Genomic DNA, 287291 nt, shown 5'->3' on the forward strand with positions numbered 1-287291 from the left:
CCTACAAATCATGTCAAAACATCATAGGTGGACTCTTTTCACTCATTAACCCAGGTTGGGACCTTTAGATCCCCGAGAATCTAAAGAAACCATCCAAAATACCCTATTAACTATCCAGAACACCTTTCAAACTACACCAAAACACCATAGTGACCATTGTGGGCTCTTTTTACTTATTAACCCATGTTGGGACCTTTAGATACGCAAAAAATATCAAAGAGAATTGTGGGCAAACACCCAAAATACCCTATTAACTATCTAGAACACCCTTCAAACCACTCCAAAACATCACAGTAAACATGCTGGGCTCTTTTCACTCATTAACCCATGTTGGGACCTTTAGATACACAAAAATATCAAAGAGAATTGGGGGGAAAAACCAATAAACCATCCTAAATACCATACCAACCACCTATAACACCCTTCAAACCACTCCAAAACATCATAGTGATCATGGGGGGCTCTTTCCACTCATTAACCTATGTTGGGACCTTTAGATCCCCAAGAATATAAAAGAGAGTTGGAGCAAACACCTAGAAACCATCCTAAATACCATATCAACCACCTATAACACCCTTCAAACCACACCAAAACATCATAGTGACCATTGTGGGCTCTTTTTACTTATTAACCCATGTTGGGACCTTTAGATACACAAAAATATCAAAGAGAATTGGGGGAAACACCCAAAATACCCTATTAACTATCTAGAACACCCTTCAAATCACTCCAAAACATCACAGTAAACATGCTGGGCTCTTTTCACTCATTAACCCATGTTGGGACCTGTAAGATCCTCAAGAATATCAAGAGACTTGGGGGCAAAGACCTAGAAACCATCCTAAATACCCTATTAACTATCTATAACACCCAACAAACCATGCCAACACATCACAGCAAACATGGTGTGCTCTTTTCACTCATTAACCCATGCTGGGACCCAAACAGATTTTACCGGTAAGAGACTTGGCCGTAATCACATAGAAACTTTCCAAAATACCATAGCAACCACCTAGCAAAGCCTATCTCTTCATGAAAATGCTCTAAACCAGACGTTAAAAGAGCCTCAAACTCCTCAATTACGTACATCAATCTATGGAGATGAATGACAATGAGATAAAGTCATTGTGAATTCACTGGGAATCCCAGGCCCTCTGGAGTGCAATAACCTGCAGGATTAATATTCTAAAACCCATAAAATTCAGAAACACATTAAACACAAAAGCGTGAGCCAAAGCCCAGGCTGGTCAATGGGACTGAATAATTCAGACTGTAAAGATGGAGCAGATGGGGCGGCATGCTGTGGTCAGGTCAGGAGGATAACAGGTGGAGAGAGTGATGGAAGATGGCGACTGGTTGAGAAATGACAGAGGGTGTAGATGACCCAGACGCTTGCAAACCCAACCAATCATGGCCAGAGGCTGAAATAAACTTGATGGTGCAGCACAACATCTGCTCAGATTTTAAACATTCCCTTTTGGGTGAATTAAGTGATCCAAAACCAGGCTGACCAGAGACAGACAACATTTTAGAGGGTATGTTTAATGGAAAGTCTAATTTTCCTTGGCCTTTTAAAAAAAAGCCTGAATAGTCTGATGCACAATGGAGACACACTCAAGCTTTCAGAACTCAAAAATACACGGCACAGGATGTTCTGACTCAGGTTTCTTTCACTTTTCTAACTCATCTGTCTGTCGGCCGGCCCATCCAACTATGTCTATCTATCTGTCTATCTGTCTCCTTCTAGCAACCACCCAGAACTTGAAACTAACAATCCCCCAGAACACACTAGAAAACACAAACAATTCCCTAGCAACTCAACACCCACAACAATGGATTAGCAATCATACAGAACCACCCAAAATGCCCTAGTAAATTAACAGCCTGAACAAAGAATCTGCAATCCTAGCAACCCACACTCTTCAAACTGTCCACAGAATTGAAATTACACAAGGCCAATAATACCCCAACTTCAAAACAAGTACTAAAATTACATCAGCCAGATATAACCTTCATACATCAAACTAACCTCCACATGAATATAAACTTTCCGACAAGGCTTTGTGAAGGAAGAGACAGCATAAACTATACTGGACCTGACAGAAAACACATCACCCAAAGTAAAAAAGCAAGAAACCTTAGGGGGTAAAACGTGAAAAAATGGGAAAGGATTCATTCCCTATAATAATAGTTATTAATAGAGTATTAAGGAATGAATATATTGCTTTTCACTCTTCTAGCTTTACGCCCACTGCCTGCTGTCAAACACTTGTGTGATGAATACACTTTCAATTGACCGCTACAGTGTGCAATTTGCATCTCCAAACTCAAAAGCCATGATAAACAGCAGAGAAAATTAAAGGTTTTGTTATGTTCCTTACCTTCATAATATATTTTAAATCCATGGGCGCTTACAGCAAAGTCGCTGGTAAGACGCAAGGAAAAAATGGATCCGGTACTTGTGACAGGAGCCGGCACCTGGAATCCTGTTAACCTGTACGAGAAGAGAGAAGTATTACTATAAGAAGTTAGAGGAATAAAATAAAATTAAATTAAATTAAATTAAAAATAATTTATTTCATTTATAATAAGACTAATGAAAAAGAAATGTGTTTTTTATTTCTTTTGATAAAACATACTTTTTATATTAGAGAAGTATTACTATAAGCAGTTTGAGGAATAAATAAAATAAAATAAAAATAATTTAATTAATTTATATTAAGACTAATGAAAATGTTTTTTTCTTTTTTATTTCTTTTGAGAAAATATACTTTTTATACACATTTTATCCCAAACCTTTCACAAAAGAGCTTGTTAGGGCTGCATGATAAATTAATGGCTATATTATTCAAAAAATGACAAAAAATTGAAGTTAGTTCAGAACAACTTGTTTTGCGAATGCTAGTTGGTTACATATTATCTAATGCAAAAATTCATGCATTTTTAAGTGTGGCCAAAAAAAGTCCAAATACTATTTCGGCCCACTGTATTTTGTTCCTAGCTGGCTTGACAATACTATTTCCCAGGAGTCGTGCCCACTTTACACCGTTCGCCTACTCTACTCTGGTTTACACAACAAGACATAAAGAATGAGTCACTTCTTCCTATTTCATAAGAACTCATTGTCTTACTAACACGGCCAGTCCTGCCTTTAGGATGTGAAGCTCCCTGAAATTGAACTGAACATGGAAAAGATCAATGAGCCTCAACGATTTTAAAATATCATTTCACAGAAGTACCATGAGCATTTGGGGAGCAGCTAAACTGTGGCAGCTGGACAGATCCTGGTGCACTTGATGAAATAACACACAAGCAAATTAAACATATTGAAGTCAACATGAAAATTTTTACTGAGATTGAAATTTAAATTCCGGTGATTTTTGTGGTTGTAAAATGCACCACACGGGGCACCAAAAAGAAATACAATCTGATTGCTTGAGCTTTGATATACATTTCCTCAGTCAATGGCATGAGTTTGAAGACTGATTGAAACCTTTCTGAAAATAGCTTTATTTTTTTGCAATTTCATTAGCATAATACTGCTTTTTAATGTAAACATGAAATCAAAAATCAACTCTATTTACTTTCTTATATAATATCCCTGCTCTTATTGCTCACGATTCATTCAATGCATGTTATTCCAAAGGAAAAAACATATTTCATATTTTCATCAAAGTGCAATAACTTTCTCCACCTCTGAAATGACTTTCCCGCTGATGTAATCAATGCTGCAGGGGTGGGAAAAACAATATTAACCAATAATATCAAAGCCCAACTTTTCACAATCCAATCAAATCCCAATCAATTCCCATCCTAAATTATTTCGCTTTGCTCTAAAATACGTCACACGGCAAAACATTGCTTTCAGCACTTTTAAATGCCTTGCAAATGTCGTTTCATTTTTCCTTTAAGATGACTTATTATTTAAGACTCTGAGAAATTGAATTACTGCAATGCTGGAGCTGGAATTAATGATTTGATGAGCGCATCTCTCACCTGGCCTCGGGGCAATTAGCAGAAAATTGTATAGTCAAGTCCGGTGGGATATTAAGGAGTTTGAGTGAAACCATATGCAAATATAATATGTGGTTAAGCAGAGGTCACTCAAAGTGCCAAGCAGCATCATCCTCAGTTCGGATGGGCAGATTAAACAGAAAACTGGACCGGATTTTATGCCAAAAGTCTGTTTTTTCTTCACCGAGAAAACAGAAAATGCCACATGCCTGCAATAATATTGTTAATTGTTGTTTGTATTGAAGAATAACCCTTTTGAGGCTGCGGACAGCCAGCGGATCTGAGGGATTAATTACCACGAGTGAAGAACAATCAAACGCTGGAGAAAAAATGGGAATTATCCCAAAGAGAGTGCCAATAAGAGATTTTCGGTCTTATTGGTTTCTGCTGGCTGACTGTGAGTCCACATTCATACACACACACACAAACACACACACACACACACACACACACACGCGCACACACGTTGGGTTTCCATGTTTTATGGGGACTTTCCATAAACAATGATTTTTATACTGTACAATTTGCAACCCTACCCATCACAGACAACTTTCACATTTTCAAAAAACATCATTTAATATGATTTAAAAGCTGTTTTCCTCATGTTTTCCTCACGTTTACTTTGCTATCTCAATGAGAACACACAGTAGACTGTTATTATTAGATACATTCTCAGAAAAAAAGGCACAAAAGCTGTCACTGCGGTGGTACCTTTTCAAAAGGCACACTTTTGTACCTTGTTTACCCCTTAAAGGGTTAGTTCACCCAAAAATGAAATTTCTGTCATTAATTACTCACCTTCATGTCGTTTCACACCCGTATGACCTTCGTTCATCTTCAGAACACAAATTAAGATGTTTTTGATGAAATCCGATGGCTCAGTAAGGCCTCCATTGACAGCAAGATAATTAACATTTTCAATGCCCAGAAAGGTACTAAAGACATATTTAAAACAGTTCATGTGACTACAGTGGTTCAACCTTAATGTTATGAAGCAACAAGAATACTTTTTGTGCAGCAAAAAAACTAAATAACAACTTTATTCAACAATATCTAGTGATGGACGATTTCAAAACACTGCTTAATGAAGCTTTGAAGCTTTACGAATCTTTTGTTTCGAATCAGTGGTTCGGAACTGCCAAAGTCACATGAACCATTGAAATTTTCAAAATGTTTTGAAACTCTTATGACGTAACAAAGCCTTGTTTATATTGAAATCACGTGACTTTGGCAGTCTGATACACGCTCTGAACCACTGATTCGAAACAAAAGATTCGTAAAGCTTTGAAGCTTCATGAAGCAGTCTTTTGAAATCGTCCATCACTAGATATTGTTGAATAAAGTCGTTATTTAGTTTTTTTGCCGCACAAAAAGTATTCTCATCGCTTCATAACATTAAAGTTGAACCACTGTAGTCACATGAACTGTTTTAAATATGTTTTTAGCATTCTGGGCATTGAAAGTGTAAACTATCTTGCTGTCAATGCAGGCCTCACTGAGCCATCGGATTTCATCAAAAATATCTTAATTTGTGTTGTGAAGATGAACGAAGGTCTTACGGGTGTGGAACGACATGTGGAACTATAGCTAGGTTTCATTTTACTATACAAAAAAATATATAATCACAGAAAGCTCACTGGAAAAGCAAACACTAACTACAACATAATCAGTTATTAATATTTTGTTGGCACAGTTTGTCATTTTTCATTTCAAACAATTGACTTCATGCACAACTACGCAATATGCTTACAAAATCTTGAACAAATTTTTAATAATATTTGAATATCAATGTCAATTTTCCTAGACTGGACATCACTTTTGGCCACTACTATATATATTATAATGACTACATACTAAACATAACAAAATAAATAAATAAATAGGTTACCGCCATAGTAATTGTTTACATTTCATATTTATATAGTTATATTTAATATGTGAAATATTACATCTGCTGAGAAAAAGCAGAAGCTTTACAGCAATACTGTGCAGCGCTCACATATGACACTAAAGTATGCGATCAAAAGTCAAAGATCTCAAAATCAACTCAAACAGAACCATTTATTTTACAGCTCATTCACGGTCAACAATTAGAAGAATCATCTAAGACAAAACTGATACTTTACTGTAGGATAAACAAAACCTAACTGAGAACTCCATGAATTCTCCTGAGCAATCTGTGAGCAATACAACTATCTTCTGGGTATGAATAGATGCTTTAACCTTTCTGGCTCTCTAAAATTGGAAATGCTTCAGGCATGAAAAATTATTGAGCACTGAGAATTGGTCAAATTTAATTCAATTTGCACAGGTTTCATATGGACGGAATAAAACGAAACAGTTCCACACCTGATTTGACAAGGGAGTATCGAAATGATGCATATTAAGGGAGAGCTCTCTCGTTTTTAAGACAGCTATCAGATCTTGGTTTATTCAGCAACACTTGTACCAAGACGACCCAACAACTTGTACTCATGTTTAGGTTTTAGGCATCAGATGGCTGTTGTTTTCAGTTTTATCTATGTACTGTATATTGTATCTGAGTATATTCAAATAAAACCATAAATAAATAAATAATTACCAGATGTTAAAATAAGCGCATTTAAAGGGACAGATTACTCAAAAACATGAATTCTGTCATTAATTACCTGTATGCCATGACATGAAGGTGAGTCAATAGTTGGGAATCGATTCCAATTCTGGAATCTGATTCTTAAGGTCAGGAATCAGATACTTGTTATAAAATTTAAATTTCGATTCTCCTTAACGATTCCAGTGTGGTTTTAAAACATTTGAAGGGCATGAAGACATGAAAAAGTCTCTGTTTACTGTGTAACGCACAAAAGCCGCCTCATACGGCGTGCGAATACTGAATTAAGTTCTCTTTTATGCCTTCTTGCACTTGAACGAACAAATACACACAAAATTATGTCAAAATATCCCTGTAAACACAGTCAGTTTTGTTTTAAGTGAACATAAACAGTTGAGAAAGAAATTGCACGTGTGACAGGCCAATTTCACACTTCCCGGGAGAGCTGCCCGATTCTGGATAAATTGCGAAGTATGATTTTTATTTTTTGTTGTAGTTGTTTAAAATAGAGATCACGATTTTCCCATGATTCTGAATAGACAACTAAACGAAATAACATGCAATTTACTTTAATTGCTGTAGTCTATTTAAAAGTATTTAATTAAATTGAATAAATGACTTTTTTTAAAATCGGTTTGAATAAATGAATGATTCAATGACTCACTCATAAAGACTTCACGTGGATGAATCAGCGTTTTTGAACAAATCTCTTGAATGAATGATTCAATGACAAATACTTTTTTTAAACTGTCAATTGTCACCACCTACTGGCGTAACAATCAGCGTCAAGTTGCTTTCAAAAGGTGATTTACTCTATTTTGATTGCTACTGTAGACATCAGTGTTTATATCCGAACTATAAACTTTTATCCCAGTACTTCTGTGATAATCTGAATTACTGTAACACAGAAATAATGATACTGTGTGGTTGAAAAGACTGTTTGTGAAGCTGTTTCATACATGACAGCTGCTCTCTCTGAGTCTAACAAGGACCAGTTTGGAAATCAAAGTCTTTGTACGAATTAAATATCATGAAAATGACGAATTTAAACTCTCTTGGTGATTAATTGGTTAGGCTACAAAACTGTAATTAAGAGCTACATTTAAGAACTAATTCGAAATGACGGTGCTTAACTTGTTTTTATACTACGGTGCTGTTGAATGCTTGATTCTGATTGGTTGACGAACATTCTAAGGTGTGCAATTATTTTCAGGGAAACGCATGACAAAAGTAGTTCCAGGCAGGTTTTGACTGCATTACAGTTCCATATCACTTCGCCAAATGATTTCAGTTATTTCAAAGGTCCTCACAGCTGACAACAGCAAAAGAACTAAAACCCACAACGACACTGACCAAGCAAATAAATATAGTGAACAATAGAATAAAAACGACAAATTATTTCCATGTTTTTTGCCACAAAATTACATCTTATTATGTACAGAAAGCACATACTCTCTTTCTCCAGCGCTTTCAAATGCACACACATACAGTACGGTCACACAGTCACACAGAAAGACGATTTTATCAGTAAAATAGTTTAGCAAATTAAAAGCTACGTGACATTCCTCACTAGCGAGGTAATAACGCTGCTGTTCTTGAAGCAGATAAACTTACAGTTTCACTATTAGTAGAGCCACTGCACACACACTTAATCTCTCTCTCGCTAATAACTGCATAAGTAACTGTATTAGTCTGCTATCAAGGCTCAATCCTCCGTCACTAGCTCTAAAATTAAATTTTGGAATTAGCAAAGGAGGCGTGAGGTGAGATGCATAAGAAATTAATCCTACACACAAGAGCATTTTAAGGACAAAAACCTGACAAATGTCTTGATATAAAACATCTGAACAATGTCTTGGGGTGTGTTAACCGTAGTATAAGCTGAATAATTGACTCCAGGTCATTAAATTATTAGAAAATAATGCACATCTGCTACACATCGTGGCCACATTAACACATCAGGTGTGCATTATCTTCTAATAATTCAATGACCCGTCATCAATTATTCCTTGCATATCATTCTCTGTGTCTGTTCGGCACGGCTGTCCATTATCACACTCCATGTAAAAACTGTTTTTCGCTCTATGCTTGGGAAATTATCGACTGGCAGCTCCCTTCTCACACAGATCTGATCCACTGATTCATAACGAGAAGACAGACCAATCACACCCTGGACACGTATATGTTTCTGGATATTAAAACGGCAACACTTCTGTCATCTAAATGATATTTCATCTCATTCACTCACATATACTCCTGTCGTCTTCATGTTAAAATCTGTTGTATACAGTGTGGTCTTGGAAAAAAATTGTCTTAGTTTCATCATTTTAATCTGTCAGGATGAGTTATAATATATGCTTGAATCATATGTCGTGAGATTAATACATGCTATTATAATCATATATTTCACTCACAATGGTATTATGCAACTAATCCCGACAGAATAGAATGGTGAAACTAATATATACCTGTATATAACAGTGCATGTGTACTGGGAATTTGGATTTTATCTAAATAAATGCTTGTCATATGGTGATACGAGCAGGGAATTTCTGAACGAGTACATATTTCTGTGACACGACAGCTGGTGAATTAAAACCACCTGCCGGTAAATTTGAGCACACTCTTGAGTGGCCATATAAGATACAAACAAGTACAAATTAATTTCTCTGTAGATTATATAACACCAACTTGGACAACAGACAAAACAGAAAAGGTAGGAAGTGATATTTGATATTTGGTGACATAATTTCCAATTCTTGTGAAATTTGCCTACAGTATATTAGATCTACGCATTCGCTCTTAAAGTGACAGCAGCCTAATTAACCTGCTGCTGTCTGTGTCATTAATGTTAATCAAACAACAAAAGACAAAGAGAAAATCACTCACTGTTCTTGACTGAATAACATTTGTAACCTGAACAAGGATTAATCTATATTTTATTAATAAACATTTATTACTGACTGTTTACTTGTCTTGAATGATGATTGAAATTTATATTAGTTAGTCTAATTGTTTTTGCTATGGTATTTTTGTTAAAACCATATAGGCAAAATTTTCTTGTGTAAGTGATTTAGGCTGCTGATTTTTGTTCATGATATTCAGCTGCAATGAAAAGTTTTGCAAAAAGACACAAAATAAATATTTAAATGTTTGACTTTTTTTTACCCTATTAGAATCAAAGAATCTGAATCGATAAGCAGAATCAAAATCGCTAAAATTCAAACAATACCCAACCCTAGTTCTGACAGAGTCCCTGATTTTGGCTGATCTAGTCCTTTAAAGGGGACCTATTATGCTTCTTTTTTCAAGATGTAATATAAGTCTCTGGTGTCTCCAGAATGTGTCTGTGAAGTTTCAGCTCAAAATACCCCACAGATCATTTATTATAGCTTGTTGTAAATGCCCATTTTTAGGTGCATGCAAAAACCAAGCGGCAACCTTCCGTTCTCTCTCTCGAATCCAACACGGAAGTGACTTAAACTGCAATTCATCGACTGGCCACTAGAGACAGGCTCCAAAAGGGAGTCAATCCCATAAACTACCCATGTTAAAATGCCCAACTTTACAGCAGAAAAAAAATATGTGTACAGCCTGGTACAAAAAGTGGTTTTGGTCTATATAGCTAATTTTGCCCTTCATGACAACTGTGAGGGGGATGATTTTTTTTTTTATAACTCATCCGTTAAAATATATTAAACCTTAAAGTTCTGCATAATTAAGGCCGTGGCCACTTGAGTGACAGGTGGATTGCCACTGCTGTCACTACTAGCCATTTGTCTGCTGTTACGTCACCTCGGCTAATTCCAGCCGCTGAACTTGGCATTGTTGTTGGGTCGTCTTGGTACCCAAGTGCGACGGACTGGATTCATCTCGCGATCGCTATTTCATTACAAAGGTATGAAGTCCCGTTTTGATTTTGCGTGTTGTCATTTGCACACCCGACACAAATTACAATATTACTGTTCCTGGAGCATCTATATCATAAAACAGACACCGTAGATTGACAGTAAACCCTTACGACTTTCAAATGATGTATAATTTATCTTTATTAATATTTTAGATGGTATCTAAGATAGATAGCTCCTAAGATAAACGTAAGCTAACTTGATCACGTCGAGCTAGGCGGGCGTGGTTTCAGCAACAAGGCACCTCAGTTCCAACCACATCCCGCTTCTTTGCCCATTTTTGGTTATCCGGGAGTGACGCATGGTGACACGCTGCCGAGATAGCGACGACCGGCTCCGCCCACTTTGGGCTTCAAAAATATTCTTCAGAAACCTACGGGTGACGTCACATACACTACGTCCATGTTTTATACAGTCTATGGCAAAACCATGCTGTTTTCGTGCATGTGTTTTTAAATGCAAATGAGCTGCTGATCCCCACCCCCTTTCCATGATCACAGCTCCTGCCTGCATTGGATACTCTAACAAAACATCTGCTCGGTTTTGATTGTTTGGTTGAGACTGTTATGTTCACTCCTACATCCAACAACAAAACACCTCAATCGCTTAAGAGACAATCTTGTTGCTACAGCTGCTCCGGCATCGAGACAATGGTGGATAGTGTACAACTCGCTCAGGGCGGGGTCTATGCTAATACAGCAAAGTCCGTCAGCAGTTGTGGGCGGAGCCTGGACATTATTACGTCACATTGCTCAGAAAATGAAAAAGGCTTGTTCTATGAGACTGTTGAGGTTTTATGGGAATTAAAAAAAGAAGTGGGTGGATTATCATCATTATAGGGTGGTTGTGTACACACACTGCCAGCACACATTTATGTTCAAACACCATGTAAAAGTGAATTTTGCATAATAGGTCCCCTTTAAGAAAACATTATGACCTCAGTGAAAATTTTTCATCAATTTAGAGCAAATGGCTCTGCTAGTCCGACGTGTCATTTATCAGCCACGCTGGCACTGACAAGAGAGCTTGAGCTTTTTCTCCCCAGACTTGTAAGGCGAATTATGGTTACAAGATGACACTGTACATCAAAGAATGTTGATTCTCAGCATGCGAAACCTTGCGCATGTGCGCGCCGAAGACACTTCAAAGTTAAATGACTGGGCAGACACTATTTAGGAGAAGCAAGACAGGCCAATTACTCAAACACACAGCGCTCACATCTGACCGGACTGCGTTATCCAATTAGCACGGTACGCTCTGAAGGTTGAGTAAATAAGTGTGCTCCGATTGGCCTCGCATACAGAGCACCGGCTCGCCAATCAGACTTTGTTAGAAAGCCTCTCCTTGATTCTGACATGTTTTGTCTCTTTGTCGTCAATCTGTATGTGACTACAGCCCCGTATCTCTGAAGACGGCTGCTGAAGAGAGAGAAATCTACAGATATGCTTTAGCAATTTCCCAAAATGAGACAAATGCATTACTCACGCTCGCACTGAATCCATTCATCAGGTCAAGAAAAGTGACTCTCAGCCATTCCTCATGCAAACGTATTCGCATTTCTGCAGGTATTGCGAGAACGCGCTCTGAAAAGCGACGTTGTTATCGTAGCTGCTGGCTAAGAAAAGGACAGAAGGCAATTTTTCATTCTGACTCTTATCTTGACGATGTTTTGAAGTGGCGTCTCAGTGTATTGTTCGTTTGTGGCACTCTTCGGCTGATTTTGAAGGGTCATGAAACTCTACAACACATTCTTTGAAAGGTTAAAGAAACAGTTCACCCCCCAAAAAATGAAATTTTTGGGCTTATTTATTCACCTTCATGTCCAAAGCCAGAAATATTTTCTTTCTTGTATTGAGCACAAAAGGAGTAATTTTGCATTGTGCTGGTCACTCTTTTCCATGCAATTAAAAGAAATGGGCTGAAGCTTTGATGCTTTTGAAGCTTTTGAGATGCAAAGGCACCATAAAAGCATCAAGAAAGTAGTTCATACAACTTGTGTGATATATTCTTCTGTGTGAGGATCTAATTTAACCCATTATTCATGGATAATCCTCACCACTGCAACCTGATCACTGAATCACTGAGAGCTGGTTCATTCCAGTTTGTGAATGAATCATTCAGACTAAAGCTGATACTCTTGGTGCCAGTGGTTTTTTCAATCTGCTTACGATTCTTTTGGGAAACACTGCCCAACTTTGTGAAATGGATCAACTGATTCAAAGATTTGACTCAAAACAATGATTCATTAACAAATTATCAGTGTTACTAAAATCCTATTTAAGCAGAAACATGAGAGCAATGTGTTAAATCATGCAAGCAACAAGCTAAAACATTAAACGTGTTAAATCATACTACAAACATGCTAGCAATGTGTTAAATCACGATTGCAACATGTTAACATGGTACTAAATCATGCTAGCAACATGTTAAAACATGCTAACAACTTGCTAATTCATGCTAGAAACAGCAATGTGCCAAATCATGTTAGGAACATGTTAAATCATACAAGCAACTCACATGCAATGTGTTAAATCATTCTAGAAACATACTAGCCATGTGCTAAATCATGCTAGCAACATGTTAAAATGTGTTGGCAACGTGCCAAATCATGTTTTAACATGCTGTTAGCATTAGAAGGTTGTTAACACATTTCTACCATTCTATCAATGTGTTAAATCATGATAGCAACATGTTAACATGGCACTAAATCATGCAAGCAACATGTTAAAACATGCTAACAATGTGCTAATTCATGCTAGAAACAGCAACGTGCCAAATCATGTTAGGAACATGTTAAATCATGCAAGCAACATGCTAAAACATAATAGCTGTGTTAAATCATACTAGAAACATGCAATGTGCTAAATCATGTTAGCAACATGTTAAAACATGCTAGCAATGTGTTAATTCACGCTGTGATAGCAACGTGACAAATCATGTTAGGAACATGCTAAATCATGTTAGAAACATGCTTGCAATGTGCTAAATCATGCTACAATGTTAGCAAAATTGTTAAAACATGTAAGCAACATGCTAGTAATGTGCTAATTAATACTAGAAAAATGCTAACAATGTGGTAAATCATGCTAGAAACATCTTAAAACAATGTGCAAAATCATGGCAAAAACATACTAACATGTTTAAACATGCTAGCAATGTGTTAAATCAGCAACGTGAACATTGTACTAAACCATGCAAGCAACATGCTAAAACATGCCAGCAATGTGCTAATTCATGCTAGAAACACAATAGCATTGTGCTAAATCATGTTAGGAACATGTTAGCAACATGCTAGCAATGTGCTAATTCATGCTAAAAAAAACATGCCAGAAATGTGGTAAATCATGCTAGCAAAATGTTAAATCATGTTAGCAATGTGCAAAATCATGGTAGAAACATGCTAGCAACCTCCTAATGTTAGCAACATCTTTACACTGTACTAAATCATGCTAGCAACATGCTAAAACATGCCAGCAATGTGTTAATTCATGCTAGAAACACAATAGCATTGTGCTAAATCATGCTAAAAAACATGCCAGCAATGTGGTAAATCATGCTAGCAACATGTTAAATCATGTTAGCAATTTGCCAAATCATGGTAGAAACATGCTAGCAACCTCCTAATGTTAGCAACATGTTTACACTGTACTAAAACATGCTAGCAATGTTCCTAACATGATTTTGCACATCGCTGTCATGTTTCTAACATGAATTAACGCTAGAAACATGACAGCGATGTGCAAAATCATGTTAGGAACATGTTAAATCGTGTTATACATTAATATATTTATGTAGAACATGTTATATATTAATATATAATATATAGAAAAATAAAAACTAATTTAAAATATTAATAAATGCTATAATTGTATATAAATAATACACTACAAATCACACAATTACTTCTCAAACAAAGCCAGTATGTAAGACAAGTCATTTGTATAATTTATTTTTTAATGATTAATACTTATGATTTTACTTTATTTTTCACATTCCACTGAACAAAAAAAAAAAAAAAAGAGAAAGTTAGTTTAGAGCGACATGAGGTTGATTAAATAATGACAGGATTTTATCTGAGTGAACTATTCCTTTAACCTCATTGAAGCAAAATAAAGCTGACAGTCACCATGATCTCTCCTTCCCTCCAGGTTAACCTTTGATTCAGGCTGTGGTGAGAACTGACCTGCACTAAAATCAGGCGTTTTATGACACTTTAAATCACTCCATCAGGTGCAAACACGTTCATTTGTAGCTTAACTTGTTTTCAACATTAGGATAGCTGAAACATGTAATTAGTTCGCCATGCTAGGAAGAATATTCTTACAGGCAAAGACAATGGAGTCTGTAATTAGTCAAATAATTTATTATTCACAATATTATGATATATTACGCTTGTCAGATTATCATATTTAGCTTTAATATCAAGCATGGGTCAAAATAAGCTATCAATTAATAATTGTCTAACTAATTGTCACACTGTAACGAAAGTCTGTAATCTGACTCGTCAAACAGGTCAGCTTTAATTGCCGATATTGCATCATCATTCCTGACCCGCTGTGTGTTTTCCTTCAGGTTGTGCTGTTCCGAGTCGTGCAGCGCTATTTTGGGACAGAGCGTTCTGAACGGAAAAATGACAAATTGCGATGTCAGGCAGTGGTGGGATAAGTAACGTATCAAAGGCATCTGCTTGAATTGCTTTGATAAATGGATTTTTCCAGAATGTGTTGAAATGGAGGGTCGCCAGAGGAAAGCTAAATATTTCCCTATTTGCTGGGTACAAAACAAGTTACATCCTGAGATGCCTGAGATCCGTGCCTCTCCGACAGAATCTCTGCTGTAAAATAAATTGCTGATGTAGATGCTGATACACAAAAATCAGTTTAAAATTTGAAAGAGAAAAAAATTGAACAAAATATGACGAGGGGATACAGCTGGAAAGCTTTTCCTGTATGACTCACATAATACGTGCTGATCAGTTTCCCATGAAACTAAAATAGAGTTTTGTGTCCTAAAAGTTGATACATTTTTAAAATGAACAATTTTTCAACCAGTATTTTCAGACCAAAGATATTGATGAGTCATCCTGCACCACACAGACTACTGTCCAATCAAATGCTCTCGAGAATGGGAATGTCACATATTCTCATCTATCTATCTATCTATCTATCTATCTATCTATCTATCTATCTATCTATCTATCCACCCGTCCATCCATCCATCCGTCCTTGTATCTATCATCTATCTATCTTCCATCCATCAATTGTTCTATCCATCCATCCTTCCATCAATTGTTCTATCCATCCATTCATCCATCCATCCATCCATCAATTGTTCTATCCATCCATCCTTCCATCAATTGTTCTATCCATCCATTCATCCATCCATCCATCAATTGTTATATCCATTCATCTATCTTCCATCCATCCATCCATCCATCCATCCATCAATTGTTCTATCTATCCATCTATCTATCTTCAATCCATCAATCAATCAATCTATCCATCCATCCATTCATCCATCCATCCATCCATCCATCAATTGTTCTATCCATCCATCTATCTTCCATCCATCCATCAATTGCTCTATCCATCCATCTATCTATCTTCAATCCATCAATCAATCAATCAATCTATCCATCCATCCATCCATCCATCAATTGTTCTATCCATCCATCTATCTTCCATCCATCCATCAATTGTTCTATCCATCCATCTATCTATCTTCAATCCATCATAATGTACAGTTACATCCATCCATCCATCCATCCACCCCATCCATCAATCCATCCATCCATCATTCTATCCATCCATCCATCCACCCATCCATCCATCAATCCATCCATCCATCCATCCATCCATCCATCCATCTGTCTTCATTCATCCATCAATCCATCCATCCATCTTCCATCCATCCATCAATTGTTCTATCCATCCATCTATCTTCAATCCATCAATCAATCAATCAACCAATCCATCCATCATCCATCAATTGTTCTATTCATCCATCTATCTTCCATCCATCCATCCATCCATCGTTCTATCCATCCATCTATCTATCCATCTTCCATTCATCAATCGATACATCCATCCATCCATCGTTCTGTACATCCATCCATCTTCCATCCATCCACCCATCGGTCCACCTATCCATCTATCCATCTATTTATCTATCAAACTAGTCTTTATCAACCTAAAATTCAGAGTTTGACTTGTCATATTTAGCTTTTCTTCTTAAAATTAAAGGTTGTATGAATTTCTATTTTCTCACATTCAAATTCAAATTACAATTCATCATCCTGTCACTTCTGAATAATGCACAACCTTGGTACACACAGTGCATTCTGGAGATCCTCTTCTTTTTTATGAACATTATGTGACATTTTTTACAAACTCAGAAGAAGTCTGCCTTGAACCAGCCCTCACAGAGCCACAGACATAATGAGGCTAGCACTCAATGGGACACAATAACTTCTCAAGGAGAAGGTAGATCGTTCAAAATAACACAATGTACTGCACTGACAAGCTCTCGTGGATCAACAACGACGGATGCTGCTTGTACCGAGAGGCAATATGATTTTTTATGGCTGTGAGTTTTGCTTCTTGCATTGGATGGTAATGCAAGAGCATCTATTACTTGATGGTAATGAAACGACTGTTCTGCTGTTTTTTATCCAAGCACTTACCCAATACTCATAAATGTTTGAGTAATTCCGTTAAACCCAAGAACATGGTACAACTGGCATTACCGCCTCCACATTCTTCATAAGATTAATGCTTTAATAACGGCAAATGAAGTGCCATGTCTGCAGAGGAGAAAAAACTATTGATTTACTTACAGCTTAGATAATGAAGGACTTGCTCTTATTCCACAATGTGTTTTAGTGAAGATTTGCTGTATTCAATCTAAGGTCTATTAAAGAGAGTATATAATGGGAAAACTTAAAATGCTTGGTGACCAGATGGGACTTAAAAACCTAAAAGTTTTGTAAGAGTACTGCAGGGGAAATAAAATAATGATTGGAGCACGTTTTACAAGAAAATACTATTTCAGTCTTTCTACTTTAAAATGTCATCTGATTCAGTGTGTTACCTGCCATTTCTTTGTAATTATTTGTGAAATTTGCTAGCTATTTCTGAGGGAAAACTGTTTCAAATCCTTCAAAAACAACAATTTATGCTTTATTAAGCCAGCCATAAACGTTACTGACCATAACAACTGCTGCTTTCCAACATATTATCAGACAAGCTTTTGCTGTTTTCTAAAGTCCTGTGTGTTTTGATAGATTTAGACAGAATTTCACAAACAACATCATGTATAACATATATAAAGTTTTCCAAAATCACTTGCGTTAACCGATTATTCAAAAAATGAACGTACACTGCAAAAAAAGTTTTTCTTGCTTAGTATTTTGTCTTGTTTTCTATTAAAAAGAAATACAATTTCTTAAATCACGATGCTTTTACTTAAGAAGAAAGTTTTGTGGGGAAAAAAAAAATCATTAAAATTAAGTGAGTTTGTGTTTAAAACTAAGCACAAATATCGGTCTGTGGGATCAGAAAAATAAACTTATTTCAAAGAGAAAATAAGCCGATTTTTCTGACCCCACTGGCAGATTTTTTTCCCTTGTTTTAAGCATAAACTTGCTTCATTTTGATCAATTTTTCAGCAAACAAGACTTAATATCTGAAGTTGTTTTGCTTCTCAAGCACATGTATCTTGATCTAAGAAGTTTTTGATCTTTTTTAATGGAAAACAAATAAATTTTGCAGTGTATACAACAGCAAGGCCACCAGCATTTGCTCCAAGGTAAAGTAATTTTGCTAAACTTTTGCTCAAGTATATCATTTAAGTCAGCAACTAAAGAGTTCAGAATAGAAACCGTTATGTTCACGTATTCTAAAGTTATCAGGTGCGATCGTCATCAAATGAGGCTTTTCTCTTCTTGTCTCATTCTGATTCACAGTCGTAGCAGATTTTAATCATGGGCATTTAACAATTTCTCTCAGGGAAAACACAGATAAAAATGCTTCACAGTCTATGCAAGCAAAATACTGAAACCACTTTCCTGAAAATCTCCAATTTGTGATGTTCTATAGAGCTTGTAAGCTAGCAACCGTAACCAAGGGGGCGGAGCTTAGTGAAGAGTCGATGTTACAAACACTTTCCGGCATGAATATCAATCCAGCAGTACTGTACCACCGAAAACAAATCACGAACGGAAGCATTCTGAGAAAAAAACAAACACTTGAAGCAGAAATGTATTTTTCTGACAACTGTTTGACATTTTAACAGAGGGAATTCTGAGGAAATGACATCACTAGAGCAATATGTCGCTTATTTTGCAATCTGTTTAGCCAATGAGGCGTCAATTGTTGGATACAGAGTCTGTAAAGCCCAGATTGGCATAAAATAAATACTTTCAATCATTGTAATTGCCACAAGTGAATTTCAGCTACCTGAAGGCAGGGGGTCTGCTGATTTTGTTCCTGGCTGGTCTAGAGTTTCGTGCAATAATTGGTTTACCCTTTAATTAGAGGAGAGTTAGTGCAGGTTAATTTTGTGTGCTTTTAAGTGTTTGGAAGAGTTTCAGCCCCACGATAATCAGGTCTGTAATTCACAAATAAGCACTGAGTTATGAGTGCAGAAGTCTCTGGTATACTTGCTTCTAACTGGTCAAACACTACTCTTTTTTCTTCACAAAAAAACATTTTAACTCAAATCAATATTTCAAGCCCAATTATTTATTTGAAAGTAGAAAAAGGATATATATATATATATATATATATATATATATATATATATATGATGTGCATATATATAATATAGTGATATAGAAATCACTATGTATGTTGTATATATATATATATATATATATATATATATATATATATATATATATACACACACACACCCACATAAAGTGACACACACACTATAAATGTTTTATATATGTATTTTTGTATGTATACGTATGTGCATATATAAATAGTGTATATATGCACACACATACATATATAAAACATTTACTATACTACTATATTAACTATATATGTATTGTAAGTAAATAAATATATATATATATATATACATATATATACATACACACACTCACACACACATACATATATAAATCATTTACTATACTAACTATATGTTTTATAGTAAGTACAGTAAATGTTTTATATGTGTGTGTGTGTGTATAATATAGTGATATGGAAGTCACTTCATGTATGTGTTTATATACACACACACACACATATAAAGTGACTTCTATATGTGTTATATATGTATGTTTGTATATGTGCATATATAAAGTGTATATATACAAACATACACACCTATATGAAACATTTACTATATATATATATATATATATATATATATATATATATATATATATATATATATATATATATATATAGTCATTCTCACAAAATAAACAGACAGGGATTAGAAGGGTAAACATTTAAACGTAATAAATGAAGTACGCTTCTAATCCCTGTCTGTTTATTTTGTGAGAATGACCAGCTAAATGTACATTATTCTTACTCTCACAGCCTTTCCTGTGTGGACACAGCTCTTATTGAAACAGGAAGTCAGGGCAAAACAAATAGAAGATCTCGTTATTCTCCCCCTTTCCATTTTATAGCCAATAGGCCTTAGCTGATGTCACATGAATCATGATTTGCTACTTGCTATTTCCAGCCAGCAGCAGGTGGTTTCAGTGGGAAGGACATTCTCATTTTACTGAGACAATTTGCATAAGGCCCTGAGCAGGAAATGATGTAATCAGTATTTTCCAGAATGAGTAAAACTGTATATTTCACATTTACACCTATTTCTAATTGTCCCAATATTAAGGAGTACATTAGCATACCTAACAGCATTAAAATCCACAAAACTCTCATTTAGACTTCACGGCTGTGCTTTAATCTCTAGCTCTTACCTCGTCCTGAAGTTCGCAGGATGAGGATGTCCATCATATAAAGATAAAAAGTCGTATTCTTCCTCCACAGCGAAGGACTGAAAAACTATATGAATTCTGCTCCTCTCCTCGGCTACAATAACCCACGTACAGTTTGCTCCGTTAGGGTATCCGTGAGGAAAGCCTGGACTTTCTATGGTCCCATTTTTCCCTTTTAATGTCCCACCACATGTAAAAATGAAACCTGTGAAAAGAGAGAAAGAGAAGAGAATATGAACCGCCATAGTCTCACAAGTCAACATGAAACATTTGAAACCGCTAGTGCTTCTTGGGTAATGTGATGTATTGCCAAGTGAAATGGGATATTCAATTCTAATAAAGGCAGAATGATTGATTTTACCCATCAGAAATTGACCTTTCACTAAGCTCCGCCCCCCTTGGTTACTGTTGCTAGCTCAGATTTACAGAACATCCCACTGGAATGAACTTTCCCAGTTCACTGCATCCAGTTTTCAAATTCCTGATGGACAAAAATCAATTTCTCTCACATTCTATTTCACTTTAAAAGCAAATTATGGAATTAAAAAGGTTTGAGAACGGCATTATGACAACATCTCCTGAGGTATGACAGAACAATCTCTGAGCAGTACAATTATCCTCTGGGAATTGTTTGTGCAGCTAGTTAGTATTCCTCTCTGAGTTTAACACATCACTCAACTCTCTGAAAAAGAAAAACAACTGGTGGCATCTGACATCACAATCACATTTGTCAAATCGTGCCAGTTTGTGCGCTGATGCCCGTAATGGTTTGGTTGTGACATGAATTACTATATCTGTGCGTCGTGTTTGAGTCACCATCGTCAGATGTCTGGGGTTTGGTTTAATGACCGCTGCTCATATGTCATCCCGACCGCCGTCGTGGGTGTGCATCTACACCTGCTACCCTCAAATTAGTAGGGCTTTTTATATGCCACAACCTGAGAAAATAGACTGGTAATGACAACCAGCATTAATTGAGCTTTTTCATTTATCCCCTTCCGCTTCCCTTAAGGCGTAATTAGCTTTGCCGACTCCCTGAGATCAAGGATATTTCCTCTCCCATCTTTTTTCCCCCCTCACTCTCAAAGCAGAGGGAATGAATTCAGAAGGGAGAGGTATGTACTGACTCATAGCCACACAACTCAGATCCACAGACACCGGGAAAAAAAAACGCAAAGAGAATGCATAAATAAAATAAAGACTATTTTTGGAACCATTAAGAATTTTTCCATCATTTTCATGACAATTAAGCACATTTCCTTGAAAATTCTCATTAGTATGATGCATCTGGACTTTTTTCCATTAGACTGTCATTACTGCAGCACTGAGATAAAAGCTCTCGTCAGTGTAAATGTGAGTGTTTGTTCCAACCCAATACAAATCGCAACAGGATATTTTGTCAACCATTAGTTTCGATTTGTGCAACATCACGCCTGATAACCCCGCCCACTGTGAAATCGCATTGGCTGAAAATATATGCTTTAAACGCAAGCTGAAGCCTATTAGAATGCAGTTAAAATGCCAGTAAAATTCAAGATATGACGGCAAAAAAGCCCCTGTATGGGTTTTCAACATTTTTCCCGAATATCAGCACGATTGCAAATGTGATGCTGATTTAATACGACAGTTCAATAAACTTAAGTTAACGCTCAAGAAAAGGTTCAATGTAGAAGCTTAAAATGATAGTTCACCCAAAAATGAAAATGTGATGTTTATCTGCTTACCCCCAGGGCATCCAAGATGTAGGTGACTTTGTTTCTTCAGTAGAACACAAATGATGATTTTTAACTCCAACCGTTGCGGTCTGTCAGTCGTATAATGCATGTCAATGGGAACTCCATCTATAAGAGTCAAAAAAACATGCACAGACAAATCCAAATTAAACCCTGCGGCTCGTGACGACACATTGATGTCCTAAGACACGAAACGATCGTTTTGTGCGAGAAACCGAACAGTATTTATTTTCATATTCATTTTTTACCTCTAATACACCACTATGTCCAACTGCCTTGAGCATCTGGTTGGTGAGTCTGAAAACACGTTCTGATGCCAGAAGTGATCTCTCGCGTGTATATGTCAATGAGTGCGAGACATCACTTCCGTTGTCAGAGTGCATTCAGACCTCACCAACCAGATGCTCAAGGCAGTTGGACATAGTGGTGTTTTAGAGGTGAAAAAATGATATAAATACTGTTCGGTTTCTCGCACTAAACGATCGTTTCGTGTCTTAGGACATCAATGTGTCGTCACGAGCCGCAGGGTTTAATTTGGATTTGTCTGTGCATGTTTTTTTGACTCTTATAGATGGAGTTCCCATTGACATGCATTATACGACTGACAGACCGCAACGGTTGGAGTTAAAAATCATCATTTTTGTTCTACTGAAGAAACAAAGTCACCTACATCTTGGATGCCCTGGGGGTAAGCAGATAAACATCACATTTTCATTTTTGGGTGAACTATCCTTTTAAAGGGTTCATATAACCTTTTAGGGTTCCAATGCTCTCTCACGACCAATTCGTACATATTTTACAAGGTGGCTAATTCATACGAATTTGTATGACGTCACTTGTACGAATTCATACGATTTGTCTAAATCCCAGTGATGGGTAGGTTTAGGGGCGGAGTTAGGGGTAGGTCATTTGTATGAATTCATACGAATTTGGCAACTTGTAAAAAACGTACGATTTAGCAAAAAAACGTACAAATTCCTATGAGTGAGGTCATACTAATTTGTACAAATTAGCCACCTCGTAAAATACGTACGAATTGCTGTGAGATCAGGTTGAGGGTTCCCATCATGGGATAATTTTATGGATTTGGTTTTAATTAATTAATTTTGTTTTAATTCGTTTTTGATTGAATTAATAAATGCATATGCGCTTTGACATTTTTTTTTTCCCCCTGAATATCAGCACGATTGCAAATGTGTGGTTGATTTAATACAACAGTTAACACTCAAGAAAAGGTTCTATGTTGAAGTTTAAACAGTTCATATAACCTTTTAGGGTTCCCATCATGGGATCATTTTACAGATTTATTTTTAATTAATTAATTTTGTTTTAATTCAATTTTATTTTAATTAAATTTTATGAATTAAACAGCTCGTAAACATACTTTATCACTAGAAAAAAATTTTGGATTATGCAATAATTTAAGACATTCTTCTTTTTGGCATAAAGCGGTTTTTAAAATTGAGTCAAGAACCCGACAGTTCTATATAGAACCCTACTGAACCTGTCTGTTTTTGCTCAATTTCGCCAATGAAAATATTTCCGAACAAAGCCACAGTAGAAATGTTGTGCATCTCCAAGCAGCATTGTTTCATTACTGAATGAATCGAGAGAGCCATTGATTCAATGACAGTGACCGCATCCGAAAATGCATATTTCCCTACTATATAGTAGACAAAAAAAAAAAAATAGTATACAATAAAAGTAGTATGTCCGAATTCACAGTACTCATAAAAGAGTAGGCAAAAAGTCCCCGAATGACCTACGATGGACATTTTACTATCCCATGAGGCCACGGGAGAGGATTTGTGAATGACAGTGAAGCGACGCAACTGACGTCGGTAGATCACATGAAAAAGACAACATGACGAATGAAGTACGTCCAGATAACATTCATACTATATAGCAATATAACTTTTTTAGTGCTTGCGAAGTAATTACATATTCAAATTAAGTACCTACTTAAGAGCCGGTCACTTGCTTTGTTCCCAAATAAATCAGCCGTTTGAATGAATCGGTTGAACGAATGACTGAATGACTCAGTTAATTAACTGACCATTAAGACAGTGACTTGCTGTCACCTATTGGCAGTTTCAGTTTCATTTTTAGAGTATTATTTCATTTTTCATTCATATTCATGCCACCTCTGAGCTGCTTTAAACAGTCTGTGTAAATACACCTAAATGCCACTTCAGATGCAGCTTCGGAAAAACAAATGTAATGGCCACATTGTTGCCTTGAAAGTTATCAATTCTATGTTGAATCAAAATAATTTTTTCCTATTTTTTTTTCTCGCAATTGTGACTTCTTTTCTCAGAATTGTGAGATATAAACTCGCAATTGTGAGTTATAAAGTCCGATTCAGAGGTAAAAAAAAGACTATTTCTCAGAATTGCGACTTTATATCACACAATTCTGACTTTGTAACTGGCAATTGCAATTTAATATCATGTAAACTCGCAACTGCAAGAAAAAAAAGTCAGAGCTTGGCTACGATAGAAATGATCCTCAAAACCAAACAGATGTTTTGTTAGTTTTCGGCAGAGTATCCGAGGCATGAGCTGTAGGCTCCGCCCTCTTCTGGAAAGGGGGTGGGAAGCAGCAGCTAATTTACATTTAACGACACATGCATGAAAACAGCATGTTTTTCCTTCCACTCAAAAATGGGCATTTACAACATGCTATTAATAAATGATCTGTGGGGTATTTTGAGCTGAAACTTCACAGACACATTCTGGGGACACCAGAGACTTATATTACATCTTGTGAAAGTAATATTGGTCCCTTTTAAAAGATCTTTTGGGGGTAATCTCTCAGCCAAAACTGATGTGTGATTAATTTGATTAATTAATCGGCACATCATGTAATTAGATTAAAAATTGTAATCCCTTGACAGCCCTAATATATAAGTAATATATAACCGCACTTAAAAAAAATCAAATATGTTCTGAATGTATTGCAATGCATTTTTGCTTTCAGTGTGGACAAACAAACTGCTTCTCACTGGAACATATACTGCATCGGTGTAGCAAATATATACTCACACCTGAATGATTACAGGCAGGTGCATCAGACACTGAACCATCATGAAGAGAATAGAGAAGATCCCACACACTGTGGTAGCTTGCAAAAACAGTCATTATATTGCAACAGTGCAGTTATGCAACACCTGAGGAAGGCTGTGTGAGTCAAACTTTGCAATATATTGTTCATAGAAATGTGTTGTTGTTTTTTTCCTTTTCATTTTTCTTCATTACTGTATTGCAATTAAAAATTATGATAATACAGTGATTTTTTTTTTTTTTTTTTAGTTTTAATTCACCATTAACTGAATGCTTTAAAGTAAATACTACACCATGGTGTAAAACCACTTAAATATGCCATTATCATCTCATTACAGTAATTAGTATGCATGCATATGTAAAACAGGCTTAATTTTCTTTAGGAAATATATATCGGGGTGAAGTATGATCCAGACCTGCTCTTGACAGGTTTGTGAGAAATCAGACTGTTAAACTCTATATATCCACACTAAAATAATCCCATCTATAGTGACAGAAGAAATTGTGTTTGTATTGGAAACATCGTCTAACACGAGAGAAACATGATAAAACAATTAGAGAAAAAACATACTAATTGGTTTCTCACAAATAAAAGCTGTGAAATCCTCCAGCATGTGCGGTCGTGTCTCTGAAGACCCTGTCATTAAAACTTGGATTGAATTAAGCAATAAGCTGTTATAAAGCGAATAGTCATGACTACAGGCGATTGTTAGGCATGATGCACAGCATCGACGGCCTCCTTCATTATAATGACATGATGTGAATGCACCAATTAACGGATTTATAAAAAATCCTACAATGCTATGAGATGAAGAATCACTGCAATATATCAATATAAAATTGCATATTGATATTTCTTTAGTGTGTCCCTCCAGCGGGAGTTCTTCTCTATATCAGTGTCAGTGTTTCTGAACTCCATTATAGTCAAGTTTTCTTCACAATATTCCTCATTTAAATAATTCATATGCAGAATAAAGGGGCGGGGCCTGGTTGAGTTAGTTAGTAGTGTGTTGAAACTGGCGGTTATGGTAAGGGGCGGGACATTTCCCAAACACCAATCATAACAAACTGCTCCAGCCAACCAATCAGAGCACATTGTGCTTTTCAGAAGGAGGGGCTTCATAGAGACAGGAACTAAACAGAGCGTTACTGACAGACTGGGAAGAGAGGAGCTGAACAATGGAGAATATGAGGAAAATAATCAACATTCAAGCAGGAAAACCTGCTCTAGTAGAGCACAAAATAACAAGACTTTGTAAAAGGGTATAATATGGCCTCTTTAAATCAATCCATTTTAAAATGTTGATTAGAAAACAATGAAACAGAAAAGTCAGGACCAAGCCCATTGCATTATAGGCAGTTCTCAAAATGACTAGAGAAAATACAGAAAACTATTTTCCAAAAGCCATGAATCCACTGCCCAGAGGCTCAACATCAAACAAACGTTTACAGACAGCACCAAAGTCTTTGCGAATTCTGCAAGTGCCCAATCTCTTTTGTCACAAACCTTTTATGGCAAATAAAATAAAAAATCTCAGCAAGTACAAAACATTTTCACAACTTTGCAACTTGATTGCAGTTAAGTTACATCACGGTACAGTGTTAAAAATGTTTTAGAAATCACATCAAAGATAAAACAATATATGTTCACTGAAGCGTTTTTAGCCAGCTGAAAAAGCCAGGCGCTCTGCTGAAAACACCTATCTGTGAGCGTTTGAGAGTGCTTCGGCAGCGCAGCGTTTTTTGTTTTTTTTTTCAGTTGAAACGCTTTGCTTGCTATGAAACAGAATATCCACGGAAGTGTTGCTAGTATATAATTTCACACATAGTTTGTTTCTGTACTGTTCCTATATAAAAAATGTCTATACAATGTAAAGCATTTGCTCTCTGGCTCTTGTTTTAAATGATTTTTCTCCGTTATTATGCTTGTTGTTGTCATCTGTTGATGTTGTAGAAGCAGAACGTGGCGGTTGGTCGGTTTGGTATTTGTCCCGCCCCTCCTCCACTGTAATTGGACGGCTGGGTACAAAGTGACAGTGATGAGCGCTGTGTTTTACCCAAAGTTGAACATTCTTCAACTCTCGGCGACTGATGAAAAATGCGAGCGCTCCCATTGAAAACAATTGGAAAAATATGCTAGCCATGAAAAATGCTTTGGTGGACACACGGCCTAATGCTATCTAACCAAAATAACACCAATACAATATATTTTACTACATGATTTGTAGAGTGTTTTGAATAGTTTTACAGCTGTTTTATCAGGCTCAGGTCTGAAACAAACGCTCTAGTGACAAAGTGGCATAAAATAATTATGTAACAAATATTAAAAAAAGGTGCTCTACCAATAAAAGAGGAGGTGCAACCAAAAAAACAAAATTCAATTGAGCTGAACAAAGGTGCAACACTCACCCAAAATAATTATGTGTAATAAATGAGAACCAAATGAGAAAACGGTGAAAATACTATCCACAACATAACCAATCCGCATGATGTAATAAAGCAACAAGTGGCACTGAGTTAGTGATTTTAATATGATTAACATATTGTAATGCACTTACTAGAGTGGCTTAATGCCATCATCAATGCTCAATGTTTAACAAATAATTGCATTTATTAATAATAATAATTGTCGTTGTTTCCGGAAGTATTTTTTCCTTTCATTTCTCCCATAGAGATTTCAAAAAAGTCTACAAAAACAAAACAATCAGCTACGAGGAGAATCGCGACATTATAAATTTTGATTTGAAGCAAAAAATTATTTGAAAATTGGACAAAAATACAAAGACGTAACGGAACTACAATCCCATGAAGCATTGCGAACAGCACAATCAAATTAAAAACGATGGGGAAACACAAATCTATTCATTTAAAAATGTTGATTATATGTATAACATGTAATAATATATTTTAAGTTTATTGAAAAATATGGATATAATATGAATATTTAAGTATTTTTAGATCGCAGGGAAAGCGACTCGATTATGTCATTCACAGTGATTCACAGCTAAAGAGCTCTTTCGCTTCGACTCTCTGATTGGTGGAATTTTCTGTACAGCATCATGGGTAATGTAGTTTTTCACCACGAATTCCGCTGTTAAACATTTATTTTAAAAATAAGTTGAAATAATGTGGGCTGACGACTTCAACAGAAGCAAATACCACCGATTAACAACCTCGTCGCTCACAGTAGGGCTGACTCTAACGGTTTATAACTTATCGTTCCCTTTGGAGAAAATTGAGTTTTTATTTTCGGAACCTCTATGGAATTCAATAGAACGTACAATCACAGTTCCACACTCATCCAGTCAGAACTCAGAGGCGGAAAGATCCATTTGCGAGCGAGTGACATCTCTGCAGCTGTGGTGGGAAGAGTAATTCTGTCTGGATAATGCTAAACCATTCATTTCTTCAGGCAGCTGCAATTGGAGGCAATCGTGACCGAAATCAGCCTTTGTCTCCATTATCAGTGTCACATCATGAGGTGATTTTGGCCCTTGACTGCCCTTAGTCTAGACAGAGAAAGCATAAGATAGACTCTTAGAATTGAGGGTTACTTCTGAAGCGTTGTCAAGCACTTTACACAGACATTTGTTATTCTGTTTTAAAGGCTGAGCACAAAACTCATATCTTGTAGACATGGACAGCACCACTTATTTTCTTTTTCTTTTTTATCTGGCACTATAGTCTCAAAGCCGAGTTATCAAACTCAATACTTCTATTAAATGAAAGGTTTTTGTAAGTTCTAAGTATAAAAAGATAATCATGGCCATGCAACATTGTTAACATAATATAAAGCTACAAATAAACAAGTGTATGTAAAATCCACTTAGCATTTAGGTTGAATTTACATTTAAACATGTAACGCAGGAATTGATTATATCATATAAAAAGCAGGTGATTACACTCTAAAATGTATAAAATGTTTCCCACACTCTCTCTGAGCTACAGAAGGGCACAACAGACCTCTTCACATCAAACATGCGTGTTAATCACTTATGAAAGATTTCTATCTCATGCTGAAATTGCTTTATTGCAGTTTGCTTGGAGGGTTGAGGTCAGTCTAATCCTTAATCCAGCAAATAGCATGAAACAGCTGCAGAAATACACCTTTCTGGAACAGAATCCATTAGAGATCGCTGTAAACCGACGCCTCAAACACACTTTCACCCAAAAAAAATGAGCCTTGCCTGATTTTTGAGGGCGCACCGATGACGGTGCTGGATCACTTAAAGACATGACCCAAAAAATACAGCAACATTTAAAATAAAAAATACACAAACAAATAAAGTAAGTGAATAAACTTATTTATAGTACACTACGGTTCAAATGAAATTAATACTTTTATTCAGCAAGGATGCATTAAAATTGATGTCGCTTTTGTTGAAGTCGTCAGCCTGCATTATTTCAGCTTAGTTTTTAAAATAACAGTGTTTAACAGTGGAATTCGTAGTGAAAAACTACATTACCCATGATGCTGTACAAAAATTCCACCAATCAGAGAGTTGTGCCAAAAGAGCTCTTTAGCTCCGCCCACTCCCATGAAGCACTACAAATGACTTATCAAGTCAATCTCTGCGCTCTCAAAATACTTAAATATTTGTATTTATATACATATTTTACAAATATATTGTTTTTATATATATGATGTTTTTTAATTCAATTATGCTGTTCGCAATGCTTCATGGGATTGTAGTTCTTTCCCCTCACTAAGACTGAGTTCACAGTCTTCGTATTTTTATCCGATTTTCAAATAGTTTTTTGCTTCAAATCAAAATTTGTAATGTTGTGATTCTCCTCGTAGCTGCTTGTTTTGGTTCATGGCTGAAAATTCAACTTTGCATCACAGAAATAAATTTCATTTTACAATATATTCACATCAAAAACAGGTATTTTAAATTGTAAGCTGTATTTTTGATCATAAAAATGCAGCCACTGTGAGCAAAAAAGACTTCTTTCAAAAACATTAACAAATCTTATCGACCCCAAACTTTTGAATGGTAGTCTAAATAAAGTAAGTAAGTAAATAACCTGGGAATAGTAAAATATTACACAAAAAACACTCAACAAAGACACAAACTCTGGTTGCACACCACAAAACAGACCATCACGCACAATCACACGGCCTCTAAATTCATTTAGATGCTTTATCTCCACTCCTCCTCATTCTGCTTTACTTTCACGGCGGGAAATCTCGTCTCATCCACCAATCACTCTGATTATACGCTGCCCTCCCCGGGGTGACCGCTGACACCGTGATGCCGCCGCGCCTGTCGTCGCCCGCTATAAATTGATAGGAGAAACAGCATTAACATCACGCTGCGATCGCCGAGCGGAGAAAATAGGTCAGTCATACGAATCAACATCTAAACACATAAATCTCATTCAAATACGAATGCGAGCCCAACACGGGACCCAGCTGCTCCTGCGGCGATTTTAACACGTCGTCTCCACCCGCCATACAGACGCACGAGGGCTCAATCAATTTGTTTTGCCACTGGAGAGGCAGAAAAGAGATGACAATAGACCTCAATCTTATTTCTTCACACATAACCAGATGGCCAGAGAAGAATCTAAGTTGACAAGCTCCAAAGCCTCGAGTACAGCACATCCGCCGCGCCGTCCTCTTAGAGTCTTGCGTCTATAAGATATGAAGGGATATGCATGCAGACAGATGCAGACAGCACTGTAGTGCTGTGATGTGCAGACAATATCCACTAAGACAGAATAAGATCCTTTTAAATCTGATAATTCTGATATAATTGACACAAATGACTATATTGAATGGAAGACTAGAATCTTCAGCAGCTCTTCTCTATACACTTCATAGTGACCACAAACATCAAAGTCAGAAAAGAGCGACAAAGCAGTCCACATAACAGCATACGAGTTTGGAACAACAGTCGTTTTGGAGTAACACACTTCAACACTCAAGGATTAGATGGGAAAATAACAGGTTGAAATTAGCATCAAGATCTCTAGCCCTCTAGACTTGCAGTATGTTAACAAGCAGAGAAACCATTAGACATGGATTTGGATCAATCATTTCTGTCATAAGAACAGGGGGTCATCTCAGATAGCCCGACACTCTTGTTTAAGACTGTTCATTACATCTGAAAACAAACCATCAGCAGTGCTGTAAGTTGCAATCGAAAGCCAGTATTGATTTGTAGCAGGGTTAGCCTGTGGACGAGGCAAGAGGGATCTCAACATGAGGCAGGTTGATCAAAGCAGAGGAGATGGCCCTTTGAAGCCTAAGAAAAGGGCAAACCTTCGGCTTAGAAACCAAACAACTGTTTCTTTGACTTTACAATGTTTTCTTCTACAGTTCAGTCCTCAAAAACTATATACAATACTCCAAAAAAAGTATTTAGGCACTTAAGGGTGCACTTCCTCAAGTTTTACACATACAGAAATTAATAATAAAAGTGGTTTTATTTTACATGGAGCAAGTCACCTCATGGGGACCATTTTTAGATCACATGACCAATCAGATTACCTCAGTTTATATTGGGAACCTGCCTGTTATTGGACAATTTTGCTCACTCAATGAATCAAATGCATTTCCACAATGGCATCAGTCACTGAATACATTCGCATGATGCTGTTCAAGATGACCACCATAAACGGCAGCGCATCAAACAAAACGAGTACTGTACTTGACCCTAAAAAGCCTAATGTATTATATTTGATATGCAAATGATCTAAATAATCATAACTTTGCTGTTGCACACAATCTACTACATGCTTATTGATAGTTTAGACCTTTTTAGCAAGTAAAAGTCTTTTAGTATAATTGTACAAACATCCACCTTCAGCTTGTGCTCCACATGGACAGCTGGTGGCGCTAGAGGGATTGAGTTAGAGACTCCAAATTTGTTATGGTGACAGTTCAGATTGTCCTCTATCTGTGTGCCAAATTTCATAACTTTCCTGCAAGCGGTTCTATGGGCTGTCATAGACTCCCAAAGCAGAAGAAGATGGAGGAATAATAATAAATATAGCTGCGAGCAGCAATTATCTGGGTTCAAGTGCTTTAAGCACATGTGTAAAAAGGTATTTTGTTTTATTTAGCAATCCTGTAATCACCTAGATCAGATATGGAAAAGACATTTACAGCCAAAACAGGCAATTCACTAAGGAGATGTGTTTTAAAGCTTAGCAGTTATCGAGGTTAAGCCGAAAATCTAGGACTAGTTCACCAAAGTTGGTTTTTGAAATAATCTCCAATATTTAATGAATGATTTTCAGCGGTCCTAGAGGCAAAGTTGCTCAGAATTAGTTCTACCATGCGGTGGTGTGTGAAAAAAACTGCGCGATACACAATGCGATGGCGCCCCCCGGTGGCCGATTTCTTTCAAATTTCTCACAGGCCTCTAGGGCCGTTAGTCAAACAGGCCCAACGAATTTCATTCCGACTTGCCTCCGTTAACCTTGTCCGATAGGTGCTCAAAATTCATTGGCCGACAGTGGCCATGTTTTTCGAGATATGCAAATGTCCTCGTAGACATTCGTCGCACATTGGACAAAGACACTTTATGCCAATTTTCAAGTCAACTGGACTGACTGTTGTGTATCTGTAGCCGTTTTCATGTTTTTTATTTTATAGTGCCACCAAGTGGCCTTTTTCACGTGACCACAGACTGAGCTTTTGAGTTTAGGGAAACTATCTCATTCCATTCAAGAGGGATAGCCGTTTTAGTAAAAGTGTCCGAGACATGAGTTTTGTTCATCTTGAGCAAAGGATTCCAGTGATATAAGACACTTGAGCCTGCGATTAACAATTTAGGAGTTATGAACCATTACATACTTCTGATTGCTGTAGCGCCACCGTCAGGCCGATTGGGGTAAGCATTGGTGACGTTGTAGACGGTGTGAGTACTACCATCCCTCAAGTTTGGTCTGCCCGATCACTTCTAGGGGAGATCCTTGGAAATTCTAACAATTGCAACAGGGTTTCAGAGCTACGCACTCAAACTCCTAATAATAGGAACACTAACGGATACAATAGGTGCCTACACAACTTCTGTGCATGGCCTTTAATTAAGCGGTTGAAAAAAGTAAATCAATTTCTAAATGCTAATTTTTTTTCCCCCAACTCATGACTCCACTTCTACTGGGAAATAAGCTTTGTAAACATTAAATATGTGCTTGGGTTTTTTGTCAAGCTCACTTGTATTTGTTCTACATCATTAAATGTGACATTAAGGTGATGTTTTTTTATGAGGTGAATTCATACAAACGCTGCTTTTTCTAAGTCAGCTGCATTTTCTTTTCTGACAGCCAAAAATGTATTTGGACACATCAGAAATATATTACACTATATTACCTGTAGTATATTACCTGTAGACATTCTGCTGGGAATCAACTTGACTTCATACATCCTCTAAAAATCACAATTGAAAGTCACTGCATGCAGAAATTGATGGCAGATACCATTTGCTTTGATATTTTGTTTTGTAATCAAATCACATTAAGAGTGTGCTTGAAAGGAGAGTTACTCAAAAATGCAAAATGTCATAATTTTCTCCAAACCTGTATGGCTTTTATAAAGTGGCCCAGTTATGCTATTTTAAATGTTCTTAATTTTGTTTTGGAGTCTCCTACAATAGATTTACATGCATCCAAGGTCAAAAAACACTTTAATTTTCTCATAATATACGATCACCTCATTTCTCAAAGAGTCTGAAAACAGTTTGTTCAAAGATTCAGTCTCTCTAAACTCCTCCTCTCCGAGAGCCTGCTCTGCTCTGATTGGTCAGACGGCCCAGTCTGTTTTGATTGGTCGACCACTTACAGCGCATGTCGGAAACAAAACACTGTGATTTTCAGCATTTGATACATGTTGAAACGAACAGTAACGATGGCGTCAGTTTTACCGTATTAATCTCATCAAAGTGGTTCACAGCGCTGAAAACAGCGTCTTCTCAACATCAACAACACGAACCAAACTCTTCCAGTCTCAGATACAACTACAGTGTTTGAGGGCGGGGCAAAGCAGACGCTGTTCGCAGGCAGCCAATGAAAAGCATTATGCAAATTTGTTACATTGTTATGTAGGTTTGTAACCAGAAGTGAGACTGGAATTACTGACGACTCGTTTCATCAGTTCAGAATCGATTTTTTTCTTTTAGGAGACAATAACTTTATTTGTTGTGCACTTTGATCTTTAAAACTTTGCAGAGCTTTTACATTCACAAACAGCTATACTACACACTACATGAAAGGGAATATTTGAAAAAGCATTATAAGGACACTTTAACATCATCTTTTGTGTTTTAAGGCAGTAAGATATACATGTATGAAACAACAAGTGATGACAAGTTTTATTTTTAGGTGAACTGTCCCTTTAATGATCATAATATGCCAGTTTATGCTTCATGTCGAACTGATAAAGATTTCCTAAATCTAAGACACTTTGAGGAACATTCAAAAGAGGCAATACATGTGGATTAAGTTCACTTAAAAGTAAGGAAACCACTAAGCCAGTCATCAAAGGTAATCCCTTCTGACAGAAAACAATCGCTGGACAAGGAACAGATGATGTGATCGGAATTGAAAGCACTATTCCAGTTGAATTATTGGAGGAAGCACAAACAATACAAATTTTATCATTACACAGCTTACCCGGCGGGACCTTCGAGGAGTGTTAAAGCAACACTCGCCGACACAACTAATCAAACTTCATCAGTGTCAATTAACAGAAGCCCCTTTCTTTCTAGAATACTGCTGGCCCAGATCTGGTTAATAAACGAGAGAGCTTCGCTGGTGAATAATTACGATCGCCCAGGTCTGCCATCTGTTATTCAATTTGTGAGACGGGTGGAGAACGCCTGCTTTCCAAGAGCAGGGATTCCTCGATTTCACTCGGTTTTTGTAATGAACTTAAGCGGTGTTTGTCAATCAAGCCATTCTCCGATGAACCCTGTGAAGCGCCGCCTGATAACTGAGAAGAAAGCTTGTGCAGCTGAGCGAGACTTTTGAAAGCTTCTTAAAACAAAAGACTGCACAGTCTTTTGAAAAACGGATGTCAGTAGATAAATGTGAGGAGAAACAATACGCAGGTAGGAGATGGATGGAAAATAAGCGGATAGACAACATCACTACTGTCACTCATACTTATGTTTAGGGATTTGTTCAAAGATTTGCCACATGGTTCAGGATACGAACGTGAATTATACCTAAAATCATTCAGTTTGCATTGCACGAGCTGTTCATACTTTCTTCTAAGCAATAGGATTTATAATTTTCACCTAGTAGATGATAAAAAAACACCTGCAAACTCCAGAGCAGCAACAAAAACTATGATTTAAACACCTTTACAGTTCAAATAATACAAGTTTTTGAATAAAATAAAAAGTTTAAACCTCACAAACATCGTATGTCAAATTAATAAATGATTATTTATGTTATATATAACTGGTCTGAACAAAAAACAGCAGACGGGCTGAATGAAAAGGCAAATTGAAAGCGAATTTCCTTAAAAGGCGAGGAGTTTGCCGGTAAGACAACAACTCATTAACCATCTAGCAACACCCTAGCAACATGGTGGAAAGTTTAGCACATACAAAATAAAATTAAAAAAATAAAAAAATTAACAAAAATAGTGCTTAAAGTTTTAGCTAGTTATTTGATGCTATAGAAATGAGAGTGATGTCATGATTGACAGCTGTGATTGACAGCTTCTCTAAGCGAAGTGCTTTCTGAAGCACCAACAGACTTTTTTGGGGATTTTCAGGAGGAGACTGGAGCTTTAACTTTAACTTCTACATTTTCCATAGCTGTTTATTTCACACCGACATAACGAGTTGTTCTGCAGTAATCTGTACTAACTGATTCTGTGGGTGTGTGGGCGGGGCCTTGATACCGCACCTCCACTTCTCGATCACTACCGCACAGACTCGGGTCCCGGGTCCACTACCACGCAGAATCGGGTCCCGGGTTCACTGCCGCACAGACTCGGGTCCAGAGATCACTACCGCGCAGACTCGGGTCCCGAGATCACTACCGCGCAGACTCGGGTCCCGAGATCACTACCGCGCAGACTCGGGTCCCGGGTCCACTACCGCGCAGACTCGGGTCCCGGGTCCACTACCGCGCAGACTCGGGTCCCGGGTCCACTGCCGCGCAGGCTCGGGTCCCGAGATCACTACCGCGCAGACTCGGGTCCAGAGATCACTACCGCGCAGACTCGGGTCCAGAGATCACTACCGCACAGACTCAGGTCCCAAATCAGCGCAAGATGTCAGCGGCATTTTGGGACATCAGCGGTGTGGTGAGAAATCGAGTCCCCCCCAGGAATCAGGTTACCTTTAGGACCCCGAGTGATCCCATTGGTTCAACAAACTTTTAATGGGTAGTATTTTTAGCGCCTGATTATAATTCCTGCAAAATCACGTCATGATTTATATCATTTAAAATGCGTTATAATGTCTTTTAAATTACATGGATCATATACTAGTATATTATTGAAGCTACAGGTTGTGAAATCAAGCATTTCTCATTCTTACTGTTTTTTTTAGTTAGCTTATGTACTAGCATAGCATACATCTACCCGATTAGCCTGCTAGCTTATCTTATATTATATTAGGTATGCTTTTTGCTTCCAATATCGGTTTCCAGTTTGTTTTATTATGCAATACAAAGGCATTCATTTTATAATTCAAGCATGTTGTTTGTGCACTTAATGTAATAAACATCATACAATATAGTGAAATAGGTTATAATTAATCAAGACATCACGACACAAAACAATTTTTGATCAGGCATTACTGCCTGGGTCATAAAGGAGACCTGATTCCCGGGGAGGGGACTCGATTTCTCATGACAGCAGCTTCACTTTTCTACAATGGAAGAGAGTGAATGTGCGTCGTCCATCTTATTTTTATAATCTATGGTTCTTCCCAAGAAAATCTAATTCACAAAGTTAGTAAAAAGCATACATATAGGATAAAAGCAGTCTTGTAGATCACAGTAGTGGATGAACATGTCTTCAGACAACCTAATACATCATTAGCTGAATGAAAGATGACTGGGCAAAATATCTGAAGCACATATTAAAAGTCGGCTAGATAGCTACAAGACAAATCTGACATCTGAGCAACATTTCAAGTCAATTATCTTTGATGAGGACGAAGAGGTTGATGATGGATCACAATGTCAATTAAAGCGTCATCTGCTTGACTGATTAAATTAATTTCCTAGATGCTTCCTGCACTATTTCACTCAGGGGTCGTGCTGTTTTTATAAACGTGATCTTCACAGACTTTCAGCTCGAGAGCGATGCTGAATAAAGGTTATGGGGATCAAGTAGGAAATAGTTTCATACTGGCTCTTTTGCTGAAGGCGACACGCTGTCATCTGAAACTGAGGTTGTGGAGAAACACGGCAGTGATATCACTGAAATTTTCATTAAAAACCCACGGCAGGTCAAGGTCTGAAAGTGAATATTTTTTGTTGAAGATGACATTATATCAAAGTTCATCAGAGTGCTTCATGCTGTCCAAACAGATGCAAACAAATAAAGAAATATCTAGCATTCAAAATGAAAATGTTTTTTATTGTATATTTAAATTACTGTCGTGTTATTTGAACTGCTGTTCACATCCATTTATAGCTCTACACTTTTATTTCCCAGGATTCTAGGAGAAAAACATGAGATGGATGAGAAAGCTCGTCACAAGCGTTTGTTTACAGTAACTACATAATGGACTCTTAAAATACTGCAGCATCTTGAGCTTCTGCTCACAATAAACTACATGTTTGCTTCTGAACATGTAATTAAAGCATTGATGAGTGCTGCGGATACTGAACAACAGTTCATCACTGGTTAAAGGAGAAATACAGGCATCTTCAGGATGTGCACTATTCAACGAGCGAGTGTCCTTCAGATGTGAGCCAGAGAATACTGACAGTATCTAAGATATACGAGCAGGCCGATGCCCCTCTCAAAACAAAGGGGAGGCTATTTAAACTTGATGTTGAACATAAAGCAATTTAAAACAATAGTTCAGAGAATTTTGACTCATGCTGCTGTTGTTCTAAACATCATAGTTTTACTGTAGTGGCCGTGACTGTCAAGCTTAAAAAAAAAATCAGTATATCCATATGACTTGTGCACAACTCCAAGTTTTCTGAAGTCATACATTACACTGTAAAAAAAAGTGAAATTTATGTTAAAAAAAAAAACACAGCTGTGGTTGCCAAAATATTACTGTAAAAAATGCAGTAGCAACATTTTAGGTTTTACAGATTTAACCTTAATTTTACCTCAATGAGCTGAGAAATACTACAGTATAGAAGGTGCAGACAGTCACTAACAAACATGACACTAAAAAATGACGCAATAAACATTCATTTAACAACATAACACATAATGCCTTAATTTTACATAACTGATCAGACAAAACAGAAGTGAAGCGTCACATTTTTTTCACTGTAAATTAGAAAAAAACGTATTTAACAGTATTTGTTTTATTGAAATGTCCTGTTAATTTCTCACCATACAAGAAAGAGAACTTATTGTTAACCAATTAACAGGTTTTTACTGTAGAATTTTTACAGTCCTTTTTAAAGTGACCCTATTATGCTTTTTCGAATTTTACCTTTCATGCAGTGTGTAATAAAGCTGTTTGTGAATGTAAAAGCTCTGCAAAGTCCCCCTGTAGTCAATAATTGTATCCTTTAAAACTCATTTTTGATCACCAAAATGACATATTTAAACATTTTTCCCTTGAAAAAAAATATTCATGCCTTAAAATAGCTTGAATATAACTCTACACCCTTGCCTCATGTAGTATACGAGGTTCTATGAATATGCAAATTAGCCCCACCCCCACTCCCTCACACCAGCTCAGAGATCCACTCGCTGATGATCACACTTTGATGTGATTGGTTACAAGGTAGTCTGTGATGTCACAAACACCAGTGATTCCAAACCAAGTTTTTGAGACTGTCTTTGGTTCACTGCAGTTTTAAGGAGAAAATACCCAGCATTGGTGTTGACTGATGAATTCGCACATGGTTTGTCTTAAAAACACCACATAGACATATAAACAACATTAAAAACTTGATTTTCACCACAGGGGGACCTTAAAGATCAAAGTGCACAACAAATAGTTATTTTCTTCTAGTAGAAAGAATTGATTCTGAACTGCTGAAACGAGTCGTCAGTAATTCCAGTCTCACTTCCTGTTACAAAACTATATAACAAATTTGCATAATGGTTTTCATTGGCTGCCTGCAAACAGCATCTCCTTTGCCCCGCCCTCAAACACTGTAGTGTATCTGAGACTGGAAGAGTTTAGTTCATGTTGTTCATGTCGAGAAGATGCTGTTTTCAGAATCACTTTGATGAGATTGATACGGTAAAACCGACGCCATCATTACTGTTCGTATCAAGAGCTGAGATTCAGATATGATAATGAGCTTTTGGTTTCTGATCAATCACAATAGACTGGGCCATCTGAAAATTAAAGTGTTTTTTTGATCTTGGATGCATGTAAATCTATTGAGACTCCAAAACACAATTTGTAAACTTTAAAATAGCATCATAGGGGCTCTTTAAATTTATATATTTTTAGTGTGACTTTGAGTGACAAACAAACCACAATCCGCTTTTCAGAGAAAATCTTCCCATGTATGCATAATGAAAAAAGGATTTACTTGATAAAATCCTCGTAACAATTTGCACTAACACATTTTAATTCAATTTTACTGCTACCGTTCTGTACGACTTACCTGTTATTATCAAGTAAAATCTATTTACTATTGAACTTAACATTCATAAAGAAATTAAGTAAATATTACTTAATTATATTTAATTTCATATATAGAATTAAAGGTGCAGTGTGTAAATTTTAGCGGCATCTAGCGGTGAGGTTGCGAATTGCAATATAGAGAAGCTACGGTGGCTGACACAGGACAAAAATGTCGTCGTCTGAGACAGCAGAGAGTAGCTAGTCAATCAAACGCACTCTGCTGTAGAGCAGTTTGTCCGTTTAGGGCTACTGTAGAAACATGCCAGCGCAAAATGGCGACTTAACATAAAAGGGGACCCGCGGTGTGTGTAGATAGAAATGGCTCATTCTAAGGTAATAAAAAAATAATGGTTCATTATGTAAGGTCTTTATACACCACTGAAAACATAGTTATTATGTATATTATATTGCATTTCTTGCACCTTTAATAAAATCTACTTAACTAAGTTAATTAAATTTAACAAAAGAAATAAGTAACTTATAATAAAGTTTACTTGGCAATACTTTTTACTCAAATAATATAACACTGTATTAAACCATGCTTTTAAAGTGCATCAACAAAAGCAATGATAAAACAGTGTACAGCTGGGAAAAAAAAAAACAACCTTATTAATTATTCATGGCCCACTGCATTATGGGAACACCAGTAACAGAAAAGTTGAGGAGGTTTTATCGTTGATATTTACGCTTTTAATTTCTACAAGCTTGGACTGAGTACTAATATAGAATTTACTTTGTTTTTAAACTACTGCCTGAACTAATATTTTCATTCAGAAATTACATTTTTCTGTAGTATTTACTTCACCACAGAATCATTTTTATCAGTGCACTGCAGCTCTCAAATTTCATACTCCTTCCTGCATTTACTCAAACTGGTGTTGGTTTGGCGTCAAGCATGTCAAACCATGACGTGAGGCATTTTTGAAACCGAAACCAACCCAGAAGTGGGTTTTGCTTTGTATTCTGGTCATTATGAACAAGATCTGCCTAAAGATTCTTCTTCAAAAAAAAAGACAAAAAAGAAAATGGGTTTGGAATAACATGAGAGTGAGTAAATATTGAAAGGACTACTCCTAAACCCAAACTAGGGGGGTTTTTTTGGACAAAAATCCAAGCACTAGAGATCAAGGTCATCCTCCAACTGAGCAAATGAAAGCACCATGTAGATGCTCAGCTAAAATGCAAACTCAAAACCAGAACATCCACACCACCACCAACCGAGTGGGACCCAGATCGATGATTTCAAATGAGATGAAAAGTTATTTCATTGGCCTCCCCATTCAACACACTGCCCAATTTCGAAGCGCCTCTTATTAAAAATGCATCAAGAGAGCCTTGAAGGCAGTGCAGCGCTGTTTGTTTGGGCAAGGACATTATATGAGAAATAACTTCAAAGCCACGACTGCAACACCCGCGGCCTTGTCTCATCGCTGTTGATAGAAGAAAGCCACTAAATATTTGCATTGATGAAAAAGGGGCCCATTATTTACCACTGTGACATTATGATGAATAGAGCAGATCTTAGAGCTGAACTACAGTAATCATGCTTTCTGTCCAACGGCATTTCAATCCCAACACCGTATGACATTTACCTACAAGAGTAGGTAATGAGGACCGACTTTAGTATGCACAATGATCCACACGAACGTACGCAAGAAAGCTAAAAATGAATACGAGGGAGGTTAATGTCATGCTGCGGCAGCACAACTTCATTCTATCATTTCCATTAGATTTCCATTAGACTGAGTCACTAAAGCACTAACGCATGCGAGGGAACACCTCACGAGTTTAAAGGTGTTTGTTGAAAGTAAAAATGGCAGCGTGGGGGATTTTTATTCATCTAGTCAGCTTCAAGTCACGTCAAATGCGACTCGTGTTGATTGAAGATGGATTTTACATTTCAAACCGAGCACATGTGCAATCTAAATAATCAGATTAATCAAAAGGCAGTTCATTATTTCATTCACAACATCTCATCTCCAGTATATCTCAGACAGATTATACAACTCACTACTTCTATCCTACGAGTCGCTATATGTGACAGACGCGTCTGGTGGGCAGCTATGAGCTATTTCTGTGTCTCTGTGTGAGGTTTTAGAAATCTAATGCATAAACAACACATGAGCAACAATCAATCATGCCTGCGGTCCAGCTCTACAAGACCCGTGCAACCTGTGCTTTTCATTACAGCAAAGCCCTGCAGAAATCCTGAACTGTGCACTTCATTAAAAAGATTAATAAGACTAGTTATATTATACAGTACGAGAGAGAAGAGAAAGAGAGTTGTCAGAGTAACAGGGGAAATAAATATTAAAAGCTTGTCAAATGAAGCATTTGAAGGTGCAACTGCAACAACTATGATACAATAAAAATACATTAAATCATAAAGCAAACTGTCTGATAAATCTATGCACTACAAATATAAAGTGACAATGTATTACAAGATTGGCATTCTGGTATATATTTTTCAAGTCCTTACTGCATGTGTCATTTAATTATATAATATCTACATGCTGGGTTAAAACAACCCAAGTTGGGTTGAAAATGGACAAACCCAGTAAATGTTTGCTGGGTAGTTTTATTTAACTCAACTATTGTTTAAAAATGACTATATGTCTGGCTTAAAATGAACACAAAATAGGTTGGAAATTAAAAATCAGACACATAATTACTAGAGGAAACAATAATAAACATTAAATATTAATTTCCAACATATTTTGAGTTCATTTTAAGCAAGCAATACAGTCATTTTTTAAATAGTTGAGTTAAATAAAACTACCCAGCAGGTTGGTCAAATATTTAACCCAACTGCTGGGTTAAAACAACCCAATCACTGGGTTTGTCCATTTTTAACCCAACTTGGGTTGTTTTTAACCCAGAGAGTATCTGAGCTATTAAAATGTTATTTTTATAAAATTTACCAATAATAATACAATGTGGAAGGCCATATGTAATATAAAATTCCCTGAAAACAAATTTAGGGGGGAAAAAAGTAAATAAATTCTAAACAAATGCAATGGTTCACGTTTAAGGGAATTCTGGGAATTTTATATATTATATATATATATATATATATTACTGTAAAAGTATACATTCGCATTGTTAAATACAATATATTTTCTTCAGGGGGAAAAATGACATGTTTTTATCTTTGAATGAATTTTACACTCAAGAAATATTAGTCATTTCAAAATGCAAAAATGATACATAATGCATTAATATCTAGAGAGAGAAAGAGAGGGAGAATTTAAGCAGTGCTCCCTTCCAAAGCTATGATAGATAGATAGATAGATAGATAGATAGATAGATAGATAGATAGATAGATAGATAGATAGATAGATTCTTGAATAGAATGTTATCAGACTTTTGTTCACTTCAATACAGTATCTGTAGAATTTGATGTGAGCTGAGAATGTAATGAGAACATTCTTGCAACGGGACGAAACGAAAACAGAAAAACGCGATTTATCCCTATCAGTGTCCTGTGGTGATGGACTCGACTGGAGAAGGCGTAAATGCACGTATGTTCAGACAGAACTGAGGCTCAGTAAACTCCTGCCTATGTTTCTGCGTTTTTCCACCTGCAGCCCCTCACAGTCTCTCAAACACACCGACAGCAGCACTTACCCTGCACACACGACAGTATACAGCACAGCACTATATTCCCAATGATAAATCCAGTTTTAATCGTCATTGTGGTAGCGCGAGCGCATCTGATAAATCCTTTATTCGAAACCACTAAAAATCCTCGGCGTCCGTCATTATCAGCTGCTCTCATAGTCTCGAGTGTCCGGCAGAAATGGATATTCCTCGCGCTGGAGAGGAGACTGATCGCTGGAGTCAGTCAGCGCTGGATGTATGAGGAGACCAACAGCAGCAGCAACCTTGACGAGGACTCAACCATCTCGCCAACAGGGGCACAAAGTATTCTCTGTACTCCTCATATGACTCTCCTCACTTACAGAGCAGCGCATGCTGCTTTCAATGCATCTCTAATGAACGCATGCATTCGCATGCACGCTGCATTTCACAAAGAGTTGCCAAATGCGCGCGCGTTACCGTTTTTGCATCAACCAAAAGCAACGTCTTTTGAAAAAGTGAATGCACGCGCAATCGGCGACATCGGTGCTTCGTCATTGATCACTACGTGCAGTATGTGATATATATTTAAAAAATGAAGCGGATTTGCTTTAAATGTTACTGTTGGCAATGCATCAGCCATCGAACGTTACATACAATGCAGATTTTAAATTGCATTTAAAAATAGTTGCCAAATGTATGCTACTATTACAATAGTTCAAATGAAGATGCATCAGCTAAAAGCAATATATTACACTAATAAAGAGACATAGCACACTGTCACTGTATATTGCCTCTTGCAAGTTGTTTTGCATGCATTACTATTTAAAATGTGTGCAATGCACCAGGCAAAAGCAATGCTTTATTCTAATAAACACTGGCACAACACACATTGCATTTTGCAAAAAAGTTGCATTTTTATGCATTGACGTGTTTGCAGTGCATCTACTGAAACTGATGCATCAGTTTGTGTTTTGCATTATCATAATCAGTCCATTCCAGCACTTCATTAAAAGTGGGAGAGTGTCCAATTTATCTATGTATAGCCCCCCCTAAGGTACATTTAATCAACGATGGGATTTTAGAGGGAGTCTTCCGCCATCTGTAGGTTATAGGACCACTTCTGTTCCATACAGACTAAGCACTCCCTCTCCTCCTCTCTCACACTCTCTCTCACACACACACACACACACACACGCACACGCACACACACTTCTCTCTCTCTCTAACAAATCTAATACTCACACATGCACACGTATGCATGCAGACATTCAGATAAGAGCTTGGGTTTCTTTGGAAAATATTTGTTGACAGCTAAAGATTATACTAATCAGAACGACAGAGACTTGTAATATATACAAATTGCAGATGTTTTCTATAGCAGGGCTTGAAAGCATCAACAGTGTGAACACATAGAGGTCAGTGAAGAGCTGTCCATGGTGCTGAATTAATTACTCCACAATATAGATTGCAGAACATCCTGTTAAAGGAACAGTTCATCACCAAAATCATTTACTCGCCATCAGTGACACAAAGTGTGATGATGCTTCATACTGCAACCACTGCTAGTGTTCCTTACAACCAACATTTATGGCTTTTAAAAAGAACAACAATGACAAAATCATACAATATGTGTGAGAAACAGCCTAAAATGCAAATCATTATTCACTATAAATGATTCATCTCATCCTCAGGAGACTCTTTGTGCTTAGAATATTAACATTTTGGCTTGGCCTGACATCAAAAGAATAAAAGGTTTTCAATTTATATGATTTAAGCAAAATGCACATTTTATGAGCGAATTAACTACTCGTCTCATCAAGCATATATAATCAGCAATGATACGTGATAAAATACACCGATCAGGCATAACATTATGAGCACTGACAGGTGAAGTGAATAACACTGATGATCTCTTCATCACGGCACCTGTTAGTGGGTGGATATATTAGGCAGCAAGTGAACAAATTTGATGTTTAGAAGCAGGAAAAATGGGCAAGCGTAAGGATTTGAGGGAGTTTGACAAGGGCCAAATTGTGATGGCTAGACGACTGGGTCAGAGCATCTCCAAAACTGCAGCTCTTGTGGGGTGTTCCCGGTCTGCAGTGGTCAGTATCTATCAAAAGTGCTCCAAGGAAGGAACAGTGGTGAACCGGCGTCATGGGCGGCCGAGGCTCATTGATGCACGTGGGAAACGAAGGCTGACCCGTGTGGTCCAATCCAACAGACGAGCTACTGTAGCTCAAATTGCTCAAGAAGTTAATGCTGGTTCTGATAGAAAGGTGTCAGAATACACACTGCATCAGTTTGTTGTGTATGGAGCTGCATAGACACAGACCAGTCAGGGTGCCCATGCTGACCCCTGTCCACCGCTGAAAGAGACAACAGTGGACACGTGAACATCAGAACTGGACCACGGAGCAATGGAAGAAGGTGGCCTGGTCTGATGAATCACGTTTTCTTTTACATCACGTGGATGGCCGGGTGCGTCTGGGGAACACATGGCACCAGGATGCACTATGGGAAGAAGGCGAGCCGGCGGAGGCAGTGTGATGCTTTGGGCAATGTTCTGCTGGGAAACCTTGGGTCCTGCCATCCATGTGGATGTTACTTTGACACGTACCACCTACCTAAGCATTGTTGCAGACCATGTACACCCTTTCATGGAAACGGTATTCCCTGGTATCTGTGGCCTTTTTCAGCAGGAAAATGCTCCTGCCACAAAGCAAAAATGGTTCAGGAATGGTTTGAGGAGCACAACAACGAGTTTGAGGTGTTGACTTGGCCTCCAAATTCCCAGAATCTCAATTCAATCGAGCATCTGTGGGATGTGCTGAACAAGTCTGATCCATGGAGGCTCCACCTCGCAACTTACAGGATTTAAAGGATCTGCTGCTAACATCTTGGTGCAGATACCACAGCACACCTTCAGGGGTCTAGAGGAGTCCATGCCTCGATGGGTCAGGGCTGTTTTGGCAGCAAACACAATATTAGGAAGGTGGTCATAATGTTATGTCTGATCGGTGTATAAAACTACTGACTAAAAAAAACGTGAGTTCACTCTTCTGCAAATTAATAGTGATACAACCAATAGGAGTTGAGGTAAAGATAGAACATAAACTTTGTAAATGCAATTTAAAAATGCATTTGGGCAACTGTTTTGGTGTAATTTCCATTTCTCTTTTCTAAATAAAGTTGAAATCACGCTGATTTGTTGCTTCTACAGAAGAATTTACCATTGCTTATCAACAACAGAGATTGAAAGTGTATGTGTTATCTTTAAAACATAGGATTTTTAAAGGAGACTTATATGCCTTTTCTCATTATGTTTTTTGAGCTCTACTAGAACAGGTTTTCCTGCTTGAATGTTGATTATTTTCCTCATATTCTTCATTGTTCAGCTCCTCTCTTCCCAGTCTGTCAGTAACGCTCTGTTTAGTTCCTGTCTCTATGAAGCCCCTCCTTCTGAAAAGCACAATGTGCTCTGATTGGTCGGCTGGAGCAGTGTGTTGTGATTGGTGTTTGGGAAATGTCCCGCCCCTTACCATAACCGCCAGTTTCAACACACTACTAACTAACTCAACCAGGCCCCGCCCCTTTATTCTGCATATGAATTATTTAAATGAGGAATATTGTGAAGAAAACTCAAGACTACAATGGAGGCGTTTCAGGGAGTTCAGAAACAGATATAGAGAATAACTCCCGCTGGAGGGACTTTGCAGAGCTTTTTTTTATGCTCAAACAGCAACATTACACACTAAAGAACGCAACATTAATCATATTGCATGACATGAGAACACTAGACTAATCTACTCTTGTGCTGCTGCTAGGTGACAAACATCTTGATGTTCACTTTAAATCAGCTGAGAAAACTAAGACAAAGCCTTTCTATACATTCTGATACGCTGAAAGCGGCACATCCCGTGCAGCTCACGCTCCAGCCGAGGATTATCCCACACACTGCAACACAGCAGCACTGCAATAACATCTATATGATACATGGTCATGAATGCAAAGCATGCTGCTTTTCTATGATTTATTTCTAGAGCAACCCATCTGTCCATTGATTTAGTGGAGGCCAGCAAAGCTGCTACTCGCTGAAAAACTGGCTCGCTGTCAAAATGCTTGTCTCATATCAATACAACTGAAAATAGATATATAAATTGCATTGTTGGGGGTAACGTGTTACACAATCAGATTCTTTTTTCCAAGCGTCGCTTGTTAGATTTGCACCACAGCGTGCATTTTCTGATTAAAGTGGCTGAAAACTGTGTTGGGATTAATATGGGCATATTTACGGTGTGTAAGAGCATGATGGGAAATAAAGTTCTAGAGTGTGAGAGACATGCACAGCGGGACAAACATTTCTTTCAGCTCACCCTGAGATTCATGTTTTAGAAATGTCAAAATACTGCTGGTAAGCAAAAATAAATCCGGGCATTTTAACAGAATCGGGTTATACTGTATTTGTAGTGAACAAAATGGCAGAATTGGGGGGTTGCGTCAGAGCAGCGGGGGATTTGCTCTGCCCTGGAGCTCGAGGTACGGACTCTATGAACTTCGCCAATGCAATTTCATGGTACGGTCTATATATGACTGCGTGCAAACATGTCTGTGGGTAACACTCGACCACAGCAAAAAATAGCACTTCTGATGAGCAAAACACCTCGATTCTGGAGCAGAGAGAGTCTCGGTCAGACTACATAACTGAGTGTGTTCCCGTCTACAAATGTAACGGATTTAATCAATTATAATATAATGTAATATTATATAATATTTAACAGACAGGGGGGGGAAATAAATCCACTGCAGGTTTTTTGGAGTCTCTAATAATACAATATAATACAATATAATATAATCTAATAATAATCAATTTAATGCTTTTAGGAGTCATTCATTTTTAAAAAGTCATGTAACGAAATAACAACATATAATATAACATAACATAACTCGCCATGACACAACACATAACGACATAATATAACATAAAACATAACATATAACATAACATAACATAAATCCAATGAATGGGTCAAAGTGTTACGGTTTAGGTTGCTGTAGAGATGAAGCTTACACAGACTTCTACAAAATAGGGTTATTTATTCAATGAAGGAGAGAATAATGGCGGGTCAGGAGCCTCGGGCGGCCATGGCGGGTCAGGAGCCTCGGGCGGCCATGGCGGGTCAGGAGCCTCGGGCGGCCATGGCGGGTCAGAGGCCGTGGGCGGCCATGGCGGGTCAGGAGCCTCGGGCGGCCATGGCGGGTCAGGAGCCTCGGGCGGCCATGGCGGGTCAGGAGCCTCGGGCGGCCATGGCGGGTCAGGAGCCTCGGGCGGCCATGGAGGGTCAGGAGCCTCGGGCGGCCATGGAGGGTCAGGAGCCTCGGGCGGCCATGGAGGGTCAGGAGCCTCGGGCGGCCATGGCGGGGCGGCTATGGCGGGTCAGCCCCACCCATAAGTTCCCCACCCACGGGTATATGGCTCCCCCCCAAAAAAATTTCTTTGGGCGAATCCGTGGTGGTAAAAATGGATTCGTGGACAGGAACGTTTTGGTGGGCTGGAGCAGGCTCGTGGAAGGCTGGAGCAACTGGTTCCGCCCAAAAGTCAATAAGTCAATCGGCCTCCCTTGGTGAGAGCTCAGGCTGGGCGGCAGGCTTCAACGGAGGCTCTGGTGAGGCAGCGGCCATCCTCTTAGGCCGTCTGGGCCTCGTGGTGGCCCTCCTTTTGGGCAGTTTGGGCTTTGGGTCAGGCAGGACCACAGGGGAATACCCACTGGAGGGGTATGTGGAGGAAACCGGCGGCTGGTAAACTGGCCAGGCCGCCTGTGTTTCTGAGGGGGCCGGACGAGGGAGATACGATTTTTTCTGAACCTCTTCGATTTCGAACTCGGAACCATTTAAAAAGAGAATCAGATTAATAGACTCGACTAGGGAAAAGAAAAATGCAGGTTCAATATAACGGATCGTATCCTCGTCCAGACCCCTCAGAAAACAGGTGTTAAGTATAGCATCTGGCCAGTTCACCTTGCAAGAAAGCTCAGCAAATTCCTCCACGTACCTCTCCAGCGGGCGACTGTCCTGCCTGAGGGTCCACAGACGGTCCCCTGCTGAGACCTTGGGTCTGCGGGTCTTCGGAGGCACCGGAACCAGGAATATACCCATTTTTCTTTTGTAGAAATCTAAACTGTTTGGTCTGTTCTTCTGTTACGGTTTAGGTTGCTGTAGAGATGAAGCTTACATGGACTTCTACAACATAGTGTTATTTATTCAACGAAGGAGAGAAACACAACCAAACACATCTAACTAACAATAAGAACAGACAAGGAGTGCTGGGAGTGAGTCCATTATAAAGGGTGTGCAGATGATGAAGTCCAGGTGCAGGTGATCAGTGATGATGGGGAGATGACGAGGAAGTGAGTGCAGGTGTGGAAACAAGGAGGATGTTAGGATATACGAAGGGAACTGTGACACAAAGACATGATGGGTCATTTTTATGTCCAAAGGCCTTAATAAAAATAAAAACAAAGATATGACATCCAAAGTATGTAAGGTAGTACAACTAACTCAACTAACTCTTTAATTGAATCCAAAAGGTTTTAAATATATTTTGCTTCATATAAAGGTATTTTAAAGATTTTTAAGTGTCAAAAGGTCATTCGGTTTAACCGTCCAAAGGCCAAAACAGCCATTTCATTTGTGATTAAAATATCTTTAAATGTAATAAATGTATATATTTTTTATTCTGGCATGATTTTATAACATCATATATCAACATAGTGCAAAATGGTATTAAAATTATGTGTAGAAGTCTTTGCTTTGTTACGAGAAAGAATGTCCGGAAAAATGAATTTCATTGATGTCATTCGGAGTAACCAATATAAAGGGACCATTTTGGATCAAGTCATAAAGTCAATATCATGTGACAGGATGTGACATCATTCAGACACCTGCAAAGGACCACATGGGCATGAAGTAACTAACTCTCTCTTAACTATTTGAAAAATGTATGTTTTCTCTTGCTCATACGCATGTCCCGAAACATCAGGTCATTCGGTGCAACCGCTATAAAACATGGAAAATGTTGTAATATTTTAAAAACTTGTACTAAATATAAAATGTTTGTGCTTTCGCTAGCTAGCTTCGCTTGGTCTCGTCTGACCAAATGATGAAAAACTCATCATTTGGTCATTCGGTAAAACCGAAATTTTGGTTAAACCGAAATACTTTTTTGGTGACAAATTTTGTCCATCTTGTAAAAAATTGATTATAAAAACCTCATAATCTTACTGTTAACACTTAATAAAACTTCTACATTAATTATATCTCCATTATGATTTTTTTTTACACTTTTAAAAACCTTATTCGTCAATGACACAAATACTTTTAGAGTCATTAAATAAAGTCATTTAAATTTATATAATATAATATAATATAATATAATATAATATAATATAATAATTAATGCTTTTTTGAGTCATTAATTTTTATAAAGTCATTTAAATGTAACATAACATAACATAACTCCAATGAATTCTTTTAGGAGTCATTAAACATTTTAATATAGTTATTTAATATAATATAATACAATATAATATATAGAATAAAATGACAATTTTGCCAATGCATTTTCATGGCACGACCTACAGTATATGGTTGCATGCAAACAAGTCTGTGGGAAACACTAGTCCACAGCAAAAAATAGCACTTCTGATGTGAAAAATATCTGCAAGCCAAGCAAAACACCTCGATTCTGGAGCAGAGAGTGTCTCGGTCAGACGAGAAGTGAGAAAATGCAGTGCAAAAGTTTTTTTTTTTCTAAAAGATGATTTTATGAGTATCGCAATATTATAACCTATTACATTCTGTCTGCCAATGAATATGCCAAAAAAAAAAAAAATAAATCTGAATAAGTGTGTCAAGAACCTGCATGAAAACAGATGCCCACACAGAAGTCATGCAAGTGTTTGCATCATTCATACTACATCTTGAACATGGTTGTTGGAGAAGTTAAACACACGGCCCCCGTGGGCTACATAACACTGTGAAAGAACGCTCTAGACTTGTTTCTGTCATCTTTAATACAGCTTTGAACATGACTGAGGTAGGATGCGCGCTGCCTGGACGTTTCAGGCTTTGATTTCCGCTTCATTAACATAGATTAAGAGAGAGAGAGGGAGTTATCCAGGGAAGCCGGGCTGGAGGTTCTGCCGCCGCTAACAATCTGCATTGGCCTCCCTGCCAACAATGGGCTCCATCTGAAGGTCTGGTTCAAAGATGAGAGCGAGCATTACAGAAGCTCATTAGCGATGCACTTTGCGAGGTCTCGTCTGCCCCCACGTTCTGCCTGCTGGCCAATTTAATAACTAGCCACTCTCACCTCATCTGATCCGCACCGCTTTCTGAATTCCAGGCAAGTCCCTCTTACAGTCCTTCCAATTTAGTCTGTTAACTGCTGAGGTGCTCCGTCCATTTCCACCCATCTGGAAGCTCTGATCTCGCAGTTCTATCAGCTGGTGAAGGTCGTTGAACATCTCTCAATGTTATTTCTTCTTGACAAAGAAATGTTGAGCTGCACTACATCCGAGATTGCCAGAGAAAACAATAAACTTTGAGTGAAAAGATTGTTTTTCTGAAATGTTTCTTATTTCAGAGTTTCAACCATTTTTAAAGTGAAGTGTGTAATTGTTGTTATTTTTTAGCCAAGGAGGTCTATCATACCTGGAGGACACATCCGTTTAGGGGTCTGGCAGTCACTCAGCTGGCTCCGGAGGTATGTGCAATTTGAAATCTGCCATCTTTGCTCATGGCCACTCAGTTCTGGGCAGGGATGTATATATATATATATATATATATATATATATATATATATATATATATATATATATATATATATAAGCATGCTAACATAACAAAACATAACTCACCATGACACAACACATAACGACATAAAACGTAACATAAAACATAACATAACTCGCCATGACACGACACATAACTACATAACATAACATAAAACATAACAACATAATATAACAAAACATAACACGACACATAACGACATACCATAACATAAATCATAACATAAAACATAGCATAATATAACAAAACATAACACGACATAAAACATAACATAACTCGCCAAGGCACGACACATAACGACATAACATAAAACATCATAACATAAAACATACAACAACATAACATAAAACATATCATAACAAAACATTACATATTACACGTAACATATTAATAACATAACATAACACAGCATAAAAAATATAAATTCACTGCATTATTTTAAGAGCCACACATGTATATATGGTAGAAAAGTATAATTATTCAAATAAAATGTGAAAAATATATAATATAATACAACAATATTGTATACATATACATATATATATATATATATATATATATATATATATACACACACACACACACACACACACAGAGAGAGAGAGAGAGAGAGAGAGAGAGAGAGAAAATGAAAATAAATTTGTAATATAATATAATATAGAGAGGGACAGCATAATATAGAGAGTCATACAAGAATGGGTAGTGGGTACGGATAAAATTGATATGTAGACAATTTTATTAAATTAAAAATTTAAATATAATATAAGCAATTATGTTGCTTGGATAAAAATATCAGAATACACAGCTAATTTTGAATAGTCGTGAACGGCGTAAAAAAAAAAGTTTTTTGGCACAGATGGTTAGTTATGTCATCTACCAACAGGGGACTAATTGACCTTGACCCCTCGGGTTTGACATGTCAGCTCCTGGTTCAGACAGTGGAGTGGAGTATCCAACCAGTGATAGATGGAGAAACGTTCAGGAAACCTAGTGAAGTACATACTGTTTTTTATTTGCAATTGAAATTGCAAATGTAATGGCAGTGCATAAAGTTTGGATCGCAGCATGAAAATAACAGACCATAATCACCACAACAAGTATTCGACACGATCATCTTGATGTCCCCCTCGAGAGGAGCCCGTTGGCCCTGGTCATCTAAACATGAGCGTCCAGCTGATGTGCCGCCCTAGAGCATGAAAGAAACACAGAGAAATGGAAGACTTCAGTGTGTTAATTCAGCAATAAATCACAGGGCGGCACACCGGGGGCTCGGCTGAGGGGAACGCACTGATTGAACACTCATTGACTTTGCTGCAGTCTCACCATGAATATTTTACAGTTTGCGAGAGAAGAGGTTATGGTATTACAAAACACTGGACTACAGAGTTACAGTCAGCTGTATATATTTGATGGGAAAAATGGGTAGTAGGTAGTTGACCAAAACATTTCATGTTTTACTTCAGGCGAATGTTATCGTGAAAGACATAAAACCAGACAAGAAGGTAAGACATTGTAAAAATAAAAAACTGGAGGCGAGTGAGCAAAAGAACAGCTTTATGATTATGATCTCTTGATGCATGAGACCAAGACTGTGCCACAACCTAGTGAGCTGCCTATGAAGGGAGCATATTCAAGTCTGAATATATGGAATGAAAGTTTGAATATATGGGATGAAAGTCTGAATATATGGAATGAAAGTTTGAATATATGGGATGAAAGTCTGAATATATGGAATGAAAGTTTGAATATATGGAATGAAAGTCTGAATATATAAGATGAAAGTGAATATATGGAATGAAAGTCTGAATATATGGGATGAAAGTCTGAATATATGGGATGAAAGTCTGAATATATGGAATGAAAGTCTGAATATATGGGATGAAAGTCTGAATATATGGAATGAAAGTCTGAATATATGGAATGAAAGTCTGAATATATGGAATGAAAGTCTGAATATATAAGATGAAAGTCTGAATATATGGAATGAAAGTTTGAATATATGAAATGAAAGTTTGAATATATGGAATGAAAGTCTGAATATATAAGATGAAAGTCTGAATATATGGAATGAAAGTCTGAATATATGGAATGAAAGTCTGAATATATGGAATGAAAGTCTAAATATATGGAATGAAAGTCTGAATATATGGGATGAAAGTCTGAATATATGGAATGAAAGTCTGAATATATAAGATGAAAGTCTGAATATATGGAATGAAAGTTTGAATATATGAAATGAAAGTTTGAATATATGGAATGAAAGTCTGAATATATAAGATGAAAGTCTGAATATATGGAATGAAAGTCTGAATATATGGAATGAAAGTCTGAATATATGGAATGAAAGTCTAAATATATGGAATGAAAGTCTAAATATATAAGATGAAAGTTTGAATATATGGAATGAAAGTTTGAATATATGGAATGAAAGTTTGAATATATGGAATGAAAGTTTGAATATATGGAATGAAAGTCTGAATATATAAAATGAAAGTCTGAATATATAAGATGAAAGTCTGAATATATGGAATGAAAGTCTGAATATATGGAATGAAAGTCTAAATATATGGAATGAAAGTCTGAATATATGGGATGAAAGTCTGAATATATGGAATGAAAGTCTGAATATATAAGATGAAAGTCTGAATATATGGAATGAAAGTTTGAATATATGAAATGAAAGTTTGAATATATGGAATGAAAGTCTGAATATATAAGATGAAAGTCTGAATATATGGAATGAAAGTCTGAATATATGGAATGAAAGTCTGAATATATGGAATGAAAGTCTAAATATATGGAATGAAAGTCTAAATATATAAGATGAAAGTTTGAATATATGGAATGAAAGTTTGAATATATGGAATGAAAGTCTGAATATATGGAATGAAAGTCTGAATATATGGAATGAAAGTCTGAATATATAAGATGAAAGTCTGAATATATGGAATGAAAGTCTGAATATATGGAATGAAAGTTTGAATATATGGAATGAAAGTTTGAATATATGGAATGAAAGTCTGAATATATAAGATGAAAGTCTGAATATATAAAATGAAAGTTTGAATATATGGAATGAAAGTCTGAATATATGGAATGAAAGTCTGAATATATGGAATGAAAGTCTGAATATATAAAATGAAAGTTTGAATATATGGAATGAAAGTTTATGTAAGTTTGAAATATATATATATCAGACCGTGAAAACATCATTGCATCAGGAAAGTGTGGACTGGGAGGAAGATCACGAGGGCTTAGGGTTTCATCAAATCAGTCACTAATGATGTTTCATATCAGTTAAGGTGCAGTAAGGCAGTAGACAGTAAGACAGCTCACTAGGTTTTGAAACGGAGCCAAAAGTAAGTCTATTTTCTCATATGGATATCCACTAGTGAACTTTTAGTAGAGGCGTCCCGTTTTATAGCGATAATATTTCAGAGACGCAAGACTCTTTTTGTAAGTGCTCTTACACTTGCCAAGGTGGTAAAGAGAATAACAGACTGGCAGAACAAACAAGGGAAATCATCCGTCTGCACATTTCCCACAACATCTTTGCTCTGCAGATAATTTTATTAGTCTTCGCTGGATTTTGGGGGGAGGTATTACATATTCTCCACAGATTTACTGCTAGGTATTTACTGAGCAGGCTCAGGTTAAGTGCTTCGCTCAAGGGCACAACAGCAGTATAATCCGTACAATATTACTATCAAAGCCCTAACCAGTTTTTTCTCTCACCAGGAGGCTTGGATTCTCATGAATTTGATCAGCTCATTCGGTCGGTTGGCCTGCATGCTCGCCTTTGCTTGACATTGCAGACTGTAAGCATGGAATAGCAACTAGATCTTTACATCTTGCAAAGAAAACCAATGCTAGTATGCTGTGGGAGAATTGCTATAGGTGGAAACTTTACCAGCTCAACTCAAAAGAGCCAATCCACATCCGCATCCTACTCTGGCCTGGCCGTTTCTCCTTCAATAAAAGTCTCGCTCCGAAGAGAACAAAGCAAGTTGGACTGATTCAATAAAAGCAAAAATAATAGCAAAAAAAAAAGAATTTATCTCCTCTCAGCAAGGCAAATCATTTGAACTATTATTTATGAAGTTGCTCACCAAACTTTGATATAAATCTCCAAAAATACATAAAAAATAACCTTTACACACACACGTTTCAGGTATTCCCTATGTTATAGGGACAAAATTTTGGGCTTTTTTTTTTTTGTCCCCATGAGGAACCATTGTTTGTGGAAAGTCCCATAAAACATGGAAACCCAACATGTGTGTTTATGCATGTATGTGAGTGTTCGTGTGTGTGTGTGTGTGTGTGTGTGTGTGTGTGTATACTATATATGTACGTGTGCATTTATATGTGTGTGTGTGTGCGTGCATATGTGTTAATGCATACATGTGAGTGTGTGTATATGTGTGTGTACATATGTATGTGTGTGTGCGCATGTGTTTATATAGGTGTGTGCGTATGTATGTATATATATATATATATATATATGTGTGTGTGTGTGTGTGTGTGTGTGTGTGAGAATGTGTGTGCATGCATACATAGGTGTGTGTGTATATACGTGTGTATACGTGTGTGTCTGCATGTGTATGTGTATATATATATAGGTGTGTGTGCATATATGTGCGTGTGCGTGTGTATATTTGTTTGTGCATGTATGTGTGTGTGTGTGTGCATATAGGTAGTGTGTGTGTGTGTGTGTGTGTGTGTGTGTGTGTGTGTTTGTGCATGTGTGTGTATGTGTGTGTGTTTGTGCATGTGTGTGTATGTGTGTGCGTAACACTGTTCAAGTTTGGGGTCAACAACCTGTAATTGGAAATCAGGGTTATTCACCAAATATTGACTTCTTAATTCCTCTGAAGTTAAAACATTAGTACAGTAATGTTTAAAAATGCATATGAACTTTCTTTGAATTATTCTGGACTCTGAAACAGTGGCATGTTTATGTTATTTTGACTACTGCCATTTTTCTGCAAATAAATGCTCTAAATGACAATATTTTTATTTGAAATTTGGAAGAAATGTTTATAGAATAAAACAAAATGAAAAAATGAAAATTTTACTCAAACTCATACCTATAAATAGTAAATCCAGAGAAAATGATAATTTTGCATTGGCCTCTTAATTTTTAATTTCCAGAGCTCTCTCTCTCTAAATATATATAATATGTAGTGTGTGTGTGTGTGTGTGTGTGTGTGTTCGCTTCCAAAAACTCAGTATTGACTAAGAGCTTGACTCAATCCCTCCCTGTACAATACAATATCCCGCACCACCGTTAATCATTCAGCCAAGACAGGTGTCTGGATTTTGGTTCTAATTAGCGACCTAAAACAAGAGTCTGATTTATATGCAGTCATTGTAAGTCTTGTTTAACAGAGAAGGACCAGTCTAGCTTGTTAAATTCAGGTTCAAGGGCTCGCAAGGGCTGCTTTGTTGTATGAATGAGTCTGGATGCCCAAACATTTGATTTGCTCAGAACAATATAGAAAAAACATGTTTGAATAATGAAAGCGTATCTAGTTCAAACAGATGATAAACATACCAGGTATGAGCCGTATTGGAAAAGAGCAGACGTTTGCTGTATTGTGCCTTTGTTAGAAAGATACATGACTTGACGGGCCTCAGTAATTAAGGAGGGAAAACTCTTACAGCAAAAACTGGCAATTTTAAGACTGGACTAATCCCTTAAGCCTTTCTTTGCCATGCTACAGTTGATTTTAGACTCATTTATAATGATCTGTTCAAATCCATTTTTCCTCGTTAAAATCAAATGTTCTAGAGTCAAGTGCCTCACGGCCCCCGGGGCATTAAAAGTTGCACTGTAAATGCTATGGAAATTGAACAGTCAAGGTTAGTATCTCAAGAAAAGAAGCATAGGTTTGGTTTTCACTGCCCATCTATTCAGAGGGCTATCAGCTTTTATAATACATCAAAAGAGCAGAAGTACTCAACTGTGGAGACACTATGTAATAACTACAGACCTCAGGGCCGCCGAATGACGCACAATAACTATTCATTCAAGTTTTCCAGCTACTATTGACTCTAGGGATGGTGATTTAGTTAGCGCCAGTGAATCATTCTTCTTTCCCTTTTTGCGTCGGTTTTGAAGAGAAAGCGGTTTGTTTGGCAATTCAGCCACTGAAGAACATTAACAACAAATCTGACCCTCATAAAAGCCGGTATTGCTCCTCTACAGCGACATCCCAAAGGAATAAAAGGACTGTTGTGACATCTGTACAGCCGAAATCCACCAAGCCCGTTTAGCCCTGCGTGAATGCAGGTTAATGACTTCCATTGTGCTGTAATTGGCAAATAGTTGTTCGTTGTATAATTAGTGCCAATTAGTCTGTAATTACGGCGACTACACGCTCCTTGTGAGTTCGTATAGAAACTCATGTGCTCTAACTCACAGGATCATATCGCTATATTGACAAATCTTTATCGCATAATACAGCACACAATAAACGCTCCACACAGAGTGACAGCAGCACTGGGTTAAAAACACCCATTTGGCAACCCAGCGCTGGGTAAATATTGGACAGAACTTGCTGGGTTAAAGCAACCCAGCAGGTTGGCTTGCACACTTGAACCCAACTTCTGCTCATATTGACTAAGCCTAAACACTGGGGTAATTTTACCTCATTAACGGTTAATATTTCCATTTCCTAGCATAAAACGTTATTTATATATTTAATTTATACTCTAAAAAATGCTGTCAAGTTTTGTTGTTTTTAACCCAGCGGTTGAGTTAAATGTTTGCCCAATGTGCTGGGCAGTTTTATTTAACTCAACTATTGTTTTAAAATGACTATATGTCTGGCTTAAAATGAACCCAAAATAGGTTGGAAATTAAAAACCAAACACATAATTTACTAGAGGCAACTTGAATATATTCAACTTAAGATTTTTTAATAAGCAATTTAATAAATGTTTATAGTTTAATTATTATTAAACATATTAATAAATGTTCATTTCCAACATACTTGGGTTAATTTTAAGCAAGCAATACAGTAATTTTTAAACAATAGCTGAGTTAAATAAAACTACCCAGCAGGTTTGGTCAAACATTTAACCCAACCGCTGGGTTAAAACAACCCAATTGCTGGGCTTGTCCATTTTCAACCCAACTCGGGTTGTTTTTAACCCAGCATTTTTTTTATTTTATTTTTTTTGTAGGCTATATAAATTATTTAATAATAATATATATTGGTAATTTAGGAAATAAATGGACTTTAAACAGTCTAAATTAAATATTTTTTTAAATAAAGTTAATTATCAACAACATAAAACATTTAGAAAGTGACAGGAGTGAGAGCAAACTCATGCTCTTCTGGCATCTGTGGCAAGAAAAGACCTGTATCAGAAAGGTTTGAACTGACAATATTCACGTATGCTGTGTTAAATAACAGCTTTATGACTCCTCTGTCGGACATTACAGTCTCACCTTCCGTTCAACGCGTCGCACGAGCGTCGCTCCCATAATAATCAATGATGTTTACGCTGTAAGTACGGCAGCGGTACCTGATTTTAAAGGGTTAGTTCACCCAAAAATGAAAATAATGTCATTTATTACTCACCCTCATGGCGTTCCACACCCGTAAGACCTTCGTTAATCTTCAGAACACAAATTAAGATATTTTTGATGAAATCCGATGGCTCAGTGAGGCCTGCAAAGCCTGCAATGACATTTCCTCTCTCAAGATCCATTAATGTACTAAAAACATATTTAAATCAGTTCATGTGAGTACAGTGGTTCAATATTAATATTATAAAGAGCACGAGAATATTTTTGGTGCGTCAAAAAAACAAAATAACGACTTATATAATTATGGCCGATTTCAAAACACTGCTTCATGAAGCTTCGGAGCGTTATGAATCAGCGGTTCGGAGCACCAAAGTCACATGATTTCAGCAGTTTGGCGGTTTGACACGCGATCCGAATCATGATTCGACACAAAAGATTCATAACGCTCTGAAGCTTCATGAAGCAGTGTTTTGAAATCGGCCATCACTATATAAGTCGTTATTTTGTTTTTTTGACGCACCAAAAATATTCTCGTCTCTTTATAATATTAATATTGAACCACTGTACTCACATGAACTGATTTAAATATGTTTTTAGTACCTTTATGGATCTTGAGAGAGGAAATGACGTTGTTCCCTATGTAGGCCTCACTGAGCCATCGGATTTCAACAAAAATATCTTAATTTGTGTTCTTAGTTTGTGTCTTACGGGTGTGGAACGACATGAGGGTGAGTAATAAATTACATTATTGTCATTTTTGGGTTAACTAACCCTTTAACCCTGGTTGTGTTGAAACGTGTGGCAGCAGTTGTTTGACGGGAGATGTCAATATGATGTTCAAAATGGCCGCAGATGTCGCGTCTCTCGCTCTGCCTGCAAAACAAGCCAACCAACAGACGTTGAATGATGTTAGTGGAACAAACAACAATAAATGTACCGGTGATTGAAACAAGTCATAGCTATACATTTTGTGTCTGTACTTATTTCATACACAAATGTATACAAACCTTAAAGTTATGGAGGAAGATCACCTCAGGAAGTTCTCTCTCAGGACAGCAGTTGATTACTATAACCAAAGACTGAGGCCAAATTTCAATCTCTGAGATTTTACAGACAAAGAGGTATATCATCTTCCACTGACTCTCGGCTCTTCTGTCATTCGCCTATTTTTTGCTCAAGCCTCACCGGATCCCTTGAAGAAGCTAATTTTGAAGTTTCATTTCAAGCTTCCATTCTTCATGCAAAAGAGCGCATGTCCCACCAAAAGTTTCGAGATGGACTTGGAATAACTCGACAAGCAGTAAGATAAAAGCAGCAAACACTACTCTAAATTTATTTCTGTCAGTAGCCCTTGACTTTATACAACAGAGAGGGATGGACGAGCTCAGAATGCTCTGTTATAAATAGCTGATGTATTTGAAGCGTCAGATGAAATGGCTCTTTGAGGACAGCGGATGAATCAGATCCAGTAGTGCGAAATAGAACGATCAGCGCTTCTGTTAAAAGCACCATTGCACACAACCTTCTCGACATTCATGGCAGGTCAGTTAACCTCTTATTAAGGATAATTATGACCCCAATTTCCTATAAGACAGTATAGCATGTGATGAGTATCCATGAAGCTGCTAATAAGACTCTGGAGATCGCGCTCAAATATTGGATCTCACTAGGGCACAAGATCAAGGTTACCCTTTCTTTTTGCCCGTGCATCACTTTCCTACAGTGTATTACTACACTTGAAGGTGAAGCGTTCTATTTTTTTCTATTTTAAGATCCTTGCTCTTAGAAATAGATTTGCTCTTTGCATTCCAACCAGTGGCAGAAGGAAGGGGTGTTTGGGGAAACCTGGAAAACTTAACACTATCTACAGGTCGAGTCCTCAGCAGAAAGCCATCTAACCTAACGACTGATTGGCTCCATCTCCTGTTGAAATTCCTCTACAGGCAAGTGTCATGGAGGAACGGAGCCCGATCCATGTGAACATGCGCTTACAGTCGATCTGCAGCAGTCTCAATCAATCCAGCAGCAGCTATCAGCTCTCATCACGGCGTCCTCCAGCCCTCTCAGCACACAGATAAGAGTGTCACACACTACAGGCCCATCTGCCCTGCAGTAATTACAGTCTGAGCTCCCTGATTTTCTCCATATCAGTCCATATACAGATGCATCGACCACACAAATAGCTTCCATTCTTCACCTGTGCAACCACACATAGAAACAAGGGTTAAGAGTGGCTTCTTACTTCTCATTCAGAAGTGTTCAACAACAGCAGACCCAACTTTCTACTCTTCCGCACAATTAAAGGTGCAATCAGTAAATTTTCTCATATTAAGAAAGTTTAAAGAACAGTCATTTTGAAAATATGTTCATGTACATGGGAACCAACAGGTTGTGATCATATGACCAGCCAAATATGACTAAATTTATCTCAGCAATCCCCATCAATATACAAGAACTCCAGACCAATCGGTCAGTATGACTAAAATACTGAGTGTATCTTTAAATTAATCTAAAAATATTCAACGGACGGACGGACGGGTGGGTGGACGAATGGATAGATAGAAGGAAGGATGGACGGGTGGATGGGTGGATTGGATGGAGGGATGGACAGACCGACGATGGATGGATGGACGGGTGGGTGGGTGGAGGAATGGATGGATGGATGGACGGATGGATGGACTGATGGAGAGGATGGATGGACGGGTGAGTAGATGCATGGATGATGGAGGGATGGATGACGGGTGGAGGGATGGCTGGATGGATGGATGGATGGATGGATGGACGGACGAACAGACATACAGACGGATGGATGGATGGATGGATGGATGGATGGATGGACGGATGGATAGGTAGAAGGAAGGATGGATGGGTGGATGGGTGGGTGGATTGGATGGAGGGATGGACAAACCGACGATGGATGGATGGACGGGTGGGTGGGTGGAGGAATGGATAGATGGATGGACGGATGGATGGACTGATGGAGAGGATGGATGGATGGGTGAGTAGATGGATGGATGATGGAGGTGTTGGACGACGGGTGGAGGAATGGATGGACGGATGGATGATGGATGGATGGATGGATGGATGGATGGATGGATGGATGGATGGACAGACGGATGGATGGATGGACGGACGGGTGGAGGGATGGATAGTTGGATGGACCGACAGATGGATGGATAGACGGACGGGTGGAGGGATGGATGGACGGATGGATGGACTGATGGATGGACAGATGGGTGTAGGGGATGGATGGATGGGTGAGTGGATGGATGGATGTTCGAGGAACAGATGGACGGACGGATGAGTGGAGGGATGGATGACGGGTGGAGGGATGGATGGATGGATGGATGGACGGGTGGGTAGAGGGATAGTTGGATGGATGGATGGATGGATGGATGGATGGATGGATGGATGGATGGATGGTGGATGGATGGTGGGGTGGGTAGAGGGATAGTTGGATGGATGGATGGGTGGAGGGATAGTTGGATGGACGGGTTGGTGGAGGGATAGTTGGATGGACGGGTTGGTGGAGGGATAGTTGGATGGACGGACGGAGGGGTGGATGGACGGGTGGGCGGAGGGATAGTTGGATGGACGGACGGACGGACAGACGGACGGGTGGAGGGATGGATGGACGGATGGATGGACTGATGGATGGACAGATGGGTGTAGGGGATGGATGGATGGGTGAGTGGATGGATGGGTGAGTGGATGGATGGATGTTCGAGGAACAGATGGACGGACGGATGAGTGGAGGGATGGTTGACGGGTGGAGGGATGGATGGATGGATGGATGGATGGATGGATGGATGGATGGACGGGTGGGTAGAGGGATAGTTGGATGGATGGATGGATGGATGAATGGATGGATGGATGGATGGTGGATGGATGGATGGATGGTGGATGGATGGACGGGTGGGTAGAGGGATAGTTGGATGGATGGATGGATGGGTGGAGGGATAGTTGGATGGACGGGTTGGTGGAGGGATAGTTGGATGGACGGACGGAGGGGTGGATGGACGGGTGGGCGGAGGGATAGTTGGATGGACGGACGGACGGACAGACGGATGGATGAATGGATGGATGGATGGATGGTGGATGGATGGACGGGTGGGTAGAGGGATAGTTGGATGGATGGATGGATGGGTGGAGGGATAGTTGGATGGACGGGTTGGTGGAGGGATAGTTGGATGGACGGACGGAGGGGTGGATGGACGGGTGGGCGGAGGGATAGTTGGATGGACGGACGGACGGACAGACGGATGGATGATAGATGGACGGATGAATGCGTCCTCTTTATATGTCTTTGCTTCTTTAAGTACAAAACCAATAATTAAGTGAAATCTAAATCAGAATCAGAATCATTCCATTCCTTACAATCCCTAATACAAACGGACTGTCATTGGATTGCAGCTGTGCTTTTGTGTCTAGGGGCAGGTGAAATGCATACTTAAAGCAAGGTAATTAAGAGCCGGGCACTACGCTCCCCTGAGCTGCTGGCATTAACGAGGTATCAGCCGGACTACTGTAATTTACCTGTGTGCAACCACTGTGACAGAGCTGCAGTCCAGAAGCAAAGCTGTTGCTTCAGAGAGTGACTCAATGTGAGCATCTGTCTGCCTAATGGTCTGTCTGCACTGTGAATATAGACCGCAGGAGCACATTTGAACTTTACTGATGCCTCATACCAGTGCCAAAGACAGTTTGGACGTTTTAGTCCAAAGGAAATTCATGTTCAGCTCCATTTGGTGTTAAACACGGCTTATGGAAAACCATTTATTACTTATAGTCAGTAGAATGTCTGTTGGGGAGCATCAAAATAAAGTGTTAGCAGATATTAAGTCTACTAATACTCTAACATGTAGTTACTTATAGTTAGTAGAACATCTAAAGTGGACTAAAGAGATAAAGTGTTCCCATTTTCTCATCTGAACTCTTTCTCAATGCTTGCAATGAAAGCGTCTGTTAGCAGGACATTATATACGAGCTGCATTACAACGTTCAACACTGTTGTGTTCCGCATGGCAGGATGGATGTGAAAATAACAGGTGTAATCGAATGATCTATACCGTGGCATGAAGTAAATCAGTGGGCTAATAATTTTACTGAAGGAGCTTCAAGATAAATAATAACATCAGATTAAACCTGTGCTGCATATTAATTATGGAAACAAGGGAGCCAGCCGGTAATTTTGGTGGGCGAAATGAATCACAATATATTCAATCAATTTTACGCAGAAGCTACAGGATTCGGTGCGGAGCTCCCAGGTGGAGACGGGGCGAGTGGCAGAATGCCAATTCAATCCCCAGATAGTGGACAGAGCTTTTGTACCCTTGGGCAGAGCATTCAGAGCGAGACTGCCAAGAGGGTGCGAAAGCACAAAGAAGCCAATAACCATCCTTTTCTTACTTGTACTGGGAAAAACACGAGGAATCCGTCTGGACCACCGTCTGAGCTGAAAGTAACACGAATACATGCCTTAGCCAAAGTACTGTGGGCATACCATGATGCATGCTATACTATAATACTATAATACTTTTATACATAACATGCATGTTTTCCAAGAGCACTACTCTCTAAAAAATGCTGGGTTAAAACAACCCAAACCCAGTGATTGGGTTAAATGTTTGCTGGGTAGTTTTATTTAACTCAAAATTACTAAATGGCTGACTTCAAATGAACCCAAAATTAAAAATCAGACACATAATTACTACAGGCAACAATAATAATCAAAAGGTGAACATTTATTAATAAGCAATTTAATAAATGTTTATTGTTTGATTATTATTCATCAAACATATTAATAAATGTTAATTTCCAACATACTTTGGGTTCATTTTAAGCAACAATACAGTAATTTTTAAACAATAGTTGAGTTAAATAAAACTACCCAGAAGGTTGGGTCAAACATTAAACCCAATCACTGGGTTAAAAACAACCCAATCGCTGGGATAAACAAACCAATCGCTGGATTAAAACAACCCATTCCCTGGGTTAAACAACCCAATCACCGGGATAAAACAACCCAATCACTGGGTTAAAACAACCCAATTAAAACAACCCATTCCCTGGGTTAAACAAACCAATCGCTGGGTTAAAACAACCCAGTTAAAACAACCCAATCGCTGGGTTAAAACAACCCAATTAAAACAACCCAATCGCTGGGTTAAAACAACCCATTCCCTGGATTAAAACAATCCATTCCCTGGGATAAAACAACCCATTCCCTGGGTTAAAACAACCCAATCTCTGGGTTAAAACAACCCATTCCCTGGGATAAAACAACCCATTCCCTGGGATAAAACAACCCATTCCCTGGGTTAAACAACCCAATCGCTGGGACAAAACAACCCAATCGCCGGGATAAAACAACCCAATCGCTGGGTTAAAACAACCCAATTGAAACAACCCATTCGCTGGGATAAAACAACCCAATCTCTGGGTTAAAACAACCCATTCCCTGGGTTAAACAACCCAATCGCTGGGACAAAACAACCCAATCGCCGGGATAAAACAACCCATTCCCTGGGTTAAACAACCCAATCACTGGGACAAAACAACCCAATCGCCGGGATAAAACAACCCAATCGCTGGGTTAAAACAACCCATTCCCTGGGTTAAACAACCCAATCGCTGGGTTAAACAACCCAATCGCTGGGTTAAAACAACCCATTCCCTGGATTAAAACAACCCATTCCCTGGGTTAAAACAACCCAATCTCTGGGTTAAAACAACCCATTCCCTGGGTTAAACAACACAATCGCTGGGACAAAACAACCCAATTGCCGGGATAAAACAACCCAATTGCCGGGATAAAACAACCCAATCGCTGGGTTAAAACAACCCATTCCCTGGATTAAAACAACCCATTCCCTGGGTTAAAACAACCCATTCCCTGGGTTAAACAACCCAATCACTGGGACAAAACAACCCAATCGCCGGGATAAAACAACCCAATCGCTGGGTTAAAACAACCCATTCCCTGGGTTAAACAACCCAATCGCTGGGTTAAACAACCCAATCGCTGGGTTAAAACAACCCATTCCCTGGATTAAAACAACCCATTCCCTGGGTTAAAACAACCCAATCTCTGGGTTAAAACAACCCAATCTCTGGGTTAAAACAACCCATTCCCTGGGTTAAACAACCCAATCGCTGGGACAAAACAACCCAATTGCCGGGATAAAACAACCCAATCGCTGGGTTAAAACAACCCAATCGCTGGGTTAAAACAACCCAATTAAAACAACCCATTCGCTGGATAAAACAACCCAATCTCTGGGTTAAAACAACCCATTCCCTGGGTTAAACAACCCAATCGCTGGGACAAAACAACCCAATCGCCGGGATAAAACAACCCATTCCCTGGGTTAAACAACCCAATCGCTGGGTTAAACAACCCAATCGCTGGGTTAAAACAACCCATTCCCTGGATTAAAACAACCCATTCCCTGGGTTAAAACAACCCAATCTCTGGGTTAAAACAACCCATTCCCTGGGTTAAACAACCCAATCGCTGGGACAAAACAACCCAATTGCCGGGATAAAACAACCCAATCGCTGGGTTAAAACAACCCAATCGCTGGGTTAAAACAACCCAATTAAAACAACCCATTCGCTGGGATAAAACAACCCAATCTCTGGGTTAAAACAACCCATTCCCTGGGTTAAACAACCCAATCGCTGGGACAAAACAACCCAATCGCCGGGATAAAACAACCCATTCCCTGGGTTAAACAACCCAATCGCCGGGACAAAACAACCCAATCGCCGGGATAAAACAACCCAATCGCCGGGTTAAAACAACCCATTCCCTGGGTTAAACAACCCAATCGCCGGGATAAAACAACCCAATCGCTGGGTTAAAACAACCCATTCCCTGGGTTAAACAACCCAATCGCCGGGATAAAACAACCCAATCGCCGGGATAAAACAACCCAATCGCTGGGTTAAAACAACCCATTCCCTGGGTTAAACAACCCAATCGCTGGGACAAAACAACCCAATCGCTGGGACAAAACAACCCAATCGCTGGGATAAAACAACCCATTCCCTGGATTAAACAACCCAATCGCTGGGATAAAACATCCCAACCACTGGGTTTGTCCATTTTCAACCCAACTTGGGTTGTTTTTAACCCAGCATTTTTTTAGTGTATAATAATTTAACAATATTTTGTTTAATTGCATGTATATAATAATAAAATAATATTGTTTTTTACTTGCATGTATATAATATAATAATATTTTATTTTATTTGCTTGCATGTCCATTTACCATGAACCAGTGTAATTTTAGTATCATTGATATACTATTGTAATTTTTGTTTGTTTTGAATTAGATATTATTGTTATATTTTATATTTTCATTTTAGTCATTTTATTTTTAAATACATTTTATATATATATTATATAAATTAGTTGAAATAAAATAAGTTTTTTTTAATATTTTATTTTATTTTATTTCAAGTGATGAATATGTTTTTATGGTTTTAGTTAATAATAACCCTGTCATGAACATGCACATTTTTCATTTAATTATTGAAATATGAATGTAAAATATCAGTTTTAGCTCAGCAGTGTTTGGGAATCTCAGTGATATTGTATCCACGGATCCAGTCAATCACTGGCTTTAGTCTTAAGTAAGTGTCGTGTAAAAGAGGCCGTTTAAGTGGCACATTTGCTTTAACACCCAGTGACTCTCCAGCCCTGCATTTTGTCACTCATACCGTGTTCAATCTCAGCAGGAACATCTGCTCGTGCAGCAGCAGTAATTGCAGAGTTCAAGGCCGGTCGACTGAATGAATTGACAGTGTTGCTATGGCACCAGCGCCGCTGCTGTATACCTGCTGAATGCACGTCTGATGCTGGCGGTCTTCGCTCGGCTCTGATACAGTGTGGAGAAAACAGGTGAAAGAGAGAAAGAGTAAAATCTAATCCGCCTGCCTTGTTCCCCGCGCGCCCCAGTCCCGCCGGTGGGGCATCCTGCTGCTCCGCGCTGTGTGGTAAAGGGACCTGCGAGGGTCTCCATGGAGATGAGTAATACGATTGTGCCGCCACATATTTGAGAAGAAGCCGGCGGTCACGGCCTCTGCTCCATCACGGCTCAGCGGAGAGGCCTGCTGTTATTCTGTTAGAATGAGGAGAGAATGATGAAACTCACAGAAAAGAGCTGTGGGAAAGTCATCAGTGCGACAAAATACCACGGTATTACTGTTCCTGGGACACTAGTATGATTGTACCATTTCTTTGAAATGACTGTGATACTGCGATGATATCAGATGGTACACTTATACTACTGCGGTACAAGAATTTCAGTGCATCTATCTGTATTTCATATTTATACTATCACTGTACCAAGTTGCTTTTACATGATACCATGGTGCTTTGAGATATGGTATTGTACCATGGTTTGTCAGGACATTTACCATAGTAGTATTTATTGGAAGGCTTTCTAAATACATGTCAGTACCATGGTATATGACACAAAGTACTGTAACAGTCCCATGGTGTAATAAAGGTAAAACTATGGTACTTTGATATCATGCACTCTGAAAAATGCTGGGCTAAACAACCCAAGTTGGGTTAAAAATGGACAAACCCAGCGGTTGGGTTAAATGTTTGCTGGGCAGTTTTATTTAACTCAACTATTGTTTAAAAATGACTATATGTCTGGCTTAAAATGAACCCAAAATATGTTGGAAATTAAAAATCAGACACATAATTACTAGAGGCAACAATAACAATCAAAAGGTGAACATTTATTAATAAGCAATTTGAAAATTGCTTATCGTTTAATTATTATTCAGTAAACTTATTCATAAATGTTCATTTATTAAACATTAATAAATGTTATTTTCTATTTCCATCTATTTTGGGTTCATTTTAAGCAAGCAGTACAGTAATTTTTAAACAATAGTTGAGTTAAATAAAACTACCCAGCAAACATTTAACCCAATCACTGGGTTTGTCCATTTTTAACCCAACTTGGGTTGTTTTTAACCCAGCATTTTTTAGAGTGTACTATTATTTTCATTATTTTTATGTTTCATTTTACATTATTATTTAATTAATTGCTTTTTATTAACTCACAAACCCCTGCCATATGGAAAACTCTTCTTTGAGAAACTACACTTCCCACAATTCAGCCCAAGAATTAAAATATAAAATAAAGCATTAGTTACACAGCTGATGCGCATCTTTCGCTCTCCATTCGCTGCAGAGGAACTAACAGCTTCCTGCGTCTGTCAGTATATGCGAAAGAAGAGAGAAAAATGAACATGAAATGCATCCACAATCACATGAACTAACGTATAATATCATAGTAACGACAGATAAAGACAACAAATACCAAAAAATGTTATTAATTTGCATTCAAAAATGCTCTGCACTTTCAAAACTCAATTTGTCTCAGCAGCAAATCATCATATCAGAATGATTTCTGAAGGATCATGTGACACTGAAGACTGGAGTAATGATGCTGAGAATTCAGCTTTGATCACAGGAATAAATTACACTTTACTATATATTCACATAGAAAACAGCTGATTTACATTGAAATAATATTTCACAATTTTTACTGTATTTAGTGAGCAGAAGAGACTTCTTTCAAAAAACAATCGTACTCTTTACAATTGCCTTAGAAACACACACACAGTTTGTTTTATAGATTACAAATCAATAGCAAATACGTGCAAGGGTTCACTTACAAGATTACAATGAGACAAGGGCCAGGCGGTGTCAAACACATCTGAATTGATGAAGCATGAAACTTGTTGCTGAGCTGCACTGCATTGCATATAATGAAAATGTAAAAATACAGAAAGTTTTCCTAAATGGGTAGGTTTAGGGGATAGGAATATACAGTTTGTACAGTATAAAAATATTTTGTGTGTGTGTGTGTGTGTGTGTGTGTGTGTGTGTGTGTGTGTGTGTGTCCAGATGTTGTGTGCACAGGGTCAGCTGGAGTCTGATTGAATCACTGTAGCTGCTGTGAATCCAGAGATATTAATAGAAGAGATGCTTTTGATCGACCAAACAGAAACTAGTCAAGAGCAAAACATTCCCATTTACGTCGAATGTCAAGCGAAACAAACTGGAAAACAGGTCTCATCACATCCGCTTGTTGGAGAAAGTGTTAACAGCAGTATGAACTGACGGAGATATTTATGGACTTTTAAGGTAATCAGCTGACTACAGCTAATTATTATTATCGTTGGCATTTTATTACATTTTAAAACCTGAATATTAGTGAGAAGAAGAGACTTTTAGACATCAACATGGACATCTTGGCATCTTGAGTTAAACAGCTCTATATTTAAAGTCACCATGAAATCAAATGGAATATTGCAGTGTTTATTATAAATGATTTATCCGTGCACATCACTTTTTTCCTGGTAATCATGAATCAGAATATCTTCTCCTCCCTCTTGCAGCGACATCTCTTCTCTGATGACGAGGGCGGGGCAACCTGTCACTCACATGAGATCCACCAATAGCAAACCACAACCATCCAATCAATGATTAAGCCCCGCCCTACATTTGTTCTTGTTCCAAAAGCCACTTCGCTACATCACAATAGGGAAAAAAAAAATAATGATTTTAACGAAACACATACAAAAGACCCAACCCGATTTTATGGCAATTCATGCGTATTTTACGAGGTTGCTAATTCGTAAGAATTTTTTGCTAAATCGTACGTATTTTACAAGTTGCCAAATTCGAATTAATTTGTATTAATGATGCCTAACCCCGCCCCTAAACCTACCCGTCACTGAGGTTTAGACAAATCGTATGAATTCATCGTTGTGCAAATATTAGCCACATTGTAAAATACGTATGAATTGGTCATGAAAAAGTCAGCGTTGAAAGACCTGAACTAAATTGGAAGCGATGCATCCCGTTTTATAGAATATGGAAGTTAGTTGCACACAACCTGAACTGAAAATGATAAACAATCGCGAAACATCAATAGCATAGGCTACTGAAATATATAATTATTAAATCATCAGTAATTCTATATAAAAGTTACTCAGGTACTACCGTGGTATTTTTGCAATTACCATGGAGTCCCATGCAAATACATTGGTGTACCATAGTATTACCATCACTGTACCATGGTACAATCAGATTTTTTTTACTAACACTATTTCTTTAGTCCACTTTAATCATTCTACTAACCTAACAGTACTGATACACTAATGAGAGTTAGATGACATGTAGTTGCACAGTTACATACAGTCAGTAGAAAGTGGACTATTGAAATAAAGCGTAACTGAGGTTTTTGTAAAGGTTAGCCAAATAACAGCAGGTTTGTCAAAAGCCTGGTTAAGCGGGACTAAGAAGGCTCTGCGGTGCACAGCGGGCTCTCACTGTTAGCAAAATGTCAGTCTAAAAACACTCAATAACATTTAGATTTTTTTTAAATCAAGGGGGGCAAAAATCCCACAATCCCCTTGCAATCAGCACTAACAACTATAGACAGGCACACAGCGAGCGCAACTTGCAAACAAGAGAGCTTAGTTTACTTTCCGTCATGCGGGACTAAACGCATCATTAGTTCGGGTAGAAAAGACTGCAGTGCATTCACAGCTCCAGTCATCCTCACAGGTGAAGGCGCCATTATCTGTACAACACAATGACAGTCTGAGGACACAGCAGTGCTTCGTTCTTATAAGGTTTAGCAGTTAATGAATTAATGTGCAGTGCCTTCATTCTCATGGAAACACTCATTAACACATGTATAGTTCCACTTGCTTTTGCTGTAATTAAATGTCCCTTCATTTAGATTTTGCTATACTGTGCTAGATATAATTGTATAGCTATCAGAGGACAGGACTGCTTTACAGTATGTGCTTTATACATGGAAAAATGAACATACAGAGTCAAGACATAGGGGAATTTAAGTGTGGAAGAAATTAAAATAGATTTACAGCTAATTAACAACTACTTCAGGTGAGGCTCATCCAATCACAGAATTCAGGAATGGTTTTTGGTAACACTTCACTTCAAGCTTTTATGTATAATTGCATTATAATGGTATATAAAGCTTTATATCTTTCGATAAATAATTGTACCCAAAATTAAAATGCATTATAATAATTGCAGATTCTCTGTTGCATCTGAAATTGGTTTAATGCATTAAACTTTCTAAAGGTGTGTTTGATGAATTGATAATATTATAACTGTGGTTACAAATATTCATGAGATCATTATAAGGTGCATAATTAATGCATTAAAATACTTTTATAGTGCATTATATATAAAGGTTTTAAGTAAAGTGTTACCCAATTTTTCTTCTAATATTTGATATTTTGCACCGATGTGAGACGCAAACTGAGATTTCATATTTCATTCGCTGGATTATACCAAAATATGCATGACGGTTAATAAGTAAAACATTTTTAATAACATTAGGAAATTAATACTTTTATTCAGCTAGGATGCATTAAATTGATCAAAAGTGACAGTAAAGACATTTATAATGTTACAAAATATACTATTTCACATAAATGTTGCTCTTTTGAACTTTCTATTCATCAAAGAATCCTAAAAAATAAATCCGTCATGGTCTCCACAAAAATATGAACTGTTTTCAACATTGATAATAATCAGAAATGTTTCTTGAGCAGCAAGAATGATTTCTGAAGGATAATGTGACACTGAAGACTGGAGTAATGATGCTGAAAATGCAGCTTTGATCACAGGAATAAATTACACTTTACTATATATTCACATAGAAAACAGATATTTTACATTGTAAAAATATTTCACAATTTTTACTGTATTTTTGATCAAATAAATGCAGCTTTGGGGAGCAAAAGGGACTTACTTCATTCAAAGAACTTAGTGACCCCAAACTTTTATAGCATTACTTCAATAAACTTCAATTACTCACACCATTATATACAATATTGATAGCGCCCACCTTTAATGTGACCTGTTATTTTTCATCCGCAACAGTGACTGGAACGCTATAGAAAAAAATCTCTGCAGGAAAGGAACATTTTTCATTACAGTGTCAATGATAACTCTAAAGCTGCACTTCATATTACTGACTAATCTGGAGCATTTAGAGTCTATGTAGGACAGGATGGAGTCAGCAGTTTACCGGGACAATGCAGACCGGCTCTCCTCTCTTGTGCTGTTCATCTGTAATGCATTTAGAGCTCTGAGTTTGTTGGCCTTGGAGTTAATATTTCTTCCCTTTAAGCCAGGTGCACACTGGGCCTCGATTTTGCCATCTAAGACAAATTTGAGAAAACAGAAAACATTTTTTTCAAAGGCAGACTTAGTGTGACATGCTCAGCGACAGCTGATTAATTGCTTTTGTGATGAATCTCAGCCTCTAAAGTTCTCAGTTCCACTCAGTCCTGCAGCATGACGGCCTTCTAGTAAAAACCAATAAGAACACAGTGATTTATGGCATGCATTACAGTAAAAATTTATGAATAAATATGTAAATAATTGAGTAGATTTCATAGGCATCAAACTAACCCTAACCCTGCAACAATGTGGGAAAAAATAAGAGTAAAATACCTTAAAGGGGACCTATAATGCCCCTCTCACAAGATATAATATAAGTCTTTGGTGTCCCCAGAATGTGTCTGTGAAGTTTCAGCTCAAAATACCCCACAGATCATTTATTATAGCTTGTCAAATTTGCCCGTTTGGGTGTGAGCAAAAACACGCCGTTTTTGTGTGTGTCCCTTTAAATGCAAATGAGCTGCTGCTCCCGGCCCCCTTTCCAGAAGAGGGCGGAGCTTTAACAGCTCAACAACAACAAAGCTGGAGAATCTCACACAGCCAAAATGAGGATTGTCAGTAACGGTGTTCAGCCTTACATTGTTCAAACCGGAGTCGACACTGATGGAGAGACTCAGGAAGAAGTTACAACGTTTAGACGTTTCTGGATGGTTAGTGGATACATTTATGTAGTTTCTGTGGAGTTGATTCAACTCATCCACTAGCATGTGCCGTCATGTTAATCTTTCGTGTTGAAGCATTTTTTGAAAAATATGTCACACAGTCTGTTGTGACTTAAGCATGATCTCACTCAGCTCATATTGTAGGATCAGACAAGCACCAATTGACAGTAAGAAAAGAAGGAGCTCCAAAAAATCAGCTCCAAGTGGCACGCTATATGATCTTACGTGATTAAGTGTGTCATTTGCATTGTTTTTGGGTCTCTTTGGGTCGTCAGATTGATAATTATTAACAATGTGCAATTACTTTGGCTTCTTTTGCCTTGATTGCCGGAACGGAGAGCCAAATATCCATGCGGGTGAGTAAATAAATTCAAGATGTTCAAGTGCCGCAGTAATTGAAAGCGGTTTATCACAGCTCTCAGATTTCCTTGTCTGAGTGAGTTGTGTTGAGCTTTGATCCTCACAATTAGCACTGAGACGTGTCATCTTTAAAGAGCAGCCAACGCCGTGCGTCTGCTTTGTGCCGCTCACCAACCCGACACGGGAACGGCTTCACACTCAAAGCTCTGTGAAGACCTGATGCTTTCAGAGCTCCGATGACCATCTCTCCAAGGGCCTTCTGCCATCTTGTTGCATTCAAAGCAAGCAGCTATTCATAATTAAAGAAGGAGAACATACAGTCAGACATCATTATCTCAAAATAAAGCTTCATGATGGAGTCTAAAGGGGTTTAGTTTGCATCTGACTCTACATGTTCCTGCTTCATGCATGCAACTTACCAAATCAGTAAATAAATAGTCATGAAATATTGACAACAGCCAATTATAACAGAATGCTGCAACAGACCAATCATTTATTTCAAAAATTAGATATTTAAGGGGGCAGTATGTTTCAAAATAAATCACTATCATATTTCTTCTTTTTTTTATGGCACAAAGACAACGAGGATCTCAATTAAGGTGGCTATTAAATGTATTGAAAAAATAATGGAAGCATTTTACAATAAGGTCACATTAGTTAACGTTAGTTAAATGCATTAATTAACACTCAGCAAAAAACACTCTTTGTTACTCTTAGTTAATAAAAATACTTTTCTTTATTAGTTCATATTAGCTCAGGTCCATTAAATAATATAAACAGACACAGCTTTTCATTTTAATAATAATGTATGAGTAAATGTTGAAAATAACTAATATCACGGTTATTATCATTAACTAATTTTTTTCTTTTTTAAATCCTGTTATTTGAAATAATGCTGAAATACAATAAAATATAAACATTAGTTGAAAAACTTAAACTTATTTCAGTTAATTGTGTAATTTATTGTTTTTGTTAAGCATCAAAATTATTAACTGGAAATGAATAAACAAATAAATTAATGAAAATAAATTAAACATAAAATGGCAATATTTAAATAAAATAAAGAAACTAATGAAATTACACAAGCACACTGAAATAACTAAAAATTTAACTAAAATTAACATTAAAACTAAAAATATAAAAAAACTAATTCAAAATATTAACAAAACTATAATAAAACTAAAATAACACAGACTAATGCTAGAATGTACATTTCCTGAAGAAAATGTGAGTGGTGCTTGCTGTGCGCAACTACACTGCCCCCTACACTGCTAGCATGTTTTTAACAAGATGCTAACACAATTAGCATGTTGCTAGCATAATGCTAACACGATTAGCATTTTGCTAGAATTACATTAACACAATTTACATGTTGATAGCATGTCGATAGCATGTTTTTAACAAAATGCTAACTTGATTAGCATGTTGTTAGCATGTTTTTAGCAGGATGCTAACACTATTAGCATGTTACTAGAATTAATTAACAATTAACATGTTGCTAACATGTTTTTAACAAAATGTTAACTTGATTAGCATGTTGCTAACATGTTGCTAACACAATTAACATGTTGCTAACATGTTTTTAACAAAATGCTAACTTGATTAGCATGATTAGCTTGATTAGCATGTTGCTAACATGTTTTAACAAGATGCTAACACTATTAGCATGTTGCTAGAATTATGCTAACACAATTATGTTGATAACATGATGTTAACACAATTAACATGTTGCTAGCATGTTTTAGCAAGATGCTAACACAATTAGCATGTTGTTAAGATTATGCTAACATCATTAACATGTTGCTAGCATTTTTTTAACAAGATGCTAACATGATTAGCATGTTGCCAGAATTACGCTAACACAATTAGCATGTTGCTAGCATGATGCTAACATGATTAACATGTTGCTAGCATGTTTTTAACAAGATGCTAACACAATTGTCATGTTGCTAGCATGATGCTAACATGAATAACATGTTGCTAACATGTTTTTTCCAAGATGCTAACTTGATTAACATATTGCTAACATTTTAACAAGATGCTAACACGATTAGTATGTTGTTAGCATTACGTTAAGATTATTAGCATGTTGCTAGCATGTTTTTACCAAGATGCTATCAATGCGGTAATACTTCACAATAAGGTTTCATTTGTTAGCATTAGTTAAAGTTTACATGAACTAACAATGAGCAATACTTTATTAATCTCAACATTTACTAATACATTATCAAGATGAAAAGTATCTGTTAACATTAGTTAATGCACTGGGATCTAACATGAATATGAAGATTTTATTAACTAACATTAACACAGGTTAATTAATGCTTTAAGAATATATTGAACATTGTTAGTTCATGTTATGTAGTTAATTAAGATTTCTTTAGCAAATTTCACAATTTTTGAGTATTTTTTCATATGCATCGAACTAACCCTAACCTTGCAACAATATGTAATAAAATGAGTTGATGATTTTTTACTTTAAAATGTTTTTACTTATTTCTACTGAAGTAGTATATTTTACCATATTACTTTAGTAGAAACATGTCTTAAGAAATGCATTTCTTGTTTCTCCTAAAGTTAAATAACTAAATACATAATCAAAGCATGCATTGTGCACAGCAAAATTTCTAAATACATTTAAACCTTGAGTAACTCCAGAAGATACTAAACATGACAAAATCAACAACAGAGTAAATAAAACTGGCAAACAGTGAAAACATGCAACCTTATTAATAATTCATGCTTCAGTTTGATTATTGCTTCAGTTCTCTCGGCTGTAGAGCTGCGTCTGCAATATATAGTGCGATATAAAACCAGCAGAACAGTAAGTCCTCAACACTGGTTCACACACACATTACCAAGTGAACACTTCATAAAACTCACCACTAGTGACCAGCGCTGCATTATCAGCCATGACAGCAGTGCAGCGATTCTGGGTCTGTTGTGCTACTATCAGCCATGCATTCACTCAAAACAAGGCAGATGTCGGATTTTCTGCAAGCCTGTCTGTGTGGATACGACATCTGTGAACAACAAACAAACAAAACCTTCATCTCAGCACTACTAGATATTATATTACACTAGATATCGGCAATATTATTGATTGATATATATTGGATGATGACATCAGTTTTCTCCAGAGCTGCTTTATACTGTAGACAAATTGAACTCATTCCATAATTGACTAACTTTATTGAATCAACACTGATTTCATTTGAATAATGACTGTTTACTGTTTTTTGTTTTTTATAGAGCTGCTTTTAATTTAATTCTGTTTACATCAAGCTGCTTTGATACAATCTGTATTGTATAAAGCGCTGTAGAAATAACGCCGACTTGGCTAAATTCATCCCAACTGTGACCTGATTATTGCAGAATATCTAAAATGCATCTGATATCATTTGTAATGTTTTTTAAAGTGTAAAATATGAAATCAAATATAGAAACATGCCAACAATGTGTAAATCATGCTAGCAACACATTAAAACATGCTAGAAATGTGCTAAAGTATGACAGCATTGTGCTAACTAATGCTAGAAATATGCTAGCGAAGTGTAAAATCATGCCAGAAACATGCTAACAATGTGCTAAATCATGTTATAAACATGCTAACATATAAATCTAAATGCTAGCAATATGTTAAAACATGCTAGAAATGTGCTAAAGCATGTTCAATCATGCTAAAAACATGCTAGCAACATGCTAGTGAAGTGTTAAATCATGCTAAAAACATGCTAGCAACATGCTAACATTGTGTAAATCATGCTAGCAATATGTTAAAACATGCTAGAAACATGCTAAAGCATGTTAGCATTGTGTTAAAACATGCTAGAAAGATGCTAAATCATGTTAGCATTGTGGTAATTCATACTAGAAACATGCCAGTGAAGTGTTAAATCATGCTAAAAACATGCTAGCAACATGCTAACATTGTGTAAATTTATGCTAACAATGTTAAAACATGCTAGAAACATGCTAAAGTTTGTTTACTAATGTTAACAGATACTTTTCATCTTAAAAATTTATTAGTAAATATTGGAATTAACACTGACTAAGATTAAATAATCCTGCAGAAGTTTTGTTAATGTTAATTAATGTAGTTAAAGGGTTAGTTCACCCAAAAATGAAAATAATGTCATTAATTACTCACCCTCATGTCGTTCTATATATCATTTATCATTTTAACTGAAGTGATGTCATAGTAGCAATAAAATATGAATTTACATTGAATGATTCCGCTCAGTTAGCTTATGATGTTTGACATGCAATTCATGCAGGTATAACTCCATAAATTATAATTATTAAATTAAATAAAAAAACACCAGCAACAACATGCCACTGGGGAACTCTGCCCCAATTTCTGCAGAAAACAGCATATATAAAGTGTGCATCGTTTGCAGATTTCCTGTAAGACTGTATGTGCTCGACATGAGCTTCTGCTTCAGTGTGATGCACGAGAACAGCTCGACTTATTTCATCAGACTGACAAACGTTTGATATTTTAACACAATATTGGATTAAATACAGTGCACAACAATAACCACAACAATAACAAAAATGTAACATAATACTGTTTGAAATGCTTTCCATTGCATATTAAGGCTTTCTTGCATCAACTCTGAAACACATGTTTTAGCTATAAAAAATAAAAAAAATAAAAAAAATCTTTGAGTTAAGACAACTACCAACTACCAACAAATTACACTATTTCAGTTCAAATGAACAGCTAACATAACACATGCTAAATGCTGCTTAACATATATGCTGCATTCACGCCACCGCGTAATTACCATAATCTTGAGATGACAACATGTGACATTATATTTGGAGCTGTTCACGTCCTCGGACTGGAAATTATGCGTTTCTATGGCACCACTATCAATGCTTAAATGAATCTTAAATGAAACTCCCAGCTTACAAACTGTAATTACGAGCTCTAGGACGTGAACGCTTTTTACAAGCCAGAATCTCGTAGTTACAGTAATTATGATATGGCGTGAACACACCTTTAAATGTAATTAACAAGACATCATTAGTCACTGACATTAGTAGTCATTGCTCATGTGATTAATGTAGTGTAAACCTTCACGTAAACACTCACAAGCTGACCACAAGCTCTACCGTTCAGCAATGTGCTAAAACATGCTAGAAACATGCCAACGTGTAAATGCTAACACATTAAAACATGTTAGAAATGTGCTAAAGTATGTTAACATTGTGCTAATTCATGTTAGACACATGCTAGTGAAGTGTTAAATCATGCTAGAAACATGCTAGCAACATGCTAACATTATGTAGATCATGCTAGCAATATGTTCAAACATGTTAGAAATGTGCTAAAGCATGTTAACATTGTGGTAATTCATACTAGAATTGTTAAATCATGTTAGAAACATGCTAGCAACATGCTAACAATGTGTAAATCATGATAGCAATATGTTAAAACATGCTAAAAACATGGTAGCAATGTGTTAAATCCTGCTATAAACACGCTTACACATGTAAATCATGCTAACAATGTTAAAACATGCTAGAATTGTGCTAAAGCATGTTAACATTGTGCTGATTCATGCTAGAAACATGCTAGTGAAGCGTTAAATCACGCTAGAAACATGCTAGTGAAGTGTTAAATCATGCTAGCAACATGCTAACAATGTGTAATTCATGCTAACAATGTTAAAACATGCTAGCAATGCGCAAATTCATGCTAGCAACATGCTAGAAATATGCTAACAATGTGCAAATGCATGCTAACAACATGCTAGAAACATGTTAACAATGCACAAATTCATGTTAACGACATGTTAAAAACATGCTATCAATGTGCTAAAGCATGCTAACATTGTGCTAATTTATGCTAGAAACATGCTATCGAAGTGTTAATTCATGCTAGAAAGATGCCAACAAAGTGTTAAATCATGCTAGAAATGAAAGCCTGTGCTAGATGTGTTAATTCATGCTAGAAACATGCTAAGAATGGTAACCACAAAAACTTCAACATAAACTCTTTTATATGTCAAACAGAGCTGCTTTAAACACTAACAGGTCTTTCTCTTCACTAAAAAAAAAAAAAAGCATAAAATAACACTTAATTTCAACATTTATTCTCCTCATCCTATGCAGGGAACTAGAAATGCACTGCCCCATTTTCAAAGTTATTGAATTATATAAAAGACAATTTCATTACAACTTAAAAAAAAAAAAATAAATAAAAAATCAGTGAACAGAAATTTCAGTTTAAATTACACACAATATTAAGTTGATGCAAAGATCATCATTATGATGTCAACAGAACTCAAAATAATGTTTGCAACTTAAAGCACTGCATTTTTAACTTGCAACCATACATTTATTCAAGTTGTGGTAATGAATTTCTTTTTAGAGGGAATAATAGGCAATATATAAGATGGGTAATAATTTATAGTTTTCAAAACAACAGTTTTAAGAAAAAATGAGCCACTGTTCCACCACAAGTTTGAGCTAACATGAAAATAATACACATTAAAAAGTGAATGGTGACACAAAGTGGGCTCCAAAATAATGATGTATTACTCAATCAATACTTTTTTATTGCAACATTCCATCTAGTTGTTTAGGCCGTCAGCAATCAGAGAACGAAATTATTCATGCCTCATTCGAAGCCAAACACTGCAGCTTGCCAAGAATACCGATAAAGCGTTTATATGATGAGTCCAGCTGTTTCTGCCCTTCACTGAGTCATGCGAGACTTCCACCAGCAATTAAGAAAGCAACATGTCTAACAGTTCTCTATCTGTAAGAGGGATTAAAAAATATAGCAGAAGGTGCTAAACTGTTGATGGTTAAGAAACAAATGACACAAAACCAACAAGTTCAATAGATGGCTTTCAGATTTAACATCAGAGTCTCATTTCACTGTGAATTATGTCTGAATTCAGTGACTGTGATGTTCATGGATGATCATCTTTTATTGGTCTTGGAAAAACATTGGTATATACTCATACTATATACGAGACAGAGATAAGCGATCAAGCCATAATGTGTTGCTAAAGATATCAATGCTCACTTATTTACTTCTACAAACTCACACAGCAGACAAAGTTTCAATCCAGTCGCATCCATCTGGTCGGTAATGATAAAAGATGAGATATAAGGAGAAGAAAAGGTCGAGCTGTAAATCCAAGGTCAGCAAGATTCTGATTCTGACCTCAAACCCGGCGCAGACGGACAAAAGCAACACAACGAGCTCCAGAATAAGTTTTATCTGGGCATGTCACACCGTTTCACAGCAGTCATTAAATCCTTTAGCTAAGGGAATCATCCCAGCGTACTTTACTGTAGTAGGTGTCCAGCGATTTGTAACAATTGATATTTCCTGACAACAGTCCTTTGGGCGGTTGCCTTTAGGGTTGGTATTGACTGATCGCATTTGGCGGTCGAGTCGACTTTTGAGCTAGAACAGTAATTCACCCGCGGTCTCTCCTCAGTAAGCACCACAGTTCAGACAGCAAAATAAAGTCATGCCTCGGCCAAGCCAAAAAAACTGGCAGCAGAACATTTTCGGCGGGGGTCTTGCATAACCAGACTTCTGACTTTTGGCATAAAAGAGGTTTGTAAGAGCTGGAGAAAGAGATGTTATATGACAGTTTGACTATTTTACATTTGGGCGAATTGGTAGCCAATTTGTACGATTGAGTTGCTACACACAATCTGCTTATGCACCAGTGATGTTTAGGTTATTGGACCTACAGTGTTTTCACAGTACAAATTCATATGAAATCGCCACCTTGTAAAATAGTTAAGTCTTTGGATCCTCTCAGTGGAAGGTGCTTGAATGGCACATGAACCCCGGTTGCAGAGTAAAAGACTTTTTTGAATGGCCATCAATAGAGAAAGATGCATTTGTTGGCAGAATGTGTGGTTGGCATTAAGGGTTAATGGGAAACCATGTTAACCAGACAGATCTTGAATATTTGGGTCCATAACGCAGCTGATCCAACTCATTTTGCAAACGGAATTAAGCTCTTTTCTTTGAATGTGTGAGACTTCTGATTTATTAGCACCTATATAGGTAAATATCTAGAAGAATATCAGAGTGCAGATGATGTGATACAACCAGTGTGTTTATGACACTGATAATGAAATCAAAATATGAAAAAAATTGCAAAATATTAAAAGTTTGCAATATAAAGCAGCATAATAAGCAGTTTCTGTACAGGTAAAATAAGTGGAAGGGAATGACACTGAAAGATAGTAAAACTTCATAATGTATAATTTATAGAAATATCCATGATTTTCTCGTTTTTGTGATCATAGAAACTCTGCACTGAGCCACAATAATGCAGTGTAAGTAATGATGCATTAGTCTCTACAATATATCAAAGAAATATAGAACATATGTTTAGACTGTGATACTTTTATATCTATACTTAATACTAAGTCAATCAAACAAAGATTTGATGCTAAATGCTGGGTTAAAAACAACCCAAGTTGGGTTAAATATGGAAAAACCCAGTGATTGGGTTAAATGTTTGCTGGGTAGTTTTATTTAACTCAAATATTGTTTAAAAATTACTGTACTGCTTGCTTAAAATGAACCCAAAGTATGTTGGAAATGAACTTTTATTAATAAGTTCATGAATAATAATTAAACAATAAGCATTTATTAAATTGCTTATTAATAAATGTTCATCTTTTGATTATTATTGTTGCCTCTAGTAATTATGTGTCTGATTTTTACTTTCCAACCTATTTTGGGTTCATTTTAAGCCAGACATATAGTCATTTTTAAACAGTTGAGTTAAATAAAACTACCCAGCACGTTGGGCAAACATTTAATCCAACCGCTGGGGTAAAAACAACGCAACCGCTGGGGTAAAAAACAACCCAAACGCTGGGTTAAAACAACCCAATCGCTGGGGTAAAAACAACCCAACCGCTGGGGTAAAAACAACCCAATTGCTGGGGTAAAAACAACCCAACCGCTGGGGTAAAAACAACCCATCCACTGGGGTAAAAACAACCCAACCGCTGCGGTAAAAACAACCCAACCGCTGGGGTAAAAACAACCCAATCACTGCGGTAAAAACAACCCAATCGCTGGGTTAAAACAACACATTTGCTGTTAAAACAACCCAATCGCTGGGTTTGTCCATTTTCAACCCAACATTTTTTAGAGTGTAATTTAATTAATTTTATTACTATCATTTATTAATTTAATTTAAATGTTTATTATTTAATTATTATTTATTAAACTTAGTAATAAATGTTAATTTACAACATATTTTGGGTCATTTTAGGCAAGCAATATAGCAATTATTGAACAATAGTTGAGTTAAATAAAACTACCCAGCAGGTTCAGTTAAAAATTTAACCCAACCACTGGGTCAAAACAACCCAATCACTGGGTTTGTCCATATTTAACCCAATATTTTTATTTTATTTTTTTTTTTTGAGTGATACTACGTGGTTCTTCATCAGAAGTGCTCAACATGTTGGTTACAATCATGAAAACCTTCCAGAAATTTTAATAAAGCCAGCAAAATTACAGCTCGTGTTTTTCACACAAGTGTTTTTGCATGCATTATGCATCAGATGGGTGAGTGAAGGGTGCAATGCATGGACAACATATTGTAATGCATGGAAAATTGCATTATTTTCTAAATTACAATACATTATCTGCCACACTTTGAAGTTGTCCGCTTGTGCTTGTGACCTGCGCCTATCACATTTTTGGGGGGTTTTCCATTCAATTGTAGGTTTATAAGATGGGAAAAGCTGCATAATCTTTTGGGAAGTCTTGCTGCACACTTCAGAGCTCATCGCCTCTGATGTGAGTTTGCGTTTTGTGTGTGTTGACAGCTCTGGTCGACGAAGCCGCTCGCACTTGTTTATCTGTTTACTCTACCCTTGTCTTCTCCGGCGGCTCTGACACTACACTTTGTCAGGAGTTCAAGAGAGGATCTTGCACTTGTTGCGTGTGTTTGCAGAATCGTGTCCACACGCATATCATTTATTCAACACAATTCAGCCATTGGACACTAAACCAACATGGTTTCGTACGAGAACTGGGCTGCAAGATTGCTTTGGTTTGGCTGCTTAGGACTGTTTTACAGCATGTTTGCCTTTGAATGAAATATTTAAAGACACACAAAGCCAACAGAAATAGAGCAAACCTGTTGTAGAGGGAAGGAGGAAATGAGTTTTAGCGAAGCAGCAGTTCTGAGGGTTTTAAGCGAAGCTCAGGACATAAACACCCCACGGCACACACTAAACAAAGTAAATCCTCTAGTTTCTCACTTGCAAACACCATCTAGTTTCCCTAATACTGCTGCTTTACTCACAAATGTTGCCTTGTTACCAGAGAGGAGCGTAGTTTTGATTAACTGTGAGGCTGACGGGACTTTGAATGAAGATGCATGCTTAAACCACGCCATACCTGGAGAAAGCCATCCATTAGCATTCACATTCGTCTTAAGCATAAGATATTAAATCTGCCATCTTTGCTCAGTTCTGGACACAAGAGACTGTAAATGATGCCGATGGCACCACAAGAACATCATCTCGAACCCTTCACGAGCAACTGTGAGCGATGACGTCAAAGACAGCAGATAGAGAAAGTCTATTTCACACTTTCGGGAGCTTCCAAATAAACCTGTTACTGGATGTAATATTGTAAAATACTTCTGAAAATCTCTTTCTTTTTTTTTTTCAATGTCTTTCAGTGGGGAAAGATATAAAATGTGTACACAACCATTGAGAAAGTTTGGGGAATTTAATACTTTTATTCATCAAGGATGCATTAAATTGATTGAAAGTGACAGTAAAGACTTTTACATTGTCACAAAAGATTTCTATTTTAAATAGATATTGCTCTTTCTATTCAATAGAGTATTACGGTTTCTGTTTTCAACATTGATAATAATCAGAAATGTCTCTTTTAGCAGCAAATCAGCATATTAGAATGATTTGGTGAACATAAACATTAAAGGGGACCTATTGTGCCCTTTTCACAAGATGTAATATAAGTCTCTGGTGTCTCCAGAATGTGTCTGTGAAGTTTATATATTTGGGTGTGAGCAAAAACACGCCGTTTTTGTGTCTGTCCCTTTAAATGCAAATGAGCTGCTGCTCCCGGCCCCCTTTCCAGAAGAGGGCGGAGCTTTAACAGCTCAACAACAACAAAGCTGGAGAATCTCACGCAGCCAAAATGAGGATTGTCAGTAACGGTGTTCAGCCTTACATTGTTCAAACCGGAGTCGGACACTGATGGAGAGACTCAGGAAGAAGTTACAACTTTTAGACGTTTCTGAATGGTTAGTGGATAAATTTATGTAGATGCTGTGGAGTTGATTCAACTCATCGTCTAGCATGTGCCGTCATGTTAATCTTTTGTGCAAATCCAGCATTAATTTGACCCTCGTTTGTGAAGCAGTCCGGCGTAAAATGACGGCATGTCAACAACACTCTACTACAACAACTCTTCCTCTTCTCTAAAGCAGCCCAACATGGCCTCACCCCATTTTTTGTGTGTTCTCAGGGGCGGGGTTTATGTAAATTTTAGGGTTAGTGATGTCACCAACCCGGGAAGAAGCTTGTTGTAGTCCCTACCAGCCGTTTGTTGTAGTCCTTAAACAGTGATTTCTGTAAAAGAAAATATCTCCCTTTGCATTGAACTTTGAGCGTCGTAACTTTGCAGATGTTATTTATGCTCAAACAGCAACATTACACACTAACTAAAGTTAAAAAAGTCAAATCATAATCAACCACCCCTTTTAAAAAAAATATAAACACATACATATACGGGGTGGTCAGACGTGTTCAAATGCATTCATCTGTCTGACAGTAAGTTTTAAGTTCTGAAACTTAGTTTTGTCGTCTTTGGATGTGAGCTGACTATTATTTATTTTTCACATGCAATGAAAGCAGGAACAAAAGAACAGCAGAGGAACAAAAGTTACAAAAACAACATAACCCTTCATGATTTCTCACGAAATTAGCTGCCAGCTGACAGGAGGAATTGTGTTTAATCGTTTAAGTGTTTGGTTTGACAACCAAATTAAAAGTTTAAATGAAACTGACAATCTTTTCCTCACCCATGCACCCAATTAAAATGTGTCTACTTCACCATTTAAAGCCATAAAACTGCTGTAAGCCAATGCATTCTGGGTCAGCTCCACTTCCCAAATAAAGTTTGAGAACAAAATGGACAGATGGATGAATTATTGAAAGAAATAACAGCCTTGCAACCACCTTCAGCACCTCGTCTGAATCCAAAACACGACACCGCTCACTTTCAATTATCTCTGTGAATGATAGATGAGTTAATCGTCTTCATCAACTCTCAGCCAAGTAGGTCTAGAGATCCGGATCTAGTTCTCTCTCTGCTAATGCCAGGGAAAATGATTATATTCCCGGCTCGTACACGAAACCGATGGAATGATACAGATACAACGATAAAGATTTTAATGGAGAGATTAAACGTCCTGCTCAGACGACTTCTTCATTTTACTGCAAATATCTCTGTGGGTTATGGAGAAACGTATCTCGCGATGCACGTCTGGCCCAGAGCTCAGACTTTAGAGAGTTTATCTGTGTAGCTCATCTCCTTTCATGTCTGGCATTCAAAACGCTTGTCTGCATCACGATAAGCCACATTCAGGAGGAGTGTTCTTCCTCATCCTACAAACACTTTCACAAACTTTTAACACACACAGCTCTGTTCCGCTTTGGTAAGAAGTTGTGGAAAATATCCAAGGTTAGTCATGGCTTTACCGACTGAATACTGCTTGCTGAAATCATGTCTCTGAGTGGCTGTATTGTTGGTTGTAGGGAATTTTTAACTGGCCGTAGCTTTTGAAATCTGATCACAAATGAGACGCATTGTCAGTCATTCCTCAAGTAATCAGTTTTCTTACTGCAAAAATGTTTGAATATAAATTGCAAAACACATCAAATCGTGAACAAGACGAACGATTATGAATGCATGAATCAAGCTCACACAAATTCCTCAAACGGCTTTCCACGGATCTTTTATTATGTCCCTGTATGTGGGCAGAGAAAACCAAATAACAGTGAAAGAGGAAACAGATCACAACATTTTATCCACTATTTGGTGTCAATGCTCATTAGCATAGAATTAAACACGCTATCGCCAAATGTCACTGTTGTTAAATCTCATTAAAAATGAATGAATTCTGTTGCTTTGTCAATGCAAAAATATCGTCAGTGTGATCATTTACATATTTAATTAGGGGCCATGCACAGAAGGTGCTGTATCTGTTGGTTTTCATATTCTTCTTCCCGAATGGGAGTCTATGGCAAACGTAAATAGGAAAATTATGAAATTTGGTGCACTGATAGAGATGGCCCTAAACAGTAATCTGACCAAATTTGGGATCTCTAGCACCAACTCTGTAGCGCCACCACCAGTTCAAAAATTCACTCTTCGTTTGGTTATAACTTTTGAACCATTTGTCCTAGAAACAACATTTTTAGTGCACCTGATTCCTCTGCTCAGACTGATCACAGTCGATATCTTACATTAAGACTCCACCCATTAAAATAGTCACCATTTTAAAATGTACTGTATTCAATTTTTTGGCTGCTTCTCCTTCAAAACGTCCAATTCTCAACAAAACTCACTCAGATGATCGTTTGATTTATTCCTGTGATAAAAGCTGAATTTTCAGCATCATTACTCCAGTCTTCAGTGTCACATGATCCTTCAGAAATCATTCTAATATAACCCAAAACTTTTGATTGGTAGTGTAACTGATTCCCAACCAGGAGTACTTGGAAAGATTTCAATTTTGCATCACTAAACCTAAAACGTAATATGTTAGGGATGACTACAGGTTAAAATAAATGAAGAAAATCCATTATAATACATCAGGTTTGTGCTTTAGTGATGATACTGTGGGGACAAAGAAAGGTTGAGAAACACATATATATACACAGTAACTGTGTTTTTTAAAAGTGACTCATACCATGACATCAGATTTTATTCATACAGTCCAACCCGATGCCATATGACTTTTTATACGGGAAAGGTCATTTAAAACAGCAGGTCTTCTTGAAAACCTAATGTTCGGCCTCATCTGAAAGCAAAGCTCAGCAGACCCGACAGCGGCACTCACAGAAGGAATTGGATCTTTTGACCGCATGTGACCTCTCCATTATTCATATGCTGTTGTCCGGAGCGCAGTAACACTAATCATACACATGCGGCGGGCTATAAACCCACAGATACGCCAGCGCAGGATTCACACAGGCAGCTGGACGCCTGCAGTGCCGCGGAAATGAGCGTCGGCCATCACTATCAGTCACACAATGGAGAGAGCTTCATACATTACCGCGGGTTTATGGTCCTTCAACTCTATGTCAATGCCACAAAAACCTCTGAGAGCTGTTTTATTCCACCTTGTGCCTTCCAAAGCCCTGCTTATATTGAACCCTGGCACTGGCTGTCCCGCTGAGCCGATCAAGCCATCAATCATGTTTTGTCAACCTTGATTTTGACTGCCCAGTGGAGACGTGACAAAACCGCCAGTGCCAAAGCAATTCTCAATGGCTGCGTCCCAAAATGTCCTTAAATAGTATGTGAAATTACATGAAAAAAAGCATGCCAAAGGTGAATTCTGTCAACCTTCAGGTGGATGTTAGCAAATAAGAGCTCAAAACTAACAGCCACAGAACTTTTGAAGGTCTTGAAACTAATTTACCAGTAAACATTAAATATGCCAAAGGAAAGGGGTTGCAAATGCTCTTCAGACCTTCAAAGAAACAACATTAACAGCACAAAAAAAAAAAAAAAAAAAAAACATCAAAAATATGGCCTGGAAATGGTCAAAATCAAGTCTTTAGCTGTGTCTTTTATCACTATGGTAACCTTTTAAAGAAATCACTTTGATGGAGGCAAAACAACAAGCTGCAATATAATGCTGTTGATCTTTGTGTCATGTCCGGCCATTATTAATATTCTCCAACCCCTAAAAAGCTCATGAATCTCGACGTGAGCTGGGGAAAAAGGCCAAATCATTCCTGTGCACGATTGCAGATCATTCAATTCTTTCATACAGAGTCAGAGCAGAATGAATGGGCATTTTCAGCTGGTCCTGATTATCACAAAAGGTAATCAAATAAAACACTGACCGGCGGTATTGAGTTGCACATTTGTGACACGTTACAGAATCAGAATGCTGCAAACGATGCGGTATAGAGCTACTACCGTACAAAAGTTTGGCGTCCGTAAGATATATTTTTATTTTGAAAGAGCATTCAGCAAGGATGCATGAAATTGATCAAAAGAATCCTGGAAAATAATGCATTGTTTCATATTAGAATGATTTCTGAAGGATCATGTGACACTGAAGACTGGAGTAATGATGCTGAAAATTCAGCTTTGATCACAGGAATAAATTACACCTTACTATATATTCACATAGAAAACAGATATTTTAAATTGTAATATATTTTACAATTTTGACTGTATTTTTGATCAAATAAATGCAGCCTTGGTGAGCACATTTCTTTCAAAAATAAAAACGCTATTGTAACTGTGTACTAAAGCCCTGGGTATACTTTGTTTTTGACTCGTACGTGTACACAGGCGTTCGACGCATGCGCAGTTTTGAGTAATCTCTCGCCACAAGTTGCAACTCATGTAAACATCTTTGTACTCTCTCATGCTAGAGCTAGAGAGGGTACTTTCTAACCTCTTCACACAATCTCTCGTCTATGTAGGCTCCATTGTCGCAGTAGCTTGCATGTGTTCCGGTCTGTTCTGTTTATGCAGTTTTTCTTCGACTACCTTGTGAATCGACGCCCCCAGAAGCACGGTTGCCACCTTGTGGATAAACTAATTACTGCAAAAAATTAAATGCACATGTGCGACCTGTGCGTACAAGTACGTGTGATTACAAAAATTCAGTGGTGCGCGTACTCTTCTGATGACGAATTTCGCGTCATGCACACTGTTGACCCTCGCCTATGCATAAAAAGTGAACTATACACCGATCAGGCATAACATTATGAGCACTGACAGGTGAAGTGAATAACACTGATCATCTCTTCATCACAGCTCCTGTTAGTGGGTGGATATATTAGGCAGCAAGTGAACATTTTGTCCTCAAAGTTGATGTTTTGAAGCAGGAAAAATGGGCAAGCGTAAGGATTTGAGCGAGTTTGACGAGGGCCAAATTGTGATGGCTAGACGACTGGGTCAGAGCATCTCCAAAACTGCAGCTCTTGTGGGGTGTTCCCGGTCTGCAGTGGTCAGTATCTATCAAAAGTGCTCCAAGGAAGGAACAGCGGTGAACCGGCGTCATGGGCAGCCGAGGCTCATTGATGCATGTGGGGAGCGAAGGCTGACCCGTGAGGGTCCGATCCAACAGACGAGCTACTGTAGCTCAAATTGCTCAAGAAGTTAATGCTGGTTCTGATAGAAAGGTGTCAGAATACACAGTGCATCACAGTTTGTTGCGTATGGAGCTGCATAGACACAGACCAGTCAGGGTGCCCATGCTGACCCCTGTCCACCGCTGAAAGAGCCAACAGTGGACACGTGAGCATCAGAACTGGATCAGTTTCTTTACTGATAATTGATGGTTTAAGTGCTCTCTTCCAGGTTAAGTTGCAGCGGCCTTTTTTGTAGCATTTGCAATTTGCATGCTGTAAAAGGGACAGGATACCAAAAACTGAGGACAGAAAACAGGGACATCTAGTCACCCTACTGTGTTCTAAAACCTAGAAGGTGGCCTTGCTGCCTATATAGGAAGCATCCTAACTGAAATGGAACCTCATAAGAAATCAGTTTGTTCCAAATAGTGCTCCTTGCACAAAGTGACTCACAGCTCCTATAATTTAGCATGTTGCTAGGCTTCACAAACACAGAAATACACTGAGTAATACAGTCTGTTTTTACCTACATAGGACTATATTCTGTACATTTTAGGCATTAACAAATTGTATACTATACAATTTTCTCGGTTTGCTATCTTTGGATTTTTTCAGTGCAGTGCATTATGAGATGAGCTTGTCAGGGAAAAATACTTGTTATGCCGCCTTAGAAAACCTCATTTAGACCATAATTATGCTGCTGCCTACCTTGTTCTAAAAGCTTTCGCATCTATACATTTAAATGCTGCCTACTTAAGGAGCTCAATAGGTTTTGGTAAAAGCCTATGTTGGGCGACAAGCACCTCAGCCAACTGAAATTTACAAAATAGAAGTTCCAACATAGAGCAGATACAGCAACACATTAAAATTCACCTCAAGATACAGCCCTTGGTAGCGCAGCATCATCCTGCAGAGGGACATGCGGCAGATCTGTGGTGTGGAACTGTGAAAATATTACATCTTTTGAACATTGAGTTCTTCTAATGTTAAAATATCTTCTAATATGTAGGTTGTCCATTTTGCTTTAATGAGCATCTCAACCAGCCCAACTCAGCAACACTGACTCAGCCAATGGTATTGGTTGGGGGCGGGACTATCAGTTTGGGTGACCAATGGCAAGTCACATTTTTTTTACATAGTGCTTTATACAGTACAGATGATTTAAAAGAAGGCTGTAAAATTAATCACTTATGAAAACTTTTGTAGAGCCGTTTTACAGCTGAAATTGAAGACAATAGTGTCATTATTCAGCTCAACTTAGTTCATTGTTGTATCAATTCTGCTTAATGCTTATATTGTTAATATAATGATGAAATTTGGTGCACTGATAGAGGTGGGCCTAAATAGTAATTGGACCAAATTTGCGATCTCTAGCACCAACTCTGTAGCGCCACCACCAGTTCAAAAATTCACTCTTCATTTGGTTATAACTTTTGAACCCTTTGTCCTAAAAACATACTTCTTAGTGCACCTGATTCCTCTCCTCAGTCTGATCACAGTCGAAATCTTATATTAAGACTCCACCCATTTCAGTAGTCACCATTTTGAAATGTACTGTATTCAATTTTTTGGCTGCTACTCTTTTAAAAATGTCCAATTCTCAACAAAACTCACTCAGATGATCGTTTAATTTATTCCTGTGATCAAAGCTGAATTTTCAGCATCATTACTCCAGTCTTCATTCCAATATGCTGATTTGCTGCTCAAGAATAATTTCTGATTATTATCAATGTTGAAAACTGTTGTTCTGCTTCATATTCATGTGGAAACAAATTTATGTAACTTTTGATCAATTAAATGTATCCTTTCTGAATAAAAATATTAATTTCTGACCCAAAACGTTTGATTGGTAGTGTAACAGTGTTTCCTAAACAGGAGTACTTGGAAAAATTTCAATTTTACGCCACTAAACCAAAAACTTAATATGCAAAGTTCAGCAATTATAAAAGAAGTTTAATTCAGCTATAAGCAGCTCTACAAAAGGTAAGTCAGTATTCAGATCACTGTTGATTCAATTTAGTTCAATAACTGAATGTCAGTGTTGCAAAATTCATATCATTATCCAGCAAAACTCAGTTCAGATAGTGTCAGAGATAAACCGATAATATTATTAGTGTTCAGGAAACTGGGTTCATTTGGTGGCAGTAGAAAAATGACTCACTTTAACTTCAAGGAACACATTAGAAGCAGAAAAGAAAATGCTTAATTATCTTGCTAAAGCTTTATAATTAGGCCTAATGGTTTGTAACTATTCCCTTCATGGGCTGTCAGAGCTTTAGTCGTTCATTGTATGAAATGTAAGATCTGTTCATACGCTTAACTAATGAATGTCTTAATAGTGGTCCCTTGTGTCAAAATACAGGTTTTCAGTTCGTAGTTTTGGATTAGACACGAATTTGCATCAACAAACATGTGCAGTCAAATTTACTTAAAGCTGAAATGTTTCGACTTCTTGCGTCACCAAACGGAATTCCAAAATACTTCCTCCATCCGTCAAAGAGAGTTTATTTTGATCACTTTGAAAAGTAAAAGCACACCTCTCCTCATCAAGCTGCATGATTTGAGTTTGTGTGTTAAAAGTGATGGTTGTCTTAAGTACTACTATAAATATGTCCATTAGAGAACATCTGTCTTCTTAAATCAGTGATTTGCGCTCAAAGTAATCAGATCATTAGTTTGTTTGTGTTGAGCTTCATAAAGACTTGCTTTGCCATATGGTCCGCTCATCGGGCATTAAATATTCCTACTGGCACAACGATCAGATTTTGACAGATAATTTGTTTCCAGTGTGACAAGGTTTTGGAGTAAACAACTTATTCATGAGTTGCAATGACAAACAAATATGTAAAAGGCCATCTAAATGCAACTTGTCTTACTGGAGAGTAGAGATTTCACATTTGCAAAGTCAGTTCATGAAGAACAGCTCAGAGCTCTTACTGAAGGCCATAAAGGGGGAAAAAAGAAGCGATTTCAGCTCTGAAAATTGGGTGAGAATTTATTCCTCAGTTCCTGAGGTAAGCAATGTGAAAACGCTGACACTTCGGGAGAATTTACCGGCCTCCAAACCTTGAGCGAGTTTCTCAAACTCAAGGTTAACCCGCATTGAAAGCATTTGTCTAAATCACCTGCAGGCGTCTGCAGAAGCCGGTCTGGGTCATCCGCTGACACTCCTGACTGGAACAGACCGTAAGTGGTCTCGGATTATCTGCTCCAAATGTAAAAAAAACATCAAGCTTTTAGTGTCACAGCTCATTCAGGGGCTTCCTGGACATCATTATTGGCAGATTTATTAACAGTGGCCGCTTGAAATGCAGCGTGACACCAGTGCCAGCGGTAATCACGTCCACTGGGAGCCTCAGGGAAAGAAAATTAAAGTCACCATGAAATCAAAAATGACAATCCTTATTTTTTTATGGAATATAGAATATTGCAGTGCTTATTCTAACTGATTTACCCATGCACATTTTTTAAATCTTTGCAATCTTTAAATCAAAAACATCTTTCCCTTCCCCTCGCAACAACATCTGACAATAACCCGACCTGTCACTCACATGACATCGCAGCAATTAGCAAACCACAACCATCCAATCAATCCCTGATGGGTAAAATCAAGCCCCGCCCACATTTCTACCCTTTCAAGAAGCTGTTAAGCACAAAGATTACAAATAATCATTAGTTAGATTTTTTTTTTTACTTAAACCCAGGGTTGGAAAATGTACAAAAAATATATATAATAATATTAATAAAACTTTTGGGTAACACTTTACCCCTCGTGTACTTTTGCGGGTCATTATGACCCAATTTGATTCTTGAGTTGTCGGAAACATCAGTTAACTTATGTTTTTCTTCTTGAAATTGTGTGACTTTCTCATTTAGGGTCATGAACATGCATGCAAATTTTCAACACACTGATGTGTTTTGACATATACACATATGTGATGTTCGCAGGTCAATTTGACCGTGTAGACCTAAAACATTTCTTGGTTATATTTTGTTATTTTAATTTTTTACTATCATATAAAGCTAAAAAAAAAAAAAAAAAATCCCCACTTATTTCAATACTACGGAGCCCCGGACATGACATGCAGGGAAAAAAATAGTAGGCTAAATCGTGCGCACGATTTATTAATTCTTTCGCTAGATTTACTAAAACGTGCGCACGATTTACTATTTCATTCCCTTGATTTATAAATCATGTGCATGATTTATAAATCGAGGGAACGAAATAGTAAATCGCGCACGATTTAGTAAATCGAGGGAACGAATTAGTAAATCATGCGCACGATTTAATTTTTTTTCTTGCATGTCATGCGCGGGGCTCCGTACAATACAGAAAATTATTTTGTCAAAATATTTTTTGCTGCTCAAGAAACATTTATTAATATTATTATTATTATTATCAGTGTTGAATAATATAGCCTACAGCCTAATATTCCTGTTGCTGTCTGTGTTTTTTTAAGGGGACCTATTATGCCCCTTTTATAAGATCTATAAGTCTCTGGTGTCTCCAGAATGTGTCTGTGAAGTTTCAGCTCAAAATCCCCCACAGATCATTTATTATAGCTTGTTAAATTTGCCCCATTTGCGTGTGAGCAAAAACACGACGTTTTTGTGTGTGTCCCTTTAAATGCAAATGAGCTGCTGCTCCCGGCCCCCTTTCCAGAAGAGGGCGGAACTTTAACAGCTCAACAACAACAAAGCTGGAGAATCTCACGCAGCCAAAATGACGAAAGTGTTCAGCCTTACATTGTTCAAACCGGAGTCGGAGGCCCTGCAGGTAGGTGTTTCGCTCTGTCATGGTGGCGATTATAAAGAAAACACAGGTGCTGTGAGTGCGGTCAGATATAAAGCCAAGTCAATCATTGGTTCGTCCTTTCTATCAGCCGCTGACAGAACTCATCTCTCAGGACAAGCCACTCGTCATCATTATCCCAGAGACAGTTTAGGTCAGTCTGCATTAAGCGGCTTGTGCTTTATGACCAAGCATCCTGGTTAAAAAAAAAAAAAAACATCCTTTCTTTCCGACTAGCATAAATTCTCCCAAGAATCCTGACAGGCTGCAGACCGTCAGAGCAGGATGAGCGCGCGACAGCTGTTGACGATAAACCGCGAGGCGGATTTAAGCGACGTTACGGGAGGTGTCGGTATCTTTATGAAACACACACACACACACACACACACACACACACAGCATTTCTTGTCTTGATCTGCAATCTTCCGTATTTTTCCTCATCACGCAAATCCTTCATTCATCTTTCCCACCCACACCTTTGCTAAATCAATATTTTCTTTAGGTTTTGAGGATTTACAAGATTACTTTTAGAAGGGTTGGGGAGAGACTCTTCTCCTCCTCTATCGCATGTGCATAGGGAATCTGCAGTTGCCATGGCAATTTCAGAGAGGAAGAAAAAAAAAAAAAAAAAAAAGTAAGAGAGTCATGACTTAACAGCGAGATAACATCACAGTCTTCAATGGAGATGCTGGACGGAGCCCTACCTAGTGAGCTGACTTCGAAGCACCCTTACACTGTGAAAATGATTTCTCGAAGTTGTAATTGAAACAAGGATTATTGGAATAGGTTTTACAATAAAATCCAGTCTTTCTACTTTAAAATTCAGTTACTTGCTGTTTCTTTTTAATTGTTAGAGATTTTTCTCCAGTGTACCGACACTCAAAAAGTTGGCTTGTAAATAAGAAAAAAGTTAAGAGGTCTTTAAGTTTATCAAGCATTTATTAGAGCATGAGAGAAACTCAATCAAAAAACATTTCACACTTTAAAAAGCCCCTCAAAAACAAAATGAAAAACTAATTTATATTTATGAGCCACTAGTGCATTTGGCCAAAGATAGTTAGAAAGACTGATTGCAATTTTTTTTATTATTATTATATATTGAACCATGTTAAATATACAACACCACCTCGTACTGCTGCTGCTTATATCCAGGAAGAAGAAAAAAGACAATTACATTAAAAAATAATCTCGAAAAACTACAGAGAAACAAGCAATACTTTCATCTCTAAATTAATGTTTTGCCCACTCTCTGCTGCCAATGGATATTATTAACACTCGGGTTTAATCTTAAAAAGAACCAGCTCAGACTTATTTCAGCTATCAATGAACTCAGCCTACAAAAAAAAAAAAAAAAAAAAAAACATTACTGTTGTATATAGTAAAATAAATGTATTTAATAATAGTAACAAAAAATTAAATGTATAATACACCATTAAAATAGCATTGATACACTGTTAATCATGTTAATGTAATAAAATCTCAAGATTTATTTTGACTGTAAATGATTTTGATTAATTGTGCAGCCCAAAAACTACTATAGGCGCCGCCATTTATAAATTTAATGTGTCGCGGCTTCCGGCATCATTGCTTCCAGTTTTTTTTTTTTTTTTTTTGCTGTTTAAAACGGCTTGTTATGCTGTTGCAAACTGGTATTTCTTATATTTTTATTTTAATGTATTGTCTTAATTATTTTGCACTTTGTTATTGCTCTCGTCATTGACGTCACTTTCCCGCCGGAACACGTCCCCTCAGCCGGAGTGGCGAAGAGCTGCTGCATGACTAGGGAAAACTGCGAAAAAGCGAGTAAACAGGAGTAAAACAAACGATTAAACTAAAGTTTGGACTCGATAGTGTTCCTGTTACAACTTACCAAAGATCCAGTAATCCATGGATATTGGCATGCAGCCATGAATCGTGTTTCCAGACATTTATATGCGCCTGATTTCGACGGCGGGGAAATACATAAAGCAAATTTGCCTGTGAATGCTTTATATAACTACAATATAGGTAGGTTTAAATCCGGGTGATCACTTATATCAATGTTATATATATATATCACCCAGTCCTAAAACTTTGTGTTTATTTAAAAAACCCAATTATGCAGAATTTAAGATGCTAAATATTTAATTGAGGAGTTGTCAATACAATATATAACAATACAATATATAGGGTATTATTTTACCAAAAAATGATAACCGCAAATCCATGTTTTGTTGCCAGGAGTCCAGTTGTTTCTGTGAATTGCAGCGATCCATTATACCTTCTCTTTTCTTTAGCTTTTGGCAGTCTAAAAATATACCTCATATTTCTTGTCAAATCTAGTTGTACAGTCAGTCGCCATTTTGAATGTGTTTTGTGTTTTTTGCGGCATTCACGCTCCAATGCTGCCACTCATGGGCGTAGAATACGGGGGGGACGTGTCCCCCTCACTTTTAATAAATCGTAAATTCGTCCCCCGCACTTTTTGCATGACCTGTCGTTTTATTCTTAACTAAAATGAGGCGATCTAAACATTATGGAGCGCTCACTTTCGTGTAATATGTTTCATTCATACTGGAAGCCGGAGGGCGCTGTCTCACAGAAAGCCCAAAACGGTTTCGTAGGGGAGAGTGGGGTAAGATGAGCCATTTTTTACTTGTCCTCACGATAAGGGAAAATGAGGCAGAAGTACAATGAAAGTATTTAAAGTAATTTCAGGATGTTTCCTATCATTTTAAATGATCAAAATAGTTCTATAACAAAGGGTTCTAAAAATATGGCTTCTTATAAAAAAAAAGTGTTCCTGTGGCTCAATTTGCCCCAGGTTAGGGGTAAGTTGAGCCAAGTCAGCAGGTGGGTGTAAACTGACCACCTAACTGAATCTGAATCAAACCCATGTGAAATTTTTAAGATAACCTCTTTTGAAAACTAATTCAATAATCAAATATCCGTTTGCAAATATTTATATTTCTTTTCTTAAAGCTACCTTAAACTAAACCAACCAAATGAAGTTGAAATTTCAATATCTTTAATTGTGTGCATTTCTGAAACAATATGTTGAACACCAAAGTTGTAGCCTTCCCAAAAACAGACTAAACAGAGTTTGTTGAGTAAAATTAAATAAAAACTGAATTAGAATGAATAAATGTTACTGAAACTTATAAATATTTTAGTCAAAATGTTCTTGGTCTGGTAGTTTTTCTGCAATGTTGACCATGTTAGGCCATTAGGGACTACTGGTGGAAAGATATGTATGATGAAACATCTTCTGGATCATATCAGAGAAGGATTTGGTGTACTTCATCACTGTTCCTATCAAATAAACTGAAAAAAAAAAAAAAAAAGAAATGAAAAAAATAACCCAGCTGCATAATATTACATTGAAATTATAGCAGTTTATACTTCAGAGATTTAACTTACACTGTAAATTCATTGCCTTATGGTGGGGTAAACACTGGCTCAATTTACCCCAGAGCATTTGGCTCACTTTACCCCATAGCTGCCATTTTGGGACAAACAAGCTAGCTTACCAATTCAGGATAATATTTAGCTAAATGATTTGCATGGTTTTATACATTGCTAAATCACCAATATAATTCATAAATATTTTTAGACATGGACAAATTTGCTTTGATGAAACAGCCATTACATCTGTTATGCTAAAATTTCACTTTGACAAGCCAAAAACTGTTTTTAAAGTAAACTGGCGCCTTTCACTCCTCCCATGTGCTTCTCCTTTTCACAGTCTGGCAGAAATAATGGTTAGTTCCAAAATATATGGTCACATGGCAATAAAAGGGTACGGTTGCCAAGATACATGGGGTGGGTCAACTTACCCACTGGCTCATCTTACCCCACTCTCCCCTATTCAGCAGCTGAATAAAATGCAGAAACGTATTGACTGAAACGCGAAAACAAACACAAATGCGACAAAATATGGTTTATGTAAATGCCTGTTTTCTATGTAAATATACTTTAAAATGTAATTTATTGATTTGCTTGTGGAAACCATGATACATTTATTTTTTCTGGATTCTTTGATGGATTTTTTACATTGTATAAATCTATGAGGACTTAATGCACAAGTGTTTGTAGTACATAAACCAATCATAAAATTGTTATAAAATATAGGGAAACATTTCAGATATTGGTTATTGTTGAGCAGTGTATTTGATTTCTTATTAAAAGCAAATTGATTTCAAAATAAGGTGGATTATGAAATATTTTGAATTGAACCAATACATGGCTACTTTTAAAAGGGGCGTCAATTGAGAAAGTTGCGTTTTGCCAAATGGTAGATGTAATTTAACAGCATAAACTTCATAAGTTCGGGACGCTCTACATAAGCAGCAAACAACTACTTTTACATTGACATGTTGCTAAGCTAAAGCTAGAGTTGCTACGGTAAGAGAGTCCATTTTGAATCAAGTTCAGCTCATTAAATCGAAAACTGTTTGAAGTACACATGCTGTTTTACATTAAGCTATCTTCAGGGTTTCAGCAGGTTTTATGAAGGTAAATTTAAGACTTTACGTCAATATGTTCTCTAAATGTAAATGTCTAGGGAGAAACATGAGTTGTTTTAGCAACATTTCAGAGTTTGGAAATACAACTTCCAACAGATATTAGTTACTTTTTAATTCATCTTAGAAAAACAAAGTAGCTTGAATCGCTCTGCTCCCAACCATATGGAAATAACTGTTACTGTACCTTCTAAAAGTGAAGTTCTTCAGTATTTTTGTCTCGTTTTCCAGTACAAATATCTAAACACTCTTAAATCAAGACACATTTACTAGAGATCCAAAATACACAATTTACAAATACTGAGTTCTTCATTCTTTGTCACTGTAATAAAGTGTTACTGTTTAATGAGCTTATATGTAGGTAATGTTTATGCTTTGTTAACATATTTCTCACTTTAGATTTGGTCACGGGAAATGGGAAAAAGTCATTAATTATGTGCTTTAAACCAACCATTGTTGGACATTAATTGCATTTATATTCAGTGTTCCTTAAAATGATTACAAATGCATTAAATACACATTGTTTCCATGTTTATAGGGACTTTCCATAGAAATGATGATTTTTATACTCCGCCCCAAACTCCATGCCCCCTTGTTTTAAGCATAAACTCACTTCATTTTGTTGTTTTTCAAGACGTCATTTTGCATTTGCATCTGAAGTAAACATACCAAAGATGTTTATATGCAATATTTAATGCCATAACTATGAATTTAAGACTTTTTGCTCTTATTTAAGACCTTAATGTGTGTAAGATCGAATTAAGACCATTTCAAGACCCACCGAAACCCTGATAATGCAGCCAAATACCTTTCAGAACGGTTTTGACGTCGAGAGCCCGCCTATGATGCTTTAAAATGCACAGAAACACAGAAGACTGCTTGGCAACCAACTGAAAGTGTTTTTACAATTACAATTTAATCGTCAGCAGATGCGTCTTCTTTTCAGTAACCCTTTGATCGCATGCAATCGCTCTTCCTTTGTTTGAAGTGACATGGAAATCTTTACGTACCAAAGACAGCATTTAAACATTCCCGAGTGGATAACCTGCCGTGGAAGAACAAGAGTAAGAACACTCCCTTCATAGTGCATCCGACAGCCTCATTAAAGACACCCAAAACCAGAGTCATTTAGTGCACAAACCCAAGTCTGTGTGTGGAGTTTAAGAAAAACTTCACCAGTTTATTTCCAGCTCTGTTTCATCCAGACAGCAGGAGTCTTCGGCACATGTGCTGGAACTTGGATAATGAATAAACATCACAAAGAAGAAAAGACGGTAATGAGAGATGCATACATTTTTATTGTACAAATTACAAAAATTGCGTACAAGATCTCCCCTTAAGCTCTTCATAATGGTTTCTGTTGCCGGGTAGAGATGGAAAAGGCAGTGGCTCGTCTCTCTCTAGCTGTTGTGTCCCTGCAGTGCCTCCGCCATGAACAGCTTCCCAAGGTTCTGCGAGGTGAACTCCTTAATGTTCTGACAGTAGTTGTTGATTTGTCCTTGTGAAAAAGCAGAAGGAAATGAATAAATTATATACAAGACTGGGCGATATTGATTATTCAGATACTGCACTGATATTAGCAGCAACGGTCAACAAAACTACAAAACAAGTTTGAAGCTGTGGTTCTCCATCCGCATCCCGAGGGAACTGAGCATTACACATTCTGACCGATGAGAATGACTTGTAACGGTATCGTCTGGAAGGGACTGAAAATTGTAAACAAACCAACCTATTTTTATGCGCATTTTGGGATTTTGCATTTAAAAACTGCATTAAAATATGCATAAATTCTAAAAATGCACATTTAAAAAAAAAAAAACATGCTCAATTGAGGCGGATAAATGTTTTATCCGATAAGACATGAGCATAAACTGCCATTGAAACATTTACTGAATAAATCCCTCAAAAAACTTTGGCTCAGCAGAGGCTGTGATTGGATAACTGGACTAACGAGTGGACCAATCGCATTGCAGCATCTCCAATGTTGGTTTGAGTCAAAGTCTGTCATCAGAATGATGTGGTTTAATCATTCAGAAGCGTCTCACATGATTGTGTTCCCAAACACCAGCATCACATGACAGCGTTTATTGTGTTTCAACTCATTTATGATGGAGGGAAAAAGAGCCCGATTGAAGCAACTTACATTTTTATTACTGATATTTTACGCCAATTTCCCAGGAGGTGACAATTTTGTTCTCTTGAACACATGGGATGGAAACGCTGCTTTATTCGCAAACGTTTATGCGATATTTCAATTTTGCATTCAAGTTAAATTCGCAACTTTGGATGGAAACAGCTGTTGTTTTGCATAATATGTCACTGTCATGATGGAGTTATTATAGAGATTCATAGCTGTATACAGGCTATCTGCAGGTATCAGAACTTCCAATTTAATACCTTATTACCTTAATTACCTTTCCAAAAAAATGAAGACCTTCACATCACTTCCATTGGGTTCGATGCGAACAAACAAAATTTTCAACGAGTGAAAATGAAATCTAAATCTTTCCTGTCATGTCAGTTTGGTTGCATTAATATTTAAGACATTTAATGCTAATTAAGGCCTTATTTTTACATTAAAGAATTTAAGACATTTTGACACTTTTTAAGGATCCGCAGATCCCTGTGTATAGTTTCCAGATCATTGGGTTTAAAAACAAATACTATAAATATAATGGTTACATTCATGATCAATACTTTCCTCAAAAAAAAAAAAAAAAAAAAAAAAAAATATATATATAGAAATTACTGGCTCAACTTGGACAGCTAAATAAAAAAAAAATTTAATTAAATAAGATTAATCATGTTAATGGCAACTATTGACCACCTCAGCCCTTAATCATCCTCTTCAGAGATGATGGTTGTCTGATACAAGAGGGCAAACCTAACTGCGACTCCATCAGGATAAGAACAGTGTGAAGATTTAAGACCTGCAGTTATTCCCATTCCCATTTAAACTGATCCGTTTATTGCTGAATTGATCAATTCATGGATCAATTCTTCTAGACAGAGTACTATAAATTCCCAATACCCTGCAGAATGTGCTGGAAGAAAAAAGCAGTTTAACTGAGGGAGAAGAGCGGGCGTTGAGCCCCGGGTACCTGCGATGAGGAGCGTGTCCATGCGAGGAGGCGCCTGCGGAGGTTTGAACATCTTACTGATGTCTTCCTCCGGTAACGGCGGCTCTCCGCGACTCTGCCGCTGGGCGTTTTCCTGCTGCCTCCTTTGGAGATACTAGAGGATGCAGAAAACAAGAGAAAATGAGCTGTATCAACTGTAGAAACAAGAAACTTTCCATGGAGGAACTTGGAGCGACCTGAGCAGCGTCAGCAAGACAAAAGGTTTTCAAAAGGGTGAAATGGAAATAGAATTTGAATGGAATGATGGAAAGAGAGATTCCAATTCCCGACAACACCGCTGGAATAAAGTACCACGAGTTCAGGGTGTCAGTCAGACGTCTGCTGGAATACAGATGCATTTCTGTGGATCAACACGGGTGTCAGAAGAGATGGAGGGATATTCAGAGATTCCACACTATTCCAATGACTTCTCCAGATGATTGAGATTATTACTTTCATTACATTAATACAGACCAAAGAAAACTTATAGAATGTTGCTCATCCAATCAGAATTTAGAGTGACTTATAAAAAAGCAAAACAAATAAAAAGAGGGGATTAAATTAAGTATAAAGAGGTATAAATAAATTATATTTATATTAATTTATTACATTTATTAAAATTTAAGGTTATCCACACAGGAGGCATAAATAAATAAATATAAATAAATAGGAGAACTAAAGAACAAAAAAGAAACCTGAGAAATAAAGAGAAAAGAACAAATAAAACCGAAAACTACAAAATATAAAAACAGAAATAAAAATAAAGAATAGAAAAACTAAATAAAACAAAGGAGATAAATAAAAAGGATAAATAAATACAGAAATAAATCACCGGAGGGAAGGAAGGAAGGAACAAAGGAAACGAAGGAAGGAAGAAAGGGCGTAAGGGAGGGAATGGAAGGAAGGGAAAGGAAACTAAGGAAGAAAGGAAAGAAAAGGAAGAAAGGAAGGAAGGAAGGAAGAAAGGGGAAAGGAAACGAAGGACGTAGGAAGGGAAAGAAAGGAAGGAAAGGAATAAAGGAAGGAAATGAAAGGAAGGAAATGGAAGGGAGGGAGGGAGGAAATGAAAGCAAACAAAAGGAAACGAAGGAAGGAAAAGGAAGGAAACGAAGGAAGGAAGGGGAAGAAAGGAAGGAAGGGAAATAAATAAAGGAAGAGAAAGGAAAGGAAAGGAAAGGAAAGGAAAGGAAAGGAAAGGGAGGAAGAAAGCAGCAGCTTTGTGTTTATTCATAATTCTGCATTACAGACACTAAAGGAGTTGTGTGATTCTGTCCACGGTTAAGGCGACACTAGTGTACACTATCCAGTGCTGTCTTTACTTCAACAGAACCTTCATTCAGGTTGATGCAGCGAACAGCACAGCTTGTCCTTTACTGCCCTAGTTTTGTCAAGCTCGGCCATCCGGCATTTTTTAAGGTGTAGTAGATCAAATTTGTACATGGTATATTCATGGAGAAAAAAGATGAGGAATTCCTATCCTATTTGAGCTGGTGCGACTTATGTCACCGCTGAGGATACCGGCCATTTTTGTTGAAATTAGGCATATGATTTAGGAATGCAAACTGCCAACACAGCGGCAATTCTCTTTGATATTAAATGGTGATTGATGCGGGTCATTTGGTTTATATGGTTCACCCGGGGCCCGGCGCGAGCGCGGCTGTGTGGAGGCGGAGACGGGAAGGATATGATCGATGACAACAGTAATTACGGCAGATTTCAGCGTGGTTGATGTAGGAGCCGTTGAGATGACCTGCTCGTGACCAAGTCGCTGGGGTCTGGCCTCGATTACGCCGCCGTTTGAGGGCACCCTTTAAATTTCTTTGAAAGGCTCAACCATCCTGTCAAACAGGAAGTGCTAATGGTGTAATAAACACTGAAGTCTCACTGGACAAACGTCTCCATGATTGCAGAGTGTGTTCAGTTCTGGAAGAAAGCGATGTTTTTCAAAGTGCCAATGAGGCGAGAGCAACAGGCGAAGGGCGTGGAGGAACATTTCACCCCAAAATACAAATCATCAACACGCCATCAGTCATTTAAAAACCACATGAATTCATGGAATCCAAAATGAGAAGTTTAGCCTCAGGTGCTCTCGTCTACATGGAGTGCAACAGTCGAGCTCCGGAAGTAAAAGCGCAATTCATTTTCTCCATAGGACTTTTTTTTTTTTTTTAACAATTACTTCTAAACTGTTAAAGTCAGCCCTGTTGTGAGCGACGAGGTTGTTAATCGGTGGCATTTGCATCTGTTGAAGCCGTCAGGCCACATTATTTCAGCTTAGTTTTAAAATAATAGTGTTTAACAGCGGAATACATGGTGAAAACTACATTACCCATGATGCTGTGCAGGAAATTCCACCAATCAGAGTTGAAATAAGCAAAATCCACTATTTAAATCGTTAGTTTTCTTCCGCTCGAGTCTATGACAGCCCATAGAACCGTATGGTAAAAAGTTATGAAAGTTTCACACAGATAGAGCACAGTCTGAAATGTTACCATCGCAAATTTGGAGTTTCTACCTCAAACCCTCTAGCGCCACCAACAGTTTTACTCATGTTTATGCTCATAACTTTTGCATTTCCTAGGAACTAAATTCTGAAAAACCTACTTTTTCGAACTCCTCCTAGCATTTGTCCAATTTGCACAAAATTTTGTATGTAGCATCTACTCACACTCCAGACAAAAAGTTATTAAAATATTTTTGATTGGCCAATCTGTTCTCGTATAGTGCGTCAAAATTTGACGGCGAGCATGCAAAAATGGATTTGTTGCTGTTATTTGGTTTATTGACACCAAACTTGGTAAATGTCATTACATGCATGACTTGGGGGTACATGCACAGTATCGTCACAGCGCCACCTACTGGTGCCAAGATAGGAAAAATGGCTATTTTTGCTTATAACCTTTGAATGCCTTGTCCTAAAATCATGAGGATGGTCTCCTTAGATTCCTTGAGGCATGCCGAGTTGAACGCTATCCAATTTTCTTTGGTCGGCCATTTTGAATTGTCATAAAATGCTGTTTTTATTACTTTTTGTACAAAATTTGGTATGTAGCATCTACAGACACTCATGACAAATATATTAAAAGATTTTTTGACAGACCCAACCGTTGTTTTATACTGCATCAACAAATCTGACGCCAAAATAGATATGCGGCTGTATCTTTGCAAAAGTTGTGTGTATTGACACGTAACTTGGTACATGTTATCACAGGCATGACTTAAGGGTGCATGCAGAGTTTTGTCATAGCGCCACCTACTGCTCAGAAGTTATAAACCACGATTTATGTTTTAAGTGCTTTGACTGATGTCATTTAAACAGCTTTATCCTAACCTCATGATCACAGATGTTCCTTTTCCACAAACATTTCCTTTTCTGTTCTTATTCAGCTAGACCCCATAATTGCTGCTTGCAGCTATATTTTACTTTTTTTTTTTTTATATATATACATTTTCAGTTTTCATTTTAATTGAAGTTTTAGTAATTTTATATAAGACAGAAGCACATTTTTATTATATATATATATATATATATATATATATATATATATAGCTTTATTTTTTATTTCAGTTTTAGTACTTCAGCTTAAACGTGTTTTATTTTGGTTAGTTGTCGAGGCAACATTTCAAATTTTTAAGTATTTTAAGTACATTAAGTACCTTTGAATTCCTGATGCAAAACTATCAAATTGCTTAAAAAGTGTAAAAGTCATCCAGACTATTTCTTTAGGGTTTTCTTCTAGTTTTTAGAGCTTTCTTTCATATAGAAAACAGCGGCTCGGACATTGCGAAATGTCTCCTTTCCACAGAAGAAAGTCAAACCGGATGTGTCATTTCAGATGAAGCGTTCCTTTAAGGCCTTTTGCATTTTATCCAGACATTTCTTAGTAATTAACACAACTCTCCATTGAGCTACTCTCTCTTTAATGAACATCTGCAGGCTTCTCTGCTGAGGACCATTGCTGATCTTTTGGCTGGGAAAAGCAAGCTCACCAGGGTAGAGAACAAAAACAGAAACAGACTTTGACAAATGATCGACCACCCCAGCCGTTTCAGTCACATTCATAGCGTGACAACATCTTATCATGGAGCGACTTGAAAAATAGTTTTGGGTGTTTTCTGATTTCAAGGCTGGCCTCTCTTCAAATGATCCTGTTGTACTTGCATAAGGTCAGATATAAAACAACTCCATACAAAATTAACCCAGAGGCGTCCCGTAGTAATTCATGCTCCTCTTTCTGGTTTTCCAGGTGCTGCTCAGAACTCCTGTTTACAAAATGCCAGCAATGCAAAAGCCTGAAATGTCAAGGGCATTTTGGCCAATTTGTCAGCCCGGCGAAATGGATAAAATTATGAATCTGAAGCGAGTTACGATTGTAAATTAGATGGCCCTCCTGAACCCTAAATAACATCTATTGACCGGTTTTATCTCAGGCAGAGAGCGACATCAGCCATTTATGGTACAGGTCATTACTGGTATGCAGTATATTTTTATGTCCCCATCACAATATTAAAGTCACAATGTCATAAATGGAAATCACAATATAACAATTAAGTGAAATAAGGGAGACTTTTGAAATAAATTTCATTTGGCCAGATGTTGTTGTCATCAATTTTAAGTGTTTCTTATTTCAATAACAGTTTCATACAAAAGTTTAATGGAAATATTGTTTTATATTGATAATTGATTTATTTTGTATTATTTATGAACTATTATATTATTTATTAATATTTTGAATGAGCTCTTATGTTTCATATTTTCAGTTTTCATTTTAATTTAAATTTTAGTAACTGTGCTTTTGTCATTTATTAGTTTTTATATTTCTATTTAGCTTTAATTTGTAACTTCAGTTTTAGATTTAATAAACTTATTTCAGTTTTATATAATTTATTTACTATTATAGTATTTATTAATATTTTTTGTGCTTTTGTCATTTTTACTTGTTTTTTATATTTCTATTTAGCTTTAATTTATTTTTAGGTTTAATAATTTTAGTTCTTCAAATTAATCTTAATCGATTTCAGGTTCATATAATTTATTGACTATTATAGTATTAATATATTTTATTTAGCTTTTATTTTTTATATATTTTCAGTTTTCATTTTAATTTAAGTTTTAGTAATTTTATTATGTACTTTTGTCATTTTTACAAGGTTTTTTTATATTTTCAGTTTTAGGTTTAGTAATTTTAGTACTTATTTTAGTAAACTTATTTTATTTCAGTTAGTAGTACATGCAAAATTTCTAATTCTTTTCTTTTTTTTTATCTATCTGTATATTTTTTCAGCTTTATTTCATGAAAATAGTTTTAACATGTTTTAGTTAACAACAACAGCAGTGATTTACGGGGTTTCCTTCATCCTCAATATCACATTCTAGCCTGTTTTATTAAAAGGCCAATTTAAATGACATCATCCTTCAGGAAGTGACATCATTTTGGAAAGGAAAACGATTATAGCCATTTACTGATGCTCGTAAATTGTAACTATTCATTATAAATAATAAAGCATCTGCGTCTGAGCTTGACCAGATCATATTTCTGAAAGTCTGTTATATGCTTTTATATGAACGTGGTTTTACAGGTACTGCATAACAAATGATGTGAACTTCAAGACTTTCCCCAATTATTCTTGCAATGGCTCTTTTCTCATGGTTGTTTTTTCTTTGAAAAGTATTGATCACATAAAGCATATTGCAAAGACTGAATGTATTAATATCAAAACCTCTGCATTTCCTTCAAGAGGACACGTGCACCCAATCCCACTCCTCCGGACCTGCGCTCTTGTTCTCAGGCATGTAATTAGATGTTTCAGCCACTCTAAACGAGAACTCGGGCTGAAACGCCACTGCAGTGACGATGCCACCGAGGAGGAAGAAAGTGTGAAGAGGTGAACGTACCTGCTGCTTCTGCTGCTGCTGTTTGCTGAGGTTGCGGCAGTACGTATTGTACTTGACGATATCTTGGCTCATGTCGTCCACGCGGTCCATCAGCAGCTGAAGGCTCTTTTCCAGGTGGTTACTATGGCAACAGATTGACAGATAGTTTAGTCAAACAAAGTTTGCGTAATATACGGCTGACTGCACATCAAAGCGTAATTGCTCCACAGCGATCTTCTACTCAATTAAAAACCCAAGATGACAGAAGCATGATGTGCCTGATAAGGACGGCTATCTGCTCTGAATTTACATGCTTCAGGGAGACGTCTAATCGTAGCATGTGCCGATTTATGAGGGAAACCTTCAGCGATCGCCTGATATATCGGCTCCGCTCCAAAACCTATTAAGTGGCCTATGTAGGCAGCATATTAAAGGGCTGGGCCGACAAGTCTGTTCCAAAAACTAAGCATGCATGTTTTACCAGATACCTGCTTTCTAAAGCAGTAATTCATGCATCCTTCACTGAGAAGGCAATCCCATAATGCATGCCTCAGGTACACCACCTTGTGCCAAATTGTTAGGGGTGGAAAAAAAAAAAAAAAAAAAAAAAAAAAAACAACAACTCACATACGAATCGCGATTCTTCTACAGATTCGCATCGATTCACAATTTAAAAAAAAAAAAAAAAAAGTGTTACACTTCTTTATCTTTGCTGTACTACTTAGTTGAAATGTTAGAGTGTTATTAATGACAATAAGCTGTGAAAAAGGACTCTGTGTTGCTGGCGCTGACGAACACACAGCCGAAGCTCAGATGCCGACTCTCAGATTCATGCGATCCCAAAATTCAGTTCTCTGTCACAACCTTATGTGCTTGCATGGTCAAATACACGCACAATTATGTCAAAATGCACATCGTGTGGATTATTTATGCAAACACAGTCAGTTGTGTCCTAGGCGAACGTAAACAGTTAGAAAATTGAATGTGTAACAGTATATTAGATCAGTGCATTCGTTCTTAAAGGGACAGCAGATTTACACAGTAAAATACAGTTTTCCACTGAAACAGTAATATACCATAAAAAATGCATTCTGGGTCATTTATTTGTCATTTTTAAGAAAGTAACATATATGCTACTTTCTCGAAAATGACAAATATTACCCAGAATGCATTGTTTACAATATATTACTTCTGTATATTACAATCCTTTCTGTATATTACAATGCATTCTAGGTAAGGTCATTTTCGAGAAAGTAGCCTATAGGATACCATCTCAAATGACAAATATTACCCAGAATTAGGGCTGCACAACGATTAATCGCAATTAATCTTTTGCAAAATAAAAGTCTGTTTACATAATATATGTGTGTTCTCTGTATAATAATTATGTATATATAAATACACACACATGTATAAATTCAAGAAATATATGCATGTATAAATACATATTTATATTTTACATATATTTTATATATAAATACATTTTTTCTTAAATATATACATGTGTGTATTTATATATACATAATTATACACAGAACACAAATATATTACGTAAACAACACAAAGTAACAAAACATTAAACTAGAATCAAATCACGCATATATCGAATCAAAATTTGATTAATCGAAAATGGACTTAATTGAAACGTGACCTCAAGAATTGAGGTTCTAAATAGGTGACTTACGAGGTGCAATTTTAGTTAGGATGTTGTCTATATTGGCAGTACATTTAAAAATAAAAACTCCAAAAGGTATTTTTCACAGCAATGCCATGGAACCACACTTCTTAAAAGAACCTTTTTTTTTTCTTAGTGTGAAGAACATTTTAAAAACTTTTTTCACTATAAAGAATGTGTGTGTAATGAAAAAGGTTCCATGAATGTTCCAGGTTCCTCATGGAACCATCAACGCTAATAAAACCCTTTTAAGACAGCAAACAGCAAGGCAGCTCAGCAGGGTTTGGAACGGAGCCATTTCACCTCATACTGTAATTCCCCAAAGGTCAGGAGAATTGCTGAAATAATCAAGATCAGGCTTTCGAAGACAATGTCATTTCCATTTTTATCTGGGGATAATGTGGCTTTCCGAGAACATTCTGGAGCATTTGGGAAAAAAAAAAAAAAAAGAAAAAAAAAAAAAGGATGACATCCAGCCACAGAAAATACCTTGAAGATAGTCGCAAATTGGATTTAAAATGTTTAAATGACAGCACTAAAAGTTAAGATCTAGTTCAAATAAACCTATGCATGTTCAGACACTAGAATGGTCAAATAAAATTAATCTGATTGTTTAATCACCCTGTCATCCCAAACCTTTATTTGACTCACTTTACCTTCTTCAAAATAAATGACGACGAATGAAGACATTTTCCAAAAATATGTAAAAGCACCATAAAAATCCGAAGCGTGAGCTGTTGAAGCTCCGCCCTCTTCTGGAAAGGGGGCGGGGAGCAGCAGCTCATTTGCATTTAAAGGGACACACACAAAAACGGCGTGTTTTTGCTCACACCCAAATAGGGACAAATTTAACAAGCTATTATTAAATGATCTGTGGGGTATTTTGAGCTGAAACTTCACAGACACATTCTGGAGACACCAGAGACTTATATTACATCTTGTGTAAAGGGGCTTGATAAAAACCCTTTATACCAAAAAGGAGAAACATCTTAAATGATTGTTTTTTTCTAGTGATAAAGTATGTTTATGAGCTGACAGAACCCTTTAAGGTTCTATATAGAGCCGTTCCTTCTAAGAGTGTGTCGTATGGCTTCAGAATCTAGAAATGAAGCACTTTTGCACCCTTTAGCCCACATTCATTGTAATTGCATTGGGAAAAAAAAGTGACCAGCACTGTCTTCTTGAAAAGAATAGCTTTGGAAAGACATGATGGGCAAGCAAATGAAGACAATTTTCATTCCTTTAACATTCAACATTACATGCTTTCAAGTCTCTGTGTTTTTGGAGTGACACATCTGCTCTATAGACCTATTGGTATTTGCCAAGAAAGGAAAGGGCATCTCTGTACACAGGAAGACCGAAATTACACGCTGAATACATTATCATTATCTGCGTGCTGATGGGAAGACTGAATGATTTCACCAGCAGGGCCTATTAAACACACCAACTCCTGGGATGTTCTGAATTACAAATGAAAGACTTACTCAAAATGGCAAAGATTGTGCCGACTCATAAAGCATTAACTATAAAAGACCAAAACACCTGCTCACATCCCAACTATTTAGTCTATCAATTAGTCTGATTCAGAAGAGGGTCCTGAACAGCTGTGGCTGCTGGGGAGTAAAACAGTCAGAAAAATTACATTATTACTTCATATGTTCATTAAAGAGGACGCACTGTGGGGGAAGAAAAAAAAAAAAAAAAAAAAAGATATTTCTTGCTATTTTGAAATAAGAGATCAATGTACTATGTAGATCAGAGATGGGTGATATAGCTAAATAAAAAAACTTGATATTTTCCACCCTTTTGATGAAACTAAATATATCTCAGGATTTATCTTTATGCTCTGAAATGGTTTCTTTTCAATCAGAGGAACCATCGTTTTCAGTCACTGCAGCCTCAATATGTCTAATATACAAACTAAAGGTCTAGTTTAAAAATAGTCAAGGCTTTCCACACCATTTTTCAATCCTTACACTACCGTTCAAAAGTTTGAGAGTTTTAAAATGTTTTGAAAAAGCACATTAAAAATTGAAATATTACTACAATTTAAATAACTGTTTTCTATGTGAATATACAGTAAAGTGTAATTTATTCCTGTGATCAAAGCTGAATTTTCAGCATCATTACTCCAGTCTTCAGTGTCACATGATCCTTCAGAAATCTGAATATGATTTAAAGCTCAAAAACACATTCCAATGCCTGTTTAATATTCAACCACATGGCAAACAGATAATTCACATACAAAAGTCAAAAAGGAGCAAAAAGCAAAAAAGCTAAACATTTTTTTAGTTGAAAAATAATAAAAAGCTATAGAGTACATCTCTTTTATAGACTCTATAATCATTCCTCTAAATTCAACACATTTAACATGCTGTCCTTGAAGCTCATATTAGTAAAAGAAAAAGAAAAAAAATTATTCTGAATGTAATGAGGCTCATTTCTGGGAACTGCTCTCCTGGAAACGGACTCGACTCAATCTGTAATAAAATTCAGTGGAATCTAACTGGATTAGCCAAATTAATTTAGAAGAGAGGACTATTTGCAGGAGAATAAAACGTCCAGCTCCGGCTAGCAGCATTACTGATGGACCCCAGAAAACATAATTTTTGGTCAGTGGCTCTCATCTGGTGGGCCGTAGGTCTGTTATCAGGAATAACGAACGATGTTAAATGCAAATAGCCATTTAATTGTGCAAAAAAAAAAATAGGCTTTTAGGACCTTTTAAAAGGGACCTATTATGCCCCTCTCACAAGATGTAATATATCTCTCTGGTGTCCCCAGAATGTGAAGTTTAAGCTCAAAATCCCCCACAGATCATTCATTATAGCTTGTTAAATTTGCCCCTGTTTGGGTGTGAGCAAAAACGTGCCGTTTTTGTGTGTGTCCCTTTAAATGCAAATGAGCTGCTGCTCCCGGCCCCCTTTCCAGAAGAGGGCGGAGCTTTAACAGCTCGCGCTTCGGTCGCTCAACAACAAAGCTGGAGAATCTCACGCAGACAAAATGAGGATTGTCAGTAACGGTGTTCAGCCTTACATTGTTCAAACCGGAGTCGACACTGATGGAGAGACTCAGGAAGAAGTTACAACTTTTAGATGTTTCTGAATGGTTAGTGGATAAATTTATGTAGTTGCTGTGGAGTTGATTCAACTCATCCACTAGCATGTGCCGTCAAGTTAATCTTTTGTGCAAATCCAGCGTTGAATTGACCCTCGTTTGTGAAGCAGTCCGGTGTAAAATGACAGCATGGCAGTACGTAGTAGTTAAAGACGATATAAAGTGGGACCCAATATTAAATATAAACACAGATTTAGATTATAATGGGGGATGATATACTAGATTTGAAGGATGCATGCTTGTGTTTGTATTTGTCTAAAAGCATCAAAAATGCTGGAATAAAATCACTGCTTTGCATTTGCAGCATTTTTCTGCTTCCAGAAGGCTGGTTTTGTACTACTTCAGGCCAGGGAACACAACACGCAAGCCCTATTTCGAGTGTCGAGATTAAACTGTGCCCGTCAGGGCATGTCAGCATGTATTGCATTTCCTCGGTCAACTTCCTGAGCAAAACAGACCCGTGGCAGAGAGGCTTAAAAGACACGAACTGACCAGATGAATCAGCAAACGACAAATGTTTTCCCCAAAATTCGCAAAGGGGTCGGGGGGATTCTGACCTGCTTGACAGATTGAGCAGCTCGTGCTTGTCAGCCACCGTACTCTTCTCTTGCAGCTCCCACATGAGCACGTTTATGAGATGAGAGTTCTTGATGACAATGGGGACTTCCTCGAACATGTGCTCGAAGCCGACGCAGGCCTTCTTCAGCCTGGGAAAACAGAGAAATTCAGTTACAAAAATGCAGTCTGTATTGATGGCAAACCAATAATAATAAAAATATACACTATAATTTGGGAGTCTATAACACAGTTGAAGTACTTTTAATTTCTTTTTAAATGCTAATGCACCTTGATGCATCACAAACACCACCAAAAGACTGAATACTCACATGTCAATCATCTACTGAAAAGGGTTTTAAAATTAGAAATCTGGGAATATACAGAAGCACGTGTGGCAGCATGCATGAATACAGACAGAGACCCTCCCTCAATTCAATCAATGCAATTCAATGAAACGCACGTTATTACCAGGTATAAACGTCGATCTGTCTTTTAGATGAGCGCTTGTGTCGGGGCACTACGGGCGTCTAATTTTGAGAGCAGTTAGAGGGTCACTGGACCCACTGGCCCGACCACAATCCATCATTTGAACGAGTCGTATGTTCTGCGATTTGAGCTGAATTGCAGAAAATTATGGAGGAGCAAGAGAATGTTTGAGGAATATCAATATAGCGCCGCCTCACAAACCCGGAGCGCAGATTTCAGATTGATATTCCGTATGAACCTGACAAGCGATCTGTATGCATCATTCACGATGACCCACCCGGCTACGTTCACTACACAAATAGAGGCTTATTTTCATAATCAATAGCATTGCTCTCCTTAACTAGATGAATATTCAAGCAGCGCCGCCGAATGACGAGTGTCAACCCGGGGGCGCTGGCAGATGACAAGGTCAGAACAGGCCACGGAATATGTTTGATGTCAACATGAAACACAGCGCTTAACCCATTTTAAATCTGTAATATGACACGTTTCTGAGTGAAATCAGACATTTTATGAGACGTCAGCTGAAAAAAGGACTGTACAATACATTTTTTTTTTTTTTTTTTTTTTTTTTAAATCAAGAGCATACAGAAAAACATACAATTATATAAATATTAATTTATTAGTAAATTAATCAAATTGCATACATAAAATGTATAATATAATATCTATTTAATCTCTCTCATATAATAGAATAATTCAAAGAGATGCTCCAACAATATTTATTTATATATATTTATTTTAGCATGAAAATATAAAAACAAACATTTAATAATTAAATCAAATTGCATTTTTTTTTTTTAGATTTGCACTCATTTTATTTTATATATATATATATATATATATATATATATATATATATATATATATATATATATATATATATATATATATATGTGTGTGTAAATGTATAAATATATAATTATGGAATTTTTTGGATTATTAGTAGCAGTAGTATTTTTTTTTTTTTTTTGTATCTATTATTGTTGTTATAAGTTAAAATGTATAAAATGTATACATTTCATAAATTAAATTATATATAATTAGTATATATATTTAATATATAAGATTATTTATTTATTATTAAAAGTATAAAATGTAAAATGTGTAAATGTATAGATAAATGAATATATGAAGTGTGTATATATATATGTGTGTATATATATGTGTGTGTGTGTGTGTAATATTATAATATTTTTTTTCTGGTGGATTACAGAGTTTAAATTAACTCATTGAAATGCAAAAATCATTTTGGTATTTACTATATTTTTCTGGTAATATAAGAGTTTCGATATATCACCCAGCTACTGCTAAAAAGGTGGTTGTTTTGATGGATTATAAAAGAAATCATTTCAGAATAAAAGGTTCATTAATTATGCACAGTAAGATCTGTAACATGCATTAATACAGTAAATATGTCTGACTTTGATTTCATGTTAACTCTAATGCATCCGTGAACCCTCTTTACCCACAGATAACCCTTCAGCGTTCGAGTCCCCGAGCGAAAGACTATGTTGGTATTTTTCTCCCGATCGCTCAGACGTCACTGCTTTGCTGATACATTCCCCCATTAGGCTTATGTCTAGCAGCAATTTAAAACCAATTACCATCTGCCGAGAAGCCAGTGAGGTTGTAAACTTTGTGCATTTGTTTGTTTGGCAGACAGTGCTGACTACTCCTTCAAAGACGCCCCATCGTGACAAATAAAAGCCCCTCACTGATGGCTCGTTCTGAGCCGGGACGCGCTTCTGTTTGTGCGCTGAAGACGCTTCTCATTAGCAACAGATTAATAGTAACTGGAGAAGGAAGTGACCGAAGTAAATGGAAAGCCGCGTTTTAATTTGGTAAGAGTAGAAACAGTGTCTTACCCCTCCGGAGAGAAGTCTTTCTCCTTGCAGATCTCCATTAATTTGGGGGTCAACCTGTAGGCCTTCAGACACAGAGAGCCCTGCGCAGTCTTTATGGGATCTATGAAGCAAAACACACCAAAAAAGTAAGCTAGATTCACACAGAGTTTGAGTTAAAGTCAGTTAATGGTGCAATACTCCAATAAGAAGAAAAAACACACACAAATACTGGGTAAAAGTGTCAATTTTTAATTAGTCTAAACTATTCAAGCCAAGTGTTTTGGTATTAAATGAAAAGCACAACATTTATTTTGCTTCATCTGCCATCTTGAATTGTTTTTTTTCCAATGCATTCTGGTTTGCATGAACAAAAGGAGGTATTTTATAAGTCAAGGTGATGCTTGATACCTCTTGGAACACTTGCTAATTGTCAAATCAGTTAAAGGATCATGATGCAACACGAATGCTTTTCTCAAGACATTAAACGCTGCGATATATTCACGGTGAAGTTATTTTTCATTCTTCGCTTACGCATGTCTGTCCTCGATGGACTGGAAAGACGAAATGAACTGGAAAAGATTTCCACCTCAAAGAAGGCGGAGCCTCAGAGCAACACCTACCTATTACATCATCGCCACGGACCAAAGGGAGTTCGAAGGCGTTTACCAGCCAGAGCGAACTTTTCCGAAAAGTTGGCTTTAGCAAACCGCTTCAAACTCCCAAAACAAACTTCGTTTTTGCCTGAACTTGTTCGAAATGACGTCACACCAGTTCGTTCTTTGATTTCGCTTGAAGTATGTGCTGCATGTGATTGAAGACATGATTAAAATCAATGTTGAATGAACAGTTTCAGATCTACAATGGATCTGTAAACCCTAACGCTCAGAATATTTAATTGGTTTGAGAAGGGCAAACTCAATTAGTTCATTCAAATGAACTTTGAGTATTTAGAACTTTCTTTTTCGAGTTCACGAAACAAACACATTTTAAGTAATTGAATTGTTTCATTGTTTTGAGTTTTATGAACATGTTTCTTTTAATTTAGACAAACTTAAAGGATTAGTTCACTTCAGAATTAAAATTTCCTGATAATTTCCTCACCCCCATGTCATCCAAGATTTTCATGTCTTTCTTTCTTCAGTGGAAAATAAATGAGGAAAACATTCCAGGATTTTTCTCCATATAGTGGACTTCACTGGGGTTCAACGGGTTGAAGGTCCAAATGTCAGTTTCAGTGCAGCTTCAAAGAGCTCTACATGATCCCAGATGAGGAATAAGAGTCTTATCTAGAGAAACCATCGGACATTTTCTAAAAAACTGCTCTACGATGATCACGTTGCAAAGGTCACACGTGACGTAGGTGGAAGTACCGATCCAGTGTTTACAAAGTGAATGTGCAAAGACTAAGTCAAACGACCTTTGCAAAAAAAAAACGATACAACAACAACGTCGGACGAGAAAAATGAGAAAATGAGATGGAGTTTTTCGCCCTACGCGGTACTTAAAACTTTCATATCTTTTCAACTGAAGAAAGACAAACATCTTGGATGACATGGGGGTGAGTAAATTATCAGGAAATTTTAATTCTGAAGTGAACTAATCCTATAAAGTTACCTGAAACTGGGCTGGGATTCCCATTTCCCAGTATGCTTAGTCATGACACTTGAAAGGGAGAGTAAATGCTAAAGTGTTATATAATGCGTTTTTGTGCAAGATTAATGTTAAGTGGGAGATTTAGTAGTGTTTAATGCTTTGCTATTCTAATTTACCATTTCAAGTTAGGAGCAATCAAAAAGTATGAACAAAATTGAAATCTGCCAGTTCTGCTCACTTAAACTTTGAATTTCTTAAGTCTTAATTTGATGTAACTGATTACCTCAATTTTTTTGAATTTTGCCAACTTATTCGGTTTACAGTGTACAGCAGCAGTACCTCAATTATTAGAAATGGGTTCTTTCTGTGGCATTAAATCGCAAATATAATTTTTTCATGGTTCAAAGGGACAAAGGAAGGAATTTCACACTCTCTCTGGTAATGCAGACTAAAGACATGAATGGCAGATTTTAGGGCTGAGCGACGTAGCTATAATTAGTTATATTTCATTATATTTTTGATGATATTTGATACACACTACAATTCAAAAGTTTGAAATAGGCTTTTGAACTGATACTTTTGCTCACCGAGGAAGCACTGAATTGATGAAAAACAACAGTAATGGTGAGAATTATAATTACTGTTTGAAATGATGGCTTTTATTCAGTCTTCACCTGCACAAAGCAAAGCCCCGGCATCTCTCCAGTTCTCTCAGAAACCGCCGTGATACCTCATCCTTACAAAATGACTGCTAATGCGGTACTACAGAAACATTTCTTATTACCTTAGCACTGTTTGAAATGGTCCTGCTACTTAATGAAGTGTGGAAATGGTAATACAATGTCTTTTTCAGTTGTTGAAATATTGAGTACACTTTTCCTCAAGCCCAATTTCGGTTTCAAAAAGAAAGTGCTTTCCCTAGAAGCTCGGCAGTCTATTGCTGTCTGCATATGAAAGCGTGCAACTGTTGTTGCTGAAGAAAGCCAACTGGATTTAAAGACAACATGTAGATCAGAGTTTGTATTTTGAGAAGCAGATGTTTTTTGGGACTAAATATCAGGTTTGTCTGCAAACGTGTAGAGAAGACTGCTGGACGTTCACTGAAAAAGCTACACTAACAAGGTTCAAATACACTAAAGAACAAAGACTAGATGGAAAACAACAGAGCTGCACAATTCTGGATAAAAATTGTTTCAAATAAAGATCATGATTCTGATCAAATTTAAATTGTTGAAGTATTATAAAAATATTCAATTTGAATGAATTATTTAAAAAAAATGCTTTGAATGAATGATTCAATGACTCAAAGTTGTCACTTGTTTCATTACTGGATGAATCAGTGTTTTTGAACGAATGATTCAATGACTCACTCATAAAGACTTCACTTGTTTCATTACTAGATGAATCTGTTTTTGAACAAATCTCTTGAATGGATGATTCAACGACTCACTCAAAGACTTCACTTGTTTCATTACTGATTGAATCAACATTTTTAAACAAATCTCTTGAATGAATGATTCAATGACACATTAAGTCACTTGTCGCCACCTACTGGTGTAATGATGTAATTGATACAATCGTTATTTGAAGGCCCAAGTTACTTTCAAAAGGATTTGCTCGTTTTGATCGCTACTGTAGACATCAGTGTTTATATCTGAACTATAAACTTTTATCCCAGTACTTCTGTGATTTGAATATTTGTAAGACAGAAATAATGATATTCTGTGGTTGAAAAGACTGTTTGTAAAGCTGTTTCATATCTATACATAACAACTGCTCTCTCTGGATCAGCAGCAGTGCGAAAACATCTGTATGTTCCGGTGTGATTTTGTCAAAGATTAAATAGACAAATGAATCATTGTCATTCAGGAATGAGATCGTATGTGTGTTTGAATCGAGATCACCATCTTTTAATGAATAATTGTGCAGCTCTAGCAAACAAGTAAAAAGGGTTTTATGGATGGATGAATCTTAAGGTGTTGAAAACAGTTTGACTGTAAGGTTTGTAAGAAACACAAGCTAAATCACACCTACTGGAAGAGCTGCAGAAAGCATGAGATAAGAACTCACATGGATATATGTGATGCACCAACATTTTCTGCCAAAAATGGCATTTGCCAAAAAAGCAGCATGCACATACAATGATCCAGGTTTAATCATATTTAATGTAAACACTGGCCGACGCTGCCATCTTGCTAGAGGGATGTGACAAATATCACACACAATGTGTGAAATACGACACATTTGCACTTGCATTTTCTCTAGAAGCAATAGCAACATCTCTTTAAATACATCACAGGGTATGGATGAGCCTGAATGAACCAAATCAGTTCAAGAGTCATCAGGTCATTAAAACAGATACAAATTACATTATTATTATTATTATTATTATTATTATTATTATTATTATTATTATCATTATCATTATCATTACAGATTAGAAACAGATTATCAGATATAAACATAGTAGAGGAAAAAGCTTAGATAAGCGATACAATGTTCCATTTGAAATGGGAACAAGGCGTATGACAATAACCGAAAGGTCACAGAGTTAAGCGCCATAAAACAACCACTTCCATCCCTCGCCTACAAGACATTTATATTCACCGACGGATAACCAATCTGAGGCACGAGGGGCAGGAGGTCACGCAGAGAAGCCTTTTCTCCCTCTTTCATAAAGAAATCATCGACTGCAGGTGCTGTCAGTTTTCATAATCAAGCTGCGCCGACCACAAAAGCTCTCCACTGCTTTTAGTAAGCGAGTTGTATTGAATTAATGTGCTTGTCAGAGAGTCGTCAAAGCCTTTGAAGTGTTCGCACGGGCCTTATCAGAGCTGCCACTCACACACACCCTGCAGAGGGTCCAGCGGACTTTAAAAATGTCCTTGCTTCGCCAAAGGAACGTCCATCTAGAGTCACGGTGGCCATTTTATATAATAATAATAATAATAATACAATGCACAATATATTTCAGCATCAACAGGATGCTGGATTGCAGGATGTGAGATGTCATGAATGCCTCACGCTACAACGTTTTGCTGTTTGACACAAAAGAAAAACTCGCACAGTTCTCATTTTCCATGACTGATTTATAAGAGTCGTCTGGCTGACATGACAATTCATTTCAGGAGTGACAACTGCGTTTAAATGCAGTTCAGCGTGAAAATGAAATGAAATAAAAATTCTGTCATTTACTCACCCTCAAGTTGTTCCAAACCTGTATGTTTTTCTTCTGCTGAACACAGATGATATTTTGAAGAATGTTGGTAACCAATCAGTAGACATTGACTTTCATAGTAGGAAAAAAAAAATAATACTATGGAAGTCGATGTCTACTGTCAACTCATTGGTTACCAACATTCTTTAAAAGGGTGAGTAAATGATGACCATTTTCATTTTTAGGTGAACTATGCCTTTAATAATCGCAATTACAAATACAATATCTAATCGGCAATTACGTTTGTCAATCGTGCAGCTTAAACCTTCTGCGACTGTTTGGTCATTTTTGACCGAAAGAGGTTTTTTTACTTCATCGGAATGGTACGAAACTTGGTAAAGGAGGATTTGCCATTTGCTATATGAGCACACAAAAAAAATCATGGATATGATTCAAAAGGCTACATGGTCACAAAAAGCAGTTGCACTTGTGCTCCTCGTGGTCAAAAATGAGCGCACTGGAGAATGAATTGGAAACTCTAGTGGAAGAGTTTGGTACTGCGCTCAAACGATATCTTACTGAAAACTAATTTTTTGAAATATCAACCTCGAATTTGGAACAACTTGTTTAAATTTATGGCTTTGCTTTTCTCACAGTTACAGTAAAAAAAAGTTTTGGAAAATATATATTTCGTATTAAAATTTAAAATAGTATTTTGTGCATTTTTCATAACAATAAATGTAAACTTCTATAGTTTTTTTTTTCTACTTTCACTTCAGCAATAAATATTTTCTTTAAAAAGAGACCAAACTTTAGTCTGTGATCCATTGCATTGTTCGGGAAGCAGACACACTCTGTCAGTTTAAATCTAGACTAAAAACGCATCTCTTTAACCTGGCATATACATAACACATTACCAATTTATATTTCCAAATCCGTTAAAGGATTATTAGGCTGCATAAATTAGGTCAGCCGGAACCGGGAACACTTCCTATAACACCTGATGTACTCGTTACATCAGAAGAAGAATGGCATCTACGCTAATATTAGTCTTTCTGTTTATCCCGAGGTTCACCGTAGTCAACCGGATCCGGGCCGTATCCAGGTGAGACCAAGGACCTGCACCTTGACACGACCACAACGCAGCCCTGAAGTATCAGCAGAGATTGAGTCAACTAGATCATCCACTGTGAGGGCCTCATCGACACGACAGCCACGACACAGTTCCTCAACAACCGTCCATACCGGCGTGATGAATACGATCCTCAATTGGATGGAACTGAAATAAATACTTTTAATGTTGCGATCCTATTGGACTTATGATAGCAACCTGAATTGTAACAAAGCACTGTTGGCCAGAGGAGAACTGGCACCCCGACTAAGCCTGGTTTCTCCCAAGGTTTTTTTCTCCATTTTAACACCAATTTGCCACTTGTCTGCCACCTGATGTCACCTGATGGAGTTTGGGTTCCTTGCCGCTGTCGCCTCTGGCTTGCTTAGTTGGGGACACTTGACTTGACATTTGATATTCAACAGTGCTTTGATCTGCCTGCATTGACACTATTCTTTAAGAGCTGCTGTGCAGCCAAACAATGTACCAGTTATTAATGTAAAGCTGCTTTGACACAATCTACATTGTAAAAAGCGCTATATAAATAAAGGTGACTTGACTTGACTTGATCCAAAACTGTTATAAATCTTTAATGCTTAAGTCGGAAATGTCATTTTCAGGTCTACACTCAAAAAGTGGTTAACGGGTAATAAACAGATCCTAACTGAGCGTAAATATAAATTAGTACCATAAAATATAAAATATTAAAAAAAAAATAAAAAAAACATTTTCAAACTGAAATATAGTACATACACTTCACTGGAGTCATCCCAATCATTCTAGAATAATTAATTCTTTCCAAATAGAGTTCCAATTGTTTTCATATCGCAATATATCACAGAAAAACAAAATAAATGTACTTTTAGTACTTTTCTATTATTGTCCAGTCCAAAAACAACAGATTTTGGATTTTAAGTGCTGTTTTTAAATCACCCCAATCTAATGTTTGGATCTTAAACTATAGAGCATGGCGCTTGAATTGGAAAGGTCATGGGTTCGAACCATTGCATTATTTATTATACTTAAATATATAAATAAAAACCATATAACAATTTAAATAAGTCATATCAAATAAAGGGGGAAAAAACTATAGCATTTTTTAACCAATGTGTCCAGAACTGTCGGTTTTCATTTTTAAGCAAGACTACTTCATATCTTAATGTGAATGTTTGAACACCAGAGCACAAATACTCATTTGTTACATTGGAAATGCATTTATATATCAGACGTCTCAAGTTGCAAGACAAGGATTGCAAAACTTTATCATATATTTATCACCTGATGAATGCAATGCAAGTCGCTTTATTTAAATATTAAGATAAACGAGTCTGCTAAATGCATAAATGTAAAATAAAAGTGCATTAAGTCATGTCTTGAAATGCATTGGATGAAATTCCACTAAAAACACGGCTTTCTGTCCAAAATTCACACAGAAACTGTCTAAAACTGCAAGACGTCTTTCCTCGGTATGCAGAGAGATGTGAGCAGATTTTTATTTAGCCTTTAATATATCAGCCTGCATTATTGATGGGTTTAAAGGGGGCATGATTAAATATAAAGCACGGCAGCCGTGAACCGAGTGTGGAATACAGGGCAGTAAAATACTCCAGTCCTGAGTACACACTTCACACACCATTGTACCAATGCACTTTACATTCATGCAACTCACAGATGGTTTCATCTCAAGAGACTTGCATCGTATTCAAGGCATTCATTCTGCAAGTTTGTGTATCGAACCCTTGACCGAGCAACAGGAAGACCTTGATCAACAACCACAAGACAATCCTCAGCATGTCAGCATCATACACTTTAAATGAAACCAACAAGAACGCAACTGATTTAAAAGACTAACTTTAACACCGCAAAAGGTGTTCTCAGGCATAATGGGAATAAAACATTATAAAACCACCTTAACAAATGGAAAAACACTCAAAGCACCCAACATGAAAACACCTATAACTACACAACCGTTAGTACAATTGACTTGAAAATTGACTCATGGCTGCTTGGTCTAAAAACGTGGCCGCCATCGGCCAATGAACTTTGAGCTCCTATTAGACAAAGTTAACGGAGGCCGATCGGAACAAAACTCAGTGGGCATGTTCAACTTGTGGCCCTAGAGGTCTGTAAGAATTTTGAAAAACGAGTTTTACAACTCCGTAATCAGGTGGTGTTTCACACATGCACACAATATTCCTATCATTTGATAGATCTCCTCATACTGAACCACTTTGCCTCAAGAACCACTGCTGTCAATCAAATCATTCAGTAAATATTCACGATTATGTAAAAAAGCTACTTTTACGAACTAGTCCTAGGTTTTTCACCCGACTGGAACCAAACCAGCGCAGTACAATTCTCTAGACCAATAATTATAAAAAAAAAAGTTGAACTTTACCCTTTGGATAGCTATAATATTTAGAAAATGGGCGTGGCCAAGTGCAGGCAAAAGCCTATAACTCCTAAACAAAAAAAATTCGGTGAGCACATGCAACATAATTCTAAACAGGCATGCAGAATTTTACGGAGATCGGACCATAGGTGGTGCTATAACTGTTAAAAAGCTTTAAAAACAATGTATTTCCAAAGTAAATTGTCTGTGATGGCTGTAAACGGTGAGTTTTCTTTGTTCTGTTGAACAAAAAAGAAGATATTTTGAAGAATGTGGGTAATTTCTGGTCCTCACTGACTTCAATAGTATGAAAAGGAAGTCAATGGGAACCAGAAACTGTTTGATTACCAACATTCCTCAAAATATCTTCTTTTGTGTTCAACAGACAAAAACTCAAATAGGTTTAAAACAACTTGAGAGTGAGAAAATTGAGAGAATTTTCATTTTTGGGTGAACAGACATTAACCTTAAATTTAAACAAACTTTTTATTCGCACACATCCTCCTAAATACATTTTACAGTTGGAATGCGAGTAATACGCTCTTACTGTATCTAATGAGACTCACCATAAATAAGCACCACAGACTCTTCGATAGCATGCTGGTAGCTGAACTGCGAGTCCAGCAGGGCTCGGCTGACAAAAGAGCCGTAGTACGTGGACTGATACCAGCCGACGTGGAGATGGTCGATGTTCACATGCCGGAGACTCCTCATCATCTCCATCTGGTATTGAACTGGAAGAGATAAAGAGAGAGAAAATGAGTTTATATCTGCTTTATGACAAATGATTGTGCTGGGTAAAGAAAAGTTTGACATTTCCAGGGCCGTTCATTAGTCAAAGCGAAAGGCTTCATGCTGGTGCATCATGGGAGAGCGTAAGAGTGAGGTGCTGGAAGAACAATGGCTGGGTGGATTCCCAATATCAAATTTCCCCAGAGCGCATTCATTTGACCAAAAGCACAATAATAACGCAGTGACTTCCCAACGGTGTGTGATGGATTACAGAGCTCCATATCATTATAACACACACCTATATCTAGATACTAGCACACATATGATAATAACGTACCAATGTTTAAATTATTATTGGATGAGGCATAAACAAACCATAGACAACCTACCATTTAAAAAGGCAGAATTATTGTTTATTCTGATTATAACAAAGGAAGGAAGAAGAAAGGTAGAAGAAAGTTGTTGCCATGCTGTCATTTTACGGCAGACTGCTTCACAAACGAGGGTCAACTGACCCTTCGCAAAGACCCACCCCCCTTAGTTACTGTTGCTTTGTCCGACAAGCCATGGTGCTGTCACACCACACGCAGTTAAAAATACATCGGAGCAAAGCACTGACAACACGTCGACAGACAAGACAGAGCAGGTTACTTATGATATTAAACAATGTCACAGCTTTCAAATTGTGTATTTTTTTTAAAGAAATTCAAACAATAAAACCCGTTTTGTGGCTCTTTAATGTGTCGTGACAGATCACTGTAGCACCTCAGCTCAAACGGCTCGTGAACCGATCATCTCTTCCTACTAGTTCATTTATAGCATCAAATAAACATGAATGAACATCAGAAGGAATGTTTAAAACGCGTAAAGACGTAAATACAGACCATTTTTCAAGTTCAAGTTCACTGAGGTTAATCTAACTCCTGACTGCTTTGTCGGACAAAATGGCGGATTCGGCGTTATGATTGGTTAGATCGCTTGTCAATCAAACTCCCGGCAAAGGGTCAATTCAACGCTGGATTTGCACAAAAGATTAACATGACGGCACATGCTAGTCGATGAGTTGAATCAACTCCACAGAAACTACATAAATTTATCCACTAACTATTCAGAAACGTCTAAAAGTTGTAACTTCTTCCTGAGTCTCTCCATCAGTGTCGACTCCGGTTTGAACAATGTAAGGCTGAACACCGTTACTGACAATCCTCATTTTGTCTGCGTGAGATTCTCCAGCTTTGTTGTTGTTGAGCAACCGAAGCGTGAGCTGTTAAAGCTCCGCCCTCTTCTGGAAAGGGGGCCGGGAGCAGCAGCTCATTTGCATTTAAAGGGACACACACAAAAACGGCGTGTTTTTGCTCACACCCAAATAGGGGCAAATTTAACAAGCTATAATAAATGATCTGTGGGGTATTTTGAGCTGAAACTTCACAGACACATTCTGGAGACACCAGAGACTTATATTACATCTTGTGAAAAGGGGCATTAGGTCCCCTTTAAGGTGCTTATACTAATACTTCCATGCAAAAAAGAAAAAAAAAAAAAAAAAAAAAAAAAAAAAAAAAAGTGTGTTACTTGAACTGTAAAGTTGTCAGAATCATGTATTCAGTAATGGAACTACATTTCTATGCTGATCAACATTAGTTATGCAGATGTCTTGCCTTGGAAAACAGCTCTAATAAAGCACAGCACCTACGAACACTGCATCCTAATCCGATAAGTCTCAATACAAATTTTAGGTGCACGGTCTGTAAAAAAAAAAAAACAAGCCTTTGTAAGTTTGCTCGAGTGATCTGGCACAGCCAGACAGGAGAAAAGAGAAGAGAAGGGCAGCAGATTATGGGGAGAGATGTCAGCTCATCAGAATGCCGGGTGAAGAGGGGACAGCAGTGAACTTTAACAAGGATTTACACAGGGACGGCTCACTTTCAGCTGGAGCAGCGTGAACGTCACATCTGCAGGAGAGGAGAGAAGCAGATGAATCGGTCTGAACAAACGAGAGACAGACTCCACACCTCGACTCAGATGTGCCTGCTTATAAATAAACCCTACTGGGAGGCAAGCAAATGTGTAGTGCACACTCCAGGAGATGGTGTTTAAGAGAGTGGGTATCTTTCGGATAAAGCCGATTCAAATCCATGCACTGGGGAAAGTTTAATTGCTTGTGCCAAGCTTTTCCAGGCAGTTGGAGGAGTAGGACAGAGAAGCGTGGGATGAGGAACGGTCTCCTCCTGTTGAAGAGCAGGATCCTGACATGCTGTCACCACTCCGTGACTTACTGGATGAAAGCAAAAAGAAAGAATCGTCACGGAAATTGCCTTGAAGAACGGAGCGCCGGCCAAAAGTCGTTGGAGCATCAAGTTTTTTCTCCAGAGTGAGGATGGGACTGAAACATACTTCCTGAAACAAGTCTTGTTGAACATAATTATGTAAGCCATTGTGTGTATGTGGTGGTAACAAATCTTAGTACTCAAGGGGGCGATAGAGTTAACTTCAAAAGTCTGGGTAAATTAAAGGAAATTATTATTATTATTATTATTATTATTATTATTATTTTTATTATTATTATTATTATTTTTTATTATTATTATCATCATCATCATCATTAATTATTATCATTATCATTATTATCATTATCATCATTATTATTATCAGCATCATCATCATCATCATCATCATTATCATTAATTATCATCATTATTATTATTATTATTACTACTATTATTAATATTATTAGTAGTATTATTAGTATTATTAGTATTATTGAATAATATATGCCATTAATATTTATTTTAGGAGTTATTATAAGTATCAAATAAATACTATTTATATCAGGTATTATTTTCATTATTATCATTATTAAATAATATATGCCATTTATATTTAAGGAATAATAATAAAAATTGTTATTATTGCTGCATAACATATGCCATTAATATTTTACGTTATTACTATCATCATCATCATCATCATCATCATCATCATCATCATCATCATCAATATTATTATTGAATAATAAATGCTGTTTATATTTTAGGAATTATCACTACTACTACTACAATTATCATTAATATAATGTATACTATTATTATTATAAATATTGTTATTGTCATTGTTATTACTGTTAATAATAATCATTTACTGTGAATGTTTTTGGGCACTATTTATTTTAGGAATTAGTAGTAATATAATGTATACTATTTCTATTAGAATTATTATTTATAATAACAAATAAATAATAATAATAATAATAATAATAATAATAATAATAATAATAATAATAATAAATAAATAAATACAACCAATAATAATAATAATAATAATAATAATAATAATAATAATAACAACCACCACCACCAATAATAATAATAATAATAATAATAATAATAATAATAATAATAATAATAATATTATTATTATTATTATTATTATTATTATTATTATTATTATTATTAATAAATGTTTTTGGGAACTATTGTTTTGGAACCTCAGCTTAATCGACAGAATAAATATATAAAATAATAATAATAATAATAATAATAATAATAATAATAATAATAATAATAATAATAATAATAATAAATAAAAATGTTGGGAAAACATCTGTAATACAAACTTGAAAAGCAATACATACTTGCATAACAGACATTTCAAAATGCAACAACAAACAAGAACATGCTTCCACAGAGCTAAAAGCATTTCCTACACAGAGTATGTTTCCTGTCTTTCTAGCATTATTACAGTCTCAAGTTGAAAGAAAAGCCTTTGGAAACACAAAACTAAATAATCCAAAGACACACAACTATTACTCAGGACCAGCTTGTGTACTGGCAAACACTCAACAGGTGTATCTGAGGCCCTCTTGACCGTCCCAAGACGCTGCAAATCAGACCGCACCTCCACAGACACAATATTTCATCAAACAAACAAAGTCTCATCAAATATCAAGAGGATTAGGCGTCTATCAGAGTGTGTGCATGTACAAAGGACAAACTCAAGTTTAAAATTGGTGTTGGCTTAAGGGGAAAAAAAAAACATCAGATGAGATCCCTTAACCATAATATTTCCCAGAGGAGACTGGAACGGTTGACGTGCACAACTCAATCTCAAAAAACACACGGCTGTAATGTAGAAAACCCAAACATAAAGCAAAATATTGGCTTGCCTTAAAAGCACAGCCGCTGTAGAGACAGCTTGATGAAAGCATAATAAAGTAGAAGAACTATTCTTCATTTCCGTTACACGCTGCAAGCAGCACTCTCAGCACTCTGCAGATGATGATATTCCTCCGAGAAGAGCACTTCCACCAATCGTGCGGAACGCCGCACAGGCGAAACCTTTCCTTTTGCTATTCCACGCCCATCCCAATCGACTCCTCTGATGGCAGGTGACTGGCAGCCTCCGTATCCAGCGATCGGTCCCCGAGCTGCGTGCGTGGAATGAATTCAGCACAAGCGTTTGCTTTGGCAAATTCGAGCGTGCCCACCAGGCCTAACAACTAAATTCATCACCGCTAGGTCCTGACAGGCGACGGTGAATATGAATGAGACAGCGAGATGTAATTTGTTCCGAAACTCTTGGTTGGCTTCCTCCAAGCGAATGCACGAGGGGGGCGACGTTTTAAAGAACTAAATTGAAGCCAAACAAGCGATTCAAATCTTCAAGCCCCAAAATAAACACTCTCAAGGCCCCGCTTCTAGAGGAAAGACGGCTCTGCCATAGTAAACAATCCCTACAGTGCTGTAAAAGCTGATGGGTATGAGGCAATACATTCAGCCAGAGATGCAATTTGCATTCCCATGGAAGCCTCACAATGACACTTGCTTGATATGAAACCCTCTAAAAATACCCATGCTAAATGAGGCGAGGACGTTTACGCAACTTTTACAATAGTCACCAATGGAAAGGTAAAGCGTGAAACATCACAACAATGAGCAAAATGGCTTTTATGCCTACAGCAGAAAATACAAAGTTGCTTTTTTGGGAGAAATCCACCATATAACTTGGGATGCAAATGCTAAAAATCAGCAGGGATTGACATTAACACCCGCCAATTGCAGGTAGATTTCAACAGTGGCGTGTAACAGTCACTCCTACTGGCCACTTTGGGGTGTGTGTATGTATATTTTATTTTATTTTATTTTTATTTTTATTTTTTTTTTTTATTTCACACATGCATTTTTAACAGTAATCTTTTAAAAAGGCCTCTGAAATAATAAACTAAGTGCAATGTAGTGTCAAAAAGATCGATTTTTCGATGCATATCAATACTGAAATATCTGAAATGCTTCCAATAGTCATTTTCCGCAGAATAGATACACGACTGCGCTTTCTCTCTCCAACAGAGAGTCGACACACAAACCCGCCTCGTTTCATTTGCTCCGGATGAATGTTGTTGGTGTTACAGGGCTTGAATTTCGGTGGGATTGTGTGCATTGCGCATAATTTCATTTATTCCCGCAGATTTTGTTCTCACACACCAAAGTACGTGAGCATAGATCCGCCTCTCAGTACTAAATTGAGTTCTTTTTCGCTGCTTATCGCGCTTAGTCAAAAATACACAAAACGCCGGTCTTGGTGAGTATTCAGGTAAACACAGTCAGTTATGTTTGAAGTGATCGTAAACAGTTGAGAAAGAAAATGCATGTGTAACAGTATAATCTGCGTGTCATTTATTAAAGTGACAGCAGCCTAATAAACCTGCTGCCAAATTTTGAGATAATATTAAAATCCCCCTGTAGTCAATAATTTTATCCCTTAAAACTCATATTTAAATCACCAAAATGATACATTTGAATGTTTTTTTCCTGTGAAAAAAAAATTCTTCATGCCTTAAAATTGCTTGAATGTAACTACACCCCTGCCTCATTTAGTATACGCGGATCAAAGAATATGCAAATTAGCTCCGCCTCCACTCGCTCACGCCAGCTCAGAGATGAACTCGCTCAACTTACTGAGGTAAACGCTGCACAATGGTATCGCTCTTTACAACATCGGACACGTATGGTAATTAATGTGATTAGCCTTTTGCTTGACTATGTTATCAAACAGCTAACAATGTGTTGCTAACGTTACACAAACCATGTTCCTGTTAGCCATCTCAGAGTGAGACAGCTGCCTTCTAACAATCAGTATCCTTACAAACACTTTAAACTCCTCAGAATGTCAGTGAAGAAAAGTATATAGTTCATCATAACTTAATATACATCATACACCCGCTATATTGCTAAATCAACACTATTTTTTATATCAACAGAAAAATATACCAGGATATCCTGGTTTCTCTCGAGACTCCCCTGCTATTTTGCTGTTAATGACATGCTAAAACCTGCCGGCACATTGACGTGATTGGTTACAAGGTAGTTTGTGACGTCACAGACACCAGCGATTTTTGGGGTCTTTTTTTTTTTTTTCCACTACAGTTTTAAGGAGAAAATACTCAGCAATGGTGTTGATATATGAATATGAAAAATGTTTGTCTTAAAGCATATTAAAAACACCACAGACATATAAACATTAAAAACTTGATTTTCACCACACGGGGTCTTTAAAAATATCTATATTGCAGTTTTTCCCCATGGTTTCAATGTCAAAATGGTGGCCAGTGAAAATGCTGAGTGGCTAGTAACTTTGGAAAACCACTAGCCACAGCGGCTGGTCTGCAAAAAAAGTTAATTTCAAGCCCTGAATATCAGTCGTCAGTTACAAAACAAAACGAAGGGTGCTCCCTTTGCATAAATGGCTTTTGAACACTGGTATTTCAGGGCGATAACTCACTCCCTTGATCTTCACAGAAAGCTGAAGTCTCATTTAAGCCGGGCGAGTGCAGAAAGCCGGGATTGCAGAGCATTGCGTCCCATTGTTTGACGACTAAGGGTTCTGGATAATTCAAAGGCTTTTGTGCGCAACTGGCACTTGAGGGTCAAACCCCACCCGACCGAATTACTTAGACTGTTACTCCACCACAGAAAGGAGCATTAATTTCATGAAACACTGGGCTCTGCTGTCAAGCCTCGAGTGTGAAACACAAGCCAAGTGGGAGGCAAAGACGTCATTACCTGGACGAGCAGTGACATTAGATTTGTCAGCGACTGTGCCGGAAAATTCTTCCCCTGACGAAATCCGCCATTAGGCCAACACGTCCCTTCTATGTAGAGTGACACAGGTAATAAGAGCTCGTGTCAAGCAGGAGAATAATTTATTGCCTTTCGTGGGGCCTGATTTCTTAGTGTCAGGGCAACCATGAATCCCGTTTGGCAAACAGGCCCGTCAAACATGAGAGCAATAACTGGCGTCTGGAATTGCACGCTTTCACATCCACCACTTGTCGGGTCATGTACCGCTCAGGCACACATTGTAATTCATCAAGGCTTGGAGTTGCAAATGGATTGCTTATTATTGGCCGGGGCTGATAGACTTGAGCCGCAGGCTAGAAGACATGAAGTATAATGCCAGCGCAATTTCATTCGACTCTCTTTTCCGCACGTCCATTAACAGCATGGCGCTACCAAACAGAAGCAGCATACGAAATCAAACATCAAGGGCATGTTTTGCACCGCAGGTCCATCTGTAATGTGTTCTCGCACGCTTTCCAAATGGTCACGACACGCATCTGATTTACGACCAATTCACCGTAGTGCAAGAACCAGCCGAGGAGCCACAGCGAGGAAAGATGTTCCTGATCATGTCAGATAGGAGAACATTCGAATCCTTGGAGAATTTGCATAGATGGTCGATTGCAGGCACTCCAATAGCAATAACCTGTTTGCATACAATAATATTGATCCAAGGTTGGATTAAATGGAAAATATATGACTTAAGAAAAGCGAATAAAATAAATGGCTTCAAAACACACCACTGGAGGATTTAATTTTCTTTTACATGTCATTGCATTGAGTACATCAACTTTTCTTTTAAATCAAATTGTTTCATAAATTTAGTTCCAATTGGAAAAGAAACAAAATGCAGAGATTATGATAAATCATTTAAAGGGGTGGTTGATTTGACTTTAACTTTAGTCAGTGTGTAATGTTCCTGTTTGAGCATAAACAACATCTGCGAAGTTACAACGCTCAAAGTTCAATGCAAAGGGAGATTTTTTCTTTTACGGAAATTCTCTGTTTAAGGACAACAAACGGCTGGTAGGGACTACAACAAGCTTCTTCCCAAGTTGGTGACATCACTAACCCTAAAATTTACATAAACCCCGCACCCGAGAACATGCAACAAAGGGGGTGAGGCCATGTTGGGCTGCTTTAGAGAAGAGGAAGAGTTGTTGTAGTAGAGTGTTGTTGACATGCCGTCATTTTACGCCGGACTGCTTCACAAACGAGGGTCAATTCAACACTGGATTTGCACAAAAGATTAACATGACGACACATGCTAGTGGATGAGTTGAATCAACTCCACAGCAACTACATAAATTTATCCACTAACCATTCAGAAACGTCTAAAAGTTGTAACTTCTTCCTGAGTCTCTCCATCAGTGTCGACTACGGACAATCCTCATTTTGTCTGCGTGAGATTCTTCAGCTTTGTTGTTGTTAAGCGACCGAAGCGTGAACTGTTAAAGCTCCGCCCTCTTCTGGAAAGAGGGCCGGGAGCAGCAGCTCATTTGCATTTAAAGGGACACGCAAAAACGGCGTGTTTTTGCTCACACCCAAATAGGGGCAAATTGAACAAGCTATAATAAATGATCTGTAGGGTATTATGAGCTGAAACTTTACTTAAGTCTCTGGTGTCCCCAGAATGTGTCTATTACATCTTGTAAAAGGGGCATTATAGGTCCCCTTTAAAATTGTATTGTAAGAAAGTTTGACGTGGTTGCATTAAATTGTAATGCAAGAAAGTTATCCATTCATAATGGTGCACACAAGACTAACAACCACTACGAATAGCTTCATCTACGCCTCTGAATTACATAGCTTAAGATTTATGCCTCAAATAACCATGAGCCACAGCAACGATTAGACAAATTACAACCATATTCACCCCGACAAGCCAAACCAGAACCTCCAAGGATAATCATCATGGATTCCAGCTTCATTTTTCCTCCCAATGAACCCTGAGAAAGTGCCACAGCCATACCGAAAGACAATGCCACGGCTCCTTCAGGCCGCAGCAGTGACAATCAAACGGATAGAGATCTGCATTATGCATGCGTCTCAGCCTTCCAAAGCTGCAATTCTCTAATTTGATACGGCTGTGCAGCCTGCGTGATGGTACTGCAAAATGGCCAATCCGAAACGCCAGCTTTAACCCAAAAAAGATTAAACCAGATGATTTAAAACCACCACTGTGCACGTTCAACCAACAAAGGTCAACACTGGGCCCTCTGACACCCACCAGTCTTCCATTTGGAATAACAAGATGCCTCCCGTCGTGGCAATCTACTGCGCCACTGCTTCCACCCGGCAAGGTCTGCCAATACCGGATGAAGCTGCAGTACAGAGAAAACGGGATCCTGGTTCATTAAGCACAAACCATGGCGAGAATTAATACAGAGACAGCAGGCCAACAGCATTACCTCACTCTAGAGTGTTGTGGGCATTAGTCAGGGTAAACGCCATGTTTAATTTAAAGCAAACGAAAAGGCTGTGAGGGACAGGCTTTGGCGTCAACTATTTAGATGACAAAAAAAATCTGTTGCATTCAGGATTGTGAAAGGTTCAGAATTGAAGAAGAACTGGCTCCTGCTCAATTCATCAGTGTGATATTGAATTGGTGACAGGAAGTTAAATTAGAAACTGAATGCAAGGGAAGAGGAATTTGCAAGTTCAACACAGGTAATGCATTCTGTGAATTCCATCTCAGCCAACAAGATAACTTATTAAATATGATGAAATTTATAAAATAAACAATATATGACATTTTAAATTTGTTTATCTGGCCTATAAACCTTCAAGACTTTTCAAACGTCTTTCAAAACTTTCAAAGACGACAACATTCAAAGTGTCTTGGATTTTCTAGTTCAAAATAGGGTTTTGAATTCATGTTTTATGAATGTTCATTTTAATTCTACTTGTTCACATTTAAACAAACTGCATTCAATTACACGCTAACTCTAAACAAAAATTCAGCGATTGAAACAGAATTTAAAAGTTATTAATTCAGTTCCGATTTGCGCACAATTAGGGCTGCCCCCGACTAAATTTCTAGTTGACTGTTAGTCACTTAAGCCATTAGTTGACTATTCGCACATTTATATTACTTTAATGTATACTGAGGAGAATACTAAACTATAAGCGTTTAAAATATATATATATATATATATATATATATATATATATATATATATATATATATATAAGTGTAATACAGCCTATTCCGCGCTTAAGCGCACACATAAAGCTCACCACAAAGCACCGGCAAAAGTAATGATATGAATGTATTGGGGGAAAAAATATAAAAGAGACATTTTAATTATTTACTAATAAACTAGCGTTTTCTGAGTCAGCGTCAGCTGCAAAGATGAAGCAGTGGACGCACCTATAGAGAAAAATGCATGTTTCTTACAGATTATATAAGCAGATAGTATTTGTTTTCTATTCGAATTGGTTTGTTTAAAAGTACACATTTCTAGCTTTCTATAGATATTTTTCTCATTTCTGTGAGGAAAGTATGAGTTTTGGTTCATTTCTGTGACGCGCTCCAGGTCACAGAGACCGAGACGGCAGAAAACGCATCCTGTTTGTTTTCTTTATTTTACAAAGGCACAGCGTTTTCTTATTTTGAGTTTACACAAATAAAACTAGTTTCGAATGATGTATTACTCTTATCTTATACTCTTTGACCAAAAATGGCGAAGTATTTTAAGTTGCGTCCGCTGTTATCAGTAAAAAATGCCAGTGATCGCGCCGGCGCCTCCATGCAACGCAGTAAGTACACTATACTTCAGTTTCACACTCCACACAAACACTTGGATATGCGCCTAATAATAGCGCACATTTATCTAAGTTAACGTTAGAGCGAGCAGCCATGTAAAGTTGCTACTTATAGGTTTCAAATGATAAGCCATATTTGAGGTTGATGGATGATGGGTGAATGTTTTGATTTCCTGCCTGATATACTGCAATTACCACAAGGATCCGCTGTTAACAACCTGATCTGTCCCTCGTAAGATTAACCCGACACGACGAATGATGAATTGACGAACACGGAAGCGCAGAAGATAGAGCAAAACAAATCACTATTCACGAATTAGAAGTCTAACATGAGGATTTTTAAGAGAAATGTCATAAGATTTCAATATAAGTGAAGAGGAGCTTCTCAGCCCTATTTGTTTGAACCGCAAGAGGCGTCTAAGCTTACGATACTCCTACATCCAACGTTATGCGTCAGGTCAGAGGTCACTCTTTCACCGTAACTAGATGCGTACAGCTGTTTGCCGGAAGCTAGGTATTATAGTTTATAAAGTTTTAAAATAAATATGGATATTTTTCTTACAAAAATCCATCGCTTCAGAAAACCTTTATTAACCTCCTCTAGTCGTATGGATTACTTTTATGATGGACGGATGCGCTTTTTTGGGCTTCAAAGTCTCGAGCCCCATTCACTACTGTTATAAAGCTTAGAAGAGCCAGGGTATTTTTTTAATATAACTCGTCTGAAAGGAGATAGTCATCTACACCTTGGATGGCTTAATTTTCATTTTTGGGTGCTCTATCCCTTTAAGACTCTTGGTTTTATTGTGTATCTAGTCAAAAAAGAAGAAAATAAATAAATTCCCAATGTCCGTTTAGGGTCAGATGAACCCACAACCAGCCTAAAAACCAATTAGTAGAAATTGAAAAGTAATTTTGTGCATCCTTAGCTTAGACCTGAGAAATCTGGTGTCCACAGCAATAATAGACCCCAATAGATCTAGCATGGATTTAACAGTCGGTGGTTGTAAAAGCACATTCTTCAATGAGACGCCAGCAAGAAGGCATGGGCTATCTCTGAAAGAGAACGGGCCGGAGCCTGAGCATGAAGACAGTCCGTGAGGAGAATCCCATGGGACTGACGAGGTGCGCGCTGCAAAGGAAAGAAGTAAAAGGAGGGGCGAAGCACAACAGCTTGAATGATGGGATGTATTTGTCAAATGAAGGGTTGCTTTGGTCGAATCTTGTCCCATTAGAGGCACAAGATATTGACTCGTATAAAGCAGCCTGATGTTTATTTTCCCCTCTGCTTTTCTGCAGCAGTGGCAGCGCTGCATCCCTCCCGGCGTAGAAGGGTGTCAGGCACACACAAGCATTACCCAACAGCCAAACACAAGAGCTACTGTCATTGTTTTACATGCTAATGTTATTATTTTTATGTTTGGCTTCTTCAGCAAAAGAAAAACAAAGACTGGATTTAACCATCTGACTTGGATAATTGGCAGGTTGGATGTTTCAAACAATTAACAAGGTTCTATTCGTTAACATGCATTAGGTATCAAAACAACACGTTTAAAAAGGTAATTTACACCATTTTTTGTTACATCATGTACATGTATATAGCCTATAAATGTGTTATACTGGAAAAAATTAAAATGCTATTATAGTTTTCAATTGTTAGTTACCTAATGCATTACCAAACATACAAATGTTAAACATTTTAACATTAAAAGTTACCAAACAAGAAATCAAAGACATTCCAAATTGCCTGGTTGAATATTTTTTGTTGGTTGAAGCTACAAGTCCACTAGCAGTCATTCAAGACTTAATATCTGCTAACGCTTTATTTTGATGCTCTTCAACAGACATTCTAGTGACTATGAGTAACTTTGCAACTACATGTCTACGACTTATTCTTCTAACCTGAACCCTAACCTAACAGTCTACTAATACTCAGAGTTAGCTGAGGTGCAAAGTTACTTATAGTAGAATGTCTAAAGTGGACAATCTAAATAAAGTGTAACCTTCCATTTAACCATATTAATTTACAAATTAAAGTTCTCTTCTCCTAAAGACCAGCACTAATGATTTAGTCAGAACTAAAACCCAAACTTTCCTAAACATTAACACTGCTCTTCTGCTGCCTTGCAAGCACTGCCACTTCCTTCTCGAAATGCAAATCTTGTTTGAAGATTAATTATCCAATGTGATACGATTGTGACATGTCAGTTCACAGCCTTTCATAATCTGACAGATGGCGCTTAATTCTGTCGACGTGCTGCCAAAAGTGCAACTTCAAGCGCTCTGCTGATGTTCAGCTGCAAGGCTAATTTAGAAAATACTCTGCCAGTCACCACTTTCTCGACCACTATTTACAATCAATCTTTCAGTCTGCAATGATCCAATTGAAGAAAGCATTGAAATGCTCATGTTTACATCTCTCAATCACAACTGTTCAATGCAAACTTCTCAATGTGGAGACTAGAGCAATTGGTTCTTCGGTTTATACTAATAAAATAACTGTCTGCATCTGGATTCCAGTCAAATTTTAACTATCATGATTCTTGCATGAATGCTATTTAGTTGTTCATTAGTTATTACATTTATACTTTCTAAGAGATGCTTGTCAGTTGTGTAAAATGAATACTAGAATAAATATATTTGTTTATAAATAATTATTGGGCATAAAGAGGAAACATAACCTTAAGCTTTATTGCATGTATCTGAATTCATATCAAAACTTTTGCTACATCTTCCCAAACACATGATAAAGTTCAAAATGCCAGATTTTATGAATTCCATTGGATTATACAGTCATTTGGGATGACTAGATAAGGATTTTTAAAGTCTGCGTGAACCGGAAGTTGCGACGACTTCAGTATATTCTGAGTGAAATGAAATATTGAATAAGAGAAAGAGAGGGTGTGGCTCGTTTTTCCCCTTCTGGGAATTGATTGGATCTAGAAAAGGGTGTTACCGTAAGCCAGTGATTATACTTTATAAAGTTTTAAATAGGGATATTTTTCTTACAAAAACCCATCGCTTCTCTTTAGAAGGTATTTATTAGCCCATTGGAGTTGTATGGATTACATTTATGATGGATGGATGCGCTTTTTTTGGAGCTTCAAAAACTCGGCCACTATTCAATGCCATTATAAACCTTGGAAGTGCCAGGATATTATTTAATATAACTCAGATTGTGTTTGGCTGAAAGAAGAAAGCCATATACACCTAGGATGGCTTGAGGGTGAGTAAATCATACTATACATTTTATTTTGGGGTGAACTATTCCTCTAGTATTATATGTCTTTGCAAAAGCAGTTTCTACCCGGTGAATTTAGACCAGAGCAAAACTACAAATATTTGGATTCACAGAAATTTCCAGGACTCTTCCAGGCCCAAAAATAAACTGCTTCAACTGTGATTGAAAAACATAGACATCAGTGGCACCCGGGACGTGACTTCATACCTTCAAACGCTTCTCTTCATCCGACTCAGGAGTCATGGTGGCGTGATTCCCAGAAGATACGTGCTAGTCACTGTGGCTGATCTTCCAGCACTTGTGATTAATTATGCCTTGAGAGAGGTGCAGAGCAATCTACTAAAACCCTGGACAGGACACATTCAGTGGTGGCATCAGGGACCATTAATAAATCAGGCCATTTAAGTAGAAGATGGGAACACTGCCAGGGTCATGATGGCGGGCCACGTCCCCTGAGAATCCAAACGGGAAATGGATCGTGATTCCTCACTGATTAACTTACCCTTAAGGTGCGCATTAGAGTTGGGGTTCAGGTGTCTGACGGATCTCAAGGTTTCCCAGACGCTGGTTCGTGAAACCTCTAGGGGTTTACAATGAAACGGCAGGAGTTTCATCAGATCACGGTCGAAGCGCTAAAGTCAAATTCAATTCCATTTGTAAAATGTGGTGGAATTTAACAATAAAGTCATTATGTCAGAGACACGACTTAATATGATGGACTAGGATTGAAACTTAATTTCACAACCAATTGTTTCATTTAACTGCCAAATATATAAACAGCAACTAGTGTTTTGCTACATTTAACTTGAGTTACAGTAATATAAATATATCTTAAATTTTAAAATATTTCAGTAGCAAATCATAGGAATTGGTAAAAGAAGCTTGAGTGACTCTTTCGAATGAGAAATTACAGCTTTGGGCCGTTTCTACGCAACAAAAGCATTAAGAAATGTCTTTTTTTAATCTCATGGCTCAATATGAAGGATTAGGAGTGTGACCTGGAAATAAATAATACTAAAATAACCCTGGTTGGAACAACCACTGAAATTGTACAACTTGATTGCTGAATAGCAACTCAAGTTTTCAATTTATTTCTTAACAGATACTTGAGTGACTCTTTCGAAATATAAAGAAAGAGAATTAAGATACTTACTTAAGTAGTGTTGACACGATACTGGAATTTTCAACTTCGATACGATACCTTGAAAAATATCGATACCATTTTCGATAGCACGGGAAAAACTGCCATATATACCGGCGTACGTATCATCTGTTATCATCTCAATTTTGATAATTTGGGTAATGTTGTAATATCTTACACAGCACAGGGAGGCTTTATTTGAATCGTTTAACTACATTTACAAAAAAAATGCAAGTAAACAGTCAGTAATAAAAGAACAAATTGCAAAGGATACACAAATAAATACAACAGAATAAAGAGTTTCAAGTTTTTCAGGTGGGTCTAACAGTAGTATTAAAGTTAATAAAAGTAATCAAAAGTAAAATAACACTGAATAGATTATTATAAAAATTAAATACAGATTAAAGCTTACATTTAAAGTTACTCAGTCAAGAGCAGCGAGTGATTTTTTTTGTTTTTTGTTCTTTGATTAACATGACAAACGACAGCAGGTTTATTAGGCTGCTGTCACTTTAAGAGATTATGCACGGATCCAATTTACTGTTACACAACATGCGTTTTTTCTCTACTATTTATGTCCCAAAACTGACTGCGTTTACTTGAATACTCAAGAGACAATTTTGTATGTATTTGACCATTTAAGCGCAATATGCCATGAAAAAGAACTCAATTTGGTACTCGCAGGCTGTTTGAGAGGCGACTTTATGAGAGCGACACTTACATAGATCAGTGGTGCGCACGCTTTTGGTGTGAGCGTGAAACCTGCAGGAATGAGTAAAATTATGCCATACAAGCACTATTCAACCAGAGCAAATGAGACGAGTGAGTGACAGGAGGCGGGTGTTTCTGTCGGAGAGAAGAGAACGAGAGATCGCGCAGCTGGTATTGGTGTATCAATACTGCAGAAAAGGAGTATTGGAACTGTTTCAGATACATATCGAAATAGATATTTGATAACTAGTCTTGATATTAAAAAAAAAAAAAATACAACATTCAATAACACAACATTCTATCATCACTCATTTCCTACATATACCATTAACGTGGTATAAAGTTACTTGTGCTATGTTTTAAGAGTGTGAATCACACACCCAGGTCAGTTCAGAAGCTGTTTGAAATCTCAGGAGATGCTTCAAGCACATAATTCAGCATCAGAGGAGTTCAGCTGACCTGACAGGACAGCTCATCACGAGTTGGACTTTTGTTGGTCAAGTTGATTACAAAGGGGTGAAAACACCCACCTGCCCCGCCGTACATGTGAACAGCCCAAGCCAAATGGAAAGTTTGTTTGATTCAATGCAGAGGGCTAGATAAGCTTATCTAAGGGCCACATTGTGGGTCTAATCTTAGAGAAGCGCACATGGCTGGCAGTGCCTGTCCCTGTAAGGTCCGCTTAAATCGATAACCGCCGCACACCTGAAGCGTCTACGTTTCGCCCGGCTCCCTCGTCGTGACGCCCCTCTGTCATCTCTCACCTCCCTTCACATGAGCTCAATGAATCAGCAGATGTCAGAAGAGCCCTGGAAACTTGAATCAGGTTCAGGGTCGCTGCTTTCATTGATGCGTGCAGATATTCAGCCGATAATGCATCTTTTCTTCCCAGCACTCACGCTGGTGCTGGGATGAGCTCCACCGTAATCAATCTGCTCTCTGACTGTTTCCACGTCAGCCCGCCAGACGAAAGGGGTACAAAACAGGGTGTAAAACTCTGGAAAATTAAGTCAGTGAAATGTGAAGCTTAACCTTCAGAAAAAAAGCTGCTCATTCACCTCAGGAAGTCAAACGAAATCATAAACACTACGGTTGAAAAGTTTGGGGTTCTGCTCACCATTTATTTGATCAAAAATACAGTAAAAAGTGTGAAATATTATTGCAATTTAAAATATCTGTTTTCTATGTGAATATATTGTAAAGTGTAATTTATTCCTGTGATCAAAGCTGAATTTTTATCATCATTACTCCAGACTTCAGTGTCACATGATCCTTCAGAAATCATTCTAATGTGATGATTTGATGCTCAAGAAACATTTATGATTATTATCAATGTCAAAAACAGTTTTAGCGGATTCATATTTTTGTGGAAACCATGATACACTACCACTGAAAAGTATTTTAAATGGATGCTGTTCTTTTGAACTTTCTATTAATGGAAGAACCCTAAGAATATGAAATTCAAATATTCAGAAGTTTAAAAGCCTGTAATCAAAATTTGGGTCTAAAAGTTTAAAACCCCATTTTTGTAAGTCTCTAGCAATTAAGTAAATGTCAAAATTAACTGCCAAAATGGTTGCAAATTCAAATGAAGCGGTCACTCAGATTAGAGTCAAACCGTTGGATTTGTACTTCTTGATAAACTTATGGCAAATAAATTTAAGAAAAACATCTGATAATTTTTGCTTGCAATAATTTGGTACAAGGGTTGAATGTTTGAGCTTGACAAATAATGTCAACACTACGATGTGGAAAACTGCAGAAAATGAGTTCTCTTATTTACATTTACATCACGGCTATACATTTATCCAGATGACAAACGCTAGAAAACTAGATTAGCTAGAGAAAAAGTGAAATACAAAAATACATATTTTTTGGTAGATAAATGCATACTATGCTGTAGAAAGGTAAATATTTCCAAAAACCCCTCAGCCGTTCAGCTCATCTTCCATTTTAAGGTGACCACAATTCAACACTAAAAAAAAATGATAGGTTAAATCAACCCAAGTTGGGTTAAAAATGGACAAACCCAGTGGTTGGGTTAAATGTTTGCCCAACTTGCTGGGCAGTTTTATTTAACCCAACTATTGTTTAAAATTATTAAAATGTCTTAAAATGAACCCAAAATAGGTTGGAAATTAAAAATCAGACAATTACTAGAGGCAACATTTACTAACAAGCAATTTAATAAATGTTTATTACTCATTAAACATTAATTAATGTTAATTTCCAACATATTTTGGGTTCATTTTAAGCAATAATACAATAATTTTTAAACAATAGTTGACTTAAATAAAACTACCCAGCAGGTTGGGCAAACATTTAACCCAACTGCTGGGTTAAAACAGGCTTTTCCATTTTCAACCCAGCATTTTTTAAAGTGAAGGAAACTCAATAAATGTCATCTGTTAAACTTCAGGCAATAACCAACAGAAGATCAGGAGGAGACATAAGAAACTTTCCTTCGGCGTCCTATAGACGGGCAATCTCTGCGATTTGAGCTGCACTTATGCACATCCCATTACTCATCATGCACGGACAGACAGGAAAAACACACCGTGTGCTTGATAGGATTGAATGACTGATGAGCTGCAAGTGTGGTCCATGAAAAAGACCTTAACAGGCAGCTCACGTTGAACCACACTACATAACGCAGGCAACATTTCTCTTTCATGTAGAGAAGTCAAAAGACCCTGTACTTCAGGATCAATACTAAAATGAAAACAACAAAAACAATGCAAAGCCGCTAGTCTTTCTACAGTATAACTACAACAAAGATCTGAGTCCTGAATGACAGACAGCTGCTGTAAAATCCCAGCATGCAGTCGGCAATAACTTAGACTACAAAAACATATGGGTCAAATCAGAAGAACGATATTCCAACTAGCTGACCAGAGAGAGCAATTGTCATGTACAGGTATGAAACAGCTTCACAAACATGGTTTTTAACCACACAGTATCATTATTTCTGTCTTATGATAATTCAGATTATCACATCAGTATTGGCATAAAAGTTTATAGTTCAGATATAAACACTGATGTCTACGGTAGCAATCAAAATTCGCCTTTTGAAAGTAGCTTCATGCTTCAAATAACATTTGTATCAATTACATTACTACACCAGTAGGTGGAAACAAGTGACTTCAATTTATTTGTCATTGAATCATTAAAAAGATTTGTTCAAAAATGTTGATTCATCCAGTAATGAAACAAGTCTTTGAGTGAGTCATTGAATCATTCACTCAAACCAATTTTTTTTTTTTTTAAATAATTCATTCAGATTCATTAAACATTTTTAAATAGAGTGCAGCAATTCATATTTCATCAGAACCAATAGTAAATTGTATTATTTTGTTTAGTTGTCTATTTAGAATCATGAAAAATTGTGATTCTCAATTTATCCAGAATCATGCAGCTCTAAATCCGACCCAAAAACCATTTATGGAGGAAAACGGAGAGTTGCACCTCTAACAACCTTTACCTTTTGAGGTTATCCCAGTTTAAGTTAAGTTCAGAAGCAGTCCAAGCGAAGAGGGGTTTTGGACAACATTAGCATAAATCCTTATGATTTTGTGATTGATTTATGACAACACAAATTATGAAAATAATTGAGAACAAAAATACTAGAGCTATTTATAAATCATCTCTAAAGGGTGTTTTAATAGGTCTGTTAGTAATTGGCGTGATTTAATATGTACTAATCTTAATTGGCAATCAAGCAGTAAAGCTGTAAAGATCTGAACCAGCAATCATCAAAACAGAAACCTGAGCGAGTTCAATCTGCTAATCAAGCATCACAGCTGTAAAATGAGCATGTCTGACTGCAGTGTGTATATACTGCCATGATGTAAGCAAAACACATGATAATTGCAAGTTACTTTAATGCATTTATGCCCAGAAATGCAAAATGTATAATTTATGAACTTTTGAATGACAACGTATGATGATAAACACAACGAGTTGAAGTCGAACAGTTATGAAACATCTGATCATGCTTGTCATTTGTTCTTTGGACTTGAATTATTTTGTTGACTGTTTGCTTGAATAAAAACTTCACGTAATATTTCATTGTGAAAAACTTGAATATGGAGAGATCATTTAAATATAAACATTTTTAAATACGTCATGAATGCTGCAATATTTATTATATAAAAGTACACTGAAATGCTAAATAAACAAGGTGTAAAATACATGATTTTTTTCATGCAAAATTTCAAAAAAAGGGATTTGAGATAAAAAGGATTTATTAAATGTATTTAAAAAAAAAAAAAATATCAGTTTCCACAAAAATATGAAACGGTTTTCAACATTGATAATCATAAGTGTTTCTTGAGCAGCAAATCATCATATTAGAATGATTTCTGAAGGATCATGTGACACTGAAGACTGGAGTAATGATGCTGAAAATCCAGCTTTGATCACAGGAATAAATTACATTTTACTATATATTCACATAGAAAACAACTGATTTACATTGGAATAATATTTCACAATTTTTACTGTATTTTTAATAAAAATAAATTCAGTCGTGGTGAGCAGAAGAGACTCTTTCAAAAGCATTAATAAATCATACCGACCCCAAACTTTTGAACACTAGTGTATTAAATGATTTCATTCTGTTAAATTCCTCCAGGCTACGCAACAGCTTTAATTTAATTGTTAAATGAGTGGGCTTACTAGCATAATTTGTTGCAATATCGTAATTAGTATGGAGAAGAGTGAAGTTTCACTGGCGGTGGCTACTTAAAATACTAATGTACTTTCATGTACTGCTGAGAGTTACCAGAGAGAGCCCGGCCTCTTGATCTATTCTCCGCTTTGAAATAACAGAGCGCATCCCTGCGGTAAATATACAGTACCTGAGTTCAGGCCTGCTCTTATCATGGCAAGTGTATCTCTGTCTCCGCATAACAGGCAGTGCTGTATTGATTGAAGCCTCGGCAGCATTAGGGAGCGATATTTCGTGCTCCGGCTCGAGAGATAAAGCAGTCGTCTTTGGACACCAGCACCGGTTTGGTCTCTGGTTCTGCAGCTTGTTAGTGCTGTGCTCAGCTCAGCCAAACGGTTCAACCGCACTAACAAGCAGCATCTAACGGCAAGGTCATCCACTCAGTCATAGTGGCAAGGATGGGGGCTGACCTCTCCATGACGCCTGACGCCAAGCCGATAAAGGTCCAGGAGATAATTACACAACCACCACTGGAGCAGGCCAGCGCGGAAAACTAATAAACACTTCCTCTCGTGGATGGACAGAATGGTGCAACGCTACGACTGGAAAGCGAAAATAGCAATAAGTGCAAGCCGAGCTGGAAATAATTGCAAGTTTCCCTCCCTTATTGTATGATACGAAAATCACAGTAAAGATGGAGATGCACAATTAATTAGAATAATGCAGCAGCTGTGATTAACTAATAGAGGTGTGAATCGATTCTTGGTCAGGATTTGATTAATCAATTCAAATTCGATTCAATATATGCATAGATTTGATTCTAGTTTACCATTTTGTCGTGCCAAATGCAACATAGTATGTAATGAAAGCAATGAAACAAAACTAGAATGCACATTACATTGAGCATGATGTAGACAATGTGTAAATTGATGAGGGAAAATCCCCTCTTCCTAAAAATCCAAATTACTCCAGAATTAAATAAATGGGTTTGATGTTCTTACAGTATTAAAGCCAAAGAAAATTATTAAAACATTCTCTGGGAAAGATTTATTTAGCACATCTTTTCTTCATGCACTTACTGATGACTGAACGAAATAATTGCAGTCATGATCGTTGACCAGTCTCCAAAAAGAAAATTCATTCAATAAACAAGACTTAAAATAAAATGTTTAATAAAGTAATTTTTATATATTTAGCAATAATAAGTAATTATATTTTAATTAAAAAAAATGTTTTTTTAAATATTTATTGGTAAATATTATTGTAAATATTGTATATATTGTGATAAATATTATTGTAAATAAATACATCTATAATAAGTATTGAATATAAATATTGAATACAATAAAAATATTGAATAAATAATATAAAATAAAATAAAATAAAATATTGTATAAAAAAAATAATATTGAAAAATAAAATAAAAAATAAAATAAAATTTCTCAACCCCAGTTTGAGAAGCCCTGGTTTATACAGCTTCATTCATTATAAATACACTTATTGTTAAATATTATTGTAAATATTTATTGTATATATATTGTGATAAATATTATTGTAAATAAATACATTCATCTACAATAAATTTAATATTGTATCAAAAAAATGAATAAAATATTGAAAATAAAAGTGATATTGAATAAAAAAAAATACTGAATAAAAATATTGAATAAAATAAAAATATTGAATACAAAAATACTGAATAAAATTGATATTGAATAAAAAAAAAGGGAATAAAAAAAATATGGAAAAGAAATTGAATAAAAAAAAATAATAAAATATTGAATAAATAAAATAAAATAAAATAAAAATTACTCTAACCCTTAAGCACCAGTTGCAGCCCCCGTTTAAGAAGCCATGGTTTAGACAGCTTCATTTATTATAAATACATTTAATGTTGAATATTATTGTAAATATTCAATGTATATATTGTGATAAATATTTTAAATAAATACATTTATCTATAATATTTAATATTGAAAAAAAATATTGAATAAAATATTGCATAAAATAAAATACAATAAAATAAAAAATAAATATTGAATAAAATAATATTGAATAATATAAAAATATTGAATAAAAAAAAAAATTGAAAAATAAAATTTACAAATTTATTACAAAAATATTACCCAAGCACCACTCGCGGCTCCAGTTTGAGCAGCCCTGGTTTAGACAGCTTCATCTGTTATAATGGGAGTGTTGGAGAGAATCAGACTGTACATGTGCAGTGACAGCTTCACTGATTACAGCAGCGCTCTCGTATTGTTGCATGGATTGCTTTCTTTATAATTTCTCTAAAATAAGAACAGTTTTGTTTTTCAAGCTGCTAAGAGGCTCAGAGTTGACCATTTAGTCACCGTCTTGATTTAATGATGTATAAAACAGCAATTAATTAATTCAGGAACCCCATTCTCGGCTTGTTTCGGATGTGTGGCGACACAAAATATAGTCGCCCCAAACAAAGTAGGTATTTTTTGCAAATTGTATTAATCAAAACGAATGGTGGTTATAATAATAAAACAAGCGAAAAGCAATTCCCCTTCGCACAGCTCTCTCACCCTGGAATCCAAATAATCCCTCTCTCTCCGCTTCCCAGAGCGCCGAGCACAATCATCAATGATTAACCGTCCAGAGAATGGAGCTCTGGAGATTGCCGTGCACCTCACCTTCATCGAAGTCGACATCATCTTCGGTGTGCTGGGGGAAGGGGAAGCAGTTGGTGATCTCCAGCCGGTCTTCAACCACCAGGCCGAGCAGAACACCCTGAACCACCTCACTGCCCTGGCCCTCCTCCTGGTAGTGCTTAATGATCTTCAACACCACCTGCAGACGCACAAACACACCGCCTGTCAGAAAACATTTCTTGCGAAACGAAGTTTGGGCCTGGCGAAGCAAATTGAATAATATCTGATGCAATTTTGTCCCCCCTAAAGACATTTGAAGTGTCTTTGCGTCGCCTTTGCAGGAGCGACAGCGAGGAGAAATAAGATTTATATACGTTTATTGCAGAAAGATTAGCTACACATGCACACACACCTGCGAACCGGTTAGCATTCAACTAGGCATGTCAAACAGCACATTTCAAATTCTACTAATGGACGACTAGTCACATGATGCAATTCTAGTTCATTATTTAATTTATTGAGTGTAGTAGAATACATTAACATGCTTTAATGTTCAAAAGCATTGTCAAATTTAATAGCCAGAAGATATTAAATTTAATATTGAATAAAAAATAATGTTGAATAAAACAAAATTTAATAAAATAAAAAATAATATTGCATAAAATAAAATATATTGAACAAAAAACACTGAATATTGAATAATGAATATTATTGAAAAAATAAATTAGATAAAACAAAAAACAAAAAAAAATTACTAATATATACACATATATATATACATATATTATATATACATATACATACATACATACATACATAGATAGAGATATTACCATATATAAATGCATGTTATTATACCGTATAATATTACCATAAATAAATGCATTTATCAATAATAAATATTTAATATTGAATAAAAATTTAATAAAAAATAATAAAAAAAATATGAATATGAATATTAATGAAAAAAAAATACTATATTATATTATAAAAAAATAAATAAATAAATAAATATCACTCAAACCCCCAAGCACCAGTTGCAGCCCCAGTTTGAGAAGCCCTGGTTTAGACAGCTTAATTTATTATAAATAATACATTTGTTAAATATTATTGTAAATATTTATTGTATATATTGTGATGGATATTATTGTAAATAAATGTGAATAAAAAATATTGAATAAAATTAGAGTAGAACAGTATGGCAATTTTTTATTTATTTTTGTTGAATTTTGATGTTATGTATAACAAAATGTCCTCCTCTGTGTTCAGGTTTGACTGTAGAAAAATTACTGCAAAAACTGACACTTCAAATCAACATTTCAAAAAAGAAAGATCTAAACCTTGACAAAAAGTAGTCTTTGAGAATGTCTAAATATATATCCAAATCCACAACTTCAATACCCAATAAAAATAAGTATTTATGTCTAAAAACACTAGAGAATTTATAAACCACTTATATATAGAGCTATATAGGAATCTGGTGGATACAACATGGCGTTATACAAGTTCTTTTTTTACTCCCACCAGATGGCACTAATCTGACTTCAAAAATTGAATTTTAAAGGGATTGTCCTTATTTTAACATGAAATACAGCTTTAATTGAAAAGAAGAAGAAAAAAAAAAATAGGAAAATAAATTGTATTTTTTCAATGGGAAAAATTGATCATAAGTATTGCATAATATTAATTAGTACCATGAAATTCTCTCAAAATACAAAATAAATATTATTGAACAAAAGTGTATTACATTGATTTTACCGGGGGAAAAAAAAAAAAAAAAAAAAAAAAAAGTTACATTTTATGTGTTCAGTCACTTTTGACCGCGAACACAAGTGTGACAATAATTGTGTTATTGTCGAGTTAAAGGGTTAGTTCAAATTTCTGTCATTAATTACTCACCCTCATGGCGTTCCACACCTGCAAGACCTTCGTTCATCTTCGGAACACAAATTAAGATATTTTTGTTGAAATCCGATGGCTCAGTGAGGCCTACATAGGGAGCAATGACATTTCCTCTCTCAAGATCCATAAAGCTACTAAAAACATTTAAATCAGTTCATGTGAGTACAGTGGTTCAATATTAATATTATAAAGCAACGAGAATATTTTTGGTGCTCCAAAAAAACAAAATAATGACTTATATAGTGATGGCCGATTTCAAAACACTGCTTCATGAAGCTTCGGAGCGTTATGAATCTTTTGTGTCGAATCAGCGGTTCGGAGCGCCAAAGTCACGTGATTTCAGCAGTTTGGCGGTTTGACACATGATCCGAATCATGATTCGACACGCTGATTCATAACGCTCTGAAGCTTCATGAAGCAGTGTTTTGAAATCGGCCATCACTATATAAGTCCTTATTTTGTTTTTTTGGCGCACCAAAAATATTCTCGTCTCTTTATAATATTAATATTGAACCACTGTACTCACATGAACTGATTTAAATATTTTTTAGTACATTAATGGATCCTGGGAGAGGAAATGTCATTGCTCCCTATGCAGGCCTCACTGAGCCATCGGATTTCAACAAAAATATCTCAATGTGTGTTCTGAAGATCAACGAAGGCCTTACAGGTGTGGAACGACATGAGGGTGAGTAATAAATGACAGAATTTTCATTTTTGGGTGAACTAACCCTTTAACTTTGACAGCCCTAAATTCAACAAGACATTTTCTTCACACACAGTATGAGAAAGTCCCCTAAGGATAGACAAAATGAAAATAATTCATTTTATCCGCAGATACCAATTATTGGCCGATACATCAGTACATCTCTACATATTAAAGGTTTTTATAGAGAGGATTTTGGATTTTTATCACTCCATAAATCAGAAAATACTGTCAACAGCCAGGGGGGAAAATCTGCATGTTTTAAAGAATAAATGTTCTATAAAACAGGTGAAGGAAACAAACAAACCTTCAGAATATTGACAAGACTAACTCATTTTGAGAAACGGCCTTGCATTGTAATTGAAATCTACAGATGCAAACAGATAAAATGTAATACACAGTGTATTTTGGATGTTTTCTTTCAATTAGTCTGAAAGACGACATGTTATGAAAGTAAAAAAGCAAAATTGATCTGTGCATGAAAACAAACAAAAGCTGTGGTGTCTTGACCAGACATATTTCTAAAAACAATATTCAGATTTTTGCCTGTAATTAAGATGCAGTAAACAGCGATCCATCTCTACCGGACGTTAATACCAGGCTTACGTTCGCCCATGTGCTTTAGACGAGTCTCAGGAGATTATTATATGTGCAAACTTCAATCTCCAGATTGGCAGAGATGGAAAATATCAATCTGTCTGCATTCCCAGTGCTTTAAAACACAAGTTGGAAGGGCTAAAAGCAAGATTGCTCCTCCATCTTAACATGGTACTTTGCGACCACTCAGAGCAGTAAACATGGAGAAAGACCTGGGGTTAATGGAAGAACAAATACACTCACTGTCTAATTACGCTGTCTGAACAGCCTCTCTGAATGCCAATCCACTGGGGTTTTTTCATTTCTACAGAAGCAAGAACACATCTTCGATCCCGTTGAGAGAGCCAGCTCACTCGCCCAAGGCATGATGGGATACGGTCGTGTTTCTCAGAAGGGACACAGCATTTCGTATCGCCAATAACTGATGGGGAACTAAAGTGCATCAGTACATCTGTAATTTCACACGGAGAAGCATTTAGAGCGTTCGGATGCTGCGCAGGCGAGACGGAAGTCACATATTTACTGTTCCTTCAGCAGATAAGAGCGGCCAATCCAATTCCAACCTCAAATCACTCCTATAGGGTTCTGGGAATGATTTCGTTCCATTAACGGTTCTTGAACTCTTATATTTTCTCCTCAAAATGGACAGAACGTACCAAAATATCGACTGACGGTAATCGAGCGCTCTTGTACTTGAAAGTGAAAATGGCAGCGTGCAAATGTGGAAAATTATTCAGCTGAATCTTTTAAAACGTGCCCCAAGAACCTTGCGTTCAGTTTCATGTACCACCTAACATTAAAGTTTAGTGCATGAATATTAATTTCTGTCTTGACCTTCAGAAAAGCTTCCAGTCCAATAGATTAATAAACGGAAAAAACTTTGACAATAAGTAGGATTCGTTAATTCAACAGCTGATTACACACACTTAGGTCATGTCTGCTGTGGAAACTTCATGATATAGTAAATGACAATAAAATAATTTACAAATTTGACATCTTTATAGTGCTTACAAATACGGAATATCATGCTTAAATCCTTAACTCAAATGTCATGAAAATTTGGTTCACACACTAAAAAAATGCAAGTTGGGTTGAAAAGGGACAAACCCGGTTGGGTTAAATGTTTGACCAACATGCTGGGTAGTTTTATTTAACTCAACTATTGTTTAAAAATGACTATCTGTCTTAAAATGAACCCAAAATAGGTTGGAAATTAAAAATCAGACACATGATTACTAGAGGCAACAATAACAATTAAAAGGTGAACATTTATTAATAAGCAATTTAATGAATGTTAATTGTTTATTATTCATTAAACTTAAATGTTAATTTATTAAACTTAATAAAAGTTAATTTCCAACATATTTTGGGTTAATTTTAAGCAAGTAATTCAGAAATTTGAGTTAAATAAAACCCAATATCTGGGTCAAAACCAACTAAACCCAACCGCTGGGTTAAATAAATCAAACCAATCGCTGGGTTGTTTTTAACCCAGCATTTTTTTAGAGCGTACGTTTTCAAATATTAGAATGTAATCTGTAATCTAACTGATCAAAGTAAAACCGTACATTTCTTTACTGTTGTGTTTATTTTCTTTAAAGAATTGAATACTTTTATTCAGCAAGGATGCATTAAACTGATCAAAAGTGACAGTTTAAATTAAAGTATATCTATTTGAAAATCTATTTAAAAGTTCTATTTAAAAGTGCAACATTGATATTAATCAGAAATGTTTCTTAAGCATCAAATCATCATATTAGAATGATTTCTGAAGGATCATGTGACACTGAAGACTGGAGTAATGATGCTGAAAATTCAGCTTTGATCACAGGAATAAATTACACTTTACTATATATATTCACATAGAAAACAGTTATTTTAAATTGCAATAATATTTCACAGTTTTACTTTTTATTGTACTTTTAATCAAACAAATGCAACTTTGTCAAACAATCAAACAAATACCAACCGTACACTTGGTAATGTGTGTATACATTATACTATAAATCTAAATCTCAAAAATATATATGCAAGGGATAATTTAGTCAATCACCATGCAATGCAGCTTAGTGGTGATTATACACAAATATTAACAGAACAGGGATTGACCAATCAGAATCGAGTATTTCAGTCTGCGCCGATAGCCTAGTGGGTAGCGCGCTGACCCAAGATCGAGTCCCGGCTCGCAGACCTTTCACAATCCCGTCCCCCTCTCTCACTTCACTTCCTGTCCATACTATCCTATCACAATAAAAAGGCAAAAATAGCCAAAAATAAATATTAAAAAAAGTGAGTATTCTACAGAGTCTTATAACAAGGTGTAATATAGTTTAGATCAATTATTTCTTGCACTAGGAGCCATTAAAGGAATCGCAAAGCCACCGAAATCATTAAGCGAAATCGGAATCATTAAATTCCTTACGATTCCCATCGCTACCCTCCTGTAGCCTGAAGCCACATGGAACAAATCTGCCATCATTTACCACAACATTCATAAAACAGTGTGCTGGAGGCGATATTACACACAATTCTCTGGGTGCGAGTAACATGTCAAGCCCAAATGACCGGACAGAGCTCACCACAACCCAGCTGTAAAGATATATGACGCATTTCACAGTGGCGTGTTGAATTAATTATGGATGGACTCCCTGTAAACAAAGTTACAACCTTCATCTCGCTTTAAAAACTCCACACAGATGGTGGTCAGACATATGGTGGGCGTCCATGGCACCTCATTTCCACATGAGCTAGAGGCTCTATATGTTGTTTTCCGAAGCTTATTGTTGCCTCTTTGAGGGTTTGTAGCGGGCTTTAAGGTCAGAATGGAAAAAAGGAGGTAAAGTCGATATTCTCTGTGCCGAGCGCTGCCAATCTGATCATTTCAAGTCGAGGTGTCGTGCTGGAAGAATTGTGAAAGAGCCCGTTCCCCTAAATCATTCAGGAGGGAAGTCACACACCTGCTTCCTCCAATGAATTGAGCTGTGCTTGGTTGGGCAATACAGTCGGCGCCCGCCGCGACAAAACACCACAAAGCCAACGCCGCAAACAGAAGCACGGTGAAACGCTCGATACGGCGGAGATGCGTGAGGGAATGCGAATGTCACTAATTGCCTGAGCAGTTGTAACGCATAAAAGAACAGGAAACAGCAGCATCCAATTTCCTGTTGCTCCAAACATAGTGTTTGAATCATCACTCATTCGATTCAAAGCAATTAATGGCTGATTAAACGAATAAGCATGCTGTTTTAAACGGCTCCGCTCCTCACTGATGTTAATTGTGTTAGTAGTGTTTGTTTCTTGCAGTTCTTCGCCACTCTCTGTCAATGCAGCGGTCAAGAAGAAAGAAAAATGCTTTATATTTCAATACAAAAAGCCCGATTCTTTTAAATTTAAAGCCAACATCATACGAGACCCATTTTACTTCTGTAATGAAGTATTTCATATTACATATTGAGCAGCATGACCACAAACATCACAGAATAAGGAAATAAATAGAACAAAATCAAAACACAGTTGTTTTAATGGAGTTAATATTAAAGTAAATTAAATGATAATTTATATTTAATTAAATGCATCTATTAAAATGTATTAATTTTCTTTTGTTTAAACAACTTGGACACAAACCAAATGATTTTTCATTATAAATTAATACGTTTGGCATCAGTGCAAAAACAGCTTCACATTATGAAGCATTTGAGTTAAAAACAAAGAACAAAAAAAAATAATATATTAATAGAAATACATTTTAAATCTGATAAAAGCATAAACGCAGCAGGATTCCAATGTTTTGAGAGAGAGAGATATATATATATATATATATATATATATGTCAATGATAAAATTACAATTTAAATTAAAAATTTAAATAAAATTATATATTTAATACTAAGCTATTACCACAAATGGTTATGTTGGTTAAAGTGGACTAATAAAAATAAAATTAAAAAGGCATATCAAATATACTAAACCATTACTGCTAATAGTCATGCAAGGCACAATTAAGTTAAAAATTAGCTAAAATTAAAGGGATCATTATTAAAAAGGAAGCAATGGCAATTAGTTAACATTAACCAACTGCCTGTGCGACCTTGCTTACATCAGCTGAAAAAGTTGTTTAAAAAGGGCCGTATGTAGATTTCAGAAACCCTTGTTATTAGCGACACCGGTGGCTGTTAAGTGAACTGCAGCCAGCGACTGATTGCTTGTGCACACGTAACGTACAAGAGACTGAACGTGATTTAATGCCTGGCAAAGTTCTTTTTCGTTCTTCGCTTAGAAGTAAAAAGACATCGGAAATATCTTTGCAACGATTACACTGTTAACAAACATTGAGACGACATTTAGATGTGCTGCACGCTTTCCTTTCAATAAAATAAACTAAAATGAGAAAACAGCGGTTCAGAAAGCATCTGATTGTAGCGATGTGGAAATGTTTGCAGCAGCTCTGCGATTCACCGACATCACGCCGACAGATGAGGTCATTAAAATTACACTTATGATAGCTTGAATATAAAGTAATCGATCTAGATCTGATGTGAGACTATAGTTTGAATTAATCCCTTTTCTTTGCATGACACATTGACATCACAGTACAGAACGGCTGTTTCAGCTTTTATCCTGAACATTGTATAAGCATTTGTTCGTTTCAGGTGTCACTGAACGGAAGAGAGTCTCTCGGGAGCGTAAACGTCACATCCTTTGAATTTCCCGGCAAAAAAAATCCTCAATCCTTCACATAAAAAAAATCAGGCTTTCATAGATGAAGTCAGGGAAGATCTTGTTTCATTACAAGCCGATTAACACATGGAAGTTCTTGCATATAGCCCCTTTACGGTGGAGTTAGTTTTTACATTTAGATGCAGGTTAAAAGTCCAAGTCAGTTTTATGCAAAACCCTCTCAAAACAAGCACCAGCGACGCCACAATCACTCAAAGCCGCCCGCCACTGACTTCCCCTGAAGCCCATCCGTCAGACGAGCTGTCAGCGCGGGCCGAAGGGGGCTGGGTGTTTTACCGCAGGTTCAAAGTGGCGCCCGCACCCTCCCGTTCTCCTCCTCCATCAGCTGGGTGACAATAACAGAATACTTAATGAGGGCATGCGGCACGCTTCGACTGCTGCACAGACTACACACAGCCCCATCAAAGCAGCTCAACACAGCCTCAACACTCCATCTAATGATCCCCCGTGAACTCGGGAGAATTGCACGCTTGCCAGTTCTATTTTTGATAGGCGCTTTCGTTTTGCAATGACTAGCATTCTCTCTGCGGCGTACTGTGAATGTTCCTGGGCTTTCTTGCTTTCAACCTTGCCTCAGCTGAGGGGTGACGCAATCCGCACGCCGGAGGCAATCAGGTAAAGGCGCTAACACGCTCCCCGCGGATCGCGCTGACGTGAACGTCTGTCCCTGTCAGTTAGCGGAGGAAGGACACGCAGCCGTAGCATGAGGACTATCGCTCTGGTACGCCGAGGCCTATGATCCATCTTCAGAAAACAATGACGAAACAAGATCTCTAACAGCCTGCTCTCAAAATGAACAGCGTTTGACAGTGTCGTAACTGTACAGCTCGTGAATGTGTACATGAGGCCTCAAAAATAAGGCAAAATAGTTCAATTTAAATAAAGACCCCATGAAATCAAAATTGCGGCTTTTAGTGTGAAACACTACAATGACAAAATTCACATTTAGAAGATATAAGCGTTCAAAACTTATAGACTCTCACTTCCGCCAATATGGATCGACGATTTTGATGACATCACGCTACACTTCATCTTCAGATTTTCTGTCCAATCAAATGCTCTCTAGAATTTGAAATATCGCCCTTGAATTTCAGCAATTATGCTTATCGATTCCCATAAAAAATAAAATAAAAAAAAAAGTCAAGGATTTAGATTTCAAACATTTATTCTGGAATTTATTATTAATTATTAACTTATTTATTACTTATTTTTGTTTTTAAAAAAAAATTATATATATATATTAAATTGTTATATATTAAAAAGTATTAATTTATTTATTACTTATTTTTGTTTTTTTAAATATATATATATATATATATATGAATGAAATAAGTAATAAAATAATTAATAAAAAAAATTATATATATTTTCTAAACAAAAATAAGTAATAAATTAACAATTAATAATACATTTTACATACTATACATGTTGGGAAGGGAAAGTTGTAGTTGTGTTTTCGTGTTTAAAAAAAATAAATAAATAAATAAATATTCCTAACCTTAACCTAAAAATAACAGAACTGTAAATATTGTTCCCAAAAATGTTAATATAACGTTGTCAAAACTGCAAAATTTAGATAAAAATAGGATTCAGACATGACATAATTCTTAGCACAAACATTAAAGGAAAATTTCACTCAAAATTAAAATCATCATCAATATTGATTGAGTATAAGAAAAGTGCATTACAAACAATGTATTATGACTATCAAAATTACGTTATGTACATAATCTCATTTGCATTTGTCAAACTTCAATCAGTCATGTGACACACGAGAACCAATGGCACAGGGTGTCGATAACACAAAGTCATTGTTTTTTTAATTTAACAAGCGCAAATATTAGATTTAAGAACTGTGGTTGAGATTGAAAAAGAGCAATTTGGATAATGAATTTCAGTCTGTTCCCTCACAGAGGGATTTCATATCTTCAGAAGACTTCAAATACAGCAGAATAGATCAAATACATGCACCTCTTTTTTGGTCTTTTTAGAGAACATGGCTTATTAAATGTAAACGAGCAGCTGTAGCAGTCTTTCTAATATCTTCTTTTGTGCTCACGGAAGGAGCAATACTAAGACACAATTCAAACTTTAGGATGAAAAAATAAATGCTAATTAGAAAGATGAAAGTACTGTCCTATGAAGGTCAACCAACGTCTGAAATGCAGTAACTACAACCAGATAATGACAAGAAGTGTTTTTTCTTGAGTCGACTTCGCCCTCTTTTGGCAGTGATGTAGAATGCAATGCATTTCCACACCAGCGCTGCATCATCCACACACACAGACCAGCTCTGTAATTAAGCAAACACTTCAGATGAACAGCAGCGTCCGGATGAATTACTGTGATGATAACTGGAGGGTTTAGTCCAAATGCTAAACGACAAACTTCAGCTTTTATCTGACGGAAATCACTGGTCCGTATAAAGAAACGCAAGCTAATAGTGCTGAATGATTTGGAGAAACAACTGCAGGAAATACCGTACGACACCTGAAGATGAAGCAGAAAACAAGGCCAGCAGTGGCAGAAATAACAGAGAAAACAGATGAAGGAAGCTGGAAGAGCGCATTAAACAACAACTCCACTGTAAAGATGTTATAGCAGTTCTGACTAATGTTAGTTATAGCAAGTTATCATCATTCTGAAGAAGTCAGAGACATTGCTCAAGTCGTTGTGCTGATCATATTCATAATCATAACATTTCAAGCAATTATAAGTCACAAAATATTTCTATTTTAAGTAAATGCTGTTCTTTTGAACTTTCTATTCATCAAAGAATCCTGTAAAATAAAATATATCACGGTTTCTGCAAAAATATGACTGTTTTCAACATCGATAATAATCATAAATGTTTCTTGAGCAGCAAATCATCATATTAGAATGATTTCTGAAGGATCATGTGACACTGAAGACTGAAAATTCAGCTTTGATCACAGGAATAAATTACACTTTACTATATATTCACATAGAAAACAGCTGATTTACGTTATAATAGTTCACATTTTTTACTGTGAAATATTTACAATTTTTAATCTTACCGACCCCAAACTTATGAAAAACTTATGAAATACAAACACCAAACTTTTGAATGATGGTATGATATATATAAAAATTAATAAGATAAAGTAAAAATATATTATGTGTTGGGGAGGGAAAGTTGTAATTGTATTTTGTGTTGTTAATAAAAAGAGAATTATTTTTAAAATAAAAGAACAGAATCAATGTGTGTGTGTGTGTGTGTGTAGGGGAGGGAAGTTAATTGTATGTTGTGTTGTTTTAAATAAAAACAGACTTATAATAAAATAATATAGGCTAATATAATATCTCACAAACTCTTTTCAACAGTAGTATGGTCATCATTTACAAAGACAAAAATATCAAAATGTAAAGTATAAGAGATGTATATTTTGAAATATACCATGGTACTGAAACTCGTGTACTATAAAGCACCCATAGTACTTTTAGTAAGGCCAGAGATACCATATTAACTTTTGTACCACGGTATATCTCAAACTACCATGGTATAGTGACGGTAGCAGGTACAACCACTATATATTTCGGGTAGTACCATGTTGAAAACCCTGGTAGTACCATAGTACATGTCCACAAAATACCACAAAACACAATTTTTTTCCCCCAGTGCTGTTCCTGATGAACGCTGAGCTCCCCCTACCCACCTCCAGCCGAACACACACACACACACACACACACACACACACACACACACACACACACACTCGAGCCTCTAATAACAAACCGCCGCTTTCTGCTTCAGAACAATCACTCACCAGCCCGTCGATCTGGATCTGTTTCACCGGGGAATCCAGCGGACTGGACGCCGAAGCGGCTGATTCTTTACGGCTGGCCATTTTCAGATGAAGAGGAAACGGGCCACAGCACGTGTAAAAAAGTTCTTCCGGAATGATCCGACCACTTCCTGTGCGAACAATAGGGGAAAGCCTCGTCAAAATAAAAGTCGCGATTTAGCGACTTAAATGTACGATTCTCATGATTTCATCCTGAGATCAAAAGCAAAAATACTGCATTGTGATATTATATACACGTATTAATTACGCAAAAAGTTGACTGAACACACACAGTATTCACAATGTACAAACAATTACTAGGCATACTGTATACCGCATACTATTTTTATTAAGATGTGAAACAATGCACATTACGCAACAATAAACATTTGAAATAGTAGTATGTTATATTGTTGTCAAACATTGTTACGCTTACGCAGTTATCACTGAAATTAAAAAGGTTTTTAGCGGGTTTTTATTGTGTGTAAGAAAAGTCCGGTCGAATAATTATTTTAGTAGAACATTGCATTATGGGATATAGTATTCCACACAGCATGATCTGCTGTATGCGGAATGTCTAGTAGGTTGTGTGGGTCCTCTAAATGCATACAGAATTTGCATACTGTATTTGAAAATTAAAAGGTTACTGTCCCTTTAAAAATGCTAAAATGGCAAAAATAACTGACATTGGGTTATTTTAGCCATGACACAAATTCAATCTTATGAGTCTTGCACTGGTAATTTTATATATTTATATATATGTGTGTGTGTGTGTGTATGGTGCCTTAGACCATAATTATATATATTTTTTTACATTTTAAGTAGGTTTATCAAAGATTTTATATATATATAAATATATTAGGGCTGTTCAACGACAATCATGATTATCGTGTCCAAAATAAAAGTCTGTGTTTACGTAATATATGTTTGTTCTGTGTATAATCATTATGAACATATAAATACAACCACATAGATGTGTATATTTAAGAAACATATGCATGTTTGTATAAATATATATATATATTTTTTTTTCTTAAATATATTGTTGAACAGCTCTAATATATATATATTACTGTATTTACACATAGTTTATATGTACATATATACACACAAACACATATATTTACATGTATATATGTGAGATATATATACATAGGAGTATATATGTATATGTAAGTAAGAGTAAGAATTTATTCTCATTGTACCAGTACAACGAAATTTAGGATGGCAACTCTCAGACAAATTTAAACATTTACTCATTAAATATAGGCATACACATTTAAAATGTGTGTGTAATATATAATATATAAATTATGGCACCATACATCCATTAATTAATAAACCAGTAAAATGAGAGGAACTTAGGAGAATTTTTTTCAATCAATATCAAAATTTAATCACAAGTGCATAAAAATTCCAATTGTATGTAGGAGTTTAAGAAACCTTTAATAATCATAATTGCCATTAAAAGAGAGATACAAAACATTGAACTGTTGTGTCATTAAATCCACTTGGGTTTCCAAAAATAAACCTTTGTCTCTCAATTGTGACATTATTAAAAAGTTAAAATGTACACTTAACTAACTCTACTACAAATGTAAAACTTACTGAGATAAAGCTTATGAAGGAAAATAAAAACAGAACGATGGGAAAACAACAAGTAGTGAAACTGAAAGATCCCAATGGTTTGACAATATGGATGTCCAACATGCACTAGCATATAACACCTTACTATGAGGGTACAATGTCTTCATGATCTATTGGGTTTGACTTAAAACCTTTAAATTGGCCCCAAAGGACACAAACAGATACAAAAAGCAACAGTAGCAAAACAAAATTGTTAAATACAACTAATAAAAAAAAAAAAAAGAAAAAAAAAAAAATAGAGGGTATGCTTCTATACAATATGGAACCGCGGTCCAGGCGTGGCGACGATGTCACTGTATGGCTCTGTCTGCGTCAGCTCGATGGCCTGCTGTTTCTTCAGCACCAGGAAGCTGTAAAACTTGGCCGCAGCCTGTTTCTTGTTGTTGTTTCTGCACAGCTCGAGCAGGCTGATAGACTGGGCTCCGGTTTTAGCCACCACACGCTGTCAAAGCACAGAAGAAAATTATGTTTTGAACAGCTTTCTCAGGTCATGCGGGAACATATATGGTCCAAATACAAACCTGAAGGCCGTGAAGCATCTGCTGAGTTCTCTTGTTCCACCTTCTCTCCTCTTGGTCCTGGTCTCCTCCTTGTCCCTCTTCGCCCTGTTGTTTAAAATAAATTGAACAATTATCAGCAACACCAACGTTGGAGCTGCATCGTTAAAAGATCGCAATCTTGTACTGAGATAAAAGTTTACAGTTTGGACACAGATCAAAACAGAGTAAATCACGTTTCAGATAAAGATTTTATCATTACACCAGTAGGTGGTGACATGTGACTGTTAAAACCATGTATTTGTCATTGAATCATTTACTCAAGAGATTCATTCAGAAACGTAGATTCATCCAGTAATTAAACAAGTGACATCTTTATGAGTGAGTCACTGAATCATTCATTCAAGAGATTTGTTTTAAAAACACTGATTCATCCAGTAATGAAACGTTAAGTCTTTATGAGTGAGTCACTGAATCATTCACTCAGATTCATTCAAAAACGCTTATTCATCCTGTAATAAAAAAAAAAGTGAAGTCTTTATAAGTGAGTCATTGAATCATTCATTCAAGAGATTTGTTAAAAAAAAAAAAAAAAAAGCTGATTCATCCAGTAATAAAACAAGTAAAGTCTTTAGGTTTGTTCGAGATGCATCAGCGCTACAGAGACCGATGACAAGTACCACAAGAACGATTCAAAAGTGAGTTGTATTCTTTTTGAACAAATATCTTGAAATGAAGACTTCACTTGCTTTATTACTGGGTGAATCAGCATTTTTGAATTAATGTCTTTAACAAATGATTCAATGACTCACTCATAAGCACTTTACATGTTTTATTATAGAATGAATCTGCATTTTTGAACAAATCTCTTGAATGAATGATTCAATGACTCACTTGTAAAGACTTTCCATGTTTTATTACTGGATGAATCTGCATTTTTGAACAAATCTCTTGAATGAATGATTCAATGACTCACTTGTAAAGACTTTCCATGTTTTATTACTCATAATGTCACTTGTTTCATTACTGGATGAATCTGCATTTCAAAAACAAATCTCTTGAATCAATGATTCAATGACTCACTCATAATGTCACTTGTTTCATTACTGGATGAATCTGCATTTGACATCAAAACACTGCGAGAGCGATTCAAAAGCATAACGTGTCGTTTGCTCTCCAATCCCTCTCGTGGTACTTTGTCATACGCCGATCAGCCTGCACAGCGCCGATGCATCTCGAACAAGTCTAATGTCTTTACGAGTGAGTCACTGAATCATTCACTCAAAAGATTTGTTCAAAAACACTGATTCATCCAGTAATGAAGTGAAGTCTTTATGAGTGAGTCATTGAATCATTCACTCAAAACAATAGAAAAAAAAATCCTAAATAGACTGCAGCCATTAACATTTTGTCAGAACCTCTAGTAAACTAGATGTAATTCTCAATTTACCCAGAATTATGCAGTTCCAACCACTGTCAAAATTAGACATTTTCTTCCGCCTATAAATACCGAATGCCTCACCTCTTCGTCGCTGTCGTCCTTGTCCTTCTCCTTGTTCTTGTCATCTAACAGGTCGAACTCTGGCACCAGTCTAGAGAGGTTGCTGATGTCCTCAGGAGGAAGATCCACCTGGGGCATGTCGAGCTGATGGGAAAGGACCGACTGATCCACGGGCTGAAGCGTCTGATCCAACACTGCCATTTGCTGAAATGACAATTGCGCACCGTTACGCTCAGTTTCAAAACCTTTACTAGCAAGCATGATTATCTGGTTGACTTACAGGCAACACTGCTTCGTTCTCAAGCGATTTGCGCTTCACTCCACGCTGGCGAGACGGAGGCGGCATCATGGACTCGTCAAGAGCGGTTCTGCTGCCCTCCACAGAGGACGCCTGCAGCATACTGGGCTCCTCCATGATGGTCTGATCTGTAGGGCACAAACTCGTTCACTCAATGCTTTTAAATGACTATTACACAAATGTGTTGAGCCTTCAATCTTTCACATGCCACTGACTCCCAAATATGATCATGCTGGTGCGAGAGAACACCATCATAAAATTTAAAAGGAAGGATATTTTAATTTCCAATTCTTTTCTACAGTAGTTGTGTTTTTGTACCACACTTACCAATCACATCACTCCTGTGACCCAGCGCCTCCTCTCTGGGCACTTCTGGGTTCTCCAGCTCCTTCAGGAAGTCCTCCAGGCTGTCGGCCTCCCCTCCCTTCCTCCTCTTCCTCAGGTCATCAGGCACCAGTGGAGTCAAGCAGCGAGTAAACATCTACAACAGACACATTTCCTATGATTTCAGCCCTGGGCTTTAGCATTACTGATGTTAAAGTGATGTAGGATCGACCCATCACCTTCAGCAGACGTCCGTTCCAGAGGGGCTGAGCAGGCAATGAGAACAGCTTCTCCACACCTCCAGTCTCCTTCCACATCATCAGCTTCTTAGTAGGAGGAGCCAAATCCAGTGTGGTGACGATATCGGAGTAATCGCTCAACTGGGCACGGATAGTCTTGCTGTCCAACTCCTTCAGGCTGTCGACGATGAGCTTCCTCTTTCTCTTAGCCTTGGTTTCTTTCACTGAGGACATTCACAATTAATATTGATGTGTAAACAAGCTATGAGGCTAAGATTTAAAGGGGTGGTTCATTGCGATTTCACTTTTTTAACTTTAGTTAGTGTGTAATGTTGCTGCTTGAGCATGAACAGTATCTGCAAAGTTACAGCGCTGAAAGTTCAATGCAAACAGAGATATTGTCTTTTAAAGTTATGGCAGTTTAATGTCTACAATTACGACCGGTTTGGACTACAACGAGCTTCTTCCCGGGTTGGTGACATCATAAACCCTGCAATTAACATAAACCCTGCCCCCGGGAACACGCAAAAAAGTAGGCGAGGCCATGTCGCGTGCATACAAGTCTTCTTCCTAGAGAAGCTGGACTTCGTGAACAATGTTTAAAATTTATGTTTAATTCTGTTCCTGACAATTATAATGCTAATTTAGCTGTCTGTGCTGCACATTTTACAGAAGACAGCTTCCAGAATCTACACAAGTTCAATGCTGGATTTACACAAAGGCTATTACTGAAAGATGAAGCAGTTCCCACTTCAAAAGCAGAAGCTGCTGTTTATGGGCCCTGTAAGTATGTTTTATTTTTTTAATATTTTAACATTTTTAACATTTACAAGTGACAGCATATCTAAACACTTTGACACAAATACAAACAAAAATACTTAACATTCATAAACGTCCATTAAAAGCCGTGCTTGCAGAGGTTCTGCTTGACCCTCTTCATCATTACTGCTATCTGGGTCTGATTCGGGCTCAAATTGATACGGCAATATTGACGCCATTATTTACATTTCCACCGAAGCAAAGACTGGACATGCGACGTTTGCCCGTAATGGTAAGGGGCGTGGCGTTTCCGGACAACGTGAATCGTGACAACGTATTCCAGACAGCGAATTACAATACACAGGGACAGCTAACCAAAGCATTAAGACATGTTAAACTGCGCCCCATAAACACAATCAAGCCTAGAAAAAAAAAAAACAGTGAACCACCCTTTTAAATGTGAATTTATCATTCATTTTGTACCAGTAATGTCGATGGGCTCAAGAGCGAAAGCTTCGTCTTCATTGGGCACCAGAGTGGTCTGCTCTGTCTGGTCTGTGGTGTTGGGAAGAGGCTCCACTGGGCCAGATTCTGGACTGTCAGGACCGCCAGGCGCTGAAATAATACAGAAGTGTCATAAGGGTCAATGGCTTCATGCTCATACATACAGTTCAAAAATGCAATTCCTACGGATTTTGACTTGGCATTTGAAACAAGAAATATCACATCATAAAAAGTAGTGGTGTAAGAAAATATCGATATACATGAATATCGCGACATTACGTTTGTATTGATTCTCAAAAACACTGTATGGATATTTATTTATTTACATCCAAGATTCGTGGCTTTGTGTTCGGTTTAAACCACAGACTGTATAAAACCCAACCTCTAGATGTCAGCGTTATCTCAGAACGTAAACTGCGTTAGCATTAGCAAACCCAGCTCACAAGATGATAGAATTATTACATACAGAGCTGAAGTGTGTGGACTCATTTTGTCTTCAAGTATAAAGAACCCACCTAAGGAGATCGACAAGAGTCAGTTGTTTGCAAAATAGGCCATGTTAAAATCCAAAACTCGGGAAAAGCATTAAATCCGAGAGCTCACTTAATATCCCGACGCCATCCGCGCTGTTGAGAGAGGCGTTCGATAGAATATGTAGTATGTACTGCACGTTTTCCTCTCAGTGAGAAAATAAACAAAAACAATGACAGCGGTGGCAGCATAAAGAAATCATCTGATCATAGTGATGTGGATGTGTTTGCATCAGCTCAGCACTTCAGTGAAGGCATGTTTATTTAAATAGCACTTTACACATTAGACTGCGTTAAAGCAAGCAGCTTTACAGTATTAAATATAAAACAGACATTCAGTCAAGAAATGGACTATGCACTATTTGTTTAATAGTTTAGAAATTAAAAACTGTTATACTGTGAACCTTTAAAACATATACACCTGAAGAATCCTGCAGTCACTTTACTATTTTCCCTTAGAGTGCACAAAATACTAATTAGTGATATAAATGCAAATGATGCTGTATTGATTAAATAAAATAAAGTTGTTTGTAAGGTTTTATGCATATGGTGGTGTGTTCTTTATGACCGTTTTTTCTAAAATTACATCCCAAAAAAAAAGAAAAAAAAAAAAAAGAAAGAAAATCGCAATATATCGCCTTTCTTACAGTATCGCAATATATCACAAAATATCGTATCGTAACCCCTGTATCGTGATACGTATCGTCAGATTCTTGGCAATACACAGCCCTAGTAGAAAGGATCCCTGTATACCCTCATGATCCTCAAGATTTACATTTTTAAACATCAAAAAATATTGACATGGCAAGCTTTAAGTTTTTAAATGGGAACCCCAAGAAAATATTTGTTGACACTATTTTACAGTGTCTACTAAAGCAATTCTGAACCCTAATCCTATACGAAGTACATTTTAAGTACTATATCTCAGTATTTAATTGTATAACCGTATAACCTTAAATTAAATTGAAACCTAATACTTTATTACCAAGAATAAAATGTGTTTGAAAATTTAAGATTAAGTCACTCACATGTCAAGAAACATTTTACAATGTTTTACTTGAATACAAAAACATTTTTCAGAACAGGTAAAATTATAAATTTCTGGGAAAAATTGATTAAAGGGATGGGTCGTTTGCCAGAAGCTAGTTCTTTGCCATTTATAAAGTTATAAATATGGATATTTTTCTCACAAAAGCCCATCGCTTCACTTCAGAAGGCCTTTATTAACCCCCTGGAGTCGTATTGATTACTTTTATGATGGACGGATGCACTTTTTTTGGGCTTCAAAATCACGCCACCGATTCACTCCCATTACAATGCTTGGAAGAGCCAGGATATTATTTAACAGATTGTGTTCGTCTGAAAGAAGATAGTCATATACACCCAGGATGGCTTGAAGGTGAGTAAATCATGGGATAATTTTCATTTTTGGGTGAACTATCCCTTTAAGTGGCAAGCAAAATTCAAATAGTAAAAAATAGGTTCTCTATTTTCCACATTTGTTAGCTATTTTATTCAATTTATTTTTAAAGTAATAGCAATGTGGTTTGTGACTTGAATGTCTCATCCGCTTCCAGTTATTTTATCTGTACAAAAACTGTCCGTTATGCTGCTTAATACTGAAAAATGTTACTTATATTGTAATTATAAACACTTGTTTGTAGAGCAAATTATTTAACCATTTACTGTATTTTGTTATTTAGTATAGCAAATAATGAATCAGAAGTTCACACACATTCTGAGTTGCACAATAAGGTTAATATAGGCAAGCAATAGCTAAAAAAGTTTCTAGGATTTACTCACGAGAAAAATTATCAAAGTCGTCTTCATCGTCGCCATGGTCTTGAGGCATCATCACGCTGTCAGTGATAGCTGGCGGGTCATCAAATATACCACCACCATCTTCATTGCTCAGAATCTTATCCACTGAAATTGAGCACAAACACCGAGTTCAGCATCACGTTATCATCACATGACCATCACACAGGTCAAATCAACTAGAACTCACTCAGAATTCCACCATCGCTGTTCTCCAGGTTATCCCCAAAGTCGTCGTAGTCGAGGTTAGTGGGTTTGTCCGGGAGGTGAGCGGGACCAGGCTCCGCTTCCAGAAGCAGGGTGGTGGCAGAGGATCCGTGGATGATGTCCACCTCAAAAGCGTTCTCCTCTCTCATCATCTCACGATCATCCATGCCAAAGTCACCTGATATGACATTACGAGCATTAAGTTATGGAGTACATGAAACTCATGACTCAAATGTGAACAGCAGCATATGAGATTTTACCAAAGTCATTGTCGGGCATGAGGCTGATGTTTCCTACTTCCTCCCTCATGGTGATCTCCTCAACACGACTCTGGTTCAGGGTAAACTGCTGCGCTACATCTATATCACTGAAAAACAAACAGAATTTATAAATTCACATTCAGGAGGAGTAATTTATTTTTGACAGCACTAAATATAACTAACAATAATTGTTTCAGGCTGAAAGAGGAAAGTCGTATACACCTAGGATTGTGTACATTATGGGATAAATTTTCATTTTTGGATGAACTATTCCTTTAATGCAGACTGAATAAGTGTAAAAAGATGACAGCAAGTGTCTCTTACTCCAGATCAGGAAGAGGCTGGTCAAAATCATGGAACTCCTCTGGTAAAGTGATGGCATTGTATGCAGCCTCACGGTTGTCTTCCGGCAGATCAACGACACCTGAAAACACACAGTGCATTATGGTAAATTACAGACAGGCAAACCCAGGTGGCTTTGAAATGAATGATTCTAGATTCAATACCTGGGCGGAAAGCCATTTTGATCTTGATGAAGGCTTCATTACAATCAGCCAGAAGATATTTGGCTTTTCTGTGGTAGATCCTCACCACGCCCAGGAGAAGATGGCCAGATGTACGCAGAGCCATTTTCACCTATTTAGAAGTGTAACAAAAACAGAATTACCATATGCATGAACACACACCATTCAAAAGCAAACAACAAGCAGGGCTAAAGACGCACCTTTGGTGAAATGATGCTTTCCACGCTGCTTTCCAGGTTGCATTCAAAGACGTGTGCTTTGGTCAGTTTTTTGTCCCAATGGGCCGCCAGCCAGATCTTGGCCAGCGGCCCACGTTTACTGAGGACGAAGTGGGCGTAAAACATGGCCCTGGTGTCTGGTCAAAGCTCTGAGAGCTTTCTGCTACACCTGGAAGGAGACAAGAGTACTCATTCAAAATCAGACTACAATAAAGTCTCAAAACCCATGGAAGTGAACATGCAACAAATGTTATGTAAAGGTAACCAGAATTTCTAATTCAGAGTAATCTACAACCAGCCAGTGAAAAAAAATCTTAGGCAAGACAATAAAAATACAGGTTTATACTTGTTGTAAGTATTGCACACTTAGTCTAAGTTATTGATTAGATTACATAAATAGCATTTAAAGCATTGCCCGCCTTTACACCAACATTAAAACCTGAAGAAAGCGAGCTAAAACACAACTCCACTGCTCCAAAACGCCGCATAATCCCATTCAAATATTCCAAAAAGCTCTAATAGACGGAAAATATAGAAAAATGCATTTATTAACGATGCAAAACAGTTGCGTAAATTTCCACACAAGCGTTTGGCTAAGTTGTTGATTAGCAAGCTGAGCTACTTGGCTTTAAAATAACCCATAATCGCTTTTAAAATTACAAATTATATAATTTATTTTTCTTGGTCACATATAACGACTAAAAATTACAAAGCGATTGTATTTATATTTTAATAAAGCTTGCAAAGCCAAGTTATTCTCAAGCTATCGTTAGCAATTAGCATTAGCCAACTGTTGATTAGCAACAGCACGCAAGCGTCAAATTAAATTCTCCCGCTCGTATATTGGACTCCACAAGCACATTAATCCGCAATAATACACATTTTCAAGAACGTAACGTTACCATTCAAAATATCTTATCCGTGTTGATCGCGGCTAGGCTATTCTCTCCCCTCCTGCGGAGAGAAGTTAGCAACCGTTTCCTCTCATTGAATCCGACAAAGATGGCGCGCGCTCTCGGCGGGATGTTTACAGTCAAAATTTGGAGGTGGGAGGCGCTTGGCTGGTGATTGACAGGAAGGGGCTGCATGGGAGGATGCCGGTAGGAGGGGCTTGGCTGGTGATTGGCAGGAAGTGGCTGTCGTGGAGCCCAATGACAGCGCGCTGTGCGGTTGGCAGAGGGCGGTGTTGTGTTACTAAACGAATTCGGGGTTACAACAATGAGCTACAGGAAGTCGAATGAATCGACGGTTCTTATATGTATACAGTCTCTTTGTGTGTGTGTGTGTGTGTGTGTGTGTGTGTGTGTGTGTGTGTGTGTGTGTGTGTGTGTGTGTGTGTGTGTGTGTGTGTGTGTAGATGAATATATGTAGGCTACATTTGAATGTACTGTAGTTGAATGCTTTGGAGCGTCTGCAAAATACGTAAATGTTAAACGAACAGAGTATAAGATAAGGGACAAAACATGTCCTACACACAAAAGCCCTCCTTATGTTAAAAATAAATAAATTCATCAAAATAAAAATAGTTAAAAAGATACATCTAAAGTAAATCTGGATACTCAGGACATTCGTTGCTCTTATTTTTAAATAATTTTGTAAGTATTATTTTAAATACCTGCTCTATACTTGAAAATACATGTAATTTAGCCTGTCCTCAGCATGTAAAATTGCTAAACAAAGTGTTTAAAAATGCAACAAATTCAAAAATATACATTTAAATTTAAAGGCGGATATCTGTAATATATCAAACAATACAGTCTTGAATTATATTTTTCATAAAAAAATGGCCTCAATGTCATGGTCATCTTTAACCCTGAGGAGCACTATTTCCTGCTCATTGTGGATCTCACAGTAGGACACATAGTCCTGGAAGTTTTATAGTTTTTTATATTTCATACAAATAATGCAGTCACAGCTTTAACATGTCAACTCCGTCATCCCGGTGTAATAGTTTCTGTAAATAGTTGTGGGATAAATATTGGCATTTTTGATATGTTTATTAAGGCAGCTACAACTGAGGGAAAAAATAATAAATTTTACTGTACAACATGTTTAAGGTAGAAAAAATTCAATTTTGTCAGCTCTGTCAGACGTCAACTCTGTCAGGTTTTATGTCTGATGGTTGACAAGTGCTCTCAAAAAGTCTATATAATTTGATTTAATATGTTTTTGCATATGGGGATTTCTTCTCATGTTGTTTCATGATTCTATATACTGTATATTTGGCCCCAGCTGGACCTTTGTCAACTCTGTCATTATGTGTCAACTCCGTAAGTATTTGTCAACTCCGTCATTATGAGTCAACTCCGTCAGTATTTGTCAACTCCGTCATTATTTGTCAATTCTGTCAGTATTTGTCAACTCCGTCAGTATTTGTCAACTCCGTCAGTATTTGTCAACTCCGTCATTATGTGTCAACTCCGTCAGTATTTGTCAACTCTGTCATTATGTGTCAGCTCAGTCATTATGTGCCAACTCCATCAGTATTTGTCAACTCCGTCATTATGTGTCAACTCCGTCAGTATTTGTCAACTCCGTCATTATGTGTCAAACTCCGTCAGTATTTGTCAACTCTGTCATTATGTGTCAACTCCGTCAGAATTTGTCAACTCCATCGTTATGTCAACTCCATCATTATTTGTCAACTCTGACAGTATTTGTCAACTCCGTCAGTATTTGTCAACTCCCTCATTATGTGTCAACTCCGTCAGTATTTGTCAACTCCGTCAGTATGTGTCAACTCCGTCATAATGTGCCAACTCCATCAGTATTTGTCAACTCCGTCAGTATGTGTCAACTCCCTCATTATGTGTCAACTCTGTCAGTATTTGTCAACTCCATCAGTATGTGTCAACTCTGTCATTATGTGTCAACTCCGTCAGTATGTGTCAACTCCGTCATTATGTGCCAACTCCATCAGTATTTGTCAACTCCGTCAGTATGTGTCAACTCCATCAGTATGTGTCAGCTCCGTCATTATGTGTCAACTCCCTCATTATGTGTCAACTCCCTCAGTATGTGTCAACTCCGTCAGTATGTGTCAACTTCGTCATTTAATACCATCAGGTGAAGTTTTTTTAATTTTAAAAGAAATGTCTTATTCTATTTTCAATTAATTGTGTTAAAATATTAGAGCATCAACTGAACTACATGATATCATGTCTGATTTACCTAAGAACATTGGTTACATATGTTTAATATTAAAAAGGACGGTAGAGAATTAAGGAATTTAGGAATTTGACTGTTCATAATAACTCTAACCCAAGAAAGAAAAATGTTCACTTAGCTCCTATACTGGTCACCATTATTAAATAAGTGAAGACTTTACACTGTTGTTGGATGGATCAAATTGAAATATCATGCTTTTTAATGCGTCTGATGGAGTATCATTAGTCTATTCTCATCATCAACATATAAACATGACCCTCAAACTATATTTCACCTGATCAATGTGCAGTCAAGAATAATTGATTTCACTCCTTGCCTGTATTTTGCTGCAGGCTTTGATTGGTTTCTATTAAGAAGGAGTTGACTCAGTTACCAAAGGCTAGTCATTAAAGGCCTGAGACTCTTTCATAGTGGCAAGTTGATTTAAACTGCGAGAGGTGATTAAGGGGCGTTTTCCACACAGACCCGAAGCTATTCTCTGCCATTGATCTACTGCGCCTTTGATACTGAGACTAAATGAATTTAGATCTCACTGAGGCATGATGGAAACATTTTTAGATTTCACCATGGAAGGCACTGTGTCACATTAGAAATGCAATGCTTTATTGAAATACTGTAAATGTGACATGGCATAGTCATAAATGTAAATTTATTTGCCTTGAGACAGTGTATGTAAGCTTAGAAACACACTTTAAGAAATGAGTGTTTTTGGGACACAGCTGAGTCGGAGCAAGATTGCCGCAGTGTGAAGTGTTTGCCCAAAAGGGCCTTTGGTGTGTCTCAGCGTTAACAAAACCCTCAGGTCTGCGTGTACGATCCACTTGCCCTCCTCTAATGTCTGTTTGGCATGGTAATGAGAAAAGGTGATGGCATTGCATAGTATATCAGACACAGTTTGTATTCATTGGGAACAGCTCTGAGAAATGGGACTAATCAAAATGTGCAAATTAAACCTCCCAGTGAATTGATTCCTTTTATCCAATTGATATTCCACACATGCTCAGGTTCAATTGAAAAATGTGAGAGCCACCTAGGGTTCACAGTCTCATATTTAAAAAGATGGAAGATATCACCATGACATGCGGTCTGCCTTTCCAGCACTGAAGTGTAAAATCTCTGACGATGTTTTGATCTCAGAATTTCGTCTTTTCATCTCATAATTATTATGACTGCCATAATTTCGACTTTTTATCATAATTTCAATTTTTTGACTTTTTAATCCCATCATTTTGACTTTATCTCATAATTATGACTTTTAAGTCATGATTTCAAATGTTTGTCATAACTTTATTTTAACTTCAGAATTTTGAAATTGTTTTCTCATAATTGACTTTCAAAGTCATAATTTCGACTTTTCATCTCATAATTATGACTTAGTATGTCATAATTTTGACAAATCATAATTTTGATTTTTAATCGCAGAATTTCAACTTTTATTCTCATAATTGACTTTTAAAGTCATAATTTCGACTTTTCATCTCATAATTATGACTTAGTATGTGATAATTTTGACTTTTTGTCATAATTTCGATTTAAGTCATGATTTTGACTTTTTAATCTCAGATTTTTGAGTTTTTATTTCATAATTATTACATTTAAAATCATAATTTCCACTTTTCATCTCATAACCATTTCATAATTTTTACTTTTTGTCATAATTTTGACTTTTTAAACCATTATTTTAATTTTTAATATCAGAATTTTGACTTTTTATCTCATAATTGGCTTTTAAAGTCATATTTTTTTACTTAGTATGTCATATTTTCAAGTTTTTTTTATCTATTTTTTTTACGTTTAATCTCAGAATTATGTCATAAGAGTTATAGTATGTATAATTATGAATTACCAGAGCATGATTTTTTTTTCTTAAGTGACAGAAATGGGCTTCCATAGCTTTGTGCTTTAATATTTCAATTTTGTAAAATAAAAAACTGACATGATTTGAAACCTGAAACGTCGCATTATCAAAACTGACATTAAACATTCAAGGTTTTTGCTTAGAATCACATTTCTCCACAAACAGCCCATCACGAGGCATTTTGATGGAGCACTGGAATTGTGGATTATAATTTGTTTTCTTTGCCCGTACAGTGTTGCCAGGGACGAATATGAAATATCTGACCGGGTAATGGTGTAGTATTTCATACAATGGTGTAATATAAGATTAAGGAAACTTAAGCAAAAGTCCATTTGCTCCATGAGAAACACTGAGAGATTAAAGAGAGCACATTAAACCTTGTAAACATCATGCATCATCATGATTTATTTCCATGTGTAAAGATGCAGCCGCACGCGTCTCAGATGCAGATAAATGTGTAAATCTCAGCAAGCTCAAAATGAAGCTCAAAGCGTAAGAAACCTGATGAAAATGCAGAAAGGAGGTTCTGAGCATTTATAGGTGAGTGTCAGATGAAAAGACCTCAACACTCTGATCTAAAATCCGCCTTGATCAAACGTCGGTCTTTTATTATGTGAACACATTGAAACTGGCAGATGTATTTGCATATAAATGGTCTCCATGGCCTGCCGTCAGACCACAGGCCTGAAAACAGTTCTTTTATATTTTTAGGGAAGGAACATTTCAAAACAATATTATTTATGTTGAATTCAACAGATTTTTATTGACATTTCACAAAAGGTCTGTCGTTTGTATGCTAAGTCAAGTGATTCAAACAAACCCTAAACATTAAACTTTACAGTGTTACTCAAATCACGTGTCTTAATGTGTAACGATCATGTTCTGTTTTATGGACTTTTAGTTTGTATTTCATTGTTTCCCTGTGTTCTATCCCTGCTTCCTTTGTTCCCAATATTCCCACTTCTTTTCTGTTTCCTAGGCTGTATTTAAGTCCATTTTTTATGTCCTTCCCTCGCTAACTTCCCTCCGTCTCGTTCACTCAGATGTATGTCATCGCTTACGTTGAATGAGCGCCCACTACTGGCGGAACCCTTGCAATGTGTTTAAATGGAACGCATTAAACCCTTGATCACTGGAATCCACAATGGAATTAAACGCGATCCGTTGTGAAGTCACAATTGTGTTGCATCGTGGTCTATGAATGCTTGAAGTGTACATGTTGAGTCGACTCGCTCCCTCGGTCAAAAGGGGTTGAGCTTCTGTCCAAATACACTTCCCTCGCCCACTTGACGAAGTTGAACGCACTTCAAAATGGCAGAGGGGATTCCCCCGAGGTGAAGTGCTTAGGGAAGTTTACGAGTGTGTCTAAAACTGGAGCCCTACTGATTATGCCCTTGTTTGTTGCTATTTTTACTGATTGTTTTGTGCACCTGTTTCTTGTTCAGTTTGTTTTCGCCTGTGTATTTAAGCTCTCAGTTTAATTCTCCTCCTGTTTTGTGTTGTCTTTGCTTTAGTGAAGCTGTTATGTTGATTCCTGCCTTCTGGATTGCTTTCTTAAGGCCCATTCACTCCAAGAACGATATCTATAAAGATAACTAATGATAACATAATTTGCGTCCACACCAACAAACAATAATGTCTGTTTATTCTAATCTCACGCGCTGCAGTTTTCAAAGTGTGTACAACATGTTTTTGCAGTTCTTGTTGCATTTACACAGCTTTAACCAGCAGATGTCCTCAGCATGCTATGTTTGGAGTGAATAGCTAGTGTAATCGATCTAACAGTGAATTTAGCTGATGAAGTCAATATAGTGGAAAAAAAATGGCTAGTCTCTTTAAATGCACCTTCAAAGGAAGTTAGACAACGTTGTCGAAACTAGCGCTGGATACCTGAGGTAATTTTATGTTACACTGTTTGCTAGCCTGGCTTAATGATCTCATCGTTAATACTTCCCACCATTTATTTCGAGGGTATAACCGATTGTTTTCCATATATCCATTTTCTTTAAAGTGTTCTTGAAAAGGGGGTTTGACTTGTCAAAAAGTGATGCCTTTTTCTGGACCTCTGCGATTAACTTCTCCGCAATGTCGTCTGCCATTTTAAATGCGCGAGCGCTTAAATTAGAATGGATTCTGATTGGCTGTCGGTGTTTTATCGTGCAACAGCTGGACAAAATCATTCTGAAAGTCAAGTCAAGTCACCTTTATTTATACAGCGCTTTTACAATGCAGATTGTGTCAAAGCAGCTTTACAGTGATAACTGGTATATAATTTTGGCTGCACAGCAGCTCTTAAAGAAAATGGTGTCATTGTCCAGCTTCAGTAAATTCAGTATTGATTCATTCCATTGTAAGAAACAATATTATTATTATTATTATTATCATCATCCAGCTCAGTTCAGTTCGCATACAATGGTGTCAATGCAGGCCAGAAACATTGTTGAATATCAAGTGTCCCCAACTAAGCAAGCCAAAGGCGACGGCGGCAAGGAACCCAAACTCCAACAGGTGACATCAGGTGGCAAACAGGTGTTAAAATGGAGAAAAAAACCTTGGGAGAAACCAGGCTCAGTCGGGGGGACAGTTCTCCTCTGGCCGACAGCGAACGGTGCATGATTATGATTCAGGCAGCTATCATAAGTCCGATTGGGATTGCAACAGTCAAAGTATTTATTCCAGTTCCATCTAATTGTGAAAGTGATCCCAACTATATCGTTTCTCTATATCGTTATTGTTATAGCTGTTGTGTGGGCACTTTAGAACGATTTTTGTTTGATTGTTATCTCTATAGTTTTTGTTCTTGGTGTGAACAGGCCTTTAGTCTTTGTTTTTGTAAATAAACTAAGGGTACGTTTACACGACGACAATGTAATATACATGGAAAGGCTTTCCGTGTACAGACGACAACATTGTCAAAACGATCCCCATTCACACGGATCCTCCAAAACGAGTAAAAATGCTGTATTCTACTGCCAGGCCAGTAGATGGCGATGTCACTTTGTAAAGAAACACTACACGCCTGTAGATTGAACATGTAATATGTGTGCTCATTTTTGTAGTTTACATGGAAATGATAACAGCAATGTGTTCAAAAACTTGCACTTTAAAACCCGTTTTCAAAAGTTTGTGTTTTCAGGCCCCCAAAATTTTACATGAGCAATACTACATTTTCTTCATAAACAGTAAAAATACTGCTTTTATTGAACCTTTATTTACTGTTCATTGAACCTTTAGGCAAGATCTAAACAAAAAAAAATGTGTATAACTAACAATATACAAAAGTTATTCTTACAATTATTTTATAATAATCAAGATTTCACAGCAAAGACACGTGAAGCACAAGCTGTTTGTACAATTATACAAAAAGGCCCACTAAAGCTTACTAAAAAGTCTAAACTATCAATCAGGCGATTGATAGTAGATTGTGTGAGATCATGTAAAGGCCTTAGAAATGTGTTAGAGTTAATGTTTATAGGCAACTATTGAAAATAGTTCCTGCCATTCCTCAGAAAGTTGACAGTTTTTACCACGTCAAACAGACACTAAATTCAGATCCTATCGGATGGAGTCGTACGTGTATCAGCCTGTTCATTCTGCAACCTCAGTACAGAGAGATTAGACGAAGCCTTTAGGAATCCGGCGCTGTTGATATGATGCTATTCTCCCAACACTGTCATATAAGATGGTATTAACATGCCTTTGACAGTCAGATTATTTCTGCATCAATTAAACCTCTGTACTGACGGATGGCTTCGCAAATGAATCTGCCACAGATTTTATCTACGGAAAGATCTACACCATCCCAGATCTCCGAGGATTATAACACAAAGGCACGTTGTCTTTACATCTGTCCATATGCTTATGTAGTCATTCATATCTAGGCCGGACTGTTCACACAGCGCAGTATATATTGTTGCAGGTGGTTGCTTGTTAATTGTATCTCGTTTCAGTGTTTTGATGTGCTCATGGCAGCATGTAATGCACTTTCGCAATGGGTTGAACATTGGGTTGAAAACGAAATGTAAACATCCCTAGTTCAACAGCCGCTGAATATGAATGTCAACTCAAGCGAAGTGTTTTGGCAAATTTTCACATCAGATTTGTCTCTTTGTCAAGCAGTTGGAACGTCAATGCAAACTCTTCATCACTCCATAAATATCAGTAACCACTGTGAAACGCTTTCACAAGCCCATTTTCTTCAGTGTTGATGTATTTCCTTGTTGTCCTGTCACCAAACCGATTGAGTTGACTATGTAAACAGCATTTTAAAGCATCAAATGCAATCCCAGAATGAATTGCATGCAGTGAGCTCAGTGAAAGCTCAATCAAGTTAAAATAAAATATTTTACTCAACAAATATGCATACTGTTACTGTCATAACTTGTTTTCATGAGAAATTTATTTAAGCATATATTAAACAATTAAGACATTACCAACAGGTAAAGTAAATATAATGAATATATAAACTGATATAGTGCATATGTTCCCCTCTAGAGTTCATTTCTCTAGTGAACTAACATGCTGTGGACACTAAATGACTTGCCTGAGGTAAATGTAACGCTACATGAGATATTATTCTCAAGCTGTCTCAACACCGGTTCAGAGATTACATGTATATATATCTATGCATAGATCGTCTGTTCTTCTTCTTCTGTGCTTTTTACTGTTGTGGCGGTTAGCAAACAATGTTGCATTACCGCATGCGCCCCCTTCTGGATTGGAGTGTGGATCGACTGTGACTGTGTTCATCATCTGACTGTATGCACCGAACTGTGACGTTCGTACCTTGATGGTTCGGGACAAAAGCATGTACCGTTACACCCCTAATAGATGAAAAAATGAAGCATAAAAAACTATACCACTGATTCATGGGAGAATAAAAGATGTAGGTTGCATCAACTTTTATTATATATTCCAGTAGCCTGTTTCACTCCTTGTCTGAACAATCAGGTGAAGTATATGATGTAATGTTTACTCATATTGAATCATAGCAACCATCCCATGAGCCTGACATTTATTTTCGTTCTGGCTCATTTGTTGTATTATTAATAACAGTCTCTTTCACTGCAAGTCAAAGAATATTTGATGAAGTAGTTGTCAGCTGTGTTCCTCCAGCAATATTATCAGACCTTAAGCAACTTGTCAACCGATGAGCCGTTTGTTTCATTACTCCTGCGGTTTCTCCATATATCTGCTGGAGATCAGAGCGCTGCATGTTTCGGCTTGATAATTGATCCAGGAAAGTATAAATTAAAGCTGACATGAACCTTTTATGGTTCACACTAATACTCAATTTACAATAAACTCTATGCCAATTGAATGTTCTCAGTTAGCAAACGGAAATTAACTCAATGAACTGCTTGATATTCCTGGAGGGGAAACTGTGCGAAAGCGTTCCAACTTGTGTTTGTGTATGTACAGATAGCAGAGATATCATTTAGCTGCTTCTAGATTTGTCATCACATAATCAGACTATTTAAAATGTGGAGCTAAAATTAGTTACATGCAAACAGTTTTGACTATCTGAATAAAAAACTTTTCTAGAATTGTCTCATTATGGGCCGTTCCACTCATGGTTCCACTAGATAATTATGGGTTCAAGCACTGAATCCCTGTCGTAATTGTTAGGATTTTCATAGATCAGCATTCTGCTCTAAAAGTGCCCCGGATTTGATCGTCGCCCTGGTGAAATTTTCTGTGTATTTTGGATTTTTTGAAAAACCTTCTTTTGCGAACTAGTCCTAGGTTTTTTTTGTCCAATCGGAACCAAACCAGTGCAAAAAGATTCTCTGGAGTCTGGTTGTCAATAATTATATAAAAAAAGTACAAATTTCGATTCACGTCCATGACGGGACTCCAAAATGTTCAAAGTGGGCGTGGCCACTTTTACTAAAACGGAATGAGATAATTTCACCAAACTTGGTACACGTATGTACGGCCTCAGTCTGTGCTCGTGTGAAACAGGATGCGGTGACTGGCCACTTGGTGGCGCTTTAAATGAAAAAAAACATGAAAACAGCTACAGCTACGCAACAGTCAGTGCGATTGACTTGAAAACTGGCATGCGGTGCCTTTGTCCAAGGTGCTATATTTTTCCATAGTTTTTCTATGTAAACACAGACTAGACGGACTCAATTGACCGCTGCGTCTCGCATCTCGCGTCTCACTTATTAAACGTATGTAAATGTAAAAGTAGTCCAATTCGTTAAGTACTTATTTATTCAAAATAAGTACCTACTCAAGAGAGTATGTGATTTCAGGTCAGATTTCTTTTAATGTCTCTTTTAGAGGCACGTTTATCTGAAATATATATATATAGATTGACATTGATGACTGAAAACAAAGCCTTAATTTGACTATTAAATCGAGTTCACAAGTCTGGTGTCAATTTTTTAATTACATTAAACATGTCATAACAGTAGATTAAAGAGTTATTTCACCCAAAAATGAAAATTCTGTCATTAATTACTCTCCCTCATGTTGTTCCATTTGTTCATCTTCAGAACACAAACTAAGATCTTTTCATTGAAATCTGAGAGCTTTCTGTCCCTCCATTGACAGTCACATGGATTACTTTAATGATGTCTTTACTACCTTTCTGGTGCTTGAAAGTGGTAGTTATGTACCTGTCTCTGGAGGGACAGATTTCATCAAAAAGATCTTCATTTGTGTTCCGAAGATGAATGAAAGTGTTAAGGATTTTGGAAAGACATCAGGGTATGGAAGCTTGGTACTTGTGACTTTTTATCTCACACTTCTGACTTTTTTCTCAGAATTACGAGACATAAAGTCGGAATTGCGAGATATAAAGTTGAAACTGCGAGTTATAAAGTCAGAATTGTGAGATATAAAGTCGGAATTGCAAGTAATAAAGTCGGAATTGCGAGATACAAAGTCGGAATTGCAAGTAATAAAGTCGGAATTGCGAGATATAAAGTCAGAATTGTGAGTTATAAAGTCGGAATCGTGAGATATAAAGTCGGAATTGCGAGATATAAAGTCAGAATTGTGAGATATAAAGTCAGAATTGCAAGATATAAAGTCGGAAATTGTGAGATATAAAGTCAGAATTGTGAGTTATAAAGTCGGAATTGCGAGTTATACAGTCGGAATTGTGAGATATAAAGTCGGAATTGCAAGTAATAAAGTCGGAATTGCGAGATATAAAGTCGGAATTGTGAGTTATAAAGTTGGAATTGCGAGATATAAAGTCGGAATTGCAAGTTATAAAGTCGGAATTGCAAGTAATAAAGTCAGAATTGCAAGATATAAAGTCGGAATTGCGAGTTATAAAGTCAGAATTGCGAGATATAAAGTCGGAATTGCAAGATATAAAGTCGGAATTGCGAGATATAAAGTCAGAATTGCGAGATATAAAGTCGGAATTGCAAGATATACAGTCGGAATTGCGTGATATAAAGTCGGAATTGCAAGTTATAAAGTCAGACTTACTAGTCATAAAGTCAGAAGTGCGAGTCATAAAGTCGGAATTTCTAGTCATAAAGTCGGAATTGCAACTCATAATTGTCAGAATTGTGTGATAAAAAGTTGCAATTACCTTTTTTATTTTTTATTCAGTGGCAGAAACAAGCTTCTAGATATGAGGGAGAGGGAGAGGTGTGCGAATAAAAATGTGACTTGCAATATTAGCTCCAAAGGAAAGAATGAGAGGATGGAAGGAATGCTAGACAGAAAGGAGAGGAGGCAAGACCTCCGCTTTGATCACTGGCCCGTAGCAGCTCCCGAATACGGACACGGCTCCACAACTTCCAAGGAATGTGGTTTCAAATACCTCCTTTGCTCCTGTCCTGAGGAATCACGCCTCTCCTCTCAGACCCTCGCAGCTGGACAAATAACTCAAAGAAACATTTAGCAGCGTTCATTTATAAAGCCTTGCTTCTCCCAAATAAGTAAATAATATAGAGTGCTCTAAACTATTTAACATGACTTTACTGTGCTGTTGAAACCGACTGTCATCCTTGTTTTCCAGAAACACTCTGTGATTTATTATTGTAAAGGACTGAATACAGAATTCACCAATGCAATAAAATAGTACCTTTAAAGGAATACTGCACCCAAAAATTAATGTTGTCATAATTATTGTTATAATGTTGTCAGATATTTGTGATATAATATAGAACTTTGTGGCATTTTCTTATGCTTTCAGTGGCTTTTTTGACCCCAGTTGTGAGTTATGCCACTGAACTTTTGACATTTCAGAATGTGTTTATTTGTTTTACAGGTTTTGAGAAAGAATGTTGTTTTGCTTTTAGATGAATATGTTATGAGTAAGTCTTAATTTAATAAGAGCAAGCCATATTTGAGGGTGTACACTAACATTTGATATGCAGAAAGTGTCTAAATTGTATTCATTTTGGACAGTTTTATCATCTCAAAATCTAACACACTTCTTTTTGTGAAATGGTTTGAAAATATCTTTGCTGTGATATATGTGTTGCTGTTGCTTTAAAACACGTCGACTGTGGTCGTGAACGGGTTACAGAAGCGTCTGTCCGCCCGGAAATGACGCGAACCAATCACGACGTATGGAGGCGCGTGACATCAGCAGCCGTCGTGAGGGGATTGGAATGCTACAATGTAACAATCGCAACTGGACGCTTCAGATTAAAGCGCTGGAATGTAACATTGTATCATCGGCGTCGCGAAAGCGTTCTGAATGTAACAATGAATAGAAACGCGTGTCTGTGATGTTCTCGCGACCCACTTCAAACCAACATCTGCGCGATTGAAAAGGATGATTTATCATGTGAGAATTCACGGATTTGTGGGGATTTATCCGCTCGGGAAGTTTTTGACAGGGTCTTTCTGACCCACACACATCACGTGGGAAATTTCTCAGATTTCTGGATTTCAAGAGCACTTCTCCGAAAGTACTTTCTGATGCTTCCCATTGATCCAGAGCAGCTCAGATGGTCATCAGACAGTAGTTTAGATGCTGTCTAATGTGATCCAGGCACCGGAGAGGAGAGAGGTAGATCCACAAAAAGGGGTTTAGTTTAAGTCGCCCACATGCTCTGGATTTGGGATTGGAATCATAAGGTGGAAGTCGAGAGCATCAAATCCCTGCAGGTCTGTGGAAGATGCTGTCCAGCAGGAGTTGAGACCTTCGGATTCATCAGCGAGCCGCTCCATCTGGATCTAAGGACACATGCAGGCCAAAAAACGCTATTTAATTCTGTCCTCTGCGGGTGTGTGTCTCATTCTCCTCTTTTACCTGCAGGGACCAGCTTCCAGAAGGAGTCCGAACCGAGGCGATGACCCCCATCCACACTGGCCCCCCTTCTCTGACCCTCTACGAGCTTTTATTCCCTGGCATCAGACCCAAACCGAGGACTACAATGTCCGCACTTCTCCGAGACACAAAAGAGATGACAACTCCGGAGCTTACAAGTGCAGAATGGACTCGTGCTTCGACTTCTCCTTGTGCAAGAAGAACGGCTTCAAAGTCTACGTCTACCCTCAGCAGAAAGGTGAGAAGATCTCAGAAAGCTACCAAAACATCTTGTCCTCCATCGAGGGCTCCAGGTTCTACACTTCGGACCCGGGACAGGCTTGCGTCTTCGTCCTGAACCTTGACACCCTGGACCGAGACCAGCTGTCGCCTCAGTACGTCCACAACCTCAAAACCAAGATCCAGAACCTGAACCTGTGGAATAACGGCCGCAACCACCTGATCTTTAACCTGTACTCGGGCACATGGCCGGATTACACAGAGGATCTGGGGTTTGATATCGGTCAGGCCATGTTGGCCAAAGCCAGCATCAGCACAGAGAACTTCAGACCCCAATTTGACATCTCCATCCCCTTGTTCTCCAAAGATCATCCTCGGACCGGAGGAGAGAGGGGGTATTTGAAATACAACACCATCCCCCCGTTTAGGAAATATATGCTGGTTTTTAAAGGCAAACGCTATCTGACTGGGATTGGATCGGACACCAGGAATGCGCTTTATCACATCCATAATGCTGAAGATGTGGTTCTCCTCACCACCTGCAAACATGGCAAAGACTGGCAGAAACATAAAGATGCTCGCTGCGACAAGGACAACGCCGAATATGACAGGTAAGAACTGATGGATTTACTCTAACTAATGCATCCTAAATATTATTATATTGTGCTGAACAGCAGATCATGTACAGTGCACATGTAAATGTGTTCATGTCGTTGCATTAGAGAACAAAATATCAAAGCAAGTGTCATTTATGTTTGCATTTTTTTTAAAGCAAAACTTATGTTCTTTTTAGATTTGTAGTGATGCAAACAATACATTAGATTTAAACAATAGATTTACAATAAGGTCCCGTTAGATAATGCATTAACATTAACAATGAGCAATACATTTGTTACAGTACTTAAAAAAATAAAAATACAAGTGTTCATTGTTAGTTAATGTTAACTCGGGTACATTAACTAAAATTAACAGATACAACTTTGAATTTTATAATGTATTAGTAAATGTTGAGATTAACATGAACTAATATTAATAAATGCTTCAGAAGAGTTTAGTTCATATTAACTAATGTAGTTACTAATGTCAACCTTATTGTAAAGTGTTATATATATATATATATATATCAGTCAAACCACAATTTCTTCAGACACCTTGAACATTTCATTCATTAATTCAGTTTATTAAGTACAGTTTAAAAAAAATGGTAATGAAATATGACAAGATCTCAGAGTTAAACTGTGTCAGAAAAAAATAATCTTAATTATGTCAGATAACACTTAAGCAAAACATGGTCAGGTCAAAGTGTCTGAATAATTTTTGGTTCCAAATTTTTATCAATTTTACTGGTAGTCCACTGTATGAAGAATTTTTGGGTATAATATGTCACAGTTTACTTTATTTTGCTATCCTCACTTACAGAAATGAACTGTAGTGTCCTGAACCCACTAGTAAAAATATATCAAAAATATCTGAATAACTTTTGGTTTGACTGTGTGTGTGTGTGTGTGTGTGTGTGTGTATATATATATATATATATATATGGGTCAAAGACATTTAGATGTCCGCATCAATAGAAATTTACAAAAGTGATTTTATATACACAGAAAGCACATTAAATGCAAAACATCCACTTTTAAGGTTTCAAATAAGTTTTGGGAGAATAAAATGTCAAAATGTGGGTGAAATAATGTTCCATTGTCATTCAGTGTAACACTTATATTTATATAAAAATTGAAACAACATACTCTGATCTGTACATATTAAAATATATAAAAGAATAAGTGAGCATAGTAAATTTTATTGCATTTTAAATGAGTAAAAAATTGTTGCTGACGAATGGGCAAAACCTAGAATAATAGCAAAGTTTAAAAATGTAAAATTACAAGTAATTAGCATTTGGGGCAAAAGTAATTATGGCATAAATATATTTTTGTTGTAAATATCATGACATTTTAGTGTGTGTCTTCTGTAAATCAGGGTAAAAAAGTATGATATTTAATTTTTGCTCAGAAAAAAACAATCAAATTAAAGAGGACCCGTTCTGATGCACTGAAAAACAACAACAACAATTCAAAGCTGTATTACACTTACTGTTTTGATGCTTGAAAACCCTTTTTCGTCTTCGACCCATATACATGTGTTATTGTCTATTCATTAGATAGCAAAATATTAAAGAAATTGCAAACAAATGATGCTAAATCTTTTGTCAGAACTAACTTCACTTTTCTGATGTGTTTGCGATGACTTTAAAGCAACTGGTGTTGAAAAGTAATCTGTAGTGGATGCATGAAGTCGGTTTTTTGTGAAATGCTCAGTTTGGAGAGTGTCGTGCTTTTTCTTTCAAATAAATATTGCTTTGATATTTGATCTAATTCAGTGACATTCAGAGCAAAATACTATTTGGGGGCCACTGTATGAGTGAATATATTATGCATGAACTATTTGCATATACATTAAGGATCAAAAAATAATCTATACTTAGTGTGTGATTTGTTAATATAAAGTGTTACCAAAAAAACATATTTGCTGTCATTCTGGTGGGAAAGACACTGAAATTTGTGAAATGCTCATATCTTGAGCTTGATTCAAATGATGATCAAAAACGTTTTCTAATGCAGTGATTTTTTTTTTTTCAAACCCTAAGCTGATGCTTATCATTATAACATATCATTTCCAATTGAAGTGCACATAAAAAAGCTGCTCTGGCTTTAATGCATTACAGTCCGTAGGAAGCAAAAGCTTTCAGTGTGCGTGACATAACCCTGAATATCTGTACCACACGCAAGCGGGATATATTCGTCAGTGCCTACACTATTGTTCAAAAGTTTGGGGTTGTTTTTGAAAGAGTCTCTTCTGCTCAGCAAGGCTTATTTATTTCATCAAAAATACAGTAAAAATTGTGATATATTTTTACTATTTAAAACAGCTGTTTTCTATGTGAATATATAGTAAAGTGTAATTTATTCCTGTGATCAAAGCTGAATTTTCAGCATCATTACTCCAGTCTTCAGTGTCACATGATCCTTCAGAAATCATTCTAATATGATGATTTGATGCTCAGGAAACATTTCTGATTAAAAAAAAAAAAAACTTACCGACTCCAAACATTTGAACTGTACTAGTGTATTTTTGTCTGCATTTATCGTTCTGAATTAAGATTGCAATAAACATTATGTTATTCAATCTTCTTCCTCAATTGTTATCATGTTCCTTTAACCCGAGAGGCAGGTGTTAAGAAGTCAAACTCTTTACTTTGCCTTTAACGCTGTTGAACAAACAGTGATCTCCGTCTGTGTGGTGGGTGCCTCGGGCCCCGGTCTCCTGCTGTGATTTTTGTCCTGGTGGCTGCGGCGCCCGGTGAGACGGGGACGGGCGGCTCTGAAGGATTAGAGGGAACAATGTCCCTGGTGCCAGTGGGGGGAAAGCAGCCCTCTCTCTGTTTAAACAGCCGTTACCCAGACCCCACTCCTTCACCCGAGAGTGCCTGTGTCCCGGGTGACCCCTCGTCTCTGGCCGCGTGACCTCTGTGTCAACCGCCTACCGACAGGCTGTTCTGAAGAGATACTCACATAGTTAACAACATCATAACCCTACCGAAACACAGCTGTGATCTTAGTGATATGTGCATTTATAACATACTATTAGCATACACGGTCCCTGCATTCATATTTGTATTCAACAAAATAGTAGTTGACTAATGCTGATATCTAGATGGCTGATATATACATGATTGTTGATGTCAAATGAGATGTACACAATTTCCGAAATCAAATGAACATTTATTTTTTGCAATATTTAATCAAAAGTGTTTATTATCTGTTGATTTTAGAATTGATGTACTTAAATCAATCAACCAAGCTGCCATGATTATCGGCATCTCAAAAAGCTAAATTGGCTGACTATTAATCAATCTATGAATATGTGAAAACCAAATATTTGGTTTTCAGACATCTCGCATATTCAAAAAAATGATGTAAGCTTGATTCCGTCACGGAATAAAACAATTTAAAAGCTAATTCTGACTTTATATCACGCAATTCTGACTTTATATCTTGAAATTCTGACTTTATATCTCACAATTCTGACTTTATATCTCGCAATTCTGACTTTATATCTCGCAATTCTGACTTTATATCTCACAATTCTGACTTTATATCTCGCAATTCTGACTTTATATCTCGCAATTCTGACTTTATATCTCGCAATTCTGACTTTATATCTCACAATTCTGACTTTATATCTCGCAATTCTGACTTTATATCTCGCAATTCTGACTTTATAACTCGCAATTCTGACTTTATATCTCGCAATTCTGACTTTATATCTCGCAATTCTGACTTTATATCTCACAATTCTGACTTTATATCTCGCAATTCTGACTTTATAACTCGCAATTCTGACTTTATAACTCGCAATTCTGACTTTATATCTCGCAATTCTGACTTTATATCTCGCAATTCTGACTTTATAACTCGCAATTCTGACTTTATATTTCACAATTCTGACTTTATATCTCGCAGTTCTGACTTTATATCTCGCAATTCTGACTTTATAACTCGCAATTCTGACTTTATATCTCGCAATTCTGACTTTATATCTCACAATTCTGACTTTATATCTCGCAATTCTGACTATATTTCACAATTCTGACTCTATATCTCGCAGTTCTGACTCTATATCTCGCAGTTCTGACTTTATATCTCGCAGTTCTGACTTTATATCTCGCAATTCTGACTTTATATCTCGCAGTTCTGACTTTATAACTCGCAATTCTGACTTTATATCTCGCAGTTCTGACTTTATATCTCGCAATTCTGACTTTATATCTCGCAGTTCTGACTTTATAACTCGCAATTCTGACTTTATAACTCGCAATTCTGACTTTATATCTCGCAGTTCTGACTTTATAACTCGCAATTCTGACTTTATATCTCGCAATTCTGACTTTATATCTCGCAATTCTGACTTTATATCTCGCAGTTCTGACTTTATATCTCGCAATTCTGACTTTATATCTCGCAATTCTGACTTTATCACGCAATTCTGACTTTATATCTCGCAATTCTGACTTTATATCACGCAATTCTGACTTTATATCTCGCAATTCTGACTTTATATCTCACAATTCTGACTATAACTTGCAATTTTGACGTCATCACACAATTCTGACTTTGTAACGCGCAATTCTGACTTTATATCTCGCAATTCTGACTTTATCACGCAATTCTGACTTTATATTTCACAATTCTGACTTTATATCTCGCAGTTCTGACTTTATATCTCGCAATTCTGACTTTATAACTCGCAATTCTGACTTTATATCTCACAATTCTGACTATAACTTGCAATTTTGACGTCATCACACAATTCTGACTTTGTAACGCGCAATTCTGACTTTATATCTCGCAATTCTGACTTTATATCTCACAATTCTGACTATAACTTGCAATTTTGACGTCATCACACAATTCTGACTTTGTAACGCGCAATTCTGACTTTATATCTCGCAATTCTGACTTTATATTTCACAATTCTGACTTTATATCTCGCAGTTCTGACTTTATATCTCGCAATTCTGACTTTATATCTCGCAATTCTGACTTTATAACTCGCAATTCTGACTTTATATCTCACAATTCTGACTATAACTTGCAATTTTGACGTCATCACACAATTCTGACTTTATAACTCACAATTCTGACTTCATATTGTGAGATAAAATGTCTTAATTACCTTTTTTTTTTTTTTTTTTTTTTTTATTCAGTGGTGAAATAAAATTCCAAAGAAAATAGCTTACTTCTACGTTGCAAAATGATTTGTTTTAATTCCCTCCAGAAGATTCCCACGAACACCAGCATCCGAACGCAAGAGAACATGACAGCGTTTATTGTGTTTCGTCTGACACTCTGAGACAAACTCATCTATGATGGAGGAAAAAAGAGCCCGATTGCATGTGACGATTTCTCTTGTGTTCTCTTGAACACATGCTGCTTTATTCGCATTTTTTTTTTTTTTTTTGCGATGTTCCAATTTTGTGCACATTTGTAACTTTGGATGGAAACAGCTGTTGCAGCACATGTGGCTTATTAAGTCTTAGTAGTTGCCTTTACAGTACTGTATTACAGTATGCTTGGCACATCAGTATCAAATCTGTGTAACAGGTTTGCTTTTTTCAGCAGTTTGCAATGACTTCAAAGTGTACCTTATAATAAATTGTGCCATTAAGAAGTTAATATTCATATGGACTAAATTCACTTCGATCACTTTTGATCACACTGCCTCAAACATTTAAAACTAAATTTTATGGACCATTTTTCTTGACGTGCCGTATGACAACTTTGAAAAATGCATGCCGTATTTCCATTGGAGGCGGATGCTCATTCCGTTCTCATTTCCCGCTGTAGCCATAGGCTCTGCAAGGACGGATGCTGAAGTTGTTGAACATGACCGTTCTTGTGAATGTGAAATGCTGACGGCTGTGGCGCTGAATAATTGATCAGATGTATTTTATTCATGTTATGTTTTTTTTTTTTCTCTCCACTTTCAAATTTGAGAATCTTCATGAATTATTCATGAGTGCACAAATTCATCTGCATCATTTCAGTCCGACGTTCATGAAAGATTATGGAACAAAATGATTAGGTTGAAACTGACCAAACTGAACTTCATGGAAATAATTGATTTTGAAGGGATTTTCATGCAATTGTGGTCTTTAAAGTTCCCTTATTATGTCTTTTTGAATATTCCCTTTCATGCAGTGTGTAATAAAGCTGTTTGTGAAAGTAAAAGCTCTGCAAAGATCAAAGTGCACGACAAATAAAGTTATTGTCTGAACTGCTGAAACGAGTCGTCATTAACTCCAGTCTCACTTCCTGTTACAAGCTTGTTACTATGTAACAAATTTGCATAATGCCCACCTATTGTTTTCATTGGCTACCGGCGAACAGTATGTCCTTTGCCCCGCCCACAGACACTGTTGTTGTAGCTTTTAAAAAGGAATGTTTCTACTCAAAAATCTAATTTTAATATTGTAGCTTTCTGAAAAGTTATGAAATCAGTAGCTCTGCTCCACAGAAACTAGGAAGAATGATTAGAAAGAGTTGACTGAGTGTTTCCACAGATGTGAAGAGCAAAACACACTAAATAAATACTTGATGAAGCGTCTGTATTGTGTCTGTCTGTTTGGACCGTCTGTCTGTATGATCCGATTGTCTGATTGGATCTTGGACACTGGTTGATGACAGTGTTATGCCTGTTAGGTTACATAACCTTGGATTTACTCTGCTGCCCCTCTGCAGCTAATCATCTTAAACGAATCCCAATCCTTTATTAGGCTGCTTCTTAATTGGGGCCCTGAGGAAGTGGCTTAAATGCTGTCATTGACAAAAGAAAACGACACCGGGCCAGACAGCTGACGTTCAGAAGCAGGTTTTAGTTGTGATTAAAGAGCTCATGATGACATGAGAAATCAAATTTGCCCTGATCTTTTGACATATAAGAGGTCTTCATACCATTAAAACATCCTGCAAGTACATTTGCATATGCCCGCCTCCAGAGCATGACATTGATGAATAGTTATACATCATCGCACCATAGGCCCCGCCCACTGGCGTTCAGTCACTTAATGGCAAATAGAAGCCATTATAATGGCTGACGTCGAAGTGAACCTCAAGGAACATATTAAAATAATAAATAAATCCTGTCATGACCCCTTTAAAATCTGTACTGCTGCTTGCCGGTGCGACTCATTTGGTTTTTTTGTTAATTAAAAAATATTTTGTGTGAATTTGTTTTTGTTAAAACAGGATAGGTGAGGTATTTGTTTGTTGGACAATTACTTACAAACCCCTAAAGAACATGGCTGGAATATGAAAGCTTAGCAAATGCAAGAACCAAATCAAACAGGAATTTGTTACGGTTCGTCGTGTTCAGCATTTAGCTCTTGCTAATCAGTCGCAGTGCGTACAGAATCGCACCGGACAGTGCCGTCTGTGGTTAAATAAGGTGGAAGTAATCCTCTCCCCATTTTCCACTGCCTATTATGTGGAAAATCCAGCCTTTATCTGTCAATAATAACAAGGAAGTCGTGATTGTCTCGATTCAGCGACTGAAAACACCAGCCGTGCAAAACGTGTGGAGATTCGGATCATTTGCCTGTTTGATTATCTGTATTTAGACTTTTTATCACTGAATCAAATGACAGTTATGAGCCTTATGTTAGTTTTTTAATTGGAATATTTTTCGCTCACAGTGTTTATCATGTGATGCTTCTGTAGTGATGTGCTGTAACTGATGATAATGAAAAATGATAATTTGTTATAAAAATCTCTTTTTCAACCTTAATTCGGTTATTTTATTGTTTTATGAGTTCATATTCATGTATTTGCACCGAAATGCCTTGTTTTGTTTTTTTTATCAGAGAAACCATCTTGATTGTCAAGAAGGTTCAAAATTTTTAATGCAAAAAGTAAAGTAAAATTACAAAAAAGTTATAAAAAAAAGTACAGTAAAATTTGTATTAAATTAAGTTAAAATTTAAAATTAAATGCATTTATTTTATGAAAATGGAATTTTATATTTTATATATATATATATATATATATATATAAACTGTATTTTCATAAAATAAATACCCATTCATCCATCTATCCATCCATCTGAAAAAAAAACAGTAAAATCCATCCATCCATCCATCATCCATCCGAAAAACGGTAAAATCATCCATCCATCCATCCGAAAAACGGTGAAATCAGCCATCCATCCATCCATCCATCCATCCGAAAAACGGTAAAATCAGCCATCCATCCATCCGAAAAACGGTAAAATCAGCCATCCATCCATCCATCCGAAAAACGGTAAAATCATCCATCCATCCATCCATCCGAAAAACGGTAAAATCAGCCATCCATCCATCAACCTGAAAAAAATGGTAAAGTCCATCCACACATCATCCATCCATCTGAAAAAAGGTAAAATCCATCTATCCATCCATCCATTCGAAAAACGATAAAATCCATCCATCTGTCTGAAAAAACAGTAAAACTTATCCATCCATCCAAAATAATGGTAAAGTCCATCCATTCATCCATCAATCCTTCCGGGAAAAAAAAACAGTAAAATCCATCCATCATCCGAAATAACAGTAAAATCCATCCATCCATCCATCCAAAAAAACTGTAAAATCAATCCATCCATCCGAACAAAACGGTAAAATCCATCCATCCATCCATCCGAAAAAAGGTCAAATCCATCCATCTGAAAAAAAATGTAAAATTCATCCGAAAAAATGGTAAAGTCCATCCATCCATCCATCCGAAAAAAGGTCAAATCCATGCATCTAAAAAAAAACGTAAAATCCATCCATCCATCCATCCAAAAAAAAAAAAAGTAAAATCCATCCAATCCGAAAAAATGGAAAAGTCCATCCATCCATCCATCCATCCGACAAAAGGTAAAATCCATCAATCCGAAAAAATCGGGAAAAATGAATAAAATCCTTGTAATATTGAGTATATCATCCAGATGTTCACCTTTTGTTAGTTTACTTAACCATTTTTTCATTAACTCTATTTTCCTGTGATTTTTATTTTTTTATTTTTTTTATTTATTTTTTTATGATTCATATCATTGATGCAGTTGAGTTAGTCGAGTTTATGACCTTTAAAATATCAGATCAAATTTTATGTTTTTATATATATAAATTTATATATATATACATAAAATTTGATCTGATATTTTTGTCTTTCTGCACATACTTATGTAATTTGTCTGAAATATATCATCTTTCATTTTATACAGACTCCTCTTTTTTTCTTTCTCATAGGAGATCTTTGCCTACTCCAGAGCCTGTATTATTCTGTCAGCTGTAAAGGAAGTACTAATTTGAAGGCTCTTGTCTCCCTTCTGTAATGCAGATTTGACTACTTTCTCCCGCTCAAGCAGCTGTAATTATGTACTCGGGCTCTGCAGCAGCTTTAATAAGATAGCACTCTTCAGCAGACAGAGGACTATTCACAAATCAACGGCTTCTCCGCTCCTCTGCTCAATTACGACTGGAGTTTCTCACGAGCTTTCGAGAACATAATAAACTGGGATATGAAAACATTTTGGAGAGAGCATTCAGTTTGCGATAATAATGACAAAACATTCCCTGTTATTAATCAAAACCCTGTTGATAAGAACATTGCCAAGCATCTTTAAGGGCTCAAATTAGGCTGTAAGCTCAATAAGCCAAGAGCATTGTTGGACTCGTTGTAGTTTCCCAGCCTCTCGTCTTTTCATTTTTTGTCAGTCATGGTTGAAGTTGATTTCTAGTAGAGCCCAAAAACAAAATCAAGACTTTGAAAAAGTGCATAATAGGTCCCCTTTAAGGAAAGATGTTTAAACGACACCCTAGCATCATGTAGATGAGATTTTCATGGACAAACACCACTCACAAATCTGGTTATGTTTCTATTTCAGTTGCAGAAGTTTTTCTTAGAAGAACTCGTCGATTAATGTGTTCGGCTCCGGTCTCTGTTAACGGTGGTGGTATTACTGTGTAACACGAATGTAGTTTTCACAGGCTGATGTGTCCTGGGTCGAGTGTTCATCTAATGTGTCAGCTGGAAGTAGTGATAGTTTACACTGTCTCACACCATGTATTTGGAAACCAGATGGGAAAGGCCATTCAGATGTGTGGGAAAACACAGAATCTCCTTTTCAGAATAGACGTGAACTGGCCAAGTGATATTCTGATGGGCATTTTGATTTGAATCCTGCAAAAATAATTGTTTGGAATGTTGTACAATATTTTTGAGATCATAAACATCTACGTTTTTATATTTGGTGATTTTCAATGCAAAACTCACCACTACTGTGCAGTTGCTAATGTATTCTGAGTAGCTTTTTATGATGAATAGATTGAATTTAGACTTTTATTCACATATAAACATTGATCACCAAACATAAACTTCAACCGTTCTTGTTTGACGCGAGAGCAAACCTCATTGGGTTTTTTTGCAGAAGCTCAAATGTGCTGCGTAACGCCAGAATAAACCTCATTGGTTCTTGCACATCAAGCAAATGTGCTTGAGCTTCCGTTACCATATCTGATGTGTGTGTTGACAGATGTCTATATGTACATAAAAGCCAAAAATTAAAACTGTTCATCATATAAAGTGATCGAATCTCTTCAGAAAATTTCGACTAAACTGCTCAATTCATATGGATTAGTAGTTTGTGATCTCTTTATGAACTTTTTGAAGCGTGATAGTGGTAGTTGCGTAGCTGTCAATGGAGGGACAGAAATCTCTCAGATTTCATTTAAAATATCTTCATTTGTGTTCCGAAGATGAACGAAAGTCTTACAGGTTTGGAACGACATGAGAGTGAGTAATTAATGACAGAATTTTTGGGTGATGTAACCTTTAAGGTTAGTGGTTTGTTCAAATCACTAACTCTAAGTAGTAGTTGATCTTGCTTTCACAAACAACACTAATGATTCTTTGTGGCCTTTTGCTCACTTGTAATCAGCTGTTTTTAAAATCAGCCATGTTTTAATTGGTGTTTTGGGAACGTTCTTTCCACATCCACAGAGTTACGTGTTAAACTAACAGACTCTAGAATGTTATACGGTCGGTCAAACAACCGTGTAGAAATGGTTTGTTTTATCAGTGTTCATATAGATTAAATGTTATCTGTTTGTTCAAACAGCATTCGGCCAGTAGAGCAGAATGTTAATGACTAAAATGACATACCAGAATCAGTCAAACCCAAAGTCAACCGATGTTGGTGCCGAATGAATGTTTATTGTGTTTTGTATGACATTTTTCAAATGTTATGCTTTGCACTTGTAATAAACTTGAAACTTCAATCAGTGAAAAGAAAAACAGAAAGACATTATTAACCCAACAATAGGCTCAATCCTTAGTTCACTTTGGACAAGGCAGTGAATCAATGTGGTTGATTTGCATGTCATTTTCTTGTCTTGTTCCCTATAGTTACTTTATACTGGGTTAGAGCGAACGTGTTGGCTTGCATCTCGCCGCAGCTAAGCCAGAGACGTGGATTAAACCTCTCTATAAATACATCTCGTAGCTCGACGTCAGGCTGTCCTCACATCATACGGCTAGCATGTGTTTTTCTCGTCTCTCGTTTGGCACCGCTTCTTAATTAGAAGCGTGACGTGAGCTTTCGGTTTTACGGTGAGCATTTGATCCCTTCTGGCCGTGGCAGATAGTCTGTCCCTCTCGCTGGCTGACCGTTCAGACCGGTGACTGCTGGTTGAGTTCAGGGATTTCATGCTAGATTTACGCAATGACACTGACACTGTTTGTACTTTAGAGTAAGACACTAAGTAGGGAGCATAAATGAGCATCATCCCTGTTTTCAGTTGATGTTTCTCCAGTACATTCATGTTAGGTTGCTCCAGATTTGTTATTGTTAAGGTGCCCCTATTATGCTAATTTAAACGTTCCTAATTGTGTTTTGGAGTCTCTTACAATAGATTTACATGCATCCAAGGTCATAATATACGTTGCACATCACTTCATTTCTCAAAGAGTCTGAAATGGTTAATTCAAAGTTAATTCAGTGATACTAAATACTATTTTTGATTTGAATAATGTTACCATTTATTTCAGTATTCCATGATTTTTTTTTTGTTGTTGTTGGCTCGTTATACATGTTTTCTGAGTGTCATATGGGTGAGGGATTGTTTCTATAGTTCCTGGAAACATAAAAACATTGACCTGTTTTCTGATAGTTGTGATGTTTGCTCTGGATTCAGAGCGTCGGTTTATGAAGGGTTCTTCTGTGGCTTTAACATTTGAAGGGTAGTATTAGTCAACATGTTTAATTACAGACCATACAGATGTTTCCCAATAAAACGTATTTTTCCATGGCACATTAAATGTTTGAGCTTTCCCCTTTGGTCTCTTTGGTTCTGTGAAAAACATTTGGTAGCAATATGTGTCATTGACAAGACTTTAACTGTGCCAGATCTAGTTCATAACTCTGATGTTTTTCAAATGAACTAGTCTTTCACATGGGAACATAGTGGTTGCTGATACATGCAATATTTTACATCGCACTTTTATAGGACAAAAATTAAAAAGCTAATTAAAAATTGTCTTGTAGACTAAGCTTTTCTAGTGTTTGTAGAATAATGTCAGTTACTACATCATATATATATATATATAATACACATCAATTTAAACCCTACTATGCAATGGTGTATTGAAGCACTACAATAGAAATGCTACTTGAAAACACTTGTTTTACCAGTTTATTGTTTCATAATAAATCACCACCCCTCCTTACAATGTGGAAAGCACTCCTAAAGTTGCTTTACTTTGCTTTTGGTTGCTAAAAACTGAGGTGTGTTTTCCAGATGCAGATTAATAGTCGTATTTCTTGCTGAGGGAAAGAGGCTGTGGGAGTGAACAGATGTTCTTGTGTCTCCTGAGGAATGGAACAAGGCAAGGTTAAAATGTTTGGAAAGCAGGACGGGTCTTACTGCCAGTTTCCAATGTTCTTTAGGGCAAATAGTTGTGCTTTACATACTAAACGCTTTTAATGCCATTTCGAATGTTTCCATTTTCAGCCAATTAACATATTTCGGCCCATGTTTACATAATGCAGATTCAATATTTAGCAAGTAGCATTGCAACTCATTTTGCATGCAAACAGGTCATTTACAGTAGCAGAAACAGCGGGTTAAATGTTTAATGCAAGTATGTAGATGGTCAATATGTTTCAAGCATGCTGTGGTGATAACCAGACAAACCTCAGATATATAGTACGTTAACTGTGCAACGTGTACATTGTTATGCATTGCAGTTGGTGTATTTCAAAATGCATTGATGCCTGAAGTTATTCGTACTTGCCTGGTAGCATTTGTTTGGGCTGCTTGCATTAAGTATGTTTTGGGCCAAAGTGTCAGAGAGTGACAGTGAAAAATAGTCGAAGCTTGACTAAAGTTATAAGTGGATTGCGAGGAAAAACAATGCAGCAAAAGTGTAAAATATGACTCCTATAAATGTCTGTAGCACTGAAGCTCATTTGAATACAGCTCCCACGTTATCAGTGCATAATGTGCAGTGAAAAATTCACTGCGACGGAGGCCTTGCCTGGTCACATTTCCCTCACAGCCAAAGGCAGAGAAACTGTCAAGAGTGGTCAAATCAGGCACTTTCCACGGACTCACCTATGCCGTCACAAGCATTTTGAAGCACTTGAAGTGATGAAGTGAAACGATAGAGGTTGTATAAGCTCAAAATGTTTGACCTGACTTATGTCAATCTATTTCAGCTTGTGCATTATGCATGTGTTTCCTTCTCTCAGTTTAAGGGTACATCCATTTGAATATTCAGAGCTCTTCACCTTGTTTAATGTAAGCTGAATCAACATTTTCCATATGTGTGCGTAGGAGGATAAATGGATGATTGGTGAACAAGCAGACCCTTAAAAAAAACACGGATTAGCGACTGCAGACTCTGACTAATGGACCTATTGTGTTCAGCTGATGCACATTAATGAAGAGGGAAGGTTATAATGTTCATCAGCTGTGTGTATGATGAACTACCTGACGTTTCTGATCAGTTTCAGTGCTTTATGTATTAGTGAGAGATGTGTGTGTATTTATGTTTATATATGTGTATGTGTTTTTTAAATTTGAATAAAATGAAAACTAAAAGACTTTCAAATTTTTTATTTACAATAGAACATAGATAACATAACAAATGTTTAAACTGAGACATTTTCAAATTTTATGCTCAAAATGAGCTCATTTCAAATTTGATGCCTGCTACAGGTCTCAAAATAGTTGGGACGGGGGCATGTTTACCATGGTGTAGCATCTCCTCTTCTTTTCAAAACAGTTTGAAGACGTCTGGGCATCGAGGTTATGAGTTTCTGGAGTTTTGGTGTTGGAATTTGGTCCCATTCTTGTCTGGTATAGGATTCCAGCTGCTGAAGAGTTTGTGGTCGTCTTCGACGTATTTTTCGTTTAATGATGCGCCAAATGTTCTCTATAGGTGAAAGATCTGGACTGCAGGCAGGCCAATTCAGCACCCGGACTCTTCTACGATGAAGCCGTGCTGTTGTAATAGCTGCAGTATGTGGTTTTGCATTGTCCTGCTGAAATATACAAGGCCTTCCCTGAAATAAACGTCGTCTGGAAACCTTTATATACCTTTCAGCATTCATAGTGCCTTCCAAAACATGCAAGCTGCCCATACCGTATGCACTTATGCACCTCCATACCATCAGAGATGCTGGCTTTTGAACTGAATGCTGATAACACGCTGGAAGGTCTCCCTCCTCTTTAGCCCGGAGGACACCGCATCCGTGATTTCCAACAAGAATGTCAAATTTGGACTCGTCTGACCCACTTTGAAACAGTCCATTTTAAATGAGCCTTGGCCCACAGGACACGACGGCGCTTCTGGACCATGTTCACATATGGCTTCCTTTTTACATGATAGAGCTTTAGTTGGCATCTGCAGATGGCACGGCGGATTGTGTTTACCGACAGTGGTTTCTGGAAGTATTCCTGGGCACATTTAGTAATGTCATTGACACAATCATGCCGATGAGTGATGCAGTGTCGTCTGAGGGCCCGAAGACCACGGGCATCCAATAAAGGTCTTCGGCTTTGTCCCGTACGCAGAGATTTCTCCAGTTTCTCTGAATCTTTTGATGATGTTATGTACTGTAGATGATGAGATTTGCAATTTGACGTTGAGGAACATTGTTTTTAAAGTATTCCGTAAAAATCTTTTTACGCACTCTTTCACAGCTCTGCCCATCTTAACTTCTGAGAGACTCTGCCTCTCTAAGACATCCCTTTTATAGCTAATCATGTTACAGACCTGATATCAATTAACTTAATTAGTTGCTAGATGTTCTCCCAGCTGAATCTTTTCAAAATTTCTTGCTTTTTCAGCCATTTGTTGCCCCCATGCCAACTTTTTTTAACCTGTAGCAGGCATCAAATTTGAAATGAGCTCATTTAGTGGATAAAAGTGTAAAATTTCTCAGTTTAAACATTTGTTATGTTATCTATGTTCTATTGTGAATAAAATATTGGCTCATGTGATTTGAAAGTCTTTTAGTTTTAATTTTATTCAAATTTAAAAAAAGGCCCAACATATTATATTTTAATCTAATTAATTACATGATGTAGTGATTAATTCTATGTTAAAATCAATTTTATGTTGAAATTCTATTTTGAATCAAATAAAATATTTTTTGTTGAAGCTACTTTTTGTAATGTATATTTGATGCTTTACACAATAATGACTTTAAATTCTGGGAGTAATTTTTCAGCCAAATTTGATGTGTGATTAATTTGCAATTAATTAGATTAAATAATCGCCACATCATGTAATTAATTAGATTTAAAGTTTTAATGGCTTGATAGCCCTAATATACACATACTGAAATTATATATACTATATATAAGTACTTAAATTTACCCTTTTTTGTTTTGTGGTGTAATATTAAAATATTAATATTTCTGATTTTTTGTTTTAATTTATTTATTAATAACAATAATAATAATAATAATAATAATTATTATTATTATTATTATTATTATTATTATTATTATTATTATTATTAGCCATATTTATATATAAACACAATTTTTAACCAAATTGTTCAGCCCTACAAACAAGCACAGCAAACCTGGATTTTTTTTTTTAAATCACGTTTTAATTTGCAGAATTTATCAGAAAAATTCCAATTAGATTTTGTTTTTCTCCAAATAGTGTAGCCCTACTTAAAAATATAAATGTGTCTGAAAATCAAATCCAAGGAGTAAATATTGCCCTGTAAGTTCATCTTTGGCCCTTAACAACACCGATTAAAGCAAACTAGTTCTAGTTCATGTTTAGATGAAGTTTGAGGCTGTTTCCTGCACCCATTCCCCAAACCCAGAGAATATTGTCCTCGTCTCCGGGCTGTAGGCCGCTGTCGTTTGTTTACCCAGTGTTCCAGGTGTTCTGACAGGATGATGTATCTGTAGACCTTGGCAGCGCTGTGCAGGTGATATATTTGACAAGGAATGCTGAGAGCAGATATTTCCAGTGCGCGTTGGGCTTGTCCTGCGCGTGACCGAAGAGCCAGTGATGACTTGCTTCCTTGGTATGACAAGGTATTTGCAATTTTTTTTCTACTTGTGTTTTGAGAATTACGTAGAGCGAACAGCATAGAGCAAATCCCAGCCATTAATCTGCAACTACAGCTGCCGATTCTGTATGAGGATTACTGAGTCATTCCGAGTCCGTTTTCCATTAGAAATATGCTTCAACATTTGTTCCAAAAATATTTGATAATGATCCCGCCTCAAGCTCTTCCTTGTCTCCTGCTGAGAGAAGTATTAAGATTTAGAAATGAATACCATTATGCTATTAGATCATTTTGAATTTTAATCAAATACCACATTATCAGTGCCACTGAATAGTCTCCTATATTGGTTATTGTCAAGTTAAAAAATGACTTTACATTCCAAAAGCAATTATATGCTTTAATTACTAATCGGTTACAAGGAGCCTGAAGGCGTAATAAATTTGGCTTGTTTCACTACAGCAGAGCAGAGGTTGTGTAGAGGAATCGTTCACCACAAATAGTGCTTTTGAATCACCCTTGTTATCTGAATCTTTAGAGTCAGAATTAGGGCTGCACGGTATTTCTTTTAGCATCCATATAGTGATGTGCACATCAGCGATAGTCACGTGGCAGGATGTGCGATGTCATGAATAAGGATCGTAGTTGATCGGGTTCTTGGATTAATTGCAAATTTTAACCATCATAGAGCGAAAGTTTATCATTTGCATGTTTTTTATGTCCTGTCAGTTTACACATTCAAGTGATTTTAAACCATTTGAGTGCAAAAAGACGCGAAAGAGAACTCAATTCTGAGCTTGCGTGCTGTTTTCTGAGAAAGAAAAGCATGTGTATCAGTATATTGGATCCGTGCATTCACTCTTAAAGTGACAGCAGCCTAATAAACCTGTTGCTGTCTGTCATTAATGTGAATCAAGCAACAAAATACAAAGAAAATACTTTTGTAGCTTTAACACAGAATAATTATATAAAGATTCTTTCCCTTTTGGAATGTTAATTTTTAAGAGCGTACTAATCACCCAGTTTCATGCTCACTCGCCGGGATTTCTTGGTTTCATAGACACAATGTTGGCGTATTCTGATAATGGCAGCAGCTTCTACAAAGAAGAAAGTGTCATGATAACCTGATGCCCAAAGCCAGAGTCTTTGGATGGGAAAAGCTCTGATTGCTCTGAAGGTAGACACTTCTGCACTTATCTCAGAGGCTTCACTTCATCAGCGAGATAAGAGCCAATGAGGGTTCTGTGGGCTGATGCATCCTGGGCCACAGATATGCAAAAATGAATAGTGTAGGAAATCAGAGGTAATGCCATAGTTCTGTAAAGAGCTCCTATTCTGTTGTTTGATCATGAAAAAGTTCCTCCAAAGTCGCTCCAGCGGGATTTATTCTCTATATCAGTGTCATTGTTTCTGAACTCCCTGAAACCCTCCATTGTAGTCTTGAGTTTTCTTCCGGGAACGAACAAGTAACAATATTCCTCATTTAAATAATTAATACGCAGAATAAAGGGGCGGGGCCTGGTTAAGTTAGTTAGTAGTGTGTTGAAACTGGCGGTTATGGTAAGGGGCAGGACATTTCCCAAACACCAATCATAACACACTGCTCCAGCCGACCAATCAGAGCACATTGTGCTTTTCAGAAGGAGGGGTTTCATAGAGACAGGAACTAAACAAAATTAAGACTTTGTATAATGGCATAGTCCCAATTTTAAGCAGTATTTTTCAAGTTTCAATGGAATAGTTCACAGTAAAATGAAACTTCTGTCATCATTTACTCAACCTCATGTTGCTCCAAACATGTAAGACTTTCTTCACATGAATTGAAGATGCATATGAATGTGAATGGGTGCCGTTGAACTCCAAAATGACACAATAACACCGTAAAACCAATATGGTCAATATAGCAACATAAGGTAATTGATGAACATTTTCTTTCTTTTTTTGGATGAACTATTCCTTTAAGAATCTCATTTGGAGGTTGAATTGCATGCGTAGTCTTTTTTTTTTTTCTTCTCTCGGATCAAGATACCTTGTCTCTGATAACCTGTTTCGCCTCACACAGCTGGGGTTTTGTTGCCTTTTGCCTGGACTTGTCTTGGCCTTTGTCCACTTGATGGCAATGCTGGTGATTGCTGGAGATCAGGTTGCACCTTTCCAGAGTCTGTCTGGCACTTTTGGCCACTTGGTGTGTCTCCCAAACCTGTCTGAACACAGGCAGAAACCACTTCCTCACCATATCAATCCCACATTCTTTTGCAGATGGAATGTTTTTGAGTGTTTCTAAGTGCCTTCATATGTTGATTTGACAATGAAAATTTAATGCATTGATTATGGAATTTAATAATCTAATAGAATCGAATTTGGGATACAACTGACAAGCCACTTCAGTTAGAAAAACCCTTAGTGCTAATAACCTTACAATAGGGGTGTGACGAGATCTTGCGAGATTAAAATTAGATGAGTTTTCTCGTCGAGATGAAAAGCTGTCTTGTGATATTGCCATGATGAAATGTGAGGGTGAAATTAGGATAGAATTTGCCACGGCTATGTTTACATTACGCCTCCACTGTCTTTTTGCTTTTTATAGAAATAAAAACCATTTAATGAGCTGCAGAGTTGTACTAGTGCAGCAGGAATCAGAGTTCACTGATCATGTGACGAGATGACTGACGAGACCATGGCGGAGGATTCGTTGCACAACAGAGCCTAAAAGCGTCTGATAAATGTCTGATCTTGTAGAATGCGCGCTCAGCACCGCTGCTCACTATTCACAGAGTATGCGTGATTGCGAATTCGAAAGCGAAAGTAAAACGCGAGCGCACATTCAAACGTGATTTCAATACCCCATATTTTGAAAACGGCTCCTTGATGCAAATATCTCACAATATGAAAGCGATCTCAGGCTTGACTGTGTAGTTGTAACCATCTCTCAGGTCTGTATCATGCTTGAAGAAAAATTTGGTCTCTATTTGCACTTTGAATATTGAGAGAGTACTTTGAATATGTTTGCACTTATTGTTTGCGCTTAAGACTAAGAGAAAACTGTTATTCATTTTATTTGTACTGTTTTTTATTTCTATGATCAATTTGTGGAAAGGAGTTCAGTTAGGAACCATTGATGTTTGTGTCATCAGCATATATCTGAACATTTGGACGTGCATTTATTTGTGAGCTAGTATGAAAGCATGTGAGTATCTCTAAAATCTAAATATACCTAATCTTTTTTTCTGTTTGCTGTGGGACTGAAGAGATCCAGGTGGTTTAACAGCATCTGGTCCCTCTGATCCTGTACTCAGAATTGGCCATGCTTCATATAAAAACGTTGTGTTCCTTCTGCCGGCTCCACTGCGGACTCCCCTGTGTGAGGCTATAACCGAAGACCTCGGCTGGAAGCTTGCTTTTTAATCCCACCCGCTGTTAAACTAATTACCTGCCCACAGTTTTGGCCGGGGAGAGTGTTAACCAGGCTTACTTGGCATGACTTTCAACTCCGGCTCTTTTCTGTTTCTGTGCTCGTGTCGGTTGTGCAGGAATTAGTGAAAATGGGCTTCGTCGAGTGCAGCTCATTAGGAGTCCAAGTGAAATCAAATGCAATTAGAAATCTAGTCTGCCGTTAGTCCCCGCGCTGCTGGAGTTTCGCTCTCTCCGGGTGTTGAAGCAGTTGGTTCTCCGTTGGAACAGCTCCATCCCTGGAATTCACATGTGTGTGTGAGCTGATGCAATTCCTGCTCTGGAGAACTCGGAAATCGTCATTATATTCCACTCGGCAGGACCCCCATGTTCCCATCATACCTCATTAAACCCAACGGCCTCTCCCTGACCCTAGAGGATTATGGCGTAGCAGCGTGAATGCATTCCTTGAGATCTCTTTACCCTCTTCTAATGTGCTGCTTTTGCTCCCCTGGTAGGTCAGAAACTCAGTATAACCTGTGGTTGTAATGGTCTGTATGGTCAGTGTCGTGCTTGGCTACTGGTTGAAAAGTTTGAGGAGTGTAATAATGCATCCATGTGTCGATCTTACAATGAAAATTGTAGTTTTACTTTGACGTAAAAATGGCTGCATAAGCCATTGCATGGCTACACATAGTAGACAAATAAATAAATGTTTTTATTTATTGCACTACAAGAAGTCTCTTCTGCTCACCAAGGCTGCATTTATTTGATCAAAATAAATGCAGTAAAATTCTGAAATATTATTACAATTTAAAACAGCTGTTTTCTATGTGAATATATAGTAAAATGTAATTTATTCCTATGATCAAAGCTGAATTTTCTGCATCATTACTCCATTACGCCGTTTTTTTTGTGTGTGTCCCTCTAAATGCAACTGAGCTGCTGCTCCCGGCCTCCTTTCCAGAAGAGGGCGGAGCTTTAACAGCTCGCGCTTCAGTCGCTCAACAACAACAAAGCTGGAGAATCTCACACAGACAAAATGAGGATTGTCAGTAACGGTGTTCAGCCTTACATTGTTCAAACCGGAGTCGACACTGATGGAGAGACTCAGGAAGAAGTTACAACTTTTAGACGTTTCTGAATGGTTAGTGGATAAATTTACGTAGTTGCTGTGGAGTTGATTCAACTCATCCACTAGCATGTGCCGTCATGTTAATCTTTTGTGCAAATACAGCGTTGCATTGATCCTCGTTTGGCGTAAAATGACGGCATGTCAACAACACTCTACTACAACAACTCTTCCTCTTCTCTAAAGCAGCCCAACATGGCCCCGCCCCCTTTGTTGTGTGTTCTCGGGGGTGGGGTTTATGTAAATTTTAGGGTTTGTGATGTCACTAACCTGGGAAGAAGCTCGTTGTAGTCCCTACCAGCCGTTTGTTGTAGTCCTTAAAAAGAAAATATCTCCCTTTGCATTGAACTTTGAATGTCGTAACTTTGCAGATGTTGTTTATGATCAAACAGCAACATTACACACTAACTAAAGTTAAAAAAAATTCAATCATAATCAACCACCCCTTTAAACTAAATTAAAATGAGAAATGTTTCCAAATAAAAATATTTTTTATATTTTTAGTTTATTTTATTTAAAGCAACAAAAATGTTTTTTATAATGGTTTTAGTTTTAGCTTCAGTTAACTGTATTAACCCGAGTGAATTTCTGACCCTGTTACAGTAATGTTTGGCAGAGCGGAGTAAATTAACCAGTCGAGTGAGCGTGTTGTGTGCGCTACAGGACAGTGCAGTCAATATTTGCATGTCTTGGCTTGTCTCTTTGTTAACACGGTTTCCTTTGTGATGAATTATGCATGCGGACAGTTCATCCAGGGACTGCAGCAGTTGTTGTGGTGACCAGAGAGGGCAGGACGAGCTTTAGCCCAGCGGTGACCTTACCAATCACTCCATCACCCTTCAGCGCTGACCGTCACATGAGCCCAGCAGAGACGACACGACCTGCTGCTCTTGGGTTTCTGTGACTCATGCTGGTGGATCGATCGGGCTGAAGCGCCTCTTTGAGCAGTCGATGATTGTCTACAGTAAAACATTAGTTTTTGGCCTTGTGAATGCAGTTTTTACACTCTCAATAGTTTATTTGTCTACTAAAAATGGAAACAAATGTAATTTTTCTCCACCACATGTGCAGTGCTTGTTAACAGTCTGTGGTGAAAATTACATTTTAAAGATTTTTTACAATACCTTCTCAATGCATTTAATTTCATTGCAAGCCATACAATTCAATTTATAATTTTGCACCCAATAATTACAGACACTCCTTTAAATAAAGTTAAATTTACCTTGATTTATCTTTGACACTTTTGGTTTCTTTATAAACAAGTCAAATAACTTTAGTGCATTTTTTTGAGGCATTTATTTTGGCAAAATTGTTACACTAAAGGAAAAATTGAGAAATACATTTAATGAAAATTGAAACATTTTCACAAAAAATTGCTAGTAAATTTCACAAATAATTGCAAGTAACATTGAATTGAATGTGAAATTTGAAAGCAGAAAGATTGAAGTATTTTTCTTGTAAAACGCACTCCAGTATTCTTTACAACTTTTAAAACATATTATTTTTAATGTAGTTGCAATGAAAACAACTGAGCAACAGTCGTAATTTGTGTGAATTTATTTGCATCACTTTACAATAAGGTATTTTGCACCAAGGAAGTGATGATTTTGTTCTCTTGAACACATTGGGATGGAAATGCTGCCATATCCGCAAACGTTGCAATATTCCAATTTTACGCACAAGTTAAATTCGCGACTTTGGGTGGAAACACAGCTAATGAAGCCTTATTGTGATACCATTTAGTAAATTTTTTCACTAATCATTTGCAGTCTGAGATTTGAAGATTGTATGGTCCGAATGTAATGAAGGTAGATCAGACTCCAGGTAAATGTTCTTCCTCTTGAGATGTTTCAACACTGGCAGTGTTTGACCAGCTGGCTGAAGTTCAGACGAATGCCTTCAGTGTAATTATCTGTCCAGGCAAACGTATCTCTTTCAGGAAGTAGAGATAACCTGACTTACATTTCACACAGCTGCGTGAAGATGGATCTCTTTCAAATCATTTTGTCCTTTATATAGAGAAAGGTCCTTTCTTTAGTTGCTGTCAAAAATGTTATTTTTGTTCCTCTTAAATAATATTCTGAGTTCAATTCAACTTAAACTTAATCAACAACGTGAAGTCATCATTTACTCACCTTTGATTCTGATCGCTATTATATGGATGAGTGCGAGCGGGACATTTTTAAAACTTCTCCTTTTGTGGTTTGAAAAAGAAGGTGCGTATGGCATTAGAACAACACCAGGGTAAATAAATTATGACTTTTTATTTTAGGGTGAACTATACCTTTAAATGTTTTTGAAAGAAGTCTCTTCTGCTCACCGAGGCTAAAAAATATCTGTTTTCTATGTGAATATATTGTAAAATATAATTTATTCCTGTGATCAAAGCTGAATTTTCAGCATCATTACTCCAGTTTTCAGTGTCACATGATCCTTCAGAAATTGTTCTAATCTAAAGGTTGCAGACTATTGCATTTCCCCTGTTTTGCACAGATTAATATTACATACATCACGTAACACCAGTTCTATAATGTGAAATTAATGCTATAGATCTGCGCTGGATTCATGGTGCACATGTAACCCATTAAATTGAAGCAAGGGAGAGAATGAAAGGCAAATGAAGGAGTGATGAATTGGTGTGGATGAAACAGGCTCTGAATGTGAATGCTTTGTGCTGTAATTAGATAAATTAACCCCGGGTCAGAGAGAGACACGCAGAGCTGCTGTAAATGTTTAATGAAGCTTCCTTTGAACCCGTCCAGCAAATGAGGGATCTGGGAATCACAGATGAGCGCAGGGAAGTCTTTGATACTGTCTTTTATATTTTTTGGAATTTAATGTATTAGACAAATAAATGGATTTTAAGTAGTAAATTCTGTCATTATTTACACTTTTTTTTTTTTATCCTCATGCTGTTTCAAACCCATATACTGTTGTTCTCTACTGTGAAACACAAAGGGAGAAATTTTGAAGAATTTTTTTACGCATAGCATTTCAGAGCTTAAAATGTCCTCGTTATAAACAAAACATTTATTTATCAAGCTCCAAAAACAGCCTGTTTTGACATTGCAGAATCTGATGTCACATGGGCCAATACATTTGCAAATGCCCGCCTCCGGAGCAAGACATCGACGAATAGTGATACATCATCGCACCATAGGCCCGCCCACTGCCGTTCAGTCACTTAATGGCTGACATTTGCCTATACTGAATGTAAGCGTTGTGTCAAAAGAAATAGAAGCCATTATAATCACTGACGCTGTCTACGCTGATACAGTATACAGATGTGCGTTCAGTTTCTGAAGCCATTATAATCACTGAAGCTGTCTACGCTGATACAGTATACAGATGTGCGTTCAGTTTCTGAAGCCATTATAATCACTGAAGCTGTCTACGCTGATACAGTATACAGATGTGCGTTCAGTTTCTGAAGTCATTATAATCACTGACGCTGTCTACGCTGATACAGTATACAGATGTGCGTTCAGTTTCTGAAGCCATTATAATCACTGAAGCTGTCTACGCTGATACGGTGTACAGATGTGCATTTGGTTTCTGAAGTCATTATAATGACTGACGCTGTCTACGCTGATACAGTATACAGATGTGCGTTCGGTTTCTGACGCCATTATAATGACTGACGCTGTCTACGCTGATACATTATACAGATGTGCGTTCAGTTTCTGAAGTCATTATAATCACTGACGCTGTCTACGCTGATACATTATACAGATGTGCGTTCAGTTTCTGAAGTCATTATAATCACTGATGCAGTCTACGCTGATACAGTATACAGATGTGCGTTCAGTTTCTGAAGCCATTATAATCACTGAAGCTGTCTACGCTGATACAGTATACAGATGTGCGTTCAGTTTCTGAAGCCATTATAATCACTGACGCTGTCTACGCTGATACGGTATACAGATGTGCGTTCGGTTTCTGACGCCATTATAATCACTGACGCTGTCTACGCTGATACAGTATACAGATGTGCGTTCAGTTTCTGAAGCCATTATAATCACTGACGCTGTCTACGCTGATACGGTATACAGATGTGCGTTCAGTTTCTGAAGCCATTATAATCACTGACGCTGTCTACGCTGATACGGTATACAGATGTGCGTTCGGTTTCTGACGCCATTATAATCACTGACGCTGTCTACGCTGATACGGTATACAGATGTGCGTTCAGTTTCTGAAGTCATTATAATCACTGACGCTGTCTACGTTGATACAGTATACAGATGTGCGCTCAGTTTCTCTGTACAGACTTCAGAAGGATCCCAGCATCGGAAACAAGTGGATGGTTTATTTTAATGGCGTCCCGGATCGGATTGTTTATTCGGAGCATTTGACTGCAGATTGTTTTGTGATGCGTATAATGATACGTGTTTGTGTACGAAATAAACAGATTTTCTTACATGAGGGTGAATAAATGATGAGAGAATTTGCATTTTTAGGTGCACTAACAATTTACAGCATATTTGCATTCTTTTCTTTTTTTTTTTTTATTATTTTGACTGCTCAGTTAAGAGCAAGCTGTGCCAATAGCGTTTATAACCAACTAGAATGTATTCCTACTAAAAGTCTCTCTCTCTTGTAGTAAGAGTTAACAGGACTTGTTTTTCCCCATTTATGGAAAGACTTTAATTTCTAGCAGCAAAGAGTACAAATGACTAATAGAGTGGAGAATAAACATGAACAATGTACCAGTGATGGTTTTCCATCAGCGATGAGCCATCCTTTCCTCAAGAAAATAATAGAAATCTCTGACAGCACAGTTTCTCCACCCACTCCTTCATACTGTAATAGCAACACTGAGCCAACGAGAGCATTGTTTTATGCACAGAATTAGCAATGAAACGAGTAAGTCATTCTGCGGTGCTTTTGGGATGTTATGGCGTCCATTGCATTTATTATTTTTAATGCATTTGGGTTTTAATGATATTAAATAGGTTTTTAATGCATGCTTGAAGTGGGTGGTGTTGCTGTATGAAGTGCGGATTTACTGTACATCATTTTCTCATTCTATTGTTCTCTTGCATTCTTCTTCTTCTTCTTCTTCTTCTTCCTCACAAAACTTCAGTGCTACTCCTCCCGCATCATTTGTCATAGACCCATCAATGAGGCATCAAGTCGTGCAGCCTATAGAGGAGAGGTGTGCTATATCTTTTTTAAGCAATGTTCTTGTTAAAAACATGCTAACAACATGCTAATCATGTTAACATAATGCTAACAACATGCTAGCATTGTAGGGGGCAGTGTAGTTGCGCACGGCAAGCATTTTCTTCTGGAAATGTGCATATTTAGTTATTATTTTAAATTGTCTTGATTGTCTTGATATCTATAATTTAGTACATTTATCTATATTTATTTATTTATTTTTTGGATCACATTACTAGGAAAATATAAATAATAATAGATACTATTATATTATACTACATCAACCTATTGCTTAAGTGTATCATTGTACCTATACACATTACTATACACATATATATATATATCTTTGGTTCTTTCCTTTGTACAGGTTACTTTTTCATTTTATTTTATTGTGTGTTTTGTTCAGTTTAAAAGCAAAATAAAAAGTACATTTCACAAGCAATTGCAAAGTAACATGTTGAATTTTGAAGTAAAAAAAAACTACAAATGCATTTTCTTGTAAAACATACTCCAATAATCTGTTTTATTTATGATTTGGAAAGTCATTTTTGCTGTGTATTCCTGAAAATAATTTGTCTGAACAGGCTGCATTTCTCAAGCACTTGCTAGATTTTTTCGGGAGACGTGACAGATGCCTGTTAATGCACGTCTTCAAAGGACGTCTTGTCTCGTGATGTGATCTTTTATGACCTTTGGAAATGCTGATCTTCCCAGCAGTCAGCGTTGGCCCTGCAAGCTAAAACTAGCGCATAGCTGTGAGGAAATGAGCCTGGCTGTTTCCAGCAGGGTTGAAGGGGCCGTTTGGATCTCAGATGCATGCTGAAAGCGAGAGACGTGGAGTGTGATCGCTGGTGTGTGTGTGTGTGTTCGCCTCATAGACTGGCATTCCTTTGGCTTGAACTCATGTGCTTAGCGACGCAAAACTCTCCGAGAGGGATTAAAGACAGTGTGAGTCTGACACAACCACAGCAACGTTTTCTAGAGCGCCAGATTCGCAAATTCATCCCCATGCTCCTTTTTTATTTATGAGAATGTCTTTCAACTCCAGCTTCATTTATTTTTAGCTTCCCAACTGCGAACACAATGACAGTGTCACGATAACCCGCTAAAAGCGATCTTAAAATGACACATCGCATCTTGTGTGAGCCGAACCTTCCCAGCCCCCTCTCTCTTCTATAAGACGCATATTATATCCAGTTTGCTGTTACCTTACTGTAATGGACTTCATGTTTTCTCCAGGGAGGTACATGATGGATTACACAAGATTTTCTTGCATCTCTCGTTTCATTCTAATCGAATAAAATTGCCGTTTTAAGTGAAGACAGCTGGTTTTGATGCATACATGAGGGTAGATCATATCAAAATGTAACTGATAATTTTGCAGTGTGTTGGAGTCAACATCAAATCAGAATAGACTATTTACTTACTTAATGCGAGATTCATGCTCTTAGATGATTCGTTGATGCATGCTTTTCTCATTGAATATCTTGTTTCACTTGGAAATTAAAATAGGTTGGAAACAATGTTTCATGTTGATTTTTCTTTTAGTCTAGCGGACAATATATGTGCTGATTTAAATGAGAGTATCTTTGTACTACAGCCATTTTGTACTGTTAAAATAAAGAAAATGCTGCCTTTTTGTTGTTGTTTTTTTTTTTTTAAATCATTTTTACATTCTCTCCTACCCTTTGGTACTTCATATTTATTTATTTATTTATTTGTTTTAGTTTAATTATTTATAGTTTAATTTATTTATTTTTAGTTTATTTGTGTTTTTATTTATTTTTAGTTCATTTGTTTTATTTACATCTTTGTTTGTTTGTATGTTATTTAAATATGTAAAAGACTTAATTTATAACTTATTTATTTATATTTGTTTGTTTATATTTTTATTTTATTAATTTATTTTTTAATTTATGTACATGTTTTCTAATTATGTAAACAAATGACTGTTAAAAACATGTTTGTCATTGAATCATTCACTCTAGAGATTCGTTCAGAAACTCTGATTCACCCAGTAATGAAACAAGTGAAGTCTTTATGAGTGAGTCATTGAATCATTCACTCTAGAGATTCGTTCAGAAACTCAGATTCACCCAGTAATGAAACAAGTGAAGTCTTTATGAGTGAGTCATTGAATCATTCACTCTAGAGATTCGTTCAGAAACTCAGATTCACCCAGTAATGAAACAAGTGAAGTCTTTATGAGTGAGTCATTGAATCATTCACTCTAGAGATTCGTTCAGAAACTCAGATTCACCCAGTAATGAAACAAGTGAAGTCTTTATTAGTGAGTCATTGAATCATTCATTCAGGAGATTAGTTCAAAAACGCTGATTCATCCAGTAATCTTAATTTATAACTCAGTAGGGGTCGATATTTGAATATGGGCAGTCATATGTTAATGAGCACATGGTTTTGACGTCATAACCGTTTCTGAATGACTCACTGAGGAGGAAACTTGTGAATGTCAGTGTATGTCTAAACTCTTAAAACGATAAGAATATCCTGTTTTTGGTGATGAGTGACAGATGAAGCATATTCAAAAGCAGATTTGGTCCATCACAGTATCTCTCGGATATTTGTAGTCCACAATGCCATTTGTATCCTTATTTGTCCTACAGTTTCATTTTTTTCACATTAAATGTGTCCCATTAAACCGTAAACTGCACTTGCACTGGTTTCACATTAACAACATGTTGAGCAAAAGAACGCGCAGGCAGATGATATGGACAGGATCAGCATCTAGGGGCCGAGCAGATGGCCAGGGTCAACATGAGCCACGACACTGAACCCTCCCGTCCAGCCACAAACAAACACGCACCTGTTTCAGGAAGAGACACCTCAGTCATGTGCATGCGCACAGAGACACGCTCCTAATTGAGACTAGCTGGTTAACCGGCGTCGGTGTCGAGCCTCAGCGGTCGTCCGGCAGAGCTAGTGAGATCATTAGAGCGTCTCAGTGACTGCGTTCAACCTCCTTCCCGCCGCTGCCAGGGTCACTGATCCCCGGGCCCTTCCTTTCCCACTTTTAATAAGGACAGGAAATCTCAGAGACAGGACCGTGCTGTTTTTCACCCTCTCAGAAAACGAAAAGCAGGAGTGCTGGAGCGCACCATTGTTTCATGTAGGGCTGCACAGTATCATTATTTCTGTCTTACTATGATTCATATGATCACTGAAGTACTAGGATAAAAGCTTAGTCTGGATATAAACACTGATGTCTATGATAGCGATCAAAATAGAGTAAATCACCTTTTGATAGTAACTTGATTGTTCAAATAAAGATTGTATCAATAACATCATTACACCAGTAGGTGGCGACAAGTGACACTTAAAAACAGGTATTTGTCATTGAATCATTTACTCTAGAGATTTGTTCAGAAACTCTGATTCACCCAGTAATGAAATAAGTGAAGTCTTTATGAGTGAGTCATTGAGTCATTCATTCAGGAGATTTGTTCAAAAATGCTGATTCATCCAGTAATGAAACAAGTGAAGTCTTTATGAGTGAGTCATTGAATCATTCATTCAAGAGATTCGTTCAAAAACTCTGATTCATCCAGTAATGAAACAAGTAAAGTCTTTACGAGTGAGTCATTGAATCATTCAATCATTCAATCAAGAGATTCGTTCAAAAATGCTGGTTCATCCAATAATGAAACAAGTGAAGTGTTTATGAGTGAGTCATTGAGTCATTCATTCAGGAGATTCATTTAAAAACGCTGATTCACCCAGTAATGAAACAAGTGAAGTCTTTATGAGTGAGTCATTGAGTCATTCATTCAGGAGATTCGTTCAAAAATGCTGATTCATCCAGTAATGAAACAAGTGAAGTCTTTATGAGTGAGTCATTGAATCATTCATTCAAGAGATTTTTTTAAAAACTCTGATTCATCAATTAATGAAACAAGTGAAGTCTTTATGAGCGAGTGAGTCATTGAATCATTCATTCAAGAGATTCGTTCAAAAACGCTGATTCATCCAGTAATAAAACAAGTAAAGTCTTTACGAGTGAGTCATTGAATCATTCATTCAGTAATATAAATGTCACGCTTCACTCGCACACGTGTGTATATATATATTTATCCACAATCGCACTAAGACAAATCGCAATATAGATTTTATTTTGCTATATCATGCAGCCCTTAGTAGCATGCATCAAAAAATATAAAGTGGCACTTTGTGAAGACTCCTGGGGGAAGGAGTTTAATACTGCTGTTTCCTCCTAATGAAGACACCTGGATTGTTGATTTGTAGAGTGCGAGGTTTGTTTTGATGATGGCAGCTCGGAGAATAAATCCCATGTTTCCTGAGAGCCAAGTGTGAATTCCCAGTGTAATTACAGGACAGCGCAGGATGATATTAACTCCAGTCGTTATGATTAATGACACAGTCTGCAGTGGATAATTAATCAGCTGGATTTGCCCTTGAGGCCAGACATCTATTTGGACCATCTGCCACGGTAGTGTGGATAAACTTTCCAGTAGCCTTTAGCCTTCAGCCTTTAACCCTCGAATGAAAGTTACGACTGCGGGGAAGTTTTCCTGAGTCTGGAGAGACAGAAGAAATTGAGACAATGTGTCCTAGTTTCTTACGAAATATGCTTTGTTTGAAAGTGAGATCATTTGGAAGCTGCTAATTCCCTTTGTTCGGTTTATATAGAGCGTTTAACCGTCCAGATGGTTGTTTTCAACAGAGAGCTGCAGTTATTACTTTTTTTGTAGGCCAATCCAGAAGTTAGCATCACCCTGCATGTTACCTCGATAAAAACCAGCAGAAAGTAACCCCAGTGACCAACAAAAGAATGATTCTTACATGTTTTGAAGCCTAAATACAATCAGCAGAAGTAAAAAAAACTAACATTAGGCTATAAACAAACGATCATGAAAAAAGATTTTCCTTAAAAGTTTGAGTTTGATAGTTCACAAGAACAATTAAAAACACCACGAGGCCGTGAAAGCCTCAACCTCCATAGTCCCATTTAGTGACTATTACTGATTTATTTTATGTTATGGAATAATACATGAAAATAAATGCGCTTGTATCAACCAAAGGCCTTATTTCAGACATTTAACCAAAAAAAAAACATTTTATCCAAACGATGGAACCGGAAGTGCTTTCCAGGTTTTGGCCTACAAAAATACATCATTCCTGCAGCAACAACACATTGAAATCATGTTAAAGGATTAGTTCACTACAGAATTAAAATTTCCTGATAATTTCCTCACCCCCATGTCATCCAAGATGTTCATGTCTTTCTTTCTTCAGTGGAAAAGAAATGAAGGTTTTTGAGGAAAATATTCCAGGATTTTTCTCCATATAGTGGACTTCACTGGGGTTCAACGGGTTGAAGGTCCAAATGTCAGTTTCAGTGCAGCTTCAAAGAGCTCTACATGATCCCAGACGAGGAACAAGAGTCTTATCTAGAGAAACCATCGGACATTTTCTAAAAAAAAAAAAACATTATATACTTTTTAACCACAAATGCTCATCTTGCACTGCTATGTGATGCGCCACGCATTACGTAATCACGTTGGAAAGGTCACGCGTGACATACTTTAAAGTACTTCAAAACGTGTATGTTGTTTGACATCTACATGCAATATAATTATGTTCATTATATTGCATGTATCTTTAAATAGGTTCCATGCACTAGCATGACTCCTCTGTGTTCTGCTGAAGCTCTTCTGAAAATGGCATTTTCCCTGTCAGCAGAGGAGGATTACGGGATAAATGAACATGGGCAAACCGGTTGTGCCTGAGCCATTAATGTCTTATTTTCTTGATTGTGCAGACAGCGGATGCAAGCATTGCACAATAACTTGCATTGTTGTCAAATGTCATCTTTTGTGCAACAAGCTAAAGGGAAATCGTGTAGTTGGCAGGGGCCGTAAGCACAATATAATAATTCATTCTCTTGTTTAAGTTAAATCAAAACGAGGGAATGAATTAGTACAATGTATACATATATTTTTGTCCACATGTCATGTGTGGGGCTCCGTACATTACTGTCAGTTTTGATCAATGATAAAATGATACTGAATGAATGATTGCAATGCCATAAACCATGGTATGATATGTTTTTTATACTTTTTAACATATAAAAATAATATTACACTCTAAAAAAATGCTGGGTTAAAAACAACCCAACTTGGGTTGAAAATGGACAAACCTAGTGGTTGGGTTGTTTGGACCTAGCTATTGGGTTGTTTGGACCCAGCGATTGGGCTGTTTTGACCCAGCGATTAGGTTGGGTTGTTTGGACCCAGCGATTGGGTTGTTTGGACCTAGCGTTTGGATTGTTTTGATCCAGTGATTGGGTTGGGTTGTTTGGACCCAGCGAATGGGATGGGTTGGGTTGTTTGGACCCAGCGATTGGGTTGTTTGGACCCAGTGATTGGGTTGTTTTGACCCAGCGATTAGGTTGGGTTGTTTGGACCTAGCGTTTGGATTGTTTTGATCCAGTGATTGGGTTGTTTGGACCCAGCGAATGGGTTGGGTTGTTTGGACCTAGCGATTGGGTTGTTTGGACCCAGCGATTGGGCTGTTTTGACCCAGCGATTAGGTTGGGTTGTTTGGACCCAGCGATTGGGTTGTTTGGACCTAGCATTTGGATTGTTTTGATGCAGTGATTGGGTTGTTTGGACCCAGCGATTAGGTTGGGTTGTTTGGACCCAGCGATTGGGTTGGGTTGTTTGGACCCAGTGATTGGGTTGGGTTGTTTGGACCCAGTGATTGGGTTGGGTTGTTTGGACCCAGTGATTGGGTTGTTTTGACCCAGCGATTAGGTTGGGTTGTTTGGACCCAGCGATTGGGGTAAATGTTTGCCCAACGTGCTGGGTAGTTTTATTTAACTCATCTATTGTTTAAAAATGACTATATGTCTGGCTTAAAATGAACACAAAATAGGTTGGAAATTAAAAATCAGACACATAATTACTAGAGGAAACAATAATAATCAAAAGGTGAACATTTATTAATAAGAAATTTAATAATTAAACAATAATAAATGTTAATTTCCAAGTTCCAACATACTTTGGGTTCATTTTAAGCAAGCAATACAGTAATTTTTAAACAATAGATGAGTTAAATAAAACTACCCATCATGTTGGGCAAACATTTAACCCAATCGCTGGGTTAAAACAACCCTGAGTTTGTCAATTTTTAACCCAACTTGGGGTTTTTTTAACCCAGCATTTGTTAAAGTGATAATATTCCAAATACACTGTGTTTTTCTGTTTGTATCAGTGGGGTTTAAGCCACACATGAGGAGACGAGTCACTTTATTATATAATGTGGATAGACTTTAATAAGACAGAATGCAGCATCATAAATCAGTATCGTAAGAGCATATGTTGTCATGCCGCCTCGCAGATGGCAGCCATGAATGTACAGTCATCCACAAGAGACTCTTTTCATCTGGATCAGTGTCTTCTCAGGCTGTTGATCTGGAGGATGTTAAAACAGTTGTAACACGCTCATGAAGTTGTGTGTGTGTGGACGGGACGTTAAGTACGGGTTTAATCTTGTTCTGATTACACAGTCATTACAAGCCGGTTGGCAGCGTTGGTGAAACCAGCAGCTCTCATTTCCTCTAATCTGATTTAAGGCACAAATGCCACCCATGCCAACCTGCTGCTATGGCAACAGTGCCAAATATAAACATAACAAAAGAAAAAACGTTTTTTGTAACTTCTAGTTCCCCGTGTTTTCTTATGCCTCTTACATGCTTGTCATCTTGATAGAGGAGGTTTGCATTGGGTGAGCTCCGTCCGGCAACCCATGACGGCAGTTTACAGACACACCTTCAACGTCAGCATCACGCGTTCTTTACAGCAGCCGGGTGCAGAAAAAAAAAAACATTCCTGTATTTCTTCATATCGCAATATATATAGCAAAAAAAGTAATTCTCGCAATGTCAGTATTTTCCAACATTGTGCAGTCCTAATGGATGTTAAAGTTCCCCTGTTATGCTATTTTAAAGGTTCCTAATGTTGTTTTGAGTCTCCTACAGCAGATTTACATGCATTCAAGATCAAAAAACAGTTTAATTTTCTCATATCATCCACTGCAGCATCAGCTCTTTTCTCTCAGTCTCTGAAACGGTTCGTTCAAAGATTCGGTTTCTCTAAACCCCGCCTTTCTGAGAGCTGCTCTGCTCTGATTGGTCAGATTGGTCGGTTCGGTTTGTTGTGATTGGTCGACCGCTTACAGTGCGTGTCGGAAACCAAACAGCCATTACCATATCTGAATTTCAGCACTTGATACACAGTGATTTGAACGGTAATGATGGCGTCGGTTTTACCTTATCAATCTCATCGAAGTGGATTTGCTTTGGCAGCAGAAAACAGCGTCTCGACATGAACAACACGAACCAAACTCTTCCAATCTCAAAGCAGACGCTGTTCAGCCAATGAAGACCATTGGCTGGCATTATGCAAGTTAGTGCAGGAAGTGAGACTGGAAATACTGACAACTCGTTTCAGGTAGTTCAGAATCACTTCTTTCTTTTGGGAGACAAACATTTATACTACACTTTGAGCTTTAAAACTTTGCAGACTTTTCACATTCACAAACAGCTCTGTTCGGTTGTTAAATCTGATGTCACGCGGGTCCAAACGCTCTATCTCACACCACAAGAAAACAACAAACAGTGCTAATATACACACCTGATGTGGTTTAATACTACCAAAAAACTATAATCATAACCTTTATCTCCGTACCAAAATCCCAGATGGCCAGACAGTGATTCATCTTATAAATCGTTAAAATATTAATGTCTGTGACGCTGTGAGCACGGAGACTGTTGTGTAGACTATAAGTATTTTAAATGTTTAACTTTTTCAAATGTTAAATGTTTATTATGAATAAATAGCACTCATAAGCGGCCGTCGAGATGGCATTCTCAAATGAAACGAGCCAGGGCTTGGACCCAGAAATGGCATTCCTTACGTCATGACTTATCAAGCGGATTACACACACTGCTGAAAAAGCGGTTCTTCTTCATGAAGATGCAAATAAAGAAACTTTCTTTTTAAGAGTGTAATATGTTGCGTGTGGTCATCAGCGTGGAGCGACTCCTCATTGAACTGCTTAAATTATGGATGTTTATTCCAACAGAATGTTCTTTCCCACAGCCACTCCATCACTTCCTGCATGCAGTGAACTTCCTCGCCCCGGCCCGAGTGTGTTATGAGAAGAAGTTTCACTACGCTTGACTGGCTGCTTCTGTTTGAGTGAACCCGCTGATGGGTCATTCCGTGTCAAATCAACCAAATTTTGGAAACTTCCCCATCTAAAATTAATATTTTTTTCTGTAGAAAGACAAAATATAAAATGTCACAGATGTATATTTACTGAGTAATCCACTGTTTTGTAGAGGAGGGTCAAAATGACAATTTTCACCTGAGATTTGGAGCCAAATTAGAGGGGTGTAAAAATGACTTTATAAAGATGGCAGCATCATTATTTTATTTTCACACAGAGATTGGTAGATCTATTAGTAAAATCTGTTGACTTTAGCAATCTTTGTTTCATTATATGCCAACGGTGGCAGTTCAAAAATGGGGAATAAGCACTTCTTGTGTTTTTTGCCTCAAGTTTGCATGCCTGTAACTCAAGAAGTATTAAAGATATCTTAATATTCTTTCAGATTCTGGTTCTTGACAAACTGTCTTTTTGGTATCTGCATTTTAAAGGCCCTCGATGGTTCAATCCCAGAGATATGGGGATCTTAATGTGGCTCCGTGAGTAAATATTCTGAAGAATATTAATGGAGATCGCTGAACTCCATCTTACTTGTTTGTCAGCGTTTTCAGATCATCAGCGCTTTTTCTGCAGTGTAGAGAGAATTTGTGCGGTTGCCAGATTGCAAATATTAAGTAAAACACCAGGCAGAAAATGTCTCCTTTTAATAAAAAAAACTCTGATTGGGGATTTAAACTCTTTACATCTGGCAACCGCAAGCATGAAAGCTTGTAAAGGCTTGTTAAAAACAGTCTGTAATATTTTGTCATCTCTTTTAATTTGACAAAAACTAAGATTTTGGTGAAGTTTGTTATTTTTTAACTTTTAGTCTAGTCTTTTTTCATCAATGATATTCCAAGTTTATATATTCACAGTTATCGTTTAACAATGTTGGTGTCATGGCGTCATTGCCTCAAAAAAGGTCGTCGACGAACATTTTTCATCATGGATTTCGTTAACGAAACTAACACTACTGTGCACCTTTTGGACAGACTCCATTCTGTGCTCACTTTTCTAGATCCAAGAAATTTGTGATCAATAAAATCAAGTCCCACTCTATAGATTTCTTTGCTTTTGTATGTTGACTTTAAGGACATCGCAACCACATGAAAATGATTGTGAATGGAAAAAAAGTCATTTTAAACATCTGCTTGAGAGTCATATTAAAAATATTACTCTGCACACAATGAAAGTGCCCATGACCTGATAGGATCAGCCCTGTGCTTCTGATGAATTATGAAGTCTTTTGAGTGCGTCGCTGTCCTATTTTCAGACACCCCATATCAGGTTACCAACTGAGCCACCAGGTCAGCCGAGGTCATCCTACAACACCTGCTGGCTCTCAAACTCAGGCTTTAATGTTCATCTCAAACCCGAAACAGTTTCTGTCTGGCTGTGCGCAGGCCTGTTCGTTCATCCGCGCTGAAGAGCAGAGGTGAAGGAAGACCTCAGGGGCCGAACATTGGAATGCACAGCATCACTGATTACTCATTGGAGAAGAGGAGAAGGAGCGGAGAACGTGGGAGTGCCGGGGAGAATGTGTAAGAGAGGAGAAGGGAGGGTAGGCAAAAGAGGAGGAATGTCACATTAGGAATTCCAAACAGCCCCTTAATCCGAGTGCCGACTGAAACGCTGCTTGAAGCATTTGCTGAAGCTTTTATCCCACCATCGCGCAAGATGAACGTATAAAGCAGAGGTCGAGAGGTCAAGAGCATGAATGTGGATTTCGAAGAGCTCTCTCCTGGCTGTCTGCGCACACTTCATATTATCAAGCTAAATGTCTGTAACCCTTTTTAATGCCATCACTGCAAGATAACCTATATATAGTTTTATAAGCATCTGTAGCTACAAACATCTTGGCTGCAATAAAAATGCAATTCGTTAGAAGTTGTTCAGCACTTTAAATACTAATGTACTGTTTGTTCTGTTAAATACTATGTGTAAGATTTCAGTGTAAACATTTCAAACTATTTGCTATTTTGCTGTCACGTACTACATTGGATGTTTAATTTAGCGGGTGGTGCCAAATTAAAGATGTTTTATTTTATAGCCAAATGTTACATTTTAATTTTATTTTTTTTATTTTAAATTTATTTACATTATTTCAAATTATTTACATTTAATGGTAATACACTTGTAAATGCTGGGTCAAATATGGACAATCTTTGGGTTAAAAATTTAATTAAAAAATGTAACCAATTTGTCCTTTTTTGACCCAAATTTGGATTGAAACAACCCAGCAGTCTATATTCTATATTTTTATTTCATTTTTATTTATTTATTTATTTATTTATTTATTTATTTTTTGTATGTTTTTACCAACGGCAAGTTGAAATTAAATTTTATTTTATTTTATTTTATTTTATTTTAAATCAAATGCAACAGATGCCGGTTCATACACTCTAAAAATGCTGGGTTAAAACAAACCCAAGTTGGGTTGAAAATGGACAAACCCAGTGATTAGGTTGTTAACCCAGCAGTTGGGTTAAATGTTTGCCCAATGTGCTGGGTAGTTTTATTTAACTGTACTATTGTTTAATAATGACTATATGTCTGGCTTAAAATGAACCTAAAATAGGTTGGAAATTAAAAATCAGACACATAATTACTAGAGGCAACAGTAATAATCAAAAGATGAACATTTATTAATAAACAATTTAATATGTTTATTATTTAATTATTATTCATTACATTTATTAATAAATGTTCATTTATTAAACATGTTAATAAATGTTAATAATAAATACAGTAATTTTTAAACAATTGTTGAGTTAAATAAAACTACCCAGAAGGTTGGTCAAACATTTAACCTAATCGCTGGGTTAAAACAGCCCAATCGCTGGGTTAAAACAGCCCAGTCGCTGGGTTAAATGTTTGCCCAATGTGCTGGGTTAAAACAGCCCAGTCGCTGGGTTAAAACAGCCCAGTCGCTGGGTTAAAACAGCCCAGTCGCTGGGTTAAAACAGCCCAGTCGCTGGGTTAAAACAGCCCAATCGCTGGGTTAAAACAGCCCAGTCGCTGGGTTAAAACAGCCCAGTCGCTGGGTTAAAACAGCCCAATCGCTGGGTTAAAACAGCCCAGTCGCTGGGTTAAAACAGCCCAATCGCTGGGTTAAAACAGCCCAATTCGCTGGGTTAAAACAGCCCAATCGCTGGGTTAAAACAATCCAATCGCTGGGTTAAAATAACCCAACCGCTGGTTTGTCCATTTTCAGCCTGACTTGAGTTGTTTTTAACCGAGCATTGTTTCGAATGTATGCAGTGCTTTATGTATTTTGGTTATTTGCAAGGTGTGACTATGGAGTTCTAGTTGGTTGTTTTGTTATTTTGGCTTGTTGTTGTCGTTTGACCTTTAGATCTGTGAGAACATCACTGATCGATGGTTTCATGCTGTTAAAAAGGAATTGTTGTGAAAACTTAAATCTGATGCATTCAGATTTTTAGATTCTCTTAACTTTGTTTGGTCAATTTTCAGTTTGTTCGTTCCCTAAATTGCAAAATGCCTCATTCAGCCAATAAACTCATCAAGGCAACAACTACAGATTTCTTATTCACAATACATTGATATATTATTTTGGTAGCCAAATATGTATAGCTTCATAGGACACTTAACATGTTTGTTTCAGAAGGCAGAATCATCTTACAAAGCAAAGATGTCTGGGATTTATTTTCAGTTTCAGAAGCATAGACACTTGACACACAAACCTCATCGGTGAACAAAAATCCTATAAACGCATAATTTATTCATGCTGCAATACATGCTGGAAAACTCCCAAACCTTCACATTTCAGCAGTTCATCTGTGTTTGACTCATTTCTGTTGGTCTAACAGAACATTTCGCGTTTCTTGGTTGTTTTTTTACAGTGTGTGTGTGAGTGTTTACAGGCCTGTGTGTCAGATGTGATGAGCGCTAACTGATTTTCCATATGAATAGGATGTGCACCTCCTGTTGTCTTGGACCAGGATGTTTTCCGACCGTGGTTCTTAATATATGCTTCCTTCTTTTCCTCACCAGGTACGACTATAAAGAAATGCTGCATAACTCCACATTTTGTCTCGTGCCTAGAGGACGCCGCCTGGGCTCTTTCCGTTTCCTGGAGGCTCTGCAGGTACATATTTACACTCACTTCCTATTGCTAATAGCCAACGGAAGACACTTAGCAGTTGCATGTTCTGCGTTTCCAGCCAACTTCAGATACAAAGTCAGATCAACAAATCCACCATAACCCGCCGTATTCTGTGATGCTCGTGCCGGTGTAATGTCTGTTGTGTGGGATTGTGGCTGTGCTCTTTCAGGTTGTCTGACGCTGTGCAGACATGAGGCTTAACAGGCCATTATATATTGTGTTTTGAATTGTGTGGGTGTTCTGGATTGACTAGCTGAAGTTTTCAGGGCTTTTATGATCACTATGAAGCATTATGAAGCTTGCGTCTGTCTGAGACTGCGGCTTTAGCTCTCTGTATTGGTCTGTATGTATTTCAGCAGATTGAAGGGCTGGTTAATGACACTGCAGGGATTAGTCCATAACAGCAGGATGATATTAGAGATGAGGGGAGGTCAGAGGGTGGGAGCAGCTTTACAGATTAGGGACAACAGGCCTGTGCAAACACACACAGTTATGCTTAGAAATGATGGATTTGGTCTTATTGCCTTACTGTAAAGTTCTGTTGAGGTGCAGCATCAGATAATACTCTGAATATATACTATAGTACTGAATTATTATCACTTTTATGTACTTTGATACGTGTCCAAAAACATTACTATGTTATACATTATGGATGTCAGAAGAAAAAAGTGGAAATACTGTGGTAGCATGTCCACACTTGCTAAAATATTATTTATTTATTTATTTAGGATTTATTTATTTATTTTTGAATTTATTTTTATATTTTCATTGTATATGTAGTGTTAGTAATTGTGAAATATATTCATTTTTATTTCTGTTAGTAATTTTATTTAAACTTGTCTCGTTTTTCATATATTCAAATATTTTAGTTAAAATATGTCTAAATTGCAAATTTAAAATAATACAGTATGGAAAACATTCCTTGATTATTATTATTTATTTTTTTTTATCCTATATTTTACAGTGTACATTACATATTTAAAATTTTTAAATCTACTTGGCAACAATAGATTGGTTGAAGATAAGGTTAAATAAAGAAGTATGGTAATGGATAATTATATATATATATATATATAAATGAAAGCAAGTTATGATTAAATAAATAAGTATGGTAATGGATAACATATAATAATATGATTTCATTGTTGCACAGCCCTATATATATACACACAGACACAGTGTATATATAGTATATTATATAGTGTATATATATATAGATAATATTTTATAAAATTATGCATATATATTATTTTATATTTTAAACATTATAAATATATATTGTATGTATGTATGTGTATGTGTATATATATATATATATATATATATATATATATATATATATAACATTTATTTTTAGGATTTTTTCACTGTCGCCCAGCCCTTCTTGTATCAGTATCCTTGATGATTATCTCTTCTTCATTGTTATGACCCATGAGCCTCAGTTCAGACAGGCAGAGTCACGCTTTGTGTTTCTCTCAGTCGCTGCCAGATTTCTCAGGCTGGAACAGAAACACGACTGATCTGATAAACCATGATTCTTCAGTCTCAGTCAGAGCTTCTCTTGCTCTCAGACTTTCCACTGGAAGACGCTAATAAAAATTTCATGACGCTTGCTTTATTTTTTTTCCAGCCTGTTTTAACTTGCCCCTGTGTGTGTGTGTGTGTGTGTGTGTGTGTGTGTAGGCCGCTTGTGTACCCGTCATGCTCAGTAACGGCTGGGAGCTTCCCTTCTCGGAGATCATCGACTGGCGTACGGCTGCTGTCATTGGGGACGAGAGACTTCTTCTACAGGTGCGACTGCTGTAATATATCAGTGCTAGAACAGCTCAAGCTTTCTGTCCCTCAATGTTTATCCTCCTGCTTGTTCTTGGTGTCTCAAACAACAGCTCTATTCCAAAATGTGGTGAACATCTTAACTGAAATTTAATCTAGTATCGTCTTCTCCAATTTGGCCAATCTCAGAAGGCAGCATAATCATTCCTGCCTACATGTGAGATGCACATAGTCTGCAAGGTTTATATGTTGCAGTGAGTGGCTTAATGTGTTCTAACCATCTCAAGACTTTCCTATAAACGAATCATGCATGAATGAAATCGTTCTAATGTCACATGCTAATTTGGCGGGCACAAGCCACTATCAGTGACGGTCTGCAGACCTCCAGAGACGTCCGCGCTGAGAGCAGAAGCATGTTGCTTTGTAATTGAAATGGGACCTCTTGGCCTCGCCGGTTAACGGCCTGCGGCAGAACGCCTCTCTGCGGTGAGAGAAGTGACAGGTCCTGTCAGGGTCAGCAGCACATTTCTGCATTAATGTGCTCTCGTGGCCCTGTGGTGCTGAAGGCCTCAACAAACGCTGCGACTAATCGAGCTGTGAAATATTCGTAATGGAAATCACCTGAAGAGCTGTTTGTGTTTACAGTGAAGAGACACTTAAATAAACACACACACCTCTTTCTGCTCTGTCGTTCTATCTATCTATCTATCGTTCTATCTATCTATCTATCTATCTATCGTTCTATCTATCTATCTATTGTTCTATCTATCTATCTATTGTTCTATATATCTATCTATCTATTGTTCTATCTATCTATCTATCTATCTATCGTTCTATCTATCTATCTATTGTTCTATATATCTATCTATCTATTGTTCTATCTATCTATCTATCTATTGTTCTATCTATCTATCTATCTATCATTCTATCTATCTATCGCTCTATCTATCTATCTATCTATCTATCTATCTATCGTTCTATCGTTCTATCGTTCTATCTATCGTTCTATCGTTCTATCATTCTATCTATCGTTCTATCTATCTATCTATCTATTGTTCTATCTATCTATCTATCTATCTATCGTTCTATCTATCGTTCTATCGTTCTATCGTTCTATCATTCTATCTATCTATCTATTGTTCTATCATTCTATCTATCGTTCTATCTATCTATCTATTGTTCTATATATCTATCTATCTATTGTTCTATCTATCTATCTATCTATCGTTCTATCTATCTATCGCTCTATCTATCTATCTATCTATCTATCTATCTATCGTTCTATCGTTCTATCTATCGTTCTATCGTTCTATCATTCTATCTATCTATTGTTCTATCATTCTATCTATCGTTCTATCTATCTATCTATTGTTCTATATATCTATCTATCTATCGTTCTATCTATCTATCTATCTATCTATCTATCTATCTATCTATCTATCGTTCTATCTATCTATCTATCTATTGTTCTATCATTCTATCTATCTATCTATCTATCGTTCTATCGTTCTATCTATCTGTCTATCTATCGTTCTATCTATCGTTCTATCATTCTTTCTATCTATCTATCTATCTATCTATCTATCTATCTATTGTTCTATTATTCTATCTATCGTTCTATCTATCATTCTGTCTATCTATCTATCTATCTATCTATCGTTCTATCTATCGATCTGTCTATCTATCTATCGTTCTGTCTATCATTCTATCTATCGTTCTATCTATCTATCTATCTATCTATCTATCTATTGATCGTTCTATCTATCATTCTATCTATCTATCTATCTATCTATCTATCTATTGATCGTTCTATCTATCATTCTATCTGTCTATCTATCGTTCTATCTATCATTCTATCTATCTATCGTTCTATCTATAATTCTATCTATCGTTCTATCTATTTATCTGTCTATCTTTCTATCTATCGTTCTATCTATCTATCTTTCTATCTATCGTTCTATCTATCTATCTATCGTTCTATCGTTCTATCTATCGTTCTATCTGTCTATCTATCTATCGTTCTATCTATCTATCTATCTTTCTATCTATCGTTCTATCTATCTATCTATCGTTCTATCGTTCTATCTATCTATCTATCTATCGTTCTATCTGTCTATCTATCGTTCTATCATTCTATCTGTCTATCTATCTATCGTTCTATCTATCTATCTATCTATCTATCTATCTATCTTTCTATCTATCGTTCTATCTATCTATCTATCTATCATTCTATCGTTCTATCTATCGTTCTATCTGTCTATCTATCTATTGTTCTGTCTATTATTCTATCTATCTATGTATCTATCGTTCTATCGTTATATCTATCCTATTGTTATATCTGTTTATCTATCTATCTATCTATCTATCTATCTATCTATCTGTGTCTGTCACTCTATCTATTGCTCTAACTGTTTATCATTTGTTCTATCATTAGTTCTGTCTATCTATCATTCTATCATTTGTTCTTTCTATCTGTCATTCTCTCTGTCATTCCAACTACCTAGCAACACCCTGGTTTCTCACATTGCAAGTAATCATGTGCCAACCCCCTATAGACCACTCAGCAATCACCCAAGGGCTAGTCTGAAATGAGAGTGAATACGGAGACTTTTTTGGGGCAAACTGTTCCTTTAATTTACTTTTGAAAATTCCTTTACTTTCTGAAAAAGCCCAGTTTGTCTGAGTGCTCCGTCCACAGGGAACATCTCCAGTTATTTTAACTGGTGCCTTCGATTGGAAAGGCCTGTCAAGTAGACAATATATAATCACACCGCTCCCTTCCCCTCACAGATCCCATCAACGGTTCGCTCCATCCATCAAGATCGCATCCTGTCTCTCCGCCAGCAGACGCAGTTCTTGTGGGAAGCGTACTTCTCTTCTGTGGAGAAAATTGTGCTCACTACATTGGAGGTAAGCAACTTCCTGATCAATGAACATCTCACAGTGTTCAAGACATGAGGCCATCAAGACCTAACGACCGGTCGGATGAATCCCACGAAAACTTGTCCGGGTCATAATTTACCCTAAAAACAAACAAGGAAAAAATGGGAAAATTATATTTTGCAGAAAATGAAGCTCATTTTAAGAACATTAAGATTTTTGCATTGTGATTATTGAGCACATTTTCACTCCACAGTTCTCATTACTGTAGTGAATCCAGAATGAGATGTAATTATGAGATTCATTTTAAATGATTTAATGATAATGCTATAATGAGATTCATCCAAGCACAATGATTTATTTAGTAAAATTAGCATAAGTACAACAAATGCTCGTTATGTAAAAATATTTTACCATTTAAATCATTCATAAATACGATAATGAGAATTATCCCCCCCATCTTAATGGTCCACAAAAATAGGTTTAATTTTCTTTCAGATTAAAAAATATAATTTCTCATTTTTGGCACAAATTCTTTTACCCTCCTAATAGAATGAATTGCATGTCGGCAGCTATTCCTGAATGAAAACGGAGCTCCATCTGGCCGGTCTCAGGCTCTGGTTTCACACACTTCTCCTTGGAGGAAGTGTTTAAGCTCTGAGATGTGCTGGATTGCTGTTGGTGTGTAAGAGGACACCCGGGTCAGGTCTTGAAGGGTGGATCTGTGATAAAGGGCATTAATATGTGTCCGAATAAACATGGCTTCAGTCCAGCTGGCCTCATGTTTATGGGAGTTAGGCTCTTTAAACACTCATGAAATTTGAGTCTTGCTAAGGTTTTTAAATTGAGTCTAACACATTGCGCAATGCTGTGACACATGATAAAAGGCATCTTTTCCATGTTAATCAGTTAACCAATTAACTTTCCAAATTCTTTCTGGACGTCCTCTTCCAGATCATCCAGGACCGTGTATTGCAGCACAACGGCCGCAGTACACTGATGTGGAACCAGCTGCCAGGAGGGCTCTTCACCCTGCCACAATACTCCTCCTATCTGGGCGACTTCCCCTTCTTCTACGCCGTACTCGGTAAGTGAACTCTGTTCCACGACTACGGCCATAACTTTGTTTATATGTAGTATGTTCTCTCTGCCTGCTACACTAGCCACGCCCCAAACTCACCACCTGCTGCAGTAGCCACGCCCCAAACTCACCACCTGCTGCAGTAGCCACGCCCCAAACTCACCACCTGCTGCAGTAGCCACGCCCCAAACTCATCACCTGCTGCAGTAGCCACGCCCCAAACTCACCACCTGCTACACTAGCCACGCCCCAAACTCACCACCTGCTGCAGTAGCCACGCCCCAAACTCACCACCTGCTACACTAGCCACGCCCCAAACTCACCACCTGCTGCAGTAGCCACGCCCCAAACTCACCACCAGCTGCAGTAGCCACGCCCCAAACTCACCACCTGCTACACTAGTCACGCCCCAAACTCTCCATTTGCGACAGTAGCCATGCCCCAACCTCTCCGTCTGCTGCAGTAGTAGCCACGCCCCAAACTCTCCACCTGTTACAGTAGCCACGCCCTAAACTCACCACCTGCTACACTAGCCATGACCCAAACTCCCCACCTGCTACAGTAGCCACGCCCCAAACTTTCCACCTGCTGCAGTAGCCATGCCCCAAACTCACCACCTGCTGCAGTAGCCACGCCCCAAACGTTCCACCTGCTACACTAGCCACGCCCCAAACTCTCCACCTGCTACACTAGCCACGCCCCAAACTCTCCACCTGCTATAGTAGCCACGCCCCAAACTCTCCATCTGCTACAGTAGCCACGCCCACTCTCCACCTGGTACAGTAACCACGCCCCAAACTCTCCACCTGGTACAGTAGCCACGCCCACTCTCCACCTGGTACAGTAACCACGCCCCAAACTCTCCACCTGGTACAGTAGCCACACCCCAAACTCACCACCTGCTACACTAGCCACGCCCCAAACTCACCACCTGCTGCAGTAGCCACGCCCCAAACTCACCACCTGCTACACTAGCCACGCCCCAAACTCACCACCTGCTGCAGTAGCCACGCCCCAAACTCACCACCTGCTACACTAGCCACGCCCCAAACTCACCACCTGCTGCAGTAGCCACGCCCCAAACTCACCACCTGCTGCAGTAGCCACACCCCAAACTCACCACCTGCTGCAGTAGCCACGCCCCAAACTCACCACCTGCTACACTAGCCACGCCCCAAACTCACCACCTGCTGCAGTAGCCACGCCCCAAACTCACCTCCTGCTACACTAGCCACGCCCCAAACTCTCCATTTGCGACAGTAGCCATGCCCCAACCTCTCCGTCTGCTGCAGTAGTAGCCACGCCCCAAACTCTCCACCTGTTACAGTAGCCACGCCCTAAACTCACCACCTGCTACACTAGCCATGACCCAAACTCCCCACCTGCTACAGTAGCCACGCCCCAAACTTTCCACCTGCTGCAGTAGCCATGCCCCAAACGTTCCACCTGCTACACTAGCCACGCCCGAAACTCTCCACCTGCTACACTAGCCACGCCCCAAACTCTCCACCTGCTACAGTAGCCATGCCCCAAACTCTCCATCTGCTACAATAGTAGCCACGCCCCAAACTCTCCACCTGCTATAGTAGCCACGCCCCAAACTCTCCATCTGCTACAGTAGCCACACCCACTCTCCACCTGGTACAGTAACCACGCCCCAAACTCTCCACCTGGTACAGTAGCCACGCCCACTCTCCACCTGGTACAGTAACCACGCCCCAAACTCTCCACCTGGTACAGTAGCCACACCCCAAACTCACCACCTGCTACACTAGCCACGCCCCAAACTCACCACCTGCTGCAGTAGCCACGCCCCAAACTCACCACCTGCTACACTAGCCACGCCCCAAACTCACCACCTGCTGCAGTAGCCACGCCCCAAACTTTCCACCTGCTACACTAGCCACGCCCCAAACTCTCCATTTGCGACAGTAGCCACGCCCCAACCTCTCCGTCTGCTGCAGTAGTAGCCACGCCCCAGACTCACCACCTGCTGCAGTAGCCACGCCCCAAACTCACCACCTGCTGCAGTAGCCATGCCCCAAACTCACCACCTGCTGCAGTAGCCACGCCCCAGACTCACCACCTGCTGCAGTAGCCACGACCCAAACTCCCCACCTGCTACAGTAGCCACGCCCCAAACTCTCCATCTGCTACAATAGTAGCCACGCCCCAAACTCTCCATCTGCTACAATAGTAGCCACGCCCCAAACTCTCCACCTGCTATAGTAGCCACGCCCCAAACTCTCCATCTGCTACAGTAGCCACGCCCACTCTCCACCTGGTACAGTAACCACACCCCAAACTCTCCGCCTGTTACAGTAGCCACGCCCCAAACGCTCCACCTGGTACACTAGCCACCCCAAACTCCCCCCCCGTTACAGTAGCCACGCCCCCCCCCACCCCCCGTTACAGTAGCCACACCCCAAACTCCCCGCCTGCTATAGTAGCCACGCCCCAAACTCCCCACCTGGTACAGTAGCCACACCCTGATGGTGACTCGGAGGCTCAATGTTTAAATAAACTCATAATTGGCATAACAGTCAATGAACAATAACTGAGTTAAGAGAATGTATTTTAACAATAAATCTTACATATTACATCTACGCTATGGAGTCAGTGTTTATATATGATTTGTCTAGATTAAATATCTTTTCTCCACAGGTATTAAACCACAACAGAAATTCACAGCCGTCATTCACGCAGTCACGCCTCTCGTATCTCAGTCTCAACCGGTTTTCAAGTTGCTAGTGGCTGTGGCCAAATCACAGTACTGTGCCCAGGTCAGTGTTATTTATATGCTATTATATTATTTATTAAAGGGTTAGTTCACGCCAAAATGAAAATCCTGTCATTAATTACCCTCATGTCATTCTAATCCTGTAAGACTTTCGTTCATCTTCAGAACGCAAATGAAGATCTTTGATCCCACACGATCCAAACTTTTGAACAGTAGTGTACTTAATAGTAGAATGTACTTAATAGTAGAAATGACCTCTGATGACCTTGTATCAGATCATTGTCCTGTGGAACTGTGACAAGCCTCTTCCCGCGAAGCACCGCTGGCCCGCCACCTCTGTTCCAGTCATCGTAATTGAGGGCGAGAGCAAGGTGAATCTCCCTCTTTATATTCTCATCATATCAAATGAAGTTTATCCTAATAAAGTCAGAGACATTGAGCATTTTCTGGAGGTTTCACGCGTGTGACTACGTTTAGGTGATGAGCAGCCGATTCCTGCCCTATGACACCATGAGAACAGATGCAGTGTTGAGTCTGGATGAAGACACTGTGCTCTCGACCACAGAGGTGAGTCAGGTGATTTTCAAAGTCTTTAGATAAACAAAGACAGCGCACTCATATTATTATGAATGGGAGAAAGTGCAACGCACAATATGGCAAAATAAGTCCTGCCTTCTAAATAAAAGAGCCAGTCGCTGATTGGTAAAGTCATTGCGTCGCTGCAGCTGTCGTTAGAAACTCTGTTTGCTTTAGAAACAGTCGATGTTCTGAGACGCACACTTGTGACTGCACATGCGCATTGGCTAGCCCAGCCTGAAATATGTTGGGTTTTGTCATGATTTGAGCATTTAGAAATAAAATTTATGAGATGGTTGTTGTCCCCCGAGAGGCAATTCAAAAATGGCCGCCAAGTGAAATTACTTGCCTTAAAAGGACTTTGGCTACAACCAATCACAGAATTCAGGGGAAACAGAAATAAATACTGGCTATATATAGGGATTTTACGGTACTGAATATATACCTCTTAAGTAAGCACCATTTAATACCATGGTGTAACCACTAGATGGCTGTATAGCCCTATATATAAATATATAATCATTCCCTAGTTGCTGAGATCACTAAATTGCTGGTGCATTGTCTCATGTATTTATTAACATCATTAATGTGATTAAAGTGTTTGGGTTTGCATGTTCGCCCTGTACTTAATGTGTACTCATTCCCACAGGTGGATTTTGCCTTTACTGTTTGGCAAAGTTTCCCAGAGAGGATTGTGGGATACCCTGCGCGGAGCCATTTCTGGGACTCTAACAAGGAGCGTTGGGGCTACACCTCCAAGTGGACCAATGACTACTCCATGGTGCTGACCGGAGCTGCTTTCTACCACAGGTCAGTTAAATAACTAACATTACGTAAGCACATTAGCTCTGCTCCAAACATATCTCACTGTCGTTATAACTGCAGTGGAAGGCATTAAGAAAATTAAGCCTAATTTTAGTAACGTACATGTACAGTATATCTTATAAATGTGTTTAATCCGTCATCTTTTCTTAATCCAGGTATTATAACTACTTGTACACACACTACCTGCCCGGCAGCTTGAAGACTATGGTTGACCAGCTCTCAAACTGTGAAGACATCCTCATGAACTTCCTGGTGTCTGCTGTCACTAAGATGCCGCCTATCAAGGTCACTCAAAAGAAACAGTACAAGGAGACGATGATGGGACAGGTACAGAATGCATGAAATCAGTATAATCAGTCTGTCACTGTCAGGTTTGAGTGCTAGTAACACGTTTCTGAAATGTTGACCCTCTCTCCTCCGCAGACATCCCGGGCGTCTCGTTGGGCAGACCCTGACCACTTTGCCCAGCGGCAGACGTGCATGAACAAATTTGCCAGCTGGTTTGGCACGATGCCCCTGGTCCATTCGCAGATGAGACTGGACCCCGTTCTGTTCAAGGACCAGGTATCGATACTGCGCAAGAAGTACAGAGACATCGAGAGACTCTGACAAAGCTGAGAAACACCTTCCCTGTGAACGGGATGGGAAACGGCATCCGAAAACCCCTCAGAACCCTGTTAAACTGGATCAACAGGGATAAGCGGGGGGTCGGAGACCCTCAGGGAGGGAGCGCATTGAGACGGGGGGGAGTGTTGTGTTTGAAGAAGATCCGTCACTAACTACAAATATATGGCTCGATCGGAGATCACGTTGACGGCATTTGGATGAGTTTAGCGCAACACAAAGACACAAAGCTTTCTGTCTTCCACACCCCCTCTTGTAATGCTTTGCCAATGACAGCGGTGACCATGGCAACCGCGCCAATGCCACACACACACACACACAGATCCACATGCACTCAGAATAAGGACTATTGCACATCGGTTTAAACTCTGGATCCATGTTAGACGTGGGTTTTGCTGAGGCCGCCTGTATATTTATTCAGTTCACCTTCCGCTACTCCGGCAAGCGTTACGCCCCTCTTGAAAATGCAGGATGACGTCCCGTGGAGAAGTCGAGCGTGCGAAACACCGCGCACAACGTCACAGTGCCTGAACTTTCAGATGGACAATCTGGGAGTCCAAAGGGGTTTTGTATGAATGCATAAACACCTTGTTCATGCTGCTTATATTTGGATTCAGTTTAGGTGTTCCACAAATTGGTTCAAAGTTTTTGTTTTTTTCTTTCTTTCTATATAAGCCTTTTTGTTTATTTTGTCAAACTGACAGAATTGTACTATTTTTTTTTTTTTGAAGATTTATACTGTGTCCTAAGCAGACGCAATGCGATAAGATTCCAGCGACAAGCAATTTGTTTGTCCTCACATACACGACTACGAGACGCGACAAAATCCATTAAAATCACAGCCAGTCAGAAGAGTGTGTGGGCGGAGTCTCTCTGCAAGCGCACTGCACTCGCAACTAAATCTACCAAAAATCACAGCCAATCAGAAGACTGTGTGGGCGGAGTCTCTCTGTAAGCGCACTGCACTCGCGACTAAATAAATCAAAAAATCACAGCCAATCAGAAGAGCATGTGGGCGGAGTCTCTCTGCAAGCGCACTGCACTCGCAACTAAATCTACCAAAAATCACAGCCAATCAGAAGACTGTGTGGGCGGAGTCTCTCTGTAAGCGCACTGCACTCGCGACTAAATAAATCAAAAAATCACAGCCAATCAGAAGAGCATGTGGGCGGAGTCTCTCTGCAAGCGCACTGCACTCGCAACTAAATCTATCAAAAATCACAGCCAATCAGAAGACTGTGTGGGCGGAGTCTCTCTGCAGGCGCACTGCACTCGCAACTAAATAAATCAAAAATCACAGCCAATCAGAAGAGCATGTGGGCGGAGTCTCTCTGCAAGCGCACTGCACTCGCAACTAAATCTATCAAAAATCACAGCCAATCAGAAGACTGTGTGGGCGGAGTCTCTCTGCAGGCGCACTGCACTCGCGACTAAATAAATCAAAAATCACAGCCAATCAGAAGAGTGTGTGGGTGGAGTCTCTCTGCACTCACAACCAAATCTATCAAAAATCACAGCCAATCCGAAGGGATTGTGGGTGGAGTCTCTCTGCAAGCGCACAGCACTTGCAACCAAATGGATAAGCACATAATCAAATTCATAAATATTACACCTTTTAAACATTTAAAGAAACAAACTAAGTGACTGAAATAATCTTTGTCATAGAATACACTTGTTTGTTCACAATTCCCTTTAATTTATCTTCAAGATCAATTATTCTCCTTCGCTTTCAGTACGGCTATAAAGGTCACACAAAATGATATTCAAACTCAAATTAAATTAATTTAACGTTAAATAAAGCACATAATCAGTACCTGAGATTATCATTGTCAGATTGTATGTTGTTGTTCCAGTGTGACGTCGCCGAAATAGAAACCGTTTCTAAAATAGAATTGCTGCAAATTGCGGCTGGTTAGGACAAAATCTCTGATTAACATGGAAAAGATACCTTTTATCACACATCGCGTCACGTCTGGTTAGGACACGGTGTTAAATCCAATGCCACAAACAGCTCTGTCAGGTTTTCTTACGAGTCTTACTAGTGTAATGCCATGTCAGCAGCCATGTTCACACTGCAGCTAATTCGGATGTCACTCCACTTCTGACTGCTGAATCTTCTGAGTTTGTTTATTTGGAAGTGACATGCGTTTTGCATCTGAAAAGTGCAGACAGCCGCTTTTACAAATTAATCTGACTAGTAACTAGTTATTAATGCAGTGATATCACTTTTTTTGGAGACTGACTGCTTGTCTAATAACAAACATGGAGATCAGTTTACGGTAAAATTTGTGAATGTTAGCACATTGTTTGCGTTCTTTAAAACCCCAAACATCCATTTCTCTTGTCGTCAGTCATGAGACGCCCAGTGTTGTTTCAGTGTTTTCGTGGTTAGTATGTATTTCTGGAATCACACACTCAATGACTCGAGATATTTAACACTAGTTTTGAATTTACTCTCAATGTAGATGGAAGAAAAAATCAATGAAACACCTGAAAATGCTTGATTAGGAGAGAACGTCATCCATTCAGAGCTTTGGTTCGAGTTTTGAGAACGTCTTCCATTGATTTTTTTTTTTTTTTTTTTTTTTTTTTTTTTTTGTTAAGAAAGAACTGTTAACTCATTATCGCTCATGTTCTTTTCCGACTGGATGGATTGAGCTGGTTATCCCAGCGGAGTACTTTTGTCCAAAAATCATGGTCTTCAGTCAGGGTGGATGACATATTTAATGCTTTGTGAATGAAAACGAGGCTGTGAGAGAGTCAATAAAAATACATTTCTGCAAAAAATGACGTGACATTGCACCTAAAGACATAACTGAACAAACTTAAAATGAAATATGGCGTCTACCCTGACTAATGTCCCTACAGTTACAAAAAACGTACCATATACAGTACATTTGCAAGAACATTTTCCCTATTAAAGACAACAGTTGAATGTTAAACTATAGGGCTGAAAAATGTGATAGAATTGTGTGAACTGGTGATGATTTTGCTTGAGGTCAGAATTATTAGGTAAATATGAGCAAAGCAGGCTGCGGAAAATAAATCTGCATTATTTATCCTTTTGATCTTTCATTAAAAAAAATCACAAAAAAATAAAATGTTTGTTTTTTAAAGAATATGCTCTATTCTTTCTTTTGATATATTGCATGTTCAGATATTCTTAAAAAATGTAAATGGGAATATACTTCAGAGATATTTTTACTCATGAGAATTTCTATGGGTGCCAATAATTGTGGCCGTGTATAAGAGAAAAACATTTATTTTATAATGTGATTTTCCCCCATTTTCAATTTTTGATTACTTTAATGAAAGGTTCGATTTTTGTGAATTTTTTTAAAAGAAAGATCAAAATAATAAACAATGCGTATTTATTTTCACAGCTCATATTTACCAAAGGGGCTAATAATTTATTAATTCTGACCTCAACTGTATATTTGCATGGCGATCATCCGATAGGACTGCTTTATTTACGCAAGAGAGCGTTGAAACATGGAAATGTGAAAATGCAGAACAGAATGAGTCTCAGATCATTTAAGATGAGGAAAAACGCATTATTTAGAAGTGTTGGTTGTTTACGGTTGCCACATTAATGTAGAATTGTGTGCATGAATTGGGTGGAAACTGTGGCAAAAAGTTCTCCAAATAAGATAACGGTATTTTTAGAATATGATTCAGTCACGTGTTTCTTTTTGTCGTCTACAAACGAACGTGCCTTTTCTCAAGACACTTCTTGCGTTATTTTAGCCTTCAACCGCACAATCTCCTCTTCCTCTTCAGCACTGATCATACGTGGGCAATCGCTTGATTTAGTTTGTCTAACACTGGAGTTTTTCTGATGGTCACAGTACTGACATTCCTGCCTGTTCCGTAGGAAACGCATCTTTCACTCGTGTTTGTATGTGTATTTAGCACACACGAGGATTCATTTTATCTCAGTTTTGATTCTTTGCTTCATCCTTGGATTCCTATTTTACAGCAGTACAAACAATATGATGAAAGTTCAAATTTTGTAAGATATAAAAAATGCTTTTATAAAAAAGAAATAAATGATATTTGATACATTTGTGTGTGTTGTTTTGTTTATATCGAGTGTGAATTGAGCGTTTCTTACACAGAGCTATCATATCATATTTTTTGGTGCAGCATTGGTACACCGACATTTCAGGCGTACGATTTCTTTATATATTTTGCAATATAACCCTGCCATCAGTGTTCTGAGTACTTGCGTGTGACTGATCAAGCTCGGTAACAATTATGCAAAAACTGACACTTCAAATTAACTTAAAAAGCCAAAAAAACAATCTCAACTTTAACAAAAGTAGTCTTTAAAGGGATAGTTCACCCAAAAATGAAAATTTTGTCATCATTTACTCAACCTCAAGTTGTTCCAAACCTGTATGAGTTTCTTCACAAAAGAAGATATTTTGAAGAATGTTGGTAATCAATCATTTGACGGTAGCCATTGATTTCCATAGTATTTTTTTCTCCTATTGAAGTCAAAGGCAACTGTTTGATTACCAACAATCTTCCTTTTGTGTTCAACAGAAGAAACTCATACAGGTTTGGAACAACTTGAGGGTATGTTTTTTTTTTTGGCAAACTATCCCTTTAATAATGTCTAAATATATATCCAAATGCAAAACCTACAAGTAAATTATGTCTGAAAACATTGTTCCCTGCAACTAGGGAATACACAGCCATGTTTATCTGGCAAAATGAGTCGGAATGCGCACAGGCTAATTACGAGCTAAAAGTAGTCGGTTTTAACAAAAAAATTAGTTCATTAAGATCTTATCTAGTGATCCAAATGCTTCAAGTAGCATTTAAACATCTAAAATTATTTTTATTTGTTTGTTTTCTGAGAGAAGTACCTTTTCTTTGACCATAAAAAATGCCGTTTTTCTCTTCTTGCTTCACCACTCGCGCTTCCCCTCAGCACGAGTTTATCGTTTTAAAGCGCAGCATTCCAAATTTGTGAATATTGGTAGCGAATTTAGTCTGAACCAATGAAATGTGATTTTCAAACTCATGCTGATGTAAACAAATCGATCTTACTCGTGCTGACTGACAAAGACGCTTCAGACAGCACACGAATCTGACATATACACTGAATTACAGTAGGCCTGCTTCAAAATATTGAAGTAAAACAAAAAGTGAAATATATATATTTTTCTATAGATATTTTGTTTTGGTGAGGTGTGTGCCAAATTAGGTGTTATTAACAGGGATTTTAAGGTATATTTGCTTGGTGATTTTGTTTTGGAACCTTCAGAAAACGATTTTTCGACTCTATCGACTTCAAACAGGTTTTTGAAATTTTGCTCATTGTGACTCATTTTGCCAGCACGGGTCACATACATGCCCGTATCGGAGTGTCTATTTACACTAAGTGCAAATAGCATCCCTTGTTGGCAAACGCTATTTACACTAGCTCCGCCCACTAATGTCTGGTTGGGCCACTCAAGTTTTAAAACGACGCATGGATTTCAATGTCTTCAGTAGCGAGTAAGTCTTGCAAATCTGGCTTTTTAACACGATCGATGCGGGTTCGAATCGAGTGTTTAATAATATTAAAAGTGTTTATTGGGTAGGGTCAGGGGAAGGTGTAGGGAGGGTTTTTATTCTCCCAATAAGGCAACATCCATTTAATAATTGTAATAAATATAATCATTTACACTCTATGATATTATTGCATCCTGTTAATGTACAGAAATACTGAGGTGCAAATAATATCTACCAATATATATATATATATATATATATATTTAGATAGCATATAATTACTATTTACTCTTATTGCAAAGAACTGATACTTTTACATGGTGTATTATATATATATTGCTATTTTCACTTAGTGTAAATAGCCACTGCCTTTATATATAGGGCTATACAGCCATCTAGTGGTTACACCATGGTATTACAGAGGATAAATGGTGCATAATTTAGAGGTAAATATTTAGTACCGTAAAATCCCCTTATATAGCCAGTATTTATTTCAATCACCTCACTCGAATAGCCATTATTAGTGATATTTATTTTATCACTAATGTTTATGATGATTATTAGTGATACAACATTTGAGTCATGCGCATGTGTTTGTATTGGGTGTGCGTGTGATGGTAGTGATAATACCGTAGTGATTCAGGATAAGACAAAATCATGGTTTGGAAGATGCATTCATGTTAAAAAAGGGGGGGGAAAAGTTACATAAAAAATGTCACCCGCACTCTTCACCTTTAAATAATTCTCAGATGGTTGTAGTTTGGCTGGAGTCAGTCATCAGCTGCTGTAATGAAGCTTGATTCTCTTTCAGCCGTACTTGAGGGAATTACAGTGAAGTGAAAGCTTCTCATTCATAAATCATTGACAGCCTGGGCAAGTGGGACACACATTGTGCTGGAATCTGCTTCCGTGACTGAATCTCACTGAAGATCCCCTCAGACACACGTTATACTCACTGCAGGCTTGAGCAGAGTTCAAAAACGGCTCTCGTTCAGTTCCTGAGGGGGACTGAGTTGAATTGGTTTTGCTACACTGGATACTGAAGTGGAATTTGAATGGAAAGTCAGGAAGAGTAATTAAACAGAAGACCTATTAAGCCCCTTTCACAAGATGTAACTTCACAGTCATGTCTGTGAAGTTTCAGCTCAAAATACCCACAGATCATTTATTATAGATTGTCAAATTTGCCCTTATTTGGGTGTGAGCAAAAACACGCCGTTTTGTGTGTGTCCCTTTGAATGCAAATGAGCTGCTGCTCCCGGCCCCCTTTCCAGAAGAGGGCGGAGCTTTAACAGCTCGCGCTTCAGTCGCTCAACAACAACAAAGCTGGAGAATCTCAAGCAGCCAAAATGACGACGGTGTTCAGCCTTACATTGTTCAAACCGGAGTCGACACTGATGGAGAGACTCAGGAAGAAGTTACAACTTTTAGACGTTTCTGAATGGTTAGTGGATAAATTTATGTAGTTGCTGTGGAGTTGATTCAACTCATCCACTAGCATGTGCCGTCATGTTAATCTTTTGTGCAAATCCAGCGTTGAATTGACCCTCGTTTGTAAAGCAGTCCGGTGTAAAATGACGGCATGTCAACAACACTCTACTACAACAACTCTTCCTCTTCTCTAAAGCAGCCCAACATGGCCCCGCCCCCTTTGTTGAGTGTTCTCGGGGGCGGGGTTTATGTTAATTTTAGGGTTTAGTGATGTCACCAACCTTGGAAGAAGCTTGTTGTAGTCCCTACCAGCCGTTTGTTGTAGTCCTTAAAAAACACCTCTACTGCAGCATTCATACTGACTGGAATCTGCAATAAATCAGCGGCTGCATGCGTTTCCATAAATCTCCCTGTGATCCGTTCAGAGACGTGTAAATAACCAGCAGGAGCTCATCCTGCTCCAGAGATGCTTTCATTTCTGCAGATTTACTGTGAGACCCGACAATAACCTGAACCGCGGCCAGACATCAGAGCGTTTCATGAAAACATGCCCTGCAGAATGATGGATATCAGCAGGGAATATAATCAAATACCTCAGAATAATATCTACATATGTGATAATCACTGCTGCCATGTGGAAGATAGATTTACTTTTTGAATACAAGCTCTTTTTTTTTTTCACATTTCGTTATTGCAGCCTTTACGGCCTTTTCCTTTTTGGGGATGATAACATAACAACATAATTAAATATTTTGAAAAAAATGAGGGTGTGAATACTTTCGCAAGACACTTTATATATGCTTTTGGGGACGACAAAAACCTGCTGGTGCTGCATATGTTGTTCATCAACCCTTTGACGGGAACGATCACCGGTGTGATCAGAACGTTCAGTACATCACGTGATCCACTGCTAAATTCAAATGTGCTTGCGCGCTTTTCATATAGGTCCTGTCCCAAATGGCACCCTAAACACTCACGGCCTTCCTACGAGTCTGCAATTTCGTGACGTAACGTCGCTTTGGCTGTCGGGAAGAAGTCTGCCGCGGAGCTCGCACCAGTGAGGGCTCAGCAAAAGTGCGCATTGAGGGCGCATATCGGCCGCAAAGGGGGCGCTCACGAGCACCCTTCTGAAGCCTAAAATTGACAAATGGGACACCCTACGGTCTCATGGACTTAACGGACACGCGCACGCGGCAGCCATTGTAAGTCCACAAGACCGAAAGTGCATAGAAGTGTGCCATTTGGGACAGGGCCTATGGGAGCTCCGCGGCAGACTTCTTCCCGACAGTCAAAGCGACGTTACGTCACGAAACTGCGGACTCGTAGGAAGGCCGTGAGTGTTTAGAGTGCCATTTGGGACAGGGCCATAGAGGGTATGCACGTGACGTCACCGTCGACCGTTATGACTGCGGTTACGCCCACTGAGTGGCAAAAGATTGGTTTTCAGCGTGAATGCCGCGAAAAACACACAAAACACATCCAAAACGGGAAAGAGCTTTGCGACTGACTGTACAAATAGCTGGATTTTGGGGTAAAATCATACCCTATATATTGTATTGTTATATATTGTGTTGATAACTCATCAATTAGCCTAAATATTTACCATCTTATATTCTGCATAACTGGGTGTTTTTAAATAAACACTGACAAAAACTATACAAGTTTTAGGGCTGGATGATATATATAACATTGATATAAGTGATCACTCCGATTTAGACCTACCTATATTGTAGTTATATAAAGCGTTCACAGGCAGATTTGCTTTATTTCCCCGGCGTCGAAATCAGGCGCATATAAATGTCAGGAAACACGATTCCTGGCTGCATGCCAATATCCATGGATTAGGTTTCTTTGACATGTCATAAGGAACACTTTCGAGCCCAACCTTTAGTGTAATCGTTTGTTTTACTCGCGTTTTCGCAGTTTCCCCTATTAAATCCAGTCATGCAGCAGCTTCTTTTGCCACTCAGTCCAGCTGAGGGAGCGCGTTCTGGCGGGAAAGTGACGTATATGCATAGGCTACCCTCTATAGGCCTATCACAAATAGGCCTCTGCAGTGTTTTTGACCACATAATGTTTATTTTAGGTTTCAGACATTTAAATACACCTAAGTACTAACAAAATACATTTAGAGTTTGTAAAATACACATTAATGTCTATAGAAGCGGCAATAACAATAATTTCCATTATAATTAGACAACATTTTATTCGTATCAGATACACATTGTGTAAATAACTTTAAAATAACTATTCTTCTCACAGTTCACCGGCTCACTTACTTTCATGTATTTCGGGTGAAGTGGATGAATTCACGTATCGTAAATCCAATCCGGCGCAATCTAAAATGGCGGCGCCCATTGCGCGTATAGCTCAACGTACGCGATAAGCAGCAAAACACATATTATTGAATGAACATAAATTTCACAGTGTAGCTATATATCAAATGGTTTTGGTGCTTTTAGTTTTATTGTGTATATTTATGTATATTTACAAAAGTCTGATTTCTCTGGTCGCTCATATATCAATGCAAAAACTAATGACATTGTTTTGAAGAAACCATGTTTCCTCATCTCACACAAATATGGAAATAAATCATAATCAGGTTTGGTTCAGGAACCACAGCTGCCGCTGACAAGCTCTGTCAGGAACCGTGCTCGCGTTCAGGCCAATCTAATCTTCCTGAAACATACTTTTTTTAATTTGAGGCAACATGAAGCAGCTGTAAGAGTCTGACAAAGCCTCCTCGACCCTGAGCAGAAATCCTCACAATTATCTTTGGTCTGGATGAATCGGACTGCTGTGTGTGACGCAGGTTTATGAGTCCATTTGTGCAGAAGAAGAGCAGATGAAGCTGTAATCTGATTATTGTCTGATACAGGAACAATCTCAGATTCTCTGATGACATCTCTGCCCTCAACATGATCAGGATTTAACATTTTTATTTCATTCCCTTCGCAGTGAGGAATTGTGTGTGTGTGTGTGTGTGTGTGTGTGTGTGTGTAGATATCATATAACCTGTAAATAAATATTATTTGTATTTATATTTTTATAATTAGTATAAAATAATGTATATGTAAAATAATAATACATAATAAAATAATAAATTATATTAATAATTTATATTATTTACAAATCCACTTTGAAGGACACATATTATTCACATTTTTTTCTAGGAAAATTTATGAAGTGGCATGTATTGAGTGTGTGTGTGTGTGTGAGAGAGAGAGAGAGAGAGAGAGAGAGAGAAAGAGAGAGAGAGAGAAAGTGTATCTCTTTAATATTCCAAAATATATAATATTGTTTATATTAATATTCAGATGTATTTTATTAATATTTGTAATAACTAATATTTCTAAGTAGTTTTTACCTTTATATGGTAATAACTCAGTTGAATTTATCAACTGTCAGGAATAATTTGTGCTTAAAGCAAAAGTATACATTATAATTATAATAAATGAATTAAATGTTTACTAAAATATATTGATCAATCTTTAACAGTGTTATTTTGGTTTTTATTTTATTTTTTTAAGGTTTTATTAATATTTTGGGTTTCATGTTAAGTTTAGTTTCTTTAATTTTTTTAAATATTGCTGTTTAATTTATTTTTATTTCAGTTTTAGTTTTTATTATTATTATTATTATTATTATTATTATTATTATTATTATTTCCAGTTAATAATTTTAGTGCTTCATCTTCATTCAGTTCATTTCTAATTTTCATTTAGTTTAACTTTTTCAACTAATAGGCTATTATTTATATTTTATTTTATTTTATTTTATTTCAGCTTTATTTTGATTAACAGAAATGTTTTTAATAGTTTTAGTTAGATAATAACCCGAGTCTTTAGTCTTTAACTTTAGTGTATTAATATTCATTTCATATTTTAAAGATCTTATGTCATAATTAGTAAACTATTACAATTAGCCTACAATTTCATCATGTCATTTGTTAACTTTTAACCAACAACAAAATAGATAAAAATAAATTAAAATGCATCACAATTTTAAACAGCAGAATCAGAAATCACTTTTATACCTTAAAATCAGTTTTTGTTGGAAAATTCATTAGAAAGTCAAAGTCCATTTTTCCTGAGCCTGAGAGGATGTTAGTGCGCATGCGCTGAAGAGTGTTTTATTCCTGTCAGTGAAGATAACGAGAACAAGTTCAAAGATCATGGGAATGTGTCATTTGACAGCTCAACCCTTCAGAATATAGTAGTTATAATCATTGTTCAGCACTAGGGGGCGGTGGAGACACATTAATAATTTAATAATCTATTTTTATTTGAGATGTTGCAGCCTGACTCTTTGGGCCAAAAGTCATCAGTTACAGCACTTGCCTTTTTCCTTTAAGAAAATATATGTCAGAATTTGTATCGAAAGGTTGTGACAGAATATCAGAATATGATTCAAAATATGTTGAAGAGAACAGAGAAGAAGAAAAAAACAGACTTGCCTGGTTCCACTCCGTTTTCCCATTACACTGGAATTTCTGCCCTGGAAGTCATTTGTTAGATAAATGCACATGAGCAGATTTGATTCATACATGATTCAGCATGAACAGACCTTATTAGTCACATTCATTTAAATGCACTGATTACAGGAAACCCTTTGCAGGTCCTAAACAGGCCTGAGGACTTTGTTTATAGGAAAATCTCCCCAAAATCCATCCTGCTTACATCTTCATGTTGTTTATTTTGCTTTGAAGAGAAAGCAACAATCTGGCCTGATAACCTTTATCTCTGATACTGTGATCCAGCACTTACATCATTAAATCAACAAGACAAACACTCAAATCCAATATGGACTAAACACAAACATGCGTACATGCTGTTTAAATCATCACACACATACACTGCCGGACAAAAATCTGGAATAATTAAGATTTTTTTACTTTTCTGAAAGAGTCTCTTCTGCTCACCAAGGCTGCATTTATTTGATCAAAAATACATTAAAAATTGTGAAATATTATTCCAATGTAAATCAGCTGTTTTCTATGTGAATATATAGTAAAGTGTAATTTATTCCTGTGATCAAAGCTGAATTTTCAGCATCATTACTCCAGTCTTCAGTGTCACATGATCCTTCAGAAATCATTCTAATATGATGATTTGCTGCTCAAGAAACTCATTGCTCGTGCACACGTAACGCACAAGGAACTGAACATGATTCAAGGCTCATTTGTAAATACATTTGCAGTGATATAGGCTACTGTTAACAAACATCCAGACGCTGCTGAGAGCGACGTTTAGATGAATATGTAAATATGTGCTGTGCGCTGTTCTCTCAATAACAAAATAAACACCCAATAAAAATGATAGTGATGAGAAAACAGAAGTTAAAGGTGCAGTAAGTGATTTCTGAGAAACGCTGTTGACAGTGGATTGGACCGAGCACCGAAACACTCTTGTAGTAGCCAATCAGCAGTAAGGGGTGTATACACTCATTGTGGGGGAGGTGCCTGTGTTGCATAGCTTGTTGAATTTGTGGGCAGAGCTATCAAGAAAGGGGTGTGATCCTTTTGGGTAGGGGTGTGTTTGTTTTGGTGATCTTAAATATCAACAGTGTTTCTCAGAAATCACTTACTACACCTTTAAATCATCTGATTGTACACAGTTAAATCAACTCTGCTTAGAGTACATATAGTCCCTCTCTAAATAGTGTTAAAGTAACACTGAAGTTAAAGGTAAAGTTAAGGAGATAATTAAGCAATTAAATAGGTGATGATTGAGCATTAGTGATGAACACCTGCTGTTAACAAGCAGAATCACTGAAGAAAAGAGAAAAACAAAAACTACAACTGACTTTAACTCTGCTTCAGTGTTACTTTAACACTATTTAGAGAGGGACCATATGTACCCTAAGCAGAGTTGATTTAACTCTGGGGATTTTGCTGTGTAGTGATGTGGATATGTTTGCAGCAGCTCTGAGATTCACCGCCATCATGTCGACAGACGAGGTCATTAAAATTACACAGTTATTATAGTTTTATTATAAAGTATGTTTGAGACTTTAGACTACATGTGAGCGTACTATTTTTGGGGATACTAAGCGTATCCCCAAAAATCATGAGATGTTGATGAAAACATTCCAGTGTAAGTAAAATTAATTAGCCTCGATATCACATATAATTGGGTAGTAAAACATAAAGTGTTGCAGCACATTTTATTGCTGCAAAGATGAGTGTGTTCAAAGTATTGAAATTCAAAATTTGTAAATAAATAAAGCTCTGTAAACATTTTTACAACACTATAAATGTGTCCCATTCAGAAATTTTACACACACTTGCGGTCTTCACTTGAACACTTGGGCTAGAATGATACAGGAAATACGGCATGTAAATAGATGAGTGGTCAACTGCAAAGACCACAAGTGTGGGTATTAGGACAGGCCCGTTGTGTAAGCATTCGTTTTTAATGCGTCATTGAACAGAAGAGAGTCTCCCGGGACCGTGAACGTCACATCCTTTAGATTTTCCCGGCAAAAACATCCTGAGTGAGTCGTTCACATGAAAATCAGTCTACAGGCTTTCATAGACAACCTAGGAAGTCGGGGAAGGTCTCGTTTTTTGAGAAAATGTTTCTTTTAGAAGATGTTCACACATTGGCAATACAATAAGTGATTAATACATGCAAATTCTTACATATAGCACCTTTAAATTGTAATAATATTTCACAATGTTTTTGATCAAATAAATGCAGCCTTGGTGAGCAGAAGAGACTCTTTCATAAACATTATTTGTGACTTATTTGAAGAAAATTGCTACCAAACTGGATTATCCCTGTGAGATTCATCCACGGTCAATTTCAGCGTTTATTCTGCGTTTGACCAGATCTTTCGAGATGCTTGATTAATTTGAAGGATTCTCAGAATTAAACTGCCATTCTACTTCCCTACTTCAAAGGGAGATATTTTCTTTTACAGAATTCTCTGTTTAAGGACAACAAACGGCTGGTAGGGACTACAACAAGCTTCTTCCCAGGTTGGTGACATCACTAACCCTAAAATTTACATAAACCCCGCCCCCGAGAACACATAACAAAGGGGGCGAGGCCATGTTGGGCTGCTTTAGAGAAGAGGAAGAGTTGTTGTAGTAGAGTGTTGTTGACATGCCGTCATTTTACGCCGGACTGCTTCACAAACGAGGATCAATTCAACACGAAAGATTAACATGACGGCACATGCTAGTGGATGAGTTGAATCAACTCCACAGCAACTACATAAATTTATCCACTAACCATTCAGAAACGTCCAGTTTCATTCTAAAAGTTGTAACTTCTTCCTGAGTCTCTCCATCAGTGTCGACTCCGGTTTGAACAATGTAAGGCTGAACACCGTTACTGACAATCCTCATTTTGGCTGCGTGAGATTCTCCAGCTTTGTTGTTGTTGAGCGACCGAAGCGCGAGCTGTTAAAGCTCCACCCTCTTCTGGAAAGGGGGCGGGAGCAGCAGCTCATTTGGATTTAAAGGGACACACACAAAAACGGCGTGTTTTTGCTCACACCCAAATAGGGACAAATTTAACAAGCTATAATAAATGATCTGTGGGGTATTTTGAGCTGAAACTTCACAGACACATTCTGGAGACACCAGAGACTTATATTACATCTTGTGAAAAGGGCATTATAGGTCTGATGCTCCCAACAGACATTCTACTGACTATAATCACGTATTCTACTAACCCTAATCTAACAGTCTACTAATACTCGAATGACTGCTAGTTGACATGTTGCAAATTTACTTATAGTAAGTAGAATATCTGAGGTGGACTATCGAAATAAGGTGAAACCTAAGATTTTATTGAAGATGTTTCATTGAGTAGAAGCCCATTGTCTGTTACTGTGAGCCTGTTCCAGCTTCTATACACTCTGTTCAGACACGAGGGGTGTCTGAGTTTAGTGCCTGATTGATTGAAAGACTTGTGTTGTGAGAACAGCAGAAGTTCATCAGTAGTTCATCATCACGTGTCTGACGGAACACCGAGATCTGCCTGATGTTTTCGTGACCTAGATCACCCCAGTAATGGTTAAAAGAAATGAAGGTTTTCTGCTGGTGATTTCCGAGGTTAACTTCATGAAACTTGACTTTTTGCATCGATTCCACATCCTGGATTGCTCCTTTTTCATATCTATACTTTCTTCCTACACATTGAGAGTACAGAGTTCATATTGTTTGCACCCAGATATGTGTTTTATTTCAACCTTTATTCACTATTATGACTGTTTGTTTTGATTGATTTTTTTTTTTCCATGATAATCATTATTCATCTGTTAGATATTGCATTCCATTTATCTTTTACTTATTAAAGTTTGTTCTCAAATCTGCTTGTCCATCATCATTTTCGTCTGATGGATCACACTGCATCATCACAACATATTCATCATGTGCACAGAGCCACATTAATGTTTACAATATTAGTATGAAAATAATGCTTTAAATATGAAATCATGGATATAGAAACGTGAATTATTTATTAACTGTATTGTATCTGATCAGTAACTCATTAATGAGTGAATGCAAAGTGGGTTAATTTATATTAATTTAAAGGGTTAATTTATAAGAACATATAATATGAGAATAAACATAAACGCCATTGACTTCAATGGATTTAATTAAATTCATTTGAACTTATCGTTAATGGCTGCTCAAAACAGACTAGATTTATGAAACCTACATATTCTTTTTCTAACAAAATAACGTCAAAACAACATCAGTATTACTCTGAATTGATTTCAAACTAAATATATTCATTTTACATGCATAAGCTTTTACTTTCAGATGAAAGACGATAAACAGGCTGAATCAGTGGTTCTTCAGTAGGGGGCAGCAGAGGGAAATGGGCACTTCTTTTTCAAATTTAGACTATTTGGTCTTTGAACTTTTCAATCTACAGACAGACTTTAATTTGTCATTTTATTTTAATTTCAAGATTATCGTGTGTTTGCATGTGTGAGTGTAAGAAAGAGGATAAATGTATCTTACAGAAGTCATTTGAGATGAATCTTACTAATAAAAATCAGCATAATTTCATGTGTAAAGCCACAGTTCACTTTCAGGTCAAAACAAACATTAATACAAAAGATAACAATTTAGTTTAAATGGTCGTATCTCTTATATTTTTTATTGTAAAAATCTGGGGCAAACATGATGTGTATTTTGGCAGTCTTAAAACATATCCAAAGCTTCAATTTCATATTAAAAACTATGGATTAAAAAAAAAAGTATGTACCTCTTCCAGGTCAAAATGGGCCCGAATGCATTAGAAGGGTTAAGCGTTAATCTGTGTTCCAACATTCATTCGTGTAGTGAACGACAGAAGACAAATAACAACGTACTGATGGATGGATAGATATTTTATAGTGATTTACAGGCTTGGAAAAGTCATTGAAATTAATGCAATCTTGTATTCTTGAATTCTTGTATGTCAGGGTCATATGCAGCGTCCCAATTTGCCTACTTTACTACAGCCTAAAAGTGTAGTCATTTTGAGAAGAAATGTGTATCAGAGTACATAAGCTCACGTCATGATTGCTCTCTGTCACATAGTTACATGCATTCTGTCACCTGTCAATCATCCTGTCAGTTAACATCCTCATATACACACTCCACACTTTATTTATGTTACCTTTACTGTTATTATCACCATTTATTATAGGCTACCTTTGTTGTGTTTGATCTTTCAGAATACAAGCAGTGTTTTCCACAGACTTCTTGTTTTCTGCATCTATTTCACATCCTTTTTCGCATCTACATTTTCTTCCCACACTTTGAACTCCAAGTTCATCTCAAATACAAAGTTCATATTGTTTGCACCCAGATATGTGTTTTATTTCCACCTTTATTCACTATTATGACTGTTTGTTTTGATTGATTTTTATGTTCTTTGCATGATAATCATTATTCATCTGTTAGATATTGCATTCCATTTATCTTTTACTTATTAAAGTTTGTTCTCAAATCTGCTTGTCCATCATCATTTTCGTCTGATGGATCACACTGCATCATCACAACATATTCATCATGTGCACAGAGCCACATTAATGTTTACAATATTAGTATGAAAATAATGCTTTAAATATGAAATCATGGATATAGAAACATGACATATAAAATCATAAATAAAAAAACAACAACTATGAAATAAACTTTATAGCTTATCAGAATTTTCCCACAGTTCGAGGCTGTTTCCCACAGTTTCCCACAGAATTTTCAATATTTGACAAGCTTCTGGAATTTGTTAGGCAGTTGCTAGGGTGGTCTGGTTGGTTGCTAAGGAGGTGCTTTTGTCTAGATAATGAGTTTTTGAGTTCCCGGGTCAGTTTAGACCTGGTGGAACGTAAGCTTATAAAACAGTCATAACTTAATATTTTTCAACTAAAACCAGATTGTATCTGATCAGTAACTTCTCATTCATGAGTGAATGCACAAAATTTGAAAAGTTACCATGTTTTTACCACGCTATGACTTCATTTACCCAATTTAGATGAAAGAGAAATTCTTAGAAATGTTGCTAGAACTACAGCAAAAACCAGTGTAATGCAAGAATATATTTATATTTTTTATTAATGCTTAATGCTGAAGTATCATGTCCACAAATAGAGGTTGGATAGTACTGTGCACAACACTGAGTTTGAGGCACAAGGCATGTTCACGATTACCGTAATTATGAGATCTTAACTCGTAAAAAGAGTTCACAAGCTCATAATTACAACTCGTAAGCTAGGAATTTTTTCCGAGCTCCGACTTGTACCACCTGACTGCTGCAGATTCATTTAAGCTTTGATAGTGTTGCCCTAAAAACACATAATTCCCAGTCCGAGAACATGAACAGCTCTGGGTAAAGGGTCATGTGTTGTCATCTCGAAATTACTGTAATTATCACATGGTGTGTGAACGCAGCAAGAGACAAACAGAAGTGCTAATAAACAATATATTACTACTGTTTCACTGCGGTTGATGCGCTGAGCAGCCATATTGGATTCTGAAGTTTCCCAATTCTGACGGAACATTCCAGTTAAAAGTGCCTACTGGGAACTAAACCTTTCCCTTCTAGCTACTGGAGTGCCTCAGGGCTCGGTGCTTGGACCGCTTCTCTTCTGCATCTACATGTCATCACTAGAATCTGTCATTCAGAAACATGGTTTTTCCTATCACTGCTATGCTGATGACACACAACTCTACCTCTCATTCCAGCCAGATGATCCGACGGTAGCTGTTCATGTCTCAGCCTGCCTGACAGACATTTTTTGCTGGATGAAGGACCACCACTTTCAACTCAACTTTACCAAGACGCAGGTCACGGCCAACCCAACACTTCATCATAACCTCTCATTCAGTTAGGTTTGTCAACCATACCTCTATCCAAGGACAGCCAGGAACCTTGGAATTGTGATGCATGATCGGTGGAATGATCTGCCTAACTCAACCCGAGCTGCAGAGTCTTTAGCCATTTTCAAAAAAACTGCTAATGATTCATCTTTTTCGTCAACACTTGAGCCAGACGAATGGAATGCACAATTTCCCCCCAAACCAGTCAAGGGTTAGTTCACACAAAAATGAAATGTCTGTCATTTATTACTCACCCTCATGTCATCCCACAGCTGTAAGACCTTCGTTCATCTTCAGAACACAAATTAAGATATTTTTAATGAAATCCGATGGCTCAGTGAGGCCTCTATTGAGAGCAAAGCCACAAAACTTCTCAAGATCCATAAAGGTACTAAAAACATATTTAAATCAGTTCATGTGAGTTTAGTGGCTCATCCTTAATATTATAAAGCGACGAGAATACTTTTTGTGCGCCAAAAAAACCAAAATAACGACTTTTCAACAATATCTCGTGATGGACAATTTCAAAACACTGCTTCCGAGCTTTCTGAATCTTTTGTTTCAAATTAGTGATTCGGATCTCCTATCAAACGGCGAAACTGCTGAAATCACGTGACTTTGGCGCTCCGAGCCACTGATTCGATTTGTAAAGCTCCGAAGCTTTCTGAAGCAGTGTTTTGAAATCGCTCATCACTAGATATTGTTAAAAAGTTGTTATTTTGTTTTTTTTTGGTGCACAAAAAGTATTCTCGTCGCTTTAAATAATTAAGGTTGAACCACTGCAGTCACATGAACTGTTTTAAATATGTTTTTAGTACCTTTATGGATCTTGAGAGGTTCAGTGGCTTTGCTCTCAATGCAGGCCTCACTGAACCATCGGATTTCATCAAAAATATCTTAATTTGTGTTCTGAAGATGAACGAAGGTCTTACGGGTGTGGCACGAAATGAAGGTGATTAATTAATGACAGAAATTTTCATTTTTGGGTGAACTAACCCTTTAAAGTCAGCATGAAAGGGAAGTTGCACTGGTCTTTTCTTCTCTATTGTGACGTAGTGAAACGGCTTCTGGAACAAGAACAAATGTAGAGCGGGGCTTGATTTTGATTCAATGGCGCTTAAATGTTTAGACATTATTTGTGCGATTCCAATTAGTGTCACGGAACTAATTAGCATACCTTTAATGGAAAATTCATATAATTTCCGTCGTGAGATTACATGTTTCTAGTTATGCTCAGTTATGAACTTTGAGAGTGTAATCTTTGTCAACTGATTTTATAAAAGTCAGTAATCAGGATTGCATGTACATGGACATTCATTGATGAAAATGTGTGTGAACCCTGAATATGCAACATTGCATTTGAAGTTTCAGTGCTGCATCAGCGAGTCCCTTCTTTATAGCAGTGTCTGTTGAACTTTAACTGATCCGACATTAACCAGGATTTCAGTAGGGACCAGTCTCTGGCTGTAGATCAGGGTTGCCAGATCTGCGTAGCAAAACCAATCTAATGACCAGTGAATTAAAACTAGCACAAATACCAAAACTCAAAATATGACACTCCCACAAATTAAACAAAAAGGTTGAAGCTGAAATGTATTTACTTTTTTGCTTAGTAATGATGTGATTGAATTAAACCACATTAAAGAGTAAAACTATACGTAAAAGTCTAAAAACAGATATAAATATACAAAATATGAGGGCTGCATGATATTTTGTTTTTCTGTGATATTGCAATATGATAAAAATTCACCAGATGACTCAAATAGCTCTATTTGGAAAGAATGAATCATTCTAGAATGATTAGGGTGATTTTGTAGGGGAGTGAATCTGCATAGAAAATACAAAACAAATTACAAACATAGATAAATACAATAGAACAAAGATACGAATTAAATAAACAGTGTTTTAATCAAATGTAAAGTAGCACTGCACAGTCTTCACTGTATACATTAAATATAATTAATCTTTGTTAAAGCTACAAAAGTGATTTTCTCTTTGTCTTTTGTTGTTTGATTCACATTAATGACACAGACGGCAGCAGGTTTATTAGGCTGCTGTCACTTTAAGACCGAATGCGTGGAACTAATATAATGTTACACATCCGTTTCTTTCTCAATTGTTTACGTAAGCCATAAGCGAGACTCACCGAGACTGGCATTTTGATATTATTTTGCATGTATGTGTACGTTCAGGCACAAATAGCAGAAGAGAATGGAATTCAGTCTGAAAACAGCGTGCGAGAGCTGAATTGAGTTCTCTTACGCGTCTTCTTGCGCTCAAATGGTTTATAATCGCTTGAATGTTCAAACTGACAGAACCGAAACACTTGCAAATGATAAACTTTCACTCTATGATGGTTAAACTTTGCAATTACAGTTTTTTACAATCGCTAGGACACATTTCTCAATACTTAGGTCACTTTTTCAAAACTCTTCACACAGTTCTCCTAACCAACTTTCATCTTGGCACAGAGGTTAACTTCACATTCAAAATGCACCAAATCTACCAAAACACTTCATTCATGTCTCAAATCAACTCATTCTTCCAGAACACTAGCAAAGGTTTTCACACTTTGTCACTCATAAAACATCGACCTAAAAACACTAACATCAGTTAGCATTATACAATGTTTTCTTTTTTTAAATTTCTTTACAAAACAAGAATGACACTCTCTACTGCTTATAATTCACTGCAGTTTATGTTACATGGTCCATGTTTACATTACAGAACAAAATTATTCCTAAGTTTCCCCTTTTGAATTGATGGTAATGAAACTGAAAGACTAATGCTTGTGTAGGTGTTCAGTTTCATCTAATTGTTTTGATAGTATTTGATTTTTTAGATTCAGAATATATTTCATAACTATATTACTGTAGATATTACTGTAGAAATGTAGCAAATTTCTGTCTTATTCAGTTTTGTATTATGTTATTGTTTTGAACTTTAACAGTTTTGAAAACAGTATGTAAGCATGTGCAAATTGGCCTGTAGGTACAAAGAGTTTTGGCAGTTGTTGTGTCTGAGTGAGAAAAGAATTCATGAAATTTGAGAGATGTAGTCATTGAAAGCATTTTGTTCCAAAGCAATGATAATTGATCCTCAGTTTAGCCCACATAGACTTCTGTTGTGCTCACTGTGTGAAGAGTTTTGCAAAAGTGACCGAAGTATTAAGAAATGTGTCCTAGCGTCTGTAAAAAACTGTAATAAGGTCTTCGTTAGGTCTTTAGGTCCTTTATTTAGGTCTTTATTTTTGAATATTTGCAAATAAATTGGTTGGAGAAAAATATTTCAGTACAAGCATTTCAGTCAAATATAATTCAGGCTATGTCAAACCTTTAACCCATGGGGGAAAAGTCAACCCACGGCAACAGTATAAAAGTATCTCAATTTGGCAGAAAAACATGCTTTTTCAATATAACATCAGAAGCAGATGTGTTATAATCCTATACTAAAGAAATGCTTTTGCAGTATAGGAAAAGTGCATTACACCATGAGCTTGAGACAGGAAGCAAAAACAGGTCAGGTCACTAAAACCAGTGAGCGGCACAAACCTGAACTCTACTGGAAACAGTGTGGGCGTCTGTGCCCACCTTCTTAAAGGTAAATGCTCCCATGCAAACGTCTGGAAAGACTGACAGCCGTTTTCCACAGCGTGAGGTCGGATTTACAGCTGATGGGTGATTTGTAGGCAGAGTGCCAGGATTATATTGTACTCCGCGTCGTCTGGAGTGAAGCGGTCTATAAATGATTAAAGTGAATTTGCTTCAGACAGCACCTTATTTATGCCAGAGCTTACATGATACGTGATAAACGCTCTGCACGCACCGCATGGGCAGCACAATCTGGCCTGCTAACCTTTACCTCTGATACTGTGATCCAGGACTTATATCAGTAAATCAATCAGACAAACACTTGCGCTTCAGATACTCAAATCTAGTAGTAAACACAAACACGCGTGCATGCTGTTTAATACACGTGCAGAATAATTAAAATGTTTTTGAAAGAAGTTTCTTCTGCTCACCGACACTGCATTTAATTGATCAAAAATATAGATATGTTATTGCAATTTAAATCAGCTGTTTTCAATGTGAATATATAGTAAAGTGTAATTTATTCCTGAATTTTCAGCATCATTACTCCAGTCTTCAGTGTCACATGATCCTTCTGCACATATGGATCATATTGTTAACCCATCGATGCACAATTATGTGGTTAGTTGCATTTTATTATTTGCATTTAACATTGTGTTTTCTCAGTTGTCTGTGTCCCAACATTCACTGTTCACACGGATCTAAAGGACAGAACTTGTTGCTTCCTGATATTGTTAGTCATCCAAACACTTTTGTTATTATGGCCAAAATTTATGTTGTTGGTTGAATATAATCGTTCAAGTAAAACAAATCACTATGACAACATCTAGTGGTTACGGTGGTTTTTGCAATAAAAGGGGAAATTACTGTAGGCATACACTGACGTGAAAGCAAAATTTACTTGGAAATTTCTCGCCACAAACAGAAAGACTTATTTGATCAGTTATTCTATATGGTGTTACAAAGTAGGTCAGTGACCGCTTTCAGCATCATCACTTTTTACACCTCGCAGCCTCTTCAGTCACAGCAATTACAGTTTTACACCACTTTACTCAATGCATTGCATCACTGCGAGACATTAAAATGAGCTTACGTCAGTGTTTTACCTTCAAGCACAACTGTGCAAAATTCTGTGTCCTATTATTGACTAACCACCCGTAATCTATAGATTAACCTGTGATTACAGACCAACACCTTCAGCGGGTTCAAATTCATCCTCAGCGAATTCCTTCCAGAAAGCTTTTGAATCTTGACATTTGAAGATGTAAAATGAAGAAGCAATCGTTCATATGTTGTGATGCCAGTCATTTAAAGGGGTGATATTTATATAATATATAGTGATATATAAGAGGTGTTTATACCATTAAAACATTCTGCAAGTTTCATAACTTAAATTATACACTCTAAAAAACGCTGGATAGTTTTAACCCAGCGGTTGGGTTGTTTTAACCCAGCAATTCGGTTGATTTAACCTAGCAGTTGGGTTGTTTTAACCCAGCGATTGGGTTGTTTTAACCAAGCGATTGGGTTGTTTTAACCCAGCGATTGGGTTGTTTTAACCCAGCAATTCGGTTGATTTAACCTAGCGGTTGGGTTGTTTTAACCCAGCAATTCGGTTGATTTAACCTAGCAGTTGGGTTGTTTTAACCCAGTGAATGGGTAGTTTTAACCCAGCGATTGGGTTGTTTTAACCCAGCGATTGGGTTGTTTTAACCCAGCGAATGGGTTGATTTAACCCAGCGATTGGGTTGTTTTAACCCAGCGAATGGGTTGATTTAACCTAGCGGTTGGGTTGTTTTAACCCAGCGAATGGGTTGTTTTAACCCAGCGATTGGGTAGTTTTAACCCAGCGATTGGGTTGTTTTAGCCCAGCGATTGGGTTGTTTTAACCCAGCGAATGGGTTGATTTAACCTAGCGGTTGGGTTGTTTTAACCCAGCGAATGGGTTGTTTTAACCCAGCGATTGGGTTGTTTTAACCCAGTGAATGGGTTGTTTTAACCCAGCGATTGGGTTGTTTTAACCCAGCAATTCGGTTGATTTAACCCAGCAATTCGGTTGATTTAACCTAGCGGTTGGGTTGTTTTAACCCAGTGAATGGGTTGTTTTAACCCAGCGATTGGGTTGTTTTAACCCAGCGGTTGGGTTGTTTTAACCCAGTGAATGGGTTGTTTTAACCCAGCAATTCGGTTGATTTAACCTAGCAGTTGGGTTGTTTTAACCCAGCAATTCGGTTGATTTAACCTAGCAGTTGGGTTGTTTTAACCCAGCGGTTGGGTTGTTGGAAATGAACATTTATTAATATGTTTAACAAATGAACATTTATTAATTAGTTCAATGAATAATTATTAAACAATAAACGTGTATTAAATTGGTTATTAATAAATGTTCACCTTTTGATTATTATTGTTGCCTCTAGTAATTATGTTTCTAATTTTGGGTTTAAACATTTAACCCAACCACTGGGTTTGTCCATTTTCAACCCAACTTGAGTTGTTTTTAACCCAGTATTTTTTTAATGTGGAAGCCCATTTCCACCACATAAGAAAAAAATTAAGCTTTGCTTAATTATGGCACAAAAGTTAAAATGATATTTTTATAACTTTTATATGACTTTAGCCAATCATAATGGATCATTCAGACAGAGGGTCAGAATGAGTTGCACATGTATTTGTTTTTTTGTGCAAAAACTTTCTTAACACAAGTGAACCTCAATGAACATATTAAGATCATTTTAAAAATCAATGTAATGACCCCTTTAACATATTCGCTGGTATTAATTTTCAGAATATTTCCAGAGCATATACCCTCCTATAGCAATAAATATATGTATTTTAAAATCTGCAACATGATGTGCATGTTTAATGTACTGCTGGTTCCACAGGAAACCATATGAAGGTAGTTTCACAAACCACCACTGAGTTTCTCATTTCCCAACCACACAACACAATGTAGGTTCACTCTGTCAGGCCTTATTCTCAAACCTTCAAGCTGTTTGTTTCTGGAATAAACCAGAAATTCTTTGGGAACAAACAACAACTTCATTATCCTGCTTTGCTGGTGTTATGAGGAATTATAGAGCTTTCTGACACAGAAAAGGACAGGGAGAAAGTTTAGAAACATGTTGAGATGTTTACATTGAAACATTTTAATTTCTGAAGTGCACAAAAATGTAAGAATGTAGCATTGAAGAATATCACTGATTGGTCTGTTTGCGATAGAAGTGTTTTTAAAGATTTGTTTTTTTTTTCTCTGTTGTGGGTCTGAAGGTCATTCGTCAGAACTGTGACACAAACCCACAAACTCTTGCTGCTTTCCCTTATGACGCGGAAACTGTCTCAGAAGCAACCACGACGTGTGTTAAACATAGATTTTATCTCAGACTCCTTCTGCGCTGATCCTGTAAGATTTCAACAGCCTGGAAGTCACAGCGGAAATAATTATTTGCCGCAGGCTGTATGAGTCATATTTTATATGTATTAACATGTCCACTTGACAGATATGACACATATATGTCTTTGACATTATATTATTGCAATGCCAGAAAGATTAAAATAAGGCTGGGAAAGTGTGTCAAAGGGGAAACTGTGTGCATGTGGCTGTTGAAGATTCACTAGATTGTGTGTATAGAGTATATGGACTGGAGTGTGTGTGTGTGTGTGTGTGTGTGTGTGTGTGTGTGTGTGTGTGTATAGAGTATATGGACTGGAGTGTGTGTGTGTGTGTGTGTGTGTGTGTGTGTGTGTGTGTGTGTGTATAGAGTATATGGACTGGAGTGTGTGTGTGTGTGTGTGTGTGTGTGTGTGTGTATAGAGTATATGGACTGGAGTGTGTGTGTGTGTGTGTGTGTGTGTGTGTATAGAGTATATGGACTGGAGTGTGTGTGTGTGTGTGTGTGTGTGTGTGTGTGTGTGTGTGTGTGTGTGTGTGTGTGTGTGTATAGAGTATATGGACTGGAGTGTGTGTGTGTGTGTGTGTGTGTGTATAGAGTATATGGACTGGAGTGTGTGTGGGTGTGTGTGTGTGTGTGTGTGTGTGTATAGAGTATATGGACTGGAGTGTGTGTGTGTGTGTGTGTGTGTGTGTGTGTGTATAGAGTATATGGACTGGAGTGTGTGTGTGTGTGTGTGTGTGTGTGTGTGTGTGTGTGTGTGTGTGTGTGTGTGTGTATAGAGTATATGGACTGGAGTGTGTGTGTGTGTGTGTGTGTGTGTGTGTATAGAGTATATGGACTGGAGTGTGTGTGTGTGTGTGTGTGTATAGAGTATATGGACTGGAGTGTGTGTGTGTGTGTGTGTGTGTGTGTGTGTGTGTGTATAGAGTATATGGACTGGAGTGTGTGTGTGTGTGTGTGTGTGTGTGTGTGTATAGAGTATATGGACTGGAGTGTGTGTGTGTGTGTGTGTGTGTGTGTGTATAGAGTATATGGACTGGAGTGTGTGTGTGTGTGTGTGTGTGTGTGTGTGTGTGTGTGTGTGTGTGTGTGTGTATAGAGTATATGGACTGGAGTGTGTGTGTGTGTGTGTGTGTGTGTGTGTGTGTGTATAGAGTATATGGACTGGAGTGTGTGTGTGTGTGTGTGTGTGTGTGTGTGTGTGTGTGTGTATAGAGTATATGGACTGGAGTGTGTGTGTGTGTGTGTGTGTGTGTGTATAGAGTATATGGACTGGAGTGTGTGTGTGTGTGTGTGTGTGTGTGTGTGTGTGTGTGTGTGTGTGTGTGTGTGTGTGTAGAGTATATGGAAAAAATAATTTATAATAAGTAATTTAAAAATAAATAAATAATTTAAAATAATTAATCATTTATATTTATATTATACTGTATGCTTTATTATTTTTAAAATCTATTTATATGCTGTTTTTATATGCATATTTTGTGGTCATCTGCCAGCCATTGTTAACCTTTAAAATAATTAATATAATAATTTAAAATAAGTAAATAAACCATTTAAAATAAATAAATTAAAATTAATTAAAAAATAAATAATTTATTTATTTTTATATTATATGCTTTATTATTTTTAATATCTATTTTATATGCTGTTTTATATTTAAAATAATTAAGTAAATAATTTAAAATAAATAAATAAACCATTTAAAATTAATAGATAAATTAAAAATAATTAAAAAATAAATTATTTATTTATTTTTATATTATATGCTTTATTATTTTTAATATCTATTTTATATGCTGTTTTATATTTGAAATAATTAAGTAAATAATTTAAAATAATTAAATAAATAATTTAAAATAAATAAATAAACCATTTAAAATAAATTGTAAATACAATAATTTAAAAATAAATTATTTATTTATTTTTACATTATATGCTTTATTATTTATAATATTTATTTTATATGCTATTGAGAACCTCAAGGTCATACAGTAGTGGTGTGTTTCTAATGAACACTTGTTCATCTCCATGTGGTTACAAACACTAAACCAAGTTTACAGTATCAGCTCATTCACAGCCGTCTGTCTTCTTTTCTTCTTCAGTGACTGATATCCGTTCTTCCTGTCAATGCTTTTGTGTAGGTTTGCTGAAATTCCCCACTCGTGTTCTGGAAGAAGCTACACCTGTGCACATTATTCACCCCTGAAGGGCACATTTAGTGTTTTTCAGGTTCTGCCGCAGCGATTGCTCATCTTCTGAGTGTGTGTTTTGGCTTCAAGTGTATAAGGCTTTGCCAAATGCAAAGCTGTTTCTTGCATCATTGTTTTAACTTTCTTTTTCTTGTAAATGCCAGCAGCATGATGAAACAACAGCATATTAGTTTTTTTTTTTCTGATACTGACAGTGAAGGTATTTTTTTTGTTGTTGTTGTTTTTTGCCTTGTTTTGTAATCGCAACTTTTGTTAGAAGTTAAAAAATTAACATGAATTTGGGAACGCCTGAGAAATTTAGCGTGTCTTGCATCTGAGCATCTTTGTTTTTAGTGCATATTGATTCACAGTGATAAACAGATAATCAATGATGCTTCATCAAATTCACCGTGTCATTACTCAGCTCAAATCTGATAGTGTCAGTGCAGTTGAATCAATAATATTACTGAATATTAATTGTCTTTTAATCTCCAACTAAGCAATCCAAAGGCGACAGTGGCGAGGACATATAGTCACATGATCAGTGACACTTTCAATACACTTGCACATAGAAATAAAGCACCATCTAAAATTATTTTTACATCATTTTACTTTTTTTTTTGTTTGCTTTTTAAAATCCTGAAACTTTCCAATTGTTTCCAGGTTAAAGAAAATATTTTTTTCTAGTAATAAACTGTTTACAACCTAATCATATGGAAGCTTGTTTCCGCCATGAAATAAAAAATAAAAAAGTAAAATATTTCTGACTCTTTTTCTCAGAATTGCGAGATTTAAACTCACAATTGCGAGTTATAAAGTCAAAATTGTGATATAAAGTCTGAATTGCGAGATATAAAGTCAAAATTGTGATATAAAGTCTGAATTGCGAGATATAAAAAGTCAAAATTGTGTTTTAAAGTCAGAATTGCGAGATATAAAGTCAGAATTGCAAGTTATAAAATGTCTGAATTGTTATAAAGTCTGAATTGTGTTATAAAGTCAGAATTGCGAGTTATAAAGTCAAAATTGTGATATAAAGTCTGAATTGCGAGATATAAAAAGTCGAAATTGTGTTTTAAAGTCAGAATTGCGAGATATAAAGTCATAATTGTTATAAAGTCAGAATTGCAAGATATAAAGTCAGAATTGCGAGTTATAAAAAGTCTGAATTGTTATAAAGTCTGAATTGTGTTATAAAGTCAGAATTGCGAGATATAAAAAGTCTGAATTGTTATAAAGTCTGAATTGTTATAAAGTCAGAATTGCGAGATATAAAGTCAGAATTGCGAGTTATAAAAAGTCTGAATTGTTATAAAGTCTGAATTGTGTTATAAAGTCAGAATTGCGAGTTATAAAAAGTCTGAATTGTTATAAAGTCTGAATTGTTATAAAGTCAGAATTGCGAGATATAAAAAGTCAGAATTGTGTTATAAAGTCAGAATTGCGAGATATAAAAAGTCAAAATTGCGAGATATAAAGTCATAATTGTTATAAAGTCAGAATTGCGAGATATAAAGTCAGAATTGCGAGTTATAAAAAGTCTGAATTGTTATAAAGTCTGAATTGTGTTATAAAGTCAGAATTGCGAGATATAAAAAGTCTGAATTGTTATAAAGTCTGAATTGTTATAAAGTCAGAATTGCAAGATATAAAGTCAGAATTGCGAGTTATAAAAAGTCTGAATTGTTATAAAGTCTGAATTGTGTTATAAAGTCAGAATTGCGAGTTATAAAAAGTCTGAATTGTTATAAAGTCTGAATTGTTATAAAGTCAGAATTGCGAGATATAAAAAGTCAGAATTGTGTTATAAAGTCAGAATTGCGAGATATAAAAAGTCAAAATTGCGAGATATAAAGTCATAATTGTTATAAAGTCAGAATTGCGAGATATAAAGTCAGAATTGCGAGTTATAAAAAGTCTGAATTGTTATAAAGTCTGAATTGTGTTATAAAGTCAGAATTGCGAGTTATAAAGTCAAAATTGTGATATAAAGTCTGAATTGCGAGATATAAAAAGTCGAAATTGTGTTTTAAAGTCAGAATTGCAAGATATAAAGTCATAATTGTTATAAAGTCAGAATTGCAAGATATACCACCTTTATTTATATAACGCTTTTTACAATGTAGATTGTGTCAAAGCAGCTTTACAGTGATAACTGGTATATCATTTTGGCTGCACAGCAGCTCTTAAAGAAAATGCTGTCAATGTAGGCTGATGCAAAGCACTGTTGAATATCAAATGTCAAATGTCAAGTGTCCCCAACTAAGCAAGCCAAAAAAAAGTCAGAATTGCGAGATGAACTCACAATTGCATGTTATAATTGTGAGGGAAAAAGACTTTTTTTCTCACAAATGTGAGTTTTAATCTCGCAATTCTGAGAATAAAAAGTCAGAATTTTAAGATAAAAAGTTGCAATTACCTTTTTTATTTTTTTTATTCAGTGGTGGAAAGAAGCTTCCATATATTCATAAAATGCTATTGAAATAAACAATGAATTAAAACCAAATTAATTAATTAAAGCTAAATCTATAAAATGATCCCATGATGAACCCCCTGTGAAGCGCCTGATAAAACCCTTTCAGTCTGGTTTCATGTTGACTTGAAAGAAGCAGCTGTTTTTTTCCTCCACGCAGCGTTTCTCTGGACAGGACTTTATCTCTGAACGTGAGATCACACTGCAGTGCACGGAAAGCTCGTCTGAAGTTAATGTGTCACCTGGCCTTCCTAACGCAGTTGTGAAATGCCCAATGACGACTGGCCTTGAAGGACCTTCTGGGAGGGTTTTTCTGTAAAAGCAGCTTATCTCAGCTGAGATGCCAGTATAAAAGTCGCGTTCAGCTGGAGAGCCAGTGTGAATATTAGCCTTCAGCACATCGACATCTTCTTCATCATCCGTCTGCGCTCTTCAGATCATCATGGGTGTGGCGTACAGCGTGGGAGAGTGAGTAAACAGATTTTGAATTCACCTCCGTTGCTGCATTTGAATCGTGAAGAACCTTCAACATCCATGCACTCTTACAAATAAATGCCATAGAAGAACCATTTTTGGTTCTCCAAAGAAATTTTTAAAATCTGAAGCGTTTTCAACAAGAAGTGGAAAGGTTCTATGGATGGTGAAGGTTCTGGTGACTTGATCCTGTTTACACCTGGTATTAAGATGCATTCTGGTCGATCGGATCACAAGTAGACGAGGGAGACGCATTCCCATTTACACCTGGTGTTTTAATCTGTCTCTTTAGTCCACTTTCGTCCACTTCTGTCTTGATTTCTACGATTCAGCTACCTCAGAAAGTGGTCAAAAGTGGAAAAGCTTGAAACAATTTATACCCCATTTCCCTGGTAAAATTCACATTCCAGGGGCTAAATATCATGTTATTTGAGGTCGCTTCAACCCGCGGACATGAAAAACAACCCACGGCAACAGTGTTAAAGTAGCCCAATTCCACGGGAAAACCACGGACTTGGTAACACTGGCGATAATGTAAAAGTAGGCGTTGTTGTTTTCCTCCAGAGGCAGTCATATGCAAATGATTGTGCCCCTGTGACGTCACATGACACCTCTGTTCCAAACAAAGCTTTTTTACAGCTTGATTATATAAATGCTTTTTTATTGATGACGAGGATGTTTTAAGTTATGGAACTTGCAGGATGTAATAATGATACAAAGACCTGTTATATGCCAAAAATTTGATTTCTCATGTCATGACCCCTTTAATACCAGGCGTAAACAGGGCCAAAACATAAATGTAACTAGAATATTATTAGACTTAATATCTGCTAACACTTTATTTTGATGTCGCTGCGAAAAACCCCTTTTAGAATCTTTATTTTTGAGGAATTTAAGGAAGTGGAATTCAAGTGGAATTTGATGCATGCAACTGTACTGTGTAGTTTTTAATAATACATTTTGTGTTTTGTATGAATTACCTATTTAAAAAAAAACAAAAAACATACATATGACCCATAAATGACATTTAATCGAATTTTGCATTACATTTAATAAATAAAACTCAGTTTCATTCAGTTCAAATTCAAGGAAAACCTGTCCTTAAATTCTGAATGTTGCCAAATCTTGAGAAATATTTTCTTATTTTAAAATCTTTCCATTTGCACTAGAAAAGGCAAGAATGAATGGATGAAGCATTTATATAGCGCTTTTATTCCATATATTGTACACCCAAAGCGTTTTACAATCACATCAGTATGCATTACGTAGGTTTTCAGCTCAAGTTGCTCAAGTTTCTCGTCTCAAGCTGAGTTCCAGCGAAGGCCTCAGTTTCTGAATCTCACACAGTCTGGGATAATGGTCTATTTTCCCTCATGTGCGTGTGCCAGGGAAGGAGGTTATAATATCCCTTCCAGATGTGCTGGAGCTCCTGTGCACCAATAGCAGAGGGTCTCAAGGAATTTTCATTGCGCAACCGGAACGTATGACGATGACGTTACAAGGAATGGCTGCAACTTCCTATAACAGAGTCGATGCATTATAGTCTGTTGGACTGATAGAGCTTCTGAGGAAAACTTCTGTGAATATGGTCATTGTGCATCAGTGAAAAACATGTTTATGTGGAAAATCTCTGCGTTATGGTTCATGTGAATGCTTGTAAAAATATGCACCTTATGTGCCGAAAGCAGCCCGAGCATGAGCTCCACTCCTCAAGCATGTCTTTGTTTTCCTTTAGGGTGGACCATCTGTACACGTTCTTTGTCCAGTGGTCTCCAGAGAGCATCTACAGTAAACACACCAGCAAGCAGGACTTCCTAAAGGTCCATCCAGAGACCCTCAATGTGATTGACACTTTACTGAATAATTCTGCTCCCAAAAACTGGAAGGTGAGTGATGTGTGTTGCACAGAATTCACGTTTATTCAGTACTGACAAGATCAAAGTACACTGAACTTACCTGAGGAAAATAAAGATGGGCTCATTTGTTAGAAGATCCTCAATATATATATATATACACACACACACACATATGTATATATATACATATATTATATACTGCATTTACAAACTTTTGTTAGATGCAATTAATTGATTTGACAGCACTTATATATATATATATATATATATAATCGCATCTAATGTAAAAGTTTGTGTATGTGTGTATATATATACATATGCATATATTATATACTGTATTTACAAACTTATGTTAGTTGCAATTAATATATATATATATAATTGCATCTTACATAAATGTTTGTGTGTGTATATATATATATATTATACTGTATTTACAAACTTTGCTGTCAATTCGATTAATTGCATCTAACAAAAGTTTGTGTGTGTGTATATAATTTCTATTAATTTTTATTTCAGTTTTAGTTTGTTTTAGTGCATCAAGTAGCTGCAGCAACTAACTGAAATAAAAAAAAAGTTTGTTTTTCATATTTTATATTTGTATTTTATTTATAGCATTTATGTTATTTCAAGTAGCAAAATGCTTTTTGTGGTTTTAGTTTTGCTTAACTATAATAACCGTAATTTATAATAATAATAAAATAAAATAAACAACAAAAAAAGGTAATAATAGTAATACTAAAAATAAAAATGATGACAATAACAATAAAAATTCAGAGTTATAATGAAATTTTTGCATGGTTGGAGCATTATCGCTCAGATCTTGTTTTTCAAAACTGTATGGAGTGTTTTACTGAAGCATCATATTTTTTTATAATGCTTTAGGAGAAATACAAATGATCAAGATCTCAGTTATGAGTGTGTTTCCCGGTGGGTGGAGGTAGAAAACTCCTAAATTCTCTAGCGAGCAGAAACACGCTTTTTTTACACACGACCATATATGGAGAAGCTTCCTCTTCTTTGGTTTTTTTTTCATAAAACGAAACTAAGCTTGAAATGTGAGATGGGCGGGCCGAGAAACACATTATAACCAGGCTGCTCGTGAACAGAGTGAACAGAATCAAAGCACAGCAGATACTAGACAGACCATTAAACATGAGGCCAATGCAGGAGAGCATTAAGATCTTGTACTTTGCTAATGGATCCGAGGAGCCGTTTGTGGAGGTGAGCTTTGAGGAATGACCAAACCTGCTAGAAGAGAAAGGGATTCCAGAGTGTTACTGTAACTCTCATGAGTTCACGTTCAGTCACTGATGCTTTCTCATCTCTTTTCCTCCAGATCGTCACTGTCAATCAGCAGAAGCGTCGTCCGAGTGTTTGCAGCTCTGCCGACTCTGAATCCGAGGACCTGCAGCCAGTTTTAGTAGATCGCAGTCAGATCCTGAAAGAACACCATCTCGAACAAGTAAGTGATCTAAAGACACACGTGCTGATGAAGTGAATGCGCTGCGAGATGCTTTAGATGAACGTGGTTGATGCATTCATTGATGTAAACGTGTAAATCTCCACAGCTGATGAACCACATTCCGGCTCGGACTCAAGGTTATCCGTGGAAGCTGGTGTACAGCACGGCGGAGCACGGCACCAGTCTGAGAACACTGTACCGGCAGATGGCAGAAATAGACAGACCCGTCCTGATGGTCATCAAGGATTCAGACAATCAGGTGAGTTCAGAGTTCACAGGTGCACGTGTGTCATTCAATCGTTATTGTAACTACAGCACTAAACCTTCTATTACACTTCATAATTATATTTTGCTACTTATATAAGTGCATTTACAGTGTTTAACATATGCTAAATATAATCTATCTTAAATTTCGTTGGTGCATTTATGCATTTGGCAGATGCTTTTATCTAAAGTGACTTGCATTGCATTCATAAATTTGATCAGTTCATGCATTCACTAGGAATCGAACCCTTGACCTTGGTGTTGCAAGCAGGGTTATTATATTTAACTAAAACTATAATTATAAAACATTTTCATTACTAGAAATGAAATAGCCGAAATCAAATAAAATATAAAACGTTTTTTTTCTTTCTGGTAGTTGACAACGCAGCATTTCTCATTTTCATTTATTTTAACTTTATGCACTAAAATAACTAAAACTGAAATAAAAATCTATATAAACATATTAAAAATATATATAACTACTGATAAAAATGGTGCGAAAACAATTCAATACTAAAACTTTAAAATTAAAACAGAAAATATAAAAGTAAAAACAAATTAAAAATATTAATGATTAATAAAAAATAAATAAAAACTATAATCGCATCTCAATTATACTAAAATATTTATATTGTATTATTATATTATAAATGTATAATATAATTTAAAATAATAATAAAATTGGCTTGTATGATTTAAGTTTTAATGTTGTGAAAATTAATAATATTTATATAATTAATTTTTAATATAATAGGCCTGTATGATTTATTTTATTGTTGTGAAAATATTAATGATTAATAAAAATAAATAAAAACTATAATAGCATCTCAATTATACTAAAATAATTATATTATATCATATTATATTATAACTTTTAAGTTGCAAGAAGTGCTTTTCCATTCATTTTTTCTAATTAAAAAACAAACAAAACAAAAATGCAGTAAATAAAGCTCATTTTCAGACCCTTCATGTGAAATCACAGTTCTCTCCAGAGCTGCTTATAGATGAATTGAACTCGTTTCATAACTGATGAACTTCACACAGTTATTAAACTGAACTGAATCGATCTGATTATCTTCTGCAGAATTGACTGAAGCTGCTTTGAAACATTCTGTACTGCATAAAGCGCTCTAGAAATAAAGCTGACCCATCCTGTTGTTTTAAACCCTCAGGTGTTCGGAGCGTTTTCCTCTGACCCTTTCAAAGTGAGCAGCTACTGCTACGGGACGGGAGAGACGTTCCTCTACAGCTTCAGTCCAGAGTTTCAGGTACCGGTCGCTCCGTCTGATCTGACCTGAATCACATCTGACCGCGTGCGCTGGAGGTTTGACCTTTTCTGTGTTTCATGTGCAGATCTTCCGCTGGAGTGGAGAAAACTCCTACTTCGTGAGAGGATTCCTGGACTCTCTTCAGATGGGAGGAGGAGGGTAAGTTATCATCACTCATTTCACGCCATTAAAGCACTAATAGACCTGCATCACAGTCTGTGCGTTCAAATTTCCACCAGTTTTGATAAGAACTGTTTGATTCGTACAGTCTTTACTCATAATTAAGGTTTTATGTTATTATAGGTGTGGGATTTACACTGAAATAGAATTTTATTGTCAAATTAATCAATTTACAATGAACAATACGTCATCTTTTGCATTGGAGTATCTATTTTAATTTCGTTTCATCATCACTGGTGTTTTAGATGTGATGAAACACATCACTGACATCGACCCGTTCTAAAGGGGACGTTGTTATACACTACTACAGTACTGAAGCTTCTGCTTCTGCTTTTTGAATGTGGAAGTGCGATAAAGGTCTATTGTGCAAACGACCATTCTGTCATCGTTTACTCTCTCGTCTTTCTTCTGGCCAACACAAAATTAGATCATGTTGAGCTTCTGCTTTCTGTAGAACAAAAGTAGATTGTGATGAAACACAAAAACTGTTTGAGTTACAAGAAGTGTTTTCCATTCTTTCGTTTCAGACATAAAAAAAATGCTATTATACTTATATATATTATATATAGAATTGGCCCATATGACTTATGTTTTAATGAAGCGAAAATTAATAATATTTATATAATTCATTTATAATATCAAATTATAATAAAAATATTATTTTAATATTCTACCACACTGAAACAAATGTTGTGCATTTGATGGCATCTCTATAAGCGCTTAAATTTCCCTTATTTGGATGGCAAAATGTGATTGAAATTGACCTCAAATAATTGCAATTCGATCAAATAATGATCAGACGATTAATCAATAATCGCAGCAGGCGTAAATGCAACAGATAAAGTGTCTGCATAAATGTAAATATGAGTTTTCAAAGATTTTAATGAAAGCTGTTGTTTGTCTCTCAGGGGTCCGTTCGGATTGTGGCTGGACGCTGACCTGTATCGCGGCTCCAGTTACTCCTGCGACACCTTCTGCAACCGGCCGCTCAGCCTCCATCACGACTTCACCATTCAGGATCTGGAGGTCTGGACCTTCATCTGAGCAGAAATCCGCTGCTGTTTCCCGGCTGTATTGGTGTTATCACTGCTGTTTCATCTGAACAAACAACCGATGAGTTTGTTCCAGCAATGAAACCTGCAGAACTTGTCTGTTGACTCGAACAGAACGTCTTCCTCACTTGCATGTGGTTTTAGATAAAAGATTCTGCTATGAAATAACAACAATGTAAATGTGGTTAAAGGAAACAAGTTGAGGCAGGATTTGGGTTTTCAGTTCCCATTTCCAGTAACCTTTAACTGTTGAAGAGGCCTGATGGGACCTGAACGGCATTGCTCAAGATGCAAAGCCTCAAGCGCACATGTTCCAGACTATGTAGGCAACATACTGTAGCACACTAGTGTTGAAACGAAGCCTGTGAGTACTACTGACATAAGGCTTTAGTGTCTTTACTTTAAAATGCACTTACTGGTTTATGTGACCGACTACTACATGAAAAAGGATTTGAAAAGGAAAAATGTTTTGCTGTATGATTGTGATTTTACTACATTATTTTTTTACTGTATTTAAAGAACTTTGTGATCACTGAATTGTGTTTTGGGATTTTGATTGTGTTTATTGTGCAGTGCTGGCACTGCATTTGGGTTTTGGATATCTAATAAAACATTATTTTTGGAAACTGTGTCTGTTTTGGTTTATCTGGTTAAGTTGTGGTTTAAATAACACTCTTTATATCAGAACAACAATATTTATATCTGTATTAACTTTAAATACTTGATTTCTAACTATATTCAGCGATGTAATATTCACTGCATTTAAAATTAGCATTACCTGGAGAAAAAAAAATATGATTCCCAGACTAGTGCACTAATTCACCACATGTAGTTTGCTTTTTAACATTTTTATTTGTGAAATACTATCGTGAGATATTCTGTGTGCAGTTAAATGGCTGGGACACCACTGGCCTTATAATATTACTAAAATGCCTATCAAACATTGGATAAATATTCTCATCATCAACATACATAACAAGCAACTCCCTTTCACACACGAATAAACATCTTAAATAATAAATAACCAGATGATTCGTCGCATATGTGAGTATTGCAGCCATTGCGCGTATATTGACACATTAATACTTCTGAGGTAAAATGAACTCAATTATGCTATAAAACACTCTGAAACACATCTACAATAAATGTTATTACTTACAGAGTTATCAACGCACAATTTTGAACAACTATGAACAACTTTTGAACTTTGAATTTTGAACAACTATGATCAAAAACGTTAAAGACGGTGCACTCGTATTATTATGAATTTCAGCTTTAAAGTGCAATGCGCAAAATGGCGGAATAAGTCCCGCCTTCTAAATAAGAGCCAATCGCCGAGTGGTAAAGTCATCGCGTCACTGCAGCGGCCGTTAGAAGCTCCTGTTCCAGTCAGACGCACGCTAAGATCTGCGCATGCGCATGAGCTTGAGCCAGTCTGGAAAATGCCGTTTTTGTCATGATTCGAGCGTTCAGAAAAAAAAATTACCACACATTTGTTGTCAGATTTCAGTGGTGATTTCAAATATGAAATTTAATCGAAAGCTTGGCTAACAGCTTTAGAGAATTTGATGTTTCCCCATTCAAATATAGAGAGTATGCATTGACGTCACTTTCCCGCCAGAACACGCTCCCTCAGCTGGACTGAGTGGCAAAAGAAGCTGCTGCATGACTGGATTTAATAGGGGAAACTGCGAAAACACAAGTAAAACAAACGATTACACTAAAGGATGGGCTCGAAAGTGTTCCTTATGACATGTCTAATCCATGGATATTGGCATGCAGCCAGGAATCGTGTTTCCTGTCATTTATATGTGCCTGATTTCGACACCGGGGAAATACATAGAGCAAATCTGACTGTGAACTCTTTATATAATATAAGTCTAAATCGGAGTGATCACTTATATCAATGTTATATATATCATCCAGCCCTAAAACTTGTATAGTTTTTGTCAGTGTTTATTTAAAAACACCCAATTATGCAGAATATAAGATGGTAAGTATTTAATTGATGAGTTAAATACAATATATAAAGTATGATTTGACCTCAAAATCCATCGTTTCCACGAAACATGATAACTGCAAATCCATGTTTCTCTGCCTGGAGTCCAGTTGTTTCTGTGAATTGCAGTGATCCATTTGCTTCTTTTTTCTGTGGCTTTCAGCAGTCTGTAAAAATATACCTCAGATTTTGTGTCAAAGCTATTTGTACGGTGAGTCGCAAAGCTCTTTCCCGTTTTGGATGTGTTTTGTGTGTTTTTCGCGGCATTCATGCTGAAAACCAATGCTGCCACTCAGTCTTTTGCCACTCAGTGGGCGTAACCGCAGTCATAACGGTCGACGGTGACGTCACGTGCATGCCGTTTCTAAAATGGCTTGTCTTAAAGGGAAAATTATTTAAATTTTATGAAATTTATTTAAATATGGATATTTTTCTTACAAAAACGCATCGCTTCGCTTCAGAAGACCTTTATTAACCCCCTGGAGTCCTATAGATTACTTTATGGATGGATGCATTATTTTTGCATCCATCCATATTCCCCCCCCCCATTATAAACCTTGGAGGATATTTTTAAATATAACTCCAATTGTGTTCGTCTGAAAGAAGATAGTCATATACACCCAGAATGGCTTGAGGGTGAGTAAATCATGGGATCAGTTTCATTTTTGCGTGAACTGAAAGGGATTTTGTCTGTAGCTTTAAAGAGATAGTTCAGCCTAAAATGAATTAAAGTCGTCATTTACTCACCCTGCTGTTGTTCTAATGTCGTACGCCCTTCTTTCCTTTCAGACCCCAAAATGAGAAGTGTTCCCGCTCACGCATGATAGCAGTGAATAGCAAACAGAATCAAACTATTTAAAAAGTATCTTCGCTGAGTCAAATATCACCGGACCGGAATTTCAACGGATATATTATTTACCCCAGAGAAGAAGGTACATGGGTTGTATTTCATGTCGCGTGATCTTATGAACACGCAATCGAGAAGACCAACAATCAGGATTTCTGTTAAATAATACAGTATATTTCGCTTTGTTTTTCACCAGAGCCTAACGTAAATCCCCAGAACTTTTGGAATATTGTCCAACAAGTGGGACATTTTTTAAAAATTCTGCTTTTGTGTTCTGCTTTTTTTGTGATCTGCTTTTGTGAAGAGAACAACACCAGGGTTAGCTGAAGATGACTTCATTTTCATTTTAGGGTAACTATCCCTTTAAATTCCCGCGCTTTTTAAAGCAGGATGGATTCTGATTGGCTGTCGATTTATCGTTCATCAGCTGGAAAAAAAAAATCGTTCGTAAAGTGAATCGATACAGTTGTGGTGTGAACTCTGCTTTTCTTTTAGAACTACTTTTAGAACTAGACCTATATTGTTATCGTTTGTTTGTTTGTTTGTTTTGTTTGTTTTTCAAATTGATTCCTTTTCAAATTAAAATTATGCATGTGTTATTTACTATCTTTAAAGTAAATAGAGTGATAAGCATATCAGATTGATTGATTTATTTATTTGGACCTTGTTCACTTGGCTGATAAACTTAAATTGTATTTTGTATTAGTTTGTTTCATAATAAACTTTACAGCGTTATGTAAAACATAAAAACTATGTCAGAATAAATCTTTTTTATGAAACTCTGAGCCTGTGAAGAATGTGAGTTGGGAAACAGATTGGAGCCGCTGTTAATAGACGAGGTTTGATCTGTGAGCAGCGCCACCGCGTGGTTGAAAGTCAAACTACTAGCAGAAGAAATATGACACAGTTTTGTATGAATGGTTTGAGCATGTAAAAATATTTCAACTATATCAACTACTAGTTTGCTTTGCTTGCTGTGTGTTTGTTCACCATGTTACACTAGCAAACGCCAGTTTCATGTATTTATTTGTCTCTGTCGCCACCTTGCGACGAGCTGCTGTAACTGCAGCGCTGAAAACACTTACATAATCATAAACGTCTTTATAATCAAAATAAATGAATCTTTTCGGATTTATGAGCAAACTAACGTGGCGCGAGTGCAGCAACCCCGCCTGGCTTTGAGCGCGAAGCAGTTCTGTTTCCGCCGGAAGTACAGTCGCCAGAGAGAATCACTTCCTGGAGAGAGTGTTTGTGCTGCTGGTTTATTTTTTTCAGTGTGTCGTGTGTGTGTGTGTGTGTGTTTGTTGTTAAACCTCTCAGACACCGCGGTTTTACTCTCTATCATGGTTTATAGCTGCTGTCCGAACTGACTGCTGTCTGGTGAGTGTTGCTCATATTTCACTGATTGAGAATAAATGATTCAGTCTCATATTTGATAAGAAACATCAGCAGATGAATATAAACACGTCCGTTTGTTTGACAGATGAAGCTTGTCGTTTGTGTTTTTGTGTGCTGCTGAAATGACATTTGCTCTTCATACAGTAATGCTTCGGTTTCACCTGATTCTCCTCAGATAATCTAAATATTTAATTTGACGCGTTTTTATTTTCATCGACTTTGTTTTATTCCAAAGTGTCGTTTTGTCCTTTGCTTGTTTTCGTGTTTCTTCAAAGCTGCTGCTTTCTGTTTCACTTTGACCAATGGCTGATCGATACATGACAGACAATCATCTGTATAATAAAAGCCCCGTCATACCGACACTTTAGTCATATTTTAATATTAATATGAAAATGTTTTGTAATATACTAACGTTACATGTTATCAGTAATGTTATATATCATCGTTGGTTCCACTTCAGCAATACAGTTATAGTATTACAATATCATAACATTTATATAATAAAAACAATTGTAAAATGTCACATTATATTATTATAGGCTACATTTCAAAGATGTCAAAGAATTTGGCTCAGCCATCGATGTACCGATACATTTATTATTATTATTATTATTATTATTGTAACAGTTATTATTAATAAATAGTATTTTTATATTATCATTCATATTATTATTATTATTATTATTATTATTATTATAACATTTATTTTTATTATTACTCTTTATAAAATAATAATTTTCTGTGCATTTAATGTTTTTAACTTTTTGGCATTTTTCTGTGAACTCTTGCAAATATATATATATATATATATATATATATATTTACATATACATAAAATGCAGCTCAAAGTGAAAACAAACAGCAACAAAAACAAAGTCAAAATCAATAAAATATGTAATTCACCACATTGCTCAGATCAGATATATTTTAGTCAGTATTTACTGTAATATTTGACAAAATGCATGTAAATTTTTGGTGTGTGATGGGAGTGTGTTTGTGTGTTTGTGTTCAGCTCTGGTATGGAGTCCCCAGCCGTGGATGATGATATCTGTATCCTGAAGCACGAGACAGCGTACGGGCCGACCGAGAGCCCGGTGTCCGTGTGTGCCGGCGATGAGTCCGTGGCGTCTCACTTCGCGCTGGTCACGGCGTACGAGGACATCAAGAAGAGGCTGCGAGACACGGAGAAGGAGAACGGGCTGCTGCGGAGGAGAGTCAAACAGCTGGAGGACAAGGTCCGTTTCCACACGACTGTCAACATTGATGATAATCATAAATGTTTCTTGAGCATCAAATCATCATATTAGAATGATTTCTGAAGGATCATGTGACACTGAAGACTGGAGTAATGATGCTGAAAATCCAGGAATAAATTACACTTTACTATATATTCACAGTTATTTTAAACTGTAATCTTTCTTAATTTATCCAAACTTTTTGAACATGTCTGTCTTTGCATGTTTCCGCAGCATTTCCGTCCGGAAGCGCCTCCGTCTGAAGGGCCGCAGTACATGAACAAAGCCTTCAGCGCGTACCGCGGTATCTACTTCGAGAAGGAGGACCTGCAGATGGAGCTGAATAAAGTGGTACTTTGAGTGTTCGCTGCTCATTCCTCTCAAACCCTCATGATGCACACAGTAAACTGATTTCTGCGTTTTCTTCCAGAAAAAGGAGAAAGTGGATTTAGAGCGTGTTCTGACGGAGCAGCTGCAGGCCAGAGAGCTGGAGCTTCTGCAGCTGAAGTCAGAGATGGACACGAGACAAGGTGACGTTCAGTGATTCACGTGTTCTCACGCAGGACAAACTCTCGTGTGGATTCAGGACTCTGGATCATAAAGCTACACATGATTGTTGTTTTATTGTTTTGTTTGATATATATCAGACATTTCTAAACTAAACCACATTGATTAGAAAGTAAATATTATATTATTGCATTATTAAATAATATTATGTTTTTACATTATTAACAATTATAATATTATTAAATTAATAAATATTACATTAAATTTAGTATTTATTATTGTATTAAAAATTATGTTGTTGAGTAATTAAATGATTACTATTATTTTATTCAATTATTATATTATTATTCAATTATAATAATATTATTAAACTAATAAATATTATTATATTAAATTAAGAACTATTATTTCATTAAATTATTAAATATTATATTATTGAATGATTACCATTATGCTATTCAATTATTAAATTTATATATAATGAAAATGATAAATGTTATATTATTACATTACTAAAGTAATAAATATTAGATTGTTGAGTTATTAAATTATTATATTAAATTAAGTATTATTGTTTTATTAAATTATTAAATATTATTATTGAGTTATTAAATGATCACTTTTATATTATTCAATTTATTCAATATTATATTTTTAAATGACTAAACAATTCAAATATTATTAAACTAATAAGTATTATGTATAAACGTTGTATTATTAATATAAATATTAAGAAATTAAGAACTATTATTATATTAAATTAAGAACTATTATTTTATTATTAAATATTATATTGTTAAAATAATTATAAATATGGGTTATTAAATGATTACCATTATGTTATTCAATTTATTTATATATATATATATAATATATATATATATATATATAGCATTATTGAAGTATTAAATATTATTTTGTTGATTTATTAAATGATTACTAATATATTATTTAATTATTACATACATTTTTAAATTAACAAATAAAATATAACATTATTACAATATTTATTATTAAATAATATTAATAAAACATTTAATATTTTTAAATGACTAATTATAATAATTACAATATTATTAAACTAATTATAATTATGATATTATTAAACTAATAAATATTATATATAAATATTTTTTATTATTATTATAAATATTATTCAAATGAGAACTATTATTATATTAAATCAAGAAATATTATTTTATTCAATTATTAAATATTGTTGAGTTATTAAATGATTACAATTATGTTATTCAATTATTAAATATATATATGTGTGTATAGCATTATTAAAGAATTAAATATTATTAGATTGTTGAATTATTAAATTATTATATTAAATAAAGTATTTTTATTCAATTATTAAATATTGAGTTTTTAAATGATTACTATTATATTATTCAATTATTACATATATTTTTAAATTATTAACATTTATAATATTGTTACATTATTAAAGTATTAAATATTATTATATTGTTGTATTATTAAATAATAATAGTAAAATATTAAATAAATATTAAAAATATATTAAAAAAATTATTAAATTATCATCATATTATTAAAAATTAGTAGTAAAATATTATATAATAATACTCAAACACAGTTAAAATAATTAAGGCATGTTTTCCGCACTGTTTCTCAGTAAATTAACGAAAGGATTAAGGAATGGTATTTAATTATTTATTTAACAATACATAGTCGTAAATGGCAATAATTATCCAAATATATTTTTACTAAAACAGTTTAATACAGGAGAAATGACACGCTGAGGCTGTGATGATGTAAACAATCCCTGAATCCCAGTATATGCTGTGTTTGTGTTCTCAGTCATGAGGAGTCTGACGGATACAGCGGATTACTGGCAGGTGGACACAAAGATCCAGTCGCTGCAGGAGCAGCTGGAGCGCTTACAGATAGAGAATAATGCTCTGCACAAGCTCTGCCGGGCCGGACAGGTGCGTCTCTTCCTCCTCAAACCTCACGGCCAGCGGCAGAAACTAGATCTAGAACAGTCTATCTTTTTATCTTACTGACTTTAAAAAAGTTATGACCCGTCTTGAAGAAAAAAATATGACCAGCTTGTAAGACTAGTTTAAGCAGTTTATGCAAACAGACACAGACGGCTTTTACACTTCCAGAGCAGATTTTTGTCATGCCAACATCCAACAGTTTGTCTCATCAACAAGCCGTGTGATTTAAAGATTCATTCCTGTTTGTTGCTCAAACAGTGTGTGTGTGTGTTTGTTTGTTTATATATATATATATATATTTAAATGTGTATTAATGTGCAGTTAGTCAGTGCGTGTCATTCATGATGTTCTTCTCACAGGATTCCTCTGAAAACTGTGTAGTTCGTGATGATCAGTCTCATGAAGAAATGACAGACTTCAGGTATTTATGACATTTGAAAAGCTTTTCTTTCATATTTCTGTGTGTGTGCAGTGCTGCAGGCGTCCACTAGAGGGCGGGATTGTAACAGCTGTAAGATGGACCAATGAAATAACATTTAGCAGTCACATAATTGGACTCACATTACATTTTCAGTGATGTAAATCAAGCAACAGGTTCTCCCACGGTTATGGAAAATATCAGGAAATATTAAAACTTCTTTATTTTCTTGGCATTTTTATAGTGAAGACACATTTCTCCTGTGCTTAAATGTTTTATATGTAGAGTAGCACCTGTTTGCCAGTATGGATGGGTCATGATGGTCTACTAGATTTATTTTTATTTTTGATATTATATCTTAGACAGTTTTGCACAGTAAATCTCTTTTCGTCTTTAAATTCATCCTCTTTGAACTTAGAACTCTTGACACTGCAGATATTCACGCAGGCAATTAAAAAACGCATGAGTGTGTTATTGATAAAAAACGATGATGGCATGTGATGTATGAGTGATGCGTGTCTGTGTTTAGGACGATTGCCATCGTACAGTCGTATCAGGACGTCCTCAGTGAAGTGTCACGTTTGCACTCGGCCGTTCGGTCGCAGTCAGACCTGGTGAGGAAGCTGAGAGAGAGGCCAGTGCACATGCTCAGAAGAGGTGAGTGACAGCTGGAGGGCGCGTTTGAACGGAGGAATAAGATGTGAACGTCTATTATTAGATTCATGTTGTTAGATATAAAAAGATTTAAAGGACAGTTCTGTCCTGATTTACTCACCCTTGTGTCAGTCCAACACTTATTTTATTATTGTTATTATTATTATTGTTATTATAGTGTTATTTTATTTTGTGTAGTTATTTTTTTAATAAATCACCATCCACGTTCATTGTGTCGTCCTTTATGGAAGCTTGTTTCTGCCACGGAATAAAAATATAAAATTGGTAATTGCGACTTTTTTTTTTACAAGTGCGAGTTTATATCTCTCATTTGCAAGTATAAACGTTTTGTTTTTTTCTTGTAATAGCAAGTTTCCATCTCATAATTTCGTCTTTTTTTCGTAATAGCTATTTTACATCTCGCAATTTTGACTTTATTTTGCTCCAAATTCTGAGTTCACGTCTCGCAATTCAGAGGGTTTTTTTTCGTAATTACAAGTTTATATCTCACAATTCAGACTTTTTTTTCGTAATAGCGAGTTTATATCACAATTCAGACTTTTTTTTCGTAATAGCGAGTTCATATCACAATTCAGACTTTTTTTTGTAATAGCGAGTTTATATGTCACAATTCAGACTTTTTTTGTAATAGCGAGTTTATATCTCACAATTCAGACTTTTTTCATAATAGCGAGTTTACATCTTGCAATTTTGACTTTTTTCGTAATAGCAAATTTATATCTCACAATTTAGACTTTTTTCGTAAAAGCGAGTTTGTATCTCGCAATTCAGTTTTTTTTCATAATAGCGAGTTTACATCTTATAATTTAGACTTTTTTTCATAATTACAAGTTTATATCTCACAATTCAGACTTGTTTTTCGTAATAGCGAGTTTATATCTCACAATTCACTTTTTTCGTAATAGCAAGTTTATATTTCACAATTCAGACTTTTTTTTCATAATAGCGAGTTTATATCTCACAATTCAGACTTTTTTTTCGTAATAGCGAGTTTATATCTCACAATTCAGACTTTTTTCGTGATAGCTAGTTTATATCTCACAATTCAGACTTTTTGTAATAGCGAGTTTACATCTTGCAATTTTGACTTTTTTGTAAAAGTGAGTTTATATCGCATAATTCAGAATTTTTTTCGTAAAAGCGAGTTTATATCTCACAATTCAGATTTTTTTTCGTATTAGCAGACTTTTTTCATTATGGCGAGTTTACATCTTACACCTCAGACTTTTTTTCATAATAGCAAGTTTATATCTCACAATTTTGACTTTTTTCGTAATAGCAAATTTATATCTCACAATTCAGACTTTTTTTGTAAAAGCGAGTTTATATCTCACAATTCAGATTTTTTTTCGTAATAGCGAGTTTATATCTCACAATTTTGACTTTTTTCGTAATAGCAAATTTATATCTCACAATTCAGACTTTTTTTGTAAAAGCGAGTTTATATCTCACAATTCAGACTTTTTTTCGTAATAGCGAGTTTATATCTCACAATTCAGACTTTTTTTGTAAAAGCGAGTTTATATCTCACAATTCAGATTTTTTTTCGTATTAGCAGACTTTTTTCGTAATAGCGAGTTTATATCTCACAATTCAGACTTTTTTTCGTAATAGCGAGTTTATATCTCACAATTCAGATTTTTTTCATAAAAGTGAGTTTATATCACAATTCAGACTTTTTTCGTAAAAGCGAGTTTATATCTCACAATTCAGACTTTTTTCGTAATAGCGAGTTTATATCTCACAATTCAGACTTTTTTCGTAAAAGCGAGTTTATATCTCACAATTCAGATTTTTTTTCGTATTAGCAGACTTTTTTCATTATGGCGAGTTTACATCTTACACCTCAGACTTTTTTTCATAATAGCAAGTTTATATCTCACAATTTTGACTTTTTTCGTAATAGCAAATTTATATCTCACAATTCAGACTTTTTTTGTAAAAGCGAGTTTATATCTCACAATTCAGATTTTTTTTCGTAATAGCGAGTTTATATCTCACAATTTTGACTTTTTTCGTAATAGCAAATTTATATCTCACAATTCAGACTTTTTTTGTAAAAGCGAGTTTATATCTCACAATTCAGACTTTTTTTCGTAATAGCGAGTTTATATCTCACAATTCAGACTTTTTTTGTAAAAGCGAGTTTATATCTCACAATTCAGATTTTTTTTCGTATTAGCAGACTTTTTTCGTAATAGCAAGTTTATATCTCACAATTCAGACTTTTTTTCGTAATAGCGAGTTTATATCTCACAATTCAGACTTTTTTTGTAAAAGCAAGTTTATATCTCACAATTCAGATTTTTTTCATAAAAGTGAGTTTATATCACAATTCAGACTTTTTTCGTAAAAGCGAGTTTATATCTCACAATTCAGACTTTTTTCGTAATAGCGAGTTTATATCTCACAATTCAGACTTTTTTCGTAAAAGCGAGTTTATATCTCACAATTCAGATTTTTTTTCGTAAAAGTGAGTTTATATCTCACAATTCAGACTTTTTTCGTAAAAGTGAGTTTACGTCTCACAATTCAGATTTTTTTTCATAATAGCAAATTTTTTTCGTTATAGCAGTTTACCTCTCACAATTCAGATTTTTTTCGTAATAGCAGACTTTTTTCATTATAGCGAGTTTACATCTCGCAATTTTGACTTTATTTTGCTCCAAATTCTGAGTTACGTCTCGCAATTCTGACTTCATTTTCCTTTTAGTTTATATCTTGTAATTATGAGTTACAAAATCAGAATTATGAGTTAACATCCTGCAGATCTGAATTGTGAAAAAAGTGAGTTAAAAAGTTTTAATTCTGTGGCAGAAATAAGCTTCCATAGTCCTTTGTGTCCATTTGTGTTGCACAGTAAAAAGAAAATGATAAAATCAAAGCTGGAACAACAGTAGGGTGAGTAAATGAAAAGTTGAAAAGTAAATGATATGAGAGGTGTTCAGATATTAAAGTAATTAAAGTAATAAAGACTGGAGCGATTCTCAGTTTTCAGCATGTCATTCTCATTTGTTAAATTCGGATCTCTTGATTTGAAGTCAGAATACGGTAAACAATAATCCATCATACCTACAGCTTCCTGATGTGACTGTATTTGCGTTTACATTTATGCATTCGACAGACACTTTTATACGAAGCGATTTACATTACAGTCAAGCTATACATTTGTTTTTTCAGTTCGTGAATCAAACTCTTGACCTTACACAACAGATACAAACAATAAGAGACAGAAACAGATCGCTGTGGTGTGTGTCAGTGATCGGCTGAAATATTTTCTCAGAAAATATTACAATTCATTTATTTAGTTCCTTTGCATAGTATGTTATTAATTTAATGGATTTCCTTTTCACCTTTATATAGCGCTTTGCATAATACAGGTTGTTTCAAAGGAATCAGTTCAAACTGTTTAAAAGAATCAATTTAGAACTCTGATTCAGTGATTCAGATGTTCATGAAAGTCTCTTTTTTCATGTTTTAAAATGTTTTAGTGAGAATGTATTGTTATACTGGACATGTAAATAAATATTTAAGGGCATTAGATCATTTCAAATGATTTTGTGACGTATCTGTCAGTCGAACATCTGAAGCTTGTGCAGATCTGAATGTTTCTGTCACATCAGGTCAGCTGTAAATCATCACTCCTTTATCTGATCTGACAGCATGTGAATATGAGATGCGTGTTGTTTTTGTCCATACTGCGTGTACGGTTATCGTCGCTCTGGGTTTGTTAGTATTCCCCGTGTGTTGCAGAGGAAAAGCAAAAGGTGCAAATGAGAATGAGTGTTAAAAATGAGGAAGAGCTCCATGTTTACTTCAGCGAATCTGTGAGAGCCCGAGACGGCGGGCGGCAGCGTGTAAGGAAATATGTCTCTCTCTCTTTTTTTTAAGATATGCCCCATATATTCCTCTGAGAGATCAGCAACATAATCAGTTTTCAAATGAGCCCCTCATTGTTTCTTTAGATGAGAAACAGGGAGAAAACAGAAACCTAGTGAGCTGAAGGAAACGCGTCCCCTGAGGCGCGGCCGTACACTAATGCATGGGTTATTTATGTTACGAGCACAATGCCATCTGTGCGGGTAAAAATAGTGTTCGGACTCTGTGGTGATCTGGTTTGATTTCAAACTTTATGCCCAGGTGAGTCTCAAAAAACATAATGAACATCATTTCATCCCAAAATCAAAATAAAAGAAATTTTATTTTACCTAACAAAAATGAAGCCTATATATATAATATATATATTATCTGTTGTTTTCTATTATATTTTTCATAATGTATTTTTTTCTCACATTACAGAATACATTATATATATATATATATATATATATATATATATACAGTGGGTACGGAAAGTATTCAGACCCCCTTAAATTTTTCACTCTTTGTTATATTGCAGCCATTTGTTAAAATCATTTAAGTTCATTTTTTTTCCTCATTAATGTACACACAGCACCCCATATTGACAGAAATACACAGAATTGTTGACATTTTTGCAGATTTATTAAAAAAGAAAAACTGAAATATCACATGGTCCTAAGTATTCAGACCCTTTGCTCAGTATTTAGTAGAAGCACCTTTTGATCTAATACAGCCATGAGTCTTTTTGGGAAAGATGCAACAAGTTTTTCACACCTGGATTTGGGGATCCTCTGCCATTCCTCCTTGCAGATCCTCTCCAGTTCTGTCAGGTTGGATGGTAAACGTTGGTGGACAGCCATTTTTAGGTCTCTCCAGAGATGCTCAATTGGTTTTAAGTCAGGGCTCTGGCTGGGCCATTCAAGAACAGTCACGGAGTTGTTGTGAAGCCACTCCTTCGTTATTTTAGCTGTGTGCTTAGGGTCATTGTCTTGTTGGAAGGTAAACCTTCAGCCCAGTCTGAGGTCCTGAGCACTCTGGAGAAGGTTTTCGTCCAGGATATCCCTGTACTTGGCCGCATTCATCTTTCCCTCGATTGCAACCAGTCGTCCTGTCCCTGCAGCTGAAGAACACCCCCACAGCATGATGCTGCCACCACCATGCTTCACTGTTGGACTGTATTGGACAGGTGATGAGCAGTGCCTGGTTTTCTCCACACATACCGCTTAGAATTAAGGCCAAAAAGTTCTATCTTGGTCTCATCAGACCAGAGAATCTTATTTCTCACCATCTTGGAGTCCTTCAGGTGTTTTTTCATGTGTCTTGCACTGAGGAGAGGCTTCCGTCGGGCCACTCTGCCATAAAGCCCCGACTGGTGGAGGGCTGCAGTGATGGTTGACTTTCTACAACTTTCTCCCATCTCCCGACTGCATCTCTGGAGCTCAGCCACAGTGATCTTTGGGTTCTTCTTTACCTCTCTCACCAAGGCTCTTCTCCCCCGATAGCTCAGTTTGGCCGGACGGCCAGCTCTAGGAAGGGTTCTGGTCGTCCCAAACGTCTTCCATTTAAGGATTATGGAGGCCACTGTGCTCTTAGGAACCTTAAGTGCAGCAGAAATTTTTTTGTAACCTTGGTCAGATCTGTGCCTTGCCACAATTCTGTCTCTGAGCTCTTCAGGCAGTTCCTTTGACCTCATGATTCTCATTTGCTCTGACATGCACTGTGAGCTGTAAGGTCTTATATAGACAGGTGTGTGGCTTTCCTAATCAAGTCCAATCAGTATAATCAAACAC

The 287291-nt window shown here is 36.9% G+C and overlaps 6 protein-coding genes and 2 long non-coding RNA genes across 16 annotated transcripts in view; 3 read left to right on the forward strand and 5 right to left on the reverse strand.

The window, feature by feature from the left end:
* csmd3a (CUB and Sushi multiple domains 3a) overlaps positions 1-44018 on the reverse strand; it is a 305727-nt gene extending 261709 nt beyond the window's left edge. For all 4 annotated transcript variants that reach the window (XM_051864521.1, XM_051864522.1, XM_051864520.1 and 1 more), the window contains exons 1-3: positions 43655-44018; positions 20459-20681; positions 2382-2494 (exon numbers count right to left, since the gene is read on the reverse strand). In XM_051864521.1, the coding sequence (XP_051720481.1) occupies positions 2382-2494; positions 20459-20681; positions 43655-43805 (487 nt within the window). In that variant the 5' untranslated portion in view covers positions 43806-44018. The remainder of the gene's footprint in view (positions 1-2381; positions 2495-20458; positions 20682-43654) is intronic.
* Positions 44019-68646: 24628 nt separating this feature from the next.
* On the reverse strand, positions 68647-70920 carry LOC127496768 (uncharacterized). The gene is made up of 3 exons (XR_007925362.1): positions 70707-70920; positions 70182-70241; positions 68647-69127 (listed from the first exon to the last, which is right to left on the reverse strand). It is a non-coding gene; the product is annotated as an uncharacterized LOC127496768 (long non-coding RNA).
* A 31312-nt stretch (positions 70921-102232) lies between these two features.
* Positions 102233-161775, reverse strand: eif3ha (eukaryotic translation initiation factor 3, subunit H, a). Its single transcript, XM_051864525.1, has 8 exons — positions 161611-161775; positions 149923-150079; positions 126452-126619; positions 117654-117753; positions 115299-115448; positions 109971-110091; positions 104057-104189; positions 102233-102453 (listed from the first exon to the last, which is right to left on the reverse strand). The coding sequence occupies exons 1-8, from the start codon at positions 161689-161691 to the stop codon at positions 102356-102358; spliced, it is 1008 nt and encodes a 335-aa protein (XP_051720485.1). The 5' UTR covers positions 161692-161775; the 3' UTR covers positions 102233-102355.
* Positions 161776-162998: 1223 nt separating this feature from the next.
* rad21a (RAD21 cohesin complex component a) lies at positions 162999-172024 on the reverse strand. Its single transcript, XM_051864524.1, has 14 exons — positions 171857-172024; positions 170937-171123; positions 170719-170848; positions 170537-170636; positions 170213-170319; positions 169936-170130; positions 169731-169853; positions 167377-167508; positions 166135-166358; positions 165899-166052; positions 165554-165699; positions 165295-165477; positions 163797-163880; positions 162999-163717 (listed from the first exon to the last, which is right to left on the reverse strand). The coding sequence occupies exons 2-14, from the start codon at positions 171078-171080 to the stop codon at positions 163526-163528; spliced, it is 1914 nt and encodes a 637-aa protein (XP_051720484.1). The 5' UTR covers positions 171081-171123; positions 171857-172024; the 3' UTR covers positions 162999-163525.
* Positions 172025-184529: 12505 nt separating this feature from the next.
* Positions 184530-238720, forward strand: ext1a (exostosin glycosyltransferase 1a). The gene is made up of 11 exons (XM_051865607.1): positions 184530-186063; positions 225513-225606; positions 227308-227415; positions 230188-230307; positions 231232-231364; positions 234023-234141; positions 234374-234469; positions 234576-234665; positions 235324-235484; positions 235655-235826; positions 235923-238720. The coding sequence occupies exons 1-11, from the start codon at positions 185150-185152 to the stop codon at positions 236106-236108; spliced, it is 2193 nt and encodes a 730-aa protein (XP_051721567.1). The 5' UTR covers positions 184530-185149; the 3' UTR covers positions 236109-238720.
* Positions 231363-234016, reverse strand: LOC127497258 (uncharacterized). 3 transcript variants are annotated; one of them, XR_007925493.1, is made up of 5 exons: positions 233579-234016; positions 232837-233508; positions 231749-232039; positions 231557-231652; positions 231363-231460 (listed from the first exon to the last, which is right to left on the reverse strand). It is a non-coding gene; the product is annotated as an uncharacterized LOC127497258 (long non-coding RNA). The 3 variants fall into 3 exon arrangements; XR_007925494.1 differs by having other exon boundaries at positions 231749-232740; positions 232773-233508; XR_007925492.1 differs by having other exon boundaries at positions 231749-233508.
* A 27623-nt stretch (positions 238721-266343) lies between the features above and the next one.
* LOC127497655 (nuclear receptor coactivator 7) lies at positions 266344-273217 on the forward strand. 3 transcript variants are annotated; one of them, XM_051866296.1, is made up of 7 exons: positions 266344-266500; positions 268242-268392; positions 269702-269827; positions 269934-270086; positions 271264-271359; positions 271445-271518; positions 272448-273217. In XM_051866296.1, the coding sequence occupies exons 1-7, from the start codon at positions 266475-266477 to the stop codon at positions 272581-272583; spliced, it is 762 nt and encodes a 253-aa protein (XP_051722256.1). In that variant the 5' UTR covers positions 266344-266474; the 3' UTR covers positions 272584-273217. The 3 variants fall into 3 exon arrangements, with proteins under 3 accessions (XP_051722256.1, XP_051722254.1, XP_051722257.1); XM_051866294.1 differs by lacking the exon at positions 266344-266500 and having other exon boundaries at positions 266518-268392; XM_051866297.1 differs by lacking the exons at positions 266344-266500; positions 268242-268392 and adding an exon at positions 268862-269586.
* A 3431-nt stretch (positions 273218-276648) lies between these two features.
* Positions 276649-287291, forward strand: part of azi2 (5-azacytidine induced 2) — a 12995-nt gene continuing 2352 nt past the window's right edge. For both annotated transcript variants that reach the window (XM_051866390.1, XM_051866389.1), the window contains exons 1-7: positions 276649-276817; positions 277848-278070; positions 278305-278421; positions 278501-278600; positions 280405-280532; positions 280907-280968; positions 281495-281622. In XM_051866390.1, the coding sequence (XP_051722350.1) occupies positions 277855-278070; positions 278305-278421; positions 278501-278600; positions 280405-280532; positions 280907-280968; positions 281495-281622 (751 nt within the window). In that variant the 5' untranslated portion in view covers positions 276649-276817; positions 277848-277854. The remainder of the gene's footprint in view (positions 276818-277847; positions 278071-278304; positions 278422-278500; positions 278601-280404; positions 280533-280906; positions 280969-281494; positions 281623-287291) is intronic.

This window comes from Ctenopharyngodon idella, chromosome 16 (genome assembly GCF_019924925.1).
Source record: "Ctenopharyngodon idella isolate HZGC_01 chromosome 16, HZGC01, whole genome shotgun sequence".
NCBI classification, from domain to species: Eukaryota; Metazoa; Chordata; class Actinopteri; order Cypriniformes; family Xenocyprididae; genus Ctenopharyngodon; species Ctenopharyngodon idella.

Excerpts from the sequence above, each read along its gene's own strand:
- rad21a (XM_051864524.1), bottom strand. The coding sequence starts at position 171,080 with ATGTTTTACGCCCACTTCGTCCTCAGTAAACGTGGGCCGCTGGCCAAG. Across the intron at positions 170,320-170,536 it reads CAGCCTCTTCCTGATCTGGA|TGATATAGATGTAGCGCAGC; the intron begins GTAAGAGACACT and ends TTTGTTTTTCAG. Across the intron at positions 163,881-165,294 it reads AGGACGACAGCGACGAAGAG|GGCGAAGAGGGACAAGGAGG; the intron begins GTGAGGCATTCG and ends TTTAAACAACAG.
- eif3ha (XM_051864525.1), bottom strand. The coding sequence starts at position 161,691 with ATGGCCAGCCGTAAAGAATCAGCCGCTTCGGCGTCCAGTCCGCTGGAT. Across the intron at positions 110,092-115,298 it reads CTGCTCAATCTGTCAAGCAG|TAACCACCTGGAAAAGAGCC; the intron begins GTCAGAATCCCC and ends CTGTTGCCATAG. Across the intron at positions 102,454-104,056 it reads GGACACGCTCCTCATCGCAG|GACAAATCAACAACTACTGT; the intron begins GTACCCGGGGCT and ends CTTTTTCACAAG.
- ext1a (XM_051865607.1), top strand. The coding sequence starts at position 185,150 with ATGCAGGCCAAAAAACGCTATTTAATTCTGTCCTCTGCGGGTGTGTGT. Across the intron at positions 186,064-225,512 it reads GACAACGCCGAATATGACAG|GTACGACTATAAAGAAATGC; the intron begins GTAAGAACTGAT and ends TTTCCTCACCAG. Across the intron at positions 235,827-235,922 it reads AGGAGACGATGATGGGACAG|ACATCCCGGGCGTCTCGTTG; the intron begins GTACAGAATGCA and ends TCTCCTCCGCAG.
- LOC127497655 (XM_051866294.1), top strand. The coding sequence starts at position 268,144 with ATGGTTCATGTGAATGCTTGTAAAAATATGCACCTTATGTGCCGAAAG. Across the intron at positions 268,393-269,701 it reads CTGCTCCCAAAAACTGGAAG|ATCGTCACTGTCAATCAGCA; the intron begins GTGAGTGATGTG and ends CTTTTCCTCCAG. Across the intron at positions 269,828-269,933 it reads AAGAACACCATCTCGAACAA|CTGATGAACCACATTCCGGC; the intron begins GTAAGTGATCTA and ends AAATCTCCACAG.